Source organism: Podarcis tiliguerta, assembly GCF_965153285.1.
Source record: "Podarcis tiliguerta genome assembly, chromosome: 8".
NCBI lineage: Eukaryota > Metazoa > Chordata > Lepidosauria > Squamata > Lacertidae > Podarcis > Podarcis tiliguerta.
In genome coordinates, this window is record NC_139541.1 from 49898932 (window position 1) to 50130788 (window position 231857).

Here is a 231857-nt window from a genome sequence, read left to right on the forward strand (position 1 = left end):
AGAACAAAACCTCCACACTCCCTCCTGCTTCACACCCAGAAAAGTTCCCTGCATGGTTGGACACTCAGTCCAGGGACATGAAGGTGCTTTCACTTCCACCCGTCCAGACTGATTTTCCTTTGCAAATATTGATAGTCAACAGTCTTCAAATCATACATGCATGTTTATTATTCTTCAATATCCTCCTTGCCATCTTAATTGGAGCTTTCAGCAGAAAGGTAACAGGTAAAAGCAGGAGGACAACAAAGCAGTCAAGACCAGCTTAAACTGGACAACCTTTTATTCTCAGCCATTGCTAACCATCTGGTAGAACCGATGGAGTCACAAAATGATCAAGTCAATGGAGCAAGTAGCAAATATTTCAGAGATATCTGTTAGGAGATTCCTGCACTGCAGCGGATTGAACTAGATGACCCTCATGGTCCCTTCCAAATCTATGATTCTATGATTCTAGGAATGTAAGGTTCAATAAATTCCGCAACTGCCTCACTGGCAATTTCATTTCCCAGAAGGTGGAAGAAGCAACTAGTGGGTCATATCTCTTCATCCTGGTCCTCACCAACAGGAACTGATGGATGAAGTGGAACCTGGGAGGAAGTGATCATGCCCTGTTGGGTTTCATTATACACAGGCGAGGCAATTGCACTCTGGCCAATTTCAAGAACCATAAGGAGCTACTGGGTGAGATTCCATGGTCAGCAATATTCAAAGAGAAGGGAGTCCAACATGGATGGGAGTTTCTTAAAGGTGAAATATTGAAGGCCCAAATGCAGACAATTCCAATAAGAAAGAAAAGTGGGAATTACCTTTTAAAAAGTGTGGCTGTGTAAGCACTTTCAGATGAGCTGAGAAGTAAGAAGGGCATGTATAAGAAAACGAAGAAAGATCACGAAGGAAGAGAATACACGAGTAGCCAATAGCTGCAGAGAGAAGGTCAGGATGGCTAAAGCTCAAAATGAGCTTAAGAGGTTAAAATAATAAAACAGGTTTATTTGGCTATATTCAAAGCAAGAGGGAAAACAGGTAAGTATTAAGTCCTCTATGCGGAGAAGGTGGAGAATTGCTACCGGGTGACAAAGAGAAGGCAGAACTGCTCAACACCTACTTCACTCAGAAGGAAAGCAGTGCCCAACCTGGTGATAACAAAATACCATAAGCAATGCAAGGTGGGAGCTGCAGCCCAAGATAGAAAAAGAGGTGGTAAGGGAGCACATAGCTACTATGAATTCAAATCTCCAGGGCCTAATGCATAGCTGTCAAGTGTCCCTTATTTGAAGGGACAGTCCCTTATTCCAGTGCCATGTCCCGCCGCTGTCCCTTATTGATGGATGTCCCTTAAATGATGTCCCTTAATTTTCAAAGGAAGCAGCTCCTCTCCCTCCCTCTCTGCCGGCCAGGGAGGAGGGAGGCTCCAACTGTGTTGCTTGGCTGTGTTGCTCACCCAATAAGAAGTCTAAGAACGACTGGGGGGTGGAGCTTGCATGCCTTGTGTTTGGCTAGTTAATGCAAGCTGAGGGGAGTTTTGAATGCTGGATGCCATTTTGTTGCACGTGCTGCTGCAAACTTTGCAGTGCAAAGCCAGGCCGGGGAGCCATCTTAAGTTGAGGCTGCACAGGCCTTGTGGTGCATGTGATTCAGATTCTGTTCAGTTGAACCTCTGGTTACAAAGTTGGTTGGACAGTGTTCTCGAAGCTACCAGCATGAGTTTGACCAGATTGCAGGAGGACAGGAAGACTGGAGTGCCTGGAACATGTGAGGCTGCAGGTCCCTTATTTTGGCTGCTGGTCCCTTATTTTCAAATCTGTAAGTTGACAGCTAATGAGCTGCATCCAAAGGTACCAAAGGAGCTTGCAGATGTAATCTCAGAGCCTCTGCCTATAATCTATGAGGATTTTGGAGAACTGATGATGTTCCTGCGGACTGGAAGTAGGCGAATCTTGTCCCCATCTTCAAAAAGGGGGGAAAGAAGAACCAGTCAGCTTGACATCAATACCAGGAAAGGTCCAAGAACAGATGATTAAACAGTTGGTATGTGAGTACTTAGAAAAGGATGCTGTGATTACTATGACCCAACATGGGTTTCTCAAAAACAAGTCATGCCAGACAAATCTCATTTCTTGTTGTGATACTGTTACAATCATGGTGGATCAGGGGAATGCTGTGGACGTAGTGTGCAACTTGGATGCTTTAGTTAAGATTCTTGCATTGCAGGGGTTTAGACCGGATGACCCTTGGGATCCCTTCCAACTCTACACTTCTATGATTCTATGAACTTGAACTTTTTATTTTCTGCAAACAAATCAAAGCGGCTAATAATACAAACATCCAAATTGCATGTGTGTGTGTGAGCATGTGACTGCAGCCCCCAATCCCCACTCCTTGGGTCTCATCCCTTTGGTCTGAAAATGTTGCCATAGGTATTCCATCTGCCACTCTCTGCTTCCTAATCTGTGGGCCATCCACAACAGACCTTGGAGGAAGTGACTTGCTTAGTAAACTGGATGTTTCCCCTTGTACTGTGGTGTATGGATCTGATATGTCTCTCTGTGTGTGTCTGCGGATTTGGCAAAAAAAAAAAATGTAGACGATGAAGGAAGAGGAGGAGGAGGATGTTCATTATTGAAATTGTATGATCCCATATGTGGCTTTCTTTTTGGGAAAGGGTACCCTGCTTGCTCCTTTGATCCTGGATGGAGCACATGCTTTTTCACAGTGAAGCACGGAGGAACTCAGTTGTCCAGATAGATAATACTGAACTTGTCAAATCTCTGAAGATCACATCAAAGAGGGAAAAGGCTTGTTCTGTTGTTGCTGCTGCTGTTGCTCCAGAGGGAAAGCAGGGTCTAGATCCCATGACCTGAAGGGGTGCGTGATAGGTGCGGCCTGCCCCAGGTGTCATCCCTGAGGGGGGGTGACATTGCTGCCCTGCCCCCTGGGACGCTCACCGTGGGTGGCGCCCCCCTGGGATGCTCACCACTCACTGTGGGCGGCACCCCCTGGGACTCTCGCCCCGCTCCTGTGGGCGGCTAGCCCCACCCCTGGGTGCACAGCATGTGTGCCGCTCTGGGTGCCAGAGCAGCTAGCTCCGCCTCTGCTGAAGGGTAGATGTTGGTTGAACATCGGGGGCCACTAGGGGGCGCATTGGAAGATGGCCGACAATACTATCTCTTCAACTCACATGGGGTAATTAAGAGGCTGTTATGGGAGTAGGCAGCCTCCCTTGTTGCCCCAAGGAAATGGGAAACACTGCCCTTGCCTGTTGTGCCCATAAATCACCCCCTAATTCGAAAGAAGGGGGTGAGGGCCCTAGGCAGAATGCCCCCGTGTGGACCTCGGCTCTCCTGGACGCTGTCTCTGATCGCACACTAGTTGCAGCAATTTGGAATAATTAATTACAAAATAAGCAAATGCACATATTTCAAGTGAAGAAGGGGAGTGAAGTCTGCTAATTTAAGTGACCTCTGCGAAAGAAGACGACGGGTTGGAGAAACAGGAATATTTTACGATGAAGATACACCAAAGGCTAGGTATATTGACAACGGGACTGAATGGGGGGGGGGGGCTTTTTTACTTTCCTTCTATGTGATTTACAAGAACCCCTCCTCATTAGAATCGTCGGTTGAACTGACCCAAGCAGGATGATTAAGGTCTGTGTGTGGAGATAAACTTTAATCAAAAGTATGCTTTATGGAGATCAAAAAGCAATAAGAACTTTTGGGAATGGCGCAGCAATTAATTCGGAGTCGCCATCTTGCCAAAGGATTTATAGCCGGGAGGAAGAACGGACTTGTTTTCAGACTGCATTCCTAGTGAATCTCCTCAGAGGTTTTGAGAAAGGAGGCAGATTGGTGAAGATTAATGACGCTAAGACTGTTTTGATGTATGGAAGTGATGTTATATGGAAAACGTCTGGATATGGCTACTGGATAAAAAAAATAATATCCACGCAGGATTACAAACTGTTCTAACCAGCTTGCGGAGATTATCAGAGGTCACAAAGAGAAAGGAAAAATATATGAAAATAACAACAAGAGATGTGGAAAAACAGTAAGAAAGGACTGGATAGTACTGTGAACATCCTACGGTTAGATTTGTGGGCATTAAAACAGCAGTAAGAAGCAAGAAGTTGATTGGATCCCCTTTGGAACTTGAAATATAGGTATCCCCAACAAAAATTTAAAATTCGGCTGTGTAATTTGGAATTTATGTAATTTGGTTTCATTTGATGTGATTGGTCGGTTAATATTCTTAGAAGATGTTGGTTGAACATTAGGCAGAACTGCTTGCTGGGAAGAGCCGTTGGACATGGGCATAAATTTCATGGGGGAGAACATGTAAGCTCTCCTTGGCTGCCTGCCTTCAAGCAGAGGCTAGGCAGCCCCTCTTTGATCTGGTGGGGATGGATGCTTCAGTCCCAGCCTCTTGCACTGAGTATCAGAATGTGTGTGTGTGTTGAATTCCCAAGTGGCCTTCATGCCCTGCCTCTCAGAGATTCTGCAATTTGTCAATCTTAATCTGTCATGAAGGTCAAGGATCAAACACACAGTTCTCCAAGAATCTGTCTACCTTTACATACTTCATAATTTAGCATCCAATGACACTTGTTTCTGTATATTTGAGAATTTGATAGTTAGCACACAAGGTTATCTGGCACTTGATTCCCTGGCATTGGGACTCTGGCAATATTTGCTAGTCGACAGAGAATACTGCTTGATAAATGACACCGCCAGAAGCTGCCTGAAAGCCAAATTTGGAAGTCAATTTTTTAGGTAACAACCAGCACAAAAGAGTTGTGCCTGGAAAGGGGATGACCATCCATGGAACTGTCTAGAAACTGGTGAGAGGTGCTTCTTTTATCCTGGAGGGTGTGTGCAGAAGAGCAATGAATCAAGATAATTTTTCCTGATAAAATCATTGCCCCCAAAGCCACAGAAAGAGCATTAAATGCCTTTTAGTTCTCCCAACCTTCCCCACCAAAAGTCAACTACAGTGGTACCTTGGTTCTCAAACTTAATCCCTTCCGGGAGTCCGTTCGACTACTGAAACTGTTCAAAAACCAAGGAGCGGCTTCTGATTGGCTGCAGGAGCTTCCTGCACTCAAGTGGAAGAGGCATCGGATGTTCAGCTTCCAAAAAATGTTCACAAACCGGAACATTTTCTGGGTTTGCAGAGTTTGGGAGCCGATTTGTTTGAGAGCCAAGCTGTTCGACTACCAAGGTACCACTGTACAAGTACCAAATACTGTATAAGTACCAAAGTACAGTGGTACCTCGGGTTAAGTACTTAATTCGTTCTGGAAGTCCGTTCTTAACCTGAAACTGTTCTTAACCTGAAGCACCACTTTAGCTAATGGGGCCTCTTGCTGCCGCCACGCCACTGGAGCACGATTTCTGTTCTCATCCTGAAGCAAAGTTCTTAACCCGAGGTACTATTTCTGGGTTAGTGGAGTCTGTAACCTGAAGCATATGTAACCCAAGGTACCACTGTATAAGAGGTGCCTGTAATTTGGCAGGTTTCTTACCAAGGTTTATGCTGTTTTTATACATATTGCCTATAAAACAATACAGGTGATTAAAGGAATATATTTTTTTTTTCAACTACAAATTTGTAAGGTTGCCATTGCAGAAAAAAATGCTACCAATATCTTTCTGAAAGTTGGCACAATTCACCCCCTCAGAAAGGGCAACCATGCCTTCAAATTTCATTCAATCATGCCAACAAATTAAAAAAGTTAAAGACAGGGTTTTGGGGGGGAGGTATTATGAATATTAATGATTAATAATTTGATTTTTAGCCTGCCCTTCCTCTCACAGCGGCAAACGATAAAAAGCAATAACAACAATGCAAAGTATTTAAAAGCATTTTTAAACTTCCTACTAAAACTTCAAGGTGTCCAACATAAAAACCGTGGGCATATTTGACTATAATCATGCAGTTACTATCAACCGAGCAGGGGCTAATATCCCTGCAAATTTCACCCATTTTCCAGGTCAGGATTTGTATTCAGACCTCGATCTCTGAAGTACCTTGGGCCAAATCTTGCTCTTTTCTAAAGCACTGAACTGGGGTCTGAACCAAGTAGCGTGGCTGGCACTTGCTCCTAATATCCAGTCCCAGTAAGTAATAGGCAACACAGACAGATCTAACTGCATGGGAAGAGACGTCAACATCATTTTTAAACACAGAGCGCTTTCCAGTAATTCAGCAAGGGAGAGCCATCCAGGCCCACGTGCCCAGGCCCATTCCATAGCCTGTGTGTACACCAGCCCCAGTCCAAGAAACCCTGGGGCTCACAACACAACCTGCGCCAAAACGTGACCCTCTGTCCTCTGCGGCACATGGGATTAGGAGAGACTCCGCTGTGTGCCAGGATCAACACCCGTTGGCAAGGCAGTGTGCCAGGGCTGTGCCACAGGGCCCCTGCTGCAAGGGCCCAGCTCCCTTCTCTTCCTGAAGGGCAACGTGCTGGCTTTGGAGCCTGCGGCAGTGGAGGACCACCCAGGCGCTGGGACGTGAGGTTTGCCCCATCCTCACACACACCTCTGTAACAAAAACAAACTCCATTATGCAGTGCTGGACGTGGAGAGGGGGGTGGGCGAGAAAAACATATTTCACAACCAGCCCAAACACCAGCACCTTTGCTGAGTGGCAGCAAACTGGACGGAGTGGTTTTTCTGGGGTGTGGTGATGCTGGAAAGCTCCGGGGAGTTGAGAGTGGCTTGGCTTTAGCCGAGGCGAGATGTAAAAGAGCAGCACCGCCAAGGAAGGGGGTCATGCCCCCAAACATAGGTGCACCAGTTCGTAAGTGGGTGTTGGGTATATTCTGGGCCCCTTTATGAATCTAAGGATGCAATGCCATGTCAAAAAGGGGCCCTTTCTTCTCTAGAGGCAGAAGACCTGCTTGCAAAAGTGGTGAAAATGTTTATTAAGGGTGGGTGCAGGGGATGTAGATGTCTTCACTTGACAGCTATTTCAGTTTGTCCCACATTCAAAAAACCCTCTCCCCTTTTTCCACACTATGCATAATATTATACATCTCTATCATCTTATCCCAAAATGCTGCAATCATTCCTCATAGAGGATTCATTCCTTGTTCACTTCAGTTGCCCTTTTATAAAAATTTTCCAATTCTACAGTATCCTTTTTGAAGTATAGTAAAGGTAAAGGGACCCCTGAGCATTAGGTCAAGTCGTGGCTGACTCTGGGGTTGCGGCGCTCATCTCGCTTTACTGGCCGAGGGAGCCGGCGTACAGCTTCTGGGTCATGTGGCCAGCATGACTAAGCCGCTTCTGGAGAACCAGAGCAGCACACGGAAATGCTGTTTACCTTCCTGCCGGAGCGGTACCTATTTATCTACTTGTACTTTGACGTGCTTTCGAACTGCTAGGTTGGCAGGAGCAGGGACCGAGCAATGGGAGCTCACCCCGTCACGGGGATTCAAACCACCCATCTTCTGATCGGCAAGTCCTAGGCTCTGTGGTTTAACCCACAGCGCCACCCGCATCCCTTTTGAAGTATAATGCACATTATTACAGATGCTGTTGCATCATCAATTTGTGTTATATCAACAGTTCTGTTTTCACTTCCTTTCCGAATGATGCCTAGCATGAAATTCACATTTCCCACAAATGCTGCACACTAGGTCAACATATTAGAGATATCCACAATGACCCCAAGCATAAATGTAGCAGGATTTATGTTGGGGGAGCAGGACTTTTTTGGGGGGGCAGAACCAAGCTATCTGCAATGCGATTGGTCAGTCAGTTAAATTTTTTTTTTATTTACTTGATTTGGGGAAGGGCAGCTAGCCCCCTGCCCATGCCCATGCCCCTAAGCTCCCATTCCTGGCAGTCACCACCAGTACAGACGCTCATGAGTGTCTGTCTTAAATTATTATTATTATTGCCCCAGTGTGCATCACTTGACATTTGCTTACAATGAATTACATTTGCCATTCTACTGCCCTTTCAATCAGTTTGGAGAGATCCCTTTGGAACTCTTCACAATCTCTTATTGTTTTAATGACCCTGAAAAAATTAGTATCATCAGCAAACCTGCCCACCTGCTCACTGCTCGCTCCTAACTCTAGATCATTTATGAGCAAGTTAAAAAGCACAGATTCCAATACCAATCCTTGGGGGACCCCACTTTCTCCATCTCACCATCAGAACTGTCCATTTATTCCTACTCTTTGTTTCCTGCAACTTAACTAATTCATGATCTGCAAGAGGCCCTCGCCTCATATTCGATGACTGCTAAGCTTACCTAGGAGCCTTTGGTAAGGACCCTTTTGAAAGTCTTACGCAATGTCAAACTGGATCACCTCTGTCTATATGTTTGTTGACACTCTCAGATAACTTACCTTTGCAGAAGCCATGCTGGTTCTCTTTCATCAAGACTTGTCCTTCTGTAGCGGGGTGGGCAAACTTGATCAGGCCTGGGGCTGCATTCCCATCAGGACAACTTTCTGAGGGCCACATGCCAGGGGTGCATGAGGCTCGAGGCAAAAGTGAGCAAATAAATGAATGCAAATTTTATGTTTGTATACTTTCAAACCCACTCTCCCCATCTCTATCCTCCACTCAGGCAACTAAGAGGGGTTATCAGCTTTCAAAGGGCATATTCCACCCAGGCAAAACCCCTCAAGAATGGCATGAAGTACGGCTGCTGAGAGGTGTGGTTTGAGAGGAGAGTCTCAAGGGCCAGACTGAGAGGCCTGGAGGAACATATTTGGCTGCTAGAGTGAAGGTTCCTTACCTCAGCTCTATATCACTGATCATTCTATCTAGAAGCATAAGAATAAGAAGTTTGGCTCTTTTGTTGTCAACTGTAGTTCTGTGTGGCAGCACCAGTGGCCGAAGAAACACTCACAAAGACTTTCTAGCATCACACATGGAAACAGGCTATGTTTTCACAGACTTGCAACAGGAGGAGGAGGTGAGATTGAGGATGGGCCAAGCTCAAAGAGCTCCAGAATCTTCTGTACCACCCTGGAGCAAAGCCACCTCCAGGTTTTTGTGTGCTCCAGGCAAGGGACCAGCAATGGACCTCTCACATACAGACACACGGAGAAGCACAGAGCCCTATATAAACATAGAAGACAGGAACACAAAGCTCCTTCACATACACAAACACATGTGAACCTAATGATCTGGGCTTCTCAAGAGCTGCAAGGTCAGCCAGTTCTAGGGTGGGGTGGGTGTGGAGGGAGATCAATGGGGAATGGGCTGCCTGAAAAGGGGGGGGGGGATTCCAAACCACCACCCTGGCTCAGTGATGGGGAAATACCTGTGGGAATCAGTGCTGCCTAGCGCCACTCTGGCAAATGTGACGTTCTGTCACTGTGTCAAAGTGCAGGTCATTTTATGCCTCTTTTTTATTTTTTTTATTTTTTTAACCGGGTCAGCCAGTTTATACTTTCCATTTGAGCATTCCTTGGTGCTTTTCACTTTTAGAATGTTGCCTTGAGCTGCGGGATGCCCAGACTCCACTGGACCAATCATTTTGCAGCACCCAGTGCTCCAAGGCTCACTCAATCACCTTGAAATCCTTTGTCTGACCTTCAGTTTGATTCACAGTTTGTTTCACCAGGGGAAGTTCAGCCTCGTCTACAGCACTTTCTGGCTGTCTAGGCCGCAAACCAGCTTCATTATCTACAAACTCAGAAATTTTTGTATCCGACAAAGTTTCTCACCCGGTGAATTAATTATTGCATTAGCTGGGAAATCTGTCCTATGGAACTCAGCAAGACTTCCTCTGGCTCTCTGGAGGTGGGCCAAAGCCTCCATCTGCCGGAATCCTAACCACTTTTTCTCATGAGTCATTCACATTGAATTCAGTGGGCCTTACTCCCAGGGAAGGCTTTGCGCGTACAGCCCCACTGTTCAACACAGTGAATCACTCACCCCTTTCCCCTCCATCGTTCAAACACCGGAATGTTGCAGTATAAACAAATCTATACAAGAGATAGTTTTGTTTGGTACCAAAGGGGGGAGTTATTTGGGTGCAAAATACAGCATGTCTATGTTAGTGCAGAGTGTAAACTGTCCTCCCCAGATCCAGTCAGGCCTGGTTTTTCCATGTGCCAAGAAAAGGGTCAACACAGGCCAGTCAGCAGCCAGGAGGGTCCTTGTCCCCCCACCCCATCCCTGTGCCTGGGATGCACCTCCCCACATCCTCCTTCAGGCAGACTAATCTGGCCCCAAGGTCTCCTCCACCACCAGCATCTTCTCTGCCCCTTTTACACAAGTGTCCCATGAGGAGGCTCTGCTCTCCTTCAGCCGTCCTCTTTTGGCACCAGCAGCTGTTTACAAAACATGCCCCTGGGGGGGGGGGAGAGAGTTATCCTCAAAACCAGTTAGACTTACTAAAACGCCAAAGGGGAAAAAGCTCATTCCGGCTGTTTCTCTTGGAAACACTCGCTCAAGGTCAAAGTCTCACACGTCCTCGGCTTCTGCACGTACCACATTCTAGGTAAGACCAAATCCCTCCTCCTGCTGCTTCTGCTGCTGCTGCCCTCACATGTGTATTCCAAAGCAGGGCTTCTCAAGCTCTGTAATGTTGGGGATGGGGGCAGTAATACCCACACACATATACAATGTGGCAGTGACTGCCACCAAATTTGGTCCCTGAAGCATCCCACCCAACCTGGGATGTGGTGGAGTTGCCGTGGACCAGCAACTGTTGGTTTGTGGTCTGACACAGGCCCATGGACCAGTGCTTTGAGTAGGGCTGTTCTAATGAATCTCCACTTAGAACCATAGAACTGGAAGGGACACCAAGGGCCATCTTCCAACCCCCTGCAATGCAGGAGGAATCTCAGCTGAAGCATGACAGATGGCCATCCATCCTCTGCTTAAAAGCCTTCAAGGAAGGAGTGACCACAACCTCCTGAGGGAGACGGTTCCACTTAAAGTCAAGCTTCTAGCCATTATGGTGGTAAAGAAAGCTTTGGTCACCAGCAGCAAAGAACCAGTGGCTACAAAGCCATTCAGCAAGGGGGTGGGCAGGGATGCTTGGCACAGGGTCCCCTTTTCACAATTCCTCCTAGACTTCATCAATACCCCCCCACACAAAAATGAGTTTGGTATCTTGCCTCTCCCTGAGCAGAATAAACTTCCCAGTCAACTGAGCGGTCAATAAGGAGAAGCTAATGCCATTTCCCTGCTTAGCCGGTTTGAGACGCCAACAAATCTAGGAGAAATGAGATTCCATCTCATTCTGATGGAGCAAGAGGATGCTCATAGGATTCTTGCTCAATGGATTTCTTTGGTGAGGGGAGACAATATTTCTTGGGCACAGTACTTTGCATGAGGATTGTACCCTCTGCTGCACCTGTAATACATACAATTTGCATAGGCTAATTTAGATGTATGAATGGACATTTATTAGTAGAATCAGCACTGTAGGGGGTACTATGACCAGGTCAGGTGACCTTTGATACCTGTTTGGATTTTTTTGAGGTAGGGTTGGGAAAACACAAGTCAAGAGCCACCCATGAGTATTAAAATGCCTGTCAGACAGAATGTCCACAGCTGAAGCTTTCTTCCATAAAGAAAAGGGTTAACCTGTTGAATTTCTGCAAGCCACACTAACTGTCAAAGGCACAGGAATTCTGCTCTCCTTGAAGGCGAACCCTGAACCAGGCAAGGAACTCAAGCTTCAGGAGTTGCCAAACTCTTCTGTTCCTGGAGGTCTCTCAGCAGCTGATGTTAGGCTGGCAATTCTCCACTGAGCGCAAGGCTACCTGTGGGACTTGGGACTGGGATCCTGAGGGCGAAGAGCTTGACAAGCTCCAAACACCCACATATGAATAAATTAATTGCTCAAAATAGCTGTTGGGGTACCTATTTTGTTATACCTATTATTATTATTATTATTATTATTATTATTATTATTATTAATGAAATCTGTATACCGCCCTTCATCCAAAGATCACAGGACAGTTCAAATACAAAATGGAAACACAAAATACATAATAATGACCCGTCCTCCTACAAGCACATATAAAAGGTCACAGAATGTTTAATCAGCCCAAGGAAGGCCTGGTTATAAAGGTTTTCGCCTGGCGCCTGAAGTTATATAATAACTATTGCCATGCTATCAGCATGGGTCAAAGAACCGCCCTTTTCCTTTTTTGAGCATAACGGATTTGAGCCTTTGGCACGAACATACTCACTCATGGCGTTCCTACTATACAGAGAACAGGTGCTCACCTGAACTGCCTCCCTAATGACTTTTTATCCCCGAGATCATTCCTGCTGAAACCCTCGCACCTGCTGTTGCCATTAGTATATTTGCTATTTTTGTTGGTTTGGCAATTTTGAGTTTTATTTGCATGTATTTAGCTTGTGGTTTGTATGTTTGGCTCTGTTTGTACATCATCTCATATATTTGAGGTGTGGAACTTGAAATGATTTTGCTTTTTTTGTACTTTGGAAAGGGATTGCAACAAAAAATTGCTGAAAACCAAAGGCAAAATAAAATGTTCATACCAGCAAACACCCAGCCACCCACCACCTGAATGGCTCTCCCCTTGTTTCAGCAACAAGCTACTTAACAGCGCCTCAGCCATATTTCCCTTAAAATAAAAAAACAGCAACAGATAACAACAGAGGGCCACACCGCAGGGTTGTTGTGAGCTCCTCTCTCTGTGTTCCTGCTCCTGGCTATATGGGCTGACATAACCCTGCCTCTCTCACCCACTAAGTTTATCCTGCAACGACATTTTTATTCTCTCTGCATGAGAAGGCTCCAGCCTTAAGCTGTCATTTGCTTTGAGAGTCATGGAGGCTCCTGATTAATTTGTTTCTTTGAAGTGGATTATTTGGCCAGGCAAGCTGAAGAGTGGGCTGCTTCATCGGGGTCGGGGCTCGAATGATTGATGTCCTATGGGCATGTGACCTGTGCCAGAACCTTGGAAACCTGTCCGTAAGACATGCTGGATCTTAGGCAACTGGGAAATGTACTATCAGAACGCTTGGTTTTATTTATACAAATGTAATAATGCACAAAGATCATATGATTAACTGATGAGATTTCTTGAATCAGATGACAGCTCCAGTTCTGAGCCTTTGGTAGAACACTGAGATTGAATTCAATAAATGCGATGAAAAGAACAGCATAAGCCCAAGCGCTCGGCTCGGGGAGCAGGTGCCACTTGAAGACAAGGAACTGGAGAAAGGGCCCCTCGTCCTTCTTCCCTTGTCTGCTCATCCTGTGTTCGCTGTCTGCTGCAAAAAAAGCAATCAACTAAAGGAAGATTCAGTGTGGCATAAAAACATGATAAAGCCTCCCACCAGTATCAGAGGAGCAGCAGGCTCTCCCTGGTTGGGGGCCAGATGATAGAAGAGTTACTTTTGTTGGAGGAACTGCACCCTCTGCACCCCCACCAGACAGGGTCTTCCTCCCCCTTTGTTTTTGCTCCAGCTCCTCCTTCATACCAGCTGCCTAGGAGTGCCAGAGCCTGAACTGGCCCCCACTCTCCCCCAGAGACCCCTCCCCAGTCCGTCTGGCTGCAGCTCCTCCAGGGCAGGGAGCAGCCGTCAAGCAGGTGGGCGGAGGAGACATCCTTGCCATTCCTGGTCCCCCTTTCTGCTTTGCTGCTCCGTGGAGGGGATCAAAAATCCTGTGTGCCCCTAGTAAAGCCCTCAACAGCACAGGACACCTCAGGCTCCACACACCCCATGCTTAAGCTTCTCTGCCCTCTTCTCCTTTCCCAGAACATCCTACCCAGTGCCTGTGTCTTATACTGCTGACTTGCTGGGGGAGCAGCAGCTGCATCCCCTAGGCCTGCATTATGGTGCAAGAGGTGAAACCGTCGCTCGAGGCAGCAAGATATGAGGGTGGAACAATCAAGGGGATAGGCTCAGTGACGCAGAGGGTGAACCCAGAGCTGAACACCAGCCTTGTAAGGCAGCAAAGGCTTCTCCTGAGGGCTCCCAATTTGTCTCTGGGGCTGCTTAGGCCAGCTCTGGCTCTCCTCCATGCTGCCCATAGCCAAGGTGGTGCCCTATCTATTCTTTCCCTGCAGTGTATGGAGGAGGGAGGGCACATCCAACACTCAGAAGGTGGCAGCAGCAGCTTCAGAGCCACATCCAAAGGTGGCAGAGGGAGGCAAGCTTTTCCTCTTGTCAATAAATTTCTACTTAGCAATCTCCTTTGTGAATCATGAGCCTCATCACTGGGCATGAGGGATCCTCTCTGGCAGGCTTTCCCGGGAATCAGCCCAGGACGGCAACTTCCAAAGTATCGGAAAATTCCATTCATCAAGAAGCTATTGTTACTCACTCTGTTAAATTGGATTTAAGTACCCAAGCCAGCTTCCAAGCTACCAGTTTTACAGTCACCCTCCTCTTCATCCTAATAGCAAACTGTGGTGGCTGAGTGCCAACAGGATTGGAGCCAAAGCAGGCAGGCGCTTCAACACATGGCAGAGTGAACCACGGGAGCACAAAACACTTCTTTTAAAAAAACATACACAGGGAAGAGCGAGGAGGTGCGGATGCAGCCCAAGCAGGGCTGAGCAGGCTTCCTTTGGCTTCAAGGATCCGTGGAACGCCAAGTGTCCCATTATGTGCGAAAGATAGATGGTTGGCTTCAGCCCCTTCAGAAAAGCCCATCGTGGAGTAAGAGGGGTCTGGTTGCCCAGCACCACCGGTGACATATAAATAGTAAAATTACTTAAATATCATTGCTATTTAGCATTATCCAGTTTTGTTTTTGCTTCATTTTAGAATTTTAGCACAGGTAGCCTTGATAAGATTAGCAAAACAAAGAAATTAGGGGTGGGGATTTTCATGGTCCCCTTCATCAGCTGATGCTAAAAAGGTTTTATGCCAGACTGTACTGGGTTTTAATACAGATGTGGAAAGGCCCACTCCCTGTTAGGAATATGCTCACCTTGTTGAAATTATTTCAAATTACCCTCTGAAAGTCACACAGAGGTTTGGCTCAAGCCAAATGTGGTGGCGATCTGGCAGGACAGTCACCCCAGGCAGTCAGCTCTGGGGCTTTGTTGCCACCTGCAGGCAGCCCTAGGAAGAGCAGGTGGCCCCTGTCCCTGCGGACCCTTTTCTCAGATTCCACTAGAGAGCTCTGGAAATGCCACCTCAGGGGGCCTCCAACACTCTGCTGTAAGACCTCCATGCTCTGGGGCTTCATTCCAAAGGGGACCTTCCACTTCCCACCATGTTTCCCACCATTATAATGCTTAGCTAAGGAAGGAAAGGTTATTGCCTTTTGTTCAATTTACTGACTTAAGAACAGCCTCTGTATACCAGCATAGAAATATTACAAAGAAATAAATTTTGCCATGCTAACATCAGCCTGAATTGTAACAGCCTTTATTTCTCATTATTCATTTGAACACCAGCCAACCACTGATTAGGAGCTCTGTGCAACAGGGAAGCTGGCTGCCAGCTTTTTAAACCCTTGTTCAGGATTGTACCTGGACGGCAGCGGGAGGTGCCCAAATGTCCCCTCTGCTCACTTGGCTCTCCGGCTGCCCAGAACGGACCCTCAGGTTGGGACTGCTGGGAGTTTATCACACAGGGGATGCAAGCGACTCTGCTGCAGACAAACACAGGCCAGCAGAGCCTGGGGGGTGGGGTCAGGAAGAGGTTGTCCCAAGGCTCATTGGGCTCAGGGCTGCCCAGGGAGGTGGCTCCATCCCACAGTCAGGAGCGGACGGGCTTGCAGAAGGGCTGTGGACTATTTGACCTGCTAAGTAGGAGAAGTCCCAGGAGAGAGAGGGACTAATTGATTTGGAGCCAGCTGGCTCCCAGCAGCCAGGTAGCCAACTCTCTCGTTCCTGAGCCATGCCCCTCAACCAGGAACTGGACGGAAACAGTCTAAACACAACACACACACACACACACACACACACACACAATATAATACTTTTCTAGGCAGGTGGAGTCCCTCCCCCACACTTTGAGAAAGTCTTTGCACAGCATGGCCAGCACTGCCCCCACCCCCAGCTGCACCACAGTCAGGGGAAGGCCAGGGGGCTGGCTTCAGGGAGTGACAAAAGCTTAAACACGCTGGCAAGGTTCCACTCGAGGCAAATCTGGTGATGAGCATCTCTCACATAGAACTGCGCAGGTATCACAGGGCTCTGCTGGCCAGCCCCAGCTTCCTCCAGCCGATGGGCAGTCTGCTCTACCTCAGAAGCTCCTCCAAGGCCACAGGCCCTCTTCGCCATCACACAGCTACTCCAGCCGCCTGCGCCAGGCCCAGAGCCTGGACAAGTTCGTCGCTGAGGCCGTTCTTCAGGGTGCGCCTCACTGAGAAGAAGCACAACGGGATCAAGGAAGTCCAGGTAAGCAGGGACATTCTAACATAGGCAGTCTAGGATTCCCCCATCCCAACAGTCACAGGGCAGGGGCTCCCAGTCCCAAAACAAGGCCAAAGCTGGCACCACTAGAGCACCCTGGGTGCAAAGGGGGGATATAAATGTAAGAAAACAAATGAGAAACAAATGAAGATATAGTGGAATGTGGGACAGTCCCTTCATGGCTCTCACTCCTGCCCCTTGATTGGCAAAAAACAGAGGAAATGGTGCAAAAGGGAAAAAGAAACGGGAACAAAGTTTGAATTCATAAATGATGCCCTCTTGGCCAATTGGCACAAGCAATGCCACTCTTCTCTGCCAGTCTTGAATTTGGGTTGCCTGGCATGGAGATCCAAGCGTGCTCAACACACACAAATGAATACACATACACAAACAGACACATGGCTGCACTCTGTGAAGGGGCGATAAAAGAAGCTCCGTGCTTACGGGATTTCCGGTTCCCACGTGAGCGCTTGCGCTCCTTCCCTGCACCCGGCCGGGGAGGAGTGCTCTGGGTGACGGACTTCACCAGGCGGTCCATGATCTCTTCAGAGGCATCCTCAGGAGAGCCAGAGGCATCGTCCTCAGGAGGGGTCACGCTGGCGGGGCTGATCTTCCCAAAACCTAGAACAGAGGAGGCTGCCGTGAAAACCAGCTCCTGAGAGGCAGGCTCCCTCCCACTTTGGACTTGATCACAGAAAGACCTGCATGGTTACCAAAAGACAGCTTGCCAGCTGCAGGCTGACCAGCAGGGGCTCCTTGAAAGAGCAGCCTGGCCTGCACTGGGGGTGTCCGGCTGGTAGGGAAGCTGCCCCCATGTTCTTTAGGGTTTTAAATGTAAATAACAAACCTTTGTACTTGGGTTCTGTAGCCAAAAGTGCTGATCTTTCTGCATTGGGGTCATATGTGTAAAGCTGGGTCTCCCGCCAAGTACACAAAGCGGCTGCATTTTGGACCAGTTGCAGCTTCTGGATCAGGCACAAGGGCAGCCCCACATTAAAGTAGTCTGATCATGAGGCTGCAAAGGGCAAGGCTATCCCTGTCCAGGAATGATAATAGTTGGCACCCCTGGCAAAGTTGGCTCTGGGTACTCTGATCCACTGCGCTCACCCGGGCCTTTAGTAATGGTGATGGATCTAAGAGCACCCTCAAGCAACGCACCAGCCCCACAATCTCATTCAGAGCTGGGACACAACCCAGTGCCTGGACCTGGGAACTGTCCATCCGTTGTGTCAGCTTCTTCACCACTCTAGCAACAACTGTAATTATCAAACCACCACTGTAAGCGAGAACACAAGGCTGTAAAGGCCAGGCAGCGGCTAGGAAGCTGGTGGCTTGGGGAGACCCCCAGGGAGAAGGGCTCTTGAGTGGCCAAGAAGCTGAATGAGGGTGGGAAAGGAGACTGACCCTACCTGGAGACAGACACATCTCCCCACCTCCCTACCTCTGCTGGCTCGGGAGCGGCGGCCGGATGGCTCTGGAGTGGACATAAGCACTGTGGCCATGCTTTTGTGGCCAGCTTCATCCTTCTGTTCGGGACTGGCCGAGAGCACAGCGGGGGCGGGACTGTCTTCGGGCTTGCTGGCGGTAGCAAACCTCTCCATCTACAATGAGAGAAAAAACACTGCATTGAGGAACGGCGGGGGGTACACCACCTGCTGCCAGCTGGGGAGGCAACAATGCAGATGTTGTCACAGGAGCTGCTCTTGCAAGGACACAAGGGGGCTTAAGAAGCTTCTCCATGTGCTGGAAGTTTCCATTGGACAGGAGGGGCAGGAAGAACTTGCCTCGGTGATCATCCTGCCGCGGGTCTTGTTCCTTTCGCGATATACTGCCCGTTTCTTCTGCTGTTGCAGAACTCGCTCCCGGCAGGTGCGGTACTCCAGGGCAAACTCCCGCAGGGTCCGGCAGAACCCTGTGACCTTTGCCTCCTGTGCCAAGCGTAGATCATAGCCCAAGTACAGCAGAAAGGAGCGGAACCTGCGGGCAGAGGCTGAACTGCAGGAAACTGACTGGCATCACCATCCTCTCCCTCCTTCCTGCCCAGGGAATTCATTATTTATAACCTTTGTCACTCACTTGCTCTTCTCTGAGCAAGAGCAACAAACAAAACATCAAGCCACATCAACAGAGTAATTAGTAAAAGGACGCCTCTAAAACGACACCTCCAGAAAGGCCACAAGAACAGAACAGATGCCCAGCCGGCCAGCACCCTGCCCTCACAGTGGCCACCCAGGGCACCTAGTGGGAAGCCAGATGCCCAAAGGCCTCTCCCCTGTTTAACACAGACCTGTTTAACACACGTCGATGGACCACCTTGAGGATGACGATCTTCTGGGTGCTGGAGTGAAGGAAGTCCATCAGTTTGCTCTTCAAGGCTGGCTTGGTGTCGTGCTTTGTAATGGCCTTCAGGCTCTCCCAGGACACTCTGCACCGTCGCTCCAGCTGCAGGAGGCTTTCTGCCAGCGCATCAAAGTCCACCTGGAGGGAAATATCAAGGCCTCTTTGCAATTCTTGCCAACAGCCCCCTTTCTCTCTGCGGAATGCTCCTCGCGGGTGCCAAATGGACTATCCTTTTTGCAGCAGGTAAAAACATTTTAATATGGGCAGCTTCAATCATGATGTTGTTAAAGAGTTCATAGAATCATAAAATTGGTAGTTTTGGAAGGGATCCCAATGGTTATCTAAGTCCAACTCCCTGCAATGCAGGAATCACAGTTAAAGCCTCCCCAACAGATGGAAATCCAACCTCTGTTAAAAAACCTCCAGTGAAGGAGGGCCCACCACCATCCAAGGAAGTGGTTCCACTGGTGAGCAGCTCTTGCTTTCAGAAAGTTTTTCCTAATGCTTAGTCAGAATCTCCTTTCTTGTCATTTGAATCCATTGGTTTGGGTCCCACGCCTTGGAGGAGGAGAAAACAAGCTTGCTCCATCTTCCATGTGACAGCCCCTCAGATATTTGAAGACAGCTGTCCTACCACCTCTCAGTCTTCTCTTCTCTAGGCTAAACATACCAAGCTCCCTCAACCATTCCTCATATATATAAAGCTTGGTTTCCAGACTCTTTATCGTCTTGGTTGCAGTCCTGTGCACACGTTTCAGCATGTTAACTTCCTTCTTACTCAATCTGGGTTTTGGTCTGTGGTTTAATAATTGCTACTGTGCATTATTTAACATGTTCCCACTAGGAGATAATCTGTCTGAGAAAAGGACTCAAGTGATATACAAGCTGAATAAATCAAACACAAATCAATTCTGCACACAGGAGTTTGGCCCAGGATGTGGCTCTCAGAGCAAATCCTCCCAGAAGCAGGAGAGAACCGCCCCCTCCCCCCAGCCCTGACCTTGGCTGAGCGAGTGATAGCGGCGATCTCTGAGTAGAGGTCCGTCGTGTCCGGGAACTTCTCCACCACGAAGTGGCACAGGTGGTGGAGCAGGGTCTGTCGGTGCACTGTGTCCTTCACCTCTGACACCTTGGCCAGGTAGCTCAGCTCAAACCCTTGGCTCTGAAACCCCAAAAATTGGAATTTAAGATGATGCACCAGGTTTGAGGAAGAAGCAGAGCCCAGGAAGAGGGCTCCTCACCTGTTTTCTTTGCAGCAGCATGACAGACACCCGACAGCTGCTACTTGCACCAAAGGAAGGTGCCGTCGCCACTACCAGCCCTAAAAGTCTGCCCTACCTCCCACCTTCCCTGCACAACGTGGCCTGAGACAGGCCTTTGTGCTTGACACATGACACAGATGCACACACAATGGGGATGGCAAGAGCTGCCAGCCAACAGGCCTTGTGTGTGACACTGAAGAGTCACTGCATGCCTGCAAAAGAGCCCCAGCTTCCAGGTGCAGGATCGCCTGCCCCCACAGCACGTCCACTGGCAGGTGGAGGGTCCCAGTGCCTGCAGTTTGGAAAAGGGTCTGGGGTGCAACTGAGGAGAAAGACCTGGCTCTGTCAGAGCCACTGCCAGAGTGGACTCCAGGGCGATGCAGGCAAAGCGCCTGACCTGACAGAAGGCAGCTTCCTGTGACCACAGTGGACATTAATGCTGCAGCTGGGCAAGAAAAAAATCTGGGCAGGCCCTGTGAACAAAAAAACTCAGGCTCCAATCCCAGATGTCTGACCACCTGCTGAAGGAAACGGTGCTCAGCATATGCTCAGAGCTGCTTGGTGCTGGCTCCTGAGCTGAGCCTCTGCCCCCGCCTTCATTACATGCCTCACCTGGGATCCATTCAGGAAGTTGCCCATGGCCAGGAGAGTGGCAAGGATACACTTGAAGGTTTGGTTTTTGGTCAGTTGCTGCATCCCAAGTTTCAGATCAAAAAGCGGCTCTGCAATTTCCTGCACAGGAACACAGAAGACAAGCTGTGAGGACCCGTTTGCCCCCAGAAATTGGAGGGAGCGAGCAAAATGCTGGCCCAGATATGCAGGTTCTTGCTTAGGACCCAAAAGCAATGGATGGATTCAGCAGCAGGAGGAAGCAAAGGGCAGCTGAATGACACCTGGAACCATTTGCCCTGTGGCCAGACCAACCACAGCAGCCACTCTCGCCAAGCCAGACAGTTCCCTTGCAGGTTGGTTCACCAGCGATGGCCCCCTTGCCTTTAAGCCCAGGAAGGTCCAGCCAAATTTATGGGGAGGACTGGCTAGAACTTGGGGGAGGGATCCACCTGCACCACCCCCAATTTCAGAGGTTCTGCAGTATCCTGAGCAGGGGTGTACCTGCTCCATGGCCTCATAGTCCAGCTTGAAAGCCCACAGCTGAAGCCGGGCAGTGAGCTCAGTGATGGAGGAGAGAGCAAGGAGGAACTGCTCAGCTGAACCCAGAGGCACGTCGGGATTGGCCATCTGTGCTTCCTGGATCTTCTGCTTCTCCTCCTCGGTTGGAACCATTGTCAAGATTTTCTGCAAAACAAGAGGGAAGAGGGTGTTGGGTCAGGACACAACGACTCCACCTGGCCCTTCATGGCAGCTTTCCCAAACCGGGTGCCATGCAGATGCTCTGGACCACAAGTCCCATCAGTCCCAGTCAGCATGAGCGAATGAAGCTGGGATTGATGCAAGTTGTAGTCCAGAAGGCTTCTTCATGGTCAAGGGTTCTCAGGAGACACAGAATTCTCACCTCAATCCCTTCCTTGTTAATTGCAAATTCATCAAAGTTGACAATCGCCGTCTTGATGATGTGTACGGGAGGCAGCGCTGTCAAGCCGATGTTGATGGCATTGCTCCTCTTGGGATCCAAAACCACAATTAGCTTCTTCCCATCAACAGCTTTCTTGGGAGTGAAAGAAGGGAAGAGTTGATGTTTTTGTCTGTCACGCTATCACCCCATCTTTGGAGGTTCTCCTCTTTCAGCCCCACAACTCTCCTGCAAGGTAGCGTAAACCGGCAGGTGAGGCCTGGACCCAATGTCAACCAGCGAGCATCATGACTGGGCAGGACAGGCAGAGGAGCCCAGAGCAAGATAATGGCTGGTCTCTGCCTGCAAAGGACAAAGCTTCTTCTCTTTGATTGACAAGAACAGTCTGCCTGAGGCTCTGCTGGCTAGGCCCTGACAGCGCAGCTTGCTCCAGGCACATTCAAGATGGAAGAAATCACATGGGCTAGAAGGCCTTGAAGGCAAGAGGGTCAAAGGGGCAGTGATAAGGAAGAGCAGCACTGAATAGAGGAGACTGGAAATCAGAGAGAAGCTCAAGGGCAGAGCCCAAAGTCGCTGGATCAGTTCTTGACATCTCCAGGGAGCAGGCCAAGAGCTTCCAGAGCCCTAGGGAAGCTGCTGTCAGACCAGGCCAAGGGTCACACTCAGGGCAAGGCAGCTCCTTGGGCTCCTCTGCTTTGTTTAAAAATACAGTGGTACCTTGGGTTACGTATGCTTCAGGTTACGGACTCTGCTAACCCAGAAATAGTACCTCGGGTTAAGAACTTTGCTTCAGGATGAGAACAGAAATTGTGTTCTCGCAACGCGGCGACAGCAGGAGGCACCTTTAGCTAAAGTGGTGCTTCAGGTTAAGGACAGTTTCAGGTTAAGAACGGACCTCCGGAACGAATTAAGTACTTAACCCGAGGTACCACTGTAAGTCTATCAAAAATGCTCTGCAGTCCATTTCCACAACCCCACTAGAAAGCATGGGCAAAGCCCCAAGCTCAGAAGAGAGTCCTCCTCCCTCCGGTAGCTGACACTGAGGAACTCCAGCCTACCTTCGAGCTCAGCACCTCCTTCGTCTTGGACTCGAAGAGATGTTCCATCTTGGCGGTGTCGACCTCCACCTTCTCCAGAGACGCCCACAGAGTGGCTGGCCCAAAGGGGTCTCCTCTTCCTTCCCGCCTGGCAGAGCTGTCCACGTTCTTTAGCTCCCTCCAGAAGAGCTTAATAGTTTTCTTCTTCTTTGCTGGGGAGTGGGCATCCTCCCTGGAGGAGCCCAGCAAGCCTGGAGGAGGACAGCCTGGTGGGGGTGGAGGAGGCGGGGGAAAGGCACAGCCTGGTGGGGGTGGAGGAGGGGGAGGGGGAGGGGGAAAGGCACAGCCTGGTGGGGGTGGAGGGCAGCTGGGAGGGAGGGGTGGAGGGGCCGGAGCCCCACTGGCAGCCACAACCACATGGTCAGGCACAGTCTCTGTTTCTAGGATATCAAAGTCTTCCTCCTCACCCAGGTCAGAGAAGTCCAAATCTCTGATCTTCAGGTGCTTGGGGCTGAGCTCCAGGGGCCCTCGCATCACCTCCGCTCCCTTCCTGTAGGGAGTCATGAAAGTCCTCTCCAGGCTCTGCAGGCTGGCTTCCGCCTCAAGGCTGAACTGAGCCCGCAATGGCCGGGCCCGCAGGTTGGAGGGGCTGCCCTGTTTCCCATTGCCCTGTGGGCTGCCTTCTTCACTCCCAGCGTCTGCCTGGAACTCATCTGCTGGGGCAAGAATCACACCTTCCAGCCTTGCAGGGCTGTTATTGGAGAACAGTGTGTCAAGGTTGAGCTTCTTCCCAGGCGCAGGGTGGCTGCGGGGATCTTCTCCATCGCACAGCGGAACTGGGCTTTCTGGACTTGGGGTGCAATTGGGACCCAGCCCAGGGCTGCTGCTGGAGGGCCCCTCGCCTGGCAGGCTTTCCCTGGCCTCTTCGCCTTCAAAGCCAGCCAAGGTCAACGCAGAGCTGAGCTCTGTTCCATCGCCGTTTCTCTCCTGTCCTTCACGCCACCTCCCTAAGGGCACAGAGGAAGAGTTAAGGTTTAACCAGGAAAGGAGGCAAGCTAGGCAGTTGACAAGCAGCACAGAAAAGGAGAAGCCTCAGCAAAAAGCCTTTGGCCAAACCAGGGATTGTCGCAAACTCTGCCGGCTCTTCTGCTGCATTACCTGGGGAGAGCTGCTCAGCGCTTGGAGTAGCTTCAGCAAGGACCTCGGCTCGCCCCTTGGAGATTGCAACCAACTTCTCTTTCTGGGAGGCAGCAAGATTTTCCAGGAAGCGTGCTCTATGAGAGAAGCAAAATGCCACATCATTCAGCACCGGGGACGCAATGCTCCATCACCACACAGCAAGCAGGATGAGGCTCATCCCACCCAACAGCTGTCCCCCCAGAGACTGGTAGAGCCAGTCTATCAGACGCTGCAACACACTGGAGGTCCACCACTTGGCACAAATGCTGGCACCCATCAGTGGTGGTTCCTCTGAGGCCCAAAGCTCTCTCGGCGCCTGTTTAAAGAGGTACAGGCTGAGATCCACAATAGCAGCAGCAAAGGCAACTGCACAGACCCTGCTCCAGCCTTCTCTCCCCAAGCTCCTGCAGTTTTCCTCAACACAGGACTGCTCCAGGACAGCCACACTCTAACTGGTCCAAGGCCCCATCTCATACAGAACCCAGCAGCCTATGGGGTGGGGAAGGGATGTCAATGTAAACAAGAAAGCATGGCACCTCAGCCAGCCCCGAGTCCTGCTCCCTGCCCTCTCCTGTCATCTCTTGTGGGCACCAGAAGGCTAGCATGGACCAGGACAGTGTAGCAGGTGGAAGAGAGAGTGGGTGGGTGGCACACAGCAGCCCAAGCTCCACTCAGCCCTGTAATTCACTGGGGGTCCCTTGGCAAGTTGCTGCTGCTTCTCAGCTTCACCTCCTCTGCTAGGTAACCTGGGTTGGCTACTGGGTGGTCTTGCCATCAATGCTGCCCTGTACGAGGAAACATGGCAGCTGGGATGGTGGGTCTAGAAGAGGCCCCAATGCAGCTTGCTGGATGAGCTGCCTCCAGAGGGCCAGGAAGGGCCTTCTATCAGTGGCAGGGGGCCAAGGCTGCCCAAGAGTATTGGCTTCCATCCACCAGGCACTTTTGAGGCCACTGCAGAGATTCAGGAGGATTCTTTGCCTGAGGAACTCAACAGGGATCAACAAATTCCTGGGCCTGAAACCAAAGCGAGACCTCCAGCACCAGCCTAAGCCTGATGAAACACACATGTTCTCTGTACTTACTCAAAGCGCCTCAGAATAGGCTTGTCCCCACATACTGAGGGGCTTTCCTCTTGCCTGGGAGAAAAAGTCAGTTAGTGCCACTGGGCACAGGAACCACACTCTGCATGCCCACAAGCTCTGCCAAGGCTACACCAGCTCCAAAGCAGAGAGGTCCATGCAATCTGGAGGTGAACCCACTCCTCCTGTCCAGCTGAAATCCCACCTCACTTCCCTGCAGCCACTCATTTTGGTGCTCCAAGTCCGGACCAAAGGGCTGCTCACGCATGCACCAAGGTCACGAAGGCCTCAGAAGTCTACTCCTGGAGCCCCAAGCAGATGCCAGCCACACAACCACAAGTGGAAACACTGCAGCTGTTCAGAAGCACAACACGGGGCTGTTGCCACACTCTTGACTCTGTAAACTGGTCCAGGATTGTGTCCCCTCTTTGCTGGTGCCTCAGCTCAGCTGAGGCCCTTCACCCCAACATACTCCCCTCCTCTGTTGTGTCAAAGGCAATCCAGCAGGAACCAGACCCAGAAGTCGCTGGAGAAGCACAAAGGAAGAGGAGCCCAAACCACATGCCAGAAGCCCCAAGCCTGAAAACAGATCCCTCCTTCAATAATTCAAAGCTATGAACAGCAGAGGAAAGGAAACCACAGGGCCAAGAGCACCACACGCAAACACACACACAAGATACATCTGTGGCATCACTTACCAAGCAGGGGCAGTTTCGTGAAGTCTGGAAAAGGAAAGGGAGTTTAAGCAGGAGAGAATGCGAGAGAAGTAGGTGGCAGAAGAAGAAAAAGATGAAGAGCGGTGGTGGGCTGGGCCAGGAGCAGAAGGAGGTGAGGGCGCAATAAGAGGAGAGAAGAAGTGAGAAAAGGGACTCTCCAGGACAGCTTGCTTCAATGTCCAACTTGTGCAACAAGGATGACTGCCGCTCCCAGCCCAGCAGGCCCTTACCCCCACCCACAGAAAAACCTGCCACCCTCCAATCCACCTGTGCTCTGAACTCTCCTGCCTTCCTTCGGCACTGGGAATAGCTTGCAGAGGAAGGGGTTCAGCACCATTTATGGGGGGGGGGGTAATCCCCCCTGCACCCCCCATCTACAGCAGGGCCCTCCATTATGTGGGGAGGGTTACAGAAGCCCATCTCAAGAAAGGAGGGGGGCAAGTATTTGATTACAGACTCCATTCACTTTGGGTGAATTGCATCAGAGCCACCAGATTCTTTCAACCACCACCACAGGCCCATTCCTCTTCTGAGGCTCCTGCTGCATTTCTCACTGCCACGCTGCACCCCACCCTACCCTGCAGGACAGGAAAAGGCCCCCTTGAAGGGGAGCTGCCTTAGTGGACAGCAGGGGCTGCCACCTCCTCCCCATCCATCATTGCTAACCGGACACCTCCTTGCCGCAGCTGCCTCCTCAGAACTGCTGGCCAGGGAAGAAGAGAATGGGGAAAGTCAAGCCCATCTCCCCTGGACTTCTGGAGGGCTCCTGAATCTCCCCAGTACAGTCAATATCTTCCCCCACATCTCCTCACCTGCCCCCCAGCCCTATATACTAAGCTCAGTGCTTCTGGCAGCTCTGAGCAGGGAGAGATCTTGTGCCCCCTTTGGCCAGAGAGACCTACTTGAAAATGCTCCTCTCGCCCAGGCTGCCACTCTGCTCTTCTTCCACAGGAACGGATGGGGTGGAAAGCTGGACGCTGGATGCGCTGCTGTACATGCTCTTGAAGGCAGGCCTGGAAAAGGGAGAGGGGGAAGAGCAGGAGGAGGGCAGTGAGCACACAAGGCTCCAATGGGGGCCCATCAAGACTTTCTAGTCGTTCTGAGGCAGCTCCCTGGAACAGGGCCTCCTGGGCCGAGTGAGGGGTTTTGAGGTGAGATCACCACAGGCAGGAAAGGTGACCCACCCGCTCTTCTTCCAGCCTCCCTTTGCCTCCTGCCGACTCCCGCCAACTGCCCCACTCTTTGGGCTGGGCCTTTTCAACCTTCTTGGCTCAGCTTCTTTCCCACCAGTTCCGAGCAGAGCAAAAGCCACAAGCAGAAACTGCCTTGGCCTAAAACTCACCTGTCTTGGCTGCTCTCTCTGTCCAGGCTGGGAGCCTCTGCAGGACTGGGCTGGAAGTTCTCTGCAGGTCGAGCCCCTTGGCCTTCCTCCTGGGCCAGGATGTAGCCCAGGGAGCGTCGCTGCCCCTTCCGGCCCTCTTCCCCTTTCCTCCGCTCCTTGCGTGTTCCAGGGGGAGGCTCTTCCACACCATCTTCGTACTTGAGGGCATTCTGCAAGGAAGACAGCAGCTCAGGGTGGGGCCTGGTAGGGCAGGCTGCTAGGTGCTGAGTGTGTAGTGGGGAAGCTGCCTGCTTTTTCTAGTGGCCTCCTCTTTATACCCAGCTCCCTCCCGCCAAGGGGGAAGATGCATCACCTCGTAGATAGCCAGCTGCTGCTTCAAGTCCAGGTCAGTAGCCTTGTTGGTCATGTGCTGCTGGATGATGCTTTCCATGCCCTGCTGCTCCAAGCAGTCTGTCACATCATAGAAGGAATCCTGGTCAGGGAGGGCAGCCAGAGTCTGCACAACACCAACACAGGGCACCACAGTCAGGGCAGGAAAGGTGCTCAGCCTGGCTCAGCCCAGCTCAGCAGAACAGCCTGGCACCTGCTGCTTCCCTCCCCACCTGGGCAATATTCACCTTGTTGATGAGTGTCATGGCGAACACCTGAAGCTCTGTGTCAGCTCCATTCTTCTGTTCCAGGATTGCCACGATGGGAGACCACGGAAAACCACCTGCAAGGCAATGAGTAAGGCATGTGGTTGACCACACAAGCCAAGGAAAAGAGCTTCCTTTCGCCTCATCACTGACCTTGCCCAGCAAGGGGCTGCCTGCTGTGATTCAGTGACTGCTCTTCCCAATATGGAGGCTAATGGGATCAGGCCCATCTCTCTCTCTCTTCCCTGGGCAGCCATGTGGCACACTCACCTCTGACCTGCTCTGCTGCTAAGATGGCCTGGACAAGCAGCTGGGCATTGGATTCCGTGAACTCCACAAAGACCAGCAGCAGCTTCAGAGCCGTCTTCACCACCAGGCGGTACTAGCAGAGGGACAGCAGAAGTTGCTTAATAGTGGGCCAGGCTACTGGGGTCTACTCATAAGAAAAGCCTTCAGAATCAGGCTAGTGGCCCATCTAGTTAGCATCCTGTTCAATCAAACTCAGCCTGGCCCTCCCTGCGCTGACTGTTAGCCAGAGCTCTCCAGGGTTTCAGGTTGGAGACTTTCCCGTCTTGCCTTGAGATGCCACTGGGGATTGGTTCCTCTGCCACTGAGACCATGACCTTCTCCTGTGGAGGGAGGTGAGAAAAGCTGGATGGACGGAGCTGGAAACAGGGCCTCAGTCAGGAGGACATCACACAACCCTCCCTTTTCAAAGCCCATCCCACCTCCCTGTCTTGTAACACTGGAATTTGTGCACATCCAACAAAGCTGAATGCTGGAAGATTCAGGACAGATAAAATAAAGTACTTATTCATGCAGGGCACAATTAAACTACAGGGGTACCTTGGGTTACAGACGCTTCAGGTTACAGACTCCATTAACCCAGAAATAGTACCTCGGGTTAAGAACTTTGCTTCAGGATGAGAACAGAAATTGTGCTCCGGTGGTGCGGCAGCAGCAGGAGGCCCCATTAGCTAAAGTGGTGCTTCAGGTCAAGAACAGTTTCAGGTTAAGAACGGACCTCTGGAACGAATTAAGTTCTTAACCAGAGGTACCACTGTACCGAACTCCCTCCCACGGGAGGCTGTGATAGCTACCAGCTTGGATGGCTTTAAAGGAGGAATAGACAAATTTGTGGCCACAATTGCTACGTTCTTCCTCCACTGTCTCTGAATACCAGTTGCTGCTTGTGCACTTCCCATCGGGGCATCTGGTTGGCCACGGTAAGAACAGGATGCTGGACTAGGTGGGCCACTGACCTGATCCAGCTTCAGCTTCAGGGCTCTTCTGATGCTCACAAGGGGATCTTTCCCTCTGTGGCAGCCACATACTCACCAAGCTCCCGCACAGCGTGTAGAGCCACTGCACCGTCTCGTTGTGGTTTATCACCCCCATCATCCCATCCACAAAGAGCACAATCTGGCTGAGAGCTGGAAGGAAGGAGTGAAGAGCACTGTGAGGATGCCAGCTGGCCATGCGAAACTGATGTGCCTGGCTCACTTGCTTGCAGTGGAGCTTCCTCACGATGCCTGCCACTCAGCAGCAAGCCTCTTCTGCTCCCTCCTCTGGTCCCTCCATCTCAGTCTGACTCTTTGGCTTTCAGGGTGTTGTCTCTCTCCCCCCCACCACCATGCAGGCATCAAATTGGGGAGTGGGACACTAGGTGGTGTGTGAGGAGAGGGCCTTCCCGCTGGCTGCTCCCAGACTTTGAAGCTCCCTTCCTACAAAACCTAGACTGACTCCCTGCTTGTTGTCCTTCTGCCGGCAGGTGAAGACTATTTTATTCCAACACTGGGAACTGACTGCTCTTTTAAGGAAGGGGTTTTTAATAATGCTGTGCTGTTTTTTACTATCTGTATTTTAATACATTTGTTTTTGTTTTTGTTCTGTAGAATTTTAATTACTTTTTAACTATTCTCTTTTTATGTTTTTAGTTTCTTGTATGTTATGTGTGCCATTATAATTTGTGTAAGCTGCCTTGAGTCCCAGTTTAGAAAAAAAGGTGGGATATAAATAAATGCAATAATATTATTACTAATACTACTAGGAGTTGCTACACAGCAGATGGCAGTGCCCAGAGGAGGCAGGTGGGTAGGGCAGGCTAGCTGTCAGGAGTATGGATTGATTTGCACATCTGACAGGAATGACTTGGCACAAAAGGCTGCTGAGGCCAGGGCAGGCTGTTTCCACCCTGAGGTGCAAGCTGCAAAGTAAGGCTGCTTCCAAAAGAATCCTCTTTGTCAACAGGACCCACAGAGGCTGCCATGTCTACAAAAGGTTCCTTCCAGTCACAAGCCCCTGAGACTAAGGGCCAAATGAAGCTTTTAAAACCAGCCATGTGGGGGGAGTCTGAGACCTTCCCCCAGCTGCTGCTTGCCCCATTTGGGAAAATAGACACACAGTCACACCTTCCCTACAGCAGGGCAAACAGTACTTGTCCATGAGTGACATCAGAGGAAATCGCATCAGAAGGGGGGTGGGGAGCAGACAGAAAAGGTCTCAGCTCCTTCCCTCCACTGGTGCCATGGTCCTAGGAGAAAAGAGATGATCATAGAGACCAACATCTCCTTTAATTGGGGCCCAAAGCTCTGTCATTAAGAAAAAGTGGCCTCTCAACTTTTAACCTTAATACTTTAACTCTAAACAAGGAATAAGGTATGTATTATGTATTATGATGTGAAATTTGTAAAATCTGTAAAACCAATAAAGATCATTTTAAAAAAAGAAAAAGAAAGAGTGGCCTCTCCAAGACAGCTCATGAATTGCAGCTGAAATTTTACACGTTGAATTTTGCCTGCTTGCACATCCTCAGCTGAGTAGCCGGTGAGATGGAGCTATCACCACATCTGGAAGGCTCAGAAATGGGTCAAAACCATTAAAAAAACCTAACCACAAAAAACTTCCTAGTACAGCCAAATCTCCTCACCTAGCCACTATCCCTCAGCAGCAGTCTAAACCTGGCCACTGAAATTTTGCTCAGGCAGGAAAATATAGGAATGCTTAAAAGCAAACAGGAGAAATAAGTCCTGCAAAGCCTGCCTACGCCAGCTTTGGGTCTGCTCCCCATACTGGATTAAGCATCAGGGAGGCAGAGAGACAGATAGATACAAGAGTCACACACAGTCCTCACTGCCAGCATCCCTCAGATCAACATCGTACATGGGCAAATGCAGACCGCAAAAAGGGGAAGCCACGGCATCTGTCTGTTTATTAAATGTATACTCCACCCTTCCTCCCCAAGAAGCCCCAGGTGGCAAACAGCAAGGGATAAAATAAAATAAAATAACATATTTAAAACAATTTCAGTACAGATGAAAACTGGGAAAGAGCTCCACTTAAAAGACTCCTCCCAGAAATCTCTAGGGTGCTCTATCCTTTTTCTGGATGTTCAGTTGGGAATTGGAGGTGTCAGTTTAATTTCATCAACTTTGACTCTTTGGTGGGAGGTCCCAAATGTTATCCACTCTAGGGGCTCAGATTCTCTCTCTCTCTCTCTCTCTCTCTCTCTCTCTCTCCACTTCCTGCTGGCCTGGTGGTCACTTACCCCTGAGGATATAGTTCTGGTAATTCTGGTCAGCCTCAGCTCCCACTGTGATGAGACACGTCAGCCCTTCTGAATTCACAAACTCAGGCACCAGGTCCTTATCCTCCTGCAGCAGAAATCCAGAGAGAGGAATGTTTGCAATCCGCAGAAAAAGGTTGTACTGTGCATGCTCACCCCTCCACTTGCAGCCCACAATCTGTCTGGGAGAATCTCCTGCTGGGGGAGGGGACATGGGGGGAGGCTGTTTGCTTATTGCCTTCTCATATAGGGAACAGGTCTGTGCACACTCCAGTCTCACAAGAGGAGAGCAGAAGCTGCAAGAGCAAAGAGGAGGGGAAATGAAGAGGAGGGGAAATGAAGAGTCAACAGCAGAGCCTGGTGGTGTCCACACAGAGCGCTGGGCTGGCTGGCTCAATCTGCTGGGGGCAGAACAGGGCGGGCCTGGCAGGAGCCTTACCTGGAAAAGCTGCTTCAGTGAGAAGAGGGAGCGCCTCAGTTCAGGGCCCTTCGACCTGTAGAGCCTCTCTGGAGGAAAAACAAAATATTTCTGTCTGTAAGGAACAGGCACCCCTGGGTCCATCTCAGAGCTCCAAAAGAATCAGCAGCAGGAGGAGACCCCTCCTCACCAGCTGCTTTCAGGATGCCTGGAAGTGCTAACTTGAAAGAATGCAAAAACAACCTAATGATGTGGCACAGCAGTGACTAAGACTTGGGCAACCAGGGTTCAAGGCCCTGGGTGACCTGGGGCCAGTCACTTGCCATTATTTGAAGAAGCAAAACCAAGCAAGGCAGAATAAGCACAGTAGCTGCTGCTGACCAGAAACAACTGTCCCACCCAAAGAAGAGAACCCCACAAGAACCTGCTTCCCTTTTAATTTTACAAGTTCAGTCTTTTCCACCCAAAAGCATTTCTCTACTTGAGCACTTTGATGCAATTTATGGCAAGGAAAGGGGCAACTCCTCCGCCCCCCCATGCCTAAAAACGTCCTCCACTGTGATATAGCACTAAAGGGCTGAGGTTTGGGACTGGCTGCCATCCCTGAACCTGAGCACTTTATATAGCTAGAGGGAGTTTCTAAAAGAACTTTTAAATCTCATAGCATGCACTTTCTTATCTAGAAAGGGTGGATGAATCCTCTCCTACTTTCATACCGGTAACATCACAGACAAACCAGTGTAAGGAGCCCTACATCAGGCTGCCTTTGAAGACTTTCAGAAATTGCAACTGGTGCAGCTGCCAGGATATAGGCTACTCTCTCCTTCATTAGCACCACTGCCACGTGGCTCTCTCACACACATTTGCTGCCCAAGAGGGCTCCCATGAATCAGCCCAGCAACAGAAGCATCACTTCAGATGCTGAGAGAACAGACTGTCAATGCTCCCTCTGAGCCAGAACCTCCCTGGATGTTTGGAAGTAGCCTGCAATTTATCCCTCTATTTAAGGCCCCCTTTCTGGGCAAGCCCATCTTGGGCCAGGAGTGTCCAGCCATTCAGTCCCTCCTGGCCATCTGAAGTGGCCTGGCCCAGCCCCAGAGGGAGGCCCTAAGGGGTGCCTCATCACCCCCAGAAACCCCTGAGAACCGTGGGGCTTCCAGGGCTGCTTCTGGCAGATCTGCTTTCTCTTGTTCTTCCTGCAGCCCCCACCTCAACTCATGGGCACTGCACAGGCTTGCAACTCAAGTCAGACCAGACACAGAAGGCAGAGTGGAAAGGGCGAGCAGGAAAGGGCAAAGGGATGTGATTCAGTTGTGTGGGGAGCACAACTGTGGAGAATATTGTGAACCACCCTGAGATTTTTTGATGAAAGGCGGTATATACATCTAATAAATAATAATAAAACAAATAATAATAACAAGGCATAAAGGGCACCACGCAATGCCTATGGATTGGTACAGAACACATCATCTGCCTTATATGGAGTCATTAGACCACTTGGTCCCTCTAGCTCAAAAAGTATACATACACTGAGAGCCAGCCATGGCTCTTAAGGGTTTCACACAGAGGACATTCCTAACCTCACCTAGAAATGCTGCTTGTGGGGATTGAACCTGGGACCTTCTGCATGCCTAACGGCTGCTCTTCTACCCCTCCCCAGAAAGCAACCACCCCTGTGGGGCTTCCGTCTTCTGAAGCCAATACTGGCTCAGGTTTGGAGCAGAGAGAATCAGCTCCTCGGGCCAGCCCTCCCTCTCATCGGCCTTCCTGTGGCTGAGGATCTCTTCCCCGGCAGCAGTGGTGCCACTGTCAACAGGCAGGAATTGCTGATGCTCTTCTACCACAAAGCTATGGCCCTTTCCCCACGCAAAGTGGCACTGCCAAAGGTTGCTCCTTCGGCTCTGCCTGCCCCCGCTTCTTCCCAATGCCCCCATTCCGAAACAGAAGAGTAGCTGCGGCCATTCTCCTCAGGCCACCTCTGTGGGCCAAGCGCCAGAGAGCAGCTGTAGCCCAAGTAAGGCCAGCTGGCGCAGAGCTTGCAGTCTTCCTGTTTTCTGCAATACTATATAAATATCTCTTACAGCTTCCTATGCACAGACGGAGACCTCTGACAAAAGAGAGAGGGAGGGAGGCCAGGCTGCTCTTTCTTCTCCTCTCTCAGCCCAGAGCCAGAGCACGGGACCTGCACACTATAAACAAGCAAGCGGAGGGGGCTCCTCTTCCTCCCTGGAACAGACCAAAGCTCCATCGAGACATGGATGTGCCATTTGCAACTCCTTCCTCAGGCACCAAGATGTCAAGGTAGCCAGTGTCACTGACTAGTCAAAATGAAATTGCAGGTAATGCCTCTCTCCCTTGAGGCATTCTCTCTCAAAGAGAATGGTATAGCAGAGAGGTCACCGGCCCTGCTCTGCTGTGACTGCTGAACAGGTGGTAGGGATGTCCTGACCCCCTGCAGGTGGAATGGTAAGGCAGGTGAAGGTGCCCACCTGCACCCCCATTTTGCTGCCCACTCCATCAAGTTGCAGCATTCATAGGAATCACTGCTTGCTCAGAAAGGGATGTGGGAGGTACAGGCAGGCAAGCAATTGCAGAGACAGACAGGCAGTGGTGAAGGCAGCTGCCTCGGGTGGGGATTGAGGACAGGGTCTTAGCAGGTCCAGGGGGCTGGTTAGGAGGACGAGCACCTTGCTCCTAGCATCTTGCTTTCCAAGTCACTCTTACTTCACTCAAAGCACAGGGGCCTCACCCTGGAGTCTGCAAAGGAGCAAGAGTAGATTTTACTACAGCAGTGGCAGCCTGCGAAGGTGGAGATGAGTAGGCAGAACGGAAGCTCCACTTCCTCTATGAATGAAGACAAAACCTCCAACACTTCCTGCCTTGGCAGCCTGGTGCACAAAGGTCTGGCAAGGGAGCACATCTGCATGCCGATGACAGTGCCGCTGCTGGGAATGGGCACGTGAGCCAAAGAGCATGTGCACACAGAGGAAAAGAGCCAGACATGGCTCAGGCAGACAGGAAGGAAAGAGGGGGACAGCTCAGAAGGTGCAGGAGAGGAAGAGCCACTTGTGCAGCAGTCCCAATTGTCTTCTTGGGAATGTTGCTGCTCAAGAGGTCAGAGTCCCATTTCAGCAAAATGACAGCAGCTAAGTTAATGGACTTGGCCACTGCCTCTGGTAGGCTATGAGTCTGCGGAAAAGATGACACCTCCACCTAACAGCTGCATATTGCAGGTGGAAGGAAGCTTGCAAATGCACCAAGAGATCCCCTGTTATACAACCAACCATGAGCCTACCCACAAGTAAGCATGGTTACGGTTACGGTGAAAGACTCACCCAACAGGCTAGCAGTGAAAGGTATCTTCCCAAACGCTAGCTGCAGTCAATCTAGCCTTATTCTCACATGCCTTTACACATCATGCCTTCCCCCTTCAAATGGAAGTATGTGGGGCCTGTCAAATTACCAACCCTTCCAAAACTTTCTCATCTTCAAGAACCACAGGTTAAAACGTATGTAGGTTTCTCTTTCATTTTAAAATGATCTTATTGTGTGCTTTGTGTAAGCTGCCTAAGGAACCACTGTGTTCCCATGGGCTATTCACTTCCCCTGCCACGACAATGGAAGCAGGAGTTCTAGAAGGAGCATTTTGGCTGCCTGGCTCTGAAGCAGGACAGATTATTCACAAGTTCCCAGCTCCTGCATTTCAAGGCACACACTGTGTGACAACCTCCGGTGGAATAGAACTGCAGCACTGCCCTTCCCGCACATGTCCAGAATTAAAAGTTTGCCCAACTTGAACTGAATGAGGTTATGGCACTCTGGAGCTGTTGTGGCTTAAAACGAGACTGAAGACAGCCAACTGGGCAACAGGCCTAAATGCAGCAGTGGGAGCCTCCCTGGAATTCCTTGCAAACTTCACTCTGCAGGAGGGCACAATTGTTTCCACACTGAGGAATCATCAGCTGAATGGGGAGGTGGGGGAGCAGGGCAGGCATCTAGGAGAGGGCCAGCCCTACACAAAGAGCCCACAGACCTGGTGCCAGAAGGAGGAGAGGTGTCCCTTCTATTGCCTGGCACAAAGGACAACAGAGGGACGCAACTGGATATAACCCAAAAGGTTTCATCACGTGTTAAAAATTTGAACAAGTTTTTAAGACCTAAAAAGTGCTTGTTAATAATTGAAGGCAGAAAACCTAGGAGATGTCGCCAGGCTGCCCAGAGTGCTTCTTCAAACTCCTGGAATGAAGGACCAAACATTCACATGGACAGACATAGCAGCAAAGAGCCAAGTTCGTCCCCAGATGGCACCTGCTTAGTCCTCTTTCCCCATCACTTTCTGGGCAAGGAGGAGCACCAGGCTATGTTCAGGATCCAGCAACCAGGAAACTAGCCCAGTGCATTGAAGGGGAATTCAGCAGGCCTGTGCAGAGCTTGTCTGAGGCTTGGGGGCAGGAGTCCTATTGGAATAAAGTTATAACCTCAAACCAAAAAGCAGCCAGTCACTGGCACGGCCCCATGGCCAACGTAGCCCTCCAAGGCCCAGGGCAAGTGTAACTGGCAGCCCCACCCCCAAGCAAGGACCTGGGATTTAGACTTGCTTTTCTCCCCAGACTGTCAGCTGCTTTGTAAACTGAAAGAAGCTTCAAAAGCAACTGGTGATATGTAGGGGAGGTGGTCAGCTTTGTGATGGCAACTCAAACACCCCACATAGATGAGAACAGGTTGCTGGATCAGACCAGTGGCCCAACATCCTGTTCTCAAAGAAGAGGCCCACTAGAAGCCTATGGGATGTACATAAGCACGACATGCATGCAGCAAACTTCTCCCCTGTGGCAATTCCCAGAAACTGGTATTAAGAAGTATCCTTTCTCCCGCAGTGGTGGTAGAACACAGCCATTGTGGCTAAAGGACATGAAATTGACCATTTCATAGGCAATTTCATATTTCTCTTTTAACATCATCCAAGTTAGTGGCCATCATTATCTCTTGTGGAAGTGAATTCCATCATTTAATCACACACCATGTGAAGAAATACTTAATTATGTCTGTCCTGAATCTTCCAACATTCAGCAAGTCAAGTTTGAGAGCTAGCACGGTACATAGTGATAATGGTGATGTACCGTATCAGAACATGTTATTTGACCAGTGCGATAAAGCACACAGATTTTAATTAAAAGCTGGGAATCACGTCTTTTCTCACCAATGGAAAACATTTGTCTAGCTGGCTGTGGAGTCCCCCTCCCTGTAGGTTTCAAGAAAAGGTGGGGCAGAAAATATTGTATTAGAGTCTATCTTTTCCTGGGCAGAGTTATGTGAGACCAACTGGATACTTTCTGCCTAAGTAAAAATACCATCAGGGGTATCAATCAGCACCTACAGTCCTACTGCAGGAGAACGCAACCATGCAAACAGAACCCACTCCCCTCAGGGAAAAGGCCTGGCACTGGACACTTCTCTGCAGCTTTCTGACCCTATGTAGAGAGACCCTCTAACAGAGAAAGAAAGCAAGGGTTGGATAACAAAGAGGCAAGTGACCCCACAGAAACAGTACATAGAAATATCTGTGGAGGAGCATTCAGATAATGGAGTGCATTGGTCCACCACAACAGCAAGCACATTCCCCCCTCGGACACTAGCCTGCCAGGAACAACAAGGTCAAAGAGCAGCCTGTGAACTTTGGCTCCACTTCAGGATTGTGTCTGCCAAACCTTTCCCAGAATGTTTCATGAGTGAAGCAAGAACCCAAGTAGGGTTGTGACTGTATAACTTTAATTTGCAAAACTATGGCAGGAAAAGCAACAGAAAGCCATGTGTTTTTTATGATTCCTGCCGGGCCAAGGACTTTTCTCTTTTCTCACACTCCATTATTTGCCTGACTTCCAAGCTACATTCCATGGTTGTGTCCCCTTCAAATGATGCTCTTTAAGGGTACATATTTCCCAAGCAGGCAGTAACAGAGCCCTGGGAACGCAAAGAGCAGGGCTGTTTACTAAGCCGAACCCTTGTTGCCTTCATGGTCTCTTCAGTGTAGATTCAGCATCTTCTGCTAACTCCTTACAACCACCATTATCATCCGTGTGTGTTGGGACTGCAACCATCCTAGTCAGAAAATACTAACTAGCTACTGCTCTAACAATTGGCAGGTTCCTAGAATTCCTTGCTATATGAAAGATTAAGCAGGAAGGACCCCTCTCCACTGACTTAGTTAAGCATCACCATTCAAGCCCCTTCCTCCTCTTCTGAAGCTTGACTTCTTCTGGCCACACTGGGATAATGAGAAAAGCCACAGGGAAGAAGCCGGTGCTTCAGCACTTCCTCCCACCAGCATCCTCCCTCACTGTGGTCACCCAACTGCACCTCCCAGATAAACCTCGGGCTCTCCAGGACTCTCTCTTGGGGCAGTCCTGCTGTCCAGTACATGGAGTCTATTTTGAGTGCAGAGGGAGAGGCCCAGCAGCCGCCCACACAGGCTCCGGAAATACTTGCAACATTTATCAGCTCTGACAAGACTGGATGCAAACCAAGGGAAGCCCGGGAGTGCGTGTGCTGAATCATAAGGAAACAGCAGGCAGGACTGAAGCAACAGCAGAGTAGCATGCAGAACAATTGCAGGCAGGAGGCAGAGGGAAGAGGCAGCCGTCTGCTGGCTCAGCTGAGAAGCAACGCTGCTCTCCCCCTCTGTATGAGTTGTGAACAGTTGATTCCTTCAGTTGGACAAAGGTACCTTAAGGCTGCTAAGTAGGAATGGGGAATCTTTGGCCCTCTGGACAATGTTGAACAACAACTGCCATCACCCTGACCCATGGGATATGAAAGGCCACAGGCTCTAACTGTGCTGCAAAGCAAGGTGTCCCAAGAGCCATATTTCAGGCTTGCAAACTGGCACTGGTAATCTGGGTAAAACTTCAGTTTGGAAGAGTTTCTTGGTTGTTACACACTCAAATTAAAATAGGAAGAGATAATAAGCTTGACTTGTCTATCTTTTGTACCCTAGAGGGAGTAGAAATAATTGGGCAGACTTGGCGGTTCCAGCACTTTTAGCTTTGCTTACTAAGTAAAAATAAAAGCAAACCTACTGGATTGGATCACTCTTGAGGGCAGCAGAAAGTTTTCCAAGGCAAGTTACCCTAATTTGCACAGGAAAAATTCCAGATAACCCACATCAAGGTATTTTCTCCCCCGCATAGCACTAGAAGAAGCCAAGTTCAGAGTTAGGCAGCGGCGGCGGCAGCAGCAGCAGCAGCAGCAGCAGCAGCTGACCCTGTGTTAGCCCTCCCGTGGTCGTGCCTTGGAAGGCCAATCCCAACAAGTGCTTTCAGAATCCGTGGCCAGCAAGAGCTGAAGGAGCTCCAAGGAATAACAGAGTTGAGACTCACCCAGGATGGCCTGGACTCGGACAGAGAGCTGTGTGCGGAGAAGCAGGATGGGCCGTCTCCCTTTGCTGCAACGACAGGAAAGGAAACAGGACCTAGATCAGCACAGGCTCCCTGAGCCCCAGCCCGCTTCCCAAGAACACTTGCCAGCCAGCCACTGGGAACCTCATCCCCCTCCTCTTCAACACATTTGCTCACCAAACAGCTGAAGAGAGAAGATGCCACTGGCTCAGCAGGGAAGCAAGAGGAATTTGGGGCACTGACCACCTAACCATGCCAACTTCACAAGTGTGGACATCTACTAACAACCATATTTCGGGATCTGCTTGACAAGATTGCCTCAGGTGTTAGGGTTAAATGGCAACCTGTGAAGCCAGAAACCTATGGAAAGCGCTGCCCAATACAGGTTGGGAAAGAGTAAATATACCCCGCAGCGGAGAGATATTTTCACCTGATTTCTTCATAGAACCCTTCCAGCTCATCTTTCTGCTCCAGCAGGGAAAGCTCCAGGTCCAGGTAGTGCCCAGAAGGCAAGACTTGCAAGGTGCAGTCCTCCAGCTGCAAAACACAAGCACATCCAATATTAGAGAGGGAGTCTGCCTGCCTGCTCACTTAGGGAATCAACAGGGCAGCAAAGAATGCAAAACCAAAGTGAAGAAACAGTCCTGAGTAGCCAAAGCCAGGTGAGCAGTGGGCAGGTGAGCCAAGCAGGCTGACTAGCACAGGGAACAGGACCATCCCTACAGGCACCCTGTGCCCCTTCCCCAAACCCTTCAAGTTTAACAGAAGGACTAATTCAGACTCCCCCCTGCGACTCAAAAGACACAAGGAAGTGATAGTCAACTTCCCATGATTTGGGGGTGGTTAGCACAGAACCCTCCCTGGCTCCAGACATACCCTCAAGTACAAATACTTGCTACCAGAAAAGGTGGCATGCAAGGTTAAGCTGATCAGAAACCCACCCACAGCTTCCTCTTCCACCCTTGTGCTACCCTTCCCTCTGCTCTGAATGCGGGTGAATCGCCATAGGTACAGCTACGGTGGTGGGCTGGATGCCGACCAGGGGCCACTCTGTTCTAAAGCATGCAGAACCAAAGCCATTATGAAATAAAGCCCTAGGCTCTACGTCAGTGGTGTAGTCCCCAGGAAGGAGGATCCCAGGAAGGAGGACCCCAAAGCAGATCCTCCTGGCTCTGCCCTCCGGCTCAGTGCTACAGCCTCCAGCAGCTGGCTTTCCTCAGTGGGCGAGCAACAGGAGCCTTGGGGTGAGCAAAGAACTCAGGAAGGGTGAGCTGCAACTCAGAATTCTTGAAATGTGAAGACCATTCAGTGGATAAAAACCCCAGCAGAAGATGGAGGCAATGTCTGAAAATGACCAGCAAAAGAGCGAACTGCCCAAAGAGTGACTGCAGAAAGGAGTTGGGTGTCTCTATTCCACTTTCTGTTTACTGATTTTACTGCTTAAGTGGATTTTAATTGTGTTGTAAGTCACACGGAGAATCCTCTGGCTTGAGGAACTGAGTAGAATAGGTTGAAACTGCATAAAAGATTCCATTTCCAGTGGTAGCTTTGTGTCAATCTACAGGCAGCATGCCTGTACACAACTAGGATCTCTCATTTCCAGAAACTCTTTGCGGTCAATGTGATGAGGTTAGAGGAGATGCCAAGGTGGTTTGGCCCCCTGCCTGCACCAACTGAATGGACAGCCTAGGTGTTCAGAAAGAGGGACAGGAAAGAAAAGTGGTGTGGTAGGGGCTATTTCTGCTTTAGAAGTAGCAGAGGAAGCTTGTAGGAAAGACACAGAGATCAGCCTGAAGAGCAGAGCAAAGCAAGATTGTGAGGATGGTTCTTGGGAGAAATAGCTTCCCCAGGTGACCCAAGTATGCCAGATATGCTGGAAAAACGGGAAGTGAGGTGTCAGGCTTGGGAAGGGGAAAATGTTGCTAGCCCAATACTGCAGAGACAGGCAGGCTGCACCAAAAGCCAAGGCCTGTGGGGTTTCTCCCCTCCTCCCAACAGTTTGCCTTCACTCCCAAAGGCAGACTCCTCCACTGTCTCCAGAGACAGACGGATGCTAACAAGAAAGCCCAGAGAGATGCAACCAACTTCATCTCAGAGACAGGGAAGATTGAGATCTGCCGCCACACCCCTCCCTCCCTTTGCAAGACTTGCAGCTGACTCACCCCATGCTGAGTCAGACCTCATCACCACAACAGGAAGCTCCCAGCTATTCCCAAAAGCCATCACAAGGGGAATGCCTGATCTGAGGGGAATATTGCCTTTAAGCAAAAACAAAAAACAAAAACAAACTAGCGATACAGCTCTGTTTCCAAATAGTAGGCTTTGCATTGATCAGAACAGGGATAGGAAGCCCCACATCCAACACTCTGAAAGGCTGGCAAACTAGCCAAACTTGGATCGACACATTCATGCAAGGAGAGCTGTGCAATCCGGAAAGGGATTAGGCTGCCCCTCTCACCTGCTGCTCAGCCAGGACAGGCAGGGAGATGCTCCTCTCCCAGTGGAAGGCACAGCAGGTACTGATGCAGGAAACAGCTCCTCTTGGGAAAAGGGCTGTGATGCAAATCCCCTCCTCACCACCAACTCTTTGGTTGCTCTCCAAGGGCAGGCAATGTAGAGTTAACAAGCCTTGTGAAGAAGAAAGGCTGGCCAAGTCCCAGGCCTGCTGCTGCTGCCCCTCCCTCCTGTGATGAGCTTTGGCAGGAATCCTGCTCAACCTCAAAGAGGGCACAGTATTCTCAGTTCCAAGACTGATTCAGGCCATTCCAGTCCTGCCTGTCCACGTTCTGGACAGCTTCAGTGAAGGACAATGGGCCTGGGAAGGCAGAAAGGCATGTTGCAGGGCTATTCAAAAAGGCAACAGGCTGGCCTGTATCCAAACATGACCCCTTCACTCAAGGATCAGTGCCACAAGTGTCTCTATGCAACATCTACATGAAACTGCTTGGGGGGGGGGGAAGTGGCCCAGAGGCTTGGACTGAAGTGGCATCAATATGCGGATGACCACCCATACCTGCACACACCTGGCTGCACTTGGGGGTCAGCAACAGAGGCCCTTCTTTGCCCATCCCAAGGAAAGGTGGAATTGGCAGGGATGCGGCAGTGGCCACTCTCCAATGAGATTCATGGCCAACTGGGCTCCATCAAACAGCGGCACTACGGGCTTTCTAATGAGATCTTAAAACTTCATTATTCTTGCAGGATCTTTCTTGAAGGAAGGCTAAGTGGACAGGACTTTTCAACTGCTGAGCTTGGCTGTGTTTTAGTGGACGTGGGATAGTGGCTTGTTTTATTAATAGTTGTCTCCACAAGCTTTATCTATGACTATATTGTACTGATTTTCTGCCTTTTGTTGGAACGTTCTATATATTGTTATATGTTTAACTTGTATCTCATGATCAATTTTCTCAAAGACAGGATATAAATCTATTTTTAAAATGAGCACATGGAGTGTGCTGCCAGCCTCCCCTAAAGCAGAAGGACCACCTCTTTTGCCCAGGAAGTTGCCAGGCCATGAGCTAGCATGAGAAGCTTTCATTTTTAGGCACAGTGGTAGGGCATCTGCTTTGCATACAAAAGATCCTGAGTTGCATCTCCAAGGAGAGTAGGAAAGATTCCCTGTCTGAATGCGTAAGAACTGCTGACAGTTAGTGTAGAGTCCACGGTTAGAGACTCAGATATATAATCTAACTGCCAAGTGGCACCTGAAACCTAGGTTGCAGTCACCACAATGGAATGACTAGGGGCTTTTTTTGCAGTGAGGTATTATTATTATTAATTTCATTTCTATACCGCTTTATACTTTAAAGAAAAAAACCTCAGAGCGGTTTACATCACATTAAAACATCAAATAAAACCAATTCAGGCTTCAAGGAATATATTTCAGTTCCTCCTCCTCTGGCATTTTGCATTCCTCAGTTGCCAACCTGGCATCCAGAGATCTCCATGTGGTTGCAATTGGAGCCATGCCAGTTGCAAAATGTGCCTGGCTAATTTCTAACACTGGGTAGACCAGCGGTTCCCAATTGGTGGTCTTTGGACTTCAGGGGGTCCATTTACATAACAAAAACTTCTATACAGATATCAAAATTTTCAAAAGTAGGGGGTTCATAGCTTGGCTTCTGAAAAACAGAGGGTCTGCAGTACTTAACTAGAACCACTGGTGTGTACAAAACTGAGACAGATGGACCCCCAATGGTCTGCTTCAGGATCAGACAGCTTCTTGCAGTCACCATTTAAAAACTGCTGCAAGATCCATTCCTCCATAGGCTATAGGAGGAAGAGAGAAAATAATCCCTGATGGGGATCCTGGCTACTGAGAACTTCCCACTTCGGAATTAGAAGATGTCCAGTGGAGAATCTGACATTCTACTCATCTCAGGAGGAGGAAGAGACCAGAACTAGAAAGTTCCTAGCTCTCATATTTGTCCAGCAATGTGGCCATCATCTGAGAAAGGCTCACAAGCCAGACCTGTCCAGGCTGGCAGAGCTTCCAGAACCCATAACATCTCTTCTCATGGCTACTGTCCCCCAAAACTGATCCTCGCATCAGAGAAGTCAGTCTAGATGCCCACCTTTCTTATCCCGTTCCTTCCCCCTGCACCATGTGACCAGATTGTTTAGGCTCAAATTCTGCAGAAACGAAGGAGACAAATGTACCAGGACCACACTATTTACTTTGCACTTGTGCCCGAAAGAGAACAGCCCCTGATGATTAATGAGGGGTGTCACAAGCAGAGCCAACCCTTCGTGCCAACAGTGCTCAGAAAACAAGGAACATAATGACGAACAGGCACCCACGACTGCTCTGGCAGGCAAGCTGATCAACTCTCCTTTTGGCCTGGAAACTGAGGCTAAGCCCTGCTTCTCATCAAAACACAGGACTCTGTCACCGTGTGCTGAAGCTTGCTCTCTGTGTTTTCCGAAAGGGCCAGCCTGCACTTCTTTTTGAAGTGTGGCAGCCATGGGCCTCACCCAAGTCTTGAAAGTCAGAGGCTGTGGTTAGGAGGGGATGCTCAGCAACCAGCACTAGTCACAGAGCCTAGTCATAGAATCATAAGTTGGAAGGGACCCTAAGGGTCATCTAGTCCAACCCAGGAATCTCAACTAAAGCATCAATGACAGATAGGCATCCAACCTCTGCTTTAAAAACTTCAGTGAAGGAGAGTCTAGTGTAGTACTGCTCAGAAGTGCCACTTGCTCAGCTCTAGAACTCCTCCAGTTTTTCTGCTCCTGCAAGACATATGGATTTCTCCCTTGGCTGCTCTGCTTTCCAGCCCCTCAGAGTTCTGAGCCTCACCTGGGATATGCAAGACAGGCAGGAGATCAAGGCTATTGTCAACATGGCAACTTTCAGAATCTTCCAAAATAGAGTTCCCGGGGGTGGGGTGAATTTATCTGCTCAAATTTCCTGATGTGGCACAAATCTTATAGCAGCCTCCCACAAGCTGGCGCCCACCTATAACTCCCATCAGCCCCAAACATCTGGAGAGCAAGAGGTTGGGGAAAGTTGGCTCATCATTACCTGTGGCAGGCAATGGTAGTGGGGGACAACTGAAAACAAGATGGCCAAGAAACTAGCCTTCTTGTCAAAAGCAGTACACAAAGTTGGGAGTCAGGAATAGCCCTCCCAAGACAGAGGACAAGAAGTTCTTGATGGCCCTGAGTATACTTGGGAGAACGTTTATTTTTAATATTCCCAGATGAAATAGCTGAAACAAACTCCAGAGGAAAATCTGACTGTCACTGGACTAATTTTGGACACAGAAGCTGGTCTTTGCTGTGCATGATTATCCCGTCTGCTCAGCATACAGGAGAGAAGTTTCCAGCAACACCATTGCTTTGCTGCTACTAAAACCAGCACTCAGTCCACCCTCAAGGGGCAGCACCTTTGCTGCTTCATCAGGAATGCCCTCAGAATGAGGCCCCTTTACATCAGCCCAACATCTCCAATAAAGCTACGCCCCTACTAGGGCACACGTGACAGGCTCTGCAAATGCTTTTAGGATTAAATGTGGACAGACAAGACTCATTCCAGGAGTCAGAGTGTGGGTCATCTTCAGAAAGCATGTTTTGTACTCCAAAGGTCAGCCTGGAACAAGAATTTCAGGAACCAATTTCCCTTGTAAGAACTAAACAAAAAAGTGAATTATGTGAGGATATGACTAATGCTACTCACTAGTTAAAGTGATTTTCACACTCTAAAAGTAGGTAGGTGGGGGGAGAGCAACCGCTTAGCCTGAGGCTGGTACCTTTAATTCAGGCATGTTCCACCAGGTCTTTCAATGAGCTCTTGCACTTCCCACTACTCACCCATCTACCATGTAGCAAACTGATCTTTTGAGATCTACCCAGCATCCTTTTCAGTCTCTCAGCCCACACATCTCATGTCTACCCAACACTCTGCAGCCCACACCAATCACCTTTGTCACCACCTTTCTCAAGGAAACAGAGGGAGGATTTCTGTAAAGTTGGAAAGAAGGAAACAAGATGGCTCAGCTACAGACTGAATACAGGGAACAGAGAGGGCATTCAAACCAAGGCCTGCAGGCCTGTTCAACAGTGTACATGGGGGGTGGGTGGGCGGGAATCAACCAAGCTTTCCAGGCCCCCATTTGCAAACCACGGACTCTGTCATTGGCACCAAGCGCATACTGCCCACCTGTTCCATTGCCTACAATGGGAAGCTTCCTTCCAAGCCCAATTTCAGCAGGGAGAGCACCAGACACTCTGCAGGCACATGTATTGCCTGATACATGGTAACATAGTCAACAAATACAGTAAGAAAAGGAGAGCTAAAGAGGAAATATGAAAAGTTCAGTCTGGGAGGCAGTGGCGCTTGAGACAACGAAGGATCTGAACAGAAATATCAGCTGGGTGATGCAGAAATGGGAGTGAAAGGGAGAGAGAAAGCTAAGCTTCAGCCTCTGTGTACAAGTGGCCCTGAAAGCCATGGGAAAGTGGTCATTCAGTGTGTGGAGAAAAGAGCAGAAAACAACAAGAGATCCCCAGGCAGGCCCCTCAACAAAGAGAAAGAAAACAAAGGAAGATACTCCACCTAGGTAAATACTGAAAGAACACTTAGACAGGCAAAAAACCAGATGAAAACAGAATCAGAGACTGACTGACGGGCATAAAGTAGGGTGTGTTTGTGACCTGTGGCCCTCCAGATGCTGCTGTTGTACTTCCAACTCCCAGCAGCCAATGATCAGGGATGATGGGAGCTGTGACGCTCCATTCGCATAAAGAGAGTCAAGCAGGAGAGAGTAACCCCCCCTGTAGCAAAGGCACCAAACAAGGACCAAATAGTGACTTTCGTAGTGAGAGATCAACAGATTTTTGCAAGAGCAGTTCCAGGTTTAGAAGCCAGAGGAGGAAGGCAAGAGCTGAATTGGAAGATGGATAGCAGGAGTAAGGAGAACACTTCACAAGTTTGTAGGTGAAGAGTGGAAGGGGAAATAAGGCACTCCTGAGGAAGCCTCTTCTGAAGCAAGTATTTTGCATTGGGAGGAAATCCTCCATTTGCATCCACATCATCTTCACAGTAGGTATTTTCCCCAAAACTATAGCAGGAGAGAAAGGGCTTACATTCCTCCATCAAGACCATAGCAGCAATCCCAATTGATGAATCCCCAGTTGATGCTCTTTGCCTTTTTTAGGGCGGTGGCAGCAGCGGCAGAGGGGTGGGGGTGGGGAGTCTGCGTTAAATGCAAAGAGGCACTGAGGGTTAAGTCTCACTTAGCCCTCAATTCCTGCAATATCTGCAACAACTAGACTATAATAAGAGCTGTTGTTTGTGCACACAGCCTGGCTCTAGAGCACATGTTTAAAACCTAAGCACACTTAGTTGGAACGGCTCTGCCTGTTTGTTCCCAACCCCCTTTAGTCGCCAACAAAAAAATACCCCATGACTATTGACATGAGATATTCAGCTGCTTCATGCCAAAAATAAAGCAGCAAATGAAACAACAAATCAAGACCAACATCTAACTGTGGGAGTTCAGCTTATTTAGAGGCCAGGAGATGAAACGCAACCCAAACACACATCCTCCACCTCTGCTGGCCCAGGCTACAAGACACAACACAGGGACTATACCACTGAGGCAGCCAACAGCTGTTCCTAGGATACCTCTGCAAGGCTGACCAAACAGCATGACTGAACACCAATCTATGGTGATCAAAATATCTGCTCTGGCCTAAATATATGGTTTGAGTCATACTGGCACAGCAAATGCTACAGGTCCATCAATTTATTGTCAGTGCATACATTCTCAGCTATGATGTCAAGATATAAACTGGACAATATTCATTTATTGTATGTGTTTTGAGCGCTTATCTATTTCATGCCTGTGGCTGCCAAAAATTTATATATCATTTTAACTCTGTCATTGCTTTTTGTCTCTTGTTATCTCTGGACTGCAGAAAAATGTCATGTTAGACTGAGAATTGTGCAATGCAGGTAAAACGTACCTGGACTGCATTCTAATACACCACAAGGCCATCTCAAGTTAGGCAAGCGGACCTTCTATAGCCATAATTTTGCACACAAAAATTCTAAGCTGGGAACCACCCAACTTTTTAGAAGAAATTTATCCATGTTGTATTGCCAGGCAAAGCAGATGGGGACTGTGTCCAGAAATGCATCATCACTGATTTGTATGCTGCCTTTCTATAGTAAGACCACGTGCAAGACTGGTGGTTTAAAAAGCAATAAGAAATTTACAGAGCAGAAACCAAAAATCTAAAGGCAAGAGAGGAAGGCAGAAGGCAGCAAACCCACCCCCCATAAGTGAATGCTGAGCTTTGGGCACCCTAACCTCACTGTGGGGGGCTCCCCTTGGGAAGTTGTGCCAGCCCCAATCCCCCTTGAGCATGCCAAGAGTGCAAAAAAGGAGAAAAAGCCAGGCCTCCCTTGGTGGCTCTTCTCTCCTCCAGGGAGATACCTTCAGATGCTACTTCCCAGACGCTGGATCACCCCTCTCTCCTACCCCCACCCCAGCATCCTGCCCTGATAGGAACCAAGCACATGACCATCGTGGGGCTCCAGGAAGCGGCAACCTCCCCAGCTGCGGACAGCGCTGTCCTCCCCCCGCACCAACAGCCGCCGGGACTAGTAGCCACGGGCGGCGGCGCCAGCCAGCCCCATCCAGGGAGCAGCTGGCCCCGTGAACTTCTGAGGGGAGCACAGCCAGAGGCTTCTACCGCCTCCTGCCCCGTTGCACCTTACAAAGGCGACGGCTGCGGTTTCGCCTTCCGGCGCTCTGCACGCGCTCAGAGGCCGCGCACATATCTCTCTCTCTCACCGGGAGCGGGGCGTCGAGAAGGCGGTGGAAAGCGGGCAGCTGGGCGGCGAGCGGCAGCGCCTCGGCGACGGGCTGGGCGGGCGGGCGGCGCGGCTCCGGGAAGGCGGCGCACGAGAAGGGGTCCCCGTCCTCCAGGTACTGCAGCCGGCACAGCACCGAGCCCGGAGGCGGCGAAGCGGAAGGAGCGGGAGGCTCGCCCATGGCCGCAGCACCCAGGCTAGCCTCGCCTCAGTCCCGGCGAGAGAGTTTGAGGCGAATTGCGGGAGGGGAGAGGGGCGGAGTCGAGACACAGCAGAGGGAGGAGCTACTAGCCCCGCCCACCAGCCGCTGCCGGCCTCTACTGGCCACACACAATACACCAACACACACCGGGAGAGGCCTCTGCAGGCCACTCCTGCTGACCACTGAGAGCCGGAAGTTTATCTGCGTCCACAGAGCCCCAAGCTCTTTGGGCCTAAGGAGGGGGGCGTGCCGAAGCCTGATTGGCCGCCGCTGGCCTGGTGGGTGGAGCCATTCGGTGCCTGCTCCACGTGCGCGCGCTCCAGCCAGAAGGGGCAGCCCCGGCGACGCCAGCAGCGAAGTTTCCGCAGCGGAAGGGAACGAACGACGGACCGACCTTTGTTCGGTCCCTCGGTCCGCGTGGGCTGGGGCTTTTTGGTGAGGCACCCTTTCGATTTGCCTCTGCCTCGCAGGGGTAGCTTCCTCGCACCGGACGCCCTTTCAACCCAGCCTGGTTTTGCATGCCCGGGGCAGAACGTTTTTTGACCCTCACTCCCGCCGTGGCCATCTCCTCCCCTCCTTCCTTGGGGAGGGCGGGTGTCTCGCCCCCCGACCGCCTTCTCCGCACCCCCGGGCCCAGGCGCTGCCACCAGGAGGCAGAGCGCCCTTAGCTAAGACAGGCCAGCATTCATTTTAGGCAGATTTTATAGGAATGAAGAGGAACTTCTTTCAGAATAGATTTTTTTAGCTCAGAACTTTACATTTTTACTTTCAACATGCTTTCCATCTGCTTTAAGACCCAAGAGTAATTTCCTTTTTCAGTTTGTAAGTGAAGATAAGAGCTGGCCTGCGGATCTTTTGGGTTGGCCCCCTGCTTGCTTTTTATTGAAATATGATTAAACGGGTATATATTTATATTGTGTAAGCGCAGTTGAATTCAGTACGTTTTTTTCTGAATAGACATGATTAGGCTTGTATTGTCAGACATCGTGTTTCTCAAGTCGCCCTGTTTCCCCTGAGGTACACCATGACCCCCTTTCCCAGCAGCAGTGCACACACACCTAGCTCAGGGGCTTACAAACCTGTCAGTCAACTCACAAAGGAGGTAAAATTTGAAGAGAAATGGCAACAACTCTCATTTTTTGCACAGGATATATCCTCTTTGGTAACACTGGCAGAAACAATTGGGTTATTTCTTTTCAGCAGATTGATGCTTACGGGCAATAATTGCTAGGATTGCGTTTTTCTGCAGCAACTCTTCTTTCCAGAGATGGAACAAAATCCGTCAGATACCACAAGTAGGCTGATGAGCAGCCTCCTTTGCCATAGCCAGAAACTGCTTTTGGTTTCTATGAATCATTCCTGGAGTTGTCAGAGTTGAGTAAGCAGTCCATGGCAGCAGCATCCCAGAGGGATCAAATCACTAGCCTAGATTTGGGTTTATGTGACGAGGAATTTCCATGGTCTCTGGGGGAGCCATAATGAACCACAATTATCCTGCCTCTTACCATGATTTCCAGTCTGTTGTGGAGATCTCTAGAATCCTTTCTGAAAGTAGGGAAGGGGGAGGTGTAGAAGAAAATAGTGATTGCTGTGGCCAGAGGCTCTTGCCAGATGCCAACAAGCCCTTGCAGTGATGCTCGACCATTTTGGGGAACTTTTTGCTCCCAATCCTTAGGCTCCCAGAGATGGTACATCTTTTCCTAGCTGGGGCTGTACATTTATTTGGATTAAGGACAACTCTCATCCCCCAACAGCAAGAGTCCACACATTCATTTAGGGAGGGGAGTCATTTTGAATATTGCATTGAAATTGATGCCTGTTACACTTCTAGTTGTATGCAGTGGCGGGGGGGGGGGATGGGCATGGATGCCCAGTCTGAGAGAGCAACAAAACCCCTCTTCTACATGATTCGAGCTTGCCTGCAATTCTGAGAAAGGTGCCCTCTTGAAGCTTCTGCAACACCCCCCCCCCTTACAGAGGCACAGAGAATTGACAGCAGGGAAACATCCCTTTGAATGGTCAAAGACAGCCTTCCCCAACCTGATGTTTTGGAATACATTACTGCATTGGCTGGAGCTGGTGGGAGTTGTAAAAACATCTGGAGGGCACCAGCTTGATGAAGGCTGGAGTCATGCAAAAACACAACTTTATTATTAGCACTTTAGGAAAAAGAACACAGGGAATGCACTTATGCTGAGTTCATTGGTTCATACTGTCTACTACACTGACTGGCAGTAAAGGCTCTCCAGGGTTCCAGGGAAGTCTGACTCCAGCCCTAACTGGAGAGATTATTGGGGACCAAACCTGGGTCTGATTCAACTACTGATTCAGTTTTGCAAATTGGCCTGCATTGATTCTAGTTGGTTTGTCTATGTGAAAGACCAGCTCCTACTCCTACAAAGCCACAAATGATTTATGCTGGTTGTCTGTGCATGCTTTGGACCTTGTGCAGAGCATCATAGTCCATAAGACTGAAAGTGGCCCCTTTAGAAACAGCCTATTTTTCAGAGCTATTTTTCACCAATATACTTCCATTGAAAGTGGAGGACCCCCCCCCCAATATTCAGAAGCACCTTGATCTAAAGAACAGTGACTTCCTGCCTAAAAGGGGACCTCTCTGCTTGGTTGGGAGGGAGGGAGGGGAGTTATGAGGTCCATATGCCAGCTTTCTCAGACCTCCAAGAAGCTTGGCACACATGACAACTGTCCCTTTTGCCCAGAGGTAGAGCCAGCTCTGAGTGTGGTTGATGGATTGCATTGCAGGATATGTGTGTGTTATAACAGTAGGGGTAATGAGAGAGTTGCAAGGGCCAAACTGGAGGAGGACTGCCTTGGGCTGTGAGCATCAACCTCCTCCCACCTCACCCCACTCACTCTTATTCATGGCAGAGGGTGACCTGAATTCTTATTTTCCACCCTTCTGGTAGGGGGAGATCTTGGTTTCTCTGGAGAGTGGCTACACAATCCTAACTTAGAGGTTTTAGAAACTCATCCCCTTTTTGGTGGTGGGGCACATGCACTTAGAAGCCCGCTTGGTTTTGGCAGCGCCTGCCCTCAACTCCATGCCAGACCTCTGATGGCCTTCCGCAGCCCATCGCCTCAGCAAGCTGTCTCTGAGGCAGGAGCTGGAGCTGTTGGGTCTGACCACAAGTGGGGGAAAATCTTCCTCAGCACTCAGAGGGCTAGTCAGCTGCTGGCGGCAGCCCTGCAGCCAGTCCAGACTTTTTGGGGCATCAAATTGCATATCTTACTCTGTTTTTCTCCAGTGTTTGGATATGTTTTATGTTTCCCAGTGGGGGCCAGGAGACTAGCAGGGTCTCTCTTTTGCAAGACATCAAGTGAGGAGCAGAGAGCTGTGGAGAGACAGACAAGGGTGACCAGCAGGAGTGACAGTCGTGCCTTCCCGGGCATGCAGCCCCACTGACTGGCAGACTGGCATCCCTCTCCCTGGACTTTCTGCACTTAAGAAGGCAGCAGCCTCCCTTTGGAGCCTTTCAGGGAGGAAGAACAACAGAACATCGCCTGGCCAATGAGTTTGAGAAGCTGCCCTGATTTCTGGACCCTGACCTTGCCATGTTGGTGGTTGCAGCCGTAGGAGGAAAACCAAACCTGTTTCTTGCCACATGCTGCACTTGAAGAACCAGAGAGGCAGAGGGGAACTCCTGGGTTCCATGTTGGGATCACTCACCACAGCTGCTAGATCACTTTGACAGGTGAGGAGAGTCCACTGTAAAAGGGATGGATTGAAACCCATCAATTCATTTTCATAGCTTTATTGAATCATAGAGTTGGAAGGGACCACAAGGGTCATCTCGTCCAAACCCCTACAATGCAGGAATCATTTTGCCGGATGTGAGCTTGAACCCACAGCCCTGAGATTAAGTATCTTATGTTGTTACTGACTGAGCTGTATGTAGGGCTACCTTTGAAGTTGGTCCAGAGGCATCACCTGGTGCAGAACTTAGTGGCCAAGTTGCTTGGGGGAGGGGGGGGCAAACTACTGCCAGCACATAACGCCTTCCTTGCTTGCAGGGTTTGCAGTGGCTGCCAAGCTGCTACCCAAGTTCAAGGTGTTGGTACTAACATAAAGGGCTCAGGGCCAAGTTACTTGAGAGATTTCCTTATCTTGTACCTGTCCTTTATGCCCTGCGTTCTGCAGGAGCATCTCTCCTCAAAGTGCCAGAAATACCAGAAACCTTCTCCACAGTCCCTGCTTTGTGGAACAGCATCCCTGTTGAGATAAGACAGGCATCCACTCTCTGGACTTTCAGGAAACAGATTTTGCCAGGCAGCACGACTTTCCCTCAGGGTGGCCACCTTGGGAGGGCCTCTGCAGAAGTGCAATGGGGTTAGAGAGGCAGGTGGTGTTGCTTTGGTCCTAACAACCCCTCAGTCCCAAATCCATCGGTGCTCACCATTTCTCTCAACAAGTCCCATGCTTGTCTACTCATCCCAAATCCAGCCTCTTGGGTTTGCTTAATGTGTAGACATCACCTTGTTTTCAGGTGGCTTTTATTACTATTATTATTATTACATAATGTATTCATATCCAGCCTCTCTCTCTCTCAAGTTGGGTTCCAAGGTGGATTACTGCGTTTCAAAACATTACTAAATACAAAGGAATAAAGACAAGCTAGTTAAGAACTGTAATTACGTTAGAACCAGCATTTAAACTACAATTTGCCCTGTATTTTACAGCTGCCTTTGCTGGTTCTGCTCAGGCTTCTTGACCCAGATTCTCATGCAGAGCAGGAGCTGCAAGAATAGAGTCAGACTGTTATCCCGCCACTTTGACTTTGGATAGCTCCCTTCCTAAGACCCTTCTTGCTGGAGGTGCACTGGAAGGCTCTGCTGATGGGTTATGGGCTCTGCCCTGCCCTGCCCTGCTCTTCTCCTCTGTGTGCCTCTTTAGAAAGCTGAGCTTCTTCCTTACAGAGCAGTCTAAATCCCAGCCAGATGGGGCACCGTCACTATCCGCCATCTCCACCGTAGCCCTGTTTTTCAAGCTAGCTTGCGCAGAAGGTGGCGGTGGGGAGGCAAAATCCTGCTTTGATTTATTTACTGATTATATCTCTATGCCACTTTTTCATTCAGGCGATTCACAAACAATAATAATAACATGACAGAGCATAATAGAACATCAACATATACAGCTTAAATCGTATAGAATAATTAACAAACCATCAGCGAAACAATTGGTAAAACACTGTGAACAAAGCAGCAAATAAAAAACAAGCTAAATATCCACAATTAAAGCAAAAGTCATCTTATACAACTGACAAATCAATACAGCATTTATAATCTATAAAATAATATTAACGGCATTAACAAAATTGCAACCAAAAAATAAAGTAAGCCCTGTTAAGTTCATATGCACATCTAGACACCCCCATGACTTACACATGACTTACACTGTCTTGTTCTTATTTAAATACACATAATGCTGGTGGCAGCAACTCCCCTCTGGAGCTGGTGTAGCCACTGAGATGTTTTGTGCTGCCACCAGCAGGAGGCCCTCCAGCGGCTCTCCTGCACTTTCAATGCTGCATCCACCACCATCCCCAGCATGGTGGATCGTGGGTTTAGATTGTGCCCTTAACCTTTCTGATGGACTAAGTTTTAACTTCATTGTTCTTTCATAAATAGACCAGCAGTTCAGATAAGCTATACAAGAACTGCATTTAATCAAAGGACTTTGCCAAACAGCTCTTTGGCCAGCTAACTAAGAAGAACAATGCAAAACCTAAACTGCTGGATCAAAATAAAGCTTCTGGCAGGCTCAGTTTCTCTGCACATGAAAATAAGCTTTGGGAAACATGAGGTGCTAGACTGGAGTCAATCAATAATTTTTTATTGCATATAGCCAAAGGCCTTCACAATGTACAGCAGAGAGCAAAAGCAGCTCGTCTGGAGTCAGTAAGGTTAACAATATGATTGACAGTAAAGTATTGTAGTCTACTATATTGTGCAGCGGAGACTTTTGAATAATGTAACAACAAATATATTTTAAGGAGGTTCAAATTTTAAGATAGCTGGCTTTTTTGGGACATTGCCCCCCTACCCTGTCTTAGAAGAGACATCCCTGTGGCTTCTCATGCCACACAAACCCTTCCACAAAGTCCTGTTTTAAAATCCGTAACTATAACATAATAACAATGATGAAGAATCCAAACCTTTGTGCCAGACGGATGCCTTCACTGGTCTTCCTTCCCCTCCCTCTGTTAACAGAGGGCTCCATGGCCTCTGGACCAGATGGTACCAGGTCAGTTCATGTCAAGGACTGTGTCCAACCTCCTGAGGTGTAGAGGTGGCTTTTCTTTCCTCTGTCCCTTTTTCAGATGTGGAGTCTGTCCAGCTGGGATTTCACATTGCCTTGTGCTATTAACCCCCACTCTCAATGCCATTGGGAAGAATTTCCGCTGCGTTTCTTCCCTCTGCTCTTCAACTTCTTGTTTTAAAGTCATCTGAAAGGCTTCGCTGTTGCCTTCTAGCACCTGACGAAGGGCAGGTGAGCTGTTGTCCAACAGTGCAAGATTGCAGAGCGAGTCTAAACCCAGGCAGCAGCGGAGCCAGCCCTATACCCACAACCCTTCTTAAAGTTTACACCAGTTGCTTGCAGCAGTATAGAGGCCGCATTCCTGCTGCTGGTTCTCTAATGTGATGAACAAGGGGAAAGAACAGCAGTGAAAATGAAAGTGTGTGTTTGAATGAGCTTCCAAAGGTCAGCCACACTGTGTGGTGGCAAAAGAATGCAGTTCTGTGCCCTTGTGTTCAAACTGCCCCCCCCCCCAATTTTCTAAAAGTGTAGCTTTAATTACACATTTCCTGCTCGCAGGTTCATCCCATTTTACTGCTTCCTAAGAGGCAAGGGTGGGGGACTGGTAACTGATAGCCTATTAACTGCCCCGATATAACCTCTTTTCACTGTTCCAATGTCAAGTTTCTGTTCTTGCAGGGGGGAAGGCTTTATTTTCATTCTTCAATGAAAATATAAGAAGGAAGGGTTGCCATCCCACCTCACAAGGTTGCTGTGATGAGAAAAAGAGAGTAGCTTGGAAGAAATGCAGAATAAAGATTCGATAAGCATAAAGGCACAATAATCAAGGCACAATAAATGAGGTATTACCACTAACTCTTCAGCTGCCTTGATCGGGAAGCAATAACACAATTTGAATCTACTTGGAGGAAGCAGTTAATTAACTGCTGGAATCCTTTGCTGACTAGAGCTTACTTGTGAGTAAATGCTACAGAATCTTGGCCATCAGGAAGAGCATCGCAGGATAATGAGCACTATGTCAAGCACTTGTGTAGAGCCACCATTAACTGGGAAAGCAATGCCTCAGGAACACCAAGGAGGATCCCCCAGAAGCAACAGGCATGAAAGCCAAGAGGCTGCCTGAAGGACAAACCTGTGGGGAGGGGGAAGGCAGTGGGTGGGGGGCAACTTGCCCTAATTCTGGAGCAGTTAATGCATTGGCTGGTTCAGCAGCAGACAGCATCTGGCTGCTGTAGACAGGCTGCCCTTCTGTCCCTTGGAGAGCCCACAGCATTAATCCAGACCCCTGTAGGCCAGCAAAGCTGCTCAGCATGGAATGAAGGTGATTAAGAGTCAGCAAGATAAACATTTTTCATTGCCAAGATAATCCAATGGCTTTTTGATCTGGCTTGGCAGAGGATGGGGAGGGAAGAGGGAAGCCTTTCTGATCTGAATGAGCAGCTTCTGCTGGGATGAGCAGGAGGTCAGCAGTGGGCTCGTTTATGGTTCCCACAGATGGGAGGAGACCAGAGATTTCCCAGAGCTTTTGTTTCAAATCCTCTCTTGCTTCTGATCTCGCCAATGTAGCCTGCAACTTAACTTTCCTCTTGGCCGAGGTAGTGCAGGCTTCTGCATTGATTTATTTCATTCCATTTCTATCCCACCTTTTCATCCAAGTAGTTTAAGGTGGTGTACGTGGTTCTCCCTTCACTTCATTTAATTCTCACAACAACCCTGTGAGGTAGGTTGGGGCAGAAACTGGCCCAAAGTCACCTAGGCAGCTTCATAGCCGAGTGCAAATATGAACCCCAATCTCCTAGTCCAACACTCACCACTACCCATGTTGACTCTCAGTATGCTGGGTGCACCTTGTGGGCGCATGGATAGCAGAGGTCTCCCTGTATGCTCAGAGTGGGGGTCCCACACAGACTTCCACCTCTCCTGTGTCCGAAAAGTGGCCAGTTCAAGTCAGCCACACCCCACTGAAATGCCTAGGGAGGGGGGTTTCATTTATTTGGCCACCAGTGTGTCCTAGTAGTGAGTTGCCAGAAATCTTAGCCTTTGTGCTGCGGTTGAATCGTTTCCTAGCTATAGATTTCAGCTATTGAGAGCTTTTTGCACATGGGCATTTCTGCCAACTTTACCATGTTGGAAGGGGTGCATTTATTCCCACAAACTAAGGAATCAGAGTGAACTGAGGGTCTGATGCATTCCCACTCCATGTTTCTCTTCACAGTAGATGTTAAACTACCCCAGGTGGCTACACAGAGCAGGGTTTATTTAAACTATTTTTACCCCACACTTTAGCTGAAAGTGCTCCCAGAACAGCTAACAAAAATCAGTACAGTGGTACCTCGGGTTAAGTACTTAATTCGTTCCGGAGGTCCGCTCTTAACCTGAAACTGTTCTTAACCTGAAGCACCACTTTAGGTAATGGGGCCTCCTGCTGCCACTGCGCCACGGCTGCACAATTTCTGTTCTCATCCTGAAGCAAAGTTCTTAACCCAAGGTACTATTTCTGGGTTAGCAGAGTCTGTAACCTGAAGTGTATGTAACCTGAAGAGTATGTAACCCAAGGTACCACTGTACACTCCATTTACGTAACCCTCTGGTTATGTCAACTTTGGGATGCACGCGCGGCAAACCCGGAAGTATTTTACCAGGTCTCGCCCCCGCATGCATGCGCAGAAGCGGTCTTCAGATTGCGGAAACCACAGGATCTGACCGGACCTCTGGAACGGATCCAATCTGCAACCAGAGGTACCACTGTAGTAAGAAACTCAGACTTACTATCTCAAAATATGTTGCACGTGAGGGAAATTAGTATATAAATAAAAACAAACATTCCCTTTTCCCAGGCCTTTGCTAATTAAATAATCTATAGCCTTCTAAACAATGTGAGGTCTTTTTTATTTTGTTTGTTTCTTAGTTATGCATTTTTGTGGTTTTACATTGTAAACCGCTTTGTGACTCTCAAATGAAGGGCAATATAGAAATATAATAATGATAATCAAATAATAAAAAGGGATTGGGGGGGGGGGTGGAGAGAGAAAAAGCAAGTGCTTAAAAGTTGCAGTTCTACAAATGTTGGGTGAAGGGGCTGTCCAAAACTTGGAGATACTAACGAAAAGGAGTGCCAACCCCATGAAGGATGTTACCATAGCTTAGTTCTTTTCTAGTTTTGTTTTTTCTCCCTCTGGACTGCTCAGGCCCCGGATAAAAGGTGGGATCCCACCCAACCTTCAGGATACAGCTTCTGATATGCGGGGGGGGGGGGGCCAAGACCAGCTGCCTTATGACTCCCCCCCCCCCCTGCAACTGAGCATTCTCTGTTATTTGCTCCATCTTGGCCTGGATGGGCCTGGGCCTGGGACCTGCTTCTTCTTCCTGCCTGTTTTATCGAACTGGAAGCCCTGAGAGACCTTACCTGAATAGCCACCCACTCCCTGCACTGCTCTCCTTGTTCCAGTTTAACAGACCATTTCCTGGCTGTTGCTGTGACCCCTCCCTCCCGCCTTTGGCCCCTGGCCATTGGAAACAATTGACTGTGACCGGTGGAGGAATTTGCCACACAAAATGACTTCCTCTCTAAGAGGAAAAAGCCTTCAGCCTCCCTTGATAGGATTGTGATTATGGTTCCATGACTTGCAATCGGCATTTCCGTAATGTTTCATTCCCAACATTTATTAAGCTGAACTTTCTGTGTGTGTATAAGGGAGTGGGGGATTTTTGGAAGTTCCACCTTTGTGTCCTACCGTGGAACCAGATGCTGGCGATTTGTTAGGAGTGCCTGGTGGTCGGCCACAGGGCAGGGTTGGGAACTAGCTGGGTGCTGGGAAAATCAGGAGGCTTGTGTTGGCTACAGCCCCCTACTAGGACACACACCAGCTCCCCTGCGAGGGAAGGAGATACTCAAGAACCCCGTCCATCCCAGTGGAGCTTCCAGGAGAGAAAGTCCCACGTCTTACACAGCCTTTCTTATTCCCACACTGGCTGGAGCTTTTGGGATTCACAGTCTGAGACATCTGAAAGGCACCAGGTTGGGCAAAGCTGCCTCATATGCTGGGCTGGTGGTGCTGCTGCTTTTAGCAGGTGCTCCAGGGAAGGTATTGACCCGCATGGGGCCAAAATAAAAGACTGGGAGAAAGGAATATATCAATGAGAGTCTGAAGCCAAGGATTAGCAGAAAGAGGCCGAGGAAGTGTGGGGGAAACGGGAAAACCTGCCTGGCAGGATTTAACCATTTCTATGACGTAGTCTGTAAACTCACCACTTGGGGGCAGTAAGCCCGGTGAAGTAGTAGTAATAGTACAGTAATTTATTATTTATACCCCGCCCATCTGGCTGGGTTTCCCCAGCCACTCTGGGCGCCTCCCAATAGAATATTAAAAACACGAGAAAACATCAAACATTAGAAACTTCCCTAAATGGGGCTGCCTTCAGATGTTTTCTAAAAGTCAGGTAGTTGTTCATTTCCTTGAAATCTGATGGGAGGACATTCCACAGGGCGGGCGCCACTACCAAGAAGGCCCTCTGCCTGCTTCCCGGTAACCTCACTTCTTGCAGTGAGGGAGCCACCAGAAGACTCTTGGAGCTGGACCTCAGTGTCTGGGCTGAACGATGGGAGTGGACGCATTCCTTCAGGCATACTGGGCACCTGGACATTGTATCTGGGCATTCTCTGGTGCATGGTCAGTGAGGGCTGTTCTGACACTCAGAGTGGAACTTCTGCAACTAGGAGGCTGGGGCAGGTGGGTCAACCCTTCCTGCTTTGATGGGAGTTTTAACTCCTAGGGTGCTGAGCCCAGTGCCCTATCAGTCCCGGCCCCTATCCATTTGCCTCCTGTCCCAAAGAGAGAAAGTTAAGGAAAAAGAGCAGGGAGAAGCTCCACCAAAAGACACCACCCCAGTGATGGCTGCTCTCCCCCTTCTCGTGTTGGATCAATACCCAAAAGCTGACCATGCCACTTATCTGTTGGCAGGGATCTGTGTTACCCTTTTGCCAAGGCATCTGGGAACCTAGGATGGCAAGGGATTCACTGGATGGGATGAAGACTAACATTAAGAAAAAGAGCCTGCCATGAATCAGGGCTCAAGGGAAGACGCCGGGAATGCCAAGTGCATCTTGGGCCCCAAACTCAAGCTTATTCAGTGCTCTAGACTCCCACCCACTCTAGATTATTCTAATAATGAGCTCCTAACTTTTCTGCTAACAGCAGCATGTATGGAAATTGCCAGAAGCTGGACAACAGGAACAGGTCTTAACATTGACTCCTAGAGTGTGGTCAATAGCATTGGCCAAGAAGCTGGCCTGTCAAGTCAGAGCAGCTAGTGACAAACACAATCCATTCTCATTCTATAATACACGGCAAATATTTATTGAGTGCATGAATCATTTATTGAGTGCATGAAGGAAGCCACCTGATGCTCATGGGAAAATGTGGCAAGACCGTTTAGAATAATTGAATGAAACTTTATTATAATGCATGATACATCTGTACATATAAGAGGACAAGCTTGGGTTGGTTGTTATTGGACAATTAATTTTATTGTTGTTACTGTTATTTGAAAAAATAAAATAAAAACATTTATAAAAACAGAATGCCAAAGTGGGCCTGGTCAGGACTCCACTCCTTAGGAGGAGGCAGGAGTAGCTGCCCAGAGGAAGCTGTAGTCCCTGAGCCTGGGTTTGCTGGTAGCTGGAGCAACATTCCAGCCTGCCTCTCCAGACTCCATTTGGAGCTCTCCAGGGTGCTAAACATCTTGCTTGCTTGCCTTTTGGACCTTGACCTCTGCTTTGCCTGACCTTGTTTATCTGGATTTCCCACCCTGCATTATATGACCTTACCTTGCTGGCCTTTGCTAGACCTGACTTGGTTTGCTTGATCCCAAATTGGGACTAGTGGTAGGTGGCCTGCAATTCTAGAAAACTGTACATAGCACACCCACCCACTTGGGTTCAAGCAATGCCCACTACCTGGGACAGGACAGACTGGAAGGGGTGATGCAACACTTATTCCCAGGGGCCTTGTGGCATAAAAACTGCATTTCACCACCCAGCTGTCTTGTTGAGTTTTCTGGGGAATGGGTGCACCACATGGGAGGGTCAGTTTCATGAGCTGCCTTTGAAAAATGTGGTTTCATATTGGAGTGGGTGTTGAAAGAGTGGATTAGGGACATAATCTGGTCAATGTCCTTTTTGCAGGCCCAGGAGGTGGATTAGAATGTAGGCAGTTTAGGCGTGAGTTTGCCTCTTACACAAACTCAAGCACCACAAAAGGCTGAGGACCCTTTTCCCAATCTGACCTATTTAGATTGTACAAAAAGCACAGCACAGCAACACTGAACTCGTAGCACTCAGCTTGTCAACTGAGAAGCCAAGTATACACCCCAGAAAAATTGTTCCTGAACAGCTACAGGAATTACTTGGCCTTTTAAACTATACCTGCATATTGGTGCCACCTGGGATTGGCAACGAAGGGCCTTGGAACCTGGCACCACAGAAGGGAAGGGGTGACAAGTGTAATGCTGGCAGACCGAGCTGTTGTGGGTGGGTGGGTTAAAGGGTTTCTTTTTGCTAAGAGAGGCTGAAGGACAAGTGCAGTCAGATGGGTTGGGGTCATGGGGAGGGGGGCAAAAGAGAATGCTGATTTCAAGGCTCAGGTTTGTTTTAGGGACCCAACATCATGCCTGCCTCTTGAGGACAGGCTCGAAGCTGGGCATCACTCTGTTGGCCAAAATCAAGGGGTGGTGTCAAGGCTTGGCATCTCTTCCTGGCATTAGGCCCCTCTCCCCACCACACAGTTTGGGAATCCACTTGGGTGAGGATGTGGCTGGCATTAGAAGAGGCCAACCAGGGGCTCCAGAGGGTGCACTGGTTCAAGGTCTAGATGGCCTGTGTGTGTGCCAGGGGTTGCCAAGAGGCCTCTGGGGTCTGGAGGGTGCCAGTGCCAGGATCATTACAGGCAAAGCCAGAGTTGTAGGGAGCGCAGAGGAGGCTAGTGGTGGCGTCTCTCCGGCAAGCCCTGCAACGTGGAGCAGGAGCCCGAACCCAAAACTGAGGAGGCCAAGGACAGTCTTTGCAGGACCACAGCCCGGAGTGCTGGAGACTGGAGGACCAAGCAAGGCCGCTGGGACCGGGCAAGCAGAAAGAACAGCGTGAGCAACAGGGGCTCCCCGAGTCACCCGGGCAGGGGGATCCTCCGACCCTGGGGCAACGAGGCCGGGGACGGCCCTCTCTCTGGCCTCCTTTAGCACAGCCTCTAGCCGGGATGGAGGCGCAGCCTGGGCAGCAGTGGGACCCCGTTCGCTCCCTTGCAGCTGTTCTTTCGCCCCAAGCGAACCCAGGCGTCGCGGGGCGTGAGGGGAATCATCCACCCCGCTCCCGGGGCCCTGAGGGGCGGTCCGGGGGCGCCTCTGGAGCCGAGGCCGGGAGCTGTTTCTCCCCGCTACCTCCGCTTTGCTCCTGGGAGGCCGCGGGGCCTTGGGAGCCGGAGCAGTCTGCGAAGCCCGCCGAGCAAGGCGGGGCGGTGGGCGGAGGGGGGATCAGGTTACAGGGCCGGCCTGGCTGGCTCTGCGGCTGCGGGCCGGGCTCAGCTGGGCGCCTCCAGCAGCAGCAGCAGTGCCGGGAAGAGCCTGCCGCCGGCGGCGGCCGCAGAGTCAACAACAACGGCCATGGTGAGTCGCGCCCGAGGGGGCGGCAGCGCGCGCAAGGCTGATGGCTCCTATGAGCATGTGCAGAGTGCCTCGGGGAGAGGAGCGGGCGGAGCCTGGTGTTCCAGCTCCGCAGGGGAAGCGGGAGCCGAACTTTGCCGGCTGGCGGACACGGACCATCTCGGAGGCGCCCGAGCTTTGGGGCCGCCGAAGTTCCTTCGTGCATGGAACTGGGGTCGGAGTTGCTGCCCCCGACCCCATCTACCAATCCATCGCTGCTCTTCGCCGTTTCTCAGTGTTTACGAAGCGCTGGAGGAGGCCGGGATCCCTCCAGGTGGGAAGCGAGCCGGCGGCCTCCCGGCTCAGGTGGCACAGATCCCCGGAGGGAGGGAGGGGTGGACGGCGGAGCCTCCGTCTTCGGAGGCAGCCCGCCTCTCCAGGATGCCGGGGTTGCAGTGTGACCTTCCTGCTCTGCTCCTGTTGGGCAGCTGGCGGGAAGGACCAAGGGGGCCCTGGGATGAGCCCCATCTCTCTTAGGCACCTCTTCTAGCGCACCTGGCTAACCCTCCTTGCGGAAAAGTCACCGCGCGGCACATTCCAAAGAGCGCTGTTTGAGAAGGGGAAAGAGCAGCTTTCCAGCTTGAAACTGGTGCCACCGAGGGCAAGGCACGGTCCATGGAAACAGGCTCCCTGCCATTGCAAGCTGGTCTGAAAGTGGATATAACTTTCAGAAATGTGTGCCAATACAGGGTGCAGTAGTTGTTAAAGTTTTGGAGTCCCAGGTTCAAAACCTCCCCAAACTGTGACCCCTGAGGCTGGCCACCAGCTCTGCTACCTGGTAACAATAAAGGGTGCAGGACTCCATGCACACAGCCACCAGTTTGCAGCTGAAAGGTGCCAAGTAATATTTCAGCACAAGTGAAAAACTTCAGTCATTCAGCACCTGCTGCTGCTGAACTAATAATGAGATTTTAAAAGTTGAAAAAAAAAATTGCTATAGTTTCAGCCAATAAACAAATAACTTTAAGGATGTGCATTTATTCATTCTGCATAAACACAGAGAACCAAATATGATAGAGCAATGTGTATAGCTTGAGGTTAGGCTTTCCAGAATTCTTTAATGAGATTTCCTCCACTCCCAGGGAATTTGAGCAGCTGACCCTGTTTATTTGCCTGTCTGTACTAAGAAGGAGGAGGGGGTCTTGAGACCCTCCGTCTGCTCCTGTCCTCAGCCATCCATCCTAGCAAAGGAGGGCCATCGTTTTCATCATGAGTCCCCAGCAGGGAAAAAGGCAGGGTATAAATAAATATATAATAATTATAATAATAGTAGTAGCACAGTGCCTAAAGCTCCCTGTCTGTAAAACCCTGGAGAGCTGCTGCTGCTGCTGCTGCTGCCGCTGCCAGTCAGTGTCAACTACACTAATCTAGATGGGTAAATGCACTGACTCAATACAAGGCAGCTTCTGAAGGGAATGTGGAAGGATACTTGTGTCTCAGTCTGTGTATTGGTTTGCAAAGTACAAGTTAGGTAGTTTCTCATCAAAATGCAAACAAAACTTTCGACCCCACTCCCCACAGAGAATAATTTTTACTTATAGCAACCAATTCCTAGCCAGGATTTCTTGTGTCCCTGCTCAGTTGGAGCAGAGAAACAAGTCTGCATGGACTGAAAAAGACCTCCCATCTCAGTGTCTTGTCTCTGATTTTGCATGTGTCATGGCTGGAAAGGGCCTTTGACACAGGGCAGGAGGGCTGCTTCTTGAACTTTGGGTTGCCTTTTCTTTGGGGTGTTGGTGCTGGTGGGGGTGGCAGGCAGCTCCTTTTCTTGGCCTCCAATCTGGCCTCAGGAGGCTTTCTCCAGCATCTACATGCTCTCTGTGGAATCCTGGTCACAGTGTTTGCCTACGACTCATCTCCCTAATTAAAACAAAATAGGGACTAACGTTGCATGGTTATTCTGCATTCCTCATAACAGGCTTGCAGCAAATTAAAAACAAACAAATTTATTATGGCATAAATATTTGTGGAACAGAGGCTATTTTGTCAGATGCAAGGAGGGTGAGTCTTAGCTGGCAGGGATGGGTGTTGAAATAAAATGATAAAAACTGGAGATCAAATGGGAAAGAAATGCAAAAGGTATGGAGACTGTGAACATTCAGTTTAATCTTAAATGTATGCAAAATAACCCCAGCCGTCTGTGATGACACAGTCATCCCCTCATTGTTGACTGTTTGCACCTGTAGTGGGACAGAAAACCACTGTCTCTATTTCATGTCCAAATGGACAGAATCAAACTGTCACACAGGCGTCCTCTCATATTCCTTTTATTGAAAAACGTCAGCTTCCTCAGGGCAGGAAATGGGACTGAACCCTCACCCAGGTTCGCTGCTGAGTAAATCTTGAGATTTCAGAGACACAAGCCAAGGCCACAATGGTCCTTGTACAAGAAGCAGAAGAAGCAAATGAGCTCATTCGAAATGATTTTTAATTGCCTCCTGCCATCCGAGCACAAGGCTGCTGAAATGCAGGGTAGGGGGTGGATGCTGTTTTGTTCCATTTCCCCAATGTGCCCTTTCAAGAGCACAGACATGGATGAGAAAATGAAGCCCTTTAACTCTATGCCCACCATATGGACTGAAGGCGTGAGCACAATGCCCCAGTCATCCCGCTCCCTGGGAATGCTTGGCCTTTGAGCACAGGGCAAAGGCGTCTGCAGGGAGGCCTGCACACATTTTGCCTGTCTCTCCAATCTTCACAAGGAAATCACTTTGCCCTTGCAAAGTGCTCCTTTCTTTCCGCCCACGGAGCTCAAATGCATGAACTGGAGTCCCAGTCCCAGTGGAATGCTGGGGCCACCCTCGGAAGCGGAACTGCACCTTCTCGCCTTGCTGGCTTTTTCGCTTGGCCTTCCATGGCGGCTGGACAAACTGAAATTCATTAAGCAAAATGCCTTCTCCTGGTATGCAGACAAATGATGCCCTGGAAAAAAGTGACAAGTAGAGTGACGTGCTGCAGGCTTCTGTCCTGTCCTGTCTAACATCTTTATAAATGACTGGATCAGGCAGTCCAACCTGCTGTTCTCATAGAGATGCCTATGGGGAGCACACAAGCAGGATCTGAGCACAACAGCATCCTGCCCACTTGTGATTCCCAGTAACTGGGATTCAGAGGCATATTGCCTTGGGCAGGGGAGCCAGAGCGTGGTCATTGTGGCTAGTAACCATTGATAGCCTTATTCTCAATGAATTTGTCTAATCCTATTTTCAAGTCATCCAAGTGGAAGGGACGTTCCATAGTTTAACTTCATTGCGTGAAGAAATACCGTATTTTTTGCTCTATAAGACTCACTTTTTTCCTCCTAAAAAGTAAGGGGAAATGTGTGTGCAGCTTATGGAGCGAATGCAGGCTGCGCAGCTATCCCAGAAGCCAGAACAGCAAGAGGGATCGCTGCTTTCACTGCGCAGCAATCCCTCTTGCTGTTCTGGCTTCTGAGATTCAGAATATTTTTTTTCTTGTTTTCCTCCTCCAAAAACTAGGTGCGTCTTGTGGTCTGGTGCGTCTTATAGACCGAAAAATATGGCACTTTCTTTTACCTGTCCTGCATCTTCCAGCATTCAGCTAAATTGGACGTCCATGAGTTCTAGTGTTACGAGAGAGGGAGAAAAACTTTTCTCTAACCACTTTCTCCACTCCATGCATAATTTTATTTGCCTCCACCATGTCACCTCTTCCTCGTCTTTTTGGTCAACTAAAATGGCTTTCTTTTTAGCTGCAACCTTTCCTCAGAGAGGAATCTCTCTATCCTCTTGGTCATTTTGGTTGCCCTTTTCTGCAACCTTTTCAACTCAGCAATATCCTTTTGAGGTGAAGCGACCAGAATTTTACACAGTATTGCAAATGTGGTCACACCATAAATTTGTGTAAAGGCATTATGATATCAGCAGTTTTATTTTCAGTTCTTTTCGCAATGATCTCTGAGCATGGAATTTCATAGTGGTTCCTATTTTTCTTGTGCAGCGGGTGGTACCTTCTCTTTGGGAGCATTTAGGTTGTGGTGGCTGGTGTTTTGAGGGTGGGCACTTGCTCTTGGGGGTTAATCAAGGCAGACATGATTTAATTATTTGCAATATTTATACCCCACGTTTCTGCCTAACATCAGGCCTCCCAGTAAAAACTGATAAATAATAACACAATAATAAGCAGCAAGATGTTGCTGCGTTGGACCACAAGAGGAAAAAACCTATTAAAAAAAAACTATTAGGTCAAGCCATAATAAGATCTGTAGATGTTTTGTGGTTGATGGGAATTGTAGTCAAAACATATGAAGGGCACCAAGTTGGCAAAGACTGCCTTAGGTTGCTGCTGCTTTAGGTGATTGGCTTCCCCTGGGTTTGGGGGCATGTGAGCTGCTTGTGCAACTAAGCTGCACCCACACAACTGCACCAGTCCAGCTACAGTAGAGTCACTACTGGGAAGAAATCCATAGCTGTCAACTTTTCCCTTTTCTTGCGAAGAATCCTATTCAGAATAAGGGAATTTCCCTTAAAAAAAGGAAAACGTTGACAGCTATGAAAGATATCTAAGCCTTCTGTTCTGTAAGCTCTGCAGGCACCAAGGAAATGAAACCCCTTTGCCTCCTTAGCATGAGGGAGTTTGGTTTGGCTAGACCCATATGTGTCGCTGTCAGGCTCCTGCTTCCTTTATCTCAGGAAGACTCTGCATGTACTTGCTCTGGCGGATGGGCTCCCTGCAGTGCCAGGATATCTCTTCCCAAAGATTTTGATGCAAGTTGTGCGGTCAGAATTGTGAATGCAGTGCTGCCACTAGATGGTGCCCTTCCGATAGTCTCTAGAGGAGAGAGCTTATTTTGAAGATGCACATGGGGTTGATTTCAGTGGCTAACTGCAATTTTTGAAGTTTTCCGCTTGCTTGAAGGCAGGTTTTTATGTCTGCAAAAGTGAGGTCTTGGCTGCATAGTGAAGTGGCGGGGGGGGGGGGGGAGATGGAGTGAGGAGGGGGGGGACACATGAACTGGAAAAGCATTCCAGAGCTTTCAGGGCCGCCCTCTCGCTTGACAGGGGTCCAGTTTGTGACCTACCAATTCAAGCATTGCATAAATCAAAAGCTCACCCCAGAGGTTGCCGGGGGGGGGGGGCTCCTCTTGGGCCCTTAAGCCGTGCTGTGCTGCAACAGGTACCCATGCTTAGAAGAGGGACCAGGTCATGACATTTCCTTATCTCGTTCTGCAGACTGGACTGTGGGGGAACTCAGCCTGGGGGAGAATGCCCCCCCCCCTTTGCTACGTACTTATTGCAGCAGTAGCAGCTGTGGCAAGGGCAAAGGAGAGGCAGGAACTGCTGTGGCTTCCTCCTCATCTTTGACGGCAGTGCAGAGATTTAAATGCACAGGGCAGATTTCTGCAACTTTTCCCATAGTTGCTGGATCTGGGTTTAAAATGTGCATGGAGGATAACTTGCCTTCCTGCCTGTCCCTGACTTAACAGCTAAGACTCAGTGAAAGCTGGGGGTACAAATGGGCGTACATGCATAGTAACTGTGGTGCACAGTGCAGAGTAGGCCTGGAGGGCAGGGCTGTTGTTTATTTACATAAGTTTACATATCACTCTTCAACCATGAAAGGTTTTCCTGAGTGGCTAGGAATTCCAAGAAATTAAACTATCACTGTTTCCACACTAAGAATTTACTGGGGACTAGCCACACAGTGTCCACTCACTTTTTCCGGCCATTTACATGATGTGAACAAAACATCCCTGTGTCATATTTTACCTGTTCAGCTTCTGTTGCTGTTTTTCTTTAGAGCTGAACAGGTAAAACACGACACAATGATGCATTTCTGTCTGGGAATTGATTCTTAAACCCTTCCTTTTTATATAGAATCATAGAATTGCAGAGTTGGAAGGGACACAAAGGGTCATCTAGTCCAACCCCCTGCAATGCAGGAATCTCAGCTAAAGCATCCATGACAGATGGATATAGTATTTCATTTATATCTGTTTTTCCCCCCATCTTGTAGCAGGGTGGAGCAGTCATGTAGCAAGGTGGAGCGAATAGTAAACCCATTTGCACCCCCCCATTGTCCAAACAAATATCAATCTCCTCGCTCCACACACTCATATTTAAGGCAGGGAATGAGACACTGCTCACCTGGCTGCAGCATGTTGTCTGCATTTCAGAAGTCTGGAAGCAGAGTTGCTGTTCCACTTGCAGCTTTAAGCAGAACACCAATGATGAGGTGCTGCTCAGCTGTCCACATCTGGAAGCTCCCTAAGGCAGCAATTTAGCACAGTAAAACTTTGAAAGTAGGATAACCTGAGCAGCAGCAGATGTGAAAACTGCTTAACGTCAGTGCAAGTAAGGCAAAGTCATTTATCAACAGCATCTAAAAAGCTTGGGTAGATTAAAAGGGCTTCAGCCTGATACTGGAACGATCACAGAATTCTTTGAGGACCACTGACAGGCCTCAGAGGCCTCTCTGGTAGTAGCAACCTCTGAAGATGATCTTAAGATCTGGGCAGAAAGTTATGTGGGAGGCATGTGGTAAACCATAGGCACCAACTGCACCCAGCAGCACTCTTAAAGGTGAGCCCCACCCTTGGGTGTTCCTTCCAGAGAGACTGACTTCTAGGCCCTGACAGCTCTTCTCCTTCTTAGAAGCCACAGTTGCCCAACAGAGCTGCCTTTGATGCAGGAATATGATACGTCAGGTATTTGATTCGGAAGTTCAATGTTCCTAACTCTCTGGTGCTCTCTTGAGAGAGATAGAGAGAGAACTGTAGCCATCAGGAGCCCCTCCCCTTGTAACTCAGGGCTGGGGAACCTCTGGTCTGCAGGCCATACTTGACCTGCCAGGCGTTCAGATTTTGCCCGCAAAGCTGTTTCCCCCCAAACCACGCCCACCTGCTACACACCTGGTGTCCTATGTGACTGCAGGTAGAGAGGAGACTGCTGGAGCAGAATTGAGGGCCTTTATGTGCTCCCTCCCCAGAGTTCAGGCTCCTGCTCTCCTTCTCACCAGCTGATTATGGCATCATGTAACAGGCAATGACCAGTCTGAGTCATGTGGGAATGTCCAGCAAGGGGATGCTGACTTCACCATAAAACAGGAAGGGCAGGAGCTTTTTCTGCAGGAGAGATTCAAGGGGCATTTTGTCCTTTTCTTTAGGAGAGAGCAAAGCACTCCTTTTGTGGGCATCATGGCATAAAAAAAGTCTCTGCCAGGCTGGGCTGAGTTCTGCCAGAGAAAGATCTTATTCCACCACATGCATCATCTGTCTTGGGCCTTATGAGAGTACGCCGGCCAAGGTCAAGATCCAAGCAAGGAAGTCAAGCTGATGCCTGCAGCAGTTGCCTTTGCCAACTGGGTGCGCACCCACCCACACCAAACATTCTTGGGCTCGAAGTCCCACCATTCCTGACTTTAATCTATGCTGGCTGCTGGGGTTGCTAGGAATTGGAGTGCTGGAACAACATCTGGAAGGCACAGTGAATCCTTGCAGGGCTTGGCTAGCTCTGTTGTAATTAAAAATAAAAATCCCATTAAGGCTCTGTCTGGCTTAGAACCTGGGCAGAGGGAGATGAGAAGACCCCTACTGTGAGATGAATTATTAAGAATAAAGATGACATGAGGTTCCTGAGAGATGGGGGCTTGCTGAAGATTGCCACCTTTTTACTGATCTTGCTCTTGTGCTTAAACAGTAGGCTCGACACAGTGAAATCGGGCATGTGCAGCTTCTTCCTCCCTTGCCAGAAGATTCACCCACGAAGGGTGTGTTTATATTACTGCCTTAAAGCGCACTGACAGGGGTGTGGACGTCTTTCCCTGATGCATAGCTGCCCACACCTTGGCTAGAGACTAATTAGGAATAGCTTAAGGGCTCCAATCAGTGTGAAGCTGGTTTTGAGAAGCAACGGCATCAGGCAGTAGTATAACGAAGTACAATATTCATTTGCATTTTTGATGATGTCTTGTGACTAAAAACCCAGCACTGGAAAGTTAATGAGTGCCCAGTAAAGGGGAATGTGGACATAAGCTTGAATTTCAATGTGTCGAGTTGCTGTTCAAGGCACAGGAGCCAGGCAGTAAAAAGATGACAACCTTAGCCACCTTTTAATGATGATGAAGGCAATAATAATACTTTCCACACCCCACTACTTTTGTATGAGAATGCCCCAGGCTCAGTTCTTTTCAGAGAATGAACTGTATTTCTTTTATCTGGTAGATCCTGGGAAATACTGGAGAAAGTCCACACTCTAATAATGAAATCATGGCCAAACAGTAACGGAGCAGGGAATCCCAGGTGGGGATTGCACAGGTGCTGTTGCACTCAGGTCCTGCTTGCTTATGGGCCTCCCTTGGGGCATCTGGCTGGCTACTGTGAGAATTAGGTGCTTGACTAGATGAGCAGCCATGCTCTTCTAATGTTTTTAATTATGAGTTTCCTCTTTGCAGACAAAATCATTCCTCATAATTTTTCTCTCACCCCTTATGTGCACACTTGAGCTGGCTAAAAACAGGAAACGAGTATTAAACAACCTGCTGCACAAGAAAAATAGGAACAAATTAAAGGCAATTGAGGGTGTTTGTGAAAAATATGAGAGCTCCCGCTCCCATTGGCATGTTGCTGGGGGCCTCCCACAACCTGGAATTAAGCCTGGCAGGCAAGGAGGGTTCTTAGCTTCCTGTGCCCAGTGGTATCTGAGCCAGTCTGTGCCCTACTTGCCTTTCATGTAGTGGGTGATGAACGTGCTCCTGGGATAGCATGCAGGATCTCAATGGGACAAGTATGACTGGGCATTTGGCCACAAACCCAAAATGAATTTCAAAGGTGGAATGCATCATCAGCAACAAATCTGCAGAGTGCATGACGGAAAATGAAGGACAGAAGCACCCAATTTGCCACACAATTAGTGGAACTTGTAGTTTGATCTCAACAGTGAGAGAGAATGGGGAAAAGGGGGGATGGAAAAGTTAAGGTTCTCTCCCCCCCCCCCCCCATTTTCAAGTAGGAAATGCCAAGGAGTCAACTAGAGATCCTCCTGGATCTGCAAAATCAGAGAGCTTTTATCTCAGTAGTTGGTTGGTGGCTGTCAATTCTTTGTTCACTGGACCATCTACAGGAACACATCTCATTTTTTAAACTGAGGTTTTCCTTACACTTTCCAAAGGCTGGTATGCTAGGCTGATTAATAGATCAGGGAGAAACGCCTGGGGATATGTTCCCCTTTGTGTGCTTGTGCTTCATAAACGTCCATATTTTGGCACACGTCCCTTTCTGCACAAAGGCGTCTTTTACAAGTTGTTTAAAGTCTCCACCCTTCTTTGATCTGCATGGAAATGAAGGAGCATGTGAGGTTGTTGCTGTTCCAATAGGTCTCAGAGTGGGCTGTTACTGGCCTTGCTTGTGGATGAGGTCTCTCTCTCTCTCTCTCTCTCTCTCTCTCTCACACACACACACACACACGTAGAAAGCTGTGTAACACTGAGTCAGATCACTGCTCTACGTCGTGTGGGACTACTGTCTACTCTGACCGGCAGCCGCTCAAGATTTGTGACCCCCTCAGAATGCTTCTCTGCAATCTTTTGACTGGTGGTTCTAAGGACTGAGCTTTAGCCCTTCTGCATAGCAAGCAGGTGCTCTAATACTGAAAATAAATCCATGCTAGGACCATGGGAACATATTCATTTAGTTTTCAGGAATGCTTTAATCAGGGGTCAGCAAACTTTTTTTATCAGGGGGCCGGTCCACTGTCCCTCAGACCTTGTGGGGGGCCAGATTATATTTTGAAAAAAATCTATGAATGAATTCCTATGCCCCACAAATAACGCAGAGGTGCATTTTAAATAAAAGGACACATTCTACTAATGTAAAAAAACACACTGATTCCCGGACCGTCTGCGGGCCGGATTTAGAAGGCAATTGGGCCGGATCTGGCCCCCAGGCCTTAGTTTGCCTACCCATGGCTTAAATGCTGGAATACTAGGATGTTGGCAGTGAAGGTCATGAAAATAAAAAGAGGCAAGATCTGGTGCTTTTGTTAATCAGCTGTTTATTTAGCTCAATGCATTTCAGAGGTGTCTCCTTTGTCAGGAGCAATGGATTAAACACAGTTAAAATAATGGTAAACTTGCAGGCCAGTGACATTATTAATGGGAAAGAACACATATTGAGTGAAAGTCACACACCCAAATGTGTAAGAAATCTTCTATTGAATTGTGCATTTCCTCACTAGGGATGCTGCCTTGGCTTGCATTTGTGGCCAGATAACAGAGGTGCTTCCTAAGTGCAGTAAACTTTTATTATGGCAGTCTTAACCAGGGCTGGCCCAAGACATTATGGCACTTGAGGCCCTGGTTTTAATGGTACAAATTCAGTGCCTAGGAAAGAGCAGAATATAGTTTGGGTGCACTTCTAGGGCAGGGGAATAACAGCAAGAATTCCAGACTTGGATGATCTTTTTTTTTGATCAAGTGGTCTATCAATTTTCTAAATTAAAAAAATAGTATATACAAGTGAGGACAACAAAATGTTGTCAAGTATTTTGAATTATATATGTAAGAGACATTGGTGTCAATGGAAAAATAAAGATTTGGGTTGGTGTCTTGCATTTTTCTCAGTGTGAGATTTAAAAAATAATAAAAATGGAAAAAGCAATGACTCATGATTGCCATGATCCTAGGCTGCAATCAAGCAGGAAAACTGATTTGATTTTTTTTGCGTGGGATATTTTGCTGAACTGCATTTGACTTCATCATTCCCCATCACCTTATTTCTTGTCAAAATGTTCACCCTATGTTTTGCAAATTATGGCTGCCAGAATAAATTGTATACATTGATGTACAGTTATATAATGTAATTGGAGTACTAAATGCAGAGATTCTTGGCGCGGAATCTTTTCTAGAATACACCCCTGAAGGCCCATCAAGAAGGGGGGGAGGGAGGCAATTTGGACTTTGCAAAGGGGTGTGTATTGGGGGACAGTGACTGCTCCTTAATGAGCGAGGCATCTTGTCTGCGGGGTGGCTGATTCAGTAGATGCCAATACCCAAGTGCCCAACCCCAGGCAGCAGCACCCTCCATGGTTCCTTCTGAGGGGAGGGGAGACCTCTGTTAAGTTGCTGCGAGGACAATTTCCTCTGTGCCCTGTGCCACTGTAGGGCAGGAGGCGTGAAGGGCCTGCTGGTGGTGGCAAGGAGCGAGCCAGGAGGGTTTGCTGTCCTCCATCTTGCCTGCCAAGAGGCCCTGTCCAATAGGCCGAGGGGAGGCCTGCTGGCTTCACTGTTTGGGTGGCCCCAGAGACTCAGCTGGACCAGGGAGAGAAGAAGGTAAGAACTGAGAAGGCCAGCCTCATCTTCCCCTCTGTGAGCCCAGCCCCACATTTCCGCCTCTTGCCTCATATCTGAGAACCTTTCCCCTCATAGGAAAACCTATGGCAAGCAATTAAACCATTTCCAAAGAGTGATCTGCTATCAGTAGAAAATGATGCCAGCAATTGCCAGCTGCTTATGTCAGATTTCACCCCCATTTTGTGACAGGCTTCTCTCGTGCACCCCAATTTTGCAGACTGGTGAGCCTCACTAATTTTCTGTGGGGTATTCCAATCGTGGTATCTTGGTTGTAGTATATGTAGTGACTCAAAAAGATTCAGGCACACCTAGTAAAGGAAAAATGGATCCAGTAACAAGTCACATGATGCGTTGTAACCTGCTTCTTTATAGTGTTCAATTTTTTGTGTGATTTGTCCGCTCTCTGCATGGAATGGCTATAACATAGCTGTGCTTTGCAGATAGGTGAGTGATGGCTGCCAGGGTAACTCAGATAAGTTGTGTTCTCCTTTCTAGTACAAGCTAGCCCACCTTCTCCGCTGTGCGTCCTAAGAGCTCCCACCTAATTTCAGAACCAGGGTCTACGCTTTATTAGGCAGCTGGTCTTTGAAAGAGACTGCTGGGCATGGTTAGAAAAAGCAGAAAGTCCCAGGAACAACAGCTGCTAATTTCTGGCAGAGGCAATAGTTCACACTTGCAGCCCAGGATCTCTTGTTAAGTTCTTTTTGAGGAAGAAAGTTTGCACATGGTAACTTTTATCACCTTGCTTTCATTTAATTGCATTGCATTTATTATATTTATATCCTGTTTTTCTTCCAAGGAATTTAGGGTCCTCCCTGCACCTGCATTTCATCTTCACAGCAAATTATGTGAAATCATTTTATTATTGATGATTGATTATATTTGTTATATTTATTATACTTGTTAGTTGCTACAATTTGCCCAAGGCAACTCAAAGTGACTCACATTTTGATAGGGAGAAGATAAAGTAGGATAGACTGAGCTGCATGAAAGTCTCCAGCATTGTCACTTTGGAAGGACCGATAGACTTAAAGGCTTTCCCTGATTTGGTAAATTCAGAGATTTATCACCTTTAAAATAAAAGTGTGACTTAGCCTCAGATGTTGAGGAAAAGGACACTTTGTGCTTGAAGCACATTCTGCAGAGTGGGTGGCTCATCTGAATTCATTAGGAGATGACAAGTTAATTGTTGTCAGATGTATTCGTTTTGGCAGCGAGCAGAACTGCTGAGACTGCAGGATCCTGCCTTTTGGTCTCTTTGGCGCTGGTGTCACAGTGAAGGAAGCCACCCTTGCAAGAAGGGAGGTTGGCTCTTGAGGCTGCGGCCTACCCTGCTACAAAGATCACTCCCAGGAGGCCAATCTTATGTCTTCTGAGCATGTGCGTAGATGCTACTGTACCTTCTGCTTCCATTTTAAGTCAAAAAGGCCACAATTTTCTCAATGTTCAGAATGTGGATACATATTGGGGTTCCCCTAATCTGGAGTTAGAGTTCCTATTCTTTGTGGTAGTTGAAAAGTGGGTAAGTGATGCAGTCTCCCAGAAACCTGAAGGGGGTTTGGCCCAGACTACCATCTCCTTTAGCTTTGTTTCCTTATAATGTGGGAAGAGGGCTTATTGTTTTGCTGTTTTGTTTTAATTATTTAGTTGTGTTTTTATCTTGTATTTTATTCTGTGAACCACCCTGAGGTCTTATCATGAAGGGTGTATGAATTTTAATAATAATAATAATAATAATAATAATAATAATACAATGTGTTCTGCTAATTCTTGCTTAAATAGTCTGCCCTAGAGTCTAGTAAATGCTAATAATGCAATTAAAAGAAGCAACACAATCTCATTTTTTAAAATAGTAATTTATTAAATGCTTAAATGTTTTTGCACATTTATTTCATAAAATTTATTTACCACTTGATTGTGGCAAAGCCACCTTAAAGAGGTTTACAAAAAGTGTAAAACAAAAAAATCACTGATATTAATAGTTTAAAAGAGCTATTTAAAATTTATGTAAATTAGATTCCCTTATGTTAAGAATCTGTGTTTTCTTGGAGGAGAAAGGGGATTGATGTAGCAGTCACCAGAGCAAGAGCTGGCTTTCTCATAAAGAAAGGTGGGCAGCTGCAGATTTCAAAGGCAGGGAGGGTACCTCCAGGCTAGGGCTGGCAGAGAGTGTGCTGTATGTTGAGAGCAGAACAGGGGACTACGGTACATGGACAATGTTCGGAAGCATAATATAAACTTTTTATGATACGCTCTAGCTGGCTTTAGAAACCCAAACCCAGCTTGTGCTGGTGGTATGATGGGTCGTGCCTTCCTCTTGCTCTGCCATACTGTCATCATGGCTGCTTTCTAAAGCTCTTGGCTTTGGAGTCCCATTTCTAGCTGGAGTGACTGTGAGAAAACTGTACTAAACACTTTTAGCCACTTCTTTTTCCCATACCTCCCACCCCCAGTTTAGGGGGAACTTTTCTTTTTCAATATAATTCCACCAGGGGACACCTTGTAAGCCTGCAGTTCTGGGAAGCCGGACCAGCAGCTGCATAAGCCCTTTTAGTCTCTCTTTTTCACTCTCTCTCTCTCTCTCACACACACACCCTGCGCACTGATATCTACAATAATAATAGTTTAGCAACAGCCCCACCCCTGCTCAGTCAGGGGAAGGATTTTGCAGCGTAAGCTGTCTGCCGCCACTCTGTCGAGACTAGGTGAGCGCTTCATTTGCACGGTAGAGGAGCTGGGCTTGGTGGATGGCGGTGGTTCAGAATGGTGGCACAAAAAATGAAGAGGGCGGATACATCGATGTCCTCTGCCAAGTAGCAACCTGAGTCCCGGCAGGCACAGTTTCCACCTGTTGCTCCTCCTGAGCCACTTCACGCTCTCCTTTCCTTCTCTTGGCAGGATTCCCAGTCCCTGGACAGTTGTATCCAGAGTACGCTCTCGGCACTCTACCCTCCATTCGAGGTCACAGCAGCCACGGTTCTGTGCCAGGTCTTTGATGTGGTGGAGAAGACATACCGTGGGGACGGCCTGCACTACCTCATCGACTTTCTGATTCCAGCCAAGCACATCTTGCAGTGCGTTCAGCAGGATGCCTGTGTGAGTATCATGCTGCCTCCAGGTTGACCCAGAAGATTCTGCTAGCGCTGCAGGTGGGAACTGAGAACCCGCCATGATGCTCATGCCTAGGCTCCTACTCAGCTAAGGAGGAGGGGGGACAGGGAGCAGTGCCACCGGATGCACTGGCGAAAGTAGCCAAAGGGTAGCCAAAGAATCCTCAAGGGGACACTGTCCTCTTGCCCATGGCAATGAGGCATACTCTGGATTCCCCATCTCCACCCCCACCTCCCAGTAGCAGTAATTATTTTGGAATCTTTAAATGTTCTGACTTGTTATGTGTTTATCATAGTGAACAATTATGTAACTGTCCTACTTAAGAAAAACAATGTTTTTTCGGATTTAAAAACATTTTGTTTTATGCAAATGCATCAGTGTTGAAGGCCAGTCACCGTGTGACCTCCTTCCAACCCCGTTGCATTGCCATTGCCTAGCTTGAGGGTCCAGCCTGAACATTAGCAACAAAACATGCCCTCCATTAGCCACATGTTCTCTATAGATGCCTATTAATACAAGAACAAAAAGGGTGGGGTGTCTTGCAGGAGGTGTGTTCTCTTGCCTGGATTCTACAGTTACACACCTTCAGCTCCCTCCCCCCACCTACTCTTGGCAGGCAGCAGACTGTCAAGTTTCTGATGGAAAGGTGCCAAGTGATTGCCCAATCAGAAGTTTTGCTTCTGTTCTCCTTTGCTGTCACAATATTTGCGGATCTCAGTAGCTGCTAAGGAGTCTCCTTCCCCAGTAGCAACTGTGGCTCTCTGGTTTGTGCAGACTTTACGGAACCAGATCTGGCCCAGGACTCTGGTGCATGATGTGGAACATCCGGGTGGCTCTTCCTTCCCTCCCCACTGCGGCACATTCATTTCAGTGGGACTTACATAGAATAATTGGAAGATTGTAACCTATCATGATCTTCATGGAACCCAAAACCTGTCCCCAGGGATGGCTGTCCCAGCTTGCCTCCTAGCAGTGCTGCCTCTGTGTGGGACTCATGCCTTAGCGTGTTTTCATACCCAAATCAGCTTTCCATGGAAGTCAAAGGGACTTGTTTTTGTGCGCAGAGTCAGTCAGAGGGTTGCGGGTTGCGTAGGCAGACTAAATCCAAATCAGGGAAGGACCTGGGGCCTGTTCTAGCTTTTCTGTGGCTTCAGGATCACCACCGTCCTTCTTTCCTCTTTTCTCAAGCTGTAGAACCACATTCAAAGTGAACAGGAGAATGGAAAGCCCCTCCCCCTTGGTGTTGCTACCACCAAAATGCTTCATTAAGCAGCTTTTTGCTTATTGATGCATTGATGCTTTGCCTTTTGACCCTGGTCCCTGACTCATTGTTTAAAACAGTATCACAGTAAAACAAAAAAATTGACAAGTAAATAAAACATTCACCCTGGGATTGATGCTCTGAAGGGCATGGAAATGCCTGACATTTTTTAAAATGCTCCAGGACTGCAACCACATAAACATTGCAAAGCCGAAAAAGAAAAAGTGTTCAACAAGATTTCATTGCTCTTAGAAACCTAAACATGAAGAACAGCAAATTGATAGATATGGGGAGGAAGTTATACAATGTAGCACCACAGGGGAAGGTCTCTAATAGCTACATTGAAAGGTGGCGTTACCTGAAGATCTTACTAGTGAGTCAGGGGGTCTTTGAGATACTCTCATCACAATTTGCCATGTATTCTTTAGAAATAAAATGGGTTGTGCACACTCAGACATGCCAAAAGTCAATGTAAGACCAGCCCCAGTTTTCCATCATCCGGCTGTTTCCATTTGTGCTGCTGTTAATAGAAAGCTATGAGATCATTGTTAGGATGTCTGTTGTCTGTTCTGAAAACCTGCTTGCGGTCAGTTCACCTGGATTATCATTTTCCTTCAGGTCCAGTATTGCGGATTGCTGTTCCGGCATGAGGGCTGGCCCCTCTGCATCCATGAGAAGATTGTAGTTCAACTTGGCTCCTTCGACTGGCGGATCCTGAGACCAGGAGACTTTTACCTGCAGGTGGTCCCTTACTTGAAAAAGTCCCCACGAATCATTGTGAAATGTTTGGCCGAGGACAAGCATAATGTTGATGAGCTTGTGGTTCCTGAAGTCTCCTACACTTCCATTTTCACTGTGGAATGGCTGAATGGCATCAACAGGGAGCGGATGGGAATGGCACTGGAAAACTGCTTACTAGGCACAGAAGATAAAATATTCCGGGTGCCCTGGGACAGAATAGTCAATCCAGAATTTATTGAAAGCCCCCCCAAAATGAACAGTGGCTTAAGTTCTGTTCCAGTGACTGAACAGCCTTCAGATTTGGTCTTTTCAGAGGTGCCGTCTCAAAGCAGCTCCCTTGAAGTGGAGTCCCAACTTTTTAATGGACCCAGTTTACCTGAAGACAGCTTCTTCATGACCAATGCAACAGAGCAACTTGTGAGGGCAGCTGCCAGCATGGACTGTGTGAGCCCAGGCCTTGGAAAAGACTCTATAAGTGACCTGGAAGGGGAATATGTGGAGCTCACAGATGTTTCACTGCCTAAATTTGGACCTCAATCAGTCTCCCTCAGTTACTGCACTAAGCCGAGGATGAGAGTAAAGGACAGGCCTGCAGCCAATCAGGACAGCAGCACTAGCCTGAGGAATAGAGTTGGTTTAGCAGTTGTATTAATGCCACACGGGCATCTGGACACAGCAAAGTCCTCTGATACCCAGGCCAGTAATGCTAGGAATCTTTTGGAGGATGATCATGAACTAGAAAGTGACAAATTGCTATTGGAAGATTATGAGGGGCCTGCTGCTGGCTCTGATCCCAAGGAGCCTTCTGATGTAAAGGGACAGGCCCAGCCAGAACATGAGCTTGACTGGAGGTACGCAATGTGCAGCTACCATGATGGAGAAGATGCTGAATGTAGGTCTCTGACAGCTGTGGCTTCTGAAATAACAGAGACAGCTCAGAGGAATAGCACAGAGCTGGGAAATGGCAGCAGGGCCTCTGAGCATGGCTATTGCTCTAGTGTGCTAGGAACAGGCACCAGGGAGGGTTGTGGGAGTTCTGGGAAGGATAATTTCCCTGAGCCTCATTTGGGACATTTGGCCAAGGACTCTGACCCTTCCAGCCCAAGGTTGCAGGAGAATGCCTTTTCCCCACCCATGCCAAAGTCACTGTCACCAAAACCCTTCTCTGATGTGAGGGCGGCAGCACACAGTCACCTCCCACAAGAACTGTTAGTAGAAGTCACAGGTCACACTTCTGAGTGGCTGGTGGAGCTCCATCACCCAGTTGAGCAGTTGGAAAAGGTGAGCCCAAAGCCAGCAGAGGCACTAGTGGGGTTGGGCAGCAGTGTTTATGGAGAGGAAAACCTCCAATGTTTAGCCAAGCAAAGTCTCTCTGAGAAGGAGAAGCAGACCAGTTCTGGAAGCACCTTGCCACTCCAAGGTGAGGCAGAGGCACACCTGCTCCAAGAGGCTGGGCAAGAGAATGTGGATTGTTCTCAACAGGAAGCTGAGAGTGCTTTTCTACCTGTCAGTTCTGGGATAACAGCAAAAACAGTGGGGAGCAGCTGCAGCAGCCCTTCAGTGGAGACAGATGCACAAGTTGAGGATGCTTCTAATCAGGGTAACAAAGAAGAAGCTGCGGCTTGTTGGGTGGACCTACCATACCTGCTAAGCAAACCAAACACTTTGATGCTGGAAACCCCCCCAAAGGTGGAATGTTTGACAGGCAAGCCCCAACCCGATAAGGAGGGCCCAGTAGCACCCCTCCCCTCTGCACCAGTGAAAACGATGTTACAAGGCAGCACCAGGAATGTCTCAAATGGGGACCAAGTAGTCACAGGTAGGATTTGTGTCATTAATTTGGGAAATGTGGGTTTGTTTGTTCTTCTGGCAAAGTGACTTTTATGCAAGGAAGGCAAGGGGTGGAGGTTGAGAGTTCAGGCCTCCTCTGATGCTTCCCTGTGCCAGGGAGGAGCTTCAGCATCCTCAGAGTATCCTAGGACATTTTTGGACTAAATGTGGATTAAATATTAATAGTAATAATCCTACCAATTTCGGCTCTCCTTTTCCCATCCTCCGTAAAAAATGACACGCCCCCCTCCCCGCAAAACCCCCCCCCCCACAAATTTCTAGCCCTTGTGTTCCATGAAGGGTCCTGCTTGCCAGTTTCCTACAGGCATTGGGTCATTGGCCTGTTACAACAGGACTCTTCCTATTGTCCATTTTGTGCAAATAAGCAATTTGCATACATTTGAAGTGTGCAAACTTTTCTGGATACATAATTAAATTTTCTGGTTGCAGGGTTTTGATTTTTTAAGTGTTTGTGCAGCATATACATAGGCATCTATAGTGCTTTTATAACACTAATCTAAACTAAGTGTGAATATGCAGGCATGAGAGTTCCTAGAGATGAGGTCGCATCTTTGCTCCTCTTCCAGCCTTGCTGCCTCTGCCCTGCCATCTTGAACTAAACCATGGTTTGGCTTAGCATGTTGTCTGAACCCAGGCTGGTAGTTTGTCTCACCCTGGCAGACTGTGAGCTAGAAACCCACTTGGTTGCAATGGAGTGAGACAAATCATAAGCCTGGGTCCAGACAACATGCAAAGCCAAATCATGGCTTATTTTTGCTGCAGCAGCTAGGGAAAATCACCTGGGGTGGAAACAGAAGGATGAGAGGAAGGACAGGGAAGCAGTCCATTAGGGATGTCCTTGTTGTTGTGACATGAAAAGAAGCAGGCCTTGTTTGGTGTGCACTTGTGGAGCGCATGTGAGTGAGTTTGCCTGCTCGCTCGGCACGTGCTGGAGCTGAGTCAGAGGAATCGGCTGCCTGCTTACCTGCCCACACAGTTGTTGCTTAACACACAACATTTCAAAATGATCTGTAATGCAAATGAAGCTCCCTCCCTGAAGAAGCATTTAGGTAAAGATCTTGATGAATGCTTCAAGCAGGTTAGAGCATCTTGCATGCTATTGTGGAAGGCAAAAACTGGCTGTTTTGGAAACCTGAGTGTGTATTTGTCTGTCTGTTCCTTACTGACTCCTTCTCCCTGTCCTTTCTTGGTGGTTGGCTTCAGAGATATGCTGCAGCAGCAGGGTTGGCTATGTGGGCAGAATCCAGTTGGATTTACATTAATAATAGGAAGTTGCCTTATACTCAGTCAAATCCATTTGTCCAACTAGCTTAGTACTGTCTACACTGACTTCCAGTGGCTCTCCAGAGTTTCAGAGAGGAGTCTTTCATATCCCATCCTGGAGACGCCAGCGGGGATAGAACCTTTGGACCTTCTGTGGACAAATTGGTTGCTATCCCACTGAACTATGAGCCATTCCTCTAATTTGCAAACTCCCTTGAAGTGAATGAGCCCTGTGCAGAGGTGCTTTTTGAGGAAGTGGGTCCTTGGCACAAGGGCCTGGAGTGGAGGCCAGATGTCACACCACACCAGCAGACAGCAGGCCTATAGCAGCAGACTTTGGAGAGGGACTGTGTGTGTGTGTGTGTGTGTGTGTGTGTGTGTAGAAGCAGCCATTTTTGGTGCCGGGGCTGCACTTCTTGCCCTGCTTGGCTCTGAAAGCTTGCTCCCTGCGAGTCTTCACTTGGGTCTGGCTGAGATGTACACAACTTGTGTTTAATTGAGTTGTTAGCAGCTTTGCTATCAAAAAAAGATGCCCCTTAATGCTATTCATTGAAGGATATTGCAGAGTCAGAAAGATCTGAGGTAATTTTAAAAAATCAAAATAGTTGTAAACCTTCCCTTTTCTTGTTGGAAGGCAGCTTGTCCCAGGCCTTTTCCTCTTCCTCTTCCACTTCTGGAGGTGGGCATGAAAACAAAGAATGGGGAGAAAACTCCTTTCTGATCCATACTTCTTTAGCATTCTGGAGGAGGGTAACATGGTGTGTCCTGGCCTGCAGTACCAATAACAGCAGCCCACCTTCTCAGTTACAGCAAAGAACGAATTACATCAGTTCTCCAGCATCTATATTAGCTCCTTATTGTCTTCTGGTCACAATGTAAGGTGTGGCTCTTGACCAAGAAAACTCATAGGCTTTGTTTCTAATTACCTCCGCGGCTGCCTTCTCTCCTCCCTACGCTTGCCACAGGGAAGATCAGTCGAGAGTGCCGCCATTTGCATGCCACGTTTGACAAGTAAGGTGTTGAGAGAACTTTTTTTCCTGGTAGCTGCTTCTTGAGGCAAGATGAGATGTCAGGAGATCTGATAGCAGCTTTCTGCCAGTTGTTGTTGAGATTTTTTGTGTGTGGTGGTGGGGCAATCGTTTCAGTTCAATGCAGACATAGAGCCTCACAAATTGGATAAATGGGGATTAGCACTTGGACAGGAGACATTTAACCCTTTCCTTCTGTGCTGTTTTTCCAATCTAAATTGCCTCCCCAACCCTGAAGCTGCTTTTATCCTAGGCACCTATATCCCCCTACAGGACAGCTTCAGTTAGGGGGCATTTAGATCAGGAAAATGGTGCAGTCAGATTAGAAACCTGCCCATCATGAATTTGGTCCTGTGTTGTTTCTCTAGGTCTCAGCTGGTATATTTCCCATGGGAGCTGTTACTACCCTCCCCTCTTTGGGCTGATGTTCAATGGCTATAAATAAGCAGGTGTGTGGAGTAGTGGCTTTTAAACACACTATAATTGGGTATTTTTGTGTTTATTATATTTGCTTTATTTTTAACTGTTGCAGTTTAATAAAGAAACGAATTTTCTCTGAATTTATTTGGCAATGTTGACACGGGTCTGTGTGTGCATATGCGACAGCATGGGCTGTAGTTGGCACAGTGAAAGTGAAGGCAGGCAAGCAAACCTGCCAAACCAATCCTTCCTTCTTCTCCTGATTCTCCTATGCAAAAGAGGCCTTAAGAGGAAAAAGCAACAATTTTATAACCCAAGCTTCACAGCCAAATACCCAACACAAAGTGGGTGATAGACCTATTCTTCTAGCATCACTTTTTCTTTTACAGAAGCCTCATTGAAATGGGTAGAAGAATTCAGCAGAGGAGGTGACCAAGTTAGGCTGGTGCCAGCTGATCATGGATCTATCTGGGAAGAAGGCTCAGCAGTGGCCACACACCAAGAATATCCCTTCGTTCCATCTGGTGGAAGTCAGCAAACTGTCCCCACTTCCATGAAGGATGTAAACTGGGAGGTGCTTAGGAGTGGAGTTGCCTGCCTGCCAGGTAATAAGCATGGCTCTTCATAGACTGTTGCTGAAATTCTATAGTCCATGTCTTTGGTCTTTGGGCTCTAGTCTTAAGTACTAGGTAGTAGTACTACTAGTAGTTTTCAAGTGGTGTTCCACATACTGCATTTGCATGAAAATCCTGCAAATAAAAGCACCCAAACCAAGTCATAGAAGGAGAGAACTGTGAACTGCCTTTTTTAAAAGCAAGCGCCTTTCACATTTTCATCCTTCTACCTCACTAAGTCAGGTTAGTCTTGTTTAGAAGAGAGCCCAGGAAATCTTCTGTGTTGGGGTTCCAACAGAGACATCCGTTTGGATCAAAGGCCCAAGGTGAAACCGCCTAGGTGTTTTGTCCACTAAAAGGATTAGGAGCCACAGGTTATCTCATTAGAATAAAGTCTGCGTGTCTGCCTGCATTTTACCTGTCCAGGCGAATGGCCAATGGCCAGCATTTCCCAAGGGCTTCCTGTGGATGGAAAGAGCATAACTGTAGTTCCTGCCCAGTAGCCAGATTTAACCAAATCATCCTTATTCACAGGCACCAGAGACAAGTATGGACATGCTGTGGTCATCATCACAATGAGGAATACAATTTGGCTAAACCCACACTGCAATGCTAGTGAGCTGATGCGCCTCCTCCTGTACTTACGGAGTGTCCTCAGGTTTGTGGGATGACTGAGGAAGGGAAGAAGGAGAGAGTGACCAGAACAGGAAGAAATGTTGCTGCACAATATATGTATCACACCAGTAGGCCTTCTAGTGTTTCCCGTTCTGCAGGCTGCATTTCTTCTCCATGTGTGCTGTTTGCAGAGATACTGTGCTTTTGAAAATCAGGAGGCATCGGGGCCATCAAGCCCTGAGCACAGCAACTTAGTTAACCTTCAAGATGGAAGTACTGTTCTTGTTGTTGTTTTGCTAAAATTGCACTGTGGCCTACTTTACTGGTTAGTTGAGAGGATAAAAAATGATAAAGTGCTTTGTCAAATTTTAAATGGCATTACGAAAAGTAGTAAGCTGCAAGGGACTGTTCAAATGAGAACATAGTATGTAAAGCCTATATAGGAGCATGGATGACACTGTGCCTGGACAGCTCACCCAGGCAAGCCTGTCCCAGCAGAAACTCACACACTGGATTTGCCAAAGACTTGCATGTAGAGTCTAATGTGCACAGGCCAGAAAATCCTGGTTGTGTCCCAGATTCTTTTTTCTTTGATTTTTAGACTTACTGTACTTGTTTTTATATTACTTCAGACCTTGCCTAAGCACTACCCTCAGGCCAGGGGTTGACAGGCTAGAGATCTTCTTTATTACATTAATTGCCTCATTTCCTCCCAAGGAGCTCGAGGTTGCACTCATGATTCTCCATTTCCCCATACGGAAGTTTTTAACATTTTATTATGCTTTTATATGTTCTGGAAGTCGCCCAGAGTGGCTGGGGAAACCCAACCAGATGGGTAGGGTATATTATTATTATTGTTGCGGTTGTTATCATCATCATTATCATTATTATTATTACTATTATCATCACCACCACCCTGTGAGGTAGGTTAGGCTGACAAGACAGTAAGGTTAAAAGGTTTCACTGCTTCAAGGTTCAACAGTGGAAATTTAATCCTGATCTCCCAGGTCTTAGCCCAGTTAATATCTCTCCACCTTATTCCATATTTTGGGGAAAATGTGTAGAAGTGAAGAAGTTGGTGAAGGGGAATACTTTTCCCCATAGGTCTGAAAATTTATCGGGTCCCTTATTAGCACCTTTAAAGCTAACCAATTCAGGCTGCAATCCTGTACATACTTATCAAGGAGCAATTCTCATGGAGTAGACAGTACATATTAGTATGATCCTTGGCTTGCTGTTGTCCACTAGACACAGGAAACTATGTTGGTCTGTTCCAGAGATTTATGCTGGGTGGGGTTTTGTAAATAATAATCATAATAATCATAATAATATTTATGTGCTAAGTTAAATTTTAAATTCTAAGTTTCCTTAGAATTACAATAATTTACTATTACAATCCATGTTTAATGACATTTAATTAAATGTACTTTTATTTATTTCTTTAAATGTGCAGTTATTTAAAACGAAGATTAAAAATGCCCTTATGCATGATTTTAAAGTGCCCTTTTGCGGTAGTTCTCTCCCCCCACCCCATGATTCCTTAAATAAAATCCTGAGGACCAATGTGGATAGTCAGCTGCAATTCCACTGATATCGTGGAAGAGAAGGGCAATAATTGGGTAGTGCCAGGTTCCACCTGTCTAGAAGCACCCTTAGTGGTATAAAAGATAGGGCCAGTGGGTTGAGGGCTGTTGAGGGCTGCTGTTGCTGAGAGGCTATTGTCTGGAGTTGGGCGCTCTGGAATAGCTTGTATGGATTCTCAGCAATGAAGTCTTCTTTTCTTTTTGACTTCCAGGCCCGAGTGCCAGGCTTTGGGCCTAACCATCCTGGTAGATGCCCGTCGATGCTCTCCAGTCCCAGCTCTCTTTAAAGCTTTAGCTGTTCTGCAGGTGAGGCCTTTGCTACCAACTCCTTTGTCTTTTCCTCTTCCTTCCAACCCCAAGGAGTGACCAGAGGAACCCAGTTAGAACAAGCAGGTGGCAGTGCCCATCAGGCCATCAAATTTATCTCTTTCACTTTAAAAAAAGGAATGGCTTGTAGGAAGGCAGAGCAAAGTCTGTGCAAAGCAAACAGTCAAGAAAAGATCCTCGCCCGGCTGCTCATAAGACCAGACGAGACTTTGGACCAGAGCCAAAGCCAACAGCAGGGGCTCCTCCAATCTCTGTTTCTGCTCTTTCAGGATGCTGTCCCTCGCTGTATCCATGGGGCCCTGTTGCTTGTTGAGAAAGATATCAGTTTTCGATTGGAAAAACCAGCTTCTATACAGGTATGAGTGGTATTGACACACCTTTTTCATCTCTGAGCACTTCACTCTTTTACTCTCAGGCTTGTTTGCCTCTGCAATTCTTTGTAGTATTATCTAGCACAGAGTTTGAATGTAGAAGAATTTCAACTTCCTTTTATTTTCCGTTATTTAGCTTCCAAGCTCAGTTGCAGGGAGACTTTAGAAAACGTGTTGGATGGGCCTGTCTGTGTGTCACTCCAGGTTGCATGGACTGGCACACTGTGACTTTATATTTTTAACAAACCTGCTTAAATGACTACCTTTTGTTTGGAGAGGTGTTTAACACTACACCACTCAAATAAAAGGAACTGCTGGGGGATACAGTCCACTTTTCTGTAAAAATGTTTTTTTCCTGTAGATATTTATCTGCTGCCTCCCAGTGAGAAGAAAAAGAGCCATTTTGAATTTCCCAAAATGCAAAAAGCACATCAGAACAGGGCTTTATAGGAAAAACAAAAAGGCTGCTCTGATTCTCTCTCTTCCCTTCCCACAAATTAATTTCACATTAGCTCCAAAATACTGCTGAGACAAAACAGCTTATTTCAAAGCTAGTAAAGAAGCTCAAAAATTGTCCTTTTGGTCTAGCTGCAGCATTGATATTTGTTCCTCTGTGGCCTCTTGCAATCCTCCAAATATAAAAGGTTCTCTCCAGCTACATTCAACTCAGAACAGACCCATTGAAATTAATGGATTTAAGTTAGTTGTTTTCTGTTAATTTTAATTGGTTTACTCTGTAATACTTAGTTGGTGGCAACCAAAAGTTCAGAATAAAGCATGCAATCATAGTTTTTGTTTGTATGGATTATTTTGGGTGAAGGGGTGAAGACTGTCAACTTGCTCCAGATCTGAACATATTTGTTTCAAATTACAAAAGTGTTTTGTGCCCATTCAATTTTCATGACTTTTCCCTCTTTTAGGATGACAACCTGACTCTTTTGTGCATGATTTAGATTTCACATGACTTGAGCATGTGGAAAGGAACCAGCTTCTCAGGTTGAGAGAGCAAACCTGACAAGCAGACAGCATCAACATGCCAATATGTCGGCTCAAAGGAAAGACAACTATTAAACTAGGGAAGGAGGCTGGGGAAGGCAGGGAGATGTTCTCAGTGCTAGAGGAGAAATGGCTTAAGCCTTAAGCCAAGGAGACTCTGGAAAGAAGGGAGAGCAGCAGAAGACACCAAACAAGTACAGTCATACCTCGGAAGTCGAATTGAATCTGTTCCAGAAGTCCGTTTGACTTCCAAAACGTTTGGAAACTAGGGCACAGCTTCTGATTGGCTGCAGAAAGCTCCTGCAGCCAATCAGAAGCCGTGGAACCCGCGTGGATGTCCAGCTTCCAAAGAACATTTGCAAACCAGAACACTCACTTATGGGTTTGTGGTGTTCAGGAGCCAAAACGTTTGACTCGCAAGGCATTCGACTTCCAAGGTACGACTGTATTATCAATTGAACCAGATAAGGAGTGCTTTCAGGGGAAACCTGAGGGCATTGCTTCCTTTTTGTAACTCATGCCTGACCCTGGGTAGCTCCTCTGGTGCTGCTCTGCTGAGCTGCCACCAACCAACTGGTCATCTTGAGTTTCTGTTGTTGGGGGTTGGGCTGTGGCAGCCACCCTTCACCCGCCTTGATTTGTTAGTCTGTGTTCACTCCATGCACTTCTCTTTCATTCAAGGAAAATCTCAGGCTCTCAGCATCCCTTGGCTCTTGGGACAAGTTTTTAACCCATGGTGATCAAGAATCACTCTGATCCTCCCTATCCCCTACTGCTGGCCAAAGATAGAGGCAAAACATAGCCATCATGGCTGGTAGCCCTTGACAGCTTTCCCCTCTTCTGTGAGCTTGTCGTACCTCCTTTATAAAGCTAGCCAAGTTGTTGATCTTGACTGACTTTTGTGGGAGAAAATACCGCAGCTCAGCTAGGTGATGCTGTGTGAAAAAGTCCTTTCTTTTCTCTGTCCTGAACCTTCCAATATTCCTCTCTTGTTGCCCTAATCTCTCTCCTCTCTGAACCTCTCCTGCAAGTGCCTTATCCAAGATGCAGCACAGCTGGGAGGTATCGGTGTGAAGGCCAGCAGGAGAGTCCAGGCCCAGTTCGCTGGCCCATTGGCCTATCTCAGGGCTCTTTTTTTTTTAATGATATTTTTTATTTTAACAATCAGTAAACAAACAATACAAACAAACAAATACACAAAAGAAAATAAAAACAACACATACAAACATTATAAAACATAATATGCAATCAAAAATAAAGAGAAAAGTTAAAAACAATCATTGTGTCTTTACGTTATTTAACATTAACCTGGGTCTGCGACTTCCCCAAACCTTCCCACTCTGTATTCTAGATCTTATAATCTGACAGTAAATTCTTTCCATTTGGCATTATCTTTGGTTCGAATTGCCTATCTCAGGGCTCTTTGCCTCAGCTTTGCACTTGCATGTTTGTTTCTCTTCAGTGGGAACTTCTCACCTCCATGAAATCCCTCCACAAGCACATCGAGGGGGGGCAACTGCCCCTGGAATTTGACGGGTCCCTTCCGTATTGCCATCAGGACTGGCTGCGCTTTCGAATGGTGAGTGATTGATGCTCAGATCTGGGCCCAGTAATGCTGCTGCTTGGTGGTATAAGCAGCTTTGGCCTTAGTCCAGACCAGTCTCTGGGGCCTCCCAGCTTTCCCCTCCCTAACCCAGGAGAAAACTGCTTGGTCTGGGAGCCTCAAGGAAGGAGGTAGGCTGTCAGTCAACTCTGTACTGCTTGCTGGCCTTTCAGCGCCTGGAGCACTTGCTGCATGGATGCGAAGATGCCGGCACCTTCCTCAGGGAAGCCATCCAAGCTGTGGAGTCCAGCAGCTGGCCAGAGAAAGCGGAGGTGAGTCTTCTGCTTCCCGTCTATAGAACAACCACCACTTGTTTCAAGAGTTTGAAGAGTAAGCAAGGGGAGGGGAGCACTGAGTAAATGACACAAACACTAACATTTACAATCGCCCCAATGTATCATTATTATGTTTGGCCGCCATGGCCAGAAATGAGGGTCCGCTCCAGGAAGTAAAGAACAGTTGCCCAGAATGTATTGTGGGAAGGGAGTGGTGTGTCAGTCTTGGGCATCCCGGTGCTTCTTTCTTGCCACAGAGAGACAGCTTGCTGGGGAGGAGACCCTGGAGTGCCTGGAGACCTGGCCAGGCCAGCAGGCTTTGCAGCACAACTACAGCAGAGAGCAGGATGTAAGGAGGCAGTGCCCTCTGCCATTCTGTGTCATCTTTTCAGTGTGAAACTTGGGTGCCTCTTGCTGTTCTGTTGGCCTCAGAGCAGCACCTACCTGTGTCAGGAAGGACGGAAAAGGACCAGTTGATCTCAGAACAAAACGACTGGGTCTAAATCATCATCATACCTCAGCAAAGAGGGAGGATTCTCATCTTCTGTTCCCAGGTCACTTTTAGGAGCTTGTGAGGGTGGGCAATTTTCTCAGGCTGCTTTTCATTCTGGTTAAGAAAAACATTTGATTGTAAATGCCCTGAGCAGGGTCTGTGTGCTTTTCTTGGTTTCTCAGGAGGCTGATGCCTTGCTGAAGAGCTACAGGCAATTAATGAAGACTGTTCTTGATGATAGACGGCTGGTCAGGCTGCAGCTGGAAGGAGGGGCACTTCTTGCTCGCCTGAGGAAAGAAGAGTCCTGTGTTACTCTGACGGAGGACTACAGGTGAGTCGATAGGGAAACAGAGAGTGGGGAGGGAGGGTGGCCAGGAGAAAAGCAGGAAGGATGGGTGTGCTGTGAAAGGCCTCCAAGCACACAAGAACTGCCACTCTGTCCCCCTAATGCATGAAGCCATAGGGGCTCTGGCAATTCAGATTCTGCCCCCAAATTAAAAATAAATGACGCCCATAAATAACTATGACTCATATTAAATTATTTTACTATCTAATGCTTATCCAACCTTCCCTCTGAGGAGTTCAGAGTATGGTACGTGGTGTTTTATCCTCCCAACAACCCTGTGAGAAGGAGGTAGCTTAGCCTGAGAATGACTTGCCCATAGCTCTTCAATGAGCTCCAAGGGCAAGGAGGGATGCAAGCTCTAGTCCTTTATCCACCATGTCACACTGTTTTGTGAGTGACATGTTTGAATGATTCAGTGATGGAATGCTTTTTGTTTATTTGCATAGAGGTGCTCTGTTTGCACACTCTTCATACCACTTCCCAGGCAGGCCCTAGCTCCTCCCTCTGCAGCTTCCTTGGGTGGGTGGGAGGAGAAGAGCCTCTGGCTCTGCCTGCTGGAGGTTCTCCCCCTGCCCTGGGACTCCAGGCTATGAGGAAGGGAGAGCTGCCTGTCTGCAGCACAGCAGCAGGTCTGCTGATCTGGACTCTGGAGATTTGGGCAGGGATTTGTTGTGCGCACGCACAAGTGTGAGAGGCAAAAATGTGCTGTGTTGTTCAAGTGACGGCCTGCAGAATCTAATTGCATTGAATTGCACAAGCAGAAAAATGCCCTCTTGGGGCTGGTCCACATGTCTGCTTGTCCCATGCCTAGAAAGCATGGGTTTGAGTGGTTTTCGCTTGTTCAGTGCTTTCTAGGCACAGGTCTGAGCAGTTTTGTGTTTGCCCCATTACTTCCCCCCGCCCCCGAAAACCACTCTTCAGTGCTAAATCAGAATAAATAGCAACCCGTAGAAAATCCAATTGCCATTTGTTCCAATTCAGCACTAAACCGTGGGTTTTCCTGAGGGAAAGCGGGGGTGGGGGGAGGAAGTGTGGATAAGCCCTTAGTCTCACATTAGTACTTTGAATACTTCTGAACTTGGGATGTGGCTGCACAGACCAGTCCTTCTATTGATTTGCTTTCAGAAAGGGCCTCTCGCCACTAGCAGGGCTGTATCGTGCCTGCTCAGGGGGACAGGGAGGAAAAACATCGGCTTTCAGCAGTATACAGGAGTAGCAAAAAAAAAAAAAAGTTCTTGATGGATTGCCTGCTGCTTCTTGTGTCTGTAACAGTGTAATGCAAAATAGGTCTCCCCTATCTGTCTGGCTCCTGTGGGAGGATCACATGTACAGACTTGGGGGTCCCTTGTCACCCTGCCTTTATTGATTTACTCAGATTCATGACAAAGACCTTGGCTCCTGGCTGCCTTTACCTTGCTGTTGAACCAGTTTGCTGTGTTTACCTTACCTTTCTGCCTGTTGAAAAGCTCCACTCCAGTTGCACTCAGGTCTTGTTTGCAAGATTCCCACAGGCATCTGGTTGGCCACTGTGAGAACAGGATGCTGGACTAGATGTGCCACTGGCCTGATCCAGCAGGCTTTTCTTAAGTATGCAAATACCAAATCAGCTCTTTGTACCAATGCGCTTTTCCAGCAGTGCTCTGGGGAGTCTGCAGTAAGCAAGCCCCAATGACCCAAGCAATGAGCCAGGGCTTTCCTTTGGGGGTACTTTCCACTGCACTTGAACGGAAGTTCAGGGCCCTTCCATATGGAAGGTGGTTGGCTTTCCTCCAGCAATCAGAATCCAAAAGCAGGGATGGGGAATCTTCTTCAGACAGAGGGCCACATTCCCTTCTGGGTCGCCTTCCAGAGGCCACATTACAGTGGTGAGTGGGACTAGAGGCAAAAGTGGACAAAGCAATGGGGGTGAATTTGTTTTACCTTTATACAGCCATCTAGTTTCTGTTCATGCATACATCATGCAGACAAAGAAAGAAGTACCGGTATTAAATGAGTTCATTCTACTCAGGCAAAAGCAGTACTGGTGGGTGTGGCTCAGGAAGGGGCGTGGCCTGGCGAGAGTCCTGTGGGCGCTGGAGGGCCACATTTGGCCCGCGGACCAGAGACTCCACATTCCTTTGCTGAAGGAGATGGCTGTAACCTTTCCTCCTAAGGGAGTTTCTCCACCCTCTTGATCATTTTGAACCTTTTCACACCCTATAATATCCTTTTTGGGGTGAGGTGAGTAGAAATGTACACAGTCTTCCTGGTGTTGTTGCACCATAGGATTGCATAATGGGGCATTATTATGCTGGCAGTTTTAGTTCCAATCTCTTTCCTAATAATGATCCCTAGCATAGAATTAGCCCTTTTTCATGCTGTTGGCCGCACACTGGGTTGACATCTTAATCGAGCTATCCACTGCAACCTTATTTATTGAATTTACTTATTGAATTTATATCCTGCCCTTCCTCCTTAAAACAGCCTTTGTTTTTAGAATCATTTAATTGTAGAGTTGAAAGGAACCCTGGGGGTCATCTAGTCCAACCCCCTGCAATGCAGGAATCTCCTGGTTAGTCACCTTCAGCTCAGAACCCAAGAGAACTGATTAAGCCCCACTTAGCTGACAAGTAACAAGCTGTGCAGCATCAACCCTACTGCCCTCAAGAGAGTTCCAGGCCATTTTGCCAACACTTGGATCACCCCCACTTTGTATGCCTGCACTCCCACCTGGGCTGTCCTAAGGCTGCCAGTTCCTTCTGGTGCTTTTGCAAGAGTGATGGCCTAGCTCTACCTGTTGCTTGGCTCTGACCTGGTTCAGCCTGGGAAGGTCTCCTTCCAGTCTGTGGCTTGCCTTGTAAGGCTGTGGCCATGCTCAGGCACTGTGGATGGGCTCAAAAGACTCTGAAGACTAGCTTCCATGGGGCAGAGAGCTCTCCCTGCCAGGGCCAGTGGTGATAAGACAAAGGGCTTGCCCCCTGCTGGCCCGTACTTGAGAAGCTGGCTTTGAAGACGTTCCTCTTTCTGCTAAGAGTGCCTGCATTTTCCTTTTGAAATTGAGTGAGTTCAGTTTCCTTATTTCTCAAGCACTCCCACCAGCCCTTCAATGAGAGAAAGAGCCTTCAGCCTGGTAAGGAAATCTCCAAAAAGGAGTCCTGCCAAAAGCAACTTTCAGACACAGGAGTCTAAAATTACCCTGGAATCACACAAGACATTTGTTGGCACTTGCTGTTGGAACCTTCCCCCCACCCCCCTACAAAGTAACATTGGCCAAGGAAAACAGATTCCGGTGGGGAGGGGGAGGCTCTAAACCCACTTCAAGCGTCTCCTTTTTGTTGTAGGCCTGCTTGAATCTGGTGATTTGATCTGGAAAGTATGTGTGGGGTAACCTCCTTTACTGAGCTCAGCACAGGCGGCAAGGCATACTGGCGCGCTGCCATCCTAAACTTTTTGCCCCACTGCTCCGCTTACCAGATCCTTCTTCAAGGCTTTGAGCACAGCCTAGGCAAGGCCCCTTTCGGCTGGCTGTGACTGCTGCCTCCTGCACAGCACAGAGCAGAACAGGCAGCCATTGGCTGTGTTTGCCCCAGATTCAGATGAAAAGGGAAGATGAATTCATTGATTGGATGAACTTCTGGACCAGGAAAGGTCTCTGTGCAAGCTTGCCAGCAGGAGTAATGGGCGGTGGGGGTGGTAGCAGATCGAAAAAGTGTCCGCACTACCTTCTCCACCTGCAGTAGTTCTCAGGGCAGACTGAGATGCTGCTGGGTGTGAAATGAACTTTGAGGCAGCCTGGCAAGCCATGCAGCCATTCACAAGGAGAGCTTCCTTTTCCCACTCCCACAAATCCAAGCAGAAGAGAGGACACCAGCAGCTGCTTGCTGCATCCTGATCAGAAGGGAAATGAAGCTCTTAGAGGGCAGTGGGACATTGGCATCTGTTCTCTGCCCTGCCACATGGCTGTGCAATGAGCTGGTGCCCTCCTTTGTCACCCCATCACCCTCCAATGTCCTGAAATCTTGGGCCTTTGAGTCACAGAATGACTCAGGAATTTAAGCAGTACTCACAGTAGCAGGTTGTAAGAAACTGGAACTCCAGCTGATGATGCCTGGGCCATGCTTCCCTTTCAGAGATGCGCTGGAGGCAGCTGTTGCACTTTACAATGGAGTGGACGAGGGCATCCATCAGCTGGTGATGATGTCAAACAAGCGCATCCAGGCCCTGGAGCTGGTGATAGACTTTGGAGCCTTTGAAGAAAGCTTCCGGGAGGTTTGTTGACATTTTCCCGGCAGCTCAGATGGATTTACAACCCAATCCTTTTAACTGCTGTGCTGGCCAACTATGCACAGTTAGGCTCAGGAGTTGGTGTTGACAGTGAAGCAGAAGGTCCACTAAACAGCACCTAGGGTGTCTGAAATTAAATCTTGACGGGGCTGAAATAGTGGTGATTGGCAGGCCTTGGGCCAATGGGAGTTTCTTTCACCTCCTTTGGCCACTCAGTCTTGTAGCCTGGGGTTGAGGTTGATTGGGTGTGATCCATCACTGGAGCAGGTTAACACCACTTGTTAAAAAGGCTCTGGCATTTTAGAGGTCAGTAGATATATGTGCATCCTGCATTCAGTTTGGACTCATGTTTTCTGTTATTGGAAGAGCAGTGGGACAGGGCCTTTCCCTGGGCTTGGCAGGTAAGGCTCCCAAAAACGTCCACAATATAAGGACTGTGCTAGGAGCATGAGCAGCAGCATCTAGGAACTCCAGGAGCAATGAGAAGTGCCACAATTGCACCGTCCCAGTCTCTGGAGTCAAGAGACCTCATACTCAAAGTGTTGAGCAAAGAGCTTAAGAGCCCGCCCTCTGTCGTGACAAGCATATGGATTTATTCATTCTAAGTATTTTTATGTAGCCAAGTTCTCAAGGCAGCTTACAACACAAAACAGGATAAAAATAAACAACATGAAAATAGATCAAAATCTGAAAGTAGCACAGAATCACATGGCAGAGATTAAAAATAATAATAATATAGAAGGCTAAATGATTAAGAGGAGAGGAGATTCCCTTAAGTGGGAGGTGGAGGAGGCACCACTCTTTCCCTGGTAGACCAAAGGGCGGGGTGACTCCCATTCTTTCCAGGAACAGGAGTGTGTGGTTTTGCTCTCTGAAGGCGGAGAGGCTTCTTCTTGGCCCTGATCTACCTTTTTGCCTCTTGTAGGTCAGCAGATGGATGGAGAATGTTGGTCAAACACGACTCATGGAGCTGAGTGAGCTGGATGGTTCTTTGGAGGTCTTGCTTAAAGCACAGAGGCAGTTCCAAGACTTTGAGCTCATTGCAAGTGTAAGTCCTCTCCCGACACTCTCCATGCAAATCCACAGGCTGGCTGCTTTGTTTAGAGGCAAACACTTTTTCATTAATATACCATATTCCAAGGCTGAGCACTGACATGAAAAGAGGTTCTGGGGCTAAGTCCTGAAGAACCTTGGCTCAAAGAAAACTTTCATTGTACATTGATTGTGCCTCAGTGAACTTTAGGATCTGCACTGCAGGCAGGACTCTGCATGGGCAACTGCAGTAGGTCCTCACTGGAGACTGGGAGTCTCCTGATTTTTATATGCATATGTGCACATACATACCTCAGAACCAGTGATGGAAAGATCTGCCCACTTTAGCTTTCTCAGGGTTTATCTGCACATCCATTTGTTCCATGTTCTTCTGCTTGTCGCAGTGCAGATTAGTACTGCCACAAGTTTTTGTGCGGGATTCTGGGTTCCCATGCCACATCTTCCTCCACGCTATTTCAAGGAGGCATCTCTGAAAGAGGCGAAAGAGGGACACTCGCACAATGTGCCACAAGGGAAAATGAGTGTTTTTCTGTTCAGGTGCCCAGAAAAGGATTGGATCAGAAGGGGAACAAATTTCTATTTGGTCTTAAAGGGGTTTTTCTTTTGTTCCAACACAGTAATAAAAAGCATGGCTTATTTTGGTTGGGGTTTTTTTTTTTTCATTTCTACACTGGGATATAAATGAAAAGCTTTTGGACATGTTGCTGATTTGATGCAAATTCTAAGAAACCGCAGGGCAAACGGAAGTGTGAACAGGCCCTTACTTTCTCATTTTTCCAATCTCAGATTCAGTTCTCCACATTTCTGCAGTAATTTGCATTAAAAAAATATTAATGGACATTCTTCAGCATTTAGTGCAAATATATCCTAATAAAAACATTATTAAATGCAGTTTAGACTAATGCACACGTTTTTGTGAGCGATTTCTTTTAACAAAATGCCCTTTTGTATGTTATTTTTTACTAATATAGTCCACATTTATGTGCCCTTTCTCCTCATATATGCATATATGTAAACACTGATTGGAGAACTGCAGCACAAAATTTGGATAAGTGTGAATGTCAAAGGATTGTTCTGTGTTTCAATTCTCATAACAATTTGGAAACTGCAGGTATGATTGATTTGGCTTTAAATGTCAACTGAATCAAATTTCTTCTCCATTGCTGCTCAGAACTCATCTTTTTTTCCTTCCAACAGTGTTGGAGTGGAAGTTGTAGGACACCATTCCCCCTCCCTTATTCCAGTTTGTATTGCAGTGTTCTCAGAGATTTTGCTTGCGATGGCACTGAAGACTCTTGGCAGCAGTTAAAAGGGCTGTTGTGAATGTCATGAAATTTTGACAAACATTCTAACTTCTAGTAGAACTGAGAAAAAAAATACAGTAAGAGTAAGCAGCTGTGCAAGCAACGGTAAGCAATGCTGCGCAGCTAGATTCAGCAGGAGAAACAGTAATAAGACGTTAGAGAGGACGTTTGAACAATATAGAGGAAACTATGCACTCTAGCCAAGTGGTAAGAGAGGTTACATCACCACCTACTGTTAGAGCAGGCCAGTTACACCCTTAGTCGCCTTTGACTGTACTTAACCATCCAGGGGTCCTTTACCTTTTTACCTTACACCCTTAGTAACTTGTCTCTCCAACGTTAACCCCTGAGAGCAGGGGGGGAAACCAGCTTTCGAATACTTGCAAATAGTCTTCTGAAAGGAAAATGAGAAGTACGTTAAGGAGGGATTGAAGCCTTCAAAAGACTTCCCCCTAGCGGGGAAACTAGGAACTGGGGCTGAAGTGCAGCAAAACTTGGAGCTGTGGGGCAGCCAAGCCAGCACTAGGAGAACAGAGCAAGCGAGGCAGTGAAAAAGGTCTTGGGGACAGCTCTCATCTCTGTTCAGGAATGGAGGTTTCCCCTGCATTTGCAAGCTCTGTGCAAACCTATGCCTGGGTGGCTTAGCTTCTTCTGAGAAGTAAAGATGAGATGGATTTTGGCAGGAACATTTCTTGCCTGCAGTTCTGTGGCATATACACACTGGCTGCCTCTTATTTTTCTTTGTCATGTACCCCCAGTCCTCCACACATATACACATTGCTAGGCAAAGGGCCCATAGTGTTCCCCTGATCTTCAGGACTACAACTTCCATCATCCCTGATCTTGGACATTAGGGCTGTTGGAAGCTGTAGTCTGGAAAGGCCACTTTAATACATCTCTGTCCCATGTTGAGACCCCCTCAGCTCAACCCACCTGGTCTTTGCCCACATTTCACAGCCTTTCCAGAGGCTGGCGAGTCATGGTGATTCCACCAGGCAGGCCTATATGACCAAGGCTGGTCCTCATGCTGAGAAAGGTCCCAGGGCCACATTGGGATAGTCAGCTTAATCAGCCATCAGGATCTTTGCAACACCAGGTGAAGCTGCATGTATCCGCCAGAGGCGATGCAATGATTTGCTGTTGGGCTTTGTTTCCAGGAATATTGCCGAAGGGGTTGGGAATCTCTGAGAGAGATGGACAAGTGGGAAGATGCTTCCTCTGCTGAGCTGCATGCAGGGTGTCGTGTCAAGTTGCAGATGTACAGAACCCAGTTCCATAGGTTCTGCAGCCAACTGGAAGCCAGCAGGAGCCGGATAGGCCAGACCATCAAGCTGTATGAATTCTTTGACCAGGTGAGTTCTGCAGAGGGAGACAGATGTCCCCTAATGTAACTTCTGCTCAGATTCACTGCCATGCTGTGGCTTGCACTCACTCTCTGTGCATACATATGCCACAGCAGAAGTTGAGCTTAGTCATGGATCCTTGTTTGGATGCTTTTTAACCTGAAAGCAATCACAGTGAGACTTTGAGTATAAAAATAAGAGAGCTATGTTTATTATAGGACATGCATGCTTGATAGCTAGTATTAGGAACTCTTTCCTAAGGGCTCATTTACACTCCCTTTGCCCTGCCACTTTCCCCTGCAAAAACCTGTGCTTTAGCACTGAACCAGAACAAAGGGCAATTGGGTTTTCTGCACATTGCTGTTTGTTCCAATTTTGTGCGAAAGAGCGGGTTTTCCAGGGGAATGAGGCAGGACAAAGGCAAAGCAGGTAGGACCTGTGCCTAGAAAGCTGAAAACAATCAGAAAATCATTTGGACTTTCTAGACACAGGACAAGCAGAAGTGTGGATGAATCCATACCCATGCCATCTTACTGGTCTTAATACAAGCTTAATACAAGCATTCCAGCACTTCCAACAGGTTCAACAAAAGTCAGGCAGCTGACACCCCCTCCCTGCTTCAAAAGATATTTGGGACAAGAGGTCATATTCTGTGTCTTGGCAAGTGGCTGGGCGGCGTTGAGGCTTCTCAGAAAACAGTCCTACTTTCTGTACTTAAAAAAGAAAAAGCAAGATTCTTTGCCAAAGAATCACAGGTTACATTCTGTAGTTCCTAATTCCAGTCATGGAAACGCATATGTCACTCAAGGCTGAATGTGTGAACTGCCTTTGTTGAAAATGATGGCATTTGAGTCCTGCCAGTAAAGTTTGATCTGTGGCGATTCATTCACCTGTACAAGCCACCACTGGTCAGCAAGTAGTTCAAATGCCTCAGGTTGGGGGTAGGGTATAATAGTAGTCATTCTAATTTCCTGGAAAGAATGGGAGACTGTGTATCTCCTATAAGCAAGGACAAAAGAGCACCAGGCACCCCTGAGAGGAGGGGTGTTTGGGGGGTGTTTGGGTTGTTTTGCTGCCTGTCTCTGTAAGAGCTTTTTTGCTTAGGCGCAGTAATGGAGTGCTGTCCCTCACAGGCCCTGGAGCCTCTCCTCCTCCCCGCCACTCTTGCGCTGACTCCAACCCTTCTCTCCAGCACCCCCACCTGCCCCCTTCTTCCATCTGGCACTTCAGCAGGGAGCATTTGCCTGTGAATAGGCTGGCTCTTTAGCCGGAGCCCCCTCATTGGTTACTTTTGGGACGGGGTTTGGCTTTGGCTGCAGAGGAGGCAAGAGCGGGACCTCCATTGGGCTTTGCGCTTTTGGTGGTTCACCCTGTGCTACGGAGCCTCTTGGCAGAAGGATGAAGGTATGCTGGAGCTTCTTTCCTTTGTCTTGCAGGGGGTTCACTTCTGAGGGGATACCATTTTTCTCTCTATCTGCTTGCGGGTGTCAGTAGGAGAAGAAAAGAAAGGAGGCGCAGCCTCCCCTGCAAAGGAATAGGAAGCAGAGGGGCTTGTTGTCTTTGGGGGAGTGTAGAGTTCACCCAGGATGCGGGAAGGCCTCCCCCCACTTCTTTTTTTCAAACTCTTGCCTTTTTTCTTGGCTGGTCAATTTCTTGTCTGTGATGAGGGAAGGCAAAGAGGGAGAGGCAGCTAGCACCCAGGAACAATCATCCCAAATTTGACTGATAGAAAATGCTCTCCCTTGAAATTAGGGGTGGGGAACTTGTGACCTTCCAGATGTTGCATGGCCAATGATCAGAGATGGCGGTGGGGCCTGCAGCCCAACAACTTCTGGAGGTCCACAGGTGTTCCCTCTGTCTCAACATGAAAGGCTCAGGGCAGGCTATCTGCGCTTTCTTTTGCACCAAGTATATAGATACTAAAAATATTTCCTAGCCAAGCATTGCCTTTGTTAATAAGTAAAAATATAAGGAGGCCTTTGGGTGAAGTATCAGTGTGGAACTCTTGTTTGCTGGTGTATCTGCATGAGTAAAAGGAGAGGATGGGGACCACAAAAACTTCCTAGGCTGTCCTTGTGCTGACCTGTTGATCCTGCTTCTGTGTTAAACTGCTACTCTAAGGGCTGCTGACCTCACATCCTCTTCACCTTCCTCCTCCCAACTAAACATTAGGAAAAATGGTCTAACAGTAAGAGCTGTCCAACAGAAACAGGCTGCCTCGGATGGTAGACTCTCCTTCACTGGAGCTTTTTAAACAGAGGTTGGGTGGCCGTCTGTCAGGAATTATCTAGCTGTGATTACTGCATTGCAGTGGGTTGGATTTGATGACCCTCAGGATCCCTTCCAACTCTGTGGTTCTATCTCTTTTGTGCCATGGAAACTGGAGACAGGGAGCATCAGAGTTGCAGATGCAGCCTGGGCTTGCAGATGATTTTCCAGGCCCAGCTGGAAATGCATGTCTAATGAGGGAGCCTGGACACATCCCCTGCTCAGCCTGCTCTGTTCAAAGTGGCAGACACCAGACTCTTGGCATCTGCTCTTCTTTTCAGCCCACAACCCCCCCCCCCCACTTGGGGGCTGGCCTTGGAGTTCTCTGCATGTCTGCAGTGGGACCAGTATTGTGAGCACAGGACTGGACATACCAAGGATATGCAGAGTTCTTTCATGAAGACAGTTTCTCTTGTAGGCCATGTTTTATTAGTCCCTTGTGTGGGATGCTGTCTCAGGCTGTAAAGGCCAGCCACTGGCTGGGAGATTATGGACCCCCCCCCCTCCCCACTGCATCCTTTAAGCTCTACATTTATGAGCTCTATTGTGTTCAGGGTGGGGGCGGGACGGTATATGCGATCACACTTTCAGTGCTGTTTGCTCCTGCAAAAGTTTTGAGATGGGCAGACTGCTCAGTATGCCCTGTAGCTTCCTGTGGAAATATTGTGACACTAATGTTCTGGGTGGGGGCGTTTCTGATCTTCTTTTGCAGTGCTGCCCTCTAGACAACAATACCAAAGCAACACTTGGGAAAGCGTTACAGAACAATTAATAAAGTGGAATAATACGTGGACTCTCCACAAATGCTACAGAATGCACTCCCATCCTCCCAAAATACCCACTACAGTCTGGCAACCAAGATGGCATTCATGAGCCCTGCTCAGCACTCCTTACTTTGTTTCTGGCAGGCTTTGGCCGCACTGTGCTCTGTTTCCATCTCCCACTTACATTTATTCAGAATCTGGTCCAGACTAGAACCAACCAGGCCTAACCTGGGAGAGGGGTGAGGAACAACAAAACCAATCATTTGAATGGACGTGGGAGAGGCCGCACTGAAGCAGAAGAGACAGCCATAGGCTACTGCATTTCTCACCATCGTGAGCCTCCAAAAGCCTTTCTTGGAAATTGACAAAAGGGGGTCACTTTTACTGGGATGTGAGGCAATGTTCTGCACTAGCTCTCACTTTGGAGTTGGTTGCAGGAGCAATCTTTGTTCCAATGCAGTTATGTCCAAATTGCGGCGTGCAGGGGGTCATGTTCTGCATTCACCGCTTGTCCACTTGTGCCATTCCTTCAGGCTGCATCTTTGGCTTAGCCTTAGCCCTACTCCAGATCTGCCAGAGCTCTCCACATTCCCTCTGGGGACAGTTGTTTTCAGTTTGGGGCTGAGGCAGGGGTAGGCAACCTAAGGCCCGTGGGCCAGATGCAGCCCACTCGCCTTCTAAATCTGGCCCATGGATGGTCCAGGAATCAGCGTGTTTTGACATGAGTAGAATGTGTGCTTTTATTTAAAATGCATCTCTGGGTTATTTGTGGGGCATAGGAATCCGTTCACCCCCCCCCCCCCAAATATAGTCTGGCCCACCAGCCCACGGCTGAAAAAGGTTGCTAACCCCTGGGAGGATTCTATACACACAAGGCACCCTCTGGTGGCTCCCTCTGACTACACCCCCCCCAACACATACTGCTTTCTTGGTGGTGGTGGTGGTGGAAGAGGGGGATACCTCTCTGGAATAACTCCCCACAAATCTATTGTTGGGCAGAGTATTGGTGGGTGTGGGGCATTTTGGGACTGATCCTGTCACATTGATCTTCCCACTACAGGCAGCAGGCCAACGCACCCCCAGCACTCTGCTTGAGGGCCTTTTCCAGTCTTGTGTCTTTGCTGTCTACGAGTCAGCCAATGCCCCAGTCCTAGCCTTCCATGTGATACTTGACACACATGTTTGCGCACACAAGATTCTAGAGAAAAAGATGAAAATGGAGCAGGAGAGAAAAGGTGGGGGGGGCAAAGGAAGGCACATGGAAACGCTTGATGTGGCTTGCAGACTGTGGACAAAGGAGAGGAGGGCCTTCCCCAGACAGCTCTAAGCGCCGCCTTTCCTGGGAAGGGCCTGAGCAAGCCAAGCTGCTGCAGCCTCCATCGCAGCCTGGCAGCCGTGCTTGGCAGTCAGTCAGGCTGGTGACAGGGCCTAGCCTCAGATAGAGAGCCTCTTGTTGTGGCCTAGCTGCAGAGGCCTGTGGACCCCACCCACCCTCCCTCCACTGATCGCTTTTTCCTTGTCCCACCCCTGCAGGCCTACGAATGGGCATTGGAGGGCATGCGCCACCTTTCCAGCATCAGCACAGAAGAGGGCAGCTCCCTTGAGGATTGTGCTTTGGCTCTCAGGAGCCTGGAGAGCTACAAGAGACAGCACCCAGAAATCAGTAGTGCCAGATTCCAGGAGATGAAGGAGCTGGCATGCCAGCTGAAGAGCAGCCGTGCCCTGAAGCAATGGCAGCTAGCCTGGTCCAAGTGCCAGGAGACCATGCTGGGCTTTGAGATGAAGCTGGAAGCTGCCCTGAGGACCAAGAGTTCTCTGTGCCCTCCTGACCTGAAGCCATCACCTGAGGGAGAGCTCAGCCAGGAGGACAGGCCGCCTTTGGAGAGGCCACTCCCCTTCCGTCTCCCTGGGTGGACTGGGGAGCAGGTTGTGCTCCCAAGCCAGGTCATTCCAGAGGCTTCTAAGAAGGAGAAGGTCACCCTGGAGAGCATTGTGGAAGTCCTGGAGGCAGGACCCTCCCGCCCCTCCACCCCAGCCTCTGGCCAGCAGCCATTCCCCAAAAGGCCCCTGAGGAAGGCCCAGAGTTTTGACCTGCCCTGCACAGAGGGACTGCACTCTGGCTGCCAGCGGACTCTGAGTGAGCCAGCCCGTTACGGCAACACCGGCGTCTTCATCAAGGGGCTGGAAGTGAGCAGTACTGAGCATGTGGCCCGGCAACACCTCGGCCCAACCAGTTGGACACCTGGCGGCTTGCAAGCGGAGCAGAGGAGCGGCCTCTCCATACCAGAAGCAAAGAGCTTGGGCAGGTAGGTATGGATGAGGTTGGAGTATCACCTGCTAACAAGTGGGGCTGTGGGCAGATCCAGTCAGAAGCCTGTTTAACAGCCAGTCCCTTTGGTACTCCTCATTCAGGAAGGTGGGTGTTCTCAGCTTGTCAACAATCTACAGCCGGGCAGTTAAAGTGGAGTAGCACCAGCATATGTTTGTAGTGTAGATGTTCCCTGTTATTTAATTCTGGGGAGGGAGAATGGACCAGCAGGGGGAGTCAGCTGGCAGAGCAGTTGGCAGCTTAAGCATGGAGCACTGTTTAAAAAGGCAAGAAGAATCTGGTGGGGTTGGAGAGACGTCTTTTTGGGCAGATGCAAATTAAAAATGCTTCAGGGATGTGTTTTTATCTGCAGCCATTGGGGAAGAGCTTGTTTTTCCAAGCAAGCTGGTAGGCTCTCCCTCTGGCCCCACAGACTTTGAAGAATCAAGGTCTCTTCTCACCATCCTCCAACTTTGCTCCTGGCTTCCTCTCTTGCAGCAAACTGCGGCACATCATTGAGGAGATGGTGATGACTGAGCAGGAGTACGTCCGGTCCTTACGCTACATCATTGAGAGCTACTTCCCTGAGATGGAGCGGCTGGACCTGCCCCAAGACCTGCGGGGGAAGCGGAGTGTCATTTTTGGGAACCTGGAGAAGCTCTACGACTTCCATAGCCAGTACTTCCTGCGGGAACTGGAGAACTGCTGTAACCACCCGCTGCGGGTCAGCCACTGCTTCCTGAGACATGTAAGGGGCCTGGAGAAACTCGGGCAGGGCTGGGGAGGGGCTGGTTGCAGGGAGCTTTGGTAGGTGGGCAGGCAGGCCTCGGGGTAAGGATTAGGGCTCCCGAGGGGAAATGCCCTTGAAATGCCCGTCCACAACACCAGTGTTTCTGGCTCGAGGTCCAAGGACCACTGCAGGAGCAGGAGGGAGAGAGAGAGGGAGAGGCGGTCAGGCAGACGAACAAGGCCTGCTGAGAGGATTTTGCAAAGGGGAACAGGATAAAGGAGAGTCAGCAGGAGCACAAGCTGAAGGCCTCCAGGATGGGGCCTCCACTATCTTCTCTGGACATGGCCTAGCCTGGGCCTGCCATCACCTTTGGAAGCATGAAGGTCTGCAGGCTTTTGTAGTGGCAGCGCTCTCTCCTTGAGGCCCAAGCTCTGTATTTTGTGCCTGTGTGCTTGCGGCCAATCCCTTGACAGAGTCTGTGGCCTCCCTTTGTGGGGGCCTGTGTGCTTCTAACCCTTTTTGCAGAAAGATCAGTTTGGGATGTATGCTCTCTACAGCAAAAACAAGCCCAAGTCCGACTCGCTCCTGGCCAGCCGTGGGAACTCTTTTTTCAGGGTAAGTCCTGCCCCCTCCCAGCAACCCCTTCCAGGCGTTGGACTAGAGTGGAGCGGCCCTTGGCCTTTCCCTGGCTCCAGCCACTCAGCTCCGCTCTCCCGCTCTGGCCTCCAGCTCAAGCAGATGCAGCTGGGGGACAAGATGGACCTGGCCTCCTACCTGCTGAAGCCCATCCAGCGCATGAGCAAGTACGCCCTCCTCCTGAAGGACCTGATCAAGCAGTGTGGGGAGGCTCAGGAGCAGGAGCTGGCCTACCTGCAAGCCGCCGAGGAGATGGTGCGCTTCCAGCTGCGTCACGGCAACGACCTCCTGGCCATGGATGCCATCCGGGACTGTGATGTGAGTGGGCTGGGAGGAGGAGGGGGCAGGGGAGGGGAGCGGATTCCTGCCAGGAACAGCACCAGCTGAGCTCCTGGCTGCCTCTGCATCTCCTTGATCCCATGAAAAGGGATCTCGGTGCAGCAGCCTCACATCCTGGAGTGCAAGGCAGGCTGGAAACCGACTGCTCTGGGATGGAGCAAGAGGGACTCTGGCATCAGAGGCCTGTCAGGCTGCCCTTGGCGACAGGGCACCTGCTGCTTGTCCCCGTGGCCCGCAGTCCTCTACTCCCGTGTACAACTGACATCATTCCCCACCCCCCAGAATGTTGCCAGTCCAGACCTTTTTGCAAATGAATGGATGGTTTCTGTGCCCAGGTGAACCTCAAGGAGCAGGGGCAGCTGGTGCGCCAGGATGAGTTCAGTGTCTGTCTGGGCCGCAGGAAGTGCCAGCGCCATGTCTTTCTCTTTGAAGACCTGATCCTTTTCAGCAAGCCCAAGCGGGTTGAGGGGGGGCTGGATGTCTACATCTACAAGCGCTCCTTTAAGGTAAGGCTGCCCACTGCTGCTTGCGAGTGCTGCTGCCTCTCCAAGAAACTAAAATGGCACCAGATAGGGAGGGGGATGCCTTCTTCACAGGCTGTGCAAGAGAAAACTTGGGGGAAGCACAATGTCACACATTCAGGCAGCCAGTTTTATCAGCTGCCTCAGGCAGACCTGCACGATTTTTGATGCATCAAGGTGTGTGCATGCATTGCAACCAGATGCTCAGCTAGGCAGTAGGCAGTGGCACTAGGGTTTTTCTGGAGCCCACATGCGGCTTGTGGGCTGTGTGAGTTGGAGGGCAGGGCTTTCACACCTTCATGTTCCCAAGTGCATCTTACGTCACCTTCCCTGTCAAGCTTACCAAGGCTGAACTTTTCAGAGTGAACCTCTTTCCCATTTGTAAGCACTAAATCACACCACACCACTCAGGTGGATCATCATGGCAGCAGCTCAGGAGCCGCCTCTGCCTCACCATGTATACCCTCAGCCCAGCATGTGACCCCAATTGCCTCCTGGCTTGCTGACTCACTTGCTCTGTCCCTGCAGACAGCAGACATTGGCCTGACTGAGAACTCCGGCGAGAGTGGGCTGCGCTTTGAGATCTGGTTTAGAAGGCGGAAATCGAGTGACACCTACGTCCTGCAGGCCAGTAGCCCCGAGACCAAGCTGGCCTGGACCAGTGACATTACCAAGATCCTGTGGGAGCAGGCTGCCCGCAATAAAGGTTGGTGTCAGTAAAGCCCAGGCACCCTCTTCCCTGTGGGACCATTGAATCCTTTCTGTCAGAATTAGTGGCTTGTGGAAGCAACAGCAGGGGCGGCACAGGCGGCTTGTTGGATAGGGTCTCCAGTTTCTTCTCTGGGCATGACAGTTGCAGAAATAAAGTAGGTCATTGGTTCCTGGGATTCTCCATGGAAGCCCCCACTCCCACTAGAGTGACTGGTCACACAAAATAGAGGTGCTCTGTCTGGTGTCTGAGAGAGAGGGGGCAGTTTGTCGTGCCATATGCAGAAGGGAGGAGAGCTGCAAGTGCCAGCTAGGCAAGGCCCAGGAGCCCTGGACTTCACTGCACCAGGTGACCCTCCCCAATACTACCAGCAGTTGTTTTTTCCCTGGCTAACATGTAATACCTGGGAGATGCCAGCAAGATGACTCTCTTGGGAGAGATTAACTAGAGCATTGACAACTGCCTAGGACAAGCTTCTTGGTCTGGCGGTTGCTTTGTCCTTCAGGACTCCTTGTGTCCAGAGCTGCTTCTCCAGAGGCAGCCAAGCTATGTGACCTGTTGCACCAAGTTTGATCTAAGTTGCCCATTCTACCAGAAATCTGCTTGTCTTGCCAGAGACCGAGGCTGGGCTTGGTGCCCTGAGAACTCACAGAGCTGCTTTTTTGTGAGGCTAGGCATGTTCCTCATGGTTGTTGTCACCCCCAGAGATCCGCATGCAGGAGATGGTGTCCATGGGTGTGGGGAACAAGCCTTTCCTGGACATCAAGCCGAGTGAAGCTGCCATCCATGACCGTGCCATTGATTACATCATGAAAGGCAGGGGTAAGTCTACCCCACCCTCTCACACCCCAGCCCCCCCCCACGCAGCTGCTATCCAGCTCTTTATGACTTGCTCCCCCCCCTTTCTTTGCTCTGTGGCAGGAGCCAGGACTCGGGCTTCTATTGCCGTCTCTCTGTTTGACCACGCCAACCCTTACAAGAGGTCGCAAACACCACTGCCTGCTGGCAGCCCATCCTCCTCCTGCACAGTGCTTGGGCCTCTCAACTTGCACATGTACCTGAACCAGTCTCTGCTGCCCAGCATGCTCTCGACCAGCCACTCCTTGGATGCGGGCACATGCATAGAGGAGGATGAAATGGAGAACGAGACCAGCAGCCAGCCTTCCATGAGTACGTATGACCTGTCTCTCTCAGCCCCAGTTCAGAAACCATCCTTGTTCTCTGGGAGCAGTTTCTAAAACCATTGTGTGTTGCAGATGGCTGCTTGGCTTGGCAGAATGGGGGGTGGGGGGAGAGATTCTAGACTCTCACTTTCAGTCCATGGCTGCATCACTCACTCAAACTATGAGCAACTTTACTTTCTGGCCCTCTTGCAAGCTATCCTCCCCCTGTGCACTTACTTGCTGTTTTGTGATGGTTCCCCAGTTCCAGCAGCTGTAGTTCCTAAGGACACTGAGCAGAAAGGGAGGGCTCTATAAACCTTAGAAATGGGGGCAAGCAGTCCAAGAGGAGAGCCTGGTATGGATCATAAGCTAGTCATTGAGCATGGAATGGACAGTCAGAATGTGGCCTAAACTAGGACGTGGAAAGGTTGGAAGTGTTTAGAGCATTGCTGTGTCTGCTCCCCAGAAGCTGAGTGGGGCTGCAGTTTCTTACACATCTGGCTGGGATATATTTCTACCCCTGATGGACTCTTTTGTCTAGTGAATTTCTGAACTGAACTGAATTTCTTCTTTTTGTCCCCAGCGACTGAGAGCTCAGAATCCTCCTCCCAATGCATGTCCAGAAGCGGCTCCAGTGGCTCCGACAGTGGCTGCGTATCCAGCGCTCCCCAGGAGAGCTTCTGTGAAGACCTTGGCTCACCCCTCCCCATCCCCGAAGGCTCTGCTTTTCCCTCCCCCACAGAGCAGAAAACCTGTTTCCCCAAAAGCCAGTATGTTTCAGCGGTAAGTGGACAGGACCTTGCCAATGTGCCCAAGGGATCCAGGCCATAGAATCACTAGTCCTCCCTGCCTTGCTCAGGGAACCTCAGCCCTGTCAGTGGCCTTGACACTCTATCCTTCCAACAGACCATGGGAAGCCAACTTCAGCCATTTCCGTAAAACAAAGTGTGTGAGGCCCCACTTTAGAAATCAGCAGCTGGGGTTGGGAGACTGGGAGTTTTCCTTAATGGAATACGTGGCCCTTGGGATGGCGCTGAACTATCAGTTCTCATCATTCTTGGCTGGAGTTCATGGGAGGTGGATCCAGCCCCTGGGCAGGGTGGGGTGGGCAGGATCCTTGGTTTGCAGGTGCTTGTGGCACATGCTGCTCCTCTGGCCCACACTAAGCAGGATTGGGGGCGGGGGGGGGGGAGAGCCAGTCCTTCCTTTCACCATGGATGTATGTAAGAATCTCCCAGAGTCCCCTGATCATGGATGACGCTGTTTTGCAGGTCTAAATGCTGGTTTCCGTGATGTTTCTCAGGAGACAAGAAGAAGGAACCTGTGTATGTCCCCACACAGCACCCAGGAGCCCATAATAGTAGTGGAGAATACTGAGCAATTAACTAGACTGGGCCACAGCACTGGACATGAAAATGCCTTTGTTTGTGTGACTGAATTGTGGAGTGGGTTGAGTGCCCCCAGTGCAGGTGTGAGTTCCTGCTGCCTTCTGCTGCTGTTTTACAAGGCAGCCCAGTGAGCAGCAGCAGGGAAAGGTTTGGGCGCCATTGTTGAGGGAGGGGGTTTAGGGGGAGAGTTGTCAAGTTTTGGTGGTCCTGATGTGGCCACGGATAGAGAAACAGCTGTATGTTGAGGGTATGGATCAGAGAGATAGATGTTGGCTGGTCACTTGTCTTTTTTACAGTTGACTTGCTTTGTTCCACAAGCTGCACATTTAGGAAAAAAAACTTTTCCAAAGGGCAGAATAAAGAAACAAAGTATTTATTTTTGGAAAAAAGAGTAACCTCCTTTGTTATCCAGGCCAGTTCTTTGTATAGGTTTGCCTGGTCTTGAGATAATTTATTTCCTTGTTCTTACCACTAATTGCTTCATTAGCAGATTCCACAGGTGCCTCAGAGCCAAGTTGTCACTAGAAGAGTTGTTTCTTTCTGTTCATTGTTAGGAAACTAAATTAATCCAAGGGACAGCACTTACAGGGGTGGGGGGTCTGAATATGCAGTGGAATGAGGGGGTGAAATCCAGAGGCATCAGAATGGGCAATGACATTGCAGAGGGCAAGTAAGAGAAAAACATTTTAACATTTATTGAATTTTGCACAAAAATAGTCCACGAACATAGAAAGCTAGCACAGCAGGTAAGAACCTAATCATAGTTTTCTTCCTGGTGTGCTAGTTTCTAACCCGCAAGGAGCTTTCCCATTAGGGGAGCATTCTAAAATGGGAGTTCTCATTTGCTACCTGAAGTGTTATATCTTATTTTGCTTCATGTGTAGACCAAGCTGTTAAGCATTTCTGAACCTCCAGCTGGGATCTGACCCAAGGGACAGTGGTCAGCCTCCTTTGACTTAAGGGGAAATAATGCACTTGAGTTCACAGTGATCTGCCTGCCAAGGCAAGTCAGGAACAGGTCATTGCTAGTAGAGGCAGTTCTGACTCTAAGCCATTTCTGCCAACCTAGCTGAGGAAGTATTGGCAATTTTCTGAACCTCAAGTATCTGGAAGCCAGACAGTACTGGAATTGTGTGCCACACAGTTCTCTGCTGTTGTGCTTCTGCTTCTGGCTTTAGTCCACAAGTGCCTCTCCCTTGCCTCCCATTTACTACCCATATTCCCATTTCATTGTAAAACCCATGAGCTGTAAATATAACCCTTATTTTACATTTATTTAATGAACTGAATTTCTTCAGCCCACTCCCCACAAAGAATGGAATACCAACACTCTTTGGTAGAATATTACCTGCAGCACAGCTGGAAAGGGATGACTTTAGAAACTTCCAAGTAATGTTTCTTGGTTAATATAACTTTGACTTTTATAAACAAAGCGTTTCCCAGAAAACTGGAGGAAGCCTGGGATCAATTTTGGATGAATCAGTATCTGGAATTACTTGTGCTGGGCAGTCTTTTCATTGCTGGAAAAAAATCCTTAATGTATGCCTGCCCGGCACCAATGTTATGTTCAAAGTTTGACTGAATTACTTAATAAAAGTTGTTTCTTACAGTACATTTTAGCTTGATTGCATGTGATCATTTCTAAGAGCTTTTGACTATTGTCATCACAAGATCTGACTAATTTTGCTTTTGCAATTCCATATGGGTAGAGATATTTTGACATTATGAAAGCATCTGTACAATAGAGGAAGAACAGCATTTTAAGCTCAACTCTTTATTTTTTATGTGAACTGAAAGGAAAGTGAAGTGGCTTTGCTCAAGTTTAAGTGGTTTTGAGTCTGCTGACGTGTGATATAAAAATTAATTTAGCCCAACAAGGCTGATGGCTGTTCATCAACACACACGAAAGACTGAGCAAAACTATTTCCCCTCCCTACGTTTGCAAAAACAAAATGGGAAAGAGAGCGAGAGGAAAATATTTTGAAACATCCTTCCCTGCCTTGCTCCTGCTCCTCAGTACTTCAAACCCAGGTTGACTGGGCAGCAGCAAAAATAGGTATCACAGGTTGGCTGTAGGGAGGCTTCTCTGAAAGTGCAATTATTATGAAACATCTTCTTTATTATATTATAATACTTAAACTGTGCAAATAATAAATGCAATGTTAAAAAAACATACCAGAGCCCTGCCTGGACCGTTCCTTTCAGTTGATTCTCTAAACCCCTTACAAAACCATTTATGGAAATAGCTTATGCAGCAGGAGCCAGGATTTCTGCCAGTGGGTGGCTTGGGTTTGACTGATGTTCAGGGGTGCAGGGAAGAAAGAGAAGAAAAGGAACACCTATCCACTCTGAGAAGAAGCTTCAGCTGCAACCCTTACGTACACACTGGGAGTAAGTCCCATTACAGTCAGCTGAACTTACTTCCGAGTAAGTTCCTTTCCCTTCCTTTTCCAACAAGCCTTTCAAGAGAACATTTTTATCCCGGTCTGCATATGCATTGGACCTGAACTTGTTTCTTATATAGGTATTTATGGGTTGTGTTTTTATTGTTCAATCATTTCAGGAGTGATCCATTAATGAAATAAATAAAAACACTGAACACAGCAAGCTAGCAAATTCATTACAAAGCCATGTGTATGCCAAAATAAAAGTGAAAGGGAAATTCCAGAGTAAAGCCCTTGTGTGAAAGGTGTGTATGTGTCGTAATCAGTCCAGCTAGAAAGACACCCAAACAGGTGGCCAGTTGTGACATCAGGCCAAGTGTGCTGCAGCTCTGCCCTGTAAGACTGTCAAGGGGACAGGCCAGAGCAGGGACGCTGAAAGAGACTCCACCATGAGGCCCTACCTGTGCCTTGGAAGGCTCCCATGAAGCAGGAGAAGCCAGAGGGGTGCAGGTGGCCTCTTTGCAGCAGGCTCACCCAGGCAAGAGAGCAAGCTGCCCCTTTTTGAGGAAATAAGGGACTGCTGTCTGCCCTGCATCCTGCTGCAAGTAGGAGGGGAGAACTTATACGCTGTCTCTTTTGGGCCCCTTTTACATATTACACAGAGCAACTCACTAAGGTAGAATTCAGAACTGTATCACTTCAGACAGCAGCGCAGGCAAATGAAGGTCCCTGCTCTGTGGGCAGAGAATTTAGCACTTCTCCCTGTGTGCCACTTTAATACCCCCACTAAGTTTCTACATGGCTCCTGTTGCCAGTTAAATAGATACACATGAAGGGAGCAGCCGATTTATCTGGACGGAGGAAACAAAGGATTTCAGTTTTATTAAGGTTTCTGTAAATATTTCCCTATGACAAAATGAGAGAGTGATTGAAAGTAACCTTTTTTTATCAGCAGGTCAATGCAGCAACTGTACTTCCAGGCAAATGGCAGAGTAAACTGAAAGGGAAAAACAAATAGGCTAGCAACAGCTCAAGGAGTGGCAATGACATTCTCCCTTCAGGGTTAAGTTGTTGAACCAGCTGCCAAACACTCAGAGCGGAAGCAGAGGCGCTTTTAGGGTAGCACAACCAGTTCAGCCATGCTGCAGGGGGCGCCACAACAATGCTGTAGAACAGAGCGTGTGAGGTGGGGGGGTCAGCGATTTTTAGTGTCACACAGGGTGCCACTGAAATTTGAGAGCGCATGGCTGAAGTGTGTGTGTCCAGATAGAAGGCCACCCAAACGCCTCAGGAGACACATATTTAAAATTTAGAAGTTACTCCCTCCACTCCAGGTCAGGATTAAAGATGGACTCGGGCATGAAAAGGTTGAATGCAATTTAGTAATTGTGCACAAACATCTTCAAAGAGGCACAAATCCAAGAGGCACAAATCCCATCCAACTAATCTGATACATTTTGTACCTCAACGTCTTCAAAAATGGGAAATGCTAGAGAGGGTGGAGGGGTGAGGGAGAGGAATTGATATGCAGTTCTGTTTTGAATTGGGAAACGCTTTTACTGGAGCTATTTTTGACTTCCAATCGCAAATGCTGTTGGGAGGGTCACAGAAGAAACAAATCTCAAGCTGTTTCTCTGCTCTTTGTGGCTGGTTTTGGCAGCATTCAAGGGCCCTGTGGCTCCAAGAACAGCTTGAGGATCACAACTAACAGGGAGATGGTGTCTGTTCCTACTCCAATGTCTGCCCTCCACAGCATCTCCCCAGGAACACTGGTTAGTGGACAAGAGAGGTGTACCTAGGATAGCTTGGGCCAGGTCCTCCTGACACCCCTGGATGTGGATGGTCCAGCAGAACAACAGGCTTACTGGCCACCTTCTCCACCTGTTCCACTAGCTAGTGCACGGTGGTCCAACACGCGGCCCTTGAGGCTTTTTTTGGTGGCCCTCAGCAACATTTGACACACACCCCAGCCCTCATGCCACCTTCCCAAAACCAGGTAAGCAAGGCCCTGGGCTTTGAGAAGGAGGTGTGAGGGCCCCATAGGCTAAAGGGATTCTTAAAAAAAGAAACTTTACAGGTTCCCCTTGCCAAAATAAAAAACCCTGCACCCATTTACCTGACATTTAGACTTTCAAATTTCATCCAATTCTTCTAAGAAATAAAAGTGACATACATTTGTTGATGCTGTCTTTTAAAGAACACTCACAGTAGAAAGTAAGCACTTAGTAAAAGTGAAATCCTGAACCAATTTGGCAGAGTTCATATCCTCAGAATGAGCTCCTATGCCTGCAAATTTCACTCAGCTCTGCTCAAACATTAACCTGTTATCCAAGCTGACACTGTGGGTTCTGAGGCTCTCCCTCCTCCCTCCCCCCCCCCCAGCCCTTCTGTTCAATCAAATGGAGGAAGTCACAGAGCAAGCAGCGAGAGCCTGGTCTTTCTGGGTCAGCAGCAGTCCCTGTCCTCCACTACAAAAGGAAGCAAATCAATAGTTCACACTTACTTCAATCCATTTCAGTAACTTCTCACAAGCATGACTATCTGCTTTAAAGGGCGCCACATTCAGCAAGTCAGCCACAAACTCCTTAGCTGTGATCTCTAGGCTCTGCAAGAAATGAGGGCACACAGCAACCATTTTCCAGAGCCAACTGTGTAGAAGAGCAGTTAGCAGGATTGTGAGGAAGGGGGGGAGGTGAAGGACCAGGACCAGGAAGGCAGGAATGGCTGCAGGATTCTCTTCCGCAGAAGCCTTAGAAGAAGGGAGACATGAGGGTGGGGCAAGGCTTATTGCCTTTTGGTGGTCTCCAAATATTCCCAGAGCTCGCAGTCAAGCTGTTAGACTAGGAAGGAGGTCTCAGCAGGTGATATGCCCTAGTCAAGCAGAGCTTGTGGCAATAGGCCACATGGTTTCGGGATTGGCACCCAAGACCTCTATAAGCCCAAGAGCAGCCATGTTGTGTTCTTACCCACAGCCTCTGCACAAGCAGCTCGACTTTGGCAGTCATTTTCTTGGGGTCCTTCTGCCTTATGGAATCCAAGATGACATCGGTGAGAAAGCAGTGGCACTTTCGGGCATAAAAAATCTCCTCTTGTGACAATGGAAAGCTCAGAAAGACAATATCTATAAGCGGAAAGAATTAGGGAGTGCCATCAACACCCATTTCTTTGCCAGACCTTCAGTGTCTCCCTCATCACACTCTCTTGAGTACAAAAATAGCACCGCCTACACTGGATCTTGGTTTGGCTTTGGGGCATTTTGTTTCTGACTTGGTGGCACCACCTCCCATGGTTCCTGCCTGGCCCTGTAACTCAGTGTGGCCAAGGAGTCACATCCTTGGTTCACCACAGGTCCAGCTAGTCACAGCACAATCCACAAGTATCCTAGTGCCATTGCAAAACTACCCAAGGCAAGTTGGAAACGTGAGGAAGAGGGGATCCTGTCAATTTTTATTTCTCTCAGTTTCTCAGTTTTCCAGTTTTAAATTCGGTTCTCTATATTTCCTTATCTGTTTGTAAAAAAATAAAATAAAAATAAAATAAATAGAAATTAAACAGCATTGTAGTTTGAATTTCTCCCAATGCATACATTTCCCCCTAATATTTTTGCAAAGCAATTTTCCCTACGATAAAGCATGTTTCTATATTACTTTCATTTTTAACCAAAATATGCATTTAGGGAGCCATTTCTCGTTTTTTTAGTCAAATCTTTGCATGGTGCTGCTACTGTTGTGTTCCTCCTTAAATCAAACCACAGCTCCTGACCCATTGGTTGAAGACCGTTAATCTAGCATAATCTGCCTGAAGACAAAGCTGTCTTATTCAGCAACCCACACTGCCGACTGATGCCAACAATCCAACCACGTGGGCCTCTAGAAGAGAGCAGCTGCAGCATCATGAGAAGCCTAGCAGAGCAGGTCATGCTCAAGGACTTAAGCAAGATGCAAGTTCCATGACATTCACTAACCAAACTGCCCAAGAGGAAAATCCCAGATACACTGAATAGTCTCACCAAATTGTATTATTGGACACAACTCTATACAGCTCAGAGCTAGTCTCTACTTGTGGCATTATTTGATGTTCAGGAAGCACCATTACCCCACTGAAATACAATAGAAAAGGCCTTCACAATATAACCATTTTTTTCTTGAACTCTACAGGGCAAGATCTTTGTTACGGGAATGGTTCCAAGAGGGAGCTTCTTGCCAAAATATACAGTAATTTCTCATTTTGCAGGGAGAAATAGTGAAGATTCTGGGTACAGAATTGGGGGGTTCTATTTTTTGAGGGCGGAGTCCCTCCCCCCCTTCCCTTCAGCCCTGCCCCTTCTTTATATCTCCTTCCCATGCCCAGTACCTTTGGCCATGGGGTGTGCTAGACCACTGGCTACTTTCATGTCCTCCAGGTGTGTGCTGTAGAGAATGCTGCTTTCATGAGATGAGCAGGAACCATCACAAGCCACAATCGGAGGATGCTCCACTTTAAGAATCAAGCCAGTGTCCCCATGGGGCTCATCCATGATAGCACTGCTGCTTTGTTCAGGGAATGTCCCTGGGCAGAAATGGGTAAAAATTGTTAACATGATATATGTATTGGCATATAAAGAGTTAGATGCAAGTCAGGATGCAACATCTGCTATCAATGGAATTTAGGAAGTCGTATGGGACATGGAATGCAAAGAGGCACCATTCTGTGGCCAGTTCTACACCCCATGTATGCCACAGCATGTGCACACCTCTTTTCATTCTGTCTTCTTCACTTTTTCCCAAATTAAAAAGTTCCTGGTGTTGTAACCCTTCTCATAGGACAGTTGCTCCATCCCTTTTACCTTTTTGGTACCTTTCCCAGTGCTTTAATATACTTTTTGAGGTGTGACCAGAACTATACACACTAAACCCATGGTGGTTTCACCATGAAATTGTACAATGGCATTATGCTATTTGGTAGTTTTATTCTCAATCCCTTTCCTTATCATCTCTAACGTGGAATTTGCCTTTTTCCACAGCTGCTATACACTGAATCAACACCTTCATCAAGCTGCCCACTACAGCCTCAAGGTCTCATTCTTCATCAGTGACCCCCAGTTTTGGTTCTATTTAAGCATAAGTGAAATTAAAGTGGGGGTGTTAATCCCACATGCATCAATTTACACTTGTTTTTAATTTCATTTGCCATTTTACTGCTCATTCACTCAGTTTTAGGGTTAGGCTAAGCTTATTTATGAATTGGTTTCCTTTTACAGCTCCTCTCAATCCTCTTCTATTCTAACCCTTTGAACAATTTGGTATCATCAGCAAACTTGGCAACCTCACTGTTCATCCCTAACTCTAGAGTGAAGAAAGTAAAACACACAACCCCCAGTCACAATCCTTCGTGGAGCCCATTTTCTACATCCCTCCATTGGGAGACCTATCCATTTCGTCTTCCTCTCAGCTTCCTATTTCTTAACCAGTTACTGATCCATAAGAGGAGCTCTCTTTGGGAACAGCTGACTTGAGAGACCATCTTGCCCCTCATAGTGGCCCAGCATAGAGGCACTATGAAGGGTTCCACATGATGTTTTCACAGGGAACTCAGTGTGTCTGCACCTTGGCCTGGAGCTCTTTGCCTATTCATCGTAAGCAGGCATTATCAGTAGTTTCTTTCAATTGCCTACTTAAGGCACACCTGTTCACACAGGCCTTTATTTATGCTTCACCATCCAACTCTTGACTCTTTTTATGCTGTTTGATGGGTGTGTTAGGTTCTTCATTGTATGAGATATAAGCCTCTAAAATAAATAAATATGAAGCTATTCAGATATGAATAACCCAGTCCTGAACAATTCAAGCAACTTTTCACGGCAAAGTATCAGCTAAATAAGCCCTCTATAGCAACCGTGGAGTTTGCCTGAACTTGCAGAAGCCTGGGAACAAGCAGAAGAACAACTGATGAAATAACTAACCTTCCTCTTTCTGCATACAAACGCTAGAGACTTAATCCCTTAAGGATCCCTGCAACCAGTTCATGGAACTCCATAAGCAATTAAAGAACAGATTCTGCCCAAGTGGGTTTTCGAAACAGCAACATCACAGAGGCAGCTGACTTGCAGCTTCTACCTCTAATTGTTAAACACAGAGCAACAATCATGAAGATTTTCCCCTTAGATGCTCCTTGCAGGAGGAGAAGTTAATCACTGTTTTCCTCTTTCATTTTTTCTTTTTATAGCACTGATTTCTGTCATTGTATTCCAGTCTTCATCCAGCCTACTTCATCAACCACAGCTCTTCAGTACCAGGGAGTGGTCTCCACGGTGCCAAAGAGGACCTTTTGGAACAATTGTGTCAAAGGCCCCAGTCATCTCACTGTTCCACAATGAAACAAGAGCCTCAATAGGATCACTTGCTCTACCCAATGAAAAATCCCCTAAAGCCATCAACCTCCAAGGGTGGACCAGCAGAGGTCCCCCACCGCTGAAGATAGGAGTAATCATTGCAAGACCAAACTTCACCAGGAAGTGGCCTGATCATGACAATGAGATAATATCCACCCCACCTGCTTCTACACCAACCCCTCTCTATCATGAATAAAGAGGTGATTGATCACTAATCCCACATCTCTGTGAACAAGAAGCCATTATGTATAGGCAGAAGGGGTAAGGAGAAAGGAAAGGTCCCAGAAATCCCTGGTTTGGGGGGGGGAGAAAAAGAGGAGGGCACTCCTTGTTCCTGACATCCTCAGAGAGCGCTAATTTACAAGCAGCAAATTCACCTTTCTCTCTCTCTTTCTGGCCACTCAGTTCCTTGGCTGCAATATTTTCAGCCACTGAAGAAACCTCCTCAGAAATGCTTTGTCTTCCAATCTTGACAAGCCACGCCTCAGAAGCCGGGATGCCCAGCAGGCACTGCCCAGCTTTCGGCAGCTGCCCATTACTTGTGAGCTCAGGACTGGTGACCCCAAAGCAAGTGGCTGGTGGGAAATTGCAAGGCACTCTCCTTTCAGGCTCTTCAGCCACTTTGATACCATTGGATGTTGCCACCTGCTGGGCTTCACTGCACCGATAGTTTGCCATATCCCATCCCTGCACTAGGGAAATGAGCTTCTGGATGGGAGTGTCTCTGTTTTCAGGTTTTTTGCTTAAATTGCCTTTTGCTCCTCTTTTCCTTTCAGGCTGTCTGAAACAGCAGGAACTGTCCCACCCATCTGAGGACTGGCTATATCCTTCCCAGTTATTTCTTCGCTTTGATCCCTTGGTTGGGGAAATGTGGGGGGACTTTTCATTCACTTTGTCTCTTTCTTCCAGGTCTTGTGTATTTCTAGATATATTCCAGCTATTGGCACATTGATCTAAATCCACAGCAATATAGGAGTGCTAAAAAAGAAAAGAAAGGAAAAAGGAAAATTTCCATTAAAATTCTAAGATAGAGCGTAATTTGGCAGCATCAATGTATCCTGTTTTCCAACTGCTTTAAGTTCCCTGCTTTTGAGTTCCCTTAGAAGCAATATAACAGGATTCTGTTATAATTTTATGAGGTGTGGCAGCTGCTTTTGTATCTTTGGAGGGTGAATAATAAATTGGGCTCTTTTAGAAATGCTGAGGATTATATAACCTTCCAGAAATGATTGGGAGAAAGTTAAGACAGTTAAACATTAGAGGTTTGTAAGGTAGACTCATTCTAAACCACAGGGATGACTGCCAACTTGGACGGCCTTAAAAGAGGGCTAGACAAAGAGGGTAAGGCTATCAATGGCTACTAGCCACAATGGTCATGCTCTGCCTCCATGGGTGGAGGTAGGATTGTTTCTGAATGCCAGTTACTGGAAACCATTGGAGGGGCGAGTGCTCTTGTACTTGGGTCCTGCTTGTGGGTTTCTTACAGGCATCTGGTTGGCCACAGTGGGAGCAGGAAGCCAGACTAGATGGGTCAGTGGCCAGATCCAGCAGGCTCTTCTTATGTTCTTAATGATAACATTGAGTGAAGAATAACCTTACATTTTGAGGCTCTTCACCAGACTCTTGTTCTTTCTCTGGCACTGCAATCTCAAGACTTCTAAATGGAAAAGCTGCTCTTTGAGCTTCATGTTGTTGCACCCATAACCTGTAAATAAAACATTTCACATTACAAGAATCATCTGTGAAGTCAGCCATGTCTCTGGAGGTAGTGTGCCTGCCTCCGTATTTAAGAATATTGCCTGAATCTTCAAAATGTATTAAGATGTAGACCCTGAAAAAATGGAGGGGGGAAGTAGAAATTTCAAGCAGTTTGTGAGCAAAAGCTAGAGGAAGAGGAGGAAGAGTTGGCTGTATCAATTCATGGAAAATTGAGACCTTGAGAACTTAGTGGATAGTTTGATGAAGATGTTGACCTAGTGTGCTTCAGCTGTGAAAAGAATGTATTCCATGCTAGGAATAATCAGGAAAGGATTTGGAAATAAAAGTGCTGATATTTTAATGCCATTATGTAAATCTCAAAATAACCTCAAAAAAAGTTATTGCAAAGTTGAGAAAGGGGTGCAGCATTACTCTCCTATGAGGCAAGGTTGTCATGTTTAGGACTTTTTAGTTTAGAGAAAAGGTGAGTAAGAGGCAACATAATAGAAGTTTATAAAATTAGGCATGTCATGAAAGTACAGTGGTACCTTGGGTTAAGTACTTAATTTGTTCCGGAGGTCCGTTCTTAACCTGAAACTGTTCTTAACCTAAAGCACCACTTTAGCTAATGGGGCCTCCTGCTGCCGCCGCGCTGTCAGAGCACGATTTCTGTTCTCATCCTGAAGCAAAGTTCTTAACCTGAAGCACTATTTCTGGGTTAGCGGAGTCTGTAACCTGAAGCGTATGTAACCTGAAGCGTATGTAACCCGAAGTACCACTGTATTGTGTCAATGCTGTGTATTTTTAGCAGTATTTGTTTTAATTTGTACTGTGAGCTGCCTTGGGTCCTATGCTGCAAAAAAGGTAGAATATGAGTTACATAGATAAAGAAATCTCTCCTCTGAAACCTCCTCATTGTACTGATGCCTTCTCATTCTTAAAAGCAGGGGTTTTTTGCGCCTGACAGTGCTGATGCCACAAACATCCCATTCAGGAACAAAGGGCAATGAGGTTGGCCAGGGGTGTTGGATAAAAGACTGTTTCCTACCAAACTCCCCACCCCAGTCTTGCTTAAAACTGCCTCCCAGCTGTTTACCACGAAGAGGGCATTCAGGGACAAACAACTACAGGGGAGGGGCTTGTAGATGTGCTTTGGATTTCTGTAATTCTGGCCTATTGTCCACCCAGAGGGAGTTCTCATGCCCCCTGAACATCACTGGTTGATACGTGATTTTTCAAAAGATAAAGGAGAAAGAAACTGAGGATACCTGTATGTGTCATATTGATGAAGAGCCTCGACAAGAGAAGGGATCTGATACGCGGCCACTTCCTGGCACAGCAGAGACCATTCTCTGACAATTAGAAACAAAACTCAAGGCTTGTTTATGCAAATCAAGTGCACAGAGAGCCCTGTCAAACTTTGTAAAAACATTATTGGCAATAAACAAGACTGTGCAACTCAAATACAGGTGCTCTAAAAAGCGTGTTGAAGCTCATGTCTCATCTTAAAATATCAGGGTGGCACATGTTCCCTCAAGAGCTAACAGGTTTCTCCTCCTTACACTCTGCTGCAAACTCACACCAAATCTTGGGTGTGAGTCAAAATGGAACATTGGCTATTTACTGTGAAAGTCCGCACTGGCCCAGTGTGTTGTTATATCTTCCACCCACTATCCAGATCAGGCGGGATCACATGATACAGCTGAAGAGACTTGAGCAAACAGAGGAGGCTCCACCTCAGTTCCTTTGTAGTGCCAAGCTGGAAGCAGAGTAGATGGAAACTGGCACCTCCACAGGACAGCACTACATGTATCCCTCACACAGCACCAGAATATGGACTTTTATGAGAAGTAGCCAGCATTCCACTCTCTGTCTAATAGGAAGGAGGCATCCAGATGGGACATGCCTAGGCCAATTTCCCTTGATGGGTGGCACTGAATAGTGGCTGTGAGTTTAAGATTGCCGGAGGACTTGCTGCAGCCCCTCCACCCAAAGACCACTTCTGCCAAAGCATAAACTTCCAATTGACAAAGCCCATGTGGCTGTCCTGCATTGGTTGAGAAGGCTGCATTAATCATCACCTGACCATGTTAGGAACACAGGAAATGGCAACCATTTCACTTACTTAAATTCAGAAGGCAAGAAGAGTTTACCAAATCTAAGGAAGTTAAGGATGTGTCGAAAAATTTGTCCATCTCCATGGATGAGGAGAGCCTGACCATAAGTAATCCAATACACCTTTTTGCTATTTGACAGCAGCTCTGGAAACTGGCAAAAAAACAAACAAACCAATGCCATAAAGAAGAACAGAAGCACAACTTGTTTAAAAGAGAAAGCAGCCCTCTTTTGCCCACACTCACCCACAATGAAACAACCCTTACAACTTTTCTACTCCACAAGGAAAATGTATTATTATAGCTTCTGGGGGCCAGAGTTTGTGAGCGGAAACCACTCATAACTCTTGGATTTAGTAAAAGTTATAATTAATCAAAGTTTTATTAAATTAATCAAAGTTTTATTAAACTGGGCCAAACACAGGAAACCCTGGATTTAGTTAGGCTAATGAGTTAAGCTGAGCCATTAATCCATTAAGAAGGCCAATAACACACACACTCTGGGCCCGACAGAAAATGGTGAAAGCCTCTCCTTGAGGTGAGATATAGCAGAGACAAAAGTCCAGAGTCTCAGGAGGGAGGGGCAGCAATGAGGTAAGTGAACAGGAAAAGTGTCCCTTTTGTAAGCTGAGGCAGTAGGGATGGGTAGGCTAGAGCATGAGGCAAGCAGTCCATTTTATGCTGCAGAGAAGGTCAGACAGGATGTTGGAGTCTCTTGGAATATGAGGCTGCAGCAATGGAAAGAACAGAAACCTCTTGGGATATGAATGTTCTGTGCTCTCTCGGTCTAAACACAGGTTGTATATATGTGTAAATAAAGCATGTACTGTAGAGGTGTGGATTACCTTCAGTTTGTGTGCTAGTCTGTAACACTATTATCAAGTATGCCTGCAAAGTCCCAGGTTTAATCTCCAGCATATCCAGTTAAGGATTATTTGTATGCCATGAAGCTTTCTTCCTTGTAGCTTTCTCTGGCTGTCTCTCCAGAACTATCTCAGGCAGAGAAGAGTCTTCTCTCATCACCAGTTAATTAACCCTTTAAACTGAAGATGGTGGAGACTAAACCTGAAGCACTGGAAAGCTGCTGGGAAAGTAAAGAGCACCAAGCCAAGCAGGCCAATGATCTGACTTGGGATAAGGCAGCTTCAGGTGTTCATATGAACTATTCCACTAGGATGTAGGGAGGGGGACATGTTAAAAGATGCCCATAGAAAGCAAGCGTGTGACAAGGTGAGCTCAGAACCTTTCATGCCAAAACGCTAGCAGAAATGAAGTTTAGTGCCACCTCCCACAAGTATGCTGATACAGTTCAGTGCAAGCACCTCAGTGCTTTTAGGAAATTGGCCTGAAGGTTCAGACTATCAAAAGGCAAGAAAGGCAATGTCACACGTTCTTAAGAACTGTACCTTCAGTAATGTTTGCAAGTAAGTTGCGTACCAGTGACTTCCAACATACACTTTGACAATATGATGGAGTGAAAAGACTGTTAGTCCTGCTGCCCAGCCTGCATGTGAAAGAGAAACAGAATGCAATTTTAAAGGCATTGCTGCTTTTGTCAATGTGGTGAACACCCTTGATCCACAAAATCCCTCCCTATTGCAAGCTCATATACAAATGTTTTGCCCATGCAAGGAGCTGCAGATAATCTACTGAACTCGAAAAGCAAGTTTTCAAGCAAGTTTCCCCACCATTTGCCCTTAGAGCAGGGCAGTTTTCAGCTGGCCCATGGGCAATGACAGCCATACCAACCTACAGCTCAGGATTCATGCACATATTGCCAATTACTCAACATAATGTCATTTTTTGCTCACTTCTATTAATGCTTACAAAGACTCCTTTGCAGTCGCAGGTCAAAATTTGCTCTAGTCTTACTTCAGCACACTGTGGCAGAAAGTTTATAACTAGATTGCGGAATTAGATCTAGCCAGTGGGCCCAGTGGCGTAGCGTGGGTTATCAGCACCCGGGGCAAGGCAAGTAATTTGCACCCCCTAACCCCTCCGCACCGCACTGCACGCCCGGCACCGCCCCCCCCCCAGTGGGTGGCGACCCGGCGGCTCGGATCGGATTTGCACAGCCAGCACTGCAGTGAGAGTGAGCCAGGTAGGTGCAGAGAGCTGCGAGTGCGAGCGCCCCCCCCCCCAGATGTTGCGCCCGGTGAGGCCGGCCCCCCCTGCACCCCCCACGCTACGCCACTGAGTGGGCCTGATTCCCAATTCTACCACTGTGGACCAATTTTGACAGCAGTAAATCACCTGACATTAGGTGTCTGCCACCTGCCAAAGTTCAAAGAAGGTCACTGTAACCACCAATCAGCTGTGAGAATGCATTCAGAGGGGCTCGCTGTAACCACTGATCAGTAGTTACAGGGAGCCTCTTTGAACGAATCCAAATGGAACATTTTTTCCTCTGCTTGTGGGATTCCAAGAAGCATCCACTTGCCCATTGCGAGAAAAAGATGTGAGATTATATGCATCTTTGGTCTGATCCAGCAGGGTTCTTATGTGTAGAAAGTTGCTGCATATATATGCAGAATAACTTCAGTTTAATCATCACAGTTGCCAGCTATCACTTACATCACTTGCAGACAGTGGCGGAGCTTCAAGCTCCGGCAAGGCGGGCGGCGGAGAGCAGGTGGGGGGCATGGCTGGCGCGCGACCCGGGGGTGTGGCGCCCGGCACAGGGAGGGGGCAGCCACGATGGCACCCCGCCGGGATCGTGCCACCAGGGGTGGTGCACTCCCCCCACACCCCTGTTCCTCCACCAGTGCTTACAGACAGTCCACTAAAGTCCCTACTTAGGTTGCTGTTTTTTGCAGATTATCTGAGGTTACTTGTACACTGCAATAATTATGCTGAAGTGTGCATGTTCTTGGATATAATGCATATTGCTCAGAGAATGTATAATAGCTCTCAAGATATGAACAAAACATGCAGTGTACACAATTCTGCTAAAATATGCACTTTCTTTGATGTGTCTTGGAGGTTATGCATATCACCTGGAGAATGTGCCAAATGCTGACAAGATACACATATTCCCCGAGGCCTCTTGGAGAATATGCAGTGGTTTATTTTTAAGCATTGGGATGTGCCTGAGCACACCTGGCAGACTGCCTTGACATCCCTAAAGTTACATGCAGTTATATACTTTTGTGTGGAATTCTGATTGAGCTGCTATAATTGTAAATCAGAGTATTATGGACATAAAATGCAATGATATTCCTTATAAAGTAGTAGAAGAAGAAGAAGAAGAAGAAGAGTTTGGATTTGATATCCCGCCTTTCACTGCACTTTCATTGCCAAGTAATTTGCAATGTTAGTGACAATAAACACATTGTGGGGAATGACTACTTATTTTGTAACAACCATTGGTTCAAACTTAACGTTTCATATTCTGCTCTTTTATAGCTTCAATATTCCATGTTGTTCATTACTAAAAAGATATTGTTCCCTCCCTTAAAACTCAATAAGAAGGGTCAAATTAGTAACAGCTGACTTACCTTTTCCCACAGTTTCTAAAGGTGCCTTTTGTTTTAGAAAAGTTTTCAAGGCATCCTTCATTGGCTCATATATGATATCCATTTGATCCAAATAGGCACAGAGTTCAGGAAGCTCAGACATCTTCCGTATAAGTGGGAGTCTGCAAGTGCCTAACCAATTCCTTTGGATAAAAGGGGGAATAGACTTAGAAGAAATTACTTTATCTATTTTCGCATTTTTAAAAAAGATATCCATTTGATTTCTTTCCTACTATTTTGGCTACACATGGATTCTCTCCACCACCACCCCAACTCCCAATTTTATTTAAATCAGATTCATTAGACAACTAAGAGAAACTTCAGTGTGCCTAAAACCTTCAATTGCAATTGTGCACCTGAAGAACAGTAATTAAGGCTGGTGGAATGCAAACATGGTCAAGAATCATATAAATTAACCATCAAACAAACAATGCCATCAAAGTACACGAAAGTAAAACCAAATAGGTGTATGGTCAAATGTATTAAGATCAAAGCATTTCCCTACATATTTTGAAGCCACCAATGATTCCCCTTTTTTCTAGGGGCACAGCAATTGCTCAAAGACCCAGTCATGCTCTTTTCAATTTCAATTGAGAAGATCCTCTCTTTTGAGTTTGAGCATAGTGCAAGGTCAATTATCCCACCTCACCCCAGTGGTCTTAGGCACACTAACAGCTAATTGGTTCTGCTTTGGTGCAAAAAGACATACATGACATGTTGAAAGAGAACTCCGTTCCCGGATATATAGAGCTTGTTCCCATCCAGGGTACTCTCCATGTGAAGCTGCCCCAGAGCAGAGTCAGGATATTTGACCAAGAGACCAAGCGCCATTGGGAACAAAGGGAGACTTGCTGCTTCCTGAACAGCTTGCGGCTTCTTCATTGTGCTTTTCACAACACCTTGAAGGTCAGCTGTTCCCTCTGAGTAGATTCCTAAAAGGGAAATGTACAAATGAGAAATGAACAATTAAGAATCCTGATTATATTTTATACCTCTCTTGACTTTCTAATCCAGTGAAAGTCCCATGGCCCAATCCCCATTTTATTTTGAAATCTATTAATATAGAGATGAGTTACACTGAAAGATGCAATTAAGAACCACACCAGGGTTCCTCTTGTAGGTCTTCACTGCTTCTGTGACTTCGGGGATCCCCAGTGCCTCAGCCTCAGCCTCCAGAGCATCCATGTTGGAAAAGTTGTCGGGCAAAAGCATCTTCTCTGAGCGAAGAAAATTAGCTAGAAATTATAAAATGAAAAACACAAAGATGAGCCCAGAGTGTAGCAAGACCTCAACCCGATTCTCTGAACCTGCTCCCATAGGTACTAGCAGAACACAGTGCCACCCACCCCCAGTTCATAGAGTTGGTCCAGGAGGATACTGTGGTCAACAATAATTGAAAGCCGCTGAAAGCTCTAGCAAAAGCAACAGGGTTGCGCTCCCATTCACCACCCTCTTGAAGGTTACCCATCAGGGCACCAAGACCAAAACCAAACCTGAACCCACATCCTACTCCCACATATTCCACTTGCCCCAACATGACCTGTGGTTCTGAGGCTGCCTCTGGTAGCATATTAGTAGTAGAAAGGGTGTTATAATAATTTTAAAAATGAAATAGAAGGAAATGTTTATTTCTTGCCTACTGCTGCTGCTGTCTTCCTCAAGGAAAAGGCTTACCTATGAAGCGAAACTCGCTGCTTTCACATTCTATCAGCACAGCATTGTCAGACAGCCACAGCAAGTTGTCATCATTGACCAAGGAAGGATATTTTTCAACCATGTCTAGTGGCACAAAGCAGTAATGCACTTCTTCTTCAGTATCTAGTAACGGAGTGTCCATTAGTCCTAGGGGGACTTTCTCATGTAATCCTAATAGGGAGAAAAAGTGAATGTTAGCAAGGAGCTAGGAAGACCAGAGACAGCAGATAAAGGACTAGAAATCTGAATCCAGAGCCTGGGGTCACACACACCATACACTGAAAGTACATGGCTTCCCCCAAAGAATCCTAGGAATTTTAGGTTACCCTTCATGGAGCTAAAATTCCCAGCACCCTTTAGCAAATGAGTTTCCAGGATTATTTGGGGGAAGCAATGAGCTTTCAGTGTTTGATGTACCGTGTGACCCCAGTCTACACACAACATCCCATGCAAATAGCACCAGCTGTTGCAGCTGATAATCACTAGGAATCCCAGCAGGCTAGGAAGCAAGCTTAACCTTTTTTCCTTGCTGTAGTCCTGTGGGGAAATCCTCATCTGGAGCTGGTATTTGTAACTGAGAAGAAATTCTCCACTGGTGCAAGCAGGGGAGCAAAAATTCCAAGCTCATGATCATCTGTGCTGGCTAATGCTATTTGCATTTTTTTTAGACCCGACAAATTAAATACAAAGAAATAGTTGACCTCACATGGTTGTTGATCTTCAGCAAGCTTTGGGATTATCTATGCCAAAAGAATAGCCTGGGTCATTGTTAATTAAATAAATAAATAAATAAAATTTATACACCATTTGATTTAAACAAAATCCATAATACAGTTTTCAAATCTGAAGTATATTTAATGGGTATAAAACTCAATAAAGGGAATAGTGAAATCTTAGTAAATGTGACAAAGGAATTAAAAATGAAGGGAAATAAAGCTCTGGCACCTCTCAGAAGAGAACCACTGCCATTCTAAGAGAACAAGGCAGAAGTTCATTGTGAGCTCCAGCACCTCTTTTTCTAGAAAAATAGCACATCACACACATTTTCTCTCTCCTTTCTTATTACCAAAGTACCCAGGATGATGTACCCAGCTCGGTAAAATGTAGTAAAAATAATATATAATATAAAAAAACAGATTGAAAACAATTAAGAAAAGAAAGGCAATTAGTAGTAACAATTCAGCTGAAAAGACATCTGGGTAAATAAAACACTTGACTTTGCTCAATTACAGGAATATGTGCCAGTGACTCTAAGGCAGTATCTGTATAACAGATCCAACTCTCTGTTGTCAATGAGCATCAACTTTCAGTTCAGCCTCCTCCCTCTAGGGGACAAAATGAATCTGGTCTTGTGCCTTGCTGCCTTTTATCACGCCTCTGGGACCAAAAGTGACAGGAACTTGATTTCCGTTTGGTTTCTCAGGGGATGTTTCTCACAAAATTATACAAATTTGTATTAAGAGTTTTGTCACAAACAACTTAGCAGTGTGCATAAGTTCAACTGCTAATTTCTCTCCAGAGGACTTAAAAAACAAACACACCACATTCAGCGCCTTCACGGGCATGCTACTTATCCTGTCATAACCCAGACGAGTGAAAAATAAAGCAAGCCTCATTCTAGAGCAAATGACCCAAGGGGCAGCACTCTAATTAATGTCAGGCAAAAGTTTATTAGGAGGAAAAACAGTGATTTGGAATGCAGCCAAACAATTAAACATCAACATCAACTCGTTTTATAATCCTACTGAGATATGTGATTGTAACTGAAAGTGAATGACTGTAATCTGCTCACCTAGCCACCTGGGGTTGCTTCTGAAGGTTTGGGAATACAGCTGCTAGGCTTAATTGGAATGAGTCATTGCAAGCATCTTGCACCACTAGTCCTCTCCTGTAAAGCCCTTCTTGACGTAGGGCCAGGGTACTTGAATGATGGCCCGTCCCCTCACCTGCCGCTACACTTACATCTGCATTGGAGTTCCTTCGCTGGGTTCCCCCATCATCTGGGATATGGCCAGTTGCTATCAGCAAATGGGCGGTTTCAGCAATGGCGCCTGGTTTTGTTTTTAATTTTACTGAAGATTTTCTTGGGTAACAAAAGTACATACAGTGTTTCAGCTTTCAGTTCATAGAGTCCTTTCTATGGATCAGTTACATTCGATGTGAAACACTAATAATGTTATAGACATTATGAACTGGTCTCCACCCCACCCCCCCCGAGGCTCACTTGGTGACCACTCTGAAGTTGTTGTGCCACCAGGCAAAGGCTTCTTTGTTTTCCTAGGTGTTTATGCTTTTTGGCTGATGCTTTTATAGGGCTGCTGCTTTAAGCTTATATTAATGTATTCATGTGATGTGTTATTAAATATTATATTTTAGGTAGTCCTGTTAATGTATCTGAGGGATGGGGAGATATAAATAAGCAATGACTGAGTTTGCTTGGAGTCCACGTCTCCTGGGCTTAACCCGCACTCCATCCATGGCATCATGTGGGCTGAATGAAGCCAGGGGAAGTTTATAAAAATTATCCAAGATGTTTGCTTATGATCACTACAATTGTCATTTTGGTCCTGTCTAACCTTAAGTAGTTGCTTACAATGGACTTTTACCAGTAAATGCTGGACTTTTAAGAGGAAATTCGGAAGGCTTGCTGATACATTTTCGTGTTCTCCAGTAATTCATAGATGCTCTTTCAGCTATTGGTATATCCGCAGGACGGACACGTAAATTATGTTTTCCTTCCTTCAAATTGTCTAAGGTCTGTTAAGACAGGCAAACATCTCTTAAACATGCATTTTCATTATATTTAAACAAAATCATAGGAGCGTTAAAAGAGGAGGGCTGCCATACAGCATGGTGCGCATAGGATACTGTCCTTCGGCACTGCCCTCAATGTTGATTGCTTCAGGACAAAGTAAGAGTTCCTAAGCAATGCAAAGCTTAAAGTTTTTAATAAGCCCGTGGTCATCATCATCAATGTAAGCGCTATTCTAAGCTATATGATGCTATTTTCAGGCTCATAAAGATGCTTCCCTTTGGCAAACCTTTTATGTGCTTCTATTCCCTCATTAAGGAGGGACTAAGGAGGAAGAGGGAAGGTAGCTTCTCTCCCTTTTCCTGAGGTGGCATCTGGAGAGGCTCAGCTAGGGAGGCTTCAGAAAAACACAAGAGCCTTGCAGCTGGCTCAGCCCAGAGGGCTAGCACCCTATTTCCATGGTGGCGAATCAGATGCCCCTATAGGGAGTCTGCAAGCAGAACCTGAGCTCAACAGCACTGCTCTCCCCACTTATGACTCCCAGCAACAACTCAGGTCCTGCTTAGTTGTCCACTCCTCTTGTCATCCAAGTTGGTGGCCATCACCGCATCTTGTGGGAGCGAGTTCCATAGTTTAGCTATGCACTGTGTGAAGAAGGGAGTGATTGCAACAAACAGCATAACTGCTTATCAGCTCAGCAATGTAGGCAGTGGAACCAACTTATTTTCTGTCTTCAGGAGAAGCCTAGGAGGAATCTGCCATAGATGTTTTTAATAAAGGGCAAGTCAGACCTGTGAAACCTAGCAAAGATAACCTGTATCCTATTCAGAAGTGTAAATTACTGTCAACTCAGACAGTTCATGGCTGACCCATTATAACCTGTCATAAGGGTCATCCAGACTTCCTTTTGCACTGTGCATTCCAGGCACAGGTCCACACTTTAAAACACTGTGTCAGAACAGTTTATTTTAGTCCCAGCGCTTTATCTGGGAACACTCGCATTTACTACTGAATTGGAGCAAATGGCAATACAGTATGTGGGAAACCTGATTGCTGTTTGTTCCAATTCAGCGGTAAAACGTGGGTTTTCCTGGGGAAAGTGCCAGAGCAAAAAACAACAGCGCTCAGACATGCAGCTTTAACGTCCAGACCTGTGCCTAGAAACACAGCACAAAGGCAGTCTGGATGAGTCCTTAATGAGGGTACTGAGTAATTTAAGAAGGTGATGAATCGGTGTTGCTGTCCAATTCATTGTGCCTTGTAGGAAAAAAACAGCTTTAAGTAGCTCTGAAGCTCTTCATCAACCAGCTTGCACCCACATGTCTATGTGACAGGTCCCACCCACACCTGTTGATAGGCATCCTTCCCTCTCTACATTCTCCGTGATGCCTCATCTGAGAACAAAGCCAACCTTTGGTCTTGGTGCCCTCCGTTTCATTGCCTGAAAGTGAGACAGGCAAGCAGCTGAAGACTGAGGTGGGTCTTGTAAATCCTCATCACCTAGGTTTGGTTTAAAACACTGACACAGGAGGCACAATCCACTGAGAACTTTTCCTGCCCAGTCTATCCCCTTGAATGAAATGGAACTTATCTCATGCATAGAGGATGTAGAGCTAGAAGTGGAAAACTCAGGATGGGGAGGGATCATGCTCCATAGTACGCTTAGGACTTGCAGGGTCCTCTTCAGAGTCAGCAGGAAAGTGGGGAGGGTGATCCCACAACAGTCCCATTAGTGAAGCAGGCATAAAGATGCCTCCAGGTGGGCCAAGCCAGGTATAAATAGCTTCTGCTTTGGCTTCTGCCTAGACAAGAGAAGAACTCCCAGTTTACTGTTCTCTTGGGCTTTTGTTTCCCTGAACTTCAGGCTCCTCAATCTAATTGCCTTTGCTCCATCTGCCTCAGTGCTTTGATTGCCAGCTTGAATACATAACTCAGATGTAACACTGAACCATGGCTTGGCATGAGGGAGGCCTCTCTCCTCTTGCATGCAGATTCCTTCCTTTGTATTCTGCTTGCCATTCACCACACACTACCCAGACATGCAAATTGGCAAACCCAGTTAACACTAGCCACCTAACCAGGGTGTACAAACTCACATTGGGATTCAAATCATGAATGTGAAGAAAATTATTAGCTGTAGCTTGCCAGTCCAGAAGCCACAGCAGCTTATGGCTGGCAAAAAACAGGTAGTGGGAAAGAACCCAGTTGTAAGATGAAGCTGGGAGCACATGAGTTCTCATGGAGCTCCCACATTCTAAGCCCATGTTTAAGCCTAACCTGAGCTGCTGCCTGATTTGGCTTCTAATTCTGCACAGGCACTTGCTTTCCCAGCCAGCCAGAGCTGCACAACCATCCCTATAAACTGTTCCACAGTCCAAAAAGGACAGTTCCAGGGCAGCCAGAGAAGAAACTACTGTTGTGAAAGTTGTCCCATTAAACTGGGCTCTAACTTATCAGCCTTTTGACAGCTTACATCTTATTTGGGCAATAGAGCATGTTTTCAACCCACAGCCAGGAAAGGCAGTACCTGCAATAGTGGGGTCAGCTGCAAAAGCATGGCCTGCTCGTACAGCAAATTCAGTTCAGCACAGCTGGAGAAGGACAGCTTGGAGGTGTGCAGGTAATAGTGGACGTGCCTGAAGGTGTAACCATCTCTGTCAATGAACAGGCGCACGTTTTCATTCTGAGTCAAAGCCGAAACCTCTTTCCAGATCAGAGAGTCTGGAAACTGGGCGATTTTGCTTTTGGGAACTGAGAAGCACCAGCCTCCGACATTCAGATGAATCAGCTCTTCCTCAGAAGATTCAGCTTCAGAAACTATTTCTGATTCTTCCTAATTGAAAGGTGGGGGAGAAATCAGTACAAGCTCAGAGCAGATCCTAAGCCTTTAAAATAACCACACCAGTGAATTCCCCTCCCCCACCCGCTTTTTTAAAATCTATGTTAAAAAGAAGCCCCCCACCCCCCGATAATGCTTCGGATCCGAGGATGCTGTCGAGTGCGGGACAAGGAAGGATGCATGCTCCCCAGCTGCACATGCTCAGAGACGCTCTTTCCTGGCGCTGGAAAAAAGGCGGAGAGCGCGCTCCGTGTGGGGGCGTGTGTAGAGGGAGACCTTCCCCGCCCCCGGTTCCAGCCCTGCACAGGGGGCCCATTTAGGGTTTCCGCTCTCTCTGCCCTGCTCTCCTGAGGGGATCCCCTTTACCATGTTGCTGGGCAGGCGGAGGGAGGGGCGGAGGACCATCCTGAGGGGACGGGGCAGAGCGCCCAGCAGGGCAAAGCAAAGGCCGGGCGACGGCGGCCGCTCAACGGCCTCCTTGGCTCGCGGCTTCGCCGCCGCCGCGCGGTGTTTGCCCGGGTTGCCAGGCAACGCGCGGCGGCCTCATGGCGGTGGCGGTGCCGCTGAGCGAGGCCTGGATTCGCCGGCAGCCGGCTCTGCGGGGGCTACAGCCAGGTACTGACCGCCAGCTAGCGAGAGGGCTGGCCGGGGGCGCGCGCGAAGGGGCCTCCTCGCTCGGTCTCCCCAAGGAGCGGCCCCCCCCCCCAGCGCCGCCATGGGGCAGCCTCCCCGGCCGACCGACCGACCACGGCTACTTAGGCCCAGCCAAGCTCAAGCCTATCTCCAAGCCTCGCTGCTTCCAGAGTTAAGGGACCCTTCGGTCACCGGGTGTGGACATTCTGCACATGCTCAGGGGCGCTCCTTTTCATAGTCTGGCACAGTCCACGACTTCATTAGAGCATTTGGACGTTTCCAGGGAAGGCTGGCCGGTCGGAAGGGTAGTAGGCATGTGTGAAACAGAACTAATTCCCCTGAACTTTTGTTCCATGCGGAACGGCTCCCTTTCCCCCCCTGGCTTCTTCTCTTGTCCCTCCGCCCTGGCGAAAACTTCTAGCTATAAGTACGCGAGGAGAGTGGAAAGTACTCCGCGGTGGGGGGGCCTCAAGAGGAGGACTCAGAGGGGGACTGAGTGGGGGAGGGGCTTCTTTCGGGGACGGTGGTGGTGCGGGGTGCTGGTCCTTGGGACAGGGCAGCCAAAGTACCTTGCTGAGTAGCACGAGGCCAGTTCAGGGATTTTTCTGCAACTCGGGTGCACTGAAGCAAAATCAGGCTAGGATGAAGCAGTAGCTTTGTTTTGTTGTGAGGGGATCTTACATAAAAAGGGAGATCCCACGAGCCTTTTACAGCTTTCTGCCCTTGGCACCAGGTTGGGGAATTTAATATTGTTAAACCTATAGCAGCAAATTCAGTGCTGCCTTAAGTCCACTCTGAATGTGTTGGGCAGATTGCCTGCCTCTCTTTTTATATGTTTTAATACTATTTATAACACACTCTTCTCTCTCAAAGCAACCAGTCAAAGCAGCTAATAAAAGTATTAAAAAGAAAACAAAGATAAATCTTTTTTTAAAGGAAGAAAGAAAGAAAGAAAATGCTAGATAGTTTGTGTTTACACTCAGGAGAGTGGAATCTGATTTGAAAGAATTGCTTCTTGTTTTCTAAATGCTTATTAGAGGCAGATTTAGGGAGTTTGACCAGTTCGTTCACACGGTGCAGAGCCTAGGGGGCGCTGCAACTATTATTTCGAATTGGGCGGAGGAGGTACTAAATTAAATATTGAGACCCCAAGGTCCTCCGCTGTTCTCATCCAAACCATCTTTGCCTCTAGATAAACTGGTTCTGCAGGTTTTGAATGATTACAAAAACCTGTTTGATTAGAGGCAACAGTGCATAAAAAGATGTTTGTGCACCATGGGAGCTCTTCTAAAAGTATTTTCTCTATCCTAAGAGATCCTCCTTTGAAATGCTGCTTACGACTTGTGTCTCTTGAGAGTTATTTCTTTAATTTTTTTCAGTTTAGTGCCAGTTTGCACTATTGTATTCTGCCACAGTGGGGTTTAGGGGTTGCAGCTTAATAGGACCCATACTTGTGGATGACAGCAACATATTTTACATCTACCCCCCCCCCTCCCATAGTCAGAATATACAAAGCTAAAAGAAATCAGATAGACAAATTTTCTGATATGTGAAAAACTGCAGTTTAAGAACTGTAGGAAAGACCAAAATACATTTACAAGTTGCCATTTTTTTCCAGAACAGGTGGAGTCCATCTCTCTGCAGGGAACCCATGCAGCCAAAATTGTCTCTCTTGGAGATGGCCTGAAAGCCTTTAAAAACCTTCAGTCCTTAGATTTGTCAAAGAACCTGCTTGCTTGTCTAGAGGTGAGTTCTGCGGCCCTTCATGGTTGCTGCAGGATAATCTATTGAGACATTAGCTCTTCTTTGCCAAAAGCCAGAGCCTGGGATGCCCCTGAACTGTGAAGCCGGTAATTGTGGTGATGAATGATTCTTGTTTCCCAAGTGGAGGTGCTTGGTAAGAGGCATCTCACCCATATCCTTTCCTGCCTTCACATGTCTAATATGGCGTGCTAGCAGCTCAGTCTTGGAAGTGATATATACCTAGACTGTAGGCTGCAATCCTAAACCTGCTTACCTGGGAGTAAGACCCAATGACTTTAGTGGGCCTTATGGCTGCATGTTGGGAAAGATGGGGGGCACAAGGAGAAGGGGACGACAGAGGACGAGATGGCTGGATATTGGACAGTGTTCTCGAAGCTACAAACATGAGCCTAACCAAACTGCGGGAGGCAGTGGAAGACAGGAGTGCCTGGCGTGCTTTGGTCCATGGGGTCACGAAGAGTCGGACACGACTAAACGACTAAACAACAAAAATGCTTGTACAACTTAAACTCACACAGGGACAAGCAAAGGAGGATGCCTTCACCCCAGTGTGGCTCCCCTTTATCACATATACAGCCCCACAAGACAGTGTCCTATCCCACCACACCCCACAACAACATACAAATCAATATGGCTAATCTGACCCAACAACACCCCCCCCCCACATGCAAACATACCACATTGCAATCAACAGAACACAACCAACTAAGCTCCGGATCCGCTAATAGAAACTTTATTAAAATGTGCTTTGGAGCAGTTCTCCTAACTTCTGGTTTGGAGTAACTGTCAGTATGGGAATAGTTTCTTTGAATAAACTGGGTTCCTACCAGGAAGCTCAGCTTGCATATCTGCCTTGGATTTCTTTCTTTAAGGTTTTATTCCCTCACCTGGGCATGAACCATTGGGAGGTGGTTTAGAAGCAAATCTCTAGTACAATGCTAAGAACAGAGATGCAGCTCTGTGCTGGCTTCCTTGTGTTTTCCAGCACAATTCAAGATTGTACCAACCTTTTAGAGTTATTTGAGAATGTTGACAATATGTGGAAATATAAAGGCAATTATGCAAATATTATATATTTTGAAGGAAGGGCCACAGCTTCGTGGCAGAGCAGCTGTTTTGCATGCAGAAGGTCTCAGGTTCAATTCATGGCATCTCCAGGTAGGGCTGGGAATGTTCCTTGCCTGAAACCCTGAAGATTTTCTGCCAGCCACTGTAGACAGCACTGACCTAGACAGACCAAGACTCAGTATGTGTTCCTATATACTTCCGAAACACTTCTGACAAGGCTATAGTTTGGCTCTCCAGGTATTGTGAACTGCCTTGAGATTTTCGGATGAAGGGCAGAATATAAATTTAATAAATAATAAAATATATTTGGACTCAAAGGTGGGTGTACAGCAGTATAGTGGGGTTGCAATAAGAGTTTTCTGAGCCACAGAAAAAGCCAGAGGTGGAGGGGCAAGTCAAGAGAGAAGGCAAAAGACAGAGGCACCTCCAAGGAAGAGTGTGAGGGACTAATGTGATGGAGGGATAGACTCTGTCCTCAGACCTGCTCTGGAGGCTGTTAGGTCTAGGAGCAAATGACAAAGAGTGGTGCTGAGCCCTGCCTGCCCTCTGGCACAAGAGGGGTCTAAGAATACTCTGGAGGGTTTGTTCCTGTGGAGAGTACCACAGGGCTATTTAATTTATTCACAAATAATCTGGAGGTACAGGAGGCTTACTTTCCACGTTAAGTGACAGTGTGAATGAGCTCATAGTCATTTAGAATGACGAAAATGCAAGCAGATTGTGAGAAACACCAAAAGAGCTCTCCAAACCAGTGTTTCCCAACCGGGGCCATATGGCCCCCTGGGCCCCTCTACGATATTTCAAGGGGCCCACAGGTGAAAATTGCGTAAATGAGGTGGCCACAGAGGGAAGTGAGAAGTGAAGGAATATATATATATCTACTTGAACAATCACAAGAGGGTTAGAGGGCATCTCACCAGGGCTTAGCACTCTTTTTTGCCATATGCATTTTCTTGGAGCAGTCCTGGTTTGTTTCCCACAGGAGAGGGCGATCGCTGAGGCTCCTGTTTTGACTGGTAGAGCCCGCGATCCAGAACCCCCAGGTCAGTGCTGGGTTAGGGTGGCAATGGGTAGGGCTGGGAGATCTGGAGCTGCTTGTTGCTGTCACCACTCCTAGGCCCAGTGGCAGTCTGGGCCTGACTCTGCAAGGTGCAGGGTGCAATCAACTCAAGCACCTAGTGGATCAGGGCTTTCAGATGTTGCCAAGAGGCACAGGGCTCTGCAAGGTGTGGGGTGAAATCCACTCAGTGCCTAGCCAAGCAGGGTCATCTGGTGCTGCTGACTTGCATCTAGTAAATAGCTAAGTACGGTATTTACTCAGAAGAAGGCTGCACTGAGTTCAGTGGGCCTTACTTCCAGGTAAGGGTTTGTGGGGGCTGTAGTGTTTTATCTAGGCAGCCAGGGCTCCTTGAGATGACAAGATCTTTTTTTTTTAAATTCTCCCATATATACAGAACTCCCTATGTGCATTTTGGGCTGTATTTGTAGGTTTCGCCCTCTGTGTCAAATAATTGGGGTCAAACAAATGTTGTTTACTTTTTTATAATACTTGGAAGATGGCTCTCCCTCTGAAGGTTCTGAACTCTCCTTCCTTGGAGGTTTCTAAGTGAAGGTTGAATGCTGGTCTCGCAGGGCCCACCTTTCTCGTTGTTTCCCCACACTGGTCTGGCCTAATATATTGCCCATATCTAGCACCACACTGGAACGCTGTGTGTCCTTGATAAAGGACAGCAAAGAGTTGGAAAAGATCAACCAATTTTGTTCAGGCAGATAAAGTATATTCTCAAGAGGAAAGCCTTAAGCATTTGGAGGCATTTAGTGTCAAAAAAGATAACTGTGATAGACCTGATAGAGGTTTATAAAACTCTGCATGTTATGGAGAAAATACACGCTCTTCCCCACTTCCAATGTATTACTCGCTCAGTTGGTGAGATCAAGTTCAGTGCTTAAAGAAACATTTTATTTTCAAATTGCAACCTTGTCTTTTTCTCCATGCAGGGTCTTGAGTATTTACAGTTGTTACAACATCTGAATTTGTACTATAATCATGTTTCATCCTTGCTGGAAGTTGCCCGCCTTCAAGCGTTGCCTCTCCTTAGAGAGCTGGACCTGCGTCTCAACCCTGTAACCAGGAAGGAATCTGATTATAGACTGTTCACTGTGTACAGATTACAAGCTCTGGAGATGCTAGGTGAGAGATGAAGCAAGGAGGGACAGTAGAGGTCATTTCTATGATGCTGGCATAAGGGCAAAGCTTGTCACTGTTCCAATTGTTTACTCAAACATTGCAGTCATGGCTTCAGCCAGTAACTACAAGTAGCTCTGCCCCCCAGTCTCATGGGGAGCTACGTCGATCGTCAGGATACCAATCCCAAATTCTCTTTCCTGACCAACAGATGAGGCAGGTGAGAGTGCATTGCCCCCATAAATTTAAAGTAGATGGGGAACTCTCTCACACCCACCCACTCCACACCACTGCTTGTGGATCCTATCTGCCTCTAAAACATTGCCTAGACACCCACCCCTCCATGGTCCGACACCGTAGTTTGAGAACCTCTGCTTAATATTATTTAGCAGTCCTAGAACTGAGCCTTCCCCCTTTTCTTCATGACCCTGTGCACTGTTTCTAGGGAGTGTGCCCATGAAAGGGCGTGTGTTTGTGGCTGTACTGTGTACTAAGGGCTTTGCCTTCTGTTGCTATGGAGAAGCATATTATGCTGTCACAAATCTATGCCTCACTGAATCTTCCATTTTACTTGTGCTCACTTTGGATAGCTAGATTAGTCAGTAGTCTGATGTTTTTGAATGAAAACTGCAGGTCCCTAGAGTTTAAGATTAGACTGAACTCCTGCTATAGACCATTTGTTTTCCTCCAGATGCTACCTGTCATGCATGGTGTATCTTCTTGAAGAACAACCAATCTTGATACAAAGACTGGAAGGTGTGGTGGAGTAAGTTTGGAGAGAGAGAACGGGGAAATGGTGACATATAGCCAACTGTTGCTTCTATATAATGAACTTAGAAAGCAAATTGGGAGCATAAACCATATTCTGTACCTTGGACCATAGCAAAATTCCAGTAAATGTTTGAGTTTTGATTCAGTGAATACCATGCCTTATTTCTAGTTTGCATCCATCTACCTTGAAATTGTCCTGCACCCTTCTTTGCAGTATTCTCAAGCATAGAATATGGCTGGACAGAGCTGTACCTAGGAGTTGGTGAAACCGGCCTCCACCGGGGGCGGGGTGTGTGTGGAAGCCGTTTGGGTGTGTGGGAAAAATCACCATTGGAGATTGACTGGGAGATGAAGTGGCACTAGCCCGCTTTTGGATCCTGCAGCACAGCAAGAAAGAAGGGAGAGAGGGCTTTCAAAATATGTCCCACCCTGCAGTAACTGCCTTTCAGTCAAACCTAGTGAGTTGGCAAAGCTCAGCAGTCACAGATCAGGACAGGCTGCTTGCAATGATGAGCCCTAACAGCAGCCACTTCCTTTTGCTAGGAAGGTGTCAGACCAACTCTGTGAAATATATATGCCTGAGTAGAGTTGCAAATTTAGGCAGCAATATGAGAGTAAATCCTATTGAACTGAATGGGGCTTATTTCTGAGTAGGTCTGCAGAGAAATGTGCTGCTTGTCAGTTTTTTTGGCATCAGAGATACAAGCCTTACTGTATTAAACAACATGTTCAACAACCTACTGAATATATAGATTTGGGCTCATGTTGGGGAGGGACACATTACTTTGTCAGTATTTTGGACCGACGCTCACTGGAACATTTGCTTTTAAAAAATAAACTGCATCCCAAAATAGTTCAGTTAGCAAAGGATCTGGCCTGTGCTCCAGTCTACAAGGCTTACCAGGATTTCGAGTACTTGGGTTGTGTAAAATATAGTAATTTCTAATGTGGCTATTGCAGTAAAGTATTTTTTATTCCTGAGGAGGATGTAATACAGCTCCTTGCCGAGGATACAAGGGGCCCTAGGGCATCTCTGTGGTCAGATGCCCTGAGTGTTGTCAATGTATTTCATGAACAATACTAGAATGCTGCTTGTGAAAAGAGGCACAGAAGTGAGCAGAGATTGCCCTTGCATGTGGCATTCTAAACAAATATTAGGCAATATGGTGCCTAAAACTGTGGCCTAGTTCATGTGTAGTGTTTATCCATGGTTTACTAAACTGTGGCTTATTTGATCACCCAAACCCTGGCCATCAGCGTAACCATGACTTGTTAACCACAAGCCAACCACATTCATAAGCCATGGTTTGTTGTTGGATTACAAACCTTAGTTTATGCTAACTATTGCTTAACATTGCATATACGGTAAGAAAGACCTCTGTGTCTGTTCAACTTGTACATTTCACATTTGGAAGTTAGCTGTTGAAGGGAAAACAATACTCAATTCATCAGAACTGACACAGAACACAGAACATACATAGTTTTATAGTTACATTAAAATAAAAAAAAATAGCACGTTCCAGCAATCTTTCTGCATTTTGGAGGTGTGTGTCTCATATACAGTGGTGCCCCGCAAGACGAATGCCTCGCAAGACGGAAAACCCGCAAGACGAAAGGGTTTTCCGTTTGCAGAGGCGCTTCACAGGACGAATTTCCCTATGGGCTTGCTTCGCAAGACGAAAAATGACGAAAAAATTTGATTTATTTTTTTTTTGCTCCAAAACCCCTTATTTTGAATCGCTAAGCTGCTAAAAGCATTTTAGCAGCAAAACCGCTAATCCCCCACCCCTTAAAATGCCGTTTTTAGCCCTTAAATCACCAATAGCGCTAATAGCGCTACTCTGTCAATGGGCTTGCTTCGCAAGACGAAAAAACCGCAAGACGAAAAGACCCGTGGAACGGATTCTTTTCGTCTTGCGAGGCACCACTGTATACAGAAACAGTCTTCGTTCCATGCTTCTTCCTTCTTCCTTGGAATTGGTGGGTTTATGATGGGCCTGTTAGAGATTTCTGTATTTACTTGCAAGATCACAACTCCAAGGGTTGGGTGAAATATGACTTTGTGGTGTTGTGAGCCAGTAGGGTGTAAAGCAGGGGTGCCCAAACTTTTTTAAAGAGGGCCACATTTGATGAAGTGAACATGCGTGAGCTTTTTTTAGGCTTGGAGGATTGAAGTTTTGAGCTTTTTAAAGGATTTAACCCCAAAAATGTTGAGCTTTTTTGGGGATTGAAGTTGCTGAGTTTTTCTTAGGATTTTAACCCAGGACATATACTGGCACAGGGGCCAGATTAAATTGACTGTCGGGCCGGATTAGGCCCCCAAAACAGACTTTGGACATACCAGGTGTAAAGCATAGGGAGACATGAGAGACCCAACTTGGGCATGGTTCATTGAATGGCCTTGGGCTAGTCACTCTGCTCTCTAAAACTCTTAGGAAATTACTGGACAGTGAGGATAAGCATTCCATAGTTTACAGGATAAACCTTATACTTGCTTACATCATGTGCTGAGTGAATTTGAACTGCTTGGTCCCATTTCTTTACTGCCTCATAAGTCCTTGGTGGGTTCTGTTGCCTAGTAATCAGATACCAAAGTAAATACTAAAAAGGAGGGCAGGATATATCACCTGAATAATCACATTATCAGATGAATTTTGTGGTACTTCTGTAATTCTGTTGTCCTTTGTAAGCTGATGTGATGCTGTAAAGTGGGATATTAGTATTCTAAACAAATGACACCAAGCCTACAGGCAGAAGAAAAATGGCTGCCTGTCTCCATAATTTCTTGTGCTGCTGCTGCTGCCCTTTATTTCTGACACTTTGGTCCAGGAGTGGAGAATTGTTATGCTCCTGTGGGCCAGATCTTTATCTGTCCCCACTTCTGCAGGCTAATTCTAACAGGTTGGTAGAGCAGCCCATCTGTCAATCACATGGCACCATTATGATTTCACATGATTGCTACCATTCTTTGAAGCCAGTCATTGATCCTGCATGTCTTCTTCTTCATAGATGAAAGAACTATTAGGAAGCGTGAGAGAAAAGCTGCCCACCTGCATTTTAATCTCAGGAGCAAAGAGGATCCATTGGAAAAAGACGAGTCAAGGTATGGAAGTGGTCTGATGAAAAGTAACACTTTTGGATGGGAAAGGAGGTGCTTGATATTGAAGATTACTTAATCCTAACATCGCTGTTATTAAATTTACCTCAAGGGAAAATACAATGAGGAGTGATGTGCTAGACCAAGAAAGCTTTGCAACATCCAGGATGAATACAGAGAGCAACAGGACACGTACTGGTAGGTTTTATGAGACAATCACACTGGGATTGGAAAACCTCAGTATGCTTAGCCTGAATATTTGATTGTGCTCATGTACATTATGTGGTGCTGCCCTTGTATCTGGTCTGGAAGCTGCCATTGTCCCTGACCGTTGACTCTGCCGACCCAGCATGCCCCTCTGCCAGAAGCCACAACAGAAGAGAGCTTTTGCCTCTATGTCCTGCTTCTTCATGGAGGCTGCTGTGGAAAACAGAATGCTGGACTGGATGGGCCACTGGCCTGATCCAGTTGGGCTCTGACGAATGACTGACTCTCCATGAGACATGCTTGGATATTGGCTGCTTTAAGCTTTACAAGGCATTTTTGCAATTGTGAGTGTGTCCACACTTTCCTTTTGCCCCGCTCTTTCTAGGCACAGTTCTGTGCTCTAAAGCTCAGTGTTTGGGCATTCTTCTTTTAGCCCCTTAGCTTTCCCTGTGAAAACACATGCTTTAAAGTTGACATGCAACAAATGGCCATTCAGGTTTTCACGGATTGCCAAAAGTAGGTTTTCATAGGGAAAACTCTGGAGTAAAAAAATGGTGCTTGGACAAAGAGCTTTAAAGCGTGGATCATGCTTGATCTCTCCTTTCTATAGCTAGTCTGTAAGTCCATATCCAGTGGGACGTGAGTGGCGCTGTGGGTTAAACCAGAGAGCCTAGGACTTGCCGATCAGGAGGTCGGCGGTTCGAATGCCCGCGGCGGGGTGAGCTCCCATTGCTCGGTCCCTGCTCCTGCTAACCTAGCAGTTCGAAAGCACGTCAAAGTGCAAGTAGATAAATAGGTGGCAGGAAGGTAAACGGCGTTTCTGTGCGCTGCTCTGGTTCACCAGAAGCGCCTTAGTCATGCTGGCCACATGACCCGGAAGCTGTACGCCGGCTCCCTCGGCCAGTAAATCAAGATGAGCGCCGCAACCCCAGAGTCAGTCACGACTGGACCTAATGGTCAGGGGTCCCCTTATCTTTTTTTAAAGTCCATATCTGACCTTTGTTTCACTCAGACTCTTGACTTGCCTTCCCTCCTTCTTTCTTAAGGAGGAAATGTGTGTGGCTGCAATTTGCTGGTGTTTGTTTCACCACAGATCCTAACCATCCCTTTTCCCTGAGGGGCAAAACTGTATATTGCTACAATGCCTTGAAGCAAAGATATCCTCAAGTGGGTAATCCCTTGATGTCATCTTCTCTTTTTTTAAAAAATAATATTTATTAGACTTTTAATAGTTACAGGGGAAAAAACAAAAGAGAGAAAGAAACAATAAAAGATTTAACAAACAATACATCAAAAAGAAAAAGAAAAGCAAAAAAAAGAACAATACATCAAAACAACTAGAGAAACAAAAACATTTAAAAAAACACATCCCATATTTCCATATCTTTACCTTTCATTTACTTGTTTCATCGACCTCCTCACACCTCCCTTTTTTGTATTCTAGTTCAATTAGCTTTTTCAGCAAATCCTTTCCATCTTTATCAAATTTTTTGTTCTATAATTTGTCAATAACACAATCTAGCCTTAAATTTTCCACTTTGGCCCATTAACAATCAGTTTTTACTTAGTTCTTTATAACATTTCTGCTAAAACCATATAACTTCATTCCAGCATTCTTCTAACATTCATTAATTTTGCAATATTTCTGTAAATATACTTTGAATTTTTTCCAATCTTCTTCCACCGACTCTTCTCCCTGGTCTCGGATTCTGCCAGTCATTTCCGCCAATTCCATTGGCAACACAGATCAGATAGTCCTTGATGTCATCTTCTCAAACAAATCCTTTCAAATGCATTTAGGGTCTTCAGATTATCAGGTTATCAGAAAGCTTCTCTTACAGTGTTGCACAATTTATATTCTGTTTAAAGGTCAGGGAGAAGGGATTTAGATTTCTCACCCAAACTTACTCCCTTGTATTTTAAATCTTCTCATATCATGTAGGATATGGCCCACCTTCAACTATTTTAACAGCTAGTAAGACACACACACACACACACACACACACACAGTACAAAGGCCCCCATGTGTTTGCCCTACAATCTCCCGGGGTGATGTTGTCACTCCCAGGAAGAACTATGGTAGGATTATAAACATATGTGGCAGAGGAGTAGTGTGCATTAGCCACTTCAGATAGCTAGAACCTGTAAAAAAAAGGTGGGGAGAGAAGACAGCCCCCAGACTATTTTGTGAGCATTTTAAAGAAGTCCTGCATTCATGTGGATTCTAGAAAATCCTCACAGAAATGGGATTAAACTAATTTCCTGGTCAACACATGTAACATGGAAACGAACTGGTATAATTAAGACTGTTCCATCCATCCCTAATTTGAACCAATGTTTTCTTTGTTTATTCCTTTGACTGTAATACTGGGGGGGGGGGTTAAATAACAAAAACTTACATTTGTGGGGTGATGTTCTCATCTTTGATAGAACCCTTGGTTTTGGGGAATTGGGTTGGCAGATTTTTAAACCCAGCAGAGTTGTGACACTATTCTCCACTTAGATTTATCTCTCTCCCCAGATTATACTTGATTTTTTTCTCTCTGACTCAGGAAGGTGTTGCAGTTATTTATTTTGGGGGTATTTTATGGTACATCTGAGCTCAGTGGTATATCTGGGAGCTATAAATGGGTTTAGTGCCCCACTGGGCTGCCAAGGCAAGGAAATGGATAAATGCCCCCTGAGGAGCTTCCTGTAAGAGCAAAACAAAAGGATGGGCCTCAGCAGTCTGGAACACGTGGGTGTGTTTCATTCTGATTTTTCTGCAAACGAACAGTGGGTGCTCATCATTATTTCTCCTTATGAAACGAAACCAGGTACAAAGTATTCATCTCCTCGCCATATGTCATGCCATGATGAGAGAGACTCATTTCTAAAGACATCGCCTGTTTCTGTGTTGCCAACCAGCAAATTAACTAAAGGAAACAAGGACCAGATCCTGGTAAGTGGGCTTGATGAAGTCAAACAGAGGCAGGTGGCTTCTGCTGCTGTTTTGGGCAGCGCTTTGCTATGTTAAACTTCTGTGTCCTCTAACTGTACAGTTGCATCAGTGTCAGCAGTAGAAAGTTTTCAGCTGTTGTATGCATTGAGAGGGAGGCCTTTCCTTTTCAAAATTGTGGCAATCCCCCTGTTTATGTCCTTTCTTATATATAAAGCATGATAATGCCAAACCTACTCTTTTTGTCCATCCCATTTGTATCGGTTCATTAAATGACTAGAACATGTGTTCACATTTTGGGTTATGCAACTAAGTGAAGTCAGTAAACTCCAGGCTAGTTCATAGACTAGGAGAGAAACAGTAGGCCTATATGAGAGCTTATTGTCCTATACCTCATATCACATGGTGCTTCCGGGGACAGTGGCATGATGGTAGTTTTATGAGTGTTTGCTACCACTTGCCTGTTGAAATGCCTAATTCTGCCCCAAGATCCATTTATAGCCTCTTAGTTGAAACATTCAGAAACATTTCGTGTGGGGAAAGAAAAGGGCCAAAATGAAAACCAGATGTGCTTCCACCCCCAGGCCTGGAGAAAGCAACTGAAATGCAAAATACTTAAAACAATGGTAAAGCAATGCCAAAAGCTAAGGTGAAAGACTGATTTTTCTGAAACAAATGAGTAACTTTTGCTATTGGACAGAATATTAACTTTGTAATATCTTCCAGCTAGACAATGCAAATGCAAGACAGTTTCTGAGTTACAACTCTTTGGACAGAGGTGAGTGTTTTCCTTTTTCAACCGGATAAAAATCTGTGTGCATTCTCAGCCTTTCGGGGTCAGATGACTCTCCTGATTCTGATGTTTCTCTAAGGCCAGTTCTCACAAAAACGCAGACAGAAAGTAGTAAAATCTATCCAGATTCTGCTGCTTGAGCCTGAAGATTTCATCAGTACGTTAAAAAAAATACCTTGCATATCAAGGTGAAGAAGGTTTCTACCTCTGAGGCCCCCCCCCAAATGGGGACCCATACTCCATCATGTAAGTGACCACTTGCAGTCTGAAGTGGAACAGTCCAAATATGGACTTACCACCTACCTGCTCTTTCTGAATACTAGGCCTAAATCTAGATGACTATTTGAAGATTTGGGTGTTTCTTACAAGGTTTTATTTCAACTTATTGAGATGTTTTTCAGTTTGGTACAAAAATATAATTTACAGGATAAGTTTTGAGTGATTGATGGGTTTTCTTTTTGCAGCCATCAGTATAAATGGCAGGTATATTGCTAATATTCTTCTCAACCACTAGAGCTCCAGTTTTTTGGCTCGCTCAGCCTTTGCCTCAGAGCATGAAATAAACATCTGTCAACCCACATAATTTAATTTATAAATGGAACCTTATCTTAAGTGTGACTAAATTCACATCTCTTTCTTCCCAGCAAGGTTTATTAACCATGATTATCTTGTGATAAATGGAAACAACTCCTGATATGAATTTATGTAAACCACTTAGAGAGTTTTTTATTGAGCCATCTATGCTTGTTGAATAAAAATATATTTAATGAATGAACAAGTGAATTGTAATGTTCTCCCTCTGCTTGTCGCTTGCAGAACAGAAACTCCGGTCTCCCACTGCCCTGCAGGCACAGACTTCCCTGCCCTCCCAGATGAAAAGCAGAGCTGTGTCTGGTAAGGGGAAGTTTCACGTGTCCTTTTCTGAAGGCTCATCTCTAGACTTCCTCTGTCCAGGAAAAAGAGAAACGGGAAATAGGAAAGTGGACATTCTGGACCTTGGCCGGGCTGCTTCTCCAACTAGGAGGCTGAGTCTGAGTGATGATGCAGGGAAGACCAACCTCAGGCCAGAGAGTTATGAGCACCTGTACCACCCATCCTCTGCTAATCGCAGGGAGCTGGTGAAGAGGCTTCATGATGAGAGGAATGAGAAGACGGCAGCCGATGATGTTTGTAATTACACCTCACAGTTTGCTAACGAAGTCCTGACTCCTGCCCGGTCCTCATGTGGAGATTTCCTGGGACATCACTCAGAAGCAGATGCAGACCATGCAAGTCCCTTAAAGCTCAGCTCAGGTAAAGGCTGGCTTTATTGTCTTAGTTTTCAAGACGTAACTTCTTCAGTCTTTCCTAACCTTTCTGAATGAGAGGACATCTTTGTTTGGTTCTCTCCTGGTGACTCAAAATGTCAACTTTCTGCCACTATTAATAATATTTCTTAGCCTTCTCCTTTTGCAAAATACAGGTGGTCAACAGTAGCCAGCTTCTGTTCACAAATTTCAGCTTCAAAAAATAGAGGCATGAAGGCAAAAACACTGAGCAATGGGCTTTCTCCTAAGTTTCAGAATTCAGTGTACAGTGGTACCTCGGGTTAAGTACTTAATTCGTTCCGGAGGTCCGTTCTTAACCTGAAACTGTTCTTAACCTGAAGCACCACTTTAGCTAATGGGACGTCCTGCTGCTGCCGCGCCGCGGGAGCACGATTTCTGTTCTCATCCTGAAGCAAAGTTCTTAACCCCAGGTACTATTTCTGGGTTAGCGGAGTCTAACCTGAAGCATATGTAACCCAAGGTACCACTGTATTGTCAATAGTCAATAGCCGTAGAAGAGAAGATCATTACTCTATCTCTTCCACTTAGCTTAAAAGAGGCAGGCCTAAAGTGAGACTAGGAATGGGGGAGCAATCTGATTCCATTCTCAAACTTTCTAAAGTACATTTTCTTGAAAACTAATAATTACAGCAAAGATTCTTGTTCCTCTATCTATTGAGTACGTAACTGAATGTAGTTATGAGACTGATACTCAAATCTGGGAGTTAGGAGAAATACCTCCAAAAGGGCGGAAAAACAGGGCACAAATGAATAGAGAGAACAAAGTTGATCTCACAACTGTTTCTGCTATGTTCAGCCCGTTCCCACGCTCCATTGGTAAAAGTATCCTGAGCTGCTCCATTGGGAAATGAATTTACAGCTCTTGTCACCACACATGCTTGGATCGAGCCCGCTCTTCCTAAGAATTTTCACACATGGTTGATGGTGTACTCTTTCTACCTGTAGGAGCATTTGGAAGGACTACTTTGTTACACCAAAGTTGCATGATGAACCGGCCTGTGCACAGCTTGTCTGAGGCCTGGAGTGGGAGTCTTGTTAGAATAAAATTATTAGCATGACAGTGTTAAGTGCTAGCAGGGGGCCCCAGCCGGCTTAGCCCTCCAAGGCCCGGGGCAAGCATACTTGGTTGCCCCCTCCCCTGCACAGGTCTGATTGTGAACCATAGAAAGCATGGAGGATTTGGGCATGGCTACCAGAATTTTTGGAATTTGGTTGGCCTAAATTCTACTTTGGTTTCATTTGTTTTCGAGAGTTGGCCACAAGTGTAGAATTGATGGCTGCTTGCTTGCAATCTTGGTGGAAAATGGAAAAGGGGAGCTCACTGTGGCTGAGAAATAAAATTATGGGCATGCATGCCAGTGAGCTTGGTTCAACAGCCTAACTTGCTACCTTGTCCCCAGTGCTTTGGGTAAGCTAATCACCTTTTAAACAAATGCTGGATTAGTATTTATCTGTTTGTTTTGACACATTAAAAAAAGTGTAAACTGTCTGAGGAATTGTGACACCAAGGGTAGTAGAAGAAGCAGTACTGTGTACAGTGACCTGCAGACTTGCAGGATTTATTTTTTCAGACATCAACTCTGGAGACATCATGCATTTAGATCAAGAGTGGGGAAGACAGGGTGTCTTCACTGTTATTATTTGCTCTGTTACAGTGCTTGGATGCTTAGCCACTATGAAAATAATTCAGGCCCTTTTTGGGCGGGTGGAGGATAGAACTGGACTAATAGCCCACCTTCAAGATGGCTGGGAATTAAAGATGCCTTGTGACAAGTGTTCGCCTTTTTTTCCCATCTGCTAACCAAATAGTTCCTTTCTTTCATTCTTCAATTCAGCTTCTACAAGCTTTGGAGATTTCCTGTCAAAGCATCGTTCTTTGTTAAGTGAGGTGTCTCTTGGGAATTCACAATCGGCTACAGCCTTAACATCCGCATCCACATCCAGGAAAGGGCGAGACCCACCAGCCTGCCGATCTCTCAGTCCTTCAAGAGTGGAGTTTAAGCATACCAGCAGCCAGCACACTCCAGTAACCCCCAAGCACTGTTTTAAAGAGCCAGTAACGGAGGTGAGTGCTTTGTTCTGGATCCTCTTTGTGGAGCAGGTAGATCAGGGGAAGGATCATGGGGTGGTATGCTGCCTAATGAAGCATGTGTGGTATCTGTTCTTTAGCATGGCTGTGAGACATTTATGGGCATGCCTCAGATTGTTCTGAGTGACATTCATTTGCCCTTTCATCTGTTCCTCCCAGCCCCATTCTGCTGCAGTTGATTTCTTCAGCACAGTATAAACTTACCATTGTATCTCAGGGTGTTTCCAGACTTTCAGTATTTTGTGAGCGGGATTCAAACTCTTACTGGAACTTTAGGTTTGAGGAGCTAAAATGAGTCAGAATACTCTGTTGCCCTAGCCTAGTGCAACAAACCCACTTTAGAAAAACAACTCTTTCAAAAGTGTGTGGTTAATGAATGTTAAACAAGAAGATTGCTCCCAGTGCCAGTCAGTTGGTTGGCATGAACAGTGCATCATCAAAGGTAATCACTGCAACCACTGGTCTGCCATTACAGCAACCTCCTTTGATCTTAGACTGGTACCAGTCACCTGATAACATTATGACATCAGGTGATTGACAAATGAGCAGTTCCGCCAACCTGTCAGAGTTGACCTGGGAGTGGGAGACATAGGCATGCAGCGCCGGATCCTGTTCCCCACTCTTACATACCTCATTATAAGGCCTTTCAAAAGGGGTGCCAAACAGTGGTTCCAGTTGTACCTTTCCCTCATGCTCAGGATATTGGGTGTCAAAGTGATGCTGATCCTGAATTGAACCTTTGTCCTGCTCTTCTGATTTCAAACAAGGACATAGCTCAGTGGCAAAAGATAGACACCAGATTCATATACTGAGGAGAGAGCCTAGATTAACTAAAGTTCAGTTATAAAGACCGTGGCCAGGACAAACCCAGTTTGATAAAAATTGGCAATGAGGCATGGCATATATCTAGTTATCAAGGCTGAGGGCTAGGCCAGGAGCAGACCAGTATCGGCCTCTTTGTTGTCTGTGTTGTGTTAATTACTTAATAATAATAATAATATAAAAATTCTAAGCTACAAAAACAACTGAAAAAACCAAGAAATTCCGTGATTTATTTGAGAAACAAGTTGTCAGAAATTCTCTCCTACCCTCGAACTTTAATCCACCTCTTTAAATGTGCATAAATAAATTTTAGATGTTTGTCAGAATGCCTCCATATTTCCAGATGTAACAAATGTTACTTATGTGTTTTGTAGCTTCACTCCAGAGAGCATAGCAATATCCCTCTCCAGACATCAAGTATTGTCAGCTGCACTGAGAAACCATGTCTTCTTGTCACTGTCCTGCAGCAACTCCTGGATTTAGTGGATCGTTATTGGAACGGCTCTGGCTCCCTTTTTATCAATAAGGATTTCCTTGGTATGCTCTTCTAGGCTCAGGCTATGTGCCTAAAACTCCCACCACCCCTTTCTTTTCAGAGAAGGGAAGCAGACCACTTGCCAAGCATGTCACCAGGCAATATTCAGTGTCCTTGTTTGCTGTGCGCATCACCAGACTATTTGCATCAGGGGTCACAAAGAATCCTATGCAATTCTTGTATTCTATGCAAGGCTGTGATCATGGGGCCTTTGAAACAGGAAGAATACCTCTGAGGATGTGCAGAATGACTTTCCCTCATAACACAGGGACCTGATAACCAGGTCACATACACCTGGGCATTGGGGTAAACACTTTTAGGTAAACAGGACAACTCCCAGGCTAGCTAGAGGCTCAGCACCTCTTGTCTTTACCACCTCTAACCCTGAACTTGACTGGTGAGTGCCAACAGCATAGTAGCCAAAATTGGGCCATGCAGGATCAAACGCAAATTTTGGCTTTGTTTGGCCTGCTTAACTTGTTCTAATCTTCTCTTTTTTAGCATTCTTGTGACCATCATACCTCCTATCAGATGGATCTGCTTATTTCACTTACTGTATTTTCCCGAGTCTAACACGCCATCAAATCTAATGGGCACCTCAGTTTTCAGAACCTTGAAACCAAAATAAGTAATTGCTGGCAAATGTAAATGTGCCATCGAATCTAATGTGCACCTTACTTTTTGCAAAATGTGCACCTTAATTTGGCCAAAGAAAGGTGATCATTAGATTTGAGTAAATATGGTAATATTTCAAATTTAACTGTAGGGCAGATTCTTTCATCTTTAATGACTCAGCAACTCCTAGCCTAGTTACTAAACACTAGGCAAGACCAGCTCTGTTGATTTTTCTTTTTGCCTGAAGCAAATTCATTCAAGATATTACAACACCCAATGTATTTCTTACTTTAAGTAAACACTATGTAGATTACAGCAGTAATAGGTAGAGAGCACAACACCCAGATACTTTACTCTACAAAAAAATGCAGCTCTTCAGGGTTATGAGATGACCAGCCACTCTTATCTGAAAAACGCTGTGTTATGCAATACTCCCTTTACAGGCAAGTCTGAATTCATTAAAAATATAATGTAATTGACCTGCATGAAGGACTCTGCAACTTGAAAACAAAGACACTGAATGTACTTTTGTTACTCATTAAAAATCTTTTAATAAAAATGTATTTTTAAAAAGAAAAACCAGACCTCCAAGCAGATAAAATCCAGACTTATGTCCTCTGGTCACCACTCTGTAAAATACAGTATTGATAAGGCGAGTTAAAACCAATTAATACAAAATTAAAACTAAATTAAAACTAACTTTAAAAGCTGAAAGCTACAGAGCAACCAGGATATACCAACATATTTTGGGGGATCCTGAAATTTGCAATAGTACAGAAAATCTTTAGAAGGGGAAAAAACACAAATGGAACGACAGCAACAACATCCAGAGCAGGTCACTGGGGACTGAGTATGTGCAGTAGCCAAAGAATGTGAACGACAGGGTCAGGAGAGGTGGGGTGGGGGTGGGGCTGACTGGGTTATCCTGAGACAGGGCAGGGCTGGTTGGCTGGAACCCTGATCAGGAGCAATATACACACTGCAACATTTGGCTGCAGGTCCCACTTACCATGTTTTAATCTGGTTTGTGCTTTTATTGTCTTGTAGCTCCAGCACGCGATTTGCTTGCATACTTGATGGCGGCTGCCCGTTCACAGCAGGATGTTTGCTCAGCCCGCAAAGCCGTGCTAGGCCCCAGCTCCTCAGGGTTCAGTTGCCAGCTTCCTAGGGAACAACCAAAGTATTCTCAGCAGCACTGCAGCAGTGCCATCGACAAAGCTATGAGGGTACGTGCTTTTCACCATTGCTTCCCTCTTCCTTCCTCGGTAAAGTGGAAGCAAACCTAGTTCTGTTTTATGAGAGAATCTTTAATGTTTTATAATTAAGATAACTTACTGTCCAGCTATCTGATAAGCCATGTGCGCAAGTCCGTGCTGCTGCTCTGAATTATGGAGCCGTCCAGCCCAGAGCCTGTGACTTATGTGGATCACCGTGTGCCAGTGGTCAGGCAGTGGCTGAGAGCCCCCATAGACTCAGAAGGACCCCTCCCTGACCCAGGCAGTGGCTGTGCCAGCACTTGTCACCCTCCATGCCAGCCCCGTCGGCTGCTATGCCATCTCCAAATGACAGAACAAGAAATGTCCACAGACCCCCAACACACTGGGGTCTCCTGCCATCTGACACTGAGCCTGAGCGCTTTGTATTTTTCTTTAAACACCAGAATGTGATGCAAAACCCACACAGCACAGCTTCCCTCTGGGTATCTGGGTAGCCTCCCACTGCCACACACTCTCATAAACAGTACCCTACAGCCTCTGGATTGCTCTCCCAGCAAACACAGGCCTCACAGCACCTTCTTTGCAACCCAATATTCTCAAAACCTCTATACTCTCTTCATAGTCATGGGGGTTTTATGTTGCGGTTTCATTGCATGCATTGCATCTGAATGCCAAAAAACAAACATTGCTTTATTTAGAAGGTCCCGGGCTGATTGGTGACGGGATGGTGTTGTCTTCAGAAATCTCTAGCCCTGCCTAAAGAAGAAACCTTCTTGATCTCACATGCGTGGCCACATATTTATGTCAGACCAACAGAGTCCCCTTTCCTCCTTGTTGAACTACCCTACCAACGCTTTCCTTCCCTCCCCAACAGAAGGTGGAAGAGAGTCAGAGCCCACCTTTCAAAGAAAGAGGCGTGGAAGGTGCTGCTGCCGCCGCCGTCACCTCCAGTTCCAGCTCCCATGGAATATATTCTCTCTCTTATGGTAGGTTCACTGGTAAAATACCAGAGCGATGTCTGACTGCATTTGTCAATCCTAGGACATTTCTACACTTGTGTTGAGGGAGGCTTTCACATAATCAGTCAGCCTAACTGCTGTTTCTACATGCTCCATATGAATGAGAGATTGACTATCTCTCCTGCTCGAGTCAAGACTCGGGCTGGCGTTGAAGATCACAGGCACAAGCCCCTGCCCCAGTAAAATAGACAGTGTCCCCCATAGGATGTTTCATTGTGCCATTTCCACCACCAGTGCCCATTGCTACAGAGCTTGCCTGGGAGAACTTCCTCTCAGCTGGGGAAGGCAGATTAGTACCACAACATCCAGCCATGGGGGAGGGGCTTGGGGTGAAGCCAGAGAGATGCAAGATGACATAGAAGGATGGACAGGGTGACAAAGGAGCTGGAAGGAACCAGATTTTGAACCGTGCTGATAGCCATTAAGTTTACTGCACCTTCTTGGGCCAGTCACAAGGATTAAATAGGGGGCAGGAATGAGGGCATGAGTTTATTGGAGGAAGGGCAGGCTATAAATAAAATAGTGTGTTGTTTTTAAAAAAAGATTAAAAGTGTTGATTAAAAACTAAACAGCAGTAGCAGCATCTCAACAATACAAAAGTACATTCGAAGTCTACAATACGGGTGGTAAAACAAAGTCTCCAAAGGGGTGCATGTTCCAGTTCAGTTTTCATACTATCTCTGTTCTTCTGCTGCGCCTAGATTCAGAATAAAATGGATACCCCAAAAAGCCATTTGAAAGACTTCAAATGATCATAGCTAGAATAATAGGTGGGGTTTCATGGGTCACTTTGCTCTGTACCTTTTCCCATGCCTTTGATCAAGCACAGCTCTAGCTTTGCTCATCCGCTGATATTTTTCTCCTAGATGAGTTGTTAAGTAGAAATGAGCAGCTGAATGCCCAGGTGGACATCTTAACTTTTGAATTAAAGCAGCTTAAAAAGCAACAGGACACCATCAGTTTGCTGAAGGAGAGCCAAAGGTAAATTAAGTTTGGCAGTTCCATTTAGGGGAGGGGACGTAGGGCTGTCATTCCATTTTGTATCCCTCCCTTCCTAAAAGCAGCTCAGCATGGCATTTATGGTGCCCCCCCCCCACTTTTGTCATCACAACATCACTGTGAGGTGGGCTAATCTGAAAAAGTGACTAGTTGAGAGAGTCAGAGTCTCTTTCACAGTCACAGTGGGGATTGCAAATTTGATGTAGAGGGGAAGAAGAAAAGAGTATTGATAGCAGATCCTGTCCTTTGCTGATGCTTGTGATAGACACCTTTCGGAGGGGAGAAGGAAAGCTGCTTTTTGTAAGCAAATGCAGCAGGCAGGACTTCTCCTGTGCTCTGCTGATGCTCACAAAAAGCACCTTTTATTTCTTCTTGCCTTGGCTGCTGTGCAGGGAAAACGCAAGAGGCAAAATCCTGGTTTGGCTGCAAGTACCTGTTTGCAAACCCAAGACAGGATTGAACCATGCCCTCCTGTCCATTAACTAATGCCATGAGCAATGTGACCTGGTTTATAGTGGGACATGGGTTATGGGACAATTAAACCCTCTGGTAAGGGTCAGGATTAGTCCCTATGCCACATGTCCAATGATTGAAAATATCAAGTTGGAGACTTACAGGTTGGCAACTAATGAAACTCCTGTTTGAAGTACGTAGCTTTTCTTGTTGGTTTGAAAGTCCAAGAAAGCTAACTCATTCAGAGATGCTGGGCTCAGTCAAGGGTGGTCCCTGTTCATTGTTTCCTTCTTGCCAGGTCCCTTGTTTCCACAAACAACTTCCTTCTGCAGCAGCTGAATAAAGAACAAGACCCTTCCGTAGGCCAAGCAGGCCGTCTTTCGGAGAAGATCCATGATGCTCCTTGTCATGCCTCTTGCCCTGCGAGGACGTCCCATCGTGCTTCCCTCACCTCTCCCATTGCTTGGAATCCAGAAATGTTAAGCGGCTGTCCTCTCTGACAGAAAGCACAGAATCACTTTCTTCCCATGGTGACTGTCATACAAATTATGCTTCATTTTCACATAACCAATCAATCAATCTCTTTATTACAGGCAGTGACCAGTATTCTTCATTTTCACATAAGTATAGTATGAAAGCCTGTTTGCAGGTGTGCCTACTCTTTGCTGCTTTTATTGGTACCATTTCTTTGACTCCTCATGGCCCTAGGAGGGACTCACTGGAGTGTCCAGATGTGCTCTGAGGACATCCCAAAAGAGAAGCACCCACAAACATACTTATTTCACACACTCCAAGGCCAGGAAGAGAGTCCACAGCCTCCCTGCTCTACCTTTTTTCCTCAGGGACATTGGCTTCAGCCCCCATCTCCCAGTTTGTCCTCCATGCCTGAACCAAAGCCCAGCTTTCCAGTGGCCATCCTACAGTGCCTATGGTTAACTCCGTCTCCTTTTCCCTATTCCAAAACACCCTTCTGCTGTTCTCTTCCACACATGCCCCTCGGTCCTTTCCCTGGGCCCAGAAGGCTTCCTTTCTTCAAACTTTATAGAGTGGCCAAGGCTTCATTGTCTCACAGTATCCAGATGGAAAGGTGTGGTGGTTTGATGCAGCAACTCAATGTATTAATGCTGAGTATAATCCTTAGCTAGTGGGATTACACACCAGAGTGTGCAAAAGGGGAAATTGTAGGTGTTGTTAAAATGATAATTGAATTCAAGATGTACCATCTCTGATAACAACAGCTTGAAAGTATGTAGCTAACACTAAGCTTGAATTGAGAGGTATCACCCATTTATCCTGGCCCATCGTCATGCATTTGTGCAGCTCTAAACTGTGATCTGGACTTGCTGCAAGGCAAACCCACAAAATCATCTTGCAGCCATAGGGAGAGAAGCGGAGGTCTTCTGGCCAATTGCTCTGGTTTTGGCCTGACCTTCTCTCTCCACCCAACCCAGACGAGTAATAAGATGGAAGCTTATTATGGAATTGGTGCTGCTTGTACAAATAAGCGTTTTTGCAGCATCCATATATTGCATAATCAGAATGACAGGCCAGACTTTCTTCTGCACTTTAATCTGAATTTCCCTTTACTGTGGAAAATCTGGCAAGTAGAAAGCCCAGGATGCAGCTGCAGGTGCTGCTTTTGTGAAAGGCTCATGATGGCACATTTCTTTTATGATGATGAGCGATTTGTGGGGTGTGGTGATGTTTTTAGTGGGCAGCAATTCATGCCACTCCCCTCCTTCCATTTGCTTCCAGCCATGTTGATGACACTCCTGTGCCTATTTTCACCACTTTCTGCACACAGAAGGCATGCAGATTTCAACAATCCACTATGTGTGGAGAATTGCCTTCAAGGCTGTGATAAGAAAAGTACCAACTACAGAGGTCTAGCACAAGATCTCTCTATCACTCGTGCACAAGAAAGACTTCAGTATTTTAAAAAATCTTAACAATTTTGCCAGTGCCATATCTCACATACAAAGTACCTTTTTTGTTTCCAATACCTAGTCTTCTTGTGTCACAGCACTTACAGTGCTCAAAAGAGCAGTCCTAGTCTAAAAATTGAGCCCTAAGGACACATGACTGCAGAGGTGGCCAGCTCACTCCAAGTTGCCTCCTAATTTGAGAAACCTTGTGATGTACTGGTGAAAGCAAAACTGCCAGCAGCCTTTTGAGGGTTGGGTTCACCAGGCCTCTGTTTTGCCTTAATTATAAAACTGCTTCTGCAAGGGAGAGCAAGTAGGATATAAATGGGTGCATGTTTCGTTGAGGGAGGCGTGCCAGTAACCCAGGGCTGGTGAGTGGAGATAGGACTGGGAGTGGAATCCCATTTCTTTACATGTCACATTTGGGGACAGAAGACAAGAGACCCAAGAGATACCGCTTCAATTTTTATTCAAAAGACTCATGATATAAAGCTTTACAAAGCCTCAGGCTGCTCCATCCTCATTATGCCTTGGCCCTTCCTTTGGTTCCTTCCGAGGCTCTCACCATGGCAAAACATTCCCTTCCCAAGTCACCAGCACCCCATGTTGCTTTTCAGAGAGGTTGCAAAGCACTTTCATAATGCCAGACACACTTTCTTCGACAGTCAGGTCAGCCTGCAAGGTACAAACCATGGTTAGATAGTGATTCTGCAGAGGCACAAGAAAATCTGCAGTGATGGATGAGAGCTCAGCCAACCACATGAGTTATGGTTTTGCCTATCTAGCTACCAAAGGAGTGAGCAGAAGGGATGAGATAAGTTTGTCCTCAGTTGTAATTTTAGTGTGGGCCTGACTGAATATTCACTTCTCCAAACAATAAGCAAAACTATATGCAGCTATCCTTGGAAATCGGCACACCCCAAAAATCTGTGATGCAATTCTCCAACCAAAAATGTGATCAGCAGTGTATTTATTACAGGCAAGTGTGAATAAAAATGCATCTATTAGTGAGCTCTTTGCTTCCAGGTTGATGTATATATGAATGAATACCATGGAGAAAGTGGATAGAGGAAAGTTTTTCTCATAACACTAGAATTCTTGAACATCTAGTGAAGCAGAATGTTGGAAGATTTAGGACATACAAAAGAAAGTTAAACGTGGAACTCACTCCCACAGAAGGCAGTGATGGCCGCCGACTTAGATGGCTTTAAAAGAGGATTTGACAAATTCGTGGAGGCTATCAATGGCTACTAGCCATCATGACAACAATGCTCTGTTTCCACTGCCAAAGACACCCCAACAACCGGCGGCTTCCTTAACTCAGACTTTAGTGGCCAGCTCCTTGGGGTTGGCAAGGAAGGTCAATGCTCGGGCCTGCCAGGAGGAGCCTCTTCCCTTGGGTGTGCACAGTATTAGTAAGACTTTCAGCAAGAGAACTGGTGAGGCTTAGGCTCAGCCAGACTTCCTTTTGCACTACATTTATAGGCACAGATCCAGGATTTCCAGGTCTGTGTCTGAGTGTGGGGTGTTGGGTTTTTTTTGTTTTTTGCCCTGCCACTTTCCCCAGGAAACCCTGTGTTTTACTGCTGAATCAGAGCACACAACAGCGGGAAAGCTGATTGCCATTTGCTCCAGTTCAGCAGTAAAAACATTGGTTTTCCTGAGGAAAGTGGCAGGGCAATACTCTCTTTCTCTCTTTGCCAGGACCTGGAAATCGCAGACGTGTGCCCAGAAATGTGTCCCAAAAGGAAGTGTGGATGAGCCATTAGTGTGTGTGTGTGTGTGTGTGTGTGTGTAGTTCTGATTTAGAACGAAGTAATGCAGAGAGATCTTAAGAAGAAATCCTTAGCTGACTCACCTGCTCACTTCCCAGCTCTGTTTTCACCCAGCCAGGATGAACAGCAGTGCACAGGATCCCATCATCTTTGTAGCCCATTGATTGGCACTTGGTGAGCATGTTCAAAGCAGCCTGGGGATGGACGAAGACATGAGCAGACCCCAATCATAGATGCACAGAGAGCAGAAAGGTCAACTAGGCTACTGGATCAATATAAATTGAGGTTATAAGACCACTCACTTTGGACCCAATCTCCCTGCTGTTCACATAATCAACACTGATTGGGCAGACACTGAAGCTGAATTCTCCTAAGTTCTGGGACAGTTTTGCTACTGAGACACAGAATATACTATGCTAAAAAGATGATGCCATGTCTCTGCCATGTCCATAAAGGGTAGTTGCAGTTGCCACATCACTTGTTACTGGTCCAGAAACTTCCCCCACCAACTCTAACATCTCTAGGAGGTAACAACCACTGGCATGGAAACTGCAACAGGTACCAGGATTATATAATGTAGCCTTACCCAACCTAGTGCCCTCCAGATGTTTTGGACCTCAACTCCCATCAGTCTCAGCCAGAATGGCCACTACATGACTTTTGGAAGAATTCTTACTGTGGAATTCAGGTGCACAAAGCAATTTTATCTACTCGTAAGACAGAACAATTTCAGTATGGACAAAATGTCCAACTTTGAGAGGAAGAAAGCTGGTGGGTGTTACACAAGGCATTTCAGTAGCACATCACTCACTAGGCCAGCCATTGTTGGGTACATAGAAAAACCTTTTCAAGGAAGGCAATGGACAGAAATGCCAGATTTGACCCATGTCCCACAGGAGAAGCCTGACCTTGCTGCAGCGATAGGAGACGACTGGGAAAGCGAAATAATGCTCTGGTGTTTTCTCAATGGATCCTAGAACAGTGGACATGTTGATGATGGCTGCTTTCCCGCAGCTCATGCCTTTCTGATTGGATCCGTGGGCAGCCTTCTTCAGCAACGGCAATAATTCCTAAAGAGAAGCAAAAGCTCTTCAGCTTTACAAACCTGGTCTGCATAAAGATCTGCTAGTAAATGGGCACAAGATTGCAAAGACCAACCGCCTCTGGCCTTGTTTCTTACACCTCTCAATTTCTACCCCACAATATCCTAGTTGGCTTTTTCAAAACAGAAGATATTAAGACTCAGCTGTGTTTGGGAGTAATGGAGGGTAGATGCTGTCACAGAGCTGGGCTGATCCTGCAGAACTTTTTCTTACCAACTCAACCTGTGAATTCACCTAGCCAGAGGCTATTCTCCAGGGGCCTTTTGAAGATAGGACGAGTGACCTCCCTAACTCAAATCCAGGTGTCACCATTTACAGCCCACTAACCAAGCCCATAAACCCCATTCTTTTCTCTTAATAATTTTGACCCTCAACAATGAAGCAGTCTGCATATGCAAAGAGGAAAGGCTGCTGTATTGCCCTTTGAAGTATCCGGTCAGCTGTGCTGCCAGGAGCTGGCCTGGGAGGGGCAAGTCCTAGACCACTCTGCATCATGGGGGTCTGCTTTCCACCCTGTAGTCCAGGGAGGGATTGCTCTTCTTGTGAAGAAAAACTGACCTTGGTCACTAACATTGGGCCCACAAGGTTGATGGTGTAGACGTCCAGCATGTCTTTAGCAGTGGCTGACTCCAAAGTACAGGGCGGCATGACCCCAGCATTGTTGATCACCACGTTCAGCCCAGCGCCTCCCAGGCGGGCCTCAACCTTCTTGGCAGCTGCCTTGACACTTGCCTCATCGGTGGTTTCTACAAAGAAGAAGAGACAAGACTCTGTTTTGTGTAGGACTTGACTGCATTCTCACCTGTCTCGCTTGTGTCACCTATTCACAATAGGTGGGATTATTGGCATGCTCATTCACGTAGGAGAAATGCAGGGAGAGCAGAATTGCATCTTGTGGCTCTGCTTCCAACTTCAGTGTCTTCATCTGAACACTTGTAAGCTATGTAAGGTCACATGTTTGGATGTGTACATGGAGGTTGGTGGGGGCATCTCTCTCTCTCTCTCTCTCTCTCTCTCTCTCTCCCACACACAGCACTCCATGCATTGATCATACTAGAGAGCCAGGCAGATCTCTGGAGGGAATACCATTCCTAAGAGGGCTTGGCTCTCCTTCTCACTCAGCCATTCATGGTGATAGAGAGGAGGGCATCTGAGGCACAACTTCAAAGCCTGGGCTAGTTAATACAGGTGCAGATGGCTCTTGAGGCGACCAGGCCCAATACCTTTTAAAAACTATATAGAATAGTTAAGCGAGGTGATACTGGGGCCCACTGCCAAGAGCATTTTGGAGAAAGCATCCCTTTCAATCATACTTCCTTACCCCTCTGCAAACTTCTGTTTCTTTAAGGGGCAGTCATGCAGTTTTGCTTTGTATAGCCAGGGGGGAAGGAGCTGGGTGGGGCAGGGAGGGGTGAGGATTAGAGTTGAAATGCCATCAAGAGGTGCCTATCTTATTTCCTTCATAAGCAAATAGAAGCTTGCCTTTTGAAAAAGCCGTGGGCGCCTGTCAGTATTTGGGAGGGGCCTCAAAAGCAAGTAGAACACCTAATCTCTGCTGAGCGAGGTCCTCATTCAGCTTTACAGAGGAGTTGCACGCACCCATTCCATTGCCATGGCAGCTGGATCTGATCAATGGGGTGTGGGATAAGTCAGCTGCCAGGTCCAGCCTATTGCTATCAAATGTTGCTGGGAGGGGACCATTTATTGGCTCAGGGCACCACTGCTAATCTCTGCACACATGCCAGGCCTTCCTAGTACCTTATAAGACATTATCTTTTGGCTACTCACAGCGATTTCTTAACTTATTACCACAAGTTTCTTCTTTCTTTGCAATGCAAGCAGTTACAACAGCAAAGCATGGTCGTTTCTGCTAAGCTTTTTTACCTGTTTATCCCACAGAATCTTAGATGTGGTTTGGTCAACTGGAAAGTAATTCATGAACCCGTATGGCATTCTCAGCCCTCCAAAACTTTGTGTCTAATGCCTGTTATGAAATTAGAGCTAAATGTGCTGCCTCTCTCAAAGGTTTGGGTGGGTATCACAACCCTCCAACATTTCTCTGATGAAAATGATAATGTCTTATAAGGTACTAGGAAGATTTGTGGGTGACTTAGAACCACAAGGGGAAATGGAGGAGAACAGTTAGAAAACTATTGTGCATGCTTAAAAAGGCTATGAATATTCGTCAAACCGCCCAGTTGGAGCTAGAGCTAATCAGCATGATCATGGGATGTATGTAGCAAAGGGGGTACATATCAAGGGGGAAATATGAAATAAGTGGACCGGGAAGTCTGTAAACTGCAGTCTCCTAACCAATAGGACAATGTAGGAGGGAAATTTGGACGGATTACTTAGGGCAAATTTGTCCAACAGATTCTGACTTGTAGTGCTTGTTTTGGGGCACATTAAGGGAGGGGAGAGGGCTTATTAAAGATCCTCTATCTAGTACATAGTCTAGATGAGCATCTAAATACAGCCAGTGCCTTAAGAAATGACCAGATACAACAGGGAGAAGAAGCTGCCAAGGCTCAAATTAAGAAGCAACAGCCTTGCTGCTGTTTGCTGAAAGAGAGGAGAGGGCTTACCAAGCTGCAGAATTGCCAGATTGGGGTGCTTGGATGCCAGGTGCCTCAGCTCCTGTAGGAAACAAAAGAAAACAAATTATATCATGTTGTAATGTGTCCGAAGTTCCCCCATGTAAATTACCACAGAGTTGTTATAACTATCTTGTAAGTAGGCCAGTCTTAGCCCCATTGTGCAGGTGGCAGCCTGAGACTTCCATACTAGCTCTCACAAGGGCATTGTGGGACTGAACTCAAACAACATCAAGGAAGAACTCCAGAATGGCTGGCGAGAGCCATGTGGTGGAGCTGGAGCAACAAGCTCAAACCTCTTCACAGCTGAAGTTCACATGTAGACTGAAGGAGAACAATATACTTAATTACCCATTTCCTCCCAAGGTGAGCTAAACCTGGCAGGACAGCTTACTCTATGGCATTAACCCCTTCATGCATTAATTAAACTTAAGCAGGTTGGTTATATGAGGCAGTTTATCCCACAATAGGTGAGTTCTGGGTCTGAAAAAGTTGGAAATTTATGCCCTATGGGAATAGTCTTGGTGATGCAACTAACTGACCAAAAGAGCCAAGTGAGAGGCCATCTACCCCTGAGAAATTGTGCAGCTATTCCAAAGTTTTTAAAAAGCTAGATTTTCTGTGCTCAGAAAATAACAGCTGGAAGCTGAAGAGGGGAAGCATTAGAGGGGAATGTTTTCACATTGTGCAGGTGCCTTGAACAAAGGTGTGGTTGTTCCATAGTAAATGCCCAGTGTAGAAGCAGCTTAACTTTTAACATGCCCTGGAGCTAGTTGAACATGGCTGCTACCACTGTGAAAGCTCCAAAGTATTCAGTGTAGGCTGACTTCACCATGTTAAAACAAGGTCATGTGCTATGGAGTTTCTTTGCAAACCACAGCAGTAGACTCTTTTTTCTCTTATTGGAACAATAAGTGTCATTCTAATATTCAGCCTCATGTTTATTTCTCTTTGCTGCAAACTCAGTTTGCCTCCAGCAACACTCAACTTCCGCATTTGTAAATAAATCCAAGCCTCCCTGTTCTCTCCTCCAAACAGAGAGGCCCCTAAATTAGGAAAGTCTAGAGCGTGCAACTCCACAAACAAAACAAAAAACCAGAGTTCTCAAACAAGGCTTTGCAAACTTGCCTATCTCCTGTTTTAAATTCTCTGGCTGAGACGAGCCTCTTGCTTATATAACAACTTGGAAACTTTTTAGCACAGATTCTGAAAAGGGCTCTTGCATGCAACACTGATTTATAATCTGGCAGCAGGGAAGGAGAAGTTCCAGCTGGAAAGGATGGAGTGTGGATGGATGCCTGACAGTTGCTTCAGGGGAAGGAAAAAAGTGGATCTTTCTCTTGCATGCACACCCAGGAATTGAAATCCCTAAACTGGAGGAAAGAAGATATTTCTGCTTATAAACAATGTGCAGGGGTTGGAGAGACAACGGGATTTGCAGAAAGAAGCCTGTCTCAGACACATCAGCTTTGCAGAGAGAAAGTGTTTGTCCTATCGTGGAAGGGTGTGTGTGTGTGTGTGTGTGTGTCCCGAGAGGGAGACTTTCTGCCTTCAAAGTCAGCTAAAGAGAGTCTAACAACTCACCTGTGCTCTGGCCCCTTCTGGATCCCGGCAGGTTGCGAACACTACTTGGGGAGGGTTTGGTTTCTCAAGGAAACATTTCACCAGCTGCAGCCCGATGCCTCGGTTGGATCCTGTCACCAACACACTGCGAATGTGACCTGATGCCATCCTGTTCTCACAGAAGCCGTTACTCCTTTCTGCAGCTCCTCTGTGCCTTGCCCCAAGTTTTCTTTCCAGTGGGCTGGGCGTGTGTCACTTCCTGCAGTGACTGGGGCACCCGCCTTCCTTCCCACTGGCTGGCTGTAGAAGAATATCAGATTCCGTGTAGGCAAGCTCAGACTGCTCTTTGCTCAGAACCAATGGGCAGAAGGGATGTGGTCAAGCATGAGGAAGTTTTTACAAGTTTTGCAGGCTTTGGACTTAAAAATAAATAAGCCTCCAAGTCCTGTGAAATAAATGGGTGTGTGTGCACCAGTGCTTCTCAAGCATTTTAGATTGAATTGGGACCCACCTGTAAAAATTTCCACTTGACCTATGCTTTCTAGGCATGGGTCTGAGTGGTTTACCCCCACTCCTTTCCAAGGGAAAAACTGCTCTTTAGTGACAGATAAGAAGAAATGGCAATCCAGGGGAAACCCAAATTGCTGTTTGCCCCGATTGAGCGCTAAAGAGTTGTTTTCCCAGGGGAAAACAGCAGGGCAATAGGAAGTGTGGATAAGATGTAAATTCTCCTTTCAAATCCCATCACCCTTCCTGAAACAGTCCATACAAGTAAGGGCAAATTCCAATTCCTTCACATCTTCAATAGTATTTACTCATGGCACAGAGCAGAAGTGGGGGACATGTCATGCTCTTTCTGGGGTAGTTGGTCCACCTTTTGTCGCCCGCCACCCCACTCAGCTCTCACCTGTGGCTCCTAGAAGCTGTCAGCATGCAACAGTAGCCACACCCTGGGAAACAGCTTTGACTGGCCGGCTAAACCAGGTGAGAGCAGCCGATTACAACCCAGGGAGGTAGACTAGTATTTCCTTTTCCTTTCCTTTCTTTTTTTACAATCAGGTAGTATATAAATTGGGGGGGGGGGGGGAATAAAATAAATAATTTTCAGAAAACTAGAAGGGATGTTGGGAGTGCAGTGGCAGCAGCTGTGAGAGGTCTCTGACTTGCACCAAGCTCAGGACTATCAGAAACTAGCCCAGGCCAGGAGAAAACTAGGCTGGCAATAATACTATTAGTAATAGCATGTATGCATAGAGGTGGTAGCCTGTTTCCTTTAGGAGGTATGCTAAAAGAAAAAAAAATACCTCTAATTCCCTTATGGGGTATATAGAGCTCGTATAGAGTCCTTAGATGGAGTTCCCTATCGGTAGGAGAGAAAAAGCAGAGGACAAGTAGTGTATATTGAAAAGCAAAGCAGCTTTATTAAAGAGAAAATAAACTGTTGCAACAGGGTCCCCACTCACCACACGCAGGAGGGAGGAGAACCCCAAACAAAAGAAAAACAGAAGTTTATACCTTCCAATCCACAGGTGGACCTTCCCACAACCTATCCAGCCAGAGCGTCAGTCATACATCTGAAATACGTTATAGAAGGGACGTACATCAGTTACAGATAAGTTTCACAGGATGCAGGTAAGTCTTTGAAACCTCATTGAGCACTCAGTACAGTGATACCTCGGGTTACAGACACTTCAGGTTACAGACTCCGCTAACCCAGAAATAGTACCTCAGGTTAAGAACTTTTGCTTCAGGATGAAGCACGGAGGCAGCAGGAGGCCCCATTAGCTAAAGTGGTACCTCAGGTTAAGAACAGTTTCAGGTTAAGAATGGACCTCCAGAACGAATTAAGTTCTTAACCCGAGGTACCACTGTATTTAACATTTATATGTGGCGGACACACCCTTAGGAATGTGAAGAGGAAGTATTGAAAGAGCAACAAAGGGAATCTAGGGCTTGGGGTTTTGGCTTAACAGCGTATAGACTTAACTCATTCCCTTACCCTTTGTCTGAATAATAAAACTTATTGTTTTATCAGTTTTTGTCTCTCTATATATACTGTGTAAATCACATGAGGCATTATGTGATGTACTGTATATGGAAAACACTGCTTGAAGGTTTCTGAATGAGCTTCCGCCATCCACTGAATAAATGGCTTGGAATTTGTGGATTGGTGTTATTCATTATAGACAGTTTCTGTATTCTTACAACAGGTGTGAATGCCATTACTTCAATGCAGGGGAGATTTCTGAGCAAGGCTGAACTTCAATCCAGAGGCTAAAACAGCTGTGCCCCCAAAGGACGGCTTGCCCCAGACAGCCTATTCAGGATGAGTGTGCAGCTGCTACTCTTGATGAGTAGAAAATCTGCAGCCACCAAGAGCAGCTGGATGAAGAGAAGGGGAGTCCGGACTTCCGGGTTAGCGCCTCCAAGCAATGGCGGATTTCCTCTAATCTAGAGGAATCCGCTCTGTGAAAACTAGGGTCTGACCGCCACGGCGAGGCGGAGACCCATTAAAAACCACAGGCGGGAGAAGCCTGTGGAGTTGGGATTCGGCTGGCACCTTTTGCGCCTCCCCTACTCACGGGGAAACCCGGCTTCGGGGATCCGGAGCGACGTGGGGTGAGCGGCGCAGTGCTTCGAATCGATCGCTTTTTTCGTGGAGTGAAGCCGCTTGCTGTTGCTGGAGAGCGCTGACTTTTTCCTGTGGACAATTGGACTCTAAACAACTACTTGTAAGTAGAACGGAAAATTGGACTTTTAAACATCGTAATTCGGCACTGAAATGGGAAGGCTCTAAACAGGAAGTCTGCCTTCCGTTTTGTAAATAGATCAAAGCAAAGGCGTCGCAAGCTAAAGTCTGGGAAAAGCCTCTTGTAAAGGATTAAATTTTCACCATTTAAAATATTAAACCCCCTTTGGAAGCAGGAGAAGAGGGGGAATTCTTTTTGGACTGTTTAAACCTGCAGGAGAGAGAGTGAGGAGAGAGAAATTTCCACCGTTTTGAACCTGGGACCGGGCTGTCAGCAAGTTTGGGAAAACTCATTGACTGCGAATAGAACATATGCTGATAGACAGCTAAATAAGGGATATACATTGTTTCCACTGCTTTCCTCTGCATTTAAAAAGGAGAAAAAAGTAACTGAAAATTGAAAATTAACTTTGTCTAAAAGGACAGATACAAATAGAAATTGTTTCCTCTAGAGGGAGCCTTTGAAACTGTTGCATGAGTGAAGGAATTTCCCATAGAAGCAAGGACTGTGAGAAATTAAAGTAACCTTGGAGAAGAATGTCAAAACAAGAAGCTCTAGTGAACGCATTTTGCGAGATAAGCGCCCTATTGGAACAACTTCATGAGAAGACGGATGTGATGGCTAATAAAAAGTGAACATTTATACAGAAAATATTCGGGTATTGACTCAGGAACCCATCTCGAAATGGCAAGCTGTGGAGAAGACGATGGAAAAAACTGCTTCTGAATCTCAAGTAACACAAGTGGAGGTCTCATCTTCACAGAAACAATTTGATGGATACAAGCTGATGCCATGCGTAATTGATTTTGAAAGCCAGACCTGGAGGGATGATGCCCTACTTGGATCAGAGAAGGAAAGCTGGACAGACTCCCTTATGAAGGGATGTTCTGGACTTTGTGATTTGGATTTGGGCCAGGGGGAGATTGGAGTTGTGGAGGCCTTTAGCCTTGAAGAGACTTTGGAGCATGCCCTGAAACATCTTTGGGACTTTAGTTTTGGCTATGGAGTATGGGCTGACCTGCCGACAAGGAATAAAGGAACTGTCAAGATGGAAGTAAAGTGTAAGCATAAATTTGAAGAAGACTTGCAGATGGGACATGGAGAAGAGTTAAGAGCCTCGGATAGAAGATCATCAGGCTGATGGGCTATGTAGATCTGATAGAAAGGACTGACAGAATCCGAGACCAGGAAGAAGAGACGGTGGAAGAAGATTGGAATTATTTTTTTTTTTTAATCTATTTAGAAAAATATAGTAAAATTAATGAATGTTGGGAAATGTTGGAATGAAATTACATGACTTTAGCAGAAATATTATAAGGAGTTAAGTATAAATAAACTTTAAGGTTTTGATGATAAGATAAGGTAAAAATAAATTAAGATAACTAAAAGATAAAAAGCAGTGAAAGACGGAAAGGATTTGCTGATATAATTAATAACTGCAATACAAAAATGGGAGGTGTGAGGAGGTCGAGGAAATAAGTCAATGAAAGACAAGGATTTTGATATATTGTGGGGGTTTTTTTGATGTATTGTTTTCTTTTTGTGTGTTTTGATGTATTGTGGTTTTTTTGCTTTTTTTCTATGTATTTTTTTATTCTTTTTTTTCTCTTCGCTTTTCTTTTTTCCTTTTTGTGTAACTTTTAAATCTCTAATAAACATTATTTAAAAAAAAAAAGAAGAGAAGGGGAGTCCTACACCTCCTCTGCGGGACAACAAGGTCATCTCCTTTGAAGAAGGAGCAAGTGGAGGTGGAGCTGTGTTGCCAAGTCGGTTCTGTCCCTCCACCAAACTGAAAACCGAAACAACTTGCAAACTTGAAATGGGATCTATCAGTTGGCATCAACAGGCATTTCTCGATACAACAGAAACAAGCAAGCATAGAATCATAGAATCATAGAGTTGGAAGAGACCACAAGGGCCATCGAGTCCAACCCCAAGTGAGAAAGAAATGGAAGCGGGCAACTCAGGAAGTTCACGTAGCTTTATCTGTGGTTTATTGCCAACACATTTCATGGAGCGGATGGATGGATGGAGGCCCATGATTTGTGACTCGTTTTCTCACCAAGGAACAACACGCCCTTTCCAGTCAATGAAAGACCCTGTGTCTTTCTCAGTGACAGCAGAAAGCACTTTCAAGATCCCACTGCAACTCTCACTCACTGTAGTTGGGACCTATGAAATTGAGAGGGAACAGTTAGAAACGCCACGGGAATTACTAGGGAATCTGCCTTTCCCATGGTTGACAGGGCTGACTACCTGCTCTGTTCTATCAGTCTCTCACCCTCATGAGCACAGGGACAGACCTCGTCATAATCTGCCACACAACGGAATGCATAAACATGTGCAAGCGAGAAGGCCCTGGCATCTCCTCTCCAATCCCAGAGCTGTTCACCAGCGCCACCTGCTGCTGTGCCTGCTTCCAACTTTTGTATTATACTATTTTATTGAAATTTTTGTTTTTGTTTTAGATATGTACCAATGACCCCGGATTGTTTGCGCCTCCTATTTACCTCTTTTTCACTTCCTTAAGAAATTATCTATATTTTAAAGTATCATACAGATGTTTCCCAATGCATAGGTTGAATTAACCAAGTTTATACCCTCTCCAACTGCACAAGGAACATCTTATTGGGGTTCATTGATTGAGCTGGAGTCCCTCCCCAGGAGTCTGGCCTTTTGCAGTTTAAAAGAGGGCATTCTTCCAAGTCAAGGTATTATTATTAATTATTGAATTTATACACACTCGCAGGTCTTAGGGTGGTTTACAGAAATGCAACCAGACTAAGGTGTAGTTGGAGCTCAAAGTGAGTGTTACACCTGCCCAAGAAAGACCTCAGCAATGGATTTGAGGCTGCTCCTTATGCAGCAAATGTGGAGCCCCCAGGAAGACTGCCTGATACTCTGGCCTTCCATTACAGAGACTTCCTCAAAGGGGAAAATCACTAAAATGCCTGACCATCCAAGGCATTTTAACGGGTGGATCTGGCTTCACTTACCAGACATGTCCCCATGGAAGTTTTCACCCAGCCAGGGTGGATGGAGATGCAAAGGATCCCCATTGGACCATACTCCAAGGACTGGCACCTGGTCAGCATGTTCACAGCAGCCTGAGGGCAAGGGGTGCCATGAGAAGAGAGCACATCAGGTGTGGGATATTCCAGGGATATTCCCTTAAAGACTCAGGAGCACCAGGGTCCACTTGCCCTGATAATTACACAAAAAGGTGGTGTCCACGGTCTGGGTGCCCCCCTCCCAAGTGTTTAGGATTAGGGAGGATGCACACACAGGGCACCTGTGCTGCCTGGAGAAGTTCATAGCATATCCAGCTTAAAAGCAGCACTCAGGCAGCAGCAGCAGCAGCAGGAGGAGGAGCTGGCCACTCGCTGGCAGCCAGAGCACAGAAGGCTGGGTGGTTAAATGCTGAACCTCTGAGTGTGGCCAAGAAGTGGTGAGTTCACCATTCAGAATTATTATTTCATTTATTTAAACAAGACCATCATTATCAATGACATTACATTTTTCGTTTGGGTGATGTAATGGTGGTGCAATTGATAACGACTGTATATGATTTTATGATATCACCATTACCATTACATCACCCAAATAAATAATGAAAAGTAGAGGACACTGTCATATCTATACAAACAAAAATTTTATTCTGTTACTTGGCATCATAATTGCCGTTGCCACTAAAAATTCAGGCCTTGAGGAGCTACCCCAGTGGACTGTTGTCATGAGGGTGAAGTCGCATGAAAACTCTGGTGCAGAATAGGTTTAAAAGTGGACCTCATCAACGTCACATTTTCCAACACATCCACTAGGCTCTGACGTTTACCCTACATAAGAACTCGAAATTTCATAACTTGGCTAATTCACAAACCACTTGGAATCTGGTGCTTCCTTTAGACTAACTGGTGTGGGCTGCTGTTTTGGACTAGCTGCATCTTCCACATCTTAATCATACTTCAAACATTAGGAGCACACAGCCTTGAGAGGTACCTTGCTGCAGCGGTAGGAGATGACTTGAGAGAGGCCCCATCCAGCCATTTTCTCCAGAGAGCCAAAGTCACTGGCTAAGTTGACGATGCTTGCCTTGCTGCAGCTCAGCCCTTCTTGGAGGCTTCTTTGGGCAGCAACCTTCAGCAAGGGCAAGAAGGCCTGGGAGAAACCAGCACAACTGGGCTCATTAGATGGAAGGAAGATCCCAGGCGATGGACAGCCACTCAGAGAAGCCATTTCTAGTGGCAGGAAAGTAGCGAAGGAAGGACTGGAAAGGGGAAAGTGTGGAAATGAATGGGCTAAACTGCAGGAGGAGAAGGGGCAGGACACCAGCCTTGACATCTCTGAGTTTGGGCTCGTCTTTCTCCTTGCATGTTTTCACCTTCCTGTTTAGGGTCACTGTCAGACAACCCATCACATTGTCGTAACTATTGTCTCATTCACACAAACAGGAACACAGGAAGCTGTCTTCTATTGAGTCAGACTATTGGTTCATCTAACTCAGTACTGTCTACACTGTCTGGCAGCAGTTCTCCAGGGTTTCAGACAGGAGTCTCTCTTTAGCCTTCCCTGGAGATGCCAAATGATTGAACCTGGGAATTCTGCATGCAAGGCAGATACTCCATCACTGAGCTGCAGCCCTTAATGTTAATAATAACAATAATAATACCATTAATATATTATATAATTTTAATTTTAACATTATTATTTGCACACACACACATATAGTGTATATGCATATATATTTTCCTTAAAAAAAACTTATTTAGAAAATAACTCTTTGGTACAAACCCCCTATCTGATGTTTAAAAATGGACCTCATCAATGTCAACAAACTTCCCTTGTCAGATCCTAGGAAGACACTTGCAGGGTTTGAGGGGCGGCGGCGTTGTAATAAAGTACCCTTCTCCGATGATCCATTGAAACCTCACGTTCCCTCAGTCCTTGCCTGGTTGTTTCATCCCCATAGTCCAGAACAGACTTAACTTAAATCAAATCCACCTCAGCACCACTGCTCTATTGCCACCAAAGTCCAAGTGTCTTCCTTGTGACCAGGATCCTGGGCCCATCTGACCTGAGCAGACTCTTGGGGCCATGCTTGCCTTGAGCAGACTTGGTCTAAGATGAAGAAGTCTCACGTATCTGTCTCTAGGACTTCTGTGGCTCTTGGGAGAGGTAACAGCTTCACAGGACCGTTTCCTTCCTGCACCTGCTCTCACTCTCATCATGTACCTTCTGGAAGGTTCCAGAGAAATGAAGAGTTTGCCCCCCCCCAACCTGGCACATCCTCACCTGACTGACTTGCAAGGTTCCCACAGTGTTTGTGTTGTACAGGGCGGACATGTTCTTGGCTGTTTCATTAGCCAAGTGGGTAAACTTGACCAAAATGCCAGCATTGTTAATTAGCAATGTCAGGCCATTTTCTTTGACGTGCTCCTCGACTATCTGCACAGCAGCCTCAATGCTCTTCAGATCTCGGATATCTGCTTGAAGAAAAGGGATAGCGATGAGCAAGCCCTGTTGATTAATTTAGCTAACTAGCCCTGTCTTAGCAGCAGTGGCTGTCCAAGATACCAGAAGATACCAGAGATCAACTTGGGACCTTCTGCAGGCAAAGTAGATGTTCTCATGTTGAGCTATGGCTCCTCAGTTTAGCACACTGCACTATGCTTTGCCTGCTTGATGAAGCCATCAGATGACCATTTCACCACAAATTCACCACAGGATCAGACTGGCTGGACCAATGGTTGGAGCTGGTAGAAGGAAGTTTCTTAAGTTCCTGTGTTTAAGCTCTCAGCCAATTTCTGGGAGGCTTGCACTCATGCATCAGCCACAAGAGCAGTAGAGCATTCTGGCAAGTTTTTTATTTCTGGCTTGTGTTCCACAGTGCCAGTGCTCCCTGGGAACACCTCTATTCAGGTGGGGATGAAACTATATGTGATGCCAACAACAAGATGAAGACAGTAAGTGAGAATTTGCAGGGGAAATGTGTGAAATTCTGCATCCATCAGCAGTGTTAGCAGGATGAAAACATACATACCTAACTGTAGCACCACCAGGTTTGGATGTTGCAGAGCCAGCTTTTTCAACTTCTACAAAAAAAAAAAAAAAAGAGGAAAAAAGCATTTCTGAAACCCCCTTTTTTACACCAAAATGGTGAGACCCAGTGGAGGATATTAGTGCAGAAGTGGCCACATCCCAAGCACCCAAAGTTCCCCTTGCTATGTCATCTATTCCTCCATAATCTGCCATCCTAATGTGACCTCCTAATATTTTGGACTACAATTCCCAGATGACAACTGCAGTCCTAAACAGCTGGAATACCCTGGGCAGGGAATGCCTCATTCTGTATCTCTTTGGAGCAATTGCTTCTCCTGTGCAAATGGAATTGCACAGAATTGGAACTATGTGACAGCCCCTGTGAAATTGCGTGAGGCTTCCAGTGGCTTCTTTCTTCTCCTTGATATTACTGCCCCATATTTCTGCTTGTGCAATGGATAGGACCAGCCTTACCTTCCCATTAGGTCCTTCAGGATCCAGACTGGTGGCAAACACCCACTCTGGCGGGTTTGGCTTCATCAGGAACTGGCTGACAAGTCCCAGGCCAATCCCCTGATTGGATCCTGTCACTAGAACACTCTGGACATGAAATTTATCCATGGCTGTTGGTTCGCAGGCTTCAGAATTCTTCTTATATAGCACCTGTGTTCTAGGATGACTCAAAAGAATGCACAACATTTTAACACAGCAGTGTGTACATTTGAACTGCCTTACAAGAAAATTCTCAGGAAGCATCTTCCTCAGTGACTCATGAAAGATGCTTTCCTATTAAATATAACTGGTAGGCATTGTGAAGAAGCTTTGAAGTTAACCTGAGCAAGGCCCAGCCCGGTGTGTGCAAAGTCCAATGTTTATGCGACCTGAGATTTGTAAGACAGATGATACGATACGATACGATACGATGCGATACGATACGATACGATACAATACAATACAATACAATACAATACAATACAATACAATACTCTCTATTGTCATTGTCCCATACAGAACAACGAAATTGAAAAAAATCTACATAAGACATTAAAAACCCAACAAGCCTGCTACCCCAGCCATCCCAACACCGTTAGCCCCCTAAAAACGTATAAGAGCGTATATAAAAGTGGACTCAACACGCACCCCTGCAGCATCCCCGTATTCATGCTGAGATTGGCAGAGATGCAGGAACCCATCTTGACTCGTTGGGAACGGTTTGATAGAAAATCTAATGAGTAAGACAGATAAGAAAAGGGGCATGTCAAGGAAATGGGGCAATGTCTACTAAAATGCTATGTTAGGAATGTACGGTAATCACCAATAAGAGCATATGAACTGAACAAGCTCATACTTCTGTGAAATGTAACCAATCAATTTAAAATTCTTTGTCTCAGAGTGCTCAGAAAGAAGAAGAAGAAGAATTTGGATTTGATATTCCGCCTTTCACTCCCTTTAAGGAGTCTCAAAGCGGCTAACATTCTCCTTTCCCTTCCTCCCCCACAACAAACACTCTGTGAGGCGAGTGGGGCTGAGAGACTTCAAAGAAGTGTGACTAGCCCAAGGTCACCCAGCAGCTGCATGTGGAGGAGCGGAGACGCGAACCTGGTTCACCAGATTACGAGTCTATCGCTCTTAACCAATACACCACACTGGGTATAAAAGATTTTGGTACTGTGCCATTTGCATCTCATGACCCGCACCATACCTTGGAAAGACCAGGGGATCCTAATGCAGCAGTGAAATAAGTATCAACCTCCTGGGTGCTTTTGCTTTATGGAAGTGGTCTCTGTCTATTCGTACTAGTCCCACCTGGAGACGGACAAGGCAGTGTGGAGTTGTTCCACAGCAGCAGGTTCCTTCAGAATTCAAGCACAGTTTCTCCAAACACAGTAAGAACTAAGTCAAGGCTGACTACCCAAATAACTTCAAGTTTCTAGGCCACAACTCAAGATCAAACTCTGCAAGTATTCTTAGCTCAGAACTGGACTGCTTTAGGGACTGAATAATGGAATCCTTTCAAGTCCTTTCCCGACCCTTGGGCTGAGTGGATGTCATCTAATTAGTCTGCTAGCCTGCTTAGACAGTTGGTGAGCAATCCAGGGGTTGGCATTGTTTAATTCTGCTCACTGCACACCTTCCATTGTGAAGGGCAAAAAACCAAGCCAGGCATAAAGCCCCAAAGTGCTTTTTTTGGTACCATTATTAAGCATGCCTGAAGTTACATCACTGACTGCCACCCACTTTTATTCACCTTTACTTGGAAATAAACGAATGAGCACAAAGGGAGTTGCCCCAAGTCACTTTGACAGGCACGACTGGCGCCTTAGTTGGCACCCATTTATTACTCCGCGGCTGCTATAAAGCTTTTAAAAAGGCTATTCTGGTTGCTAGTGAAAAGGACTAAAAGCTTAGAGTTGTGTGTGTGTGTTGTAGGCCATCTAGGAATCCAGCCCCTAGCCTGATGCAGGAAGTCCCCATTGGGTATTTGTCCTCTTCTCTGTGACTGTTCCATTCACTCTTTGGAGAGGACTTTCAGATTCCCCCCCTCTGCCTTCTCTTCTCCAGAGTTAGCATCCCAACTTTCTTCCGCCTCTCCTCATGAGACATGTCTGCAATCTCGTTTGGGGAAAAGGTGGCCATTGGAATACAAAACATCCCAAGGACACAACAAATTCTTCCAGCTGGTGAGCGACTGACACATGCCCATTATCTAGTATTGATTGGACAACAGATGAGTGAGCTTGCAAATGCAGCAGCTTCACTATCCTGGCTAAAGGATACATGCTCTGGTTACCACTGACAAGGCAGATAGGATCTCAGCCGCCATACTAGATGGAGCTGGTTTACAGCTGCCCTGTGGCTCCTAGAAGCGGCCACATCCTTGGAATGGCTTCTACTGGCTGGCTAAACCAAGTTAGCGTAGCCGAGGGGTCTTAAACTCGGTGAGTTAGGGACTTCCTCTGTGTGGAAAGAAAGGCGGACTGAACCGATGAGACTAATAGTGGGTCCACCTACACAATAAACCCTACAGATTCTGGAGTGGAGTCCCTAAGATGGTTGGATGGCACCTTGTACACCTCCTTCTGGCAACTCCTGCAGCCAAGCCAATGCCAAACATATTGCTCTGCTTTCCTTTGGACCACATCAGTGAGACCAAGGACCTCCATACACACTACCCAGGCTTGCTCCTCAGGGAGGTCACTTTGGCGCTGCTAACACAGAGATTTGACTCCACCCCCGGAGGTGCACTCCATTGACTCTCAAGACAGACAAATGTCAACAATAACACCAATATTAGATACAGGAGTACCTTACTGGTGCAGGAGATCTCCAGATTAACCAAGAGGCACCAGACTATGGAACAAATGAGGCTCAGACTGCTGAGCCTTTGGTCATTTTGATTTGATTTGATGCTGGGGATTATTACTGGTAACTGATGTGGCGATTTTATAAAGCCTGGGAAGGAAGAGTGAGAAAAGACAAAAGACGAAATACCAGGAAGGTGAGTAAAAACAAATAAACCCAAGAACCAATGAGCCCAGTTTAAGGGAGTCCCACTCTACTTGGAAATCCTTTGGGGGGGAAATCCTAAGTAGTTGAAGATACAAGAGGAAAAAGTGGTAAGAGAAAAATCTGCCAGGGGCAGGTGATACTTAAATTCAAAACAAAGAGACAGTGAGAACAAAGGAGCAGCGCTGCCTAGTTGTAGGAGGGGAAATGACTTGATATGTGGTTGGGACTTACAACATCTTCCCTTTATGGCTGTATAGACTGTATGTCATTAGCTGCCCTGGCTTCTTTGCAATGGTATTTTTTTAATTACATAAAATTGCTTACCTGCGTTAACTTACTAACCTGGGGCCAGACACTTTGATGCACTAGAGCAGACTGTCTGGGGACAGAGATACAGGCGGGGAGCCCCTAGGTAGGAGGAAGATTGCCCAATGCAGGAGACAAACCCCTGGAGGAACATGGCACAAAAAAGCAGGACTGTCAGCAGCCATGCTGTGTCTCTGGAGCTACAAAATTGATTCCATGCAAGTACAGAGGTTGCAGACCTCAGAAAACACCAAGGTGGCAGTGGAAGGTACAGTGCAGAGAACGATTCCTGCCACTCTCCAGAGAAGGAAAAGACATGTGGTGATGACAGGTGACTCCCTACGGAGGGGGACAGAGGCAGGAGTGGAACTCTAACTCTGCCAGGAATGTAAGATCCAACCAATTCCTCCATTGACTCACTGACAATTTCATTTCCCAGAAGGTGCAATAAACAACAAAGGGGTCATCTCTCTTGGATCTGGTCCTCATCAGACAGGAGAAACTGACGAGGTGAAAGTATAGGGAACCTTGGGAGGAAGTGATCATGTCCTCTTGGGTTTCATTATACACAGGCAAAGGAAAGCTGCTGAAATGTGGGCTGGGTGAGGTAACTGTTAGATGGATTTGTAGCTGGTTGACTGACTGAACCCAAAGTGTACTCATTAATGGTTCCTCATCATCCTGGGGGTAAAGTGGGGTTCTGCCCTGGGACAGTTGTTGTTCAGTGTCTTTATAAATGACTTGAATGAAGGAATTGAGGGAATGCTTAATAATAATAATAATAATAATAATAATAATAATAATAATAATAATTTATTTATACCCCATCTATCTGGCTGGGTTTCCCCAGTCACTCTGGGCAGCTTCCAACAAAAGATTAAAAATACATTAAAACATCAGACCTTAAAAACTTCCCTAAGCAGGGCTGCCTTCAGATGTCCTTTAAACATCAGATAGTTATTTATTTCTTTGGCATCTGACTGGAGGGCATTCCACAGGGTGGGCGCCACTACTGAGAAGGCCCTCTGCCTGCTTATAAAATTGCAGGTGATGCCAAACTGGAAGGGGTAGCCAATGCCTCAGAAGACAGAAACAGGAGTTAAGATTACCTTAACAGATTGGAAAACTGGGCCTAAACTAACAGAATGAATTTCAGTAGGGTCAAATGCTAGATTCTACACTTAGGCAGGAATAACCAGCTGCACAAATATAAGATGGGGAACACCTGCCTTACTAGTAGTACACATGAAAAGGATCTAGGGATCTTAGTAAATCACAAGTTTAACACAAGTCAATTGTGTGATGCAGCAGCAAAATAAAATCTAATGTTATTCTAGGCTGCATCAACAGATCATTCTACACCTGGAATACTGTGTCCTGTTCTGGGCACCATAATTTAAGAAGATTATTGAGAAGCTGGAACATGTGCACAGGAGGGCAACAATGATGATTAAGGGTTGGGAAACCAAGCCTTATAAGGAACAGTTTAGGGAGCTGGGTATGTTTAATCTGGAAAAGAGCACACTGAGAGGACATATGATATCCATCCTCAGATCTGAAGGGCTGTCACATGGAGGATGCAGCAAGCTTGTTTCCTCCTGCTCCAGAATGTAGGACTCTAGCCAATGGCTTCAAGTTACAAGAAAGGAGATTCTAACTGAACATCAGGAAGAACTTTCTGACAGTAAGGGCTGTTTGACAGTGGAACAGACTCACTCGTGAGGCCATGGACTTCCTTGGATGGTTTTAAGCAGAGATTGGATGGACATCTGTCATAGATACTGTAGTTGAGATTCCAACATTGTAGGGGTTTGGACTAGATGACCCTTGGGATCCTTTCCAGTTCTATGATTCTATGAGCTGCAGCAAGACACCTCTAAACTGATCATATCGTCATCAACATCATCATCAAACACCCACTGCTAATGTTTTTCAGGGAAGATGGTGTGATCTGACCTATTTTTCAAATGCCTCAACATCATTCAGGCCACGCCTGATCTTGACACATCTGGGTGATGCATCATTTTAAATAGTTTCTTGTTGCTGAAATTAAAGCTGCTCATGTGTGATTACTCTGGTGCTGAGGCAACTTAATTTACATTTTGCAAACTTGCATAACCATGGATATCAGCTGAAGATGGGCAGTGTCTCTTATGGCCCAGATATCTCCACTCCACCCAAGTTCTTCCAGTCAGAGGAGAGAGACACACACACACAGAGACAGACGGACAGACAACATGGAAGGTTTCAGAATTCAGAGCATATTGTTGACAGGAAGCGACCGGGGGATTGGCTTGGGCTTGGTGGAGCAATTTCTCCAGCTGCCATATCCACCTCAGCTCATCTTTGCCACCTGCCGGCATCCAGATGGACCTGAAGGACAGGTAAGCACCTGAAGATTGGGATGAAACAGTTGGACATTGGCCAATCCACTGGCTAAAATATCTATCCATTATACCTCTTGAATATCTGGGTAAGAATACAGAGAAGGCAAGATGGGAGCCAACCTTACTCCAATTGGCACCAGCTAAAACAGGGAGGGCCAAGAGCCCGGAGATTTCAGAAGGCTCCTTCAATAGATGGCTTGTTTACACAGGGGAGGAAATTAATGAAATCAGGGTTCAAGCAGGCAGAGAGTGTTCCATTATTTGGAACGGCAACACTGGAGGAGCTAATGAGAAATGAGCAACATGGGAAGCTGCCTGACACTGAAAGACCTATTGATCCATCTAGCTCAGTGTTGTTTACAATGCCAGTAATGGCTCTCCTTAGTTTCAGGCTTGGGAGTCTCTTCCAGCTCTTCCAGGAGATGACATTGGGAACTGAACTTGGGACTTTCTGCATGCAAACCAGTGGCTCTAACCACTGAACTCTGGGCATTTTTGAATGGAATGGTTTTGAAATCTTCCAATGGGTGGGTGTTGTATGTGCATTCTTGAAGATATACCAAATAATCATTTTCTTGCTTTGCATTCATGTTGTACAAGACTGCACTGCAACAATAGGGATTCTGTTAATTAATATATACAACATTTATCTGCATTTGGTTCAAAAGCAGTTTGTGCTGGCTAAGCTAAGTACTGAAGTGTTTTGGGTTGTTTTGGTTAAAAGTTAGAAGTTAAAATGGAGCCAGTGATGGGTGCAGTTGTAAAGCAGCAAAGCCACCATCCCTTTCTATTCCAAAACTCTGCAAATTTGTAGTAGAAAGTGGCTGGTCACAGCTGCCACCTGTGATCCCATGCAGAACCTTCTCTGCGACGGAGTGAGCTCCCGTTGCTCTGTCCCAGCTCCTGCCAACCTAGCAGTTTGAAAGCACGCCAAAAAGTGCAAGTAGATAAATAGGTACCGCTCCAGCGGGAAGGTAAATGGTGTTTCCGTGTGCTGCTCTGGTTTCAGTGTTCCATTGTGCCAGAAGCAGCTTAGTCATGCTGGCCACATGACCTGGAAAAACTGTCTGCAGACAAATGCCAGCTCCCTTGGCCTGTAAAGCCAATAATAATAATAATAATAATAATAATAATAATAATAATAATAATAATATACATATTATGAAAGCTGGGACAAAGGGTAGGAGGAAATGTGACTTTGAAACTGGGCCTGAAATAACAGGTGCCTGCTCCACTCCTTACACAAATGGAATGTGTAGGGATTCCATTTATCTCTTTCCCCCCCAAGACATAGCCCAGTTGCTTTTGAATTTTGGAGCAAGCGCTTACTAGGGACTAGCATGTAAAACTTGCCTGTTTTCTCAAACTGATTTCTCTTTCTCCAGGTATTAAAGGAACTGGCTCGCAGGTATTCAAATGTCTCAACTCTTGTTCTACTTCAACTGGGTATGTACCTACCATGAACTATAATAGTATGGACTATAATGGATGTTGGTGGTCTGACACTAAGTAAAAGCGAAACAAAAGAAGTGCCATGGTCAGATCACTTCCTGGTGCAACTGGACTTCTCTGTGACCCTTCCCCTCTGCAGGGAGGTGGGACCGATTCAGATGGTCTGCCCCCACCACTTAATAGATCCAAATGGTTTCCAGAGAGTGGTAGGGGATGTTTTATCCCATGTTGATGGCCTTTCAGCTGATTCCCTGGTGGCCCGCTGGAATGTGGAGTTAACCAGGGCTATTGACTGTTTGGCTCCGAAGCGCCCTCTCCGATTGCATAGAGCCCGGACAGCCCTGTGGTTTTCCACGGATCTGAGGGCAATGAAACAATCGTTGAGACAGCTAGAGCACCGGTGGCGGATAACCCATTCTGAATCTGACCGGACATGGGTTAGAGCTCAATGTCGAGCCTACCAAGTGGCGATAGCGACGGCGAAGAAGACTTTCTTCACCGCCTCTATTGCATCTGCGGAAAACAGCATCAGGAGTCTCTTTCAGGTGGTTCGCAATTTAGCGGAACCACCTGCTCCATCAGGGCCCAATATGGGCGACATGATCTCCTGCAATGATTTTGCAAAGTTTTTTGCAGATAAAGTCGCTCAGATTCGAGAAGAGGTAGACTCCACCATGGGAGCAGGGCCGGGGCGGGAGAGTGCTAGAGTCCTGTCTAGTCAAGTTGTGTGGGATCAATTCCAATCTGTTACCCCCGAGGATGTGGACAGGCTGCTTGGACGAGTGAAACCAACCACCTGTCTCCTGGATCCTTGCCCATCCTGGCTTATAAAAGCTAGCCGGGAAGGACTGGGCGATGGGCTTCATGAGGTGGTGAATGCTTCCCTCCGTGAGGGAGCCTTCCCAGACCCGCTGAAAGAGGCGGTTATTAAACCGCTTCTTAAAAAAACAACTTTAGATGCGGCCACGATGGCCAACTATCGCCCAGTCTCAAATCTTCCATTCTTGGGCAAGGTGATTGAGTGAGTGGTTGCTGAACAACTCCAGGCACACCTGGAAGAAGCGGACCATTTGGATCCCTTCCAGTCGGGATTCAGGCCTCATCATGGGACTGAAACTGCCTTGGTCGCACTGGTTGATGATCTCCGGTGGACTAGGGACAAAGGTGAGAGCTGTTTCCTAGTTCTGCTGGATCTCTCAGCGGCGTTTTATACCATCAACCATAACATCCTTCTGGACCGTCTTGAGGGGCTGGGAGCTGGGGGCACTGTCATACAGTGGTTCCACTCCTTTCTCCTGGGCTGTTTTCAGAAAGTGGTGGTGGGGGATGAGTGTTCAGATCCCTGGGCTCTCACTTGTGGGGTGCCTCGGGGTTCTGTCCTCTCCCCCATGCTTTTTAACATCTATATGCAGCCGCTGAGAGAGATCATCAGAGGGTTTGGGCTGGGTGTTCATCAGTATGCAGATGATACCCAGCTCTACCTCTCTTTCAAATCAGAACCAGTGAAGGCGGTGAAGGTCCTGTGTGAGTGCCCGGAGGCGGTTGGAGGTTGGATGGCGGCTAACAGATTGAGGTTGAATCCTCACAAGATAGAAGTACTGTTCTTGGGGGACAGGAGGCGGGCAGGTGTAGAGGATTCCCTGGTCTTGAATGGGGTAACTGTGCCCCTGAAGGACCAGGTGTGCAGCCTGGGAGTCATTTTGGACTCACAGCTGTCCATGGAGGCACAGGTCAAATCTGTTTCCAGGGTAGCTGTTTACCAGCTCCATCTGGTACGCAGGCTGAGACCCTATCTGCCTGCGGACCTTGCCAATTTGGTGGGAGTAAGATACCAACGATAGACCATCTTCATAACATTCTCTTTTAAGGCAGAACAAGCGGTGAATTTTATACTCTCATTCCAGAGTTTGGCCCATACATCATAGTCTATGTTGTGTCCTAGATCAATAGCCCATTTTATCATAGCCTCTTTTATAAGTTCGTCTTTTGTATTCCATTCTAATAGGAGATTATACATTTTTGAAAGTAGTTTAGACTTACTTTCTATAATGTCTATTTGAAATTTCGATTTTTTGTCTTCAAATCCTATTTTTTTGTCCTCTTTAAAAACATCATTGACTTGATGGTATTGCAACCATCCTGTCAATTTTCCAGCAATACAGTCATAAGGCTTCAATTTCCAACCTTTTTCGGCCTTCATCAGAATCTCCTCATAGGTGGCCCCTCTCCCTTCTATGTTCAGTTTTTTAACTGTTAACATATCAATTGGTGACACCCACCACGGTGTTTTCCTTTCCAACAAATTCTTGTTTCTGTCCCAGACTTCAAATAGTGCACCCCTTATCACATGATTTGTAAACCCTTTATGCACTTTTGCCTTACCATACCAAAGATAGGAGTGCCATCCAAATCTATTGTTGTGCCCCTCCAAATCTAACAAATCTGGGTTCTCCTGGGTTATCCACTCCTTTATCCAACATAAACACGCTGCTTCATAATAGAGTTTCAGATCAGGTACAGTGAACCCCCCTCTTTCTTTCTTATCTGTCAGTATTTTAAATTTGATCCTTTGATCTTGCCATATAAAACACGAGAGAGTCTTTTGCCACTCTTTAAATTGTCTTAAACCTCTTATTATCGGGATTATCTGGAACAAAAATACCATTTTCGGTAATAAGTTCATTTTGATCGCTGACATTCTTCCAGTCATTGACAGTTTTAGTCTGTCCCATATTTCTATCTCTTTTAATTTCCTTCCAGACTGGTTGGTAATTGTCACTGAATAAGTTTATGTTCTTTGCCGACATCCAAATTCCCAAATATTTAACTTTTTTGACCACCTTGATTTCAGTTTCTTGTTCTAACCTTTCTACTTCACTTTTTTCTAAATTTTTGCCTAACATTTTCATCTTTGTCTTATTCAATTTAAATCCTGCCAGTTGCCCAAATTTTCCCATTTCTTCCAATGCTATTTTTACACTTTCTTGAGGTTCTTCTAAGGTTAATACCAAGTCATCCGCGTGGGCCTTAAGTTTGAATTCTTTGGCGCCTATTTTGACCCCTTTTATCTCTGTTCTTCCTCTCAGGCAATTTATTAGTACTTCTAATACACTGATAAAAAGCAGTGGAGATAGTGGGCAGCCTTGTCTGGTACCCTTTGTAATGTCAAATGAGTCTGTTAAGGTGTTGTTCACAATTAATTTTGCTTTCTGTTCTGAGTAAATTTCCTCAATTCCTCTTAAAAAGGTGTCACAGATCCCCATCTTTTCTATACTCTTCTTCATAAATGACCAGGATACATTATCAAATGCCCTTTCAGCATCGATGAACATCAGTATGGCTGGCTTATCATTTCTTACTTCCAGGTATTCCAATATATTAATAATATGTCTCACATTATCCTTCAATTGCCTACCTGGCAAGAAACCTCCCTGGTCTTTATGAATTAAATCATTTAATATTGTCTTCAATCTGTTGGCCAAGATGTCCGCAAAAAGTTTATAGTCATTGTTTAACAATGATATCGGTCTGAAATTTTTAACACTCTGATGGTCCGTATCTTGTTTGGGGATCAACGTTATGTAAGCCTCCTTCCAGGAGTTTGGTATTTTCCCTTTTCCTTGTAAAATAGCATTCATTACTTCCCCTAGAACTGGTACTAGCTGCTCATCAAGTGATTTATAATACTTAGAGGTTAACCCATCCGGTCCTGGGGCTTTACCTTGTTTCATCTTCTTTATTGACTTTTGGATTTCTTGATTGGTTATTGGGGCGTTTAATTGTTCTCTTTCCTCCAATGATATCTGTTTTCCTTTGTAAATTTCCAGATATCTTTCTATCTTTTTTATATCTTCTTTTTCTTTCCTGTAAAGTTCCTTATAGAATCCTTGAAAGGCTCTTCTTATTCCTTTTGGATCTTCCGTCAGCTGTTCCCCTATTCTGATTTTATTAATTAAATTTTGACTTTGACGTTTTCTCAGCTGCCATGCCAGAAGCTTCCCAGTTTTATTTGCCGATTCAAAGATTTTTTGTCTCATTAACTTTACTTTCCATTCCACTTCTTGATTCACCAACATGGAATACTGAGTTTGTAGCATTTTGATAGTCTGTTTAATTTGTTCATCTTTAGGTTTTATTATTAATTTTTTATCATTTTCCATGAGTTGAACCAGAATTTCTTCTTTTTTTCTTTCTCTTTCTTTCTTTTTATGGCTATTTTGCTGGGTTAGAAAGCCTCTCATGACAGCCTTACTCGCATCCCATACAGTGTCCAGACTGGTTTCTTTATGTAAATTCCATTCAAAATAATCCTTAATTGTCTCTTTCACTTTCACTACTATTTTTGGGTTCTCAAATAAAGTGTCATTCATCCTCCATCTAAATGAGGGTTGTTCTCTACCTTTTAGTTCCAGATAAATCGAATTGTGGTCCGATAGAGTTTGTGGCGTGATCTCAATTTTATTTACTCTGGAAACCAGTTCTTTAGAGACCCAAACATAGTCTATCCGACTCGAGCTTTGGTGAGGTTCCAAGAAAAAGGTGAACTGTTTTGTAATTGGGTGTTTCCACCTCCAGGTATCTATTAAGCCAAAGTTTTCAACCAATTCAAAAAAAATTTGGGGGAGTTTACCCTCATTTATATTTTTTCTCTTTGACAATCTATCCATTTCTGGCCTGACCACCCCATTACAGTCCCCCATCAGAATTATTTTCTGATCTATAAATTCCATCAATCTTTCCTCTAATTTTCCAAAAAAATTCAGCTAAAAAGACCCCAGAAGCAGTGCACTGAGGCAAGTACTATCCTATAACGTTGGAAGAAGGATAGCGTTCAAAAGGAACTTTGTTTCTCCCCCGTTTCTTTTGTAAAGGCTTGAGGACTTGACTGAGAAACAATCCAGAGACTTAGTTACTTTGTACAAATCTCTAAAGCATAAAGTGAAAGGAAGAGGTTTGCAACAACGCAGGGAACTGGAACACCTCTGCTGCCTAATAGATACAGTAGATGTTTGAAATTAAACTGTGACTATTGCTATACCCCTTGGAGGACGGCACCTTATATCTCTTTACCTCTTGGAGTACGATAAGAGGAAAGAAGATAAATTGGGGAAAACATCCTATATCGATACTTTGTGAGGATTAAGCCTCAGGTGGCTGGAAATTTACGTTCTGTTCCCCTGAGCGGATTACAGTGGGCCACAGCTATATTTGGAGTTATAATGACTTTTATGGACCTGTATGGTTTTTTTATTTGAGCTTGTATTGGAATCTATATTTGAACTTATATGTGGGATTGAGTATATAAGAGATGGAATAAAAGAAGTGGACAGAAGAGGACCCCCAAACTGAATAGTATTTGATGGTCAATATATGAACTAAACATTTTGGACTGAGTTGTGAAGGTGACATCTAAATGGTAACATTACATGCGATAATGTCTATATATCTTTGATGTACATCACTCCCTGTTTCTCTCCCCTCTCCTTTCTTCAAAATAATATTTGAGTTTCTCTCCCCTCTCCTTTCTTCAAAATAATATTTGAGTACAGTTGTCATATAGCTGTCATATAGCTGATATATGCTTAAAGGGGTGAATTTCTGGAGTGCTTGGTTAAGTGAGGTGAAGGGAAAGAAAGCTCCCTAGAGGCCATAGTTTAAATTTCAATCTCTGATAAATACGATCTCTAGCTCTCTGGTGTAATTACCCCCCTGATGGTGAAAGTACTTAATATTGATTTTCTTGTCTAAAAATGTCAGGGGAAAATGGGAAAAAAATTGGAGGAACTCCAGGTGATAGAAGACAGTCAAAACAGGAGGAAATTAAGGATTTAGACATTCTCTGGTTAAAAATAAAGGAAGAATTTAAACAAAATGGACAATATATGTAGAAAAAATTGGTGGAAATGCAAGAAACTCTAGATAAGAAAATAGGAGTAGTGGGGGAATTGTCAAGTAAAATTAAAGATTTGACGGTTAGATCTAAAACAATAGAAGAGCTAGTCAAACGAACTCAGAAAGAAGTTAGGGAAAATAGAAAAGAGACAGACAGAATAAAAGAGGACCTGGTTGAGGTCAGTAAAATGCAAGAACAGATCTGGGACAATTTGGCTCTGATGGATATGAGGCAGAAACAGAAAAATTTAAAATTCAGAGGTGTTGTAGAAGAGCCAAATGATGATATTAAAACAAAAATGATTAAGGAATTGGCAAGATGGTTGGATCTGAAGGAAGAAGAAATTGAGTACACAATAGAGAATGTGTTTAGAATTAAGGTGAGCTCTGTAAAAGCCAAAACCAAAAAATTACCTGGAGATTGTTTGATAATTTTTAACTCATTAGAGATGCGGAATGCAATTTTGAAAATGAGTTATAATAACAGGTTATTAATTGATGGAAGACCAATTATCATATTTAAAGAGATCCCGATTAGATTCCTGATCTAGCCGCCCAGAGTGCCTTCGGAAGCCCAGCCAGATGGGCGGGGTACAAATAATAAATCATCATCATCATCATTATTATTATTCAAACCATCAACCTTCCAATCAGCAAGCCCAAGAGGCTCAATGGTCTAGACCACAGCGCCACCCACTAGGGTAAGAGACAGTGGCCAAAGAGAGATTTGAATTCAGTTCTTACCTTTATACCTTTGCCATTTTCCTTAACCCTATCCTGGTTCTCCACAACTGCAGAATTACTACAGCAATATTTTGCTTTTTGCCACGGGAAGGAGCAGAGTGGCAGCAGCTGGCAAACTTATTAAATTCTGTTGATTTAGATGTCACAGATCCTCACAGCATCAAGGAAGCTACCAAGAAAGTGGAAGAGCATGTGGCAGGCTGTGGTCTCAACCTGCTCATAAATAATGCCGCCATGGCTTATGAAACAACTCTGAGCTCTGAGAACGCCCAGAACATGATGTCCCTATATGCAACGAACACGATTGGGCCCATGCTGGTGTGCCAGGTGAGGAAAGAGTTGGCTAAAAGCCTTGCAAGGCCACTGATCCTATCCATAAGCCAGTTCTCCAGCTCTGGACCTCTTCCCACTCAGAGGAAGCAGCAGGAAGCGGATCTCCAGCTAATTTGAAAAGAATGGAGGAAAGAATTGAGGCTTCTTAGCAGGAGAGAGAATGAGAGGGGTGGGGGGCTGTAGGGTGAAGCACAACAATGGATGATGGGTGCTGCTTCTCTCTCCCTTTACAGGCCTTCTTGCCTTTGCTCAAAATGGCGGCTCAGCAAAGCAGGCACAGTGGGATGAGCTGCAGCAAAGCCGCCGTGGTCAACATGTCCAGCAGCTACGGCTCCATCTCACTCGTTGACGGGTGGGAGTGGAGGCAAGACGTCAGCTACCGCTGCAGCAAGGTGGGAAAGGAGGGGGAGAGGCTGGACTCCTGCCAAGGAGCCCTGAAGTACCACTTCTGGAGGATGTGGGGAGGAGAGAGAGCGCGAGAAGGGGGGGTCTTTAGGCCAAGTGAAAGATGATTGGGGCACAGGGTGAATCTGAGGCACACTGTACTGTCTATGAGGACACATAGGTTTGTTTATTTAATGTATTTATAGGTGCCTAAGGTAGATTACAATTTCAAAACACTAAAGCAAATAAATGATATAAAATGCAGAGAATGGCAGAGGCCTCTCAGGCCGACTGGGAGCTAATGAGATGGGTGCTCCGTGGGCCTGGGATCCATCAGTTCTACCTTTGCTCAGGGCACACAGGGTTTTCTTTAGCAGCCCCATGAGAGGCAAAGAGCTTGCTAGGTTTTATTAGGTAGATGATGGGCTACAATTAACTATATTTTATCCCTCTACAGACCCACAGGGGGCGGTGTAAACAGACAATAGGTTCAGCTTACCACTTGTGCTTAAAAGTGCAGGGCTGAACAGACTTTAAATCCCATCTTATGCAATTTCCTTTGACCTTGCAGAGAAATATCTGAGGTCAATTTGGGAGGGACAAAATGGTTACATGACTTTTTCTGTGGGCTTCAGACATGTGGTGTGTGTTTGTGTGTGTGTGTGTGTGTGTGTGTGTTTGCTTGGTACATTTATGAACATTTATTTTATATATGTAAGACCTTAAAATTCTTATAACAGTTACCACGTTTATCAAAGAAACTGGCTACAGGCTGAAAAGGCAGTTTGAAACATATTTTACTCACAGTCAAGCATTCATCCATAGCAGCAAAAGCATTAGAACCAAAGGCAGGTAAAATACTTGTGTTTACAGCCTCAGGAGTGATCAGAGGCAGGTCCCCCTTCATGGCTGGTTGAAGAGAGAGTGAGTGAGGAGGGGGAGAGGACAGAAAATACTTCTTTTGGTTCTTCCTTCCTAGGAGAGGAGAGGAAATGACACAACAGAGAGTCTTCTCTACCAATTATGTTTCTATGGTCTGAGTTGGATTATCAGCAATACAGCTCTATGGTCTTAACCCCTCCACATGCAAACCAGCAAGCATATGTATTATTGGATTTGACCACAAATCTCCCCCAGAGCTGCCCAACCACCCTTCCAGGCCATGGATGGTTCTGTCAGGCACTGATGGGATAGGCGCTCCATGGCCTGAGAGCCACAAGATGCTTGTAGATGGCTGGAACGAGCCAGGGCATGAAAGCAGGCAACAATGTAACCCCCTCTTGCAGCCTCACACTTGGCTAGGCATCCCTTGAACCAATAGGTCCCAACTCTCCTGCCTCAATTGACTGTGCTTCTGCCTCTGCAGGCGGCTCTGAACATGCTGACGCGCTGCCAGTCTCTCGGGTATGGCCCCTATGGGATCCTGTGTGTCTCTATCCACCCTGGAGGAGTGAAGACCCACCTTGGAGTAGAGCAGGTAGGCACCAGCCCAAGTGATAATGGAATGGGGGGGGGGCACATGGCACTATGGATTTCAGCCTGACCACCTCCAAAGAAGAATCCTCAGGGCCCACTTCTGAGCAACGATATAGGGTGGATTTTGATGTGCCTGCAGGGAGGTCAGTCCCTCCTGGACTTCGCTACCTTAGTCACAGAGAGGATGCACAGAAAGGGGAGGGGAGTGAATTCTACAACCCTCAGGGGAAGCCTTGTGTACCCATGGGATGAAAAAGGCACAAGCTTTCACATACAGACCAGTTAAGCTGTTGTGGGAGCTTGGAAAGAGGCACTTAGGGAATATTAAATAAGCGAGAGCAGCACCCACACATGATCATCCTTACTTTCCTGAACTGCACAGTCACTGGCAGGAGGTCACAGATGAGGTCGGCCTCATCCAGGTCAACGGCAGCAGGGGAAACGCAGTCTGCAAGGTTTCCATGCAGCAGTTCCCTCTGAGCACCTTTTGAGTAGACACCCCCACCCCCAATGACAGTGTTTTGGGGCCTGCTGGTCAGATTCCAAGATGCAAATGTCTCCATGGGATGAGGCTGAGGTGAGAACTGAACAAAAATTCAGGTTCATCATTAATGCAATCAAGGAGCTGGATCCCCTGGTTTCCTTGGTGTGCTCCTTCACATCATCTGTAGCTGCTGTTGACACCTATGGATGGGCTAAGAAATGCTGCCTAACCAGAATGGCATCTGGTTAACACCCATAGGCAGCATAAAGCAGGGGAGGGTGGAAGCATCCCATGACTCAGGAAGGAGGCAAGTAGGAGGGGGGAGGAGACGGTCTGTTTCCTTGTTGAAGGCCAGAGGGTGGTACTGGGCACAGCCAGAACCAGGAGTAGGTGGGGCTTTTCCTTTCCACATGAAACAAGGCCAAAAGGGCTGCCGGTTGCCCTCTTCCTCTGCCCCACCAGGAACACACGCAGGGAACCATGTAAAGTTGGGCTGTTTTGCGAGAGCTCTGGGAGCCATTGTGACCAAGGGGAGCAGGGCTGCGCTGCAGCCCCATGGAAACGTACGGCAGGGTCTCTCCCAGCCTCACTAGGCAAGTTCATGTATCAGAGGAAGGAGCTGTAAGAGCCAGGGGTGAAACATAGCAGCACAGCCTCCTACCAGTTCGCAAGCAGAGAGAGGGATGCTGAAATTGTGAAATTGGGCTCTGTTTATACCTTGAAGCAAAGTTTAGCTTGCATTTTGGGGGGGAGGGGGGCACACCACAATTTCCCAAGGCGCCTCCTTCCACCTGTCTCAATAATTCCATGCCCTCCACCCAGGCTGGTGTGGTGCCACACCCCAGCCTTCAGCTCCCCCCCCCCCAAATCCCATTTGCAGCCCTTCATCCCCACATCCTTTGCCTCGTCCCTTGCCTGGCAAGGCTACTTCAGCATGCACAGGGCAATGGGCTGGCACTCCTGAAGGAAGGTTGCTTTGTCAGATTATTGCAGCAGGCACGTCCCCAGGAGGTGCCAGCCTTGCTTCTGCAAATGCCAGGAACCTCTGTGGAGCTGCTGGTAGAACAGATGGCAGCTTTTGGCCACTTAATAATGCAGCATGATGTCGCTTTTTTGTTCCAGGGAGTCTTGAGTGTGGCCTCCAGCACAAGAGGGATCATCCAAGTGCTTTCCCGCCTCTCTGACCAGGACAACGGAACCTTTTTAGACTGGGAAGGACAAACTGTCCCTTGGTGAGGAAGAGAATATAACGGCAGAAGATGAGGGCCTTCCGGAAGTCCTGAGGGGGGTGCCAGATTCACACAGGAGATGGGAAGAGCCACAGTTTGGGGTCTTCAGCTACTCAGGGTGCAAAACAATAAAAGGAGCTATTGGATTAGACTTTGGTAGTAGTTTGTTGACTTTCTGGGTGTTGTCTTCTTCACTAGCAAATTGCTAAAGCCAGCTACAAAACTGCCCAACCTCTCATCTATAGAAAGGCCCCCCCAAAACTGGTAAAATCTTGACCTAGACCAGAGACGGCTGAAGTTCTTAAGCCTTAAAGCCAGGTAACTATATCTAATTCTGAAAACAATTTTTAAAAGTCCCATTCGTACATGGTAGAACACCAAGAAGTGCACAATAATAATACACACTCTAAATAGAATCTTGTGGCACCTGAAACTCAGGAAGATTTATTGTGGTGGAAGAAATTGTTAGGATATTTCCGTTCCACCTTAAAAGGCAGCAGGCTTTGTAAGTCACAGAGTCTGCGTATTTCCTGTTCACAGGAAGTTTATGTTTTCTATTGCTTCCGTTTCTCTCTGTGTCTGAGACACTGAAGCAGGCAGTCATGTTTTTTCTTTGTTCTGACCAACGCTGAAAAAAGTTGTAAATAATGCTCTTCTGGGTGCATCTTTCGCTGTGCATTATCTGCTGATAGAGTGTGCATCAGCTCTGGAATATGGCAAGCTATTTCTGGAGCTCATGTCGCTAATTACTGATACTGCGTGTCTACGGGAGATCGATGGATGTCCGGAGAAGACGTGGAGTCATGATGGACTTTGTCTCCCTGGCAGTATCCCAACAGAAATGTGTTATTCTTCAAAGGCTCCTCTTTTGTCCAGTGACCTCTCAGAGCATCATTCAAAAATTTCACCTGAGGCAGGAGAAACTAAGCCTAGAAAACCCCCATTGTGTGGAGGGAAAGTGGCACCCCGACTCTCAACGAGAACAGGGGGGTTGTCTCATCAGACAACCTTGGCACTGTATGCCCACAGAAGGCCTGAGGTGGTAAATGCATCTATGAAGAATATGCCAATCCTTGGTGGCAACTGTAGGGCTCTCTTGAAGAGGCTGCAGAGTCTTCCCAGGGTGCTCTGGGAACTGTACCTCTGGGAGGGGACATGGGGTTTCCTTGCAACCGTCAGCACCCTTAACAAACTCCAGTTCCCAGGATTCTTTGGGGGAAGCTAGGATTGTTTGAAGTGGCAGCATAGTGCTTTAAATGTGTAGTGCAAATGGGGCCCAAGTGCGGGGGGGGGGGGCTCATTATACCAGACCATTGGAGCCAGGAAGTCACAAACAAGAGCTGAGATTGCAGAATTACATTCTGTGTTTCAATATAAAAGTCAGTTCAAATTTAAGGAAAATACATGAAATAAGCCAATTGTAATACTTCTTATATCTCTGGATCCAGCAGTATCTATTAAGAGACAATTTTGTAATGCAGTTCCAAGATTAGGAAATGTGTGGGGGTTTTTTTAATTACTTCTGCTACACCATCACCACCTTCATCCATGAAGATGAATGTCAGCTCACCGAGTGCAACCTGAGAGGCTGCCTGGCTGCTCCCTACCCCCAGGTGATGGTTGATAAGCTGTAGTGGTCATGTGGGATTGCTATGAGGAATGATGAAAAAATGAAGCAAGCCATTGTGTCAGCAATGAAAGCATTGCTTTGACTGGGCTGGAGTCATTTGACATTTCTTATCAATCCCACAAGCCTCTGCATCTCTGCCCCATTTTCTCTAGGCTTGACAAATCTGTACACAAACCAGTTGCTTCACCAGGCGTCCTAGTTATAAAGATAAGGAGGCAGTTTTGAGGTAGCTTTTGTTAATCTTTAGATAAATCTTAATGGCCAGGAACAGAGTATACCTGGAGATGGTAAGGGTTTCCTAAATGCATTCCTCCTTGTGTTTGTGTTGCAGTGGAGGAATGCAAACACCGCAAATTGTGGACAAAATGGACTGTTTCAAGAAGTGGCAGAGAGATATCTCTAGATTTGTCTGGCAGGGCAAGAAGCCTCGAATAAAATTTAAGATATTAACAGATGCTAAAGAAAGAGGTGGGTTTGCCCTGCCAGACCTTAAACTTTATTATGAATCAGCCGCATTTTGTTGGCTGAGAGAATGGATGCTTCTTGAAAACACTGATGTGCTGGATTTGGAAGGTTTTAACAATGTATTTGCTTGGCATGCATATCTGTGGTATGATAAGGTTAAAGTACACAGAGCCTTTAAAAACCATATTGTCAGAAAAGCATTATTCAATGTCTGGATAAGATATAAGGATTTGTTAGAAAATAAAACCCCAAGATGGCTGTCACCAATGGAAGCGAAGGCACTGAAAAAACTCAATATGGAGGCCAAATGGCCGAAGTATTGGGAAATTCTGGAACAAGAGGGAGATAGGTTAAAATTGCAGAGCTTTGAAAAACTGAAAAATAGAGTGCGAGATTGGCTCCATTATTATCAAATAATGGAGGCATATAATTTGGACAAAAAACTAGGCTTCCAGGTGGAAAAATCAAAATTAGAAACAGAATTGTTAGACCCTAAAGTTAAGAACTTGTCAAGAATGTATAACTTGCTGTTGAAATGGAATACTCAGGATGAAACGGTGAAATCTGCTATGATTAAATGGGCACAAGATGTTGGACATAACATTATGATGGCAGACTGGGAACAGTTATGGACCACAGGCATGAGGTTTACGGCATGTAATGCATTAAAAGAGAATTTAATGAAAATGATTTACATGTGGCACATAACACCAGTCAAGCTTGCAAAAATCTATCATTTGCCAGATAATAAATGCTGGAAATGTAATGAGACTGAAGGTACATTCTTTCATCTTTGGTGGACGTGCCCAAGGATTAAGGCTTTCTGGGAGATGATATATAATGAAATGAAAACGGTATTCAAATATACCTTCCTGAAGAAACCAGAGGCCTTTCTCCTGGGCATGGTCGGCCAATTGGTGCTAAAGAAGGATAGAACTTTCTTTATGTATGCCACAACAGCAGCAAGAATACTTATCGCAAAGTATTGGAAGACAAAAGATCTACCCACCCGGGAAGAATGGCAGATGAAGCTGATGGACTACATGGAATTGGCGGAAATGACTGGCAGAATCCAAGACCAGGGAGAAGAGTCGGTGGAAGAAGATTGGAAAAAATTCAAAGTATATTTACAGAAATATTGCAAAATTAATGAATGTTAGAAGAATGCTGGAATGAAGTTATATGGTTTTAGCAGAAATGTTATAAAGAATTAAGTAAAAACTGATTGTTAAAGGGTTAAAGTGGAAAATTTAAAGTTAGAATGTGTTAAGATAAATTTTAGAACAAAAAATTGAGAAAGATGGGAAGGATTTGCTGAAATAGCTAATTGAACTAGAATACAAAAAAGGGAGGTGTGAGGAGGTCGATGAAACTAGTAAATGAAAGGTAAAGATTTGGAATATTGGATGTGTTGTTTTTTTAAAAAAATTGTTTTTCTTGTTGTTATTTCTGGTTTTTTTTCTTATTTTTGATGTATTGCTTGTTAATTTTTTATTTTTTGTCTTTTTTTCTTTCTTTTCCTACTTTTTCTTTTTCTGTAACTATTAAACTTTTAATAAATATTATTTTTTAAAAAAAACACTAAATGCATTCCTCCTTGGTTCTTGTTTATTTAGCTTAACCATGTATGCATGCTCAAGTAGGAAATAATTTCTTTGTAGTTAAAAGGATTTCTCTGATCTGACTTTGTCCCACATGGGGATTTTTTGAAATGCTCAGAGGAAATCTGATTGGTTCTCTTACAAATGCTGTGTTAAAAGTTCTTTTGTTAATGAAAGGGACCTGGGCCAGGGTGTGGCAGATTATTATGTGCCCTTCCTCCCAGAGTCTTGCTGGCCAAGTCCTTCCTTTACCTTCAGAACGCAACAACAACCTGGGTTGGGAGATGCTTAGGGGGCCAGAAACACAAACACAGAAAGGAAAAGAAAAAAGCTCCACCCACGCAGCCACTGCAGAAATCAGCAGAAGGAAAAAGGTACAGATTTTATTTTGTACAACAGAACACAAAATAAATCCAGTTTCTTCCAACTGTGGCATGTGAAGTCAAAAAGTACAAACGGAGGCAGCAGAAGTGCATGTAATACTGATAAAGTGAAGTGTAGGCTAGAAAAGGAGGGCAAACAGCTTTGGATCCATAATTTCCTTAGTTTAGAAGTAGCTGCTTATAAGATATTTGTCTACAGAGGCAGCCCAAGGCAGAAGGGATGGGGAGGCAGGCAGAACTTTCATTCAGAGGAGGAGAAAGGAAGTCTTGAGGCTTGGACCATGGGTGGGAGTTGACGGTCCAGGCCTCCAAGTCTACCCCAGTCTGTGGAGCTCAGGAAGCAGAAGGGGGAGTTAAGCAGGAGTCCTTCTGATCACTCTGGGGAAAGCACAGGACCTCCTCCAGATTTTCCTTCCCTTGAGACGCATGGGGCACACCTCTCACACCTGCAACCTCTATCCAGACCATTTTGCTGGTTTGAGAAATCGTCCTGGGGTTTGCCAGCAGCCACCGCACACGTCGTCCAACTCAGCCACTGGCAACTTTGAAAGGGCAGAGGTTTGTTCCATGCAGTTCTAAAGTTCCAACCCCCCCCCCCCCCAGTTATTCAGCAAAATTGCTGGCTGGGGACTGAAGGTCAGCTACTGTGGAGAAAGGGATCATGTCACAGGAGCAGTGGGAAGCTCCCTTGCAAATGATCCACCAGGAACAACCATTTGCCTTATCCTATGGATGGGCTGGCCATGTGTCTAGCTGGCAGCTCATTTGTAGGAGCCAGGGGAGGGTGGCTCAGAGATGCAGGACTCTTTGACCAGTTGGCAAAACCAAAGTCAAGTGGAAATTACCTCACTGAAGGTTGGGGGGGGGGGGAGAAACCTGGGTTCAGCCAACAGAGATGCCCAGCAAGAGCATCTTAAAGAATCTTTGCAAACTGAGAACATTCATTTGGCCACTTACACAACCAGAACTCTGTTCCTGCCAGTCCGAAGCTCACTGTCGGCAATGTAGGATGCAGAGCCCTCCCTAGGGAGGAGCTTTTCTCTTTGGAGCAGAGGTGGTCCCAAGGAGAAGGCAGGTGGTAAGGCAGAATCTGGTTAAGGTTGCACAACATTTCATGCTCTGCCATACAAGTTCTACCTGGATGAAGTCACCCATCACAACCTACCAGATATGTCTCCTGCAGGCATTAAGTGACCAGGCTGCTGAAGAGGCAGAAGAGATTCTTTCAAGCCATTCAGCAGGAATAATTGCAACCCATTTACAAAAGAGGCAGAGGGGAGGGGTGGGGAAGATTTCCATTTCCAAGTGACAGAGTGAGATAAGGAATATTTGCTGCTCTGAAGGCCCAGGGGTGGAGTGGCCTGGAAAGATTGTCCCATCACCCCCAGCAGAAAGCAGCCATGCAGGTGCTGCTGAGAGCCAGGCAGGGGCCAGCCTTGTTCCAAGCTGGCTCTTTCGCTCAGGCAAAACCTCTCCACACATACACAGAACAGCAGGAAGGGAGAGACAGAGGGAAAAAGGCAAGCACATAGCAGACAAAACCACCAGGGAGTGGAAAGAGTCCAAGGGAGCCAGCAGGGCAAGTCAAGGTACTCTTTGATGCTCAAAATTTATCCCCCACCCCACCTGCCAAAAAAAGTGCCCAGAGATTTTAGGAAAGTATTGGAAAGAAGAAAAAAGAACAGGTGGACCACCTGCTCCCTCAGCCAGCTGGCAGGAGGGAGGCTCCAGATGCCCAACCAGATGTGCCTTCCAGGGGTTTTGGACTTTCAGCCACAGCAGCATGAGGCAGTATTGGCTTGGAGGAGTCTCAAACCCCTGGAGGGTGGTGCCTGGATGGCTGCCCCCCTAGAAGTACATGCCTGGTCGATGCTCTTCTAGAGACAGAATTGCTCCCTTTTACTCTGACCATACACAGCAGCTGGGAGGCTGCACAGTGAGCCTGGCCAATCCTGCTGCCTCTCAGCATCCAGATGGCAGCAGAAGCTCATTAACAGAAGACTTTGCGGTTCAAACAAAGAACATCTCACTGGTCTCTAATGTGCTCTACTCCCTCAACACACACAACCCTCTAGAGAGGCATGTAAACAGGGTGGGAGAGGTACAGGAGGAAAGAGAAGAAACAGGGTTTTCTAGGCTGTGCAGTTAAGTCACTGTTGCCACAAGGGAGTCAGGATTGGTCCCCTTTAGGGCTGCTCCCTTTTTTCTTTTTAAAGAAATACTTATTCAATACTGTTTGGCATGATTGCAGTTTTGAAGGGCAGAGAAAAGGGAGGGCTGGTGCCTGGGGTCTTGGCCTGCATACCCACAAATGCCTGATGCCCAAACAAGAGGGAAGTCCTTTAGCTTTGCCTTCACCCCTGCTCTCCTCCCTTCCAAGGTCAAGAAATGTAATGTAGCCCAACTTCCTAAGCCTCCTGCCCCCAACTAAAAGGCGAGGCCAGTGCAAACCCATGGACAGTGCGAAGTGAGGATGCCACAGGGCTCGTTTCAAAGGACAAGTCTGCCTGCTCCTTTCAGTGGTTATAAAACAGTTCAGCAGAACTTGCCCATGGCCCAACAGCAAAACATTAAATAATACCTGTGTGCAATAGCTGTGTTGGTTAAATCCTGTAAGCCTTCAGGAATGGAAAACATTAGGTCTAGAGGGCTGACAAGCTGACAGCCAGTCCTCTTCAATTGCCCAAAGGCAGCTGACGCAAACACCAGATTCCTTTCATGAAGGACATGTTCCTGAGTAGCATGGCTCACCCGCCCCCTGACTTTCTGCTCACCAGCAGGAACCCCTGCTGCATCTGAATATGATTCTGAGAAAAGGGAAACAAACAAACCCTAAAACTAGGCAGCTCTCCACATGCTACGTTGCTTTCCACCAGCCTAGCTTCTAGGGCAAGTGAGCAAACTCAACAAGAAGGAAATTAGCTCCTCCTACTCTGCCCTTCAGCTAGCTTGCTACCCTCCAACAATGCAGGCTGGTGCTCTTCCACCCTTCCAAACCACCTCTCTCCCTCCCTCTCCCTCTCTCTCTGCTGCAATCTGCAGGGACATAGCTACACAAATCAGTCCAATGGCAGGGAGTCTTGGTGGTGGGGCAGCAAGCAGTTATTTCAGTCAAGGTCTGGACTATCTGGAGGCAGCTGGCCAGTCCTTTCAGACTGGGGGCCACCTCCTTGGCTCCCCCCCCCCCCCGTCATTGAAACAATTTGAGTAAAAGGGTGGGGCAGAAAGGTGGAGGTAGAGTAGGCAAACACATGCAGGCACCCTGCTCTGAGATCACAAGAAACGGTTTGCCATGAGAGGGAACCTCCTGCTCACCCAAACCCAAGATGGTGGCCAACTTGATTACAGCCATGAATGGTAGAGAAAGGTAGAAGTCACCGGGTCTGAAACTCGGGTGGCTTTGGCATGGGTTCCCCTTAGTTTCTAGCACAAGGGGGCGGTGCCTGTCCCAAGTGGCACCGGCTCCCTGAAAACTGCCTGTGTCCATAACCACCTGCCAGAGTCAGGGTGCTGAACGACAGAGTCTTCCGTAGGCGCCGCACCTCCCAGACTTGGCTTCCGCAAGCAAAATCTTCCAGAGTTTACTTGATTGTAACAACAACAAATACAATCCAGCTGCTCTCTGCATTTTAAACCTGATTGTACAAAATGAAGACACACAAAAAGGGATCTTCCCTGGACAAAAGTGGGAAGCGAGAAGTGCCATTTAGCAAAGGAAAGTTGATTGTTCATTTGCTTTTTTTAAAAATAACAACAGCGGAGTCTCTCTGGATTGTAAAGGCTTCTTCCAGTTGCAGCTTCAAAGGCAGCCTTGCAGTGCCTCGCTCTTAGCAACCAGTCAGTGTCCAGGCTTCCCAGCAGACTCAGAAGGGCAGGCCTCTGAGAACTGGTCATAGAGCAGCCAAACCTGGCCAGCCACCAGGTAGATTTCCTCCTCCTTTGGCTGCTTTTGTGCACCCCTTCCTACTTCATTCAAAGAAAGAAAATGTGCAGCAATGTATCTCCTTTTCGTCACCAGGTGGAAAGCCTGTGCTACATCCTCAATACTTGATTTGTTCTATTTGAAAATCCTCTTGATTTGAGGGGAGAGGACCAACAAAACACACACACTTCCTTCACTCCCCTTTGAGAGTATCTTTCTGCTGCAATTGCTTTCAGGGACAGTGTACCTCATTTGCTCCCTGGGGCCTCCCTGGGGCAAAGGTTTCCCAGGGTCCATCTTGATGGGTTCAGGGGAAACCCAGTGCTCTGCCCAGGCCCAACAGGTAGCTGGCCACACTACCTGGCCCATCATCCCCTGCAGGCCAGTCACCAAGTCAGTGCTGGAACACAGCAGCCTGGAGGGGTCAGTTGCCACGATAAACATCAATCTTGTTTGTCTTCTCCAGAATATCAAGGATATGGGCTTCAAAATCAGCATCGTGCACCCCAGTTTTCCGGAACTCTCCTGCATAGCGATTGTTTTCCCAGTAATGGTGCCAGTTGCCACGGCTGTCTGCCCCAAACCCAAAAACGTTCACCTACAGCCAGGGAAAGAAAAGAGAGGGGCCTTGTCAGCAAGGGAAACATCCACTGAAGTGAAACTCAGTGGGATTACCCACTAACAGACAATGGAGTGGCAGGGGGCACTGTAGGTGTAAATGACTACCAGACTTTGCAAAGCTGGCTTCACCGTATCATTATGCACCTTTAGGTGCCAGGCAAAGATGTTCCTTTTCAATCAGGCCTTTGGTTAATCTGATTTACATCCTATGCCCTTTTAAAGTGTGGGTTTTTTTGGGGGGGGCTATTGGGTTGTTTTCTTGTGTGTGTGTTTTGTGGTTTTATGTCTTGATTTTATTCTGTGAAATTCCCTGAGACCTCCAGGTATAGGGCAGTATATAAATTCAAATAATAATAATACAGTAGTAATAATAATGGGAGGAGAGGATGTGGTAGGCCTTTCATGTGAGAGGCTCCACACACTTGCGCAGCTTGGAGCCAAATGGGCACATTCATTTTTTCACTGCTCTTTTGTGCAAATCTGGCATATTAGGAAACTTGTATTTCAACAATAAATTGATCCCCCCCCCCACACTTTTTATGATTACCTGTGCACACGCCCACAATGGGCCTCATGTTTACAGAACATTAGGTGGGAGAGGACTGCAACATGGAGCATAAATACTATCCATCAACACTGTCAACTAGTGTGGATGGGAAATACTAATACAGATTTTGGACATAAATTTAAATGCGTTCATGTGTGGATGAAGTTGCGCAGATGCACACATGGAAAGAGCAACCCACATACACACAGACGTCCCAGTGTGGACACAGCCATAGAAGACACCTGGCATTGTTGGTCCCCATCAGGTTGTTTGGTTATAATCTCTTCTATCTCTCAGTTTACAGCATATTTTATTATTATGTCCAAAAGTGTGTGTGTGTGTGTGTGTGTGTTAATTAATGTACTACCGTATAATTAAGTAAAACTAGCAGACCTGTCCATGGTCCTGCCTCGTGTTGAATCTCTGTGCTGAGTGGTCGGGAACTGTGATTCACCTTTTTACATTCTGTCTCCCTCGCCTCCCCTTTAAAACACACACAGGCACACGTGTGCACACACACGTACACACACACTCTTGCATCCAGCCTGTTAAGTCAACTAGAGGAGCCTGCCAAATTCCAGGTGCTGGCCCTCTCTCTGCAACATGAAATCTCTCTTTACAGGCTGGAAGCCTCTTCAGCTACTTAAGAACCCACCTCATCACAAACATGCAAGGCAAAGAACAGGACCAGCATCCCCGTGGAAGGGTAGCGTCCATGGTGCTCTGTCCATCGGTCATGGATGTATTTGAAGAAAGCTGGGTTGTAGATTTGAACCTAAGGACACAAATCACGGAAGACAACATCACAACAGGCAGGGCTTTCTCTGTGGGAAGCCCCTCCACATGGCCATTGAGTATTTCAGTCTCAGTCCACACAGCCCAGAGGAGAAAACTGAGGCACTGTTAGTGGGTGGTTCCCTGGACTGGGTGGCTGGGAAGTTGCCTGCTCTTGATGGGGTTACACACCCTCTGAAGGAGTGCATAAGCAGCTTGGGGGTAATCCTGGACTCATTGCTGTTGCTTGATGCTCAGTTGCCCTTCGTGGTGCAGAGCGACTTCCATTTTAAAAAATGTATCTGATTACCTTAGGAAACCTGGAGTGTGTATGTTTATAGTAATGCATATAGTATTCAAGAACTGATTGTATTTTTAGCAGAACCAACCAACCCAAAAAACTTGCTTCTCAAGTTATCTTAAGAGAGATGAGAATTTAGAAAATAGCCATGCAGATGAAGCCAACATGGATATTTTCAGAGCATCCCTTCCCTCTCCTCCATGAGGGACAGACTTACCTTGTCTTTGTCCACCCGAAGGAAAGGCTTCACGGGCGCATAAGTGCTATGAAAGAAGCAGAAGGGAGAAAGAATGAGAATGAGATGCTCCTTGCCCCCCTCTTGCTAAAAAGATGTTCTGCTCAATTGCTCCCTCTGCCCTCCCTCCCCTCTTTCTGTCACTTCTCCCTATTAACTGGAGGGGCCAACAGACACAAGGAACGCCACCGTGAAAATCTGGGGGCTGGACCAACCTGAAATTGAACCAAGCAGCTCTGGCGTTTACCTTTATATATGTTACACCCCTCATTTTGTGTACATCATTCAAGTGTGGACTATCTATTCTGCTTACACCTTGGAAGCAACTTTTTGCTTTCAAACATTTAGCCATACACTAAAAAATAATAATGGGTGGGACCAGCATGCTACCCAATTCAGCAATCTTTTGGAAAAGGTCCAGAAAGGGTTGAAGGCACAGGAATGGGAATTACTCATCCCCAGGCAATGACACGGTGCCTGTTGGTCAGGGCCGTCCTTCTTTGCCTCACTGGGTGGGATAGAATCATGGAATTGTGGAGTTGGAAGGTATCCGAAGGGTCTTCCAAGCTTAACCCCCTGCAATGCAGGATACATACAACCGGATCTGGCCCGTCGACAAGGCGCTTGCCATCCACAGCAGGTCCAGGGCTTTGAAGGGCACGAGAACAAAGCTAACGTTGGCCGGCAGGTTCTTGGCACTTTCTGGGTACATGAAGTGATGGGTAGTCCTACTCCCAACATCTGCCTCAAAGCCCACTGTAGGGGCCTGGTTCATTCTGCAAGGAAAGAATAGGGGATCAGGGAGAATCATTTGCTGAAGTTGTGGTCTGGAGCATTTCATTATTACAAAAAGGTGTGTGTGTGTGTGTGTGTGTGTGTGTGTGTGTGTGTGTTGCAGCTCAACCTAGCCTCTGAACACAAAAATATTCTTTTGAGGGTGGGTGGTACTTGCACAGTTTTTACATTGCAGTGATAACAGCGTACAGTGTAGAATCACAGTGCCTTTATAACTATTTATAACTATAAATGGTGGCTCCTTTGCATCGCCTTGAAGCCCAAATATTCTGCAACAGCAGATGCAGCTACCGGTAATCCTACCCATCCCAATAGCTGCAGCCCTATAGTTTGGGGCAATTCTGATGAAAACAGCCACACTGCTGACTCTAGCTCTCCTCAAATGCAAACAGTGACAGAGCTCAGCCTCACCCATCTCCGACAAACACTGGAGGGAGCAAAGTTTTTCAGCTCAGTCCTGGATCACCCACCAGTTGCCAAGTTAGGCAAAATCACAACATTAGGCCCAGTTATAGTAACCAAGAAGCAAGACCCCTGGGTTTTGCTTCACTGAGAAAGGAGAGGCTGCATTGTTTCACAGGAGGCAGCCAAGTCCCATCCAGGATGCGATTCCAGAGCGGGCAGCTGGCAACCCTGTCCATCCGGGAACCTGCAGCATGCTTCACCTCAAGCTGCCTTTTGAGAGATCTGCCACTAGATGGCAGCAAGATGATGAAGGATGAAGCTCTTATAGTGACAAAAAAGGATCCAGAAAGGGGTGCTGTGGTGGGGCAGACACTGCTAAGGCACCGCTCTTCCACAGTCAGCTGGATTCAGAATGAGAACTCTGGTTCCCCACACCACTTATGTGTTATTTGCAAAAGCATCTCATATGTGCTAGGTGCTGTACAAGAACACAAGAGCCCCTTACCTACAGGGCTACAACTGCAGAAAGCCATGAGATGAAAGGAGCGGGGAGTTGGAGGGAAAGCGGGAGAGAAGAGGTGGAGGAACGAATACGATTAAGCAAGTGTCCACTTAACAACACCATCCAAATGCCATATTGACCTGCAGCCAAACACCTGAACTGACTCTGCACTGCAGGCAATCCTGTCAGAGTGATAGAAGGTCATCCCACCTCATGCATTCAAGGGAAAACTACCCAGTTCAGGGGACTCAAGAGCAGCCACCAGAAACAATGACGAGGAGTCAACACACTAACAAAGTTGGGGTCCAAGCTTGTCCAAGTTCATCAATTTTTTTTATTTTTATTTTTATTTTGCTCCCAGTTGAAATGCCTACTTTCCAGGCCTTTCTCTGGGACACAGTTTCAGGCAGTTTAGGCCTGTTTTGAGCCAACTCAGATACAAGTTCATATTATTTCAAATTGCAAAGCAATGTCTGCAGAGTGACAGACCCCAAATGCCGGCAGAGCTTCTGGAAACTTTCAGGCAGCAGCAACTAAACGCAAGCACAGGTATCTGTTCCTTGGACAGCTGGTGGGGTAGCTGAAGGTGACCAACAGAGAATCGCCAAGAAGTCAGATGGCAACTTGGCCAGGCAAGAGAGGCTGGGAGTCAAACCTCCTTCCTCAGCAGGGAGAGACACTGGAGTGGAAGAGGCAGGCATCGCCAGCTGTTGCTGCGGATTTTTCGTCCCCAATGTTTGCCAGGCTGCTGTTCTCTGATGCAAGAGCCAGCTCAGCAATGATGGAGAGAAGACAGCCCAAGAGACAGAGGGATCTGGCCCTCCCAGTCACTCACCTCATGATGAAGTCATGCCCATTGATTTCCCTGCCATAACCAGAGCCTTGCAAGTTGCCCGAGTTGCCAACCACAGCACAGCGGCGGCACGGCTGAGAGTTCTGGGAGCTGTATGGGTTCTCTCCAGGGACAATCTGGAAGAGCTTCCCCAAGACTTCATTCAGGTTGTGGGACTTGAACTGTGGCTGTAGCATCTGCAGGGAAAAGAGAGGGCAACATGAGGCCAAAGTGAACACCCCACAGACACCAAGCAGCCAGCTGTTAGTTAGTGTGGTATACTAAATCCTTCACACATGGGAGTAGGAGAAGGACATGCTGCTCTTTGTCTACATTTACAGCTTGCTCTGAAACTGGACTCGGACCAGCTTAACACCAAAGCTTTCCCCAAACATATCCTAGGAGCTGAAGACTTGAGAGAGAGCAGAGTTCCCTTTACAATAATATTATTTGCTTCTTGTGATACAAATTGTATTGGATTAGGCAGAGGTGATTGATAGTTTGGCCTGGCATTCAGTGCTGTTATCACTGTGTCCCTGATATGAAATATGCTTCTGTGATTTTCTTTTATGAATTTCAGATATATATTGTATTGCTTTTGTTATTCTGACAAAATGAAATTTGATGGGGCTACGATTGATGTGAGCTGCTGCACTAGCTCAAGCATATTTGGGAATAAGCAACATACAAATATAACATAAAGATCCAATCCAGGGTATTAACAAGCCTCTTTCCCCAGGAGTCAAGGTGTGTTGCAATATGTGGTATGAATGCATACCTGTTTTCCAATTATTTTAGAAATTAGTCTTTGAAGAAGTTTCTTCTATTACAGGACAGGTGATACAACCTGATCCAAGGCTAGCTTTATTAAATCTGTTTACAGATGACCATAAGAATTAATTATTTAAGAACCTACTACTAATCTTTTTAATGTCTGCAGCTAGAAATACAGTTAGACAATATTCGAAAACAGTTACTAACTTAACTCTGGAGGCATGGTGGTATAGACTATGGGATATAGCCTTCATGGAGAAACATCTTAGAGTGCTCAGGAAGACAAAGACAAGAGGAACTGTAAGGTGGATGTTTAATCCAGTACAGCAGAAAGGACAATGTTGCCCACCCACCACCAGCTACCCATCCCTTACTCTGGAACAATCTGTTAAAACAGAGAGTAGAAGACCCTTAACTGCCACAATCAGCCATGAACTATTGTACTAACCTGCTTATTGTTTGACTGTAGCATTTACTTTGTATATTCACGGAATGTTTCTTGGGGGTTATATGGGGATTGCTTGTTATATGTGTTTTTTGAAACTGAAAAATAAAGAAATGGGGAGTGGGGGAGATGTGTTACAAGAGATGGGAGGCTGAAAAGCAGAGTGTGAGATGGCATTTCCTGCTGCTGTATATTCAGAAATATGCAGAAGCCAAAGAAGAATATGAAGCACTGTGTACTTCTCGGTCCTGGGAATTCTGCCCTGCATGTCCACACTCTGCTGGACAAAAGAAACAGTGGGGCGGAATGGTTGGGGGCCGGCCTTTCCTGCAGGAGGCCCTAAGAAAGTTCTCCACTAAATCTTTGGAGAACTGACTTTGGTTAAAAACAAGAAATGAAAGACTATTCCCAGGACTGGCGACATATCTCTGGAGGACATACAAATGGTGAGATATGGTTTCGACTCCCTTGATGACATAAGAATAGGTTGCGTTGTTGCTCTGTTCGGTTTGGTTGGTTGTTTACCTGCAAAACATTAAATTCAAAAAGAAGAATGTTCTCCTCTGCAGAGGTGGCCGAAGGGGGACAGACCGAACCATACAGCAAGAACCAGCTATCATATTGAGAGCCAGTGTGGTGTAGTGGTTAAGAGCAGTAGACTTGTAATCTGGTGAACCGGGTTTGAGTCTCCGCTCCTCCACATGCAGCTGCTGAGTGACCTTCGGCTAGTCACACTTCTTTGAAGTCTCTCAGCCCCACTCACCTCACAGAGTGTTTGTTGTGGGTGAGGAAGGGAAAGGAGAATGTTAGCTGCTTTGAGACTACTTCTGGTAGTGATAAAGCGGGATATCAAATCCAATCTCTTCTAATCTTCTTCATCATATCCTCAGGAAGGCAGAAAGTGGTTCTTGCATATGGCCTCTTCCTCTTCCCAGTGTCAGAGATGCTAAGAGGATGGATGGTGCCTTCTCCCCAGGTATCCTCACCTGGCTCCTCAGAATCCACAGTTAAAAGGTAGCAGGACTAGGAAAAGCCCTCTGCTGAGGACCCTGGAGAGCTACTCCTGGCAGGAGCAAACCAGCCACCTCCAGTCTGGTGCCTCCCCACCCCCACCCAGATGCTTTGGGCTACGTCTCCCATCAGCCTCAGCCAGCAAAGCCATGCTGGTAGAAACTGTAGAACCATAGAATTGTAGAGCTGGAAGGGACCATCTAGTCCAACCCCTGCAATGCAGGAATATTTTGCTCAATATGGGGCTCAAACCCATGGCCCTAGTTCCACCGACTGAGCTAGTCTGACAAATGGATGACACTAGACTGGGGAAGGGTGAAGGAAACATTCCTGGAAGAGATAGATGGCAAGGCAAGAGGCAAGGAACAGCTGGCCTGCTGCTTCCTTATTCTTCTTCACAGTTACACAAAGAGAGCACCAATCTGGGCCTTTTAAGGAAGGTGAGAAGTTCAGCCCCTGCAGCAAATCCAGCCTCAGTCACTCAGCAAAAAGCTCTGCAGCTTTCATCAAACAGATGGTGCTGCTGGATGGGCAAAAGGAGAGGAGAGGAAGAAGCAGGCTATCCCAGGCAGAGGCTGGAGCTGGTTGCTGCTTCCCAACACCCAAACTAAGAACACATCCGGAGAGGCACAAACCTTGGTTCTACCCAAACGGCAGAGGGAAGCAAAAGCCAAGCAACCTACACATGCATGAGTCATGGCTCTGTTTAGACTGCAGGTTTCTGCTTCTCCTCCCCTTGCACTAAAGGGAAAACTCCTGCAGAGGAGAAAAGCAAACCAAAGCAGCTTTCAATGAAATGATGCCTGTACCATCTTCGTCACTTGACCCTGTATTGCAGTGGATTAGGCAGAGGTGGTGGATAGTTTGGCCTGGTATTCAGTGCTGTTATCACTGTGTCCCTGATATGAAATATGCTTCTGTGATTTTCTTTTACGAATCCACTGTATTGCAAGGCATTGTCTGCAGATGCTGAAGAATAGATATTTAAGATTTGCAGGCAAGATAACAACCCACACGTCTAGGAAGCCCTATTGCCATGTACAACTGACAAAAAGCGCTCTTGGTCAGCTGCTACTTGAGCACACACTATTAGTTTGATTATTCCATTTTTAGCCCACCTTTCCACCCAAAGGAGCCCAAGGCAGCCAACTGCTAGCCACACAATGGCCCTGGTACCAGAAGAAGGGCTTTTGGATGATGTCATGACATGGAAAATGTGGAATGGACAGAATTTGATGGTGCATTAGAGGTGCTTAAAAGGAAGAATCAACAAAAAAATCCCAGGATTTTTTATTTTTGGGGTGGTGGAGGGGTGCCGGGAGGTAAATCACTCTTAAAACTTCAGAGATCTAGGGAGAGGCTTTAATGTGACTTTTAGTCATCCCTTCACTAAGACAACCCAGGAACTGCATTCCATCTGGCCTTTGGGGAGAGAAGCCCTGCTATACAGTGATCATATCTAGGCACTTCGCCTGGGTTAATCACAGCACTGTAAATTATACCAGTAGTAGTACCAGAGAGCTTGATGGGAACCACTAAGCAACTTGTTAATTTTTTGAACTGCATTATAATCTTTTTTAAAAAAACTCCAAACTGAATTTGGAGTGGAGGGGTATTGTTTTGGCTTGTTATTACAGGTGAAGGGTGGCAAAGAAAAGTTTAATAGTAACAACAAGAACAAGAACCACAACTCATCTCCACTATGGTTCTCAAACAAACATCAAGGATACAATTTGATAATATTTGAACAGCAAAGGGTTATAACCATTCCAAGGATATTTAATTTTGACATAAGACAGAATTCTGATTTTGGGCAATTTGGATTTTGGAAATGAAACAGAATACACACACATAAACTGTGACTTGTTGGGAAGCGATGGAACTCAGTTGTAGATAGATCTACACCATTGAAGCAAATAGAGATTCAGATGCCCTTAATTTTATGCTGAACTTGTCCTGTACTCACAGAACATAAAGTCAGAGCCTTGGTTTGTTCAGCCCACTATATTGCATCCACTGACTGGCAATGGTGGCTTTCCATGGTTTCAGGGCAGGGATCTCTCCCAGACACACCTGGAGGTGGTGGGGATTGAACCTAGGACTTTCTGCATGCAAAGCAGATGCTTTCCCACGGAGCTATGGCCCTTCCTTAACATTTGATATTGAACAAACCACAGGGAGATAAGGAGAAAGAACAGATTTTGAAAAGACTGAGGAAAACAATAAGCACCTGCTTTTTAATATAGAAAAGATATTGTCACAGTATGAATGCAAAACAAGCAGGTTAAAGAGTTGAAAGCACAACTGGGCTCCAGACATCAGCAATAAGATTCAAATACAGGTCTGGGAGTATTTATGGTGAACAGGGGATGACCTTCTCTTGTGCATAAGAGAATTTTGAAATCACTTTCAAAACAATGGTAAGGTGGTGCAGTAGTGATGGAAACCTCAAAGTAAGAGAAGACTTGTAGTAAAAATGTGAACTATGGGTTGACAAAGGATTTATAAAAATAGAGTTATGAAAGAGATGCGGAGGGGGAAACGCAAAAATAAAATTTATTTTAAAAAAAGAAAACCACATTGCCTTGGCAAGCTATAGGATGACAGCTACTAGGATCCTATATGGCAAGGACTGAAAACCTTAGCGGTGCCTACTTTAAAAGAACAGATGAAAAATATGTGGGCGTTTGCTCCAGCCATCCAACTGGCTTGTTATGTTAAGGGTTAAGGAAAACAGGAAAAAACAGAATAGTTTTATGAGCAGCTGGTCATTATTCATACATTAGTGTAAACTTTTAAAGTTTATTTTCAAATCTGCAGCTTTGTTTCAAGATTATGAAAGTCAGCTTATGACTCAAAGATATAAACATGTGTTCAGATCTACATTCATAATATACCAGTACGTAAAGACAGATTTTGAAGAATGCACACCAAGAGCTGCCAAATTCGTCCAAAAATGCTTAAGAATCATTGTGCAAAATAAGGAACTGTGCCTCATCTAGTTAAGACAGTATCTCCCAGCCTAATTTCCCTTGCCAGGATATAGACTAAGCAGCTTGGAGGCTGGGAGTTTTGTTGTACGGTGCTTAGACTTAGCAGGCTGCCCTAGTCTTGCTGCCCTAAGTGGTTGTAATAGGAGTGGGAATGTCAAACCCCACCCCTCGGTCCCTGGTCCCAAAAAAACTCACCATCCACCACCTCTGGACATCCAGTGGCAAGTCCATGTTCTCTTTGGTCCACACTGGGGAGATGTTACTGTCATAGCGGGTGTCGAACCACTCTGAGTCACTCACGTCCACCATGCACCTGTGACAGGTGCAGCTTCGCACAAAGAGCCCCTCCTTGCTGAGGCGCTGCATACCAGCATAGCCTGGAACAAGCTTCACCCGGTGGATGCCATTAAGCCCATTGGGGTCTAGGTAGGCGATGCTGTGGTGGGAGTAGGTGAAAAGGAGGGACATGATGAAGACGAGCAGGAAAGCCGTGGAGAGGAACCAGAAGCGCAGCGAAAACTTCATGGTGGGCATGGGAGGGGAGGGAAGGCCAGGAAGGGTCACTTGGCCTGTGTCTCTCTTGCAACAGAAAAAAAGGCAGGGGGGAAAGCTGGCCAAGAAAGTGTTTGGCTTCTCAAAAGCTTCCTCTGGGAACCCTCACAGTTCTCCAGGTGCTGCAGAGACCAACTTAGTCATGAAAATGCAGGCAGGTGTTTGGAACAGACCATCCCAGGTAGCCTCTCTTTGGGTTCTTCTTACATCAGTCACAACCTCTATGGCACCGCCCAAGCCTTTTGCATACAGAATTTGGGCCACAGAAGAGCAAAATAAGAGCAGCCTGTGCCCTCGTCCACTGTTTGACTCAAGAGAGAGCCGTTTCCACAGGTTATCCCAGCAAACTAGGTCCCCAACTCTGCCTGAGTACTTTTCCTTCCTGAGAGGAGGGGGAGAGCCTGTCCTAATACAAAGGAGAACGCCATGGTCCTGTCTGCTCCTGGGCACACATTTCAAGGCTCTGCATCCCAGCCGGAGAAAGAGAAAGCAGCTGTTTGCCGAGTATCAGAGCAGCTCCATCCTCGGGGTTAATGAGCCACATTCCCTCAGCACCACCACTCCAGCAGACGGGAAGCTCCTGCCAGTTCCCATCCCAGGACCTCGCCTCTGAGCTGGAAGCTGCACATCTGGATCAGCGCTGCCCAGGGACAGATGCCGCTTGGGTGGCCCAGGCGCTCTCTCCGCCCTCCGCTGCCGCCACACACTCTCAGTCTGCAGACGCAGCTCCCGCTCAGCCCTGCAACTTCCTCTCCAATTTGGCATCTGGCAGACGTGGAAGTGCAGTGTCCCCGTGGCTCCTCCTCCTCCTCCTCAGCTGCTTAGGCTTTTAAATAATCCCTTGGCAATCTTTCCCTCTCCACTTGCTGGCCCAGAAAAGGTTCTGCTGCAACGAAGCCCTGAAACTGGAGAGAAAGAGGAGGATTTTAAAATGATACATATGTAAAAGAAGAATTGTCAAAGTGAGCAAGAGGGAGGACGCCTCAGGTTAAGGGTGCCTGGTGGAAGGGACCCCCCCCCAGCCCCCCAATATGCTCCAACAGCCCTCAGAGAAGGCAAGTTCTTGGTTGCAACATCTGATCAATGCAAATCCCCTTCCCCTCCTGTAAGAAACAGGGGACTTGTGTGAAATAGTCCTCTCCTGCAGGATAGACAAGGAAGGGTCGCTAAGCATGTCTCAAGCCAGTCGGACCCCAGGGTATCACAATAAGAAAAAGAGCAGACTGCTTTCCACGGGCTTCTTCTCTCCCTTTGTATCAATTGTGCCATGAACAGAAATCCACTATAAATCTTTGTAGTCAAAGCCTCAGAGACTGGTCTCCAAGAACTAACTCAGAAGGTTGAAGAAAAACCCTTTTCCTGGACCCACCCCCCTCTGTTGTGCAAATGTATTGCAGGCTGGGGGCGTCAGGCTTCAAGTTAGAACTGCCTTTCAAAGTAGAAGCACCACACCCCCAGATCTGGGCACTTTCTGGCATAATTTTGCATTTCTCACTGTCTTGTATCATGTCCTTTTGCTAGTAAGGACTGAACCCCAGGGATAGGAACATGCTCTTCTAAAATAAAAGCAGGCATTTGCCCACAACATGACATCCACCTGGCTTTGGTCATTCTCCTGGAATCACGTCTTGGAATTCTGCAGAAAAGAACAGCACATCCACAAACCAAGCTTGCTCCTTTATTTTCATCAAATAGGACAAACAGCCCATCTTTCCCAACCCAGCCTGGCCTTGGATCAGTTCTGACACTCCAACAGCAGCCAATACTGCAGGCTGCTGTGTATCAGATTCATAAACATCCCTTTTACAAGGAGGCAGGAAGGAAGCAGTGACTGGTAACCTCAAACTGCCCAATGGCATCCAAAACAATATGACCCACAGCCGTATTCCAAGCCCACCTCCCTGAAACACTTCTCCAAAGAATCACAGAATCCTAGAATCTAGTCCAAATCCATGCAATGCAGGAATCTCAACTAAAGCATCCATGGCAGACATCCACCCTTTCCAAGGGAGTCCATTTCACTGTCAAACAGCTCTTACCATCAGAAAGTTCTTCATGATGTTTAGTCAGAATCTCCTTTCTTGTAATTTGAATCCATTGGTTTGGGTCCTACGCCTTGGAGGAGGAGAAAACAAGCTTGCTCCATCTTCCATGTGACAGCCCTGGAGATATTTGAAGATGCCTATCATATTTCTTCTTAAGTCTCCTCTTTTCCACGCTAAACATGCCCATCTGCTTCAACATTTCCTCACAAAGCTTGGCTTCCAGACCTTTTACCAGCTTAGTCACCCTCCCTCACACATGTCCCAGCTTGTCCATATCCTTTTTAAATTGTGGTGCCCAGAACTGGACACAGTACAACAGGTGGGATCTGACCAAGACAGAATAGAGCAGAACTATTCCTTAGGGACATGGGTGGTGCTGTGGTCTAAACCACAGAGCCTAAGACTTGCTGATCAGAAGGTTGACGATTCGAATCCCCGCGACGGGGTGAGCTCCCATTGTTCGGTCGCAGCTCCTGCCCACCTAGCAGTTCAAAAGCATGTCAAAATGCAAGTAGATGAATAGGTACTGCTCTGGCGGGAAGGTAAACGCTGTTTCCATACGCTGCTCTGGTTCACCAGGAGCGCCTAAGTCATGTAGGCCACATGACCCGGAAGCTGTCTGTGGACAAACGCCGGCTCCCTCAGCATACAGAGCGAGATGAATGCACAACCCCAAAGTCTTCCGTGACTGGAGCTAACGGTCAAGTCAGGGGTACCTTTACCTTTTATTCCTTCCCTTGATGTGGACACAATGCTTCTGTTGGTGCAGCCTAGAATAGCTAGGGAGAACCTCTCCAGGCAGATGTGGAAAAACCCAGAAGTTAGACGCAATGACATTTCCATACTGGGATGAGCACTACACACTCAGCTGATCACCAATTGCAGTCTCCAGAACACAGTTTGCACCTTAAATTTGAGGGGGGGGGGACCTGAGAACAATTCATTTGAGCAAACATAAATTAGAATTACAAAGTAGTCCTTAAGCTCCAGGTCCCAAGAGGATGCTAACTCCTAAAATCACCCTCCAATGAGGCGCCAATTTATGTTACAAAAGTACCAGTGAGAGGGTCAAATCATCAGGCTGTTATATATGAGGCTGAGAGGCCCCACAACTCTGTTAGGGGAGGAGGGGAGGACTCCTAATAAGAATCTGTTTAATCTACTGCAATAGGAAAAGACACAGATTCTTTTCTTCCCTAAAACAAAGGAAGTCTTCCTCTGGCTCAAACAGAAAACTCACAGAGAGGATTCACTGGCAAGAGTTCAAGGCCGACTTTGTCAATAGAAGGACAAGAGCCTCTGCATTGCATTGTCCGCCCCACTTACATGCAAACACACAGTATGTCCATTATTCTGACCAATGGTCTATTCATTCTGCAGCAAGCATGTTGCTTTTCACAAGATTCAATCCCTGATGAAGCTGCCCCTTACTTAAGTCAGTGAGTGCTCCTGGTGAATTATTTTTAATATAGTCACTGTTATGAGATCAACTTGATTCAAATTATGGCAGCTGAAATTCTAGGCATACAAAGAGATTTGAGCAGCTTGAGTCATAACCAAAAGCCTGGTGGAGGAGCATCTACAACACTGTCTCAGCCCCCACACCTGTGGCTCCTTTTGAATTGCTTGTTAAATTGAAAAACCAAGTCCCCCACTTAGAAGCAACAGAAAAGGATGGTTGCAGCTCAGGTTGATTTTACCCTTTCTTTTGTTGGACCAAGGCCTTTAACCAAGGAAACAACAATCTCTGAATCCAGGGAGTTTGAGTAGACAGGAAAAAATGGATTGCAAGTCTTTGCTTCTATTTACATCACGAAGCCTTTATCTTGGGCATAAAAACAACTGCTTTTTGCCTCAGCAGCTGGGAACCTTTGGAAAAGAAACCTCACTCATTTCACAAACAATGACATTCCATGTGGAAACCCTTTCTTGGCTCTTCTCAGCCCCACCACCAAGTTTTCATCTTTGCAGAAGTAAGGCAAAAGGTAAGGTAAAGGACCCCTGGATGGTTAAGCCCAGTCCAAGGCAACTCTGGGGAGTGGTGCTCATCTCCCATTTGTCCACAGACAGCTTTCCAGGTCATGTGGCCAGCATGACTAAACCGCTTCTGGCGCAATGGGACACTGTGATGAATGCCAGAGTGCATGGACCATTAGCTGGCCAAATTCTATATTTTCCCTCTTGCCTCCAATCTCTCCCCGACAGGACTACCAGCTTTCGCTCACTCTCAGCCCCCCTTTCCCCAATCTTGCTTTTGGAGATCTGCTCTTTGCTTTGCCCTTTTCTCCTTCCTCATCTGCACTTCTGCTTTTTTGCTGGTATATAACTTGCCCATTCGCCAGCCATGCCCCCCAAGTCTCCCACAGCTTTCTTTCCATTCTTGCCCGAACCTTACCTAATGCCTATGCCTCACAAAGTCAATACCCAAAAGCCTTCTTCCTCCTCTGGAAACTTCTGTTTCTCTTCTGGCAGCAAACAGCCCCAGTCACCATCCATTTCATCTCCTCACCTCACCTGTCACTCCTCCTTGCTTCAAGCTTCTTTCTCCAACTTGCCCAATTTTACCTCATCTAGGTCTGGCTTTGCATTTCTGCCTCTGCTTTTAGAACTGGCAAGTTTGGCCTGTAAGCTTCCACACTTTCAAAACTGCTAGTGTGCTCTTTATGAAAGTCTGTGTCAATTGTTTCTGTATAAAACACACACATGCACACAAACACACACAGACACAGACACGGAGGTACCTTGGTTTACAAACTTAATCTGTTCTGGAAGTCCATTCTTAAACCAAAACCATTCTTAAACCAAGGCACGCTTTCCCTAGTGAGGCCTACCGCCGCTGGTGCCCTTCCACCATTTGGATTCCATTCTTAGACCGAGGTAAAGTGCTCAAACCAAGACACTATTTCTGGTATTGTGGAGTTTGTAAACCAAATCGTTCTTAAACCGGACTGTTCTTAAACTGAGGTACCACTGTATATGCGAATTATTTTATAGTACAATAAATTGGTTGAATGATATTCAGTGGCATAAAAGTGACAGCTTCAGGATGCACTCAGGTCTCAAAGTCAAAAGATTCTGAGAGGAGAACCAAAGGTCTCCTATTGTTCACTCTGGACTTCAACTGCAGACCAGCTGCCTTGCAGGTAAGTTATGCCTTCACTCTTAAGAAAGCCCAAACACACAAATTTGCTAAATAGCTTCATACACACCTGGTGTGGGGTGGGGTGGGGTTGGGTGGGGGAGGTGTCTAAATATGGAAGTGACAGCAATATGTTTTGTAAATTCTGCTAAGATACTTTGATACCTAATAGGAACGGATCCTAGGATTACCTTGTTATCTGAAATAGTCAATGAAATATTGGCTACCAAAATACCATTGCATGCCTCAGAATGGTAGGAAAAAAACACAATTATTTATTTCTTTTTATAGGAATTTATACCTCACCTGTCAATAAAATTTCCAAGACTGCTTACAATAATTAATACATATCAATTAAAATATACAAAAATATTCTAGGTACAATAAAACCATTATGAGTAACCTGGTCGACTTCCAACCTAGTCCTAGTGTTATGAAAGAGGGAGAAAAACTTAGCTCTATCCGCTTTCTCCAAGCCATGAATAATTTTATGAACTTTCATCATGTTGCCTCTTACTCACCTTTTCTCTAAAACTAAAGAGACTCAAATGCCAAAACATTTCTTCATAGGGGAGTCACGCCCATCCTCTTGATCATTTTGGTTTCCTTTTGCTGAACCTTTTCCCAACCCTACAATATCCTTTTTGAGGTGAGACAACCAGAACCGTACATAGCATTCCAAATGCGATCACACCATAGATTTGTATACTGCAGTGGCATGATGATATTGGCAGTTTAATTTAATGATCCCTAGCATAGAATATGCCTTTTCCACAAATGTTGTACACTGGGGTGACATCTTCATTGAGTTATGTACTGTGACCCCAAGGTTTCATTCCTGGTCAGTCACCACCCTGGGAGCGTAGCTGTGAAATCAATATCTTTTTGCCCCAACGTGCATCACTTCACAGTTGTTACACACAGTGGCGTAGCGTGGGGGGTGCAGGGGGGGCCGGCCGCACCGGGCGCAACATCTGGGGGTTAGGGTTAGGGGGCGCAAATCCACGGGTTAGGGGGCGCAAATCCACGAGTTAGGGGGCGGAAATCCACGGGTTAGGGGGCGCAAATTACTTGCCTTGCCCCGGGTGCTGACAACCCATGCAACGCCACTGGTTACACAGAACTGCACTTGCCATTTTGCTGCTCATTCTCCATCTGGAGCTCCTCACAACCTCTTCTTCTGAGTTGCAGTCCAAAATATCAAGAGGGCATCAGGCTGGGGGAAGCTGCCCTGCCCCACAAAGCCGTATGCTCCCTTTATTTATTCCAACACAACCCTGCCTGTAATGTATTTAAATGCAAGGTTGTTTTTCTTCTTAAGGACATGCGAGTCAACCACTATGCCCTAGAATCAGGAGGGTTATCAACCAATTCAGCAGACGAACTGGCAGAAAGCACCTCCGGTGGAGTTTCCGTGTGGAGCCGGCACACATTTACCTACACGTGCAATAGGCAAAACGGATCCCCTCCCCCACCCAGAGATTTAAATGCTGCAGCGCCTGGAAAGTGACCTGAATCCTAAAGGATGTCAAGCTGGTCAAGCAACTCACTAACTGAATAGCTTAACAAGGCATGGCCAAAAAGCAAAAATAAGCTCAATGGTTTAGCAGGAAATAATTGGAATGTGTGCAGAAAAAGAGCAGGAGAAAGTATGGTCCAGGATCTGGCCCATAATAGTTTACATGTACCACCCAAAGAAATGCAGTCCTTAACATGAAAATGCTCTCCTCTCCTGGCTCAGGGGTGTTAGGCTTTTGCTGTTTCCCACTGACCTGTGATGACCCTTCAAGGGCTCCCCTTCACCAGCACATTTTGTATTTCAAGGCTGAAGAGGACAACTCTCAGTCTCCTCTTCTCAGCATCTCATGTCCTCCTTCCTCCTCCTCCTCTTCCACCTCTTCCTCAAGCAGGTCACTCTGATGCCCACCCAACAGCCATCAATTGCTCCAGCTTGTATCGATGACACCCTCTCCCTCCCCCTGCCTGGATTTAGCCCCTCCCCTTACATTATCTGCCAAGAGGCAAAGCAAGCTCTTCTCTCTATGGGCTCCTTCTTAAAACAGCAGCTGGAGGAATCCAGGGTAATCCCTGCAATGGGAGAGAGATTTGCTGCAAAAGCAGCTCTGGCACAGCTGGAAGCAGTTAGGGATTTGCACTTCCCACCCCTCAGCAAAATCCCCAGAGCGGCTTACAAAAGGGGGGACTTGGGGCAAGAAAACTCACTTGAAGCATCTCTCCCCACCCACTCTCTGCACCTCAAAAGCTATGTATGCCGCCGCCACCAACCGCATCTGGCTATGGATTATGAATATTTAAATAGCTCAGATAGGCAGCACCTTCTTGAAGTTGGTTCTGCTGTACTGGCAAAGAGACCAAAACCACAACACAGCCACCACGCATATACAAAAGCTAGCATGGCAGGGCATGCCTCAACATGCCAGCTTTCTCTGTGGTGGGAGTTTGTTAAGGCGGCATCAAGTCCTCTAGATCTAGATTGAAGGTGGGCAGAAGGATCCAGGCAATGCTTTTTTACTCCCATATGTTTAACAATATTAGCCACCCCACTCCCACAAAGTATATTGCAGTAATGGAGAACGCTTGTGATCACCACAATGGATTTTTACATGGAAGGACTGTGCAGCCCACCCAGTTTTAGTACTGAGAAAAAAAACTTGGGCTCAGAATTCTTTAATGCTATTTCTTTTGCAACAGTCTGAAGCCTGATTCATATATTGGGGCTTCTTTAAAAAGAAGATAGCAATGACTGATAGAGAATGTGACTGGCTCCTACGTACAGTCATTGTGGCTAACTGGCTCTTATTCCAGGACTGGAAAGAACAGCCACCTTCTGCCCTGTTCAATAGTGCAATGGCTGGAGGATGTGACTTGACTGTGCTGCATATGAGGAAGCAGCTTTCCAAAAATTAAGACAAGATGGAAAGGTCTCAGATGTATCAATCTCATATATGGACATGTTTCCTTAAGGCTGTATGAAGGACATTCTGGAAGTCATGTCAAGTGACTGTGCACACCCTCCTCAACATTTTTTTTAATCCGCCCCCCCCCCCAGCACCCAAAGGGTTACCTGTATAAAACATCAAAAAGAAAAACTTGAAATGAATTTTAAAAAAGAGGGCGTTGGCCAAATAGAGTGAGTCCAGAAGAGCAAGACCAGGATGGTAGCCAGGGACCCCTCTGAGGAACAGTGGAAAGAGCTGGGCTATGGTTAGCCTGGCAAAGAGGGGTTTCCGAGGGGGCTGGAGATCCCATGAGAGCTGCCTAGAATCAAGTGGCAGATATTGCATGGAGGCAGGTTTCAGCTATGCTAATGGGAAAAGCTATTTTTCAATAGGGGAACAGGCTGTCTGTGGCTGGCTGGGCCACCTGCCAGGGAGTCTTCACTTGGATCCTGCATTGCAGATCTGGCAAACAGCATGGGGTAGGGCCAGAGAACCTCCAAGGCCGATTCCAACTCTTATTTTATTACCCCAATCTGCTATGAACAACATTCTCTATTTACAAAAGACTTGGTGCTAACAGCAGCGAAAGTGGAGATGCCTAAGTACTGGAAAAGTGCCTTGGGCTATGCAATGCAAAGCTGGATCTTGCAACTTTGGCAGGCTGCGGTCAGCTGAAAAACCAAATTAACATGATGTTTCCACAAACAAGACAATTAAAAAATAATAATGGTTCCAATCCGTCTCATGCATAAATAGCTGGATGCAGAACGTCTTTTCCCCCATCAGCAATCTGTCTTTCGGGAAACTCCTTACATAGCACATAGGATAACCACATTTCTTTTGACACTTCCAAAAGTAACTCCTGATTCTACAGAGCATGTTAAACAACATTCTAAGATTAGCTGAATCCCTTTTGCATGTTTTGTACAGGTGTTGTGTTTGTTTACAAATACTTATTTTCAGTGGAGCAGGCGGAGAACAGAGGAAGATCCAGGAAGCTACTTTGATATTGAGGAAGATCCCCGATAACATCGAGGAACACTGGACCAAGCTAAAAAATCCATTATTGCAGCCTGTGAACAAACTATTGGATACCAAACCAAGAAACTGGTTGATGAGAATGACAGTGAGAGATTGACAAGAAAAGGAAGGCCTTTCAAATCTGGCAAAGATATAGAAACTGTGCCACTAAGAAAAAAACCCTATGCCAACACTAATGCTGAGATTCAAAGAAGAACCAGAGAACTAAAGAACACGAAGTGGATAAAAAAAAAAAGTTCAAGAAATCCAGCACTTAGCTGACACTCATGATGCACAGAATTTCTTTAAGGCCACAAAGACCTTCTATGGGCCAATAAATCATGGCATATGCCCCCTACGCTCAACAGACAGTACCACACTTCTAAAAGAAAAGAAGCTATTGCACTGCACTGTAAAGAACATTGTCAGCATCTCCTTAGCTGCAACTCCCCTGTAGCTGCTGAGGTCCTCTCACAAATTCTCAAAAACAAATTAGAGATGAGCTTGCGGTATCTCCAAAACCATTAACCAAATGAAAAACAACAAAGCCAGCGGACCTGATGGGATACCTGCCATAGTCTTCAAAGTGGACAGAATTGTGCTTACACAACAACTTCGCAAGCTCATCAGAAAAATCTGGGAGAAAGAGGAGATCCCAGCAGACTTTAGGCATACCAAAATTATCAATCTCTTTTTTTAAAAAAAGGTGATAGAATGGATTGCGGAAACTATCAAGGCATCTTTTTATTAGCTGCAGCTAGCAAAATTCTTGCAAGGATCTTATCAAACCATCTCCTAACAATATCCAAAGCTACCCTTCCTGAATCCCAAAATGAGTTTTTGACCTTCTAGGGGGACAGGTGGACATGATTTTCACAGCTTGACAGCTTCAAGAAGAATGCACCGGTTGTTCCGATTCAGCACTAAACCATGTGTTTTCCTGGGGGAAAGCAGTGGGGCAAACGGAGGTGTAGATGAGCCCAGAGTCTGAGCCTGTTGTCAAGAGAGATGCACTCTTGGTCGCCCTCCATTCAAATGAGAGCTGCAGCAAAAGAAAAGAGGTTAAGAAAGGAAGTGGCCTTCAAAAAAGGAAAAGGAAAAATTGGGCCTGGTCTTACTGCCTTCTAAACAGCCACCTTATCAGACCAACTATAGGCATTTCCTGCCCTGGAATGCAGGGGTCCTGTTGACGGCTGATGACCAGAGTCAGCTGCACTGGGTACTCTCAGTTCTTTTGCTTCCTGAAGGCTCAATCCAGCCTCCAGCATGGAACAGGCTTATGGTGATTACAATGCAACTTTTCTGCTCTTCTCCATCACTTTCATGAAGAATCATGGGAGCTAAAACTTGCATTCTGGGCCTGCTGCTTCATCAAGTTGCCCTTCCTGTCATTCCATATGCTGGACACTAGGTGCAAATGAACTGTCACCTCATGCAGACTGGATGATCTGGCCTCGCTGCCCTGGACTTCCTTCTTCTGTCCAACCAGAACAGAGAGGATGGCTCCTTTGGGGCCAAATAATTTTGCTGGGTGCCAAAAGGGAAGCCCTTCTTCAATTTTCATTTGGAAAACATGTGTTTCCCCAATATAAGCACTGAGCTTGGACATCTGGTAGGGAAGGGGTGGTGGAAGATAACAGAGGGTCGGCAGCCTATAACAGTTTCTGCAGAAATAGTCAACTTCTCCAGAGGGCCCATGCTGCATATTGAATCCATTGTGACATCACCTAAGAGGATGTTCCTCCTTTTTCTCATAACAGTTGCTGCAGAAAAGCAACACTAGACTTGAGTGTGCATCTGGCACACTTTCTGGGAGGAGGAGGAACCCCACCTCCTTTTCATGGTGCTGCACTGCAGCAAGAAGCAGCTCTGCTGGAGCTGTTGAAACCCTTCCATTGGCTGGATATCAGCCTGCGGACTCCACCAGGTGGAAAGGAAACTGCCAATTGAGGGGGAATTTGAGCCAACCACAGATAAATCCGAGGCAGCTTGGCAAGGCCTTGGCCCAGGGAGAGAGAGGGGGCAAGGGGGGGCAGTCAGAAAGAGCGTCTACCAAGAGGAATGGGAGGCTGACCTAGAAGGACCTCTGGTCAAATCCAGCTGCAGGGCTCTTCTTATAGGATGTGATACAATATGCAGATTGGCACAACGATAAAATGGAAGAGATGGAGGGAAGCAAGTTCTTTACCTTCTTAGAGAAAGGGTGGGCTATAGAATAAGATGTATCATTAGGATTTTGAGTAATTAATTTTTTTATACTGCCCTTCATCTGTAGATCACAGGGTGGTTTACAACTTAAACAAAGGTTATGCTGAAACAAACCCTGACATTTCATTTGCATGGAGTTCCTACACTGAGTGGGGACCGGCAAACAGATTGAGATGTGGTGCTGGCCAGAAGGAACTTCACACACCAAGTCGCTTTAGAATTGGAACAGAGTCATTCTAAGAGAAGATCACACTCTGGTAATGTTTTCAGCTCCCTCTTTACTTAAAACACTCTCTGATTGGGGGCAGGAGTTGCAGTGCAAGTAAGGGGTTTGAAGTAACCACTGGTATTTAAACTTTCCAATGAAGTCACTTTTGCCACATGATTCAGGCTTATTCCACATCCTCCTGTGTAGATGAACAAGGCTTGGCTGCTCACAGGAGCAGGAGGCAGCGGCGGTGGCAGCCAAACAGAGCCAAGAGCCTACTCTCTATCCACAGGAAAATCAGGAGACTGAAGAGAGGCTGCATGAATAGCAAAACCACAAACCTCACAGTACCTGAAGGAAAGTGGCTGCTAAATGGGCAGGAACATTTCCCATGTGCCCCCCTCATTCCTCAGTTCTCTGTGCTCTTGAAAGGGCTCCTCTTCCTCTTAAGTCTGTGTGGGCCAATGAAACCAATAATGAAACCCTTTTAAAAGGTATCTGGACAGAGATTGAGTGCCTGGGGATTTTCATACATATTGAGAAGTTTCAGAAATCTGGGCCATACATAGTAACACTGCCTGAGTATAGATTTCTCCAGCTCATTTTAGATGATGATGATGATGATAATGTTGTTGTTGTTGTTAAGTGAGTTGAAGTGTCCAACTGGATTATCCTTCAAGGTTAACTGTTACAATTATAATTAACTGCCCACTATATCAAACTGGGCACCACAGAACAGAGATTCAATTGTACAGTTTAAAGTACAGTGGTACCTTGGGTTAAGTACTTAATTCGTTCCGGAGGTCTATTCTTAACCTGAAACTGTTCTTAACCTGAAGCACCACTTTAGCTAATGGGGCCTGCTCCTGCTGCTGTGCCGCTGGAGCATGATTTCTGTTCTCATCCTGAAGCAAGTTCTTAACCAGAGGTACTATTTCTGGGTTAGCGGAGTCTGTAACCTGAAGCGTATGTAACCTGAAGCGTATGTAACCCGAGGTACCACTGTACTTTATGCAGGTGGAATGTGTGGCTGCTGCTGTCCAGCATGAGCCTTTAACGTTTTCATTGTCACCTCCTCTGGAGCTCTGGCACACAGATCTAGAAAAGGATAGGGGGGAAAGGCCTATACAGTCAGACCTAAAGACCCCCGCAAGAATCTGCTGCTAAAAAACGATCACTTTGTGTTGTGCTGAAGTTAACTAAGATGGCTCTTGTGCCATCCAGCTCTCTACAAAAGCACTGCACATAAACAGATCTGAGTGCAATGCAGATCACACACTTGTCCATCAGTACCCCTAGAAGCATTATCTCTCACACACATACAAAGAGCAAGGAGGCCTCTTAACTGCCACAGTTACTGAAAAGACAAAATACAAATTTGGCCATCAACTGTCTTCTCGAGAACCTGACCTCTGGTTTTGCAGGCCATGCTCCAAAGGCCAGAAGTCCTTTTTGCACTTTTGCTATTGGCTCCCTTGCACTTCGTGCAGATGTAAGATTTGCAATTTAGATGTCACATAGAAAATAAAGAGGCAATTAAAGTGAGGAAAAACTTTCAACTCTTTTCTTTTCTCCTCTCAGGTTAGACCCCTAGGCAAACTTTTACTGCACCTCAGCTAGCCTGTGAAACTGCCTTGGAGCTGGATCTACGAACTTAGCCATCCATGAATGGTTTAAACTGTTTATTTTAAAATATGTATTTGCTGCTTTTCTGACATGGGTTCAAGGCAACTGCAAACAACTGATGAACCACAATTTAAAAAAAAACAAAAACAAAAACCTTAGCTAGAAGGTGTTCTCAGCCATTCAGAAAAAACTCCCAAGGAGAAATCCTAGAGCAGCCTTCCCCCATCTGGTGCCCTCCAGATGTTTTAGACCACAACTGCCATCCACCCCAGCATCATACACCTGTATTGGTGAGAACTGATGTGAGTTGTAGTCCAAAAGATCCAGAGGGCACCAGACTGGGATAGGCTGTGCTAGAAGCAGGCAAGGAAAACTTGTGACAGTCCTTTCAAATTATAAGAAGAACAAATCCTCAGTTCCAGAGGGAGAGAGTGCCGTCCTAGCAACAGACGAAGCAGGATCTAGTTGGATAAACAAAGAAAGCAATAGAGATGACTTGTGTCAGAGGCATCTGCGTACTAGACTATGGGAATCTTTATAGGTTAAGCACGAGCACCTTGAACTGGGCCAGTGTGCTGTGGAGCCAACCCCTCCTCTGGAACTGGAGGAGGAAAAGATGCTCCTTGCCTCTTCCCTCTGACATTTAACAGATGGGCTACAGAATTTTGCATCTCCCAAGTCATCATCAAGGGCAGCCCCACATGGAGCATACCAAAGCAGTCAAGCTCAGCAGTTGCAAAAGTATGGGTCAAAGTGGCAGGCCCCATCATCCAAGAGGAGGTGCAGTGTGCACAGATGCTCTAGAAACAACAAAAATCCAGAGACAATTCAGAAAATTTCTGAGCAGCCTCAAGTTGGTTTCTGCCCTCTCAGTGCAGGTTTGGTTTGCAGCCCTTGGCATCGTCAGGAGCACAGCAGGCTGCAGATGACCCCACGGCTGCCAGTCTATACTGATGGAGCAACAACCAGCTTGGTGTTACACAGTAACTTTTTTCACACTCTCTAAAATGCCTTTGGCTTTTACATCTTGTAACAGTAGGTTTCAACCAGGATTTTAATTAAAAGAAACCACCAGGCTTGTTACTCTGCCATGTACGCTTTTGTGCTTGGGATCTTGCAGGTTTTATCATGCAGTGACTTCAGGGGTTTTGGTAACATGATGTGTGTTGCATCGCCCACAAACTAAAACAAGTGTGCTCATCAACTTGCTTATTTTCAACTGCAAGTCTGAACTGGCTCCTGAGTCTAAGATGGGAGCCAACTGGGTGCTAATATTTTTTTCATTAAAACCCTTCCAGCCCAATCCTTGAACCTGCAGTCTGAGAAACTCGACAAGGTTGGACCCCCAACTCTTTGCAAAGCACACCATGCCACACAAACACAACAAGTGGGAGGCTAGGCCAACAGTGCAGATATGTCAATAAAATAATATTTTATACTGTGGTGTTTTGAAAACAGTGATGGGCACAGAAGTGTTTCCTTCACTAAGCACTTCTGTTCTGGGCCCACATCCATCACAGAAGCATCACATAAACTATGCTCAGGGATTAGGATGCAGTTGCCTCACAGCTTTGACTCCAAGCATCTTATTGGGTGCTATCCGATGCAGCTCCTGGGCAGTCACAGAACCTGCTGTCTTGCACAGAATTTGGCATCCTGGAAAAACCTGAGCTTTAATTTAAAGGTCTCCAGCCACATGTTTTATGAAAATATCAGGCCGCTCCCCCTGGACCCTCCTAATTTCATTAACCCTTTCCTTGGTTTCCCTCAATATCCATTTAGGAAATCTGAATCATGGAGCACTACAGGAAACTGTTAAGTGTCAGCACAGGAAAAACTTTCTGGGAGCAGTAGCAAGCACAGCATGATCAAATCCAACATGTCTGCGAGTGAAAGAATATCTAGAAAGTCTTACTCAAGTCGTATTTAATTTCAGGACAGAGAATTACTCAACAATGAAGGATCAGTAAAAGAGATGTTACATGGAAGAATTAAAATCCATTAAGGAAACTTGGAGGTTCTTTTGAAACAATTATTGTAGAGGCTCAGATAGTATGTATCACAGAGGAACAAGAGTTCAGCATACTGCATAATGAAGCATTTTGTCTATATATTCATTTGATTTAAGATCCTCTTCATCAAATAATTCAGTGTTGCTTTTAATTGAACATTAATAATATTATCATGGACTAGATATGCTTCATTCACTCACTTTTTAACTGGTCTTTAACTAACTTATGCAAAGCCTTTGGGGGGGGAGGAAATATTTGTGCAATAGTGTTTAAATACAAGAAGGTGCAAATTCAAAAATATACAAGCTGCCATTCTACTGCATCTACTGACAGTCAACTGCAACTCTGCCTGGGGTTATGGAAGTCATAAGAATGGGGGGGGGGGGGGAGTGCAAAGCATATTGCCCCTGAATGAGAACAAAAAGGAACACAAACCCTGAGCAGACAAGTGCATACTGCAAACAGCAAATGAAGACATTTGAAGTGTTATTTCCTAAAGGCATAAAGACAAACAATTTAAATACCTCAGGAAATGGAAGCCAGCCAAGGCCATGATGGCAAAGGGCTGCTGGAGAGCCGAAATTGCAGGGAGAAGCTGTGTCAACTCTTTCTATCCGTCTTCACTGTGCAAAATGCTGGAGAGAGAAACCCATCGGAACCAGCTTTAAATAGCAAGCCTAGTCGCTATAGGCAACAAGGAATTCCATGCAGGCAAGTGAGTGGGCTGGTGGGGAGAGAGATCACTGCATGGCTTGGTTTTTGTTGTAGACACAGAGGAGAGGGTAGCCAAAACAGAAACACAGCAACAGGCTAGCGGAGGAGCAGATCCAAGCCCACTTGCTTTCTGTGCTGAGCTGTGAAGGAAGGTCAGTTCCCTTGTGGCTACCAGCACAGAAAGCAAATGGGTTGGCCCAATGGCTCAAGGGCAGCAGAATGATCTCTCCCTCCCTCCTCCCCTAGTCTGCTTACTAGACAGCCGAGAATCCTCCAGGGCAGTCTCTTAGCAGTCTCTTGACAGACTAGAGACTTTTGTGGGCTCATTTACAAGGCTGACCTGAAACACAGGTTTCGGTGGTGCTCTGTATCAAGATGCAAAAATTTGATACATAGGACGTCACACAGTTAAGAAGTCGGAGCTCTTTTAAAAACGAGGCCTCAGGGTCATGCAATGAAGTTTACTGACAACAGATTGTTAAGTAAGGATAAAAGTCCATTCAGTCACGCAAAACAAACCATCAGCTTATGGGCACCCCCTCACCTCAAGGGGCAGTGAATGCCACTGACTTAGGCCTTCCCTCTATAGGTTTGTTTAACATCACAGTTAAATGCAACCTCTACATCCAGAGACTCTACATCTGGACAGCAGGTGCTGAGAGCATGCAATGTTGCCATCATGTCCTGTTTGTGGGGCTTCTCTTTGAGACTCCTGGCTGACCAGTGCTGGGAACAGAGAATGAGGTGGGGCAGGTGGACCCCCAGTCTGGTGCCCTCCAGATGTTTCTGACCAAAACTCCTCTCACCCAGCACAGCTGTAGGATGCTGGGGTCAAGTGCAGCCCAAAACATCTGGAAGGCAGGTAGTTGGGGAAGGCTGCCGTCAGACTATGGATCCATCTTGTCCTGTACTGCCTACACGGACTGGCAGCAGCTCTTCCGGGGCTGGACCCGGGGTCTTCCGCTCCAGCACTCTCTGCCACTGAAGTGCCCTCAGGAGGCAATCCGACCCCTTTTCAAACTCTTGGGCACCAACGCAAAACAACGAGAGAGGTGCTGCCTCTAACTGCTCTCAGCTGCGGCAGGCAGTCCACTCTGCACATGCCCAGAAGCAACCGATTGCAGAGGGAACAGCCGTGGCAAGGTAACACGCCGGTTACAGACCGAACTTTACCGATTTCGGGGCTGAGGAAGACTCCGTAGGGGGCAGCTGGCAAGAGGCCCGGCCGGAGGCAGCCTCTCTTCCAAGCCAGGAGCTGGAGGGATCCCGGAGGCACAAGCCACCCGGCTCTCCGCGTTGGAGAGGCGAGGGACCCAGGATCATCCCCGGCCCCCTTGCCAGAATAGAGATCCCGGCTTGGCTCGGCCTCCCGGCAAAAACAGGTCGGAACCTGGGACCCCTCACAGGCAGCAGCGGCAGAGCTCCGCTGGGCTGCAGCCGGGCGCGCAGAACCCAAGGCGGCGGCGCCCTCCCAAGAGGGAAAAGCCCCTGAAAGCGCGGCGGCGACCGAGCGCCCCTTTACATCGCGGAGCAGGAGAAGCGAGAAGGGAGCAGTAGCAGCCCCCGACCGGGCCCTCCCTCGGCCTCTGCCACAGCTCAGCAGCCCCTCGCGGCGCTGCGGCAGGCAGGCAGGCGGTCCGCCCCACTGGGCTGCGCTGCGGGCCGGGTCCACTCCCCCAGAGGGCCGGAGAGACAAAGGCGGCGGAAGGAGCTGCTCGCTGCCCAGCCCCGCGCAGGCCTCCTCTTCGTCGTCGTCGTCGTCGTCCTGCCCCTTACCTGCTTCTGCGGCCGGCGGCTGCCGCGGGCCCCATCCATGGTGGGCGTTGGGGGGATTCAGCGGCAGCGGGCGGGCGGACTAGCGATACCGGGCCCAGCTCAGCTCAGCCCCGCTTCACCAGGCGGCGGCAGCGGCCTCCTCAGCAGCAGCGGCAGCGTCGTTGTCCTGCCGCGGGGCTCCTGGCTGCTGCCTCCGCAGGCGCCCCGCCGCCCCATCCTCAGCGCCGCTCCGCCGGCCGAGCTGCGCGCGGGATGGAGGGAGCGAGGCCGGCCGTCGGAGGGGAGGGGAGGAGGGGCGGAGACTCTGCGGAGGGGCGGGGGGCTCCCAGCTGCCTCGGCCCCCGGGGCGGGAAGAAAAGACCGCCTCTTCGGCCTCTCGCCAGCTTCGCCTCGGCGGTGGGAAAGCGGAGGGAGGGGCTGCCGTTGCCTCTGTGACCGGGTGGGCGCCGCTGCGTAGCTAGTCCTAGCCCTGCGGGACGCGTCCCCGGCGCTTTCCGAGATCTCTGCCCCGAGGCATCTAGCAAGGGCACCGGGAGGAGCGCGCGCTCTTTCAGAGCATCAGCAGGTCTTGTCGCCTCCGATGCGCTACCCGTGGCCAAGAAAGCCAGGCTGTGGGCTTCCTTGCAAGGCGGCGTAAACCGACCTCCGAGGAGAGCGGGTGGAGATAAGGAAACTGGGGTGCGGGGAGCTCGGTGGTTGTGTTTGCTAAAGGGACAGCTCCTCTAAAAGGTGGGGGAGCTTTGAGCCACTATTGGTAAAACTCACCCCCCACCCCGGGGACTGGCTATTTATTGAACTATACTGCGAGGAAGTTGGATGCGAGGAAGAGTATTTTCCCGGCACTTTCCTTAACCCCAAACTCTCGATCTTGGGGGTGGGGGTGAATTGGTTTAATGTGCAAAACCTGCAGTAATTGTGAGGCCCGAATTTGCCAATGCCTGACTGAGTTAGCGACAGTCTACAAGCGTACTGCCTTCATCACGTACTGCCGAACTCAGGTGAAGTTGTTGCAAAGCTGTGTGCTTCCCCAAACGAACTGCAATAAAAAGAATGGGGTGGGGTGGGGTGCAAGCAAATCAATGAGCAGGTTGTTGCCTGGAAGCACCCATAATTGATCTGGGAGTTCTTGAGCAATCAGCAGACTCCCCCGCCCCTAAATGCCCACTTTCAGTGTTCAGATTGTCCCATCTTATGGAGCAATAGCCAAGCTTGCTGCCGCGAGGCATTATTTGTCTCTCAACTCTTTGGACAGCTCCTCCAGCACGTGGTTAGCACAAGAGACTTCCGACACTTGTTTCCCCACGTGCACTAATACATCTCCTGTATTACATTTCCTGTTTCCAGAGTGGGTTCAAACATCAGTTGCTCTTCCCAAGGAACTCTGGGAATTGCAGCTGGGGGGGGGGGGAGTTCTCCTAACAACCCCCAGTACCCTTTTCACACAACAGTTCCCAGAATTCTTTGTGGGAAGCCATGGTTTTTCCCAGTAGTGATGTATGGAAGTGAGAGGTGGACCATAAAGAAGGTTGATCGCTGAAGAATTGATGCTTTTGAATTATTTTGCTGGATGAGACTCTTGAGAGTCCCATGGGCTGCAAGAAGATCAAACCTATCCATTCTGAAGGAAATCAGCCCTGAGTGCTCACTGGAAGGACAGATCCTGAAGCTGAGTCTCCAATACTTTGGCCACCTCATGAGAAGAGAAGACTCCCTGGAAAAGACCCTGATGTTGGGAAAGATGGAGGTCACAAGGAGAAGGGCGAGAGGACGAGATGGTTAGACAGTGTTCTCGAAGCTACCAGCATGAGTTTGACCAAACTGCGGGAGGCAGTGGAAGACAGGAGTGCCTGGTGTGCTCTGGTCCATGGGGTCACGAAGAGCTGGACACGACTAAAGGACTAAACAACAACAATGACCATTTAAAGTAGCAAGATGCTGTTTTAAATGTATAGTGCAGATGGGACCTGAGAATCATAGCCCAGAACCTACACACTCTCACAAGTCCACAGACAGCCTGCTCTGTCCCCCTGAGCAAGCTAAGGGGACCCATGAAGAGCAAAGGCTTCAGCTCAGTGGCAGAGCACCTGATTTGCAAGTAAAAGGTCCCAGGTGCAACTCCTGGTTCAACTCCTTCAGGCAAGGCTGAGAAAGCCTCCTGCTTGAAGACTTTTGGGCTGTACTACTCAAGTCACAGGGAACGCGGGTGGCGCTGTGGGTTAAACCACAGAGCCTAGGACTTGCCGATCAGAAGGTTGGCGGTTCGAATCCCTGCGACGGGGTGAGCTCCCATTGCTTGGTCCCTGCTCCTGCCAACCTAGCAGTTTGAAAGCACGTCAAAGTGCAAGTAGATAAATAGGTACCACTCCAGCGGGAAGGTAAACAGCGTTTCCGTGCACTGCTCTGGTTCGCCAGAAGCGGCTTAGTCATGCTGGCCACATGACCCGGAAGCTGTACACTGGCTCCCTCAGCCAATAAAGCGAGATGAGCACTGGTGTTGGAACAACATGCTTGTTGTCAATCATAACTCTGACTTTGCTGATTAGCTAGGAAGAGTGGCAGGCCGCAGGCGGGAAAAGCGTTTGGCTCCTTCAGAAAGGCACTCTCACAGTTTGCTTAGAAAGGTACCCTCATTGTTTGCTTCCTAAATTTCTTTCTCGGAGGTCCAGAGACTTACTTTTTAATATTTAAGTTGTTAAGTTGTGAGTGAACATATCAGACGACACAGCGATTCTTCAGACAACTCTTGTTTATTCACAGGCCAGAACTGAACTGAACTGAAGGATTCAGCCAACCTGCTTATACAGAGCTCCACTACAAAGCATCAGTAGCAACTTTCTGTAACTATCCAATCACTGAATGTCACTTTCAAGTCCTTATTTGCATATGTGGACCTGAGTGAAAACTATCTACAGTATCCCCCTGCTGGCCCAGGATGAGAGCTTCAGTACATAACATAAGTGAAAGCTCAGGGTCTGGGGCATCCACCCAAGGGTACCAATGAAAGTCTTAGGGGCTCATTCCTAGTAGGTGAGCATAGGATCCGGCTGAACATCTAATTGAGAGTTAACACCTGCGTTTGAGAGTGCTGGAATTGATTAAAGAATTCGGAGAAGTGGCAGGCTTTAAGCTGAATATAACAAAAACAAAAATGCTTGTTAAAAATGTAACCACAGAAGAAAAGGACGATTTAGAAAAAACATTGGGCCTGAAAATCTCCTCAAAAGCGAAATACCTGGGTATTTGGATCACCCCCAAGAACATAAATTTATTCCAGGATAATTACACCAAAACTTGGTTAGAGATTAGAAAAAACTTGGTAACCTGGAGTAAACTAAAATTAACATTTCTGGGTAGGATTTCCATTATAAAGATGAATGTGCTTCCAAAATTAATCTTTTTATTTCAAATGATTCCAATACTGGGCGAAGCAGGTTGTCTCAAGATATGGCAAAGAGAAATTTCCAAATTCCTGTGGGAAGGGAAGAAACCTAGGATTAAACACCTGATCTTAATAGACATAAAAGAGAGAGGAGGCTTTTCCCTACCCGACCTAAAACTTTACTACGAGGCAGCCTGTTTCACTTGGATAAAAGATTGGTGCACGTTGCAGGATTCGGACCTCTTGGACCTGGAAGGTTTTGACAACCGCTGGGGATGGCACGCCTACCTAATATATGGAAAAGCGAAAATTCATAAAAACTTTACCAACCATATAATAAGAAAATCACTCTTTGCTGTATGGGAAAAATATAAAGACCTGATGGAGCCTAAAATCCCGTGGTGGACTTCTCCAGTAGAAGCCATAGCAGTAAAACGGAAAAATACTCAGGAAAGCTGGCCAACATATAAAATACTTCTAAAAAATGAAGATAACCAAATAAAATTAAAAAACTTTGAGGAAATAAGAGACCACATTTCAGACTGGTTCCAATACCATCAGTTATTTGAAAAATTTAAATCTGACAAACAAAAGGGGTTCTCAACAGAAATTTCCCGATTTGAATCTGATCTTGTAAATTCTAAAAGAAAAACCCTTTCCAAAACTTACCGACTCCTCCTTGACTGGACGGTCAAGGAGGAGGAGGAAACAGTGGCAATGGTGAGGTGGTCCCAGGATTTTGGCCACTCAATAACCATGGCCCAATGGGAAAATTTATGGAAGATCAATTGGAAATTCACAAATTGTTACACGAT

General features: G+C 46.9%; 8 protein-coding genes and 1 long non-coding RNA gene across 28 annotated transcripts; 3 read left to right on the plus strand and 6 right to left on the minus strand.

Moving 5' to 3' along the window:
- Window positions 1–15322: 15322 nt before the first annotated feature.
- FHOD1 (formin homology 2 domain containing 1) lies at window positions 15323–48399 on the minus strand. Of its 2 annotated transcripts, XM_083452772.1 has the most exons (24): window positions 48137–48399; window positions 39265–39371; window positions 38817–38881; window positions 31462–31529; window positions 31005–31110; window positions 28796–28890; window positions 27728–27839; window positions 27440–27534; window positions 27175–27318; window positions 26823–27031; window positions 26383–26493; window positions 25463–25486; window positions 24768–24821; window positions 23665–23780; window positions 22528–23513; window positions 21452–21604; window positions 21052–21234; window positions 20551–20670; window positions 19677–19838; window positions 18624–18814; window positions 18121–18313; window positions 17778–17937; window positions 16781–16957; window positions 15323–16286 (listed from the first exon to the last, which is right to left on the minus strand). In XM_083452772.1, exons 1-24 carry the CDS (start codon window positions 48335–48337, stop codon window positions 16204–16206), a joined length of 3915 nt encoding a protein of 1304 aa, XP_083308898.1. In that variant the 5' UTR covers window positions 48338–48399; the 3' UTR covers window positions 15323–16203. The 2 variants fall into 2 exon arrangements, with proteins under 2 accessions (XP_083308898.1, XP_083308899.1); XM_083452773.1 differs by lacking the exons at window positions 24768–24821; window positions 25463–25486 and having other exon boundaries at window positions 48137–48396.
- Window positions 48400–51530: 3131 nt separating this feature from the next.
- On the plus strand, window positions 51531–110933 carry PLEKHG4 (pleckstrin homology and RhoGEF domain containing G4). Of its 7 annotated transcripts, XM_083452768.1 has the most exons (24): window positions 73282–73613; window positions 74209–74361; window positions 76533–76730; window positions 78625–80566; window positions 83699–83914; window positions 84458–84581; window positions 86334–86427; window positions 86718–86804; window positions 89278–89394; window positions 89592–89690; window positions 90369–90517; window positions 94642–94780; window positions 95721–95843; window positions 98310–98504; window positions 103061–103833; window positions 104334–104583; window positions 105091–105180; window positions 105295–105519; window positions 105876–106046; window positions 106590–106767; window positions 107476–107592; window positions 107692–107940; window positions 108517–108716; window positions 109205–110933. In XM_083452768.1, exons 2-24 carry the CDS (start codon window positions 74359–74361, stop codon window positions 109208–109210), a joined length of 5745 nt encoding a protein of 1914 aa, XP_083308894.1. In that variant the 5' UTR covers window positions 73282–73613; window positions 74209–74358; the 3' UTR covers window positions 109211–110933. The 7 variants fall into 7 exon arrangements, with proteins under 7 accessions (XP_083308897.1, XP_083308893.1, XP_083308891.1 ...); XM_083452771.1 differs by lacking the exons at window positions 73282–73613; window positions 74209–74361 and adding an exon at window positions 51531–52071; XM_083452767.1 differs by lacking the exons at window positions 73282–73613; window positions 74209–74361 and adding an exon at window positions 62196–62291.
- On the minus strand, window positions 64410–68770 carry LOC310683423. The gene is made up of 2 exons (XR_014514412.1): window positions 68435–68770; window positions 64410–65249 (listed from the first exon to the last, which is right to left on the minus strand). It is a non-coding gene; the product is annotated as an uncharacterized lncRNA (long non-coding RNA).
- Window positions 110934–112551: 1618 nt separating the features above from the next.
- KCTD19 (potassium channel tetramerization domain containing 19) lies at window positions 112552–133424 on the minus strand. 2 transcript variants are annotated; one of them, XM_083452775.1, is made up of 16 exons: window positions 133312–133424; window positions 132377–132682; window positions 129704–129854; window positions 127077–127268; window positions 126506–126637; window positions 126112–126334; window positions 125385–125545; window positions 123294–123391; window positions 121899–122041; window positions 121042–121125; window positions 119675–119780; window positions 118453–119053; window positions 116059–116253; window positions 114672–114826; window positions 114209–114310; window positions 112552–112702 (listed from the first exon to the last, which is right to left on the minus strand). In XM_083452775.1, exons 2-16 carry the CDS (start codon window positions 132404–132406, stop codon window positions 112589–112591), a joined length of 2487 nt encoding a protein of 828 aa, XP_083308901.1. In that variant the 5' UTR covers window positions 132407–132682; window positions 133312–133424; the 3' UTR covers window positions 112552–112588. The 2 variants fall into 2 exon arrangements, with proteins under 2 accessions (XP_083308901.1, XP_083308900.1); XM_083452774.1 differs by lacking the exon at window positions 133312–133424 and adding an exon at window positions 133055–133172.
- LRRC36 (leucine rich repeat containing 36) lies at window positions 133191–158157 on the plus strand. Of its 2 annotated transcripts, XM_083452776.1 has the most exons (14): window positions 133191–133303; window positions 134940–135067; window positions 138152–138344; window positions 142119–142212; window positions 142319–142404; window positions 145230–145354; window positions 146078–146129; window positions 146961–147437; window positions 149308–149537; window positions 150758–150920; window positions 152581–152759; window positions 153625–153736; window positions 154636–154750; window positions 155520–158157. In XM_083452776.1, the coding sequence occupies exons 1-14, from the start codon at window positions 133234–133236 to the stop codon at window positions 155719–155721; spliced, it is 2226 nt and encodes a 741-aa protein (XP_083308902.1). In that variant the 5' UTR covers window positions 133191–133233; the 3' UTR covers window positions 155722–158157. The 2 variants fall into 2 exon arrangements, with proteins under 2 accessions (XP_083308902.1, XP_083308903.1); XM_083452777.1 differs by lacking the exons at window positions 133191–133303; window positions 134940–135067; window positions 138152–138344 and adding an exon at window positions 138894–139094.
- On the minus strand, window positions 157601–164460 carry LOC310683177 (C-signal-like). The gene is made up of 6 exons (XM_083452825.1): window positions 164203–164460; window positions 162610–162661; window positions 160583–160770; window positions 159830–159991; window positions 159005–159115; window positions 157601–157821 (listed from the first exon to the last, which is right to left on the minus strand). The coding sequence occupies exons 1-6, from the start codon at window positions 164347–164349 to the stop codon at window positions 157708–157710; spliced, it is 774 nt and encodes a 257-aa protein (XP_083308951.1). The 5' UTR covers window positions 164350–164460; the 3' UTR covers window positions 157601–157707.
- A 4411-nt stretch (window positions 164461–168871) lies between these two features.
- Window positions 168872–187403, minus strand: LOC310683174 (C-signal-like). 10 transcript variants are annotated; one of them, XM_083452818.1, is made up of 9 exons: window positions 187262–187400; window positions 176823–176928; window positions 174111–174195; window positions 173445–173640; window positions 172972–173023; window positions 172224–172414; window positions 170931–171089; window positions 169928–170038; window positions 168872–169103 (listed from the first exon to the last, which is right to left on the minus strand). In XM_083452818.1, the coding sequence occupies exons 3-9, from the start codon at window positions 174161–174163 to the stop codon at window positions 168990–168992; spliced, it is 876 nt and encodes a 291-aa protein (XP_083308944.1). In that variant the 5' UTR covers window positions 174164–174195; window positions 176823–176928; window positions 187262–187400; the 3' UTR covers window positions 168872–168989. The 10 variants fall into 10 exon arrangements, with proteins under 10 accessions (XP_083308944.1, XP_083308942.1, XP_083308945.1 ...); XM_083452816.1 differs by having other exon boundaries at window positions 173445–173649; XM_083452819.1 differs by having other exon boundaries at window positions 176805–176928.
- Window positions 178859–191318, plus strand: LOC310683176 (C-signal-like). Its single transcript, XM_083452824.1, has 6 exons — window positions 178859–179170; window positions 180559–180619; window positions 187401–187588; window positions 187828–187986; window positions 189345–189455; window positions 191061–191318. The coding sequence occupies exons 1-6, from the start codon at window positions 178940–178942 to the stop codon at window positions 191172–191174; spliced, it is 864 nt and encodes a 287-aa protein (XP_083308950.1). The 5' UTR covers window positions 178859–178939; the 3' UTR covers window positions 191175–191318.
- Window positions 191319–195220: 3902 nt separating this feature from the next.
- On the minus strand, window positions 195221–228274 carry ST3GAL2 (ST3 beta-galactoside alpha-2,3-sialyltransferase 2). Of its 2 annotated transcripts, none has more exons than XM_083452811.1 (7): window positions 227664–228274; window positions 209599–210860; window positions 204184–204377; window positions 202243–202422; window positions 201629–201674; window positions 200992–201111; window positions 195221–199766 (listed from the first exon to the last, which is right to left on the minus strand). In XM_083452811.1, exons 2-7 carry the CDS (start codon window positions 209935–209937, stop codon window positions 199593–199595), a joined length of 1053 nt encoding a protein of 350 aa, XP_083308937.1. In that variant the 5' UTR covers window positions 209938–210860; window positions 227664–228274; the 3' UTR covers window positions 195221–199592. The 2 variants fall into 2 exon arrangements, with proteins under 2 accessions (XP_083308937.1, XP_083308938.1); XM_083452812.1 differs by lacking the exon at window positions 227664–228274 and adding an exon at window positions 225698–225803 and having other exon boundaries at window positions 197482–199766.
- Window positions 228275–231857: the final 3583 nt, after the last annotated feature.

Coding starts and splice junctions, on each gene's coding strand:
- KCTD19 (XM_083452774.1), bottom strand. CDS start 133,093: ATGGTCCTCCGCCCCTCCCTCCGCCTGCCCAGCAACATG. Junction 129,855..132,376: donor AGCTGACCCCACTATTGCAG/GTACTGCCTTTC, acceptor CTGTCTTAACAG/ACCTTAGACAATTTGAAGGA. Junction 123,392..125,384: donor TTTAGAAACTGTGGGAAAAG/GTAAGTCAGCTG, acceptor TTTCACATGCAG/GCTGGGCAGCAGGACTAACA.
- LOC310683177 (XM_083452825.1), bottom strand. CDS start 164,349: ATGGCATCAGGTCACATTCGCAGTGTGTTGGTGACAGGATCCAACCGA. Junction 160,771..162,609: donor TCTGGCAATTCTGCAGCTTG/GTAAGCCCTCTC, acceptor TCTTCTTTGTAG/AAACCACCGATGAGGCAAGT. Junction 159,116..159,829: donor TCTCCTATCGCTGCAGCAAG/GTCAGGCTTCTC, acceptor GTCCATCCCCAG/GCTGCTTTGAACATGCTCAC.
- LOC310683174 (XM_083452813.1), bottom strand. CDS start 173,726: ATGCTTCCTGAGAATTTTCTTGTAAGGCAGTTCAAATGTACACACTGC. Junction 173,024..173,444: donor CTGAAGGACCTAATGGGAAG/GTAAGGCTGGTC, acceptor TTTTTTTTGTAG/AAGTTGAAAAAGCTGGCTCT. Junction 169,104..169,927: donor CTTCCATGGGGACATGTCTG/GTAAGTGAAGCC, acceptor TCAATTTCATAG/GTCCCAACTACAGTGAGTGA.
- LRRC36 (XM_083452776.1), top strand. CDS start 133,234: ATGGCGGTGGCGGTGCCGCTGAGCGAGGCCTGGATTCGCCGGCAGCCG. Junction 145,355..146,077: donor GAAACAAGGACCAGATCCTG/GTAAGTGGGCTT, acceptor AATATCTTCCAG/CTAGACAATGCAAATGCAAG. Junction 150,921..152,580: donor TATCAATAAGGATTTCCTTG/GTATGCTCTTCT, acceptor ATTGTCTTGTAG/CTCCAGCACGCGATTTGCTT.
- ST3GAL2 (XM_083452811.1), bottom strand. CDS start 209,937: ATGCCCACCATGAAGTTTTCGCTGCGCTTCTGGTTCCTCTCCACGGCT. Junction 201,675..202,242: donor TCGACGGGCCAGATCCGGTT/GTATGTATCCTG, acceptor CTTCTTTCATAG/CACTTATGCGCCCGTGAAGC. Junction 201,112..201,628: donor TTCGGGTGGACAAAGACAAG/GTAAGTCTGTCC, acceptor TTGTGTCCTTAG/GTTCAAATCTACAACCCAGC.
- PLEKHG4 (XM_083452765.1), top strand. CDS start 62,332: ATGGCTCCTATGAGCATGTGCAGAGTGCCTCGGGGAGAGGAGCGGGCG. Junction 80,567..83,698: donor TGGGGACCAAGTAGTCACAG/GTAGGATTTGTG, acceptor TTTCTTTTACAG/AAGCCTCATTGAAATGGGTA. Junction 90,518..94,641: donor ACTCTGACGGAGGACTACAG/GTGAGTCGATAG, acceptor CTTCCCTTTCAG/AGATGCGCTGGAGGCAGCTG.
- LOC310683176 (XM_083452824.1), top strand. CDS start 178,940: ATGGCCCAGATATCTCCACTCCACCCAAGTTCTTCCAGTCAGAGGAGA. Junction 179,171..180,558: donor CAGATGGACCTGAAGGACAG/GTAAGCACCTGA, acceptor CTCTTTCTCCAG/GTATTAAAGGAACTGGCTCG. Junction 187,987..189,344: donor TCAGCTACCGCTGCAGCAAG/GTGGGAAAGGAG, acceptor CTGCCTCTGCAG/GCGGCTCTGAACATGCTGAC.
- FHOD1 (XM_083452772.1), bottom strand. CDS start 48,337: ATGGGCGAGCCTCCCGCTCCTTCCGCTTCGCCGCCTCCGGGCTCGGTG. Junction 31,111..31,461: donor CACTGAAGCAGCTTTTCCAG/GTAAGGCTCCTG, acceptor TTTCTGCTGCAG/GAGGATAAGGACCTGGTGCC. Junction 18,815..19,676: donor CTATCACTCGCTCAGCCAAG/GTCAGGGCTGGG, acceptor ATTTCCCTCCAG/GTGGACTTTGATGCGCTGGC.